Source organism: Oryzias latipes, chromosome 8 (genome assembly GCF_002234675.1).
Source record: "Oryzias latipes chromosome 8, ASM223467v1".
Lineage (NCBI taxonomy): Eukaryota > Metazoa > Chordata > Actinopteri > Beloniformes > Adrianichthyidae > Oryzias > Oryzias latipes.
The window spans coordinates 6,126,796-6,415,153 of NC_019866.2; the positions used below are offsets into that span (position 1 = coordinate 6,126,796).

General features: G+C 39.1%; 11 protein-coding genes across 20 annotated transcripts; 1 reads left to right on the forward strand and 10 right to left on the reverse strand.

The window, feature by feature from the left end:
* Positions 1 to 16,852: 16,852 nt before the first annotated feature.
* On the reverse strand, positions 16,853 to 21,122 carry dhx58 (DExH-box helicase 58). 2 transcript variants are annotated; one of them, XM_004071291.4, is made up of 12 exons: positions 20,989 to 21,122; positions 20,717 to 20,899; positions 20,429 to 20,633; positions 20,163 to 20,353; positions 19,981 to 20,094; positions 19,775 to 19,907; positions 19,509 to 19,694; positions 18,798 to 19,048; positions 18,382 to 18,693; positions 18,123 to 18,313; positions 17,946 to 18,045; positions 17,169 to 17,354 (listed from the first exon to the last, which is right to left on the reverse strand). In XM_004071291.4, the coding sequence occupies exons 2-12, from the start codon at positions 20,891 to 20,893 to the stop codon at positions 17,169 to 17,171; spliced, it is 2,046 nt and encodes a 681-aa protein (XP_004071339.1). In that variant the 5' UTR covers positions 20,894 to 20,899; positions 20,989 to 21,122. The 2 variants fall into 2 exon arrangements, with proteins under 2 accessions (XP_020560799.1, XP_004071339.1); XM_020705140.1 differs by lacking the exon at positions 20,989 to 21,122 and having other exon boundaries at positions 16,853 to 17,354; positions 20,717 to 20,893.
* Positions 21,123 to 22,144: 1,022 nt separating this feature from the next.
* kat2a (lysine acetyltransferase 2A) lies at positions 22,145 to 33,282 on the reverse strand. Its single transcript, XM_023957428.1, has 18 exons — positions 32,979 to 33,282; positions 32,613 to 32,736; positions 30,538 to 30,683; positions 29,607 to 29,696; positions 29,337 to 29,518; positions 29,065 to 29,256; positions 28,867 to 28,973; positions 28,519 to 28,617; positions 27,491 to 27,627; positions 26,535 to 26,743; positions 26,322 to 26,448; positions 26,129 to 26,239; positions 25,875 to 26,018; positions 25,669 to 25,783; positions 25,550 to 25,586; positions 25,370 to 25,433; positions 25,220 to 25,304; positions 22,145 to 23,599 (listed from the first exon to the last, which is right to left on the reverse strand). The coding sequence occupies exons 1-18, from the start codon at positions 33,246 to 33,248 to the stop codon at positions 23,406 to 23,408; spliced, it is 2,433 nt and encodes an 810-aa protein (XP_023813196.1). The 5' UTR covers positions 33,249 to 33,282; the 3' UTR covers positions 22,145 to 23,405.
* A 1,097-nt stretch (positions 33,283 to 34,379) lies between these two features.
* On the reverse strand, positions 34,380 to 45,212 carry rab5c (RAB5C, member RAS oncogene family). 2 transcript variants are annotated; one of them, XM_004071292.4, is made up of 6 exons: positions 45,098 to 45,212; positions 39,860 to 40,158; positions 37,297 to 37,448; positions 36,505 to 36,627; positions 36,297 to 36,390; positions 34,380 to 35,734 (listed from the first exon to the last, which is right to left on the reverse strand). In XM_004071292.4, the coding sequence occupies exons 2-6, from the start codon at positions 40,023 to 40,025 to the stop codon at positions 35,613 to 35,615; spliced, it is 657 nt and encodes a 218-aa protein (XP_004071340.1). In that variant the 5' UTR covers positions 40,026 to 40,158; positions 45,098 to 45,212; the 3' UTR covers positions 34,380 to 35,612. The 2 variants fall into 2 exon arrangements, with proteins under 2 accessions (XP_004071340.1, XP_020560801.1); XM_020705142.2 differs by lacking the exon at positions 45,098 to 45,212 and adding an exon at positions 40,353 to 40,598.
* Positions 45,213 to 45,913: 701 nt separating this feature from the next.
* Positions 45,914 to 63,126, reverse strand: LOC101171169 (potassium voltage-gated channel subfamily H member 4). 2 transcript variants are annotated; one of them, XM_020705144.1, is made up of 15 exons: positions 61,851 to 63,126; positions 57,140 to 57,373; positions 56,909 to 57,040; positions 56,673 to 56,797; positions 56,318 to 56,570; positions 54,933 to 55,090; positions 51,783 to 51,990; positions 51,241 to 51,435; positions 50,957 to 51,156; positions 49,912 to 50,161; positions 49,598 to 49,812; positions 48,661 to 48,992; positions 48,378 to 48,454; positions 48,143 to 48,219; positions 45,914 to 47,412 (listed from the first exon to the last, which is right to left on the reverse strand). In XM_020705144.1, the coding sequence occupies exons 1-15, from the start codon at positions 61,924 to 61,926 to the stop codon at positions 46,552 to 46,554; spliced, it is 3,393 nt and encodes a 1,130-aa protein (XP_020560803.1). In that variant the 5' UTR covers positions 61,927 to 63,126; the 3' UTR covers positions 45,914 to 46,551. The 2 variants fall into 2 exon arrangements, with proteins under 2 accessions (XP_020560803.1, XP_020560802.1); XM_020705143.1 differs by lacking the exon at positions 61,851 to 63,126 and having other exon boundaries at positions 57,140 to 59,001.
* Positions 63,127 to 64,275: 1,149 nt separating this feature from the next.
* Positions 64,276 to 66,724, reverse strand: hcrt (hypocretin neuropeptide precursor). Its single transcript, XM_011477947.3, has 2 exons — positions 66,580 to 66,724; positions 64,276 to 64,957 (listed from the first exon to the last, which is right to left on the reverse strand). The coding sequence occupies exons 1-2, from the start codon at positions 66,631 to 66,633 to the stop codon at positions 64,592 to 64,594; spliced, it is 420 nt and encodes a 139-aa protein (XP_011476249.1). The 5' UTR covers positions 66,634 to 66,724; the 3' UTR covers positions 64,276 to 64,591.
* A 1,580-nt stretch (positions 66,725 to 68,304) lies between these two features.
* LOC101171670 (inactive phospholipase C-like protein 2) lies at positions 68,305 to 147,276 on the reverse strand. Its single transcript, XM_011477948.3, has 6 exons — positions 145,468 to 147,276; positions 98,254 to 100,740; positions 91,054 to 91,257; positions 88,349 to 88,424; positions 75,395 to 75,504; positions 68,305 to 69,875 (listed from the first exon to the last, which is right to left on the reverse strand). The coding sequence occupies exons 1-6, from the start codon at positions 145,765 to 145,767 to the stop codon at positions 69,417 to 69,419; spliced, it is 3,636 nt and encodes a 1,211-aa protein (XP_011476250.1). The 5' UTR covers positions 145,768 to 147,276; the 3' UTR covers positions 68,305 to 69,416.
* A 3,969-nt stretch (positions 147,277 to 151,245) lies between these two features.
* LOC101163082 (signal transducer and activator of transcription 5B) lies at positions 151,246 to 205,573 on the reverse strand. The gene is made up of 19 exons (XM_011477950.3): positions 205,398 to 205,573; positions 169,124 to 169,267; positions 168,872 to 169,028; positions 166,679 to 166,768; positions 165,098 to 165,272; positions 164,591 to 164,721; positions 164,331 to 164,482; positions 163,868 to 164,023; positions 160,236 to 160,415; positions 159,480 to 159,567; positions 157,636 to 157,758; positions 157,367 to 157,459; positions 156,361 to 156,567; positions 155,608 to 155,702; positions 155,171 to 155,313; positions 153,932 to 154,087; positions 153,776 to 153,827; positions 153,263 to 153,373; positions 151,246 to 153,160 (listed from the first exon to the last, which is right to left on the reverse strand). Exons 2-19 carry the CDS (start codon positions 169,249 to 169,251, stop codon positions 153,037 to 153,039), a joined length of 2,361 nt encoding a protein of 786 aa, XP_011476252.3. The 5' UTR covers positions 169,252 to 169,267; positions 205,398 to 205,573; the 3' UTR covers positions 151,246 to 153,036.
* Positions 205,574 to 209,886: 4,313 nt separating this feature from the next.
* Positions 209,887 to 221,283, reverse strand: stat3 (signal transducer and activator of transcription 3). 2 transcript variants are annotated; one of them, NM_001104838.1, is given in 24 exon segments: positions 209,887 to 210,813; positions 211,591 to 211,691; positions 212,517 to 212,576; positions 213,019 to 213,061; positions 213,292 to 213,513; positions 214,449 to 214,588; positions 214,751 to 214,845; positions 214,934 to 214,986; positions 215,059 to 215,194; positions 215,312 to 215,410; positions 215,846 to 215,929; positions 216,278 to 216,325; positions 216,404 to 216,497; positions 216,599 to 216,628; positions 216,717 to 216,776; positions 216,894 to 216,986; positions 217,104 to 217,262; positions 217,423 to 217,574; positions 217,692 to 217,792; positions 217,876 to 217,957; positions 218,047 to 218,139; positions 218,238 to 218,481; positions 218,797 to 218,946; positions 221,081 to 221,283. In NM_001104838.1, coding segments are annotated over 23 exon segments (2,358 nt in total). In that variant the 5' UTR covers positions 218,925 to 218,946; positions 221,081 to 221,283; the 3' UTR covers positions 209,887 to 210,772.
* A 2,679-nt stretch (positions 221,284 to 223,962) lies between these two features.
* Positions 223,963 to 238,716, reverse strand: cavin1 (caveolae associated protein 1). The gene is made up of 3 exons (XM_004071294.4): positions 238,533 to 238,716; positions 237,957 to 238,453; positions 223,963 to 225,606 (listed from the first exon to the last, which is right to left on the reverse strand). Exons 2-3 carry the CDS (start codon positions 238,449 to 238,451, stop codon positions 224,839 to 224,841), a joined length of 1,263 nt encoding a protein of 420 aa, XP_004071342.1. The 5' UTR covers positions 238,452 to 238,453; positions 238,533 to 238,716; the 3' UTR covers positions 223,963 to 224,838.
* A 2,346-nt stretch (positions 238,717 to 241,062) lies between these two features.
* On the forward strand, positions 241,063 to 253,756 carry LOC101163575 (V-type proton ATPase 116 kDa subunit a). 6 transcript variants are annotated; one of them, XM_011477951.3, is made up of 22 exons: positions 241,063 to 241,250; positions 242,048 to 242,211; positions 242,591 to 242,669; positions 242,759 to 242,856; positions 242,941 to 243,069; positions 244,242 to 244,324; positions 244,399 to 244,525; positions 244,618 to 244,700; positions 244,774 to 244,867; positions 245,997 to 246,209; positions 246,885 to 247,035; positions 247,249 to 247,388; positions 247,539 to 247,702; positions 247,818 to 247,908; positions 248,991 to 249,109; positions 249,190 to 249,406; positions 249,489 to 249,596; positions 250,627 to 250,734; positions 251,148 to 251,192; positions 251,581 to 251,701; positions 251,784 to 251,955; positions 252,916 to 253,756. In XM_011477951.3, the coding sequence occupies exons 2-22, from the start codon at positions 242,095 to 242,097 to the stop codon at positions 253,007 to 253,009; spliced, it is 2,553 nt and encodes an 850-aa protein (XP_011476253.1). In that variant the 5' UTR covers positions 241,063 to 241,250; positions 242,048 to 242,094; the 3' UTR covers positions 253,010 to 253,756. The 6 variants fall into 6 exon arrangements, with proteins under 6 accessions (XP_011476253.1, XP_011476254.1, XP_011476255.1 ...); XM_011477952.3 differs by having other exon boundaries at positions 251,584 to 251,701; XM_011477953.3 differs by having other exon boundaries at positions 241,064 to 241,250; positions 251,175 to 251,192.
* A 14,168-nt stretch (positions 253,757 to 267,924) lies between these two features.
* On the reverse strand, positions 267,925 to 277,876 carry LOC101163818 (serine/threonine-protein kinase 17A). The gene is made up of 7 exons (XM_004071296.4): positions 277,534 to 277,876; positions 274,800 to 275,012; positions 271,889 to 272,033; positions 271,105 to 271,231; positions 270,965 to 271,013; positions 270,615 to 270,794; positions 267,925 to 269,557 (listed from the first exon to the last, which is right to left on the reverse strand). The coding sequence occupies exons 1-7, from the start codon at positions 277,626 to 277,628 to the stop codon at positions 269,284 to 269,286; spliced, it is 1,083 nt and encodes a 360-aa protein (XP_004071344.1). The 5' UTR covers positions 277,629 to 277,876; the 3' UTR covers positions 267,925 to 269,283.
* Between the last annotated feature and the right edge of the window lie 10,482 nt (positions 277,877 to 288,358).

Consider the following 288,358-nt stretch of genomic DNA (forward strand, 5'->3'; position numbering starts at 1 on the left):
TTAAGTAACAAAGTAGGCAACTGATTAAGACAAAAATCGTTTCTTTCTTGAATTTTGTACCCCCTTTTTGGAATTTCAGTGGCTTCCCAGATTCCTAAATAGTAACTGAAAGAACAATAAACATCCAACAATGTCAGTCTTGTGCTTTCTGTCCAAGTAAAACATGTCGTCCTGTTTAGGTTGTGGCTAAGAAGTTCTAAATAGCTCTTTCACATCATTTCTGTTTTTCACATGTTCCATTCTGACATTTCTTTGTGGCTGTTGCCCTGATTGTACCAATCTGAACTACTTTAGTGACATCTGTTTAATAAAACAAAGAACTGGCTATCATCGGCTGAGCACTCATTAAAAGTCCATTTTGATTTAGCTGATTTAGTGCAAAAAAAAGACCACCGTGGCACCATTGGCACCGTGTTCGAGAAACAAACCAACAGGAGCCACTATAAAAGCTGTGAAGTTACCATCACACTGAGCATTTGACACATGTTCAAGATGTTCATTTTGGGTGTGCTTGAATGCACGTTTAGCCAATGGCATTCACACCAGACAAGCAGGGGCTTCTTCTTCTTTCTTTTTTTCCCCCTGCTGTTCACCAGAGTTTGCCCGACACCTATATTAGGAAGAGGCTTGGAGGGAAATGTGAAAGCGATGCCAATCTCTGGGTTTGGGGACAAAATGGAAACGGTTCATTGCTGGCGTTCTTGCAATAAGTCAGTTTACATAGCTTCACATCACAGGCACTACTGTACAGAAACAGACCAAAGTAATATCATAGTATAGTTTAATGTATGAAAATATAACAAGACATTTACCATATTGACAGTCTGAACAAAGCTCTCAACTAACATAACTAAAACAGGCAGCTCTTTTTGTGCTTCCGGTGGAATTTCTGGAAATCCCTTGTGACTGAGTGAGAACAACCTGTTAGAGCTGTGAAGGTTTTCAAACCTCTGCCAATCAGCACGGCTTGTACAGCTGCCATGGTAACATCCATCAACATGAAAATGTCTTTTACAAGGACAAGCAGTTGCTGATATTAAAGCTTTATTTCAGATAATAGAATCAAATATAGCAGAACAACACGTAAGCAGGCTGTAACTTTTGTTTGGTTTTAAATCATTGAAATTCGTTGACCTTGACAGTGTCTGCACTTGTGACTTTTTTTCTGCTCTCCAATACATTTAACTCCAAAGTGGAAAAATGTTTGTGTGTCTGTGCAGCCATACAGTAATCCATAAATCCTGACAGGCTTCTTTAGCCTCTCAAAACTCCCACTCGCACTCCACTCCATCTGTCTATGCGTCAACCTGGTTTCCATGGCAACCGAAGAGGCACAGTTGCGTCCATCAGGCCTAAACTTTGAAACCCATTTTGAGAACAAGTGAATGATGGGCGAGAGGACCAGACCAAAACAGGAGAGGGGGTGTGTGTGTAGGGGGGATGGGGGGGTGGGGGTGGGGGGGGGGGGGTGGAGGGTGATGTCACTCTTGTTTTATTAAATGTCAGGAATAAAAGGAGGAGGAATCTTAAGTGGCTTTCTATTAAGTGAAAAGACTGTTCTATACTGCACAGCACTGTGGGTAAAAAAAACTCTTGAACCACTTTAAATTTGGTAAAAAGGAAATATACCGGTAATACTTTTTTTTTTAATCTTTAGTGTACTCAGAAAATGTATGTGAAATGCACTGGTTACAAGTGAAAAGCTCCTTCACATTCATATGTGCCTTTTTACTGTCTCCTTCACTGCTTGGTGCAGGTTACTCATGTTTTTCAGTGAATACAGCCAGATGAAAAAAAGGTGCTGGACATTCCTTTTTTTTTTTATATATAAGAACATTTTAGGTTAGAATGTGATTTTCATATCACTGTTTTACATATTGTTTGTTTTTATTTATTTATTGTCTAATTTATTGATATCTTAATGTTAACAGGGAATTTAAAAACCAAATAATTAAAAAAAATCTTCTTTTACCTTTCTGTGTTTATATTTTCAAAAATAGAATTGGAAAAAATAAATCATAAAAGTTGATCTGTTGTTTCTATCTCTCATTGTTCAACCTATTTTTTAATACAGGTAAAAGAAATAAGAATTCCCATTTACTGTGATGACCTGCCCAACAGGTAAAATAAAAATAAAAAACACCAACAGAAAGTTTAACAAACTAATCCATTGCTTTAAAATGTTAACAGCTTGTGCATTCACATGTAGGGCTGTCCAACACTTGAGTTCTATCTCTCTGCTGATTATCTGGATCAAATGTGTTTAGCAAATCCTAAAGTGGAAACACCTGATCCAGGTCATTGGCAGAAACTAACCTTGATTAAACTCTTGATTTTAAAACATAAAGTCTTAAATCTTTCATTATTTGCAGAATTTTTACCTTTTTAATGACACATTCATGACTTTAACATCATAATCCGTAGAAAGAATAATGAATTGAAAATATTAATAGGTATTTGAAGAAGTCCAAATTATTTTTTCAAAAGTCTGGAAGGCGTTAAAATGAAGCAGAATGACTTTGAATTTAGTCAAAGTCAAAAGTCAAAGTCAGCGTTATTGTGAAATATGCTGCATACACATGACATACAGCACAGATGAAATTACTTTCCTCTCGCCCCACAAAGCAAGCAGCTTATAAAATAACAATTACAATAAGAAATCTAAAAAGTGCAAAAGAGCAATGAGATGGTTAAAGTGACAGTTTAAAGTCACAACAGTACTAAGGACATTTACATTTGCAAAAGCAAATGCCTACTGCCTTACAGATCTATACTCATTAACCCAAATGTTTAATGTGTTTTGTGCTTAAACTTAGTTAACCTTTTCTCCCATTAGCATTAAAAATAGGTTTGTTGCTTTTAAAACGTAAGGCAGCCAAATTCAAGTGTGTTGTAAATGTTTTCTGTCTGTGAATAGATGTGTTTAGTCACTTTGCTAAAAATTAAAAATCCTGACCGGAACAGCCACAAAGTCCCACTTCATCATTTAGAAAAATACACTTTTTTTATGTTTTTGTGGCTGTTGAACGATTAATTTATAAAATATAGCTTTTAAACATTTACAATAATTATATCAGTGCTTTATGTTTCTTTATATATATATATATATATATATATATATATATATATATATATATAAACCACTTTCATTTAACTTTTGACAGCAGCTCGTCCTTTCAAAATAAAATACACCCAGAATCAGTAAAGATGCTCCTGCTGCAGCAGATTTTCTTGAAACATGCGTTTTCTATCATTGTGACTTTGGTGAACCTTTTACTATTTTGTCCTTTTACTATTAAATATAAACATGTCAACATCGGTGTAGAATCCAATTTTCTTTAAAAATCTATACATGTAAATGCAATTAACAACGTTGCCTCTGAACAGTAACTGCACACTGTTTTGCTGAAAAAAAGAGACATTCTAAGGTTATCCTAATAATGAATTACTATGACAGTATAATAAACCTTTTACCATATTTTTTTGTCAGTTATTGGAAATGTTAAAAATTTAAACCTATGACAAACCTAATTTACTAAAACAAATTAACCAAAACTACAAAGTCTTAGAACCACAATATCGGAACAAAGGCGTGTGACTCCAGAGTCACAGGTTGTGGAGTTCTCACCTTTTTTCAAAATGAATCGCTTTTAGACTAAATTTGCCTTCAAGGGGAATATTTTAGCCAACATTTCCCTGTGTGAATAGAGCTTCCCTTTGTGATGCTAATGTAATCCATTATCTCATTAAAAATGTTGCTATATAAAGGATTTTTACTGTTTTCATTCTTTTGTTATCAGACTATTTCAGTAACTGCCGGCTTACTGAAAGTGTGTTCTTTAAGTTTCTTAATTAAATCCTTGAAAACTGATTAGATATTGCACAGACTGGAACTCGTGTGCTCACTGAGAACTTTGAACTGATAGCAACAGGAATTGAAATTAGCGATTTTCCATATCAGTTCCAAAATCAGGTTTTTCATCAAAGACGTTGCAGTGTAAGACAAACCCCGGCGTTTCGGTGAAATCTCCCTCCATGCCAGCAAAACTACCAGCCAGTAGGTCTGGTGTGATTTAAAGCCGAGCAATTAACCTCTGGTGTTGCTGGTGAATTTAGTGACGTTTTTTCCAGAGTGGGAGCAAAGCCTTCCAGCTCTCACTTCACCTACATGCTATTAGATTCTCATTCCCCTGGGAAGATTAACAACCAAAAGCTATACATATTAATAAGTAGAGAACCTGACGAGTTCAACTCTGGGCTGTACCACTCTCAGTCTCTCGCCATTTTGTTTTTCATCATTAAAAAGTCCTGTATTGCAACTACACTGTACAAGACAAGTCATTCATCATATCACAATACAAGATCTTTGAGTTTTTTAAGTGATACAAAAGAATAATCTTTATATCGTTTTATGTGCCAGAGGATTTCCACTCTGCTAACTTTTTTTTAATCCTTTAGTAATTCATTTTCCCTGTTGAAAAAGAAGAATGAAATGTGAAAAAAGCAATTAAATAGAATCACAGGAAAGATCTGGGATTTCTAACTCTGACCTATAACTGCACAACTTTTCCTGTTCTAATAACATTTCCCACCGATCCACCTCTCCACCTCTAAAAATGTATAAAAATAGTATAAAAAGTAAGTAAAGTACATAGTATAAATATATAGTATAAAATAAGTGGCCAAAAAATTAAGAAATTGGTTGAATATTTGTCAATCCCAAATATCTTGCTTCATTTGATAGGGGGGTTGATGGGGAAGTCAGACTTTAATATTTTTTCCTTTTCAAGAGACTAAAATACCTAATCTAACTAACCAGTGATAAATAAGCAGCTTTAAAGGTATATATATATATATATATATATATATATATATATATATATATATATATATATATATATATATATATATATATATATATATATATATTATTATATTTATCCGTTGCATCCACCATGACCGTGTCTGTTTCCCAACTTGCTATTTGCATCGAACTTCATATGATTTTTTAACCAAACTTTTCCCCCCCCAATTCCATTTACAGTAACTGTGTTTCCATTTATTTTACCTCTCCTGAACAAACCTGATTTCTGCCCCACCCCTCCCTCTGCTTCCCTCGCCACTATTTCTTTAATCGTTCTGCTTTCCGCTGAAGGTTACTTCTGCCTGCAGGGCTATGAAAATGTCAGAAAGGCGCACTCCATTTTCAGCTACGTAAATAGCCATTTCCCGCCAGAGCAAACCCACTTTCCAGTCTATGACCTGTCATGTTACGCATCACACTTCCCACCTCCTTCTCCAACACCAGAGTGGGGGAGACGAACAGAAAAACACAATGAGTGCTTTTTCTGTTCTAATTTACCTCTTGCAACACAAAGGTTAGCAGTGAGAACACTTTAAATAGTAGCTGGTCAGATTCATGTTTTGGGACAATGTCACAGTGCTTCGCTTTAGGGTTTTATGTTTTTTTATTTTTATTTTTTTTTCCAAATTTCTTCTTCATAATTCTGTAAATAAAGGTGTGGTACCAAAGGGTTGGGTTACAATGCGTCTTTTTCCTTCTCATTCCTTTTGAAACCTTCCAGTATTTCCGCAATAATCATTCAGAAATACGGTAAGTAATTCTGATTTACTGTGTTAAAGTTGGACTTGGTTTAAGCTCCACTCTTATAAAAATTGTGTTTTTGGTTTTTTTTTCTCTGATGATGGAGGCCACATATAAAGAGGAGAAGGGGGCGGGGCTGCTCTGTGCCATCGGTGCTGCCCACATTTTACGTTTTTTAGTTTGCCTAAAAGCGGCATAGTCATAAATAAAAGACCGCTGGCAACACTTTTAAAATAGATCAAAAGTTTTTTGCCTTTGGGCCTTTAAATTGATATTTATGTGAATATTTGTCTGAATATTTGTCTGTTTGACTGTAGGTGTAGTTGATTATGTGAAACATGTACATTTTAAAACAAAGAAATCAGTCTTGTTCTTGAGGTCTGAATCCAATTCAGATCAGCAGCTGCTGATTCTCCAGGAGTTTCTTTACTTAAATTTAATCTATTAGGTAAGAAAAAATCTCAAACGTCCCTAATTTAACCCATTTCGGCATATATTTGCTTTTCTAATCAGTTTGAAAGTCAGTTGAGACTGTAACCGTGCACACTTGAGAATGTATCCTTTTGCTTCCATCAGCGATCAATTAGACCTGATGACCCAGTTTCACTGCGCTCATACGTGCACATTCATCACTTCTTTCAAGATGAAATAGACCAGTTTTTTCCCCAGTGCATGACAACATGTCAGTGTTATATTTTGAGCTGTCAAATCTGACAAACGTATATATTTAAAAGCAAAACAATGACAGGGAATCTGCTGACTGCAGAAATTGCATTTTTAAACATCTTTTAAACAGCAAACTAAGTTCATAATTTATCATCAGCTCAAACTGAATTTATTGGGGTTTTAGTAAACATTGAAGTGAAAGAAACAAGTTAACTAAACAAACTTATTTACCATAAAAAATGGCTTCAAATCAGAGACTTTAAGTCTAATTTCGTTCATTTCAATTCTGCTTGATTTTTTTTTCAGCCAATTGTTACGAAAAGGCAAATCGCACATGAAACGCTTGTAAAAAGAAGACTGAAAACATCTTCAAAACACATAAAAAGCTGTGTTGTCTGTATCTTAACTGTCATGGTGCCTCTGTCAGCCCCGCCCCTCTCTGCTCTGCTCTGGAGGATTCCCAGCTGTTGCCACTCACCTCATTAGCCCTGCTGCCTTCTTAATGAGATCCACAGCCAGTATTTGTCGCCAGTTCGTTGCTCCTCCATGGTGCTTGTCAGGTCATTCATGTTCATTCCAAAGAAAAATTCTTCTTTTAGTAATTGTGCCTTATCGTCTCGTTTCCAGGATGTTATCACCACGAGTGCTACCTGGGATTCCCTCCGGGACGGTCCGATCATTCCACGCTTGCCTCATCAGCTGTTCATGCCCTCACAGCCTTCACAGAAGTCCTCCAGCTACGCCACATCTTCTTGCTACTCACCTGCAGTCTGAAACCAAAGTTCCCGCTTTTGGAAAACCACCTGCAAGAAAAATAAATCTAAAATACTTACCATAAATCTCTCCTGTTATCTTTCCAGGTTCCAGCATCCGGGTCTGCTTCAAAGTCTCAAAACATGGCATTTAAAAAATAAAACATTCTAACACAAGTGATTTAAAAAAACCAATATTTGTAAAAATTGAGAATGTGATTTAGATAAAGACCGACAATTCCATGTCCAATTGTCTAAATTAACCAGTTCTCTGAAATATTGTTCACAAATCTGTCTAAACTTGTGATAGTGAGCACTTCTTCTTTGCCAAGGCAATCCATCCAAGCTCGCAGGTATATCAAGATGCTGATTAGACAACATGAGTATTGCACAGGTGTGCCTTAGACTGGCCACAAGAAAAGGCCCCTCTGAAATCTTCAGTTTTGTTTTATTGAGGGGGTCAGGGGACTCAGACAACCAGTCAGTATCTGGTGTGACCACCATTTGCCTCATGAAGTGCGACACATTTCCTTCGCATAGAGTTGATCAGGTTGTCTATTGTGGCCTGTGGAATGTTGGTCCACTCCTCTTCAATGGCTGTGCGAAGTTGCTGGATATTGGCAGGAACTGGAACACGCTGTTGTATAAGCTGATCCAGAGCATCCCAAACATGCTCAAGGGGTGGCATGTCTGGTGAGTATGCTGGCCATGCAAGAACTGGGATGTTTTCACCTCCCAAGAATTGTATACAGATCCTTGCAACATGTGGCCGTGCATTATCATGCTGCAACATGAGGTGATGTTGTTGGATGTACGGCACAACAATGGGCCCCAGGATCTCGTCACAGTATCTCTGTGCATTCAAAAGGCCATCAATGTAATGCACCTGTGTTCTTCGCCCATAACATATACCTGCCCATACCTTAACCCCACCACCACCATGGGTTACTCGATCCACAACATTGATATCAGAAAACCGCTCACCCACACGACGCCACACACGCTGTCTGCCATCTGCCCTGAACAGTGTAAACCGGGATTCATCCATGAAGAGAACACCTCTCCAACGTGCCAGAAGCCATTGCATGTGAGCATTTGCCCACTCAAGTCGGTTACGACGACAAACTGGAGTGAGGTCGAGACCTCGATGAGGACGACGAGCATGCAGATGAGCTTCCCTGAGACAGTTTCTGACAGTTTGTTGAGAAATTCTGTGGTTATGCAAACCAATTGTTTCAGCAGCTGTCCGAGTGGCTGGTTTCAGACGATCTTGGAGGTGGACATGCTGGATGTGGAGGTCTTGGGCTGGTGTGGTTACACGTGGTCTGCGGTTGTGAGGCCAGTTGGATGTGCTGCCAAATTCTCGGAAACGCCTTTGGAGACGGCTTATGGTGGAGAAATGGACATTCAATTCCCTAACAACAGCTCTGGTGGACATTCCTGCTATCAGCATGCCAATTGCACGCTCCCTCAAAACTTACGACATCTGTGGCATTATGCTGTGTGATACAACTGAAGATTTCAGAGTGGCCTTTTCTTGTGGCCAGTCTAAGGCACACCTGTGCAATAATCATGCTGTCTAATCAGCATCTTGATATGGCATACCTGCGAGGTGGGATGGCTGGTCTTGGCAAAGGAGAAGTGCTCACTATCACAGATTTAGACAAATTTGTGAACAATATTTCAGAGAACTGGTTATTTTGTGTACGTGGAAAATGTTTCACATCTTTGAGTTCATACCATAAAAAATGGGAGCAATAACAAAAGTGTTGCGTTTGTATTTTTCATCAGTGTATTAGTTAGACATGGAATTGTCGGTCTTTATCTAAATCACATTCTTAATTCTTCTGTTTCCTATGTATTTCTATTCCAATTTAGCAGCAGAAGATTTGGAAAATTGTATTTATTTTTATAAGAATTAAAGAAAGTGCTTATGCTGGTGAGAATGGCAGGAAAAAACTAAGTCCTTGTTTTTTTTTAATCTATAAAGATAACTACTTGTAGGGTTGATTAAATATGTTTTATTTAATTCTGTAAAGTTTGTATTGCCTGAAAGAAAAATAAAGTTCATTGCCAATTGAAGTGTGAACTCTTTGCAATCCAAATATATATATTTTTAAGTCATTTCTATTTTTTTCTTTCTTGCTGCCCTCCCTTCTTCCTCATTGTGAGAATGAGCTCCCCCAGGTCATGCAAGGCTTGTTCATTTCCGTGTGCTGTGTCCCAGAAAACCCTGATGGGCTCCACGTCACTCTCATCCTCGTCTTCTCCATTTTGCTAACACTCCCCTGATTTTCTTTTTCAATTTCCTGCAGCTCTGCAAGACAATGCAGTGCCACATCAAAGGCCGAAATCAGGGGCTTGATGGCTCATATTGGCAAAAAATAAAAAGGAAGGAAAATTGTTCACACGCAATTTTCATCCAAAAGCATTCGGGTGACTCATCTTACAATACATGTCCAACTGAGGCTCCATTTTCTCAAAGGTTTCCATATGGGAGGGTCAAAGCAGGATTCAGACAGCATGCTGTGCTGAAGACTTGAAACTATTTCTATATACACAGAATCAAGCAGGACTTTTATGAATGGCATGATGTGGACTGATAGTCTTATGTTTTCTGTCTCATTCACAGTCACATTGACTGAGCCTAATCCGCGTTTTGGACAGAAATGGCTGCAGCAGCACATGTGTACACCGAACAACAAAGCCAAAATCAAAGGGAAAAGATGCACACATAAACATCTCTGAAAAGTCTAGATATCAAATTGCGTCTAGATCCACTTCGGTTAATTTACCTCGGTATACTTATCGTTGCTCTTCTCCTAACAATGGTTGTATTGACTCAGCACTGTCGGTCTGATGCTGCTCTCCTGTTGTGGTGGAAAATGACTTTCAAACAGCTTGATCAAATTAATTGCCTTGACTGTGAAGAGAGGAGGACAGACAATTAGCTACTGAAAGGGAAAAGACTGACAAGTGCGTTGTTTTCAAGAATAATTGAAAGGGAGGACAGCAGGCAGTAGGGAGATTGAAAGATGCAAAAAGAAAACGAGGCCCCAGATGAGCCCAGAAGAATAGACTGCTTTGATTCTTCTCTTTGGCAGGAGTCAGAGGCTTTGTTACGCTCCATCTTGTGATGCATGCATCCCTGTTTTCCTTTGACAAAAAACTATCATTTGGCCAATTGAGTATAGACTAAAGAAATGTAGCTTCTCCAAAGAGGAACATACATTTTGAGGGATGCTGAACAGGAGATTGTGGCAACAGCAGGAAATATCCATCTTTCCCAACTCCTCATTGATTCCTGGTCTGTGTCGCTTTCCAGCATGCAGGAAGACGATGTAAGGATGTCGGTTGTTATCCTTCTACCAAGCTGAACATCAGCTCAACAAACAGCATGATAGAACTATTCATGCACTCCTACAATCCTGCCGCATAGGAATTAGTAGCTTTGAGATTTTTTTATGTCATCCTTGCACGACCCGAGCTGAAGTAGCGTGAAGGTTTCAGAGAAATGGACGCAGTTCTCTAGACAACATGTAGTTGATGGCATACAGTTTTTCGCATGCAGGTGCATGCGAAAAATTCTGTTTTTCAAAGGTTAACAAATTGCTTTATTTACTTTTTTCACAGAAACTTTAATGTCCAAAGAAAAACTTGTAGTGGAAGAAATTGACCGCTATAGGCCATGTCACACAGCCACTACGTACATTTTGCGGCCTTTCCACAGATGAATTTTCGGTCTTTCGTGATACATTTGTGATCAAGTTTATGAATATTTCTTGCATTCGTCATTTGTCGATGTGTGCAGATGTCCGCCAAGGGTTTTGACCGACATTTCATTTTTATTAATATAGCCAAATATTTGCAACAATAGTAATTTCAATGGGCTTCATACCAGTAATTGGGTAATAAACATGAATAATAAAGAACATAAAGTCATACAGTTCAATAGGTAATGGCTAAACTAAACTAAACTGAGCATCTCTGCCCTTTGACCCTCCTTCTAACTTTAATATTGCGTATATGGCGCACATATCAGGTTCAAATGATGTAATTGATGCCGAAATGATTGATGCATGTGAACCACCATGGTTTATGTTCTACATTGGTTTACGTGTTCTTTGCACGCTTTGATCAGACGCTAACTTCAAATAACTTGATGAAAAGGTGAAAGTGGGTTTAGCCCTAAGAAGGTCAAGAAAAAAAGAAGAATTAAAGTAAGTTATTATTGATGGTCCGTGCAATAATTTTAAGGAAATGTATTTACAGGAGGACAACTCATGTCACGTCACACTGCGAGTGAAAAAGACAGAAAAGGATTCAACTTTTCTTGTTGGCAAAGTTATAGTTCCAGAACTAGATTTTTTTTTCTGCACATCAATACAGTTAATTTTTTTCTTTTTTCTGGCAGCGTTTTAGTCCCATGCAGTGCAGTAAATTGGACATCTTTGTCCCACAATACAAAAGCTCAGAACTTTGCTTTTACAAATGAGAATCCCTTCATTATTTTAAACCGCTCTCTCTGTATGTCTGTGTAAAGCTGGAGTGCACTTCAACTACACACCATTTTTGAGTGACTTTAGTCCAGAAATTGGAGTTTTTCATATTTATTTCAGTAACAAAGATTGTGTTTAAGTAAATACTTTCTATACAGAAAATAAAATTGTTTTGAGATGAAGAAAAGCCAAAAAAGAGGGAAACAATTTTATGCTGCTGTGACCGTTTCATTAACCCTTTGACTGTAAACTTGTTATCAGACAAGAAAATAACAGAAGCTTCCTCTCGAGGAGTCTCCCAGAGGATCAATACCAGACCCTCAATCTGTAGAAATCCTTTTAGGCTCCTATCTCTGGCTCCGATGGCACCTGGAAACCGGCCTTGTGATCGGAACAGTAGCTATCAGCCACCTCTACTTCCTGTTGTCTGAATCTGCTCACATCAGGGAACTAAAATGGTTTTGAATGCTGGCAAGGTCACAGATGATGAATGACTTTTCAGCTGCAGTTTTTCTCCTCCAGGCCTGAAGCTCCTGCTCCTTCACTTTCATCTTATTTATCCACACTTTATACCTTTTTAGTCTCAACCTCACTTTACCTATTTTCAAATTTTACCCTCTGTCTGCTCTCCACCATGATTAGATTTCCGGCTCTTTGAAGAAATTGGCCTTTTTATGTGGACTGCTTGAATATTTTCTTCCCAGGTTTACAGCTGTAATCTGAAATAACCCAGAGAACATACATGCGTCTTGACTGCGTCACGCTAAAGAGGTTTTCATGGGATAATCAATACATGAGACAGCCTGTTTCAGTGAAATGCTTTTCAGTTCCTCATGTCCAACTGCTTTCAGCGCATGAAAGCTCCATAAACTCTGATTTTAGAGGAGCGCCACTTCAACTCTGCACCACAGAGACACAAGGACACTCGACGATATATTTAGTTTTGCCTGCAGTTGACAATTGTCAGACAAAAAAACAAAAAACAAAACAAATGGGAGACTGTAATTGGGGTTTAAAAGCAATTACAAATGGCAAAAGATTAATACTTTACCTGTAACCTAACAGCAAACACCAATGGATGTGAATCAATTTTTCCTGACAACAATCAGAAAAACACAAAGTATTAATTATATTAATTAGTTAAATTGACATTATAATAGATTTGGAAAACAGTGCCATTGCACATCAACCTCTTAAAAAAAGGATGCCTTGTGTAACAACGTATTAAAGTAAATGTCCAAATATATCTTTAATCCACATTTTCTTCTTTCTTGGAACCAAACAAGACCACCCTCAGCTCTCTGTCATGGAATCAGGGTGGCGATGGGTAAACAAACCAGTGGGCTATCATTTCTGTTCACAATAATCCCTGTCAGCTTGAAAGACTCAGAAAGATTTAACGTGGATTAATGACAAGGATTAGAGGAAGACAAACGGTTCGCAGTTCATCAGAATAAAAGACAGAAGACAGAGACCTTCTGTACTCAGTGTACAAAGTACTTTTACCGGAAATGTAAAAACTTAAAAAACAAAACAAGAAAAGAACTACTAGAATGTTAATAGTATTATTTAGAAATGTAATTAAAATCGAAGTGCAATCATCCCTTATGTTTATATTTATTTATCATCCACAATCGGACATCTGCTCCCCCTTAATAACTTAAAACATGGACTCTTACAACCACAGAAAAGACCTCCAGCTTCTGAGTTGAGATCATGCCCGGAGAACTTGGCGGCATGTCTCAGCAGCATTAACACGGCTTCCTTTGCGTGGAGTTCAGTTTCAGGTTTCATTTCTGGATGGCGGTGAGTGACAATGAGTTTCCAAAGTGCTTTGGATCCCACCGGCTATAACTGACCGTGGCGGCATGAAGGGGGTTTGTCATGAAAGGCTGCCTGAGGGCTCACAGGTCAGGCGTCCCGAACAGAGGCCTGCAGCCGGGGGCCCTTAAAGTCTCTGAAACAGGTTTAGAAAAGCTGATGCTGATGTTGTTGACTGCAAGTTTTTTATTTATTTTTTTTGGTTCATGAAATTACAGTCGATGAAAACAGATAAAAGAAACAAGGTGGGGGGTAGCAAACAAAAGCCAAAGCACAAATACTCAGACAGAGACAAGCTTTTCTTTTATGTGCTCTATAATAAGCATGAAATAGGCGAGTTAACTCTTGACTCCGGCGTTCGCAGCAGACTTCTTGTCCTCTTCACAGAGCTGCATCCTCAAACAAAGGACCCAGGCTACAAAATAATTCTCCTCAGATGAAGCCAAGCATGCTTTAAAGCTTCTGGGTGCTTAAATCAGCGTGCGGAATGAGTTGTTTCACGTAAAAGATGCGGTAGTTGAAGCATTGGTGATGGCAACAGAAACACAATGGTTCTGTGATGAGTCAAGCTGCAAAAAAGACTTAGAACACAGGGTGGGCTGCAGCTTAATGGCCACTTCAGAGGATAAATAAAGCCAAGGCAATGTAATGTTAACAAAAAGAGTGCAGAGGAAATGTCACTGCATGTCTGGCCTCTGAAGCTAAACTGATCTTGCAGAGTGAAAGCTGACAAGTTCACTGCAGTTTCCCAGGCTGCATGGCGGGCCGCCAGTTTAGGGGGCAGCTTTAAAGGCAGGAGACAATGATGCAGTAAAACAGTTTATGAGCTCAACATATGTCTATATATACATACGTGTGTCCTCTGAGGAGCATCTATATATCTGTCGATAGAAGACACGAAAACAATCTCAACAGAACAGGTTGTTTTACTTTTGAATGTATTTTATGGGGTGGGTCCTTTCTCTGACTGTCATGAGTACTAGAGCGTCTGTGCACTAAAGTAACTGATAAATGAGTCTCTTTCATTTGTTTCACCACCTTTAAGTAGAAAACAGCTGCTATTTCTCCCTTTTTCTGTTACAAGTCAGTGTGTTCAAAAGTAACAACTGGATGATAACAATAACCTAAAATTAAAGCAGCAAGGGGTGTGGCTCAAAGGCAATACCTGCCCTCACCTTTTCCACTTTGACCCACCCTCTGCCACTGCCAGTGACAGAGCTCCACGTGACAAATTCATGAAAAAATCAACGTTTTTTTCAAAAATGGCGGCTTATTTGTCGGTTTTATGTCCATAGCAACAATTGTATTTTTTGGTCGTCTGGAGGGGACGAACACTTACTTTTAGAAGAATTGACAAAAGTAAACTTTTGGATTTCCTTGGCAACAGATGTATTCTGTTAACCACGCCCACATTCCTAATGAGTTTATATTATGTTTTATTGTTTGATTCAGCTTGAGCCAAATATTCATGTGTTACAGTTTCACAACACTTCGCCCAAAAAATGTGCGAGCAGTAGAGGAACGCCACTTTAGCTTACCTGATAAGAATCCACAGCATCTAATTCCAACATTAATGGCCTCCTTAAAATACTTGAGGAGTTGAGAAGCAATAGTTTGGAATTTCCTTAGAGAAGTTTAAAATTTGAAAATTCAAAAAAAGTCAATGAAACTTCAGATTCTGAAATGTTTAGTTGAGCTCCGATTTTGGCCACATTCATTGTTTCGAGGGTTTCTCCCACTCCCATTATTTTTTTTTTTAGGGGGTGGGGGTCATTCACCAAATCCAAAATAAAAAATACTAGGTGCTAAATACATGCAAATTTTAGCTCAAAGCTGCTGTAAGAAAGAAACAAATTGGAAAACACTATGATTGACCAAGCACTTTAAATCCTTTGATTTCAGGTGTATATTATTGTCAATCCACTCTTATACCACTCAGAAGGTTTTAAACCTACAATTATTCTGCAGGTTCCTTTCCACTGACTCCTGGGTCCACTCTCGAGACTTTTCACTAGTGGGGCATTGAAAAAACTAGGACATTACCAAAAATCTGTCAAATCAAATTAAGCAGCTGAAAGCAACTCTAACATAAAATTCTCACTCAAACACTTCAGATGTTTTAAATAATACTTCAGCACCAACGTCAGAGTTTTGGGTTTAATCGTGTTGAAGAAGCTGCCTCCTGCTTGTGCTCACATTCACATACAAATGTTTCCCCGGATCCCAGCAACAAGACTCTATTGTGTTCACACTGCCCTCCGAATTTCAACAAACGCACACATTTAGACTCATGCATAAAGATTATTATCCAACAATCAAGCAATTCAAGCTGCTTCAATTTTAGAAGGCTGCTAATTGCAATTAAAATGCATGGTGTGCTGAGCTGGGAAGTAAGGGAAAAGTAATCAGTGCTGATTATGGAGCCTGATCCTGATCACCGAGCGGCTGCTTTCTGCCAGGCAGGACTGATACGGACGGGGCAGAGCCTGTTTTCTGAGCGATTATGTCCACGGCAGTACCGCTGACTGCAGCTCTGCCAGATTTGAGAGGATTACGGCAGATGTGACACGGCGAGGTTGACCTAATCATGTCATGCTTGGAGAAACTCACAGAACAGACATTTTTAAAGGGCAAAATGAATCCATACACTACGGAGGCTCATGGGAGAATGAAGCTTCAGATTTCTTTGTTTGTTAGTGACAATTCTCATTGCAGCTGAATCTGAACTGCTGTGTAAGGAACATTCCTTAAGCAATAACTATGACTTGCAGTCAAACTTTGCCTTTTCAGAACTGCTGCTGATAAGCAGCAGCTTATTCAGTAAAAGTCAGCATTTAAGTAGAGTGGGGGGAGGAGCTGGTTGCCAACAGGAAAGGAAATGCAAACTGCTGGGGCCCCACAGAAAAAAAGGCCCCTAATGACTACAAAAGACTAACCCGGGTGTTGTGTTTTGTTATTATTCATTTATTTTATGTATGGCATTGTTTGTGTCTGTGAAACCCAATTTTGACCATTATCAAATTATTATTTTTTATTTAAGTTAGACTAAAATAGAATAGAATGGAATAGAGGCTAAAATGTTAGCACCATGGAGGCATACAGAACATAACAATTATAATGCAAGTGTAAACTTAGAAACTTAAGAGACCGACTTAAGAATGTTCTCTCAGGTTTGTTATCCAAGACTTAAATTAAACTAAAATGTATCTGGTTTTGACAGATCATCATTTTGTTGGTCCTTAAAATACAGTTTAAAAATTGCAAGTTTTTCATTTTTTCCCCAAAATTTTCAAGACCCCAATGAGCAATTTCTTCTGGAATAAAAACAGAAATTTGACTTTTTTTTTAAAAAAGCCGGCTCTTCTGAGGTCTTTTTTTGTTGTTGTCATTGTTCATCTTCAACAGTGTTCACTATGGTGTGACACATTTCCTTTGTGTCATAATAACATTCTTTTTGCAAGTTTGGAGAAAGCAGAAACTCAGAAAGTTACACAAAAACCAACACTGCCATCTAGTGGATATGAAAAGAACATTTAATTACAGAAGACTTGAGGCATTGTCAAGAACCTTGTGCTATCTTAGATGACCCCACCCTTACATTGAGGTGTTCTCCCTACCATGACAAAGGTGGATAAAGGTGGAAAGATTTCATGTAATCCATGGACATCAGTGAAGATCACAAATCACTGATGAATAAAGGTTCAGCTCACTGTCTAGTGGGTCTAGATGTGACACAGGTTCTGAACTATAAATAAAGCAACAGTTAAAATGTTTTATATTTAAATAAAGAAAATGGAAGGATGATCCAGGTGGAGCCCATCTGTCTCAGTCAAAGAGGTCAGGGTGGTGGTCTTGGCAGTACTGCTCAAAGTTGAAGTCCTCAACTGCAAATGGAACATCTTTCCACTTCTTCACAGTCATCCTTTCACCCGGAGTCTCCAGAGCAAAGTTACAGATGGCCATGTTTGGTAAAATGATAGCCTTCTTGTACTTCATCTGAAATCCCCATTCCTGGAAATCAACAGAAAAACAATAAAAACACGAACCGCATTAAACCACGGACTGTAGATGAGAACTGGACTGATTGGCTCCTCCTCCCTCGTGCTGCCCGCTGGCTCCAAAAAGCCAAAATCTCATATACTTCTAATGAGAAATAAACAACTATTACTCATTAGATTTGTCAGAATAACCACTCTGATTGGCATCCTGGTAGACTGTGACTTACCACAGTTCTGAGTTAGCTTACGTGTTTTGAAAATGGACTTTTCATTTTCTAATGGACTTTTTACATTTAATCACACCACTCTATATGTGAAACTCTATATGTGCCACTCTATATGAAACGGTCCTTCTAACAAGCTCACTTCTGATTGAGCAGTTGCCATGGAAACGTTGACTCAGACCGACTCGAACCAATCACTGCTTACTAACATCATCTGGCTCCAACATGGTGGCATCCATATTGTGAAAAATGGCGACTGAATTGACTTCATTTTGTTGGGAGTAAGCCGTTTTCTCTGGGAAACCTCAAACTCACTCCAGTTCTCTTCCACAGACGATGCGTTAAGCGCGGCAGAGTACCAGGATGTGTGGGAGTGTCACCTTGTTGCAGTTTCCATTGTTACAGCTGATTCTGCAGCCAGGCTCCCAGTCCTCGAAGCTTCTCGGTAGCACCACCTGACCACCAACTTTGAAGTGGTTCCTGAGAACAAACAGTGTCATTAGAGAAGACAATCATTCATTCATTTTAACCAAATTTAAAAAAATAAAAAAACTCACTTGAAGTCTGGATTAATGTTGACAAAGTGAGCTTTTTCCAGGAGTCTAATGTCGCTGCCGGAAGCCACGGGCTGAAAACAGTTGCGACACAACAAGCGGATGCTGGAAGCCTGAAAGCGAGCTCTCTTCTCCATCTTTTTGGTCTCCAAAATCTTGTTGATGATGACAGCCTCATTTTGAAGACTAGATATCTAGGTTTTAAAAAGTAAAGCTGAGCCACGTTGGCAGTTGCAACAAAGGCTTAAAATGCGTTTCTTACCTTTCTGCGAAAATCTTGCTGAGTCATCCTCTGCACCGCAGCGATGGCTTTGGCAGTCAGCACCTCCAGATCTTCGTTGATGCGCTCCCGCCGGACCTCCTTTCCGTCTGCACGAGCAACCACGGAGTACTGGCTGTCTACCGCTCTGGCCCGTCCGCTCGCCTGCTGTTGGGCGATCTCATTTGTGAGCAGTCCGTAGCGCACCACCAGGTTGCACTCTGGGATGTCCAGGCCTTCTTCAGCCACGCTGGTTGAGATCAAGAGGTTGAGGTCACCCTGGCGAAACCTGCGAATTGTTTCTGCCTGTTCGTTCTGCCATAAAGACATGAAATGAAAACCATTTTTAGCTTAAAACAAACACATCATTGAGGAATTGTTGTCATTTGAATATTCAAAGTTGATGCCTGGTGACACACCTGTGTCATGTAAGTGATGCCGTTTCCAGCACCAGTGAGGATGGCTGCTTTAACGCCTGCTGTCTGCAAGGCCCTGCTTTTGAGGACCCAGTCAAACAGGCAGCGGGTGCTTTGGCGGGTTTTAGAAAAGAGGATCCCTCTTGATTTGACACTAGGACCAAACTGTTGCAGCAGGACGCTCTCCAGCTTGGCCATATTTGGGTTCTCAAAATGAGAATCAGCTGCAAGTTTCCTCAACTCCACTTGATTTTCTGCAGGAAAAAGCAGATTCTTTTTTATGCTTCCTTGGACAAAGGAGGGAGATTTTTGACCCTAGAGCACTATCGCCGGGTGATTTTCACCTGAGCAAAACTCTTTACATGAATTTCAATATGTTGCGTGTCAAGGAGTCTGTACCAGGGAATGGGTGGACCAAAGTTTCCAGTATAATTTTAGTATTTTTGTTCTCAAATTCCTAATTTTTCTGTAATTTTTGAGCATGTTTTTAGGAACTTCCTGTTTTTCTTTTTCATTTTGTTACACTCAGTTGAAAATAAAAGAAAATGTATCATGTGCTGTCATGTTTTGATCTATTTTTTTATGACAAGTACTTTTTGTTGGGTATACTATATCGGGTAAAAATTACCTGGCAAAAGTGACAGCGTAACATTTTATAGCAAAAGTGTTCTGGGGTAAAGCTAAAACATGAGGTAAAGGATTAGGACCTCCCACCTTCAAAAAGGCCCAACAAGAAGAAGTCTGTTCCATCCATGGCAGTGGTGGTCTTTGAGTCATAGAACTCCTCCAGGGAGCGATATGCATCCATCATTCTCAGAGTGTCATTGATGAGCAGGGCGTCATTGTACTGTCTGAGGTGGAGCGCACACTGGGCCACCAATCTGTTGTTCTCTCGAACTCCTGCTCCAAAACAAACCCAAACGATGACGGTCTGAAGACGCAAAATGTTCATGGACATGCTTTACAAGCAACAGTCCTACCTCGCTGCTCCAAAATCACCACATCTGCTTCATACTCCTGTGTTCCACACTGTCTGAGCCTGGCGTCACGAGGAAGGTTCATGAAGTCGTGGATCTGCAGCATCATCCACTTTAGATGATCTCCAAGTGGATCCTGACAGAAACCCGGCATAACTATGTAGATTGGATTCTATTACTGCTTTGAGAAGTTGGAAAAACAGACTTACAGCGTGTCTTTTCTCCACAATGTCAAAGGTCTTGACGGGTCTGGGCACCTTCTTCATCAGTTCCGGCTCATAGTTTTTGGTCGACACTATAGCTGAGTCCAAGTTGGCGCAGATCTGAAGAAAAGGCGGCAACGATGAGCAGACAAAGCGGTACGTTTGATTGGTGATGTTATAAAACTGACCTCCAGCACATGCTCCACAGCATCCTCCAGGATCCTCGCTCCTCCGGTTCCCGGCGATGCGGTCAGACCCAGAATCTGTGGCAGCTGCCGTTCTCCTTTTAACTTTTTTTCCATGTAGCATCGCATCACTTTGTTGTAAACCGCCTCCTTGTGAGTGTGGTGGCACTCATCGATGATCAGAAGAGTAATATCTGCACAAAACCATAGTGGTGTTGTCCTTAATGGAGACCTACCAGTTATAAGGGATTATGATTGTAACCACTGACCGGAAAGCTCCACATGTTTAGCTTCCTCTTTGTCGATCAGAGCGTTATACAGAATCTGTGCTGTGCAGATGATCACATCGTTCCTCTGCACCACTTTCCCGAAGAAATCTTTCTCCTCACTCACTCCGCTGACCTTTATGAGGTTATAAAGGCTGCCCAGGTGAGGCTTGAACTCTTTGCTGTAATGCTGGTCAACTAGGTGCACCTAAAGAAGAACGCATCAAACCTTTGTAGTCCATAGCTTTATATCATTTAATAATAATGTCAGTAGAAAAGGTTTCAGCTTACCATGTTGACTAAGACGACCACTTTAGCATTTGCCGTGGTCTCCAGGTGCCGTTTGGCCACATACACAGCTGCTCGGGTCTTCCCACCACCAGTTGGCAGCCAAATGATGATGTTTTCTCCCTTCAGAGCCCTTTCTACCACCTCCTCCTGGTATTTGTACAGTTCAAAATCTGCCATCGTGCTCTGTGATGCAATGCCAAAGTCTCAAACTGTGCAGGACAGCAATTTATACTCAATCAAGGGAACTAGATCCAATAAGACCAAACGCTCACCTCCTTTAGTGTGTGCCAGACGTGAGAAAAGGCTTTTAGAGTCAGCAGGACGCCTGCAGCTTCACCTCTCCTTCTACGGCTGCTTAGATCTGCTGTTGGGGTTTTAAAGTCTGCTGTGTGACGTTTAAACTGGAAAACGAAAGCAAAAGTCAGCTGATCAGAGAAACGTAGCCCTGCTGAGGGGGCGTGTGACAAACAACACTTGGCATCCTTTCGGAATTGACATCAAAAAACGGAGTAACACTGTGCAAAAGAGGAACTTTCATACTCACTTTTGTCTGATATCACAAACCTGAATCCTGCTCATCAATGGAATCTCTGGTAGTTGTTTGCAGGGTGTGTTTTAAGCCACATAGACATCCTGGGTGTTTTGAATCTGCCCTCGCAGAGCCACCTTTTGTGACACGCCAGGAAAGCAAAACTCACAGCTTGTTTGAGCTGGACTGACTGAGTTCATCCTCTCTTTTCTTTTAGGTTTCATTTACTCATCTGCTTCCGGGAACAACACAACAACAAAAAGTACCTAAATCAACACAAAAAGCCACCAAAACCACATTTGAAAGAACTCACAGTGCAAAAGAATGTAAAAGAAAATGTTACTTTTTCAAAAACTGTATCAAATTCATTTTGGCATGTTAGTGGTTGAAAATAACATTTAAAACACATGAAAAAAGTGAAAAAAAAGAAAGATGAAGCAGTTATCAAGTGATGCACAGGATAATAGGCTGGAACCAACCCTCTTTGTGGTTTTAGGTGCGGTTCTGCAGATTTACAATAAAAGCTTAGTGCATTATGCATGAAGACTGTTTCCTAGGGGAGGAAATGAAAAACAAGCTTCACTCAGACACCAACTAACCTCATTTAAATCTGAATTGCTGTAAAAGCGTAATTGGTAGCTGCAGCACTGGCAGATTGGTCAGTTCAGACTTCTGTTATTCTTTAATGAAATAAAAACGACTATTAAGATATAGTTACACTTAACAGTGTAAAATCAGTTTGAGGGAAATTAAAACTGTAACCATATTAACATCAGAATACCTCTAAATTACTCATTTGGTGGAATAAACTAAAGGTTTTATGCATGCAAATGATATTTACATAAGTTTATTAACTGATAAAAATCTTTTTTCAGACACACAAAAATAAATACACAAGAAAGGATCAACTGTGCTGACTTTATTTGGTTTAGACAAGACTTCTGCAGCTGGAACACGCCTGGGGACTCCGAGTGACTCACGTTTATACATGTGTTTGTTGTCGATAATTATTCCCTTACCTGAGAGGTTGGAAACTAACAGATACAAAAAAAAATTAAAGCCAAATTAAAAAATGATATTACAGTAAATGTCATCAAGGTCTACAAAGCAGGAGCACAATACTAGAAAGAACCCTGAATGAAGCAACACATTTCATGAATTTGTCAATGTTTGTCATTGTTCGAGTACAAAACTGACTTGTGCACAAATATTAAGAATAAATAATTAATTAAAACAAAATTTAAAAAAACATTTGACAATAATTCCCTCGAAAGAAGTGGGAAATCTCAGGAAGCACGTCAACAAGAGAACACCTCGTGGGTAAGAATTAATTCAAGTACAAAAACAAAACAAAAATGAGCATTAGTAACAACAAAATTATTCTTTTTTTTTCTATAAATGTAAACTATCATGCATTTTTTTTTTACCACTTCAGTTTGTATTGTGTCTTTGTGAAAGAAAGCCAAGACCCTCACAGCTGCAGCTGAGTCGCTTTTCCCTTTTTTTTTTTGCCTGTGTAAAAAAAGTGCTAAAAAATCAAAGAAAATCACTGCCAACATGGTCAAATGTGAGCCGACAGAAACGGAGTGGAATGAGAACATGTTTGGCCCAAAGGAACAGTGTGATTGCTGCTGCAGATCCAAATATAGACAACAGTTTATTGGACTAATTAGGTGTTGTTTTTCCACATAAAGAAAGTATAAATAATAGAGCTACACTCAAAAAAAAAAAAAAAAAAAAAAGTCAGGAAGTTATTTGAATGAAATGACTGATTAAGGTTTTTCACATCCTGGAGACTGTCCACGACGTTCAAGTGTCTGTCAGTAACAGAAGGCAACATGGTTTTAGGTCCGAAGGTTTTTCTCTGAAATCCTGAACAAATACAGACGCAGACGAAACCAGAACAACCCGCTTATGTTTCAAATTAAAAGCAGAAACATCGGTGAAAGGTGGAGCAGTTCTTTAACTCGGACCTGAAACTTTGGTACACTTAATGTGACGTGAATTATATTCAGGTTTCTCCCATTGAGAACTAAATAAAAATGACAGATGACACTTGTGATGTCTTAACTGGCTCTCAGCCGTTTCTTCACGAGATTATTTTGCACTCGCGCCATTATTAACTCAGGTATGAGATTTGACGACTAGCAAACAGGATCTTCATTTGTCAATGAGGCCTCCATCTTTTAATTTGAAGTAGAAGAACTTCTCCAGGGTGTTGGCACACTTGCAGTACTCGCTGTCTGGAGGGTTGTACTCGCGACAGTTGCTGATGATTCGCTGCAGGTCAGCGATGAAAAGCTTCTTGGTCACATAGTATCTGTTTTTTAACCTGTCGGTCATGGTTTTCAGATCTGTGTGGATGAAATGAAGAAGCAAACAATATTTGAAGTTAAATTAGAAGGAAAACAGAAGATGGCTGTGTATAGAGCCTTTACAAAAAATGTAAACATCATTGAAAAGTATTAATTTCCATTAAAAATGTAACTTTCATGGAATATAGATTGGGGGCTTAGTGTTTAATTGACTTTATGTATTTATTTGCTTCATTTTACCAGTACATAATTGGGGTTCCAGCTCATAAAAAGCATGAAAACAGGATTTCAAAAACTACTGTGGAGAAATCTGCCCACATTTTGCACAACACGAATGTTTTAAACTAACTTTCCCCTAACTAATCGCCTACTAAACCTGCACAGGTTCCACAGATGTCATTAAATTGTCTCAGTTGGATTCAATGTGGGGAAGACTTTAGACTAGCCAGAAGACCATCATAGATCCCCTCCAGGGGTCAGCTACTAAAGGAGCTAAGGAGGCTGGCTGTTCACAGAGCGCGGTGTCCAAGCAGATCAACGGAAAGCTTTGTGGAAAGTGGCAGGAGAAGATGCACCAGTGAGACGACCTTGGGCTTCAGCAGATTATCAATAGGACAAAATTCAAGAACCTGCAGACCTCCAGAAAGAGCGGAATGAGGTGGAGGAACAGCTTTAAAAACCACCACATTCAGACGCTTTCAAGGGATGGGCTATAACTGTCGGGTTCCTCGCATCAAACCATCGGAGCCTGGACCAAGGAGAAGAAGAGCTTGACTGTTGGCCAGAGATCCAACGTCCTGTTTTGTGATAAAGGAGAGCGTCTTTCATTTGGAAACCAAGGTCTAAATGTTAGAGGAAGACTTGAGGAGCAGAACCCGAGCTGCTGGAGGTCCAGTGTGAAATCTCCACAGTGAGTCATGATTTTGGGCTGCAGCCCGGGTGTTGGTAATGATTGTTTCTGCTGAGGATCCGCATGGAGATGCAGATTTCATCCTCCAGCAGGACCTGCCACCTGTCCATGCGATTAAAGATTTGAATTTTTTTTCTTTTTGACGCGATCATAATCCCTGTCTTTATCTTTTTGCAAAAACTGACAAGTAAACAGTGATTTCTCCAAGTGAGTATTCCAATTTTTCTGTTTTCTGGGTTGTGAACTGGAACCCCAATTTATGTAAAAATAAATAAATATTGGAAATCAATCAAACAGTGGGCATTGAATCTTCTATGAAAGTTTAGAAAGGCATTATGGAAATGAATACACTTTTTACAAGGCCTGCACAATAAAGCACAAATTTATCGTTATCGCTATATGAAGCTGTGCAATACACATTTCGTAAAAGTCAGCGAAAATTGCGATAAATGCTTACCTTAAACAATCCTATGGCAGCTTAAAGGATTTAACAATTCAAATAAAATCCCTTTATGCATTTGACCTTTCATGTTAGATGCTCGCCTTTTATGTAGGCGAGGGTCATTTGGAGTATAATTTAAGGTATTTTGACTCTTATTTAAATTAAACTGTTTCCATGAAATGGAAATTATGTTTTGGGGTTTTTTGGTTGTTCATGTATCGCAAGTTTTATCGTCATGGCAATATTGATCACTAATATCACGAATGGCGAGGTTTCCTCGTATCGTGCAGCCCTAGTAGGCACCCACCAATAGGAAAGCGGATGATCTCGTAGTAATCCGGAGCTTCGGACTTCTTCACTGGTTCCATAAAGGGCCAGGCGTCTGGATGGGTCTGTTGAGGAAACGGTGATCTGATTGGTCTCCGTGCTTTTATTTTTGTCAAAAGGTCATCCTCACCTTTATCTGGGCCAGGAGGTTTTTCAGTGTGTTATATAGAACATCGGGGTCTTTCACCTCTTTACTGTGGAGGAACAAAATGTAACAAACAAACAAACCTGTTAACAAGAACATGAGGCCTAATCCACAACTATTTCTGAAAAAAATAAGAAAAATTGGAATTTAAGTTATTATTCTTACCTTTTGTCTTTGCTGCTGGGCTTCCAGCCTGTCTCCCCTGAAAGAAGTCAGTATTTGTTGGTGTTTTGACACCAGTGAAATTTCATGGAGAATGATCTTAAAGAAGACATAAGACTCACGGATGCCTGGAATGCTCTCCACTGGGATCTGCCGCACGCCCTCTTTGAAGCACGTGAGACCTGGGTAAACCTTCCTGATCTGACTCTGTTTCCTCTCAATTAACTTTTTAATAATCTGTTACCGCAAATCCAGCATCAAATGACAGTTAGAGAAGCAGACCAACACCTCAAAGAAAGCAGACGGTTGCCGTTTAGTCCTCACAAACCTCCTTCTGTCTCTTAATGATGTGAGAAAGCTCCGTGTAAGGAATTCTGGGGTTCAGCTCGCACTCCATCAGCGTCGCTCCCTCGTAGTCTTTGATGTATCCCAGGTATCGACTCTTGGCCACTTTGATGTCTTTGGAAAACCCCTGTGTGTGTGTGGGGGGGGGGGGGGGGGGGGGGGGGGGTTGAATTTGATATAAATATTTTAAAAAGGGAATGCAGGCAGGTAAGGGCAAAAGAGGTCGAAAAAGCAAACCTGCTTCTTGAAGTAGCCGATGGCGTACTCGTCAGCGTAAGTCAGGAAGTAAAGGATGTTGTGTTTGATGTGGTACTCCTTCAGGTGATTCATCAGGTGCGTGCCGTAGCCCTGTCAGCAGAGGCTGCAGTGTGACTTTTGCGCCACATGGATCTTTTATTTTTTTATTTTTTAAAAGAAAGGTTTTAAATACCTTTACTTGCTCGTTGGATGTGACGGCACAGAAGACAATCTCTGTGAAGCCCTGAGTGGGAAACATCCTAAAACAGATGCCTCCAATTACACGGCCATCTTTGATCAGGGCGAGGGTTTTGTGCTTCCTGTAAAAAAAGAGGAAATAACCAGTGCTATTGTCAGGACAGGGGGGTGGGACTGTGTCCCGTCTGCTTTGGAAACGTCCACTTACGGGTCAAACACCAGCCGTGTGATGTATTCCTTTGGCATGCGGGGCAACTGATGAGAGAAGACGTTCTGAAGGCCCACCAGCCACATCAAGATCTTCTTGTTGGACTTCTGGGAAAGGGAGTTTCCGATGACGTGGAACTCAATAATGCCGCGCCTCTCTTCCAGCCTGGCAGTCTCGTCTCGGGCGGCATTCGGTGTGAGGAGATTCGTCTGCGGACAAACGTTTAGCCGTTCAACTTTATGACGAAAACCCTCCTCTGATCAGAACAAGAGGACTGTATGTGGAGGGATACATTAGTGGTTTGGTTTAATAGATGGCCAGCATTCACTCTCTCATTTAATGGAATAGGATGAGCAGCTTTCTGATGACTAAACAGAACAACTTCAACTCTGAGCAAACTCATCAATCACTAAAACAAACGTTTAGAAAACAAACTCTGGTGTAACTACGTCTAATGAAGACTTAAAGACCCACTCTGATCATCTTCTGATCTATTTTCAAAGCGTTCCCGGTGGTCTTTTAATCAGTTATGTCTTTTTTAGCCAAAATCAAAAACCTGTGAGGTTTTCTAGGACATAGTCTCTGCAGAGCGGAAGTAATTCATTAGAAGTTTAGCTCTGAGTTGTGGACAGGACTGTTGGTGTGGAGCAACCCTGCCTCCTCCTTCCCCTCTGTGGAGCTCACACATGGAACTGAGCTCTTTTTCAAATATACATTTTTTTAGCTCCTGATTTACAATTTGAATAAAGAAATACTCAGAAGAGCAATTTTAAGCTCGATTTTCTTGATTAATGTCCTCCATCGTCAAACAAATGCCACAGGAACATGTTCAAAACACTATTTTGATAGGAGTGGGTCTTCCAAGACTACAAATGAAAACAGAGCAGATTTCTCCTTTGGTTGAAGCTTATGTTCAAACACGCCCAAAAATGGAGGGAGATGGGCGGTGGACCGACCTCTGGACCCAGCATGGCGGCAGGATCTGTGATTGTCATCATGACTTCGTTGACCAGCTCCATAGGAATGTCTCCCATCACACGGATCCGCTTGGCATCCTCCAGTGTTAGCGCCTCCGGTAGTTTCCGCTTCTCGCCTGAGCAAAAAACACAAAGGAGGTGGAGGTGAAGTGTTAACGAGAGGTTTTAGACGAGGACATTTGTGAAAGTAGCTGCTGACACTACTGTGAATGTCTGCTAACCGTTACAGGCACAACTTTGAACTTAAAAACACTGAATCAAACAACATTTGCAACAAATACAATAACAAATTGCCCAAAATTTGTTATTTAGAAAATAACTTCTTTAAAATTTGAAATTCTACAGCTTCATTAAAACGTACTCAAACAGACTTTGCTGTGTAAATATGCCAATACTAGATTTTCAGACCAAAAAAAGAATTTAAATCCTTTAATTTTCTTAAAATTCAACAGTAAACCTCATGTATAAATTCTGATTTTAGTTTACTGATCTTAAAATGATTTTCTTTGATAAAAAAATCTGTTAAAATGTCTTAGTACTACTTTGTGAAACTACAATTCAGCACCACTTGATAGACTGTTGGGGCATTATGGGTACTGTAGTCAAGAGCTGGGTGGAGTGACACAAGATTATGATGTATCGTTCTTGTATTTAATGTATTAAAAAACAGGATAATTATAACAATGCGGGTCACTAAAAATATACATGTATATTTTCATATTTATATATATGTTATATTTTGCTTTATGCGCTGCATAAGTCGTCTTACTTCCTGTATGAAAATAGACGGTTCTTTCTCTGTTTATTGATCTTTTGCTTTATAATTTTTTGCATCTTATGGTCTGAAAAATACAGTAAAGACATCAACACAGTAATATTCACATTTCCCTGTTCTGATTTTAATGAGATAAAAGACGTTTGTTTAGAATTTAATGTTACAACACTAAACAGACACAACATTCTGCTGTATTTGAATGCCGTCTAAACTGGTGGGGGCGCTTACAGACCTGGGATGGGCTCCACCCCTCCAGAGTCCACGGTGGATGAGCCGCCGCTCAGAGACTTGGACAGAGCAGGAGAACCGGACACTGCAGCCGGACTGATCACTGCAAAACAACACGCCAGCTCCTCAAGCTGCATCATTCTGTTTAATTAACAGTGAGAAGCATTAAACCCAAAGACACAAACTTGAAATATTATTCAAACTGAAGATCTGCATAAAAAAGGTGAACAAACATCTGTAAATGTATTTTCCATGTGTCTTCCATCTTTCAGGTCATCAAATCAATTGGAATAAATTGAGATCAAGTCATTTTCAATGTGTTCCTCTCCTGTCTGACCTCCTCCCTCCTCACCTGTCTGATGGCCCAACTGTGTGCCGTCTGAGGCCGGCATCGTGAAGTCGGCCTCCCAAATGGGGGAGTTCTCTCCATAGATTTCCTCCTCCAGCATTGACAGGAACCTGATGACACACATTCACTAATAAAGCGGGTACCAAAGGTCTTTGGTGGATCGGGAGTCCAGCAGCCACGCTTATGAAACTGGGTCCTTACTTGGGGAAATGTGTGAGGATAAGTGTGCGTTTCTCTGGCAGCAGTTTATCTTTCTCCACTCGGAACTTCTCCAGGAGCTGGCGCCGGGTCACCGTGAAGATGGACTTGAGTAAGTTTCGCCCAAACACCTGCGTGGTTTCGTAGCGCGGCAGGCTGTCGTTGCTCTGCGGGACGTGGCAGTAGCACAACCACCTGGCAGGCACGGCAAAATGAAACGGCGCTCCCTCAACATTGATCAGAAAACCTTTTTTGTTCTTCAACAAGCCACACACCTGGTGTAGTCCACTTTATATGGCGCCCCGTCTTCCTTTTGGGTGCGCTGGCGGTATTGCGTCGGCGTCTCGAGCTTCCAGTAGTTCAGACACAAAAGGAACATCTTCGACAGCTCAAACATGGTCTGCCTTTCCTTTGGGGCTAGGTGGCTAAACTTGTACTGAACAAAATTCAGAACTCCCTGTGAAAACAAAACAACACAAATCAGGTAAGAATGCTCAGGTTTTGCTAGCAGCTAGAGGATCTTGGTGAGGAGTTTCACCGTTTACCTGCTCAATGTTGGGCCTTTCAAAAGGAGGGGTTCCCAGAGATCCCTCCACAACAGGCTGGCTCATCTGAAGGATGCATTTCCTCAGCAGCTAAACCAGAAAGACAGTAATCAGAAAAGAATGTGAACAATACGTTTTTTGTTTTAAGGCAAGACAAGACAAAGCAGTGCGCAGGGATTAGAGCAGGGGAGACCAAACTTTTTTGCTCAAAGGCCAAAAGGGCGTAAATCTAAATGTGATCCCGGTCCGTGGGCCAAATTCAAGACTTTTTTGCAAGTCATGAAATAAAAGAAGAGAATAAAGAATATAGTTTAGGTTATTTATTTGTATTTAGTATTTTTCAAGGCAACACACATTAGTGAGACTTAAAAGTTAGTAACATTTTTCTTTGAATCTCTCTCGATCTCCCACTCTCGGCATTTAACGCCGAACCTTCGTAGCTAGCCAACGTGGCGCTGTCCCCTGCTGCCGAGGGCATCTTGAGGGTGGCTTGCTGTGACAAAAGTTTAGATTGGAACTCTCTAGAATTTGTCTTTTGCGCCTCACCTTTGTGTTTGGATAAAACTGCGTGTTTAGTCTCGTAGGGTCGGCGTATATTGTACTCTTTAAGTACAGCCACGGACTGCTGACAAAGAAGACTAACAGCCTGAGAAGAGATTTCTGGAGAAAAATAATCCTCCTCCCATATTTGTTTAAAATGCCTCTTGTCCGTTTGCTACTTCCGTTGTCGCTCCATGAATGAATAGAAGAGGTTAAGGGGTTTTAACTGAACACTCCGTGGCCTCTACAGGCTTGGTGGGCCAAAAGACGACCTTTGCTGGGCCATATTTGGCCCCCTTGGATTAGAGAATAAAACATCAATTTGCCCCTCACCACTTCCACCCAAACGCTCAAAAAAAACACCCCAAAACCCATAGAACCATAACGCTACCTTGAAGAGGTAAAAGTACACTTGTTTGGTATCAGTGTCCTCCTCTTTGTGCACAGACATGAACAGGTTCTCCACGTCAACCACCATGCCCAGCAGCCTGTTGATCTCCTCCTCAGACACATTCTCCAGATGAGACACGTGCTCCGCTGCAAAACAATTACCGTACAGTCAATGCATATGTTCTACTGGGATCTCTTTATATTTTCAAAATTGTACTGAAGTTTGGGGAAACGTAGAAATCTGTAAATACTGCAAAAAAGAGCTATCAGAACAATTGACGTACTAGTTTTTAAAGAGATTCTTCTCTTTCAAAAACAGTTCAACTTAGAGCAACATTGTAAAAGTATTTTAAAAAGATGTGTGCAGCTAATACATTCTCATCACCACATGTGGCTCTTATTCCCCTTCATTGTGGCTCTTTGGCTAAAGTAAAAAAAAATTCATTTGAAAAAGTAACTTTATAGTAAAAAAATAATAATTAAGTAGTAACTTAAAGAAAAGTAAAATAGACAACCTCAAACTCTTTTCAAACAGGCCAAAGACAGTACGTAACACAAGTCAAACTAAAACATTAACTAAAAACTGAAACACGTTGAGCGCCGATAACCACAGAAAATCAATCGGAGGTCACCAAGCACAACCAGAATTTAGAAGCACTGGATTATAAAGCAGATTTTTTAATTCTTTTAAAACAATTCTTATTGATTTTAAGTGTACGGTACCTTGTGGTTTGAAATATACAATAAGGGTTACTTATTTAGCTCTTATTTAAATTTAGTTTGTTCGATTTACTCTTTTCTGGCTGAGATGGACCCCCAATGGTAAAACAAAGTGTGTGACATTACACTACCAATAAAAACATTAGCTGCTTTGAGAGGATCCTTTGTCTAAGGTGTCCTTTATTGAAAGGAAGTCATATGAATCTCGGCCAAAAGTTATACACCATTTCTCATTTTTCTTAAAAACAAACCCAGATATTTTCTCTTTGTTTATGCATAAAAACAACATTATATATATGCTGCTGTCTAAGTATGTAGCCAACAAGGGGGCCCAAGTTTGGGTCCCCCTGTGCCGGTCCCCAGCCCAGATAAAAATACAGGGTTGTGTCAGGACGGGCATCAGGTGTAAAAACGTGAAAGTTGATTCAATGTGGCGACGCCTGAAGGGCTATGTTGAAAAGTGAACAACAGCAACAATAACAAAAATACCAACTAATGTCTTATTTTTTAAAAGGCTAAAGTAAGACTTTGTAGCTCCTACTGGGTTGTTGTTGGTTAGAAATCCACCAAAAGTGTTAAAAGGTTGCAGACCTCTAGACTACACTATATATATATACGTTTTATCTTCAAACTTGGAAAAACAACTATACATGCATGAATATTGCACCAGAATAATACTGACTGTAAACATGACGCACAATATTAACCGCAATGTTCATTCTTAAAAACCAATTCCAGTAAAAATCTTGTTTTTGGTGTTTTTAACATCTTCTTGTAGCGTTTTTTCTCGTAATGGAGGACATAGATAAAGGAAATTAAGATTTAAACTGAGTTTCTGAGTATTTCTTCATTCAAATTGTGGTAAATCAGGAGCAGACGAAAACATGCCGTTGGAGAAAGCTTGTAATTGCTGCTGTAAGGAGAGCGCGGACACAAAGGGATGATGGGAAATGCGAGCAGGCTCAGTCCGTGCCAACAGTTCCACCCAAAACTCAGGTGGGTTTCTAATGCACGAACACGGCTCTTCAGAAACGATGTCCTAGAAACCCAAACGTTTTTTGATTTAGGCAAAATCTGCCTTATCATAATTACATCAAAAGATAATTGGAATGAGACTTTAAAGTCGCAGTTTCTGCACAAATTTTGCCATTAATCCCAAAGCCAGAGGAGGAACAACTAGTTTATTTTCTGACTATCACAGTAATGATGGGCATGTTTGCAAAGGGCAAACCGTGTATCTTGTGCAGAATCTGTAGTGTCGTCCCTCAGACGCATTAAACAGTGTGATGAGCCCTTCAGCGGTACTGATCTCCTGTTCTTAGTCAGTGGTTTAAATGGAGGCTGAATAGTTGGTACCCAGAGCATGTCCACAGCTGCGGCAGGGCTCGCTCAGGCTGGCTGCTTGCTGCTGCAGATCCAGACGGGTGGCTGACGGTGGGTTTGGGTTCTTCCATCCGTTGCATTTGCATGTGTCATTGGCCTGAGGACGCGAAGCACAAACAGTGAACGGCTATTCAGCGGCCGCAATGACTAACGGATCAATTACGCTAGCTGATGGGTTTGGCTACAGATTTGTGAATATAAATTATTTTTACAACAGTCGATGGAGGGGAATTAGTTGACGTTGCTCCACTTCTACTTTGTGCTCTAAACATATATTTATAAACGCTAATAAATCTCAAGACGGCTCTGTTGTGAACTTTGGCTAGCTACATTAGCTACCTTGCATGCGGAGAACACGCCAAGTTTCTCCAGCTTTTTCGCCCGTGGGAAAGCTCGAACTTGGGCTTTCTTCTGGCTAGCGCGCTGTTGCTGGCTGAGTCCTGGCCTAGCCGGGTCGCTATTGCCCGACCCGGAGCCTGTTGCAGCATTACCGGACCCAGCTGACCCAGCGGACTGGGTCTGTGGAAGCCGGGGTTGTGAGGCCTGCGCTGCCGGGTCCGACATATCCACGCTGCTGCTGGAGACTTCCTCTGTTGCCGTTGATCTCATCTGGTGCCTTCAGGTTCCGGGCAGAAAGCTGGATTTTACAAACACCAAAAGCTAAAAATTCAAATAAAAAATGTACACAGCATTAAAAGCATATTGTTTTAATCGTGAGTGAATAAAAACCTAAAATAAAATATTTACTATTTGAAAGGATCATTTGGCTATTTCTGGAAATTTTAAATGTACAGGTTCCCAGTACTGTAGTAAAGCGGTGTAGTGTCCTCTAGTGGAAAAACATGAAAGCAACACGTAACAAATGTTAGGCTCTATGTCAAGCTGTTCTAGAATGAAATCGGCATCCTTGTTTTAAGCCCAACTAGTAATGCCAAAAGTACAATTATTTAAAACGAAATGCCATAAATGTGAACTAGTTAACTAGTAATGTTTAGAAATATGTACTAGTTTACTAGTGGGCAATACTTGTGCTTACTGGTTGGTTAGTGACAATCTAAAAAGTCAACTGGTTAACTAGCTGCATACACATTTTCTACAGCTCCACTAGTAAGGCTCTTGTAAAGCTCACTAGTTAACTAGTGTGACCAAAATGTTTACTCCCAAACTCTGATCAATTTTTCCATTCCACATTATATATATATATGCACACACACACAAAAGGACAGACCCAGTTAACTGTAATGCAGAAGCTGTTTTTCTGGAGTACCTCTGCTATGGTCCACCTAGTGACCGTTTTAGGTATTGCAACTATGCATACCTCAATGAAGACTTTCAAAATTAAACACAATTATTTATGGAACTATATTGTTTCTTTATGTCTCAAAGAAACAGCTTTTCTCTCATTAAATGTGCAACTTTAAGACAAAATACATATTTTAACAGCAACAACTGTAAAGTGAGACAGTTATAAACAAAAAATGTTTTAAAATGTGGATTTATGCATGTAAAGATTATCAAAATTGTATAAGAAACCAGTCTATTATGAAATGTTTGACACTGGAAGTACTATACCTCATGTCAAAGCAATAACCGACAGGTTATCAGGTAACCTGTAAAGATGTGTGAAATTGTTTTAGGGTTTTAGGGTGGAAAAAATGAGTAGAAACATTTCCAAGCCTCTGAATTTCATTTTAAATTCAAAGATTTTTAAGCTATTTTCAACAAAATCATACATGAAAAGATGTCTACCCTCATTTATTCATGAAAGTAGAATCGTTTTTCCCACAATCCCTCCCTTTCAAGATGCAACGGCTGCTATTTTCCATGGTTGATGCCATATTAGGATGGATGACCCCCCTCCACCACCACCCTCAAAAAAAGTTTAAAAGCTGATGCCTCACTGATGTGAAAATTAAGAACAAAAAAAATGTGGTGAACGCTGGAGAACATCTCAATTCATAAAGATGATGAGACAAAACCAGTGCATTTAATACCAGAGATCTCCAGAAAGAAAAAGAAAAAAGGAAAAAAAAGAAAAAAATCACAAATTGTCTGACATAACATGTACAGATTGGGACGGTGTTTTGTCAAGATCTACATATTGATTATAAACCTGAAGAATCTGTTACAAATAAAGCAATGGTGTCAATACAATAGGGATTTTGGTCAAGAGGACAATTCTTATTTTTACACCGATGATTCAAAAAACATTAATGCTAAAATTACAAACAGGTGAAAATGTTAAAGTACTTTGTACTCCATATGGTTTGAAACCAGGTGATTGAAAAACCTCTGAAGTCAAGGTTTTAAAATCAAACAGATCCATCCGTGTCAAATAGTATAGAACTGGTGGAAGAAGAATCAATCAATCTACAGAGATCCATCAAGAAAATCATCTGTCCAGCCCTTTAGTTCTGGTAAAAGCCTCATCCTTTTTTTGGGAAGCCAATCAGGAGCAGGACAGAACATGCACCTTGATTTGTACCCAATGACTGGATGGAACCATTTCAGATGCATGTGGAAAGTGAAAACCAATAAAATAAGAGGGGCCCTACAAGCCTGGTTTTATTCTTTTTTTGTTGTATCCTTTTTTCTCTCTATACAAACAGAAAAGTGAACAAAGAAGGCGCAATTAAGTGCCATTAGTCATGAACGAGATCGTTGTTCTTCTCTCAAAGAAGACATGAAGAGTCCATCAACTGGAGGCGAGATCATTGGGCGAGTCCAGAGGTCACAGGTCGAATTCAGAAAGCAAAAGAAATGGATTTGTTGGTCTGTTGGTTTGAGCCATCCATGAGGTCCTGCAGTGTACTGGCCAGTCCACTCATTTTCCAAACAATAACTTGGTGCTGATGGGGTTGTTGGCCTGACCCTGCTTTGGTTTGACCTCTGAGGTATTGCCGGACAGCTGGCTAATTTCGGGTCTGGTTGATCGAAGCTGTAGATTGGATGGAGGAGTCGATTCATTGCAAGTTAGTTCCCACAGCACTGGCTGCTTCTACCCTGGGGTGCAGCTTCTTGAAGGTCAACGCCACCTCTGGCTCGTCCACCTGCGGCTGCACCGCCTTGGGGCTCGTTCTTCGGAAGCTTCTTGGCTGTTTTTTTTTTTTTTAAGAAGAGAACATAATTAATTGACATTGAAGTAGATGAACTAAAAATTTCAGGTTCGTTAGGGAAATTTACATTGAACTTTACTGAATTTGACAAAAGACATAAAAATTTACTGGTGAAAGTTGTGTTTTTTGGTGTTTCTAACATGTTTTGTTGCATTTTTCTGACGATGAAGGACATATTTAATAAATTAAAAATAAGCTCAAATTTGTATTTCTGAGCATTTCTTATTTAAAATCATTATAAATCAGGAACAGACAAAAACTATTGAAACTATGTCCTAGAAAATGACACGTTTTTTGATTTGGGGTAAAACACGCACATCATAAATTAAAGAACCACTGGGAACACTATTAAAATGGCTGAAAAGACAACTGGAGAGGGTCTTTAATAAAATGACTATTGGGAATTTAAAAAGTAAATAAACACCTAACCTCCCTTTATCAAAGAAAAAGAAAAACCATGGAGGAGCACCGAGAAATTTGTTATCATTTAACTAGACGTTTAGCATAAGTCCAGATAAGCCGTTGATTAGGAAGCACTTACCGATAGCCATAAAAATCTCATTGACATTCATTGCAGTCTTGGCGGAAGTTTCCATAAAGAGCAAGCTGTTGTCGTCTGCGTACGCTTGTGCTTCCTGAGGTCACAAAAAAGATGGAATATCGAAGTGCTTTTGGGCAGCATATGGTTTTTGAACATTTTAGACGACCTGATTGACCTTTAATGTTTCCCAATAAGCACTTCTGTTTACCTGGAAATCTACATTTCTCTTGTTGGTCAGGTCTGCTTTGTTGCCTGCCAGTGCAATTACAATGTTGGGGCTGGCTTGTCTCTGGAGCTCCTTCACCCAGTTCTTTGCACGTGTGAATGTGTCCTTTAAGAGAAAAAGGAAACAAAAATTAGTACAATTACAAAACATCTCCATGGACTTTTAATGATCAACACAACTTTAAAAACTGGCCTTTGACAGTGAAAGTTTTATTCTCTCGGGTTAAAGACCCACTCCGAAGAAAATTGTGTTTTTGGTGTTTTGTTGCCAATGATCAATATTCAGGTAGAGTTTTTTCTAAGTCATACTCTCTAAAAATAAAAATAAAAAGAAAGAAAGTACGTTCCAGTACAATATCACGATATGTATCGTATCGTTGGACGTGTATTGGGGTACGTATCGTATCGCCAGACTCTTGCCGATACACACCCCTCATCTGGCATGAAACTGCACGCCTGGGTGGCGCCCATATTGCTTGCCAGTCTCCTAGTACCAGTAATGTTAGGTTGGGGGTGTTAGGGGCTGTGAGCCAATGGGAGAGCCTGTAACAGATGGGTGACTGGAAGTGGGGGCGGGGTTGCTCTGCACCGACAGTCCACAACTCTGAGGCAAATTGCTGATAACGTACTCTGCAGAAACTGTTTCCATTTTTTATTTAGCCTAAAAATGGGGTTATCAGATAAAGACCACTGGGAACGCCTTTGAAATAGATGAAAAGACGATCAGAGTGGCTCTTTAGGCCGTCGTCAAATCTCCACCAATCAGGTTACTTACTGTGTTGGTAATATCAAAAACCACGATGGCAGCCTGTGCCCCTCTGTAGTACATAGGGGCCAAGCTGTGATAGCGTTCTTGTCCTGCAGTGTCCCAGATCTCAAACTTGACCGTCGTATCATCCAAACATACCGTCTGCGTGAGGAAGGCAGCTGAAAAGGAGAAATTGTTTTCAATGGAATGATCTAACCTTTCAACAAAAGTGGAATTGGATATCATAACTCATTAATGTCAACATGAAGAATCCAACTGAAGAAAGGAAACGTAAAAAAAAGTATCTCTAATGCTGAGAAAGATTTAGAACAAAATGAGAAAAATGTTCCCATCAACACAACAAAATCACAAGAAAGATCATGAGATTTTTTTTCAAGAAGAAAGGAATTAACAGATTGAGTTTACACGCCATCAGATCTGTTGTACATAAAAAGGAAAACGGTCACATGACAAAAGGAGTTAAGCTCTTTCTTGCATAGCAAATATTTTAGAGCTTAGTAATCTTTGACCAGGAATCAAGTAGACCACAAGTTCAGCAGAAAAAGAAAATGCTGCGTTGCTTTTAGCCGTTCTGACAGGATCCTTTTCCTGCATCCTATTGCTGTTGACTCACCAGCTATTAAAGCGCTTTAGCGTCAGGAAGAAAGTACATAACAGGTATTTAAAAACAGCACGAAAGTGATGTGAAATGTGAGGTAAATGAGAAGTCAGTAGAAGAAAATGCAAAAGTCTGAGGTTTAGGTATCTGTACTGGTTAATGTTTCCATGTAAACATTTGGTAAAGTAAACCAAATGTTTACTTTACAAGGTAAAGAAAAGTAAACCAAATGTTTACTTTACAAGGTAAAGTAAAGTAAACCAAATGTTTACTTTTTTGTTTACAAAAGAAGATTCAGATAATTCTACATCTAAACACACCCATCTCCAGCATCTCCTTTGGAGCTATGTGGTTGCAAAATAAAAACAAAACAAAAAAAATCTAAGCAACTAAACACATTTCTTTGATTCGCAGGAGAACTCCAGTTAAAAGACTGAATTTTATTGTTCCATTTCTGAGTTTTGTTTCTTCGCTCCTGCGTTGGGAGCTAAGAAGTCGATTCAGTCAAGTAACAGAACTGGTTGAGCCACTTCTGTTTAGATTTATAACAGGAAAGATTGGGAGTTGCAAAAAGCAGTTACTGGCAAGGACGTGTTGTGGTTCGCTTCAGCAGCTGTGCTGGGAAGTTTCTGAATCCACCAAACTACCTGGCACACACCGAACAAAGACAGAGGTGCATCTGCATGAATCAGCAAAGCATCAACAGCTTAACTTCTTAACTTAAAAATTGGACACTTAATAATAAATCGATTTCTTACTCACAAAAAGCATTTGAATTGTTTTTCTTTTTTAATTTGATACCAGCAGACAACTCATAAAAAACAAATATCTCATTGATCAGAGAATTATAGTCATATGGTCTGGCAACCACAACTTTGGGAGGTTTTAAAGGGTAAAGTTTACTCCTCGTGTCAAAAAACTCTTTCATAGATAACAGTAAGAGACGCCTCACTAAGACCGTTTCTGATGAAGATAAGCTTTTCATCATTTTTCACAGTTAATGCTCCAAAGGCTACAGAAAGAAAGTTTTGCAACTGTGTTGTAATATTGGGCTATGTCAATAAAAATGAATTGAATCCGCAAACATCTGGGCATCATAAATGCAAGTTCAAAATAATTTGCTGCTTTCCTATTTGTTGCTTTCCTTTCTATTTGTTGCTTTCCTACTTGCTGAACATCGTTCTGTCTTCAAAAGTATTTTTCAGGTTGACCTAAGGGCACATACACAAGTGTTGGCTCCACATGATCACACACAGACAAGTTACAACCTCACCTTTTGACACAAATATTCGTCTGGCCTGATCAAATGATCGTCACCTTCATCCTGTTATTTAAAACTGACATCTTCTCCATCGCTGTTCACTAAACAGTATCAGTATTACTGTCACACTCAAGTTACTTTACAGTCAACCAAAGATCCAATTCAATTTTCATGTAACTTAATTTTCCTTTTGAAATAAACTTTACATAATAGAGTAACACATTTCTCTGAATACATGAGTGACCTCAATGTAAACAAAACTCAACTTTGTTTTGTTGGGAAATCAGGAATAATAAAAACATGGGTGGTTCTCTGCAGGAACACCAAGTCTGAATGTGAGCATGAATGTGCATTAAGTTTCACATCACTTTAGGAAAAACGTGAGTCCTTAGAGCAACATGTGCCGATCTGAAGACCCGAGTTGACCTTCATGCAAGTGTGAGAAACATTATTACAGCTTCACATGCTTTTTTTCTTTCTGCAAAGTTTTTTTTTGTTTGTTTTTTCATGGAAGAAAATATTGGCTTCACAACTGCACAAAATTATTCTGCACATTTTTTTCTTTTAATAGCAGATGCAAAACCTATCGACATGTGTAGACTTCATCTTGCAGCTACAAAATACCAGAAACGGAAGGTTTACTACACAGGAAGAACACAGAATCCTGCCTGAGGTCCAGAAAACTTTCAATCAAACAGGAAGAACTTTACCTCCAATAGTGCTCTCTTGGTACTCGTGGAACTGGCCTTTGACAAAGCGCAGCACTAAGCTGGACTTTCCCACCGCCGATTCCCCCAAAAGCACCAACTTAAACTGACAGATCTTGTTGCTTGCTGCAGTGCCATTGGTCCGTGCTGGTCCACCTCGCCCTGCCATTGTGCAGTGTTGAAGGTTGTGAAGGGAAACTGAGGAAGAGGTTACGAGGCCTAATGTAGAGGGCTGGGACAGTCAGGGTGATCTCAGGATAGGCAGGTAGATGTGCCGGAGGAAGAGGGGTCACAACTGGAAGCTGGAAGAAAACCAAACAATCATTTGGATAGGTTTACATTTTAAAACCTTATAATCTTATACTTTACTCATCAAAAGTTTGGACACACTTGTCCATCATTTGAGGTTTGACTTATAGTAAATTTAAATGCATCTCGATTGTCAAAAACAAAGCTTACATCACAGCAAGTCTTAAGGTTAAAGTTAACCATTTACCGAGTTTGAAATAAACAATGCTGAGGGAGAAACACTTGGTAACCTCATGGAAAGCATGCTCGCAGAAAAAGCACAAAAAGCAAAGGTTGAAACAAGTACACAACATGCTTAACAACCAGGAAGTATTTCTAAAATGGTTGTGTCCAAGTGTTCTAACACAACACCAATTCCAATCAAAATAAAAACAAAACAAGCAGAAACAAAACATTAAGAAATAAAGGTCCGAATAACTTCCATGGTTTTTAAACAACAACAAATATCCACCAACAATCTCCAAGTCTAGCTTCTGCCACAGCTAGCAGAAGCCACACACCAAACAAAGCTAAATGTTAACAACAATAGGAGCTAGAGTTACTACCTGTTCACACAACAGTTGTGCTATGGTGACTACACACAGGCACACACACAAAGAGAATAATAAAAACTTTTTTTTTGGTTAAACCACCTCTATAAGAAGTTCTTCCACCACAAATGGAGACGATTCAATCAGCATCTTATTAGTAAACAGTGACGTCTGACACCTCGATAACCACTAGACTGTTAGCACAGGTGGAAAAAAGACGCCATACACACTGCTCTGTCTGACTGTGTGGGAGAACCTTACAGATAGACAACCATGAAGTCACCGTCTGCCAGAAGTCACGTGACAGCCTGATGCCATTTTGTCAAAACACACCTGAACATCTCTGAATCGACAAAAACAAGCTTTGTGTTCTGAGAAATCCTTAACTCACTTTGTGCAGACAAGTCCCCTCTAATGCCACCTCACCATCACCGTAACTGAAAGTGTTCCAGTGACTAAAACAGACTTGAGAACAGAGGCAAAAACTATTTTAAGAAATCTGGACAGGAAATGTATAAATTTCGTTTATCCATGCAAGTTAGGCACATTAATAGACTAGTATTGCTGGAGTCCTGCAGTTTGCATAACAGTCAGATTTTATGAGCATGACAGACCGATAGGGTATTTTTTATGTGCTGTTTTCATAAGAACATGTTATGCACTGGAGTAAAAAAAAAAAAACTATAGAGAGACATTTTAAGATTGAATAAATGTTTGAAAACCAATTAATTGAATAATATCCAATGTACACACACTACAACAAAAACCCTTGTGCAAACAAAAAACAAATATTAATTTATGTCCTTAAACTGGTTAGATTTTATTTGATTATTTTAAAACAGTGACTAAGATTAGCCAAAAACTCAATACATTTTAGCATAAAACACAAGTCAGAACAAAAGACAGCATTAAAAATGAAATCTTTAGGGCCTTTGTACAAGGAAAGCATAAACAAAATGAACTTTTTTGATGAGGTTGTTGACTTTCTAAAATAAAAGTCTAAAAAAAAAAAAGAAATTCATTTCTAGAAACTAACAGAAAATAATTCTGTAAACATCTGCATTCTAAAATCTTAGCGTCTTTTTCTGTTTAAGTCAGTTTGCTGATACATATGAGGTCATTCAGCTTCTGCTTGGTCAAAGGACAGGAAACGACTCAGCTCAAAGAAGGAAGTGAAGGTTGCAGAACACACTTTACTGCTGAGCACAATGAATTCACTTTGCCAAAGGAACAAAACTGCGATAAATACTGGATGTACGCAGGAGCCCTCATGGTAGAGCTGAAATATGGACAGCAAAAAGGGGGGAGATGAAACTCAATGTAAACTAAAACTCTCTCACATGCTTTAAACCCAAATGGTTAATTATAAACTAGTCAAATATAATGCAAAATAATGAACGGGTCTCCAAATAAAATAACCTTTATCTAAAAAAATTTGAAAAGTCCACATGGAATTCACGTGTCTGTGTCTAGTGTTTGAAAGGAGTCTTGAACTAGTGCACAACTACTTCAATTTAAGTACAGAACACAGCAAGATGGCAAAGAACTAAAGTTCACCTGTCGGCATTCCTCACCAGCTGCACTTATGGCTCTTTAAGACGTCATTAATAATATTCTTTGAAAGGGAATAAGAAAGGTGTTAATTCTGTTGAATGCTCAATGAGAGTAGAAAGTTTGCAAATCACAAACTTTCCCCAAATTATAAAAAGAAAATTTCCGCAGGAATTTACTTCATGTTCCTATTTATCGTGGCAGTAAACTCAAAACATGCACACAACGAAAGTCAACTACTACGAAAAACCTTCATGAACTTAACAGATTCTTTGAAAATCTCCCAAATGGGCACTCAAACCTCCAGAAGGAAGTGGGCCATTACAGCGGGATGACGGTCTGAGGAGGGGGGGCAGGAAGACGGTTCAGGCTAAATAGCATGTGAAATATTTATCATGGCCTCCTTCATGTGGGACTGCTAGCACTGATATGAAGGAAAGCAGAAGGGATTGCGATACTTTTAACATCTAATGCCATAATGTGTGCAAAAATGGGTGTTATGTATGATTTGAAAACAATGGCACACCAACAACACTTAACCAAAGAGCATTAGAGTCTGTAACATAACTATTTCTTTTGTTGCAAAATGCAAACCTTTGCAATATAATTAAACAAACAAAAAACTATCAAAATAAAGAAATTAAGCCCTTTCCAGAAAATAAAAATGGAAAACCATATGTTAAAATAAATGTAAATAAAAACAAACAATATACATCCTAACATATTACACCACTTAACCTACAATTACAAATGATCAAGACCTGCATGTAAACTAGATGAAGTAAAAAGGCTATACAGGCTAGAAGTAAATACTAAGAAGAAACTATATGCAACTATGATTCAAATTCAGAAGCTTTTTAAAAAAACATTGTAAATGAGAAAGTGGTGGCACGAAAAGGGAAACAGGACACTCCTCATGAGCCAACTGTGAGGCCAAAAGGAAATCACAGGGACTTCCTTTTCTTCAGAGTTTAATTTGTTTGGCATTTGCTGAAAAAAATAATAATCTTAGAAATATTAATAACTGTAATAAAATTCATATAAAAAAGACAATTGTAAAAAACTAAAATCATAAATGAACAGGTTACTGGACTTCCAGGAAGATTAGGCTCTGGATCTCCTCCCCCTTTTTCTTTCTTTTTTTTCCATGAAAGCATTATAAATCTTCCAAAATCACTGAACCAACTCACAGACTAAGCTCCAACTTTTTATTCCAAACTAGCCAAGTCAGTGGATTTGGAGCTCTAAAAGGAGGAGTTTAATGCTTATTTGTGATTGCCTCTTTGCTGTCTTATTAAAACTGCGAAATGTTTGTGAATGCACATGTTTGTTGTGCAAAAGGCAAGCATTTCTACACAAGAAGAGTGGAATTCAAAAGACAACTTCAGTACCTCTCCAATGTATTTTGACAAAGTTGTTTAATAATTACCAATTTGTATACCATGCAATCATTCACCCACCACCGACCTGACTTTAGTCAAATTAGATCAAAATGTCAAGCCTTTATTTTAACTGTATACAATGCACAGCAGCTGAATTAAACCAAAACAAACGTGGTTTACATGAACTGGATGGGGATAAAAACGGAGACTATCCAGATAAGTGGGAACTCCAGAAGGCCAAGGTCCACACGTCATAAACATTAGAAGGGCTCTGGCAAGAACCTGTAAATCCAGCCCTCTCTAAAAAGGTATGAGCTCCGCTTATTAAGTCATAAAGAGGAACTATAAAAGGCCAACAAATGTGACAACATTTGCTTTTGAATGTGAGCAGACACGCACCACCTCGACAACAATGTCATGTGTGGAATCGCAACTAATCCTGCCTGCAGGAATGAGCCACATTAATAAGATGACCAAAAAAATGAAGGGTGTGAGCTTTACCTGGTCTATAAATAAATAAATAAAAGTTTTTAAATGAACGCTACCTGACAGTCAAATAGCTTTATGGGCAAACTTTTGCGTCAGTTGTATTTGTCAGTACACTGAAGACTATAACAAATAGCTTAAAACGCCTGGAGGGACCTCCCAGGAAAGAATCAAACGATCTCCTAATACATGTTTGACGTGAAATGTTTAGTCCCAACGATGAAACCGACTATTAAGTTCTTAACCGGCTATATAAACCGGGGAGGTCTACGTTAAAGAAAATAAAAAAAGATCACGTGACATGAACTCGTACACGTTCCCACATCTGAGGAACAATAATCGAATAAAAGCGGTTTTTTCTCCCCTTTCTTTTTAGCTGTTAGCCTAGCATAAAATAAACCTAGCAAAAAGGGATAAGTTAGTGTCTTAAAATGAGTTCCTGAAAACAATATGGTGAAATGATAGAAGTAAAAACTTAAAGACATTTAGAAAAACAAAAACAAACTATATAGCTTTTTTTTAACTTAATATAGGTTAAACGACGACAATTTGTTAATACTGAGCGACTGAAAGGGAAACTTGGCGTCAGATAGCATTAGCTAATTTAGCTCCCGTAGCCCACTTAAAACGTCATTAGTCAACTTTGCTTTTCTTCGCCCCACACGTTTAATTGTTTGACTTACAATAAATTATGGGAGCTTATAAGCGTGTTTGGCTCTCTCCTGAGGTAACGTCACGCTTTTCAGAGCCGTGCTAGTGGCGCAGTTTTTCGGTTACTTTCAGTGTGTTTGCCCTGTCAGTGCTACCAGCTCGTAGCCTGACTTAGATCCAGTCTAATGGACATCCAAAGGCTCCGCCACTCGTCTGATCACTTTTTTGAAAATGAGATCGCCCTAACTTTGTTTTCGTTTTTTTTTTTTTCGACATGTACTAAGCATGTCGCGTCGGCCACCCATTATATAGTTAAAAGTTGTCTGACTCACATGACTTTCTGCTGTCGCTGGTCTCATCGGCAGCTTCTTCTTCTCTGGCCTTCCCTTCCGGTTAGCGATTTTTCCGGGAACCTCCCACTTTTTGTCAGCGCCTGGCTGACCAATAGCAGATCGATCCTGCGCAAAATCCTTTCAAAATGTTTTCTTTTTATTCTCCAATTAACAAAAGAAATGATCAACCTAAATTAAACAAGTTACACTGAGAAGAGAAAGAAGCCCCACATATTTCCTAGTTTATCAGTTAAACCTCTCCTTTCATTTAAAAAAACACTCCAATGAAAATTGTGCTTTTGGTGTTTTTGACATATTCTTCTTGCATTTTTCTCATGATGAAGGACATATATGAAGAAAATTAGGATTTAAATTTCGTTTCTGAATATTTGCAGTCGCAAAAATGCCGTTGGAAAAGACTTGTAGTGACGAAGGCGCTACAGTCACAAGCTCCCTGCTCTGCTTAATTCCAATTAGGGATCTAATAATAAATTGATGAATTGATCAATCCATTTATATTCCCTCAATCCAACCATGTAGCTTAAACAATCATTTCAAAATGAGATAAATTGATAAAATACCATCTGTTTTATTTTACTATTACCTGAAAACAACCAAATCCATCACAGCAGACAACACACATGCGATGGCAGCAAAGCATGATCAGTCCAATGCGTGGAAACGCTTTGAATTTTGCAAAGACCTGTGACCATACAGTGTGGTAGAATGTTCTAATAATGTTCTGTGTATTATTTTGATGTGGGAAAACAACAGTTTATGAAACTTAAATGGGAATGGATTTGCCATTAATTCTTGTTTACTTCTTTGTTTGTACACATATTTAATTTACGCGTGTTTATCTTCCAAGAAATACAAGGAATCTGGAAAACTTCACCTGCACTGTTCAGTACCCACGGCATTTATCACACTGGCTGAATTTTAGGCTAAAGATGTCAATGAATCGGATGAACCAATACTGACTATGAATCAGATTGGTAACCACAATTTATGATATGAATCAAATTGTTGTTAAAAAGAATCGCTACACCTCAGATTCAGATGGATCCAATTGCAGACAAATAAATCCATGTGCATCTTCCATTTCCTCATCCGAGCTGGTATCTGGGTTTAAACTCTGGCTGGATAGCTCCAATATTGCTTACCATTTTTGTTGCTCCGCTAATGTTAAATTGGGGGTGTGAGGGGGCGTAGGCTATAGTGGGAGAGAGTGTAAACAAAAAGATAATGGGAAATGAGCACAGACTCCTAATTGGCGAGAAGGGTTGCCATAGAAACTCAGATGGACTCGGACCAATCACTGCTTACTTACAACGTCTTACAAAGTAAACCATTTTCTATGGGTGACGGCACACTCAGCCCAGTTCTCATATACAGTCAGTGGCTTCAACAGATCTGATCATTGAATACATAAGCCAAACCAAATACTGATGTGATCATGAAGCCAGTTCAGTACTGTCATGTCCAAGACTGTCTATATCATCTTGATACAGTGAACTTCTGCTCCCTTTGTTCAACGTCTGCTCCAGCAGAGAACACTGATGATCCTGTTTGATGTGGACAGGGCTGGATCCTACCGGGTCATTTTGTCTGGGGCCATGACTACAATTCGGTTGACCCTGCCACACTGGACTGTGGACTCTTGAAGATGCCAGAGAGCTAAAGGATGTGGAACACTGAGCAGAACTGATGGGGGGATTTATAGGTGACTGGGATGTCAGCAGTTTTTGTGAGACGCTTGGGTTGCTTTGGAGTCTGAATGATGGCTGAGAGTGTCCACAGTTTATAGTAGAACATAGGGGGTGAGAGCTGTGCTTTGTGAGAATGGGTGAGTTGTAGATGACCTGTGGGGTCTGACCAATTACTGGGTAACTAGTGAAGGCTGAACTGATGCTTAACAGTGATGAATCTCCCTGGGCATGACGGTGGATCATGTAAGGGGAGCTTGGGATTGCTCTCAGTGTGTGAACCGAGCCACATTGGTCCTTGTGTCTGTGAGCCGTGGTTCCTTCTCTGTTGGAGCAACAAGGGTGCAAACAGGTTGAAACAGGTTCATGCAGCAGTGAGTGGCTTCTCGCTGGGGAAAGAAATCCACCGCAGCTACATGGATTCCTATCCAAGTGGCTTATCGTTTCATGGTGAAGGTGCCGTTCAGAGGAAGAGGCAGAGCCCTGCCAGCTGCTGGTACTTGTCCCACCACAAGAGCTGTTGGGATTTGGCATATGACAGTGCAGGAATTGCATTAGATCATGAAGCTCCTTAGCCAGGTTGGACACTTCATCATTCAAGTTGTTCACCTAAAACAAAAACAAAAGAAACTTGTTATTTTGAGCTTTAGAAGCAAACAACTTTGCAGATGGTGAAATTGATTCTTTTATATTTAGCAGAAGAACCACTGGATTTGTGACTTCTAAAAGCAGTATTTTCAGTGAACTGTCAAGTCAAACAGACATTTGAAATGTCAGGCAGAAAGATCCCCCCATTCATTTGTCTGCTTGAGGAAAAAGCAAGTTGCATGATACTGCCAGAAGGTTGCAGTGCAGGATAAGTGATGCATGAACACTGCAGCTCAGATAAAAGGAAAGGTATTCCACCAGGATCAAGAGACAAAGATTTTTCATTCTTCTAGGTGCAAAAACAAAAAAATTAAATAATTGTAATTTTAATGTCACTGGAGTTACATTTTCAATTTATAAACAGCTAAGGCCACGACTAAGGTTGTGTTAACAAAATGTATTTTTTTTATTAATCTGATCTTTCATCTTCCATAAATTAAAGATGAGCTAATATTTTACTATGTTACAGTAAAACTTCACAAAGGAAGTTACAAATATTTCAGTACTCATGAAAACATCAGAGAGAAACATTAGAAGCCAAGCTGCAATTAAAACTGAAGGAAACTCGTTACTTGGCGAATGTTCAGGAGATAAAATCACTCACTTTATTCAGGTGTTAATGGTGTACAAGGAATTGCATTCAGTTCATCTGCACAACCCAGAAGTCCTGCGAATTTTAATACAATTTTACCTCTTTGTTCAATTTTCCAATGTTCTGTCTCACTTCTTCGGTCTCCAAAATCAGGTTAGCACTTATCTGCAGCTGGTCTGAACAATGACAAAAGAAAATAGAACAGAATGCCTTTTAAATTGGACATTTTCCTTTGTCTCACAACTTGTTACGTAATTTGGCTTTTACATATTTATTTTAAGCTGTCTGTATCAAATGAATATTTCACCCAGCATGCATCTTGAGCTCTTTTTACCTGCCACTTTGATTTTTGTTTCACTCTGCTCATTAAATTGAAAGGTGCGGCCATTGTCTTCGATTCCATCCACAACCCTGAGTGCAAACACAAAAGCACGTTACATAATCTTAAACATTAACAATTGTTTCTTTGTTGTGCAACTAAATGTGAATTTCTGTAAATTGAAAAATGTGCAATAAAGTTTATTGAAAAAATAATTAAATATATAAATAATCTTAAACATTTGCAGATAACACTTTGTTTAAAAAAAAAACAATTAGATTTTTATTCTTTTTATTACCTGGGGCTCAAGTTCAAAGGGCTTACACATGGCAGCGACGGAATAAGCAATTTAGCAGGTCGATGGTTGAGGCCAAGCAAAGGAGAACGTGGGAGTTCATCATGGAGAAAAGGCTGAGGAGAGGGGCCTCTGCTTCCCTGAGCAGGGGATCGACACAAGCTGAGAGCTCTGATGTGCTGAAGCTCCTCTCCGGTGGTGCCCAAGCTCGGCTGGTGGACAGGGCTGCAGAGACCTTGCAGAAGAGGAACTCTGCTCTCCTGTGAATATCTCTTGTTGTCTTGTTCTGCTCCTGCTGCCTCAATGATATATGGGAGTTTGTGATCCACACCACACTGGGAAAAAACATGGACGTTTATCGGAAACTGGTTGCAAATTTCCTAAAGTCTAATTTCTCATAGATTTTTAAAAAGATATATAATTTGAATAAAGCGTTTAACAGCATATTACTTAAAAATGTTGAACATGCCTCACATGCTGTAAAGTGCCACAGATGTACAAAGAAGTAAAGTTATTTGAGAAAAAAAGTATTTTATTAACCAAAATGTAATCAAGAAGGTCATTGAGTGCCAAATAAATGTTATACCATTCATGATTTTCCTTAATGTCTTATTTATTTAACTTGCACATTTATGTTAATTTTTTAAGTGAAATTCAGTATTTTTATTATTATTGCTTTTTATAGCTTTCTTTAAGCACAGACCAATGTTTATAGGCAGATAACAGATTGTTATAAGCTGCATTTTTTTAGATTTAAGTTAAAAAAGTTGCATCCAATTTTGTACACAAATTGTAGACATAAAAGTACAACTCCTGGATCAAATTAAATTGTTCAAGTACTCCAATTTAAGAGGTCCATGTGGGAACTGTGAAATTAATTTTTCTTCTCCTATTTTAATGAAATATGAAAATGTGAAAGCATTGATAAGTGGTGTCTTACGTTGGCTTCACTGCCCTCTCTTAGGTTGTAGGTCAGGTTGAAGTGAATGTCAAAGCTAAACCGGCTGCTGTACTCTGGGTACAGCCCTAGGACCTCCTTTAAAGCCTTCACACTGATGTATTGCAAGTCGCAGTAGGTCAGCGCCTTCACGTCGGCGTTTGTTTTGATCACCTGCTCATGCACTGGTAAGTCGGACCCTATAAGGTCACCTTTGCCTGCAGGAAAGTCAAACAGAACAAGGACTTACTTTAAGGCGCAGTAGATTATTTGCTGAAGTGCAGGGTGTCAATTATTCACACACTGTGCAAACTTACCCAGGATGGCCAGGACCATGCCATCTTTCAGGACCTCCAAGGAACCGGAACAAACAAAATAATTAGCATGTAGAGCATCTCCTTGGCGGATAAGGTATTCCCCTGGTGCACAGAAAGAAGTCTTGATGTGCAGGGAGAGGGAACGCAGACACCCTCTGCTGGCTCTCTCGAACATAGGCAGCTGCAGGATGTCCTTGTTCAGATGCATGGCAATGTCAGCTCGCAGCTCATCTGGGAATTCACGAAGCAGCTGAGTGGAAAAAAAAGGCATTTGCTTTTATCATTTGTTTGGAGAAAAATACAACAAATCCAAAACTGGGTGGTGCAATTCGGTAGTAGCTTCCTGTTTTGCTGCTTCAGTTGGTGTGTTGTGAGTGGGACGCTCACTGCCAGCAGAGGTCTCACTTCACACTTAACACTTAAAAATAGTCTCTTACAGAGGTGATGATGGTCAGAGTGGAACTGAAAAAGAACTTTCCTTTTTGTTTTGTTGCTTTCTAATCCGAAAACACAGCATTTTCTCTTCTATAAAACACATACTTTAATTAAGAGTGTGACATGTTGCTTTGGCACAAACCTGAAAAAATATGTTTGACCACTATTACAAGAAACAGAATGGTTCAAATGAACAGTCAAAGGTTGCTGTGCTCACACACACAGCATCTCTTACTTTCAGCAGCGAATTAATTAGCTATAATGGTAAAAGTGAGGGTGTTAATTGGTATTCTTTCTATTTCTGCTTGTACCCTTGTAATTATAGGGAACTCCTCCAAGACGGGCTCTGACATTGTCAGGGAAAATGCGTTTGTGAGAAAATGGCATACGCTTAAGGAAATGGAATAAGACTCGAGAGAATTTGAATTGTCCCACATTCAAAAGGTCCCAAATCGGAAAGCACTCACGCAGAATGGGTTTCTTTTGAGGCTCCCTTGCAGCCCACAACACTTCATCTGCTCTTCAGTTGCATTTTTTAATGTATGCACAAGCTCAGTTGTGTTGTTTAATCTTTGAATGAAAGTAGATGTCTTTTTTTTGTTTTACCCACCTCATTGGCATTGATGCCATTGTTGACTGACCAGGTGGCCTGAAAGTTCTCCAGCATCCTCTGTTTAAGCTGCTGCGGCAGCCGGTGCACACGGATGAAGTCCTTGAGATCCTTCATGCGTGTGTGGTAGAGCGAACGGCGTGAATACATGCGTTGGATGATGGCAGTGACATTCCCAAAGACCACTGCATGCATCAGAGCTGGAAGCGTCAGAGGGGAGAAAACTGACATCACCTCAGGTCTTTTTCTGTCCGATTTATTTCGTCCAGCAAATTCAACCGTACCTCCAATGAGCATAATGCACACGGAGAAGATTTTCTCTGCATCTGTGTTGGCGCACACATTACCAAAACCAACACTGGTAAGACTGCTGAGGGTGAAGTAGAGAGAAGCGATGTAGGCGCTGGGCATGGAGGGGCCCCCCACTGTGCTGTTGACGTAAGGAGTCTCCAAACGCTTTCCCAGCTCCTGCAGCCAGCCTGACAGATGAGGTTAGGATGATAGCTATTACAGGTAATTGTGTGCTCCTGTTATAAATATTTAGATTTTTTGCTTTATTAGAAGTCAGTTTCTGCGGAAGAAGCAACTGAAATTACAACAGATGTTCTCAGATAATCAGACATTGATACGACACAATTACTCTGTGATGTAGACTTCCTTAGGACCAAGAAGCACAACTAAAGATCAAAATACTGTAATGCATTCATGGATTTAGGCATGACCGGAGATGTTCCATCAAAAAACTGTCACAGCAAGCCCAAGCAATTAGAGAGAGGTCTTTGTGATTTGGAGCAGAAGCTGTAAGACACACATTTGCTGCTCTCACCTATGTCCCAGGTAATGGGGTCACTGCTTTCGATTTCCTTTCGCCCAATGACGTACCAGATGCAAGCCATCCAGTGAGCGAGCAGGGCAAACACAGACATGAGCAGGGTGAGGACCACGGCGCTGTACTGAGAATACCGATCCAGTTTCTGCAGCAGGCGCAGCAAACGCAGCAGACGGACCGTCTTCAGCAAATGCACCAGAGACGTCTGGACAAAGAAACAAAGGACGCTAAAATGAAACAACAGTGAAATAAAATATATTTTTAAGTAGTTTTAATTCCTCTTTGCTCAACACATTTCCAAGCTTTCCTTAAAAATAAGCACAGTCGTAAGTTTTTTTCTCTTTAATAGCTAGGATCTTAAATCAAGGAAATTTTAATCAAAATAAGTCCAAGTATTTTTACTCCAGAAAAAGCTGATTTTGAGCTAAAAAATTAAAATTTCACTGAAATTTTTTTGGGTTATTGTTAATGGGTTAATGTTATTTCAAAGTTCAGTTAATGGTGAAAGTTATAAATTCATTGTCATTATTTTGGAAACAAAAATTTAGATTTATGCTCTGAGAATAAATGCTAGTTTTAGATTTTTTTATGAGGTATTTTTAAGATGGGCTATCTTGTACTAAGCTCACATTCTGATTTTATTCACATTTTGTTTTAAACTGAATCATTTCAATTTATGAAATTAGTTTTCTGTCACAGTAATCAAAATAAACTCATTCAGTTCCATAAAAAAACAAAAAACAAAAACACAAACTTTTTGATAAGAACTAGTACTTATGACTGGGCTGTATAACATTCACGTTGAAGTGATTTTATCTAACAGTTAGTTTTTCGGCCCATTTTTTCCCTTTTTGAATGTCAGATGAAACTCCTTGTTTCTACATGTTAATCTTATCTTATTATCAGATCTTTTGTTAAGTAAAAACAGCTGCTTGATCAGATATTCATTCATTCATTTTCTTAACCGTTTTATCCCTTTCGGGGTCACGGGGCTGCCGGAGCCTATCCTGGCCACTTGTGGGCGAAGGCAGGGGGGACACCCTGAACAAGTCGCCAGTTTGTTGCAGGGTAGAATGTCCTCACTCACACACACACCCATTCACTCCCGCACTCACACCTATGGTCAATTTAGAGTTGCCAATTAACCTATGAAGCATGTTTTTGGATGGTGGGAGGAAGCTGGAGACCCCGGAGAGAACCCACGCATGCACGGGGAGAACATTCAATTTTCAATTCAATTTTATTTGTATAGCCCAAAATCACGACAACAGTCGTCTCGATGGGCTTCGAAGTAAAACATGAAATCAAAAGGATCACGAATACAAAGAGTTCAATAGAAAAATACTAAAATGAACTAACAAACTGACTAAGCTATACTGGCATCCCTGCCCTTAGACCCCCCTTCGCGGTAAGGAAAAACTCCCAAAAAAACCGGATTCCGGAAAAAACGAAGAAACCTCAGGGGTGCCCACATGAAGGAGGGATCCTCCCCCAGGACGGACAGGCGATTTACCAGAAATCTTAGAGAAGAATTAACTTATCTAAATCTACAACTACATATATAAAAGTCCAGCAGACGAGCTTCATCCAGCCGTGGTTGTGGGGACAGTCAAAGGCGCGAGTCGAGCCGGAGACAGGAACCACAGCCAGGTGTAGGAGCAGGAGCAGAGACGAGGTACTCGGTCAGGTACAGAGCAGAGACGAGCCAGAGATGAGCCAGAGGCAGGATCCACAGCCAGGTGTAGGAGCAGGAGCAAAGGCGAGGTAAACGGTCAGGAACTGGAGCACGGATGAGCCAACTGGAGTCTGGAAGCACTCCCACTCCCCAGGAGGGGAGAGGAAAAGAGGGACAATACATGAATCGCACTGCACCAAACAGAGGCATGGAGAACTAAATGATAAATTATGATCAAGAATAGAGGAGAGGAAGGGTAGAAGTAAAAAAGGAAAGAGGACAGAACCCCAGTGCACCATAGTTACCCCAGCTTCAACTTCTAGCAGCCTTTTAAAAGAAATAGTTATTATTAAGTTTAATTTAAACAAACTAACATTAAGTTAAATAATCTCTGAATACTAGCTAGTCTGACAATAAGCCTGTCCAAAGAGGAATGTTTTCAGTCTAGCTTTGAATGTAGAAACTGAGTCGGCCTCTCTTACATGAGCTGGGAGTTTATTCCATAAGACAGGGGCTTGGTGGCCAAACGCTCTACCTCCAACCGTACTTTTACTAATTCTAGGAACCACAAGCAGTCCTGCATTTTGCGAGCGAAGTGTTCTGATTGGTTGGTAAGGGACTATGAGGTCCTTAATATAGGACGGGGCCATTCCATGTAAGGCCTTATAGGTTAACAGGAGGATCTTGAACTTAATTCTAGAATCAACTGGGAGCCAATGGAGCGAAACTAACACAGGAGTGATGTGATCTCTTCTGCTGGTTCCAGCTAACAATCTAGCAGCTGCGTTCTGAACAAGCTGGAGACTTCTTAAGGAACTCTTAGGACACGCTGCTAACAAGGAGTTACAGTAATCCAGCCTCGACGTAACAAATGCATGGATGAGTTTTTCAGCATCACTCTTAGAAAGTATATTTCTGATCTTAGCAATATTTCGCAGGTGAAAAACATGCAAACTCCACACAGAAAGGTCCCCCACTGATGTTCTGTTTTTCATGTCCCCCAGCCGGGACTTGAACCGGGGGCCTTCTTGCTGTGAGGCAAGAGCGCTAACCACTGGGCCACCGTGCAGCCCGCTTGATAGTAGTAAATTATAAAATTATCTTGATCAGATAATTTTATAATTTACTACTATTTTATTATTACAATTTTACTATTTTTAGACTAACTCTTTTTGCAGTGTAGAAATTATCAGAGTATTTTTTTGTCATTTTTAGTCTAAATTATGTCAGATTTAGGTATTTTTTGTTGAAACACAAGCCAAACATTTTGTATTGCCTGTTTTTTCTCTCAGAACCACAGACAAAAACATGAGAATTTCTTGTGTTGGAACAAACAGAACTGCTTATACATGTGGGTGTCTTAATCATCCTCCGTCTTTACACTGAGGAGAAGCTCTGCAAGATTAGTCACTGCTGCTGCAGTTCAATCATTTAAAGATGTCCAAAAATGTACCGGTAATCATATACTTAACCACTGTGATGTTGAACGCATAGAGAAGGTCAAAGGGCAGCGCTGCAATCAGATCCACGAAGAACCAGGTGGTGCAGTAATGTATGCAGATGGAGCGGCCGTCATACACAACTTGCCCTGACTGACTCACATAGGTGGTGCGGAAATTCAGAAAGATATCTGCAAGAGAAGCATGCAACAGTTGAAAAAGATGGGTTAATGCCAGACAAAAGGGGAAAAGGAGTGACCTGCTTTGAAAACAACTCATTGTCACTGAAGGGAAACGGGGTGTGACAGACGGCGAGTTATTTCTGTAACCCTGTCTGCTCAGAGACAAACTTGTAAAACCAAAGTTGTGTCGCAGATGTGGTTTGACACCTTTGCTGAGTGAAAAAATGGAGACGAAGTGTGAGCAAACTCATTATAATTCATAACCTGGGGCATCAAAGACACCCAGGGTGCGTGAGGAATGGTGGGGTGCAGTCATGTGTTACCCATTGTCAGGGAAAACGGATATAAGTTATGGGATGTACAGTTTCTTGATTTCAATAATATGAAATTGAGATCATATCCAACATGCATTTTACTTTGTAAAAGTCACTTTAAAGCTATAGAAACACAAGCATAGAGAAAAAACATTTGTGGAAGCTGTTGGTAAACAGTAAAGATGCTTTGGACACACCGGGTTTGTGAGGCTGTATACGCACATTCTTGAAAACAAATTAAGCCCACGGTGTTCAAACTGGAGAAGCGGCGAGAGGATTCATCTTCTTTTCTTTTTCTACTGTTTACTGGCGCATGTCTGCCACCTACAGCTTACTGCATGTTTTTTCTATCACAGCTCTGTTTCAACAAATAGGAAACACTTGGCGTCATATCATTCCGGCCAGGACTATTTATTTCTCTATGATTCATAGTTCAATGTGTCGATAAGATTGACTGACTTCTTGGGTTGTTTTTTCTCAGACACGGTTTGTGTTTTACACATACCTGACATGTTTCGGCGGAATCCCTTCCGCCTTCATCAGAGTCGTCATTAGGTGGTGGTGATGTGACGTCTTAAAAAACGCGAAACATGTCAGGTATGTGAAAAAACACAAACCGTGTCTGAGAAAAAATAACCAAAGAAGTCTATTAATTTCTCTTTCATGATCAAATTTTAAACAGTGTGACTTAGAAAATAAACTGGGTGGGCCACAAGCTCCCTGTTCCAAGCTCTTGGTAATGGGAAGGGGGGCCGGGGTTGCTTAGAGGTGAATTTCAAATGAACTACTGCCGCTCTGCAGAAACTATGTCCTAGAAAATGACACAAGTTTGTTCATTTTGGGTAAAAATAACATAAATCATAAATAGATGATTGGAGTGGGTCATTAGGTGAAAGCTTGACAAGGTCTGAATACATCATACCGAGCATGAAGAGCATCTCCACCGCTATATCACTGCCTAAAGTGCTTCGACTGACAAGTGAATGGTGGTCAGGGCCCTCATAATGGCTGACAAAGCAGACATTGAAAGGCACGGTGATGGCTACGTAGAAGGTCGCCAGCAGAATGAGCCAGTCCCACAAGGCCTTGAAGATGCTGTAATGCAGCAGAATGAAGCGCGACTTCTCCACAGCCGCCACTTTGTACTCAGGCAGGGAGGGTTTCTGGAACATACCCTGAACACAAACATTTAGCAGTTACATTTTTTTATAAAACCTAAAAAGATATATTGTGTTATTATGTTTCCTTATGATTTGGGGGAAAGAAGTTGCCCTCACATCTGTGAGTTTTCTTTTGCCTCTCTTTGTGAAAAAGTTGCTCAGGTGACGAAGAATGGTCCTCCCTCTTTCTTGAACGTAGGTGAAGTCTGATGGGTTGCCCCGACTGCTTTCATTAGCAGAATCTGCAAAAAGCAAACAATCTTATTAAAGTCAAATAGACATCACCTTATGAAATGGGTGACAAACGAAAAACGCTTGGGACTGTGAAGGCTGAGGATAGGCGTGCAGCTCACCATCTCCCGGGGTGTAGCAGTGGCTCCTCCCATGGGATTCACTGACATCTTTGAAGGATAACAGGAACAGCACAACCTCACTCTTCTCATTTTTAATTGGGACAACATCCAGAAAGCACCAAAACTGATTTCCTGAGAGAGTCAACGTAGAAACGGGAATGATGGACCTGTCTGTCATAAGAATTTCTTAACATTTCACACTTATATTGTAAAATTTTGGATAGTTCTCACCATTTTTCTGATAAAAGCAGATTTCTCCCTGAAACTCCTGCTGGCCCTCCAGAGCTTTGTGGACCTGCTGCAGCACGCTGTCACTGGTCTCAGCCCCGTGAAGAAAGCCACAGGTACAGGATTTCTGCATCACCTCAGTCCGAGCAAAGCCAGTCAGCTCGCAAAACCCATCTGAGCAGTAGACAATGGGGTAGCCATGGCGACTGAGAGCGTTTCCCAGAAGAAAGTTACAATCTGTGAGCAAAAGCATAAGGAGACCAGCAGAGCAGGTGTGAGCTGCAGAAAAACAGACCTGAATGAACGCCAGAAAATAATTGGTGTGACAAGAAAATCTTCTTGTTCTCTTAGCTTCTCCACCGGTCTCACTTGAAAATTTGGGATCTTTTTTGTGGGTTGATGTTTGTATCCATGACACACTGTGAGTCAGACTCTGAGGTTGCTTTCTGTGTGTTTTCACTTCAAAGATTATCATCTGGAATAATCAAATAGCTCAGAGGGAGAGGAGGCATTGGTTCATTAGTATTCAAGCACGTTTTCGTTCTGCTTCTGGGTCTTTAATGAAATAAAGTCTGCTTCTTTAAAGATTTTACAGTGTTTTCAATTTTTTTACTTTAAGTCAGACTGCTTTAATTTGCCTTTACTCACACATTTTTTGTGTTTTAAAGTGTGTCAAAAAACAGAATGAAAGCCTTAAATGGTGAAAGTAAAGCAGACTGCACAAGATATTTAAAGTAACACTAACTTTTGAAATGGCAAAGTTAACAAAAAAGGGATATCAGCCCCTTCTGGGAACTTAGGATTGTATCGTGTCCATCTGAACCTTCAAATCTTCTCAGTTGGAAATTACAAAACTATATTCTTGATTCTAACACAGCAACTCCCCTAGTTTCTTTGTAAATCCTCTCGGCAACGTAAAAAAATCATTAAACCTTTAGAAAAAGCAGTCTAATTTTTTTAGTAAGTATTTACTGGTATTATGAACTCAATTTAAAGGCAGAACATGGAAGTTCTACCATTAAAATTCTAAATTTGCTGGACAAAGCTGAGTGCTACATTAGGATTCACCATGAACTAAACAGAAAAACACAAGTCAATAGAGTCAAGTGAGTGCAACCATTTCCTATTGCTGGCCCATGATAAAAGCTTACTACTGTGGGTAATGTCACTAGCAGGACCTCTGTGGTTATTCAGTTCTTTGTGAACTAAACTGGAGCAGTGTGCCCTTGGATCTATAAAATGAAAGAACATGACAGTCAGAAGTCTCTGCCATAATGGCACAAAATGTGCTTTCAGCTGTGAGCCTTCAATGTCTCTCTAAACACAAAGGTGTGTTTTTTCAACTGTGCTTCATTCTTTAGTGCCAGAATTTAATTGAAATACTTATTTGGTAGGACATGCAGCAAAGTTTTTTTGTTTTGTTTTGTTGATATTATATAGACAAGGGCACCCACGCACACGACATTCGCCTTGTTTTCCCTCTGCTGCGGGAAAAGCAAACAGATTACAGTCTACTTGAGAATTTTGCTGCAGCCGCTTCGTGTTGTGGCTGGATGTGACCAAAATGCATGTCCTGGTGAGACGCATAAAAAAGAGGAGATGTGTTCAGGTGCAGTTTAAATAAATAAAATAGGCGTGGGATTATATACATTTGTTTCTTCCTACTCACTTTGAAGCAATTAATAAAACTATATTTAAAAATCATTACTTTTTTTGATGCAATGTGTCATTTCTGTGTGCTCTGTCTATGCATTTTATTTATATTTACGATTAGGAGCAATTATATTGTTGCATCATTTTCCTGTATTTCTTTTCTAATTTAATAAGAAATTAAAATATTAACTAGATTTGATATATCTATGCCTTTTTATTGACATTTTCATTTGTTTTTATTGCTGAATTGCTTGAAAATTGCTTGAAATAAACAAAATCAATCAATTTTTAGAATACTGAAGCACGATTGGAGTCAGGATTCTACTTACTTAGATCACTGTTGAGTCATTTAATGCTTTGTTTTATTATTGAATACTTATGATTAATGTTGGCCTCACTGTGCCAACTACATTTTGTTTTGGGTGATTTCTTACAGAAATAAAATAGATAAGGAAATATTATGTTATTAAGTTTAGAAAAAAAAAGACACACATAAAACAAACATAAAATTGAAATATTCTGCATGACTTGAAACATGTTGCCATATTTAATTAACTTTAACTTACTAAGGAAATGTTGCAACTTTGTAATGATGCAACAGATTGACAGAGACATTTTCATGTAATCTCTGAATCGGTGGGCATGACATTTATGAAAGTGTCTTCGTAACATGGCCTAGGTTGCTGGATCCTGTTAAATTCCATAAAAATAGATCAGTTAGAGAGTTAGTCTGCTTTGCTCTGTTTTTTAGAAGATAATTCTGTTTCCAGATAAATGTGAGATGCAGCGTTGCCATATGTTTTTTCTCTGCAGAAATTGCCATGGCAACCAGAGTGTAAAAATATCTTCATTTAGCTTCTTAGAGACGGACTGCACACACATCAGGCTGAATGCATTCACACAAACTGCATGTTAATCGGAAACAACTGTGATGGTTAATGTTTATGGTACTAACATATTCAGAAATAACTATACAATGCACAACAAGCATTTTTAAATAAACTGTAGTTTCACATTTTTTTCAGGGTATTGGAAACAAATCTTAATCAATTCTCAGTTAAATTTGTGAGGGAAATTAGAAAACGAAAAGAAGTGTTCAGGTTCGACTCAACTTTGGTTTACTCTGCCGTTGTTTATTCCAAAGACTATCATCCATCCATCCATCCATCCATCCATCCATCCATCCATCCATCCATCCATCCATCCATCCATCCATCCATCCATCCATCCATCCATCCATCCATCCATCCATCCATCCATCCATCAATCCCTTTCAGGGTCACGGGGCTATCAGAGCCTAACCTGGCGACTATTGGCCAAAGGCGTGGTAGACCCTGGTCAGGTCTCCAGCCTGGCTCGTTTAGCTCATTTAGCATGAAAGGATGCAGACCCCTGCTTTAAATGTTATTAACTTGCTGATGTTCAGCAGCATTCCAGTGACTTTCTTCTGCTCAGTACTTATGAAAGCCATTTTTGGACTCTTATGTTCCACTAAACCATTAAAGTTCTGCTGCGTAAGGACAAAAAAACAGACCAACAATGGAGGGAAAACAACATGTGGACCAATGAATTTCTGAATGTTGCAACAAGCCACTCCATTCTCAAAAACCTGAGCCTGTACGACAAAGTGGTCTTCAAATATGAATAATTAAATTGATTTCCATGCTTTCAATCAGGCTGACAGACCAGGACCTAAACTGTCATTTGATAGGCTCCCACCCTCTGCATAATTTATTTTAATCAATCCTCCTTCTTTCATAACAGGGTCATGTGGATACTGTCTCCATTCCCTTTCAGTCTGTCTTTTTAAACTCCTCACACTAAACCCTTTTCACTCTCTATCATAAATTTTAAACTCCTTCTTAAACATCATCATGTTTTGGTCTTTCTGCAACACGCATTGAGAAAAGCTGTTATGATGTGTCTCAATGCGGTTTTACATGTGTGTATGTGAGGAAGAGTTTCTATGTGTGAGAGCAGGTATGAAAGAAGAAGCAAACAGAAGCATTATCGGAAAAAAGGTCCTCATTTATTTCCCATTAAAGACTCGTGAATCTGCAGCAATTTTCACAAGTGGAGCTAGATAACCTCTTTCATTTCATGCTCAATGTTTGAAGAACAAATGAGCAGATTTGTATGGTGAAATTGATGAAAAAAGCCTTCAAATAATAAAAATGAAATAAATCAAACTTTAGATAAATATTAATGACCTTTTTAAGAAACCTCTGACTTGATTAAAAGATGAACCAGGCACTAAAATTCTGAATTTTAAATGACAATAAAGTGATGCTGTTAAATCAATATTAAAATGTCCCAGTAGATGCAATTTAATCAAATTCTGTTGTTACTAAACACTTTTTTCAGACTTTTGTGATTTCAAAGAAGCATTACCTGAGTTATGTTGCTTCAAATCTGCAGTGCTACCAACACACTTTTCTCAGATTATAAATTAAACACAAACGTAAATATTTTCTTCTTTTTTTTACACAATTTTCTTCAATCCATCTGGTAACATGACGTGAAATCATGATGTTTCTGTTGCATTTTAACCCTTTCCCACCTGAATTCAGTTCCAATTATTCAAAAAACATTTTCACTCTGTTTATTCTGTTCAAAGTGATGCTGAGTATGTAGAATCCTGAATTAAATGTTGTAAATTAGTGACAAAAAGGCGCTTAGAGATGCTTTAATCTGTTATTTAAGATCAACGAATTCTGCAAACTCGGCTTAACCTAAGACATTTTTCCATATTAAGGGGCCCTGATTACTCTTGTCCTCAAAAACCACAAATAAAGGTGTGTTTGAAGCAGAAGGGGTATGAAGCATATTTGCAATAAAAGGCATCAGTGGGTTAAAACAAGAATCTACTGAGGAGGTCAAAATATCATCTGCTGGGGTGAAATCACTCAATAATTGCCTCCTTAGATGTACTATCTGTTGCTTATTTGAGCCACAAACCCGAGCTGCCCAAACACTTTTGGACTCAAAGCATGTAAAAATGCTGACGGAAAGAGTTGAATTCCGTCTAATGACAATCAATCCACACTCCGACAATACTTACGAGTTCCATCAAAATGGTTTGCGATGCTGTCCAGGAAGGTGTTTTGTGGAGCGAGGAGGCCCTTCATCACAGGCATCCTGAGCTTGATTTCCCAAAAAAGACTTTTAGTTTGTAAAAGTTCTTCCCCCCAAAAGCAACCAGGTGGAGAATTTTCTGGCGGCAGCTTTGTGTGGTCTCAGTTATCTTGGGACATTGAAAATGAAGCAGTGCAGGAAAAGTCAGATGCATTCCGCAGCATCTCTGTCAGCTCGTAGAGGCAGAAGTTTCCAGCTTCAGCTGTGCGCTCCTGACTGTTGCAGCAGCAAAGTCTCAACTGCTCCTCAGTCAGTGGAACTCCACTCACCATGGTTCCTGCCATCTCCCTGTCTCTCCCTCTCTTTTTATACAAAAGCCATCCTCCGTCAACACTGAAAATTCATCAGACTTCTCTCTCACACACACAGCCTAAGTCCTCCTACTTCTTATTCCCCAGAGAAGTTTTAAGAAATTACTTTTTTTTTTCTTTTATCAGCTCCTAAAGTCTGATTCTCTGCACCTCTGCATGTCATGAACTACCTTATTTGGAGGTATAATATGCTTCCTTCTGCTCAGGCACTCAAAGCAATCAATATTTCCTGAAGTTAGATGAGATTCAATATGCAGAGAGTAGAGAAGATTTGATAGTATTATGAGATGGAGCTGCAGTCTCTGCTGGTTGCTGTGGATACTCTGCAACACAAAAGCAAGTGTGAGACCTCTGTAGTCTGTGGAGAATTCATCCTCTCATGCGTTCACACGGACACATGGAAGGCAGACTTTGACAAGACAAATAAATGATTTATTTGCTGTCTGATTCTGGAAATGTATCATTTGGTTTTGACTGTCTGAGGTCAGTTTGAATCATCATTTGTTTGTATTGTTTGCAACAAAAGTATTGCCAACTCATAGTAAAGCATTTTAAACATATTGTGTAATGACTTTTATTTTTATTTTTTACTTTTCATCTTTTTGACATTTTCCATCACTTTTAAACTATTATCACAATTGAATTCCCCTTAAGTAGTTTTTCATTTATGTTCCTAAATTTGGGTAACGGTATTCCATATTAAAAGATTTCACAGAAGTCCGAGACAGGAGTGTTAAACCTGGTTTTAACAGCACTCACTGAAACATTGGCTGCCGTCAAAGGAGGCAATTATAACTTCAAAATGACTACGATAGCAGTTCTGTTATACGATAACATCAGTCCCTTTTAAAGTACCCTTCAATTAATATTTAACTGAGCTAAAATAGTAAAAAAAAAAAAAATAAGTATTTTTCAACAATTCTTTTTCAGCAACAAATGTTACAGAATGTATGGCAAAATTTGTGAGTAAAAAATTGATGATAAAAAAATTCATAGGTGTGTTCACCTTTACCTTCAGCACATTTTCACTTACCTCACAAATATATGGACACAAGTGTAAACCTGGTGTGGATAACAAGATGTTTAAATGACAGTATTCCATATGTTAAAGTTATTGTAAAGTATCATAAAAACCAATATCTTGTGAAATTGTCCAATTAAGGGGCCGGTTTGATACTGATATGAAGATATTTGTAATGTGTAAAACAAATTCATTTATTTTTTAATGCTCGCTATACATGACATCATTCATCTTTTCCTTCATATGGATCGGTCGCCCTGCCTCTTTTGCAGAAAATCAGCCCCATATCATAATGCTTCCACCCCCATGGTTCACATTGGGTGCAATTCAGGATTCTTTCTCCTCCACAGTAAGTGACACCACATGATCTTCTCTCAGTCCTCCTCTGGATCGTCCAGATTTCTGGGAACTTTAGACGAGACCAAGACACTTCAGGTCGTTGGCCAATTCCCTTATGTAGTTTTAGACTGTTTTCTCACAGTTCTTAGGATCATTTTGTACCCCGCCAGGTGAGATCTTTCATGGAGCTCCAGCAGATTGCCACTTTTTTGCTCCAACAGTTGATCTCTTCTCAGCAAAAGAGGGCTACATTCTCGTCCTCTTCTGTGGCTACAATCTTGTCCCTGGTGTCCTCAGGCAGCTCTTTGGTAGTGGTGAAGAGGTTGCTGTCTGACTGTTTATGTGTGTGGACAGGTGTCTCTTATACAGATAACCTATTCAAACAGGTGGTATTAATACTGGTAATGAGTGGAGGATAAAATAACTTCTTAAACTATAGAAATCAGTTTTAACTTACATTTAAAATTATGTGGAATATACCAAAGACCAAATGGACCATAGGACACATTTTGGATATTTTTCTCTTACATTGATGCCACTAGGGTTTCGTACGGGTTAAAGAAGGAATAACAGGCCTGTGAGGGACAGAATTCTTGCTTTTTTGTAGGAGATACATATACACATGTATATATATATATATACATAGTGTGAGTGGTTCAGTCACTACTTTCTGGTTTAAGAGAAGAAGCCTTTTACTTCATTGATCGAGATATTTCACACACTTCAGATTTACAATGACTTTTTGATTTAATCTCCAGTCTATAATTATAGAAGAAAAGTATTTTCCTTCCTTAATCACACAAACTCAAATGATTTACAGTCAGCACAATGATTTTTATTGAGTCACCAAACCTTTTGAGACACATTTGTGGAGCTTTCCGACATCGCCTTGTAAAAGAAAAATGTAAGAAAATAAAGGAAAGAGTCTGTCCAGAAGAAAAGAAGTGACAGTGACCTCTTCAGTTTTTTTAAATACCTGTCCTAGTATCATTTATTTTAGAAAGGAAAAGGTGTCACGATAGTGGTTTTAGACAGGGCCAACCACTTCATGTACTCCTCCCCTGCCATCTCCTCAGTCCTCTTCCCCATGGTCAGGATTCCTGCTGCTTGGTTCCTGGAGCTGTGAAGAAGTTGCTGGAGTCGACTTTCCAGGCGATGCTCCTCCTCGTTCCGCTTTCCCAGAGTGAGGATCCCAGCAGCAGCATCTCCTGCACGGGCTCCACCAAAACTCTTATTGCCAGAGCCACAGAACAGCGCGTAAAGGGGACAGGACCGAGACGGTTTTCTGCAGCACTCGGCCACACTGTGAGGGTCACAGTCCGCTTGAGACAGGAGCAGCATCAACACGAGGGCCAGGGATTTCTGCTCAGCAAAACAATCAGACATTCCGAGCAAAAAGTCATCCAAAGGAAACTTCCATTTAAGATACTTCCTATCTGACAGCCGGCATTTTATTAAGTACTCGGTGGCATTTCCACTGCAAAAACGGAATTCTAAGAAAGGTCTTTATTTTGAGAAAAATTGTCTTTTCTGTCTTATAAGAAAAATAATTTTATCAATACAGTTTTTCAATAGCAAAAGAATCTTAAGAAAACATGATAGAAATTTTCATAAGAATTCTTGATCAGACCATTTTTCATTCCCCATTGGCAGATTTATTTAGCTTATTTGAAGAAAATTATTTAAATTTGAAGACTTCTAGACTTATTTGTTTCGGCACATGTTTGGTGGCTGGCTCAGAGAAGACAATTTAAAAAAAGAATGCAATTAAAATATAACATAAAGTAAAATGATTGTAAAGGATTGCAAACTTTTGCTAAGATGGTTGTTCAATTAATTAATAAAATGTTTTTCTTTAAGTTTGTCCCACAACCTGCTTTAATCTTGGTGAACATAATAATATTAACTTTGTTAGACATTTAATATATTCTACCGGGTTTTTCAGTTGTTCTAACTTATTTTGGTTTTTCAACCTTTCCAGTCTTTTTTTCAAAATCAGTTACGAAAATTTTGTTTTTTTCATTAATAGCTTCAAAACAGACACAAGAAAACTTTTGCTCCTAACTCTTGACAATAGAAAAACTTGATTTGAGAATAAAAAAAAAAACGTAAACTGGAGAGTTCAGTTTGGTTCAATTTTAAGAAAAAGTTCAATAAATGAAGCAAAGATAGACCAACATTCATTGTCATTATTCTTTATTTTCTAAGAATAAGTGCTAGTTTTAGATTTCATGAGACTTTATTAAGATGGGCCAACTTGTACATGTTCGCATTCTGTTCTAAAATGAGTAATTTCCACTTATTACACTATTTTTGGCACTGCAATCGAAATGAACTACAATTAGGTAGATAAAAACTCAAAACAAAATCAAATCATTTGTTTAGAAGACTTATTATTGGTCTGTTAACATTCGATTTGAAGTAATTCTAACAGTTAGCTTTTTTATCTTATTTTTCCCTTTTAAAGGCTTTGTGGAACTCTTGGTTTCTAGATTTTTATATCTTACTATAGGATTTCTTGTTTAGTAAAGTTACTTGTTGCATATACAGATTATTTTACAACTTTTTCGTGTTTCTTTTGTCCTTTTTTTGGGCTACCTCTTTTTGCAGTCTGCACTAGCAAAGAAATGCCTTCTGTTTGTCGAACTTTTGACCAAAGAGCTTTAGCTAAATTCCTGGTTAAACAGAGATCATATATTTTTATGATTGCGATATCAGCCAACAGCATTAATATTGGTGGAGCATAGTGTGTATTTGGAGTTCTTAAGTAACATTAATTTACACAAAAAGAGATGGAAAAAAACAAACATTTAATAGATTTTTGTTAACGCGTGATACATCTGTCTACATGCTTGATGGTGTGTTCATGCTGTAACTACTCTGAACTAAAGCCATTGGCCTAAAGAAGCTTTCAGGAATAAAGTCTTACACACAGTACTAAAAGTACAAATATTAGTGATAAAGAAGAAAACGAAATGTTTTACCCTGTTGGACGTCTCCATTCCAGCTGCTCTGTAGACGTTTGAGGGGTCCCACATCTTCTGTCTGGTGTTAAAGGTAGTCTAGTTTTCTTATCACTTCATGGAGCAAACGGAGGTCTTTTATATAGTTCTGTGTGGTCCACATCATCATTCCTCAAACCGGCCGTGGTCATGACAAAAACGTACTTTTTTTTAATATCTCATTGAAAGTGCGCCGTCAAGCTTGCAGCCGTTAATTAGACTCGTGTTTCAGAACATCTCCAGGACGTTTTTGAAGAAGTGCAGAAATGTCTTTGTAGGGTTTATTAGGAGATTCCAGCACAATGAGTGCAGAGAGACTCCAGTCAATTAGCTAATGTGTTTGCTGATTCAAAGATACAACACAGAAACGTAGAAAGAAAAACACATTATTATCTTTGACTTTTCTGATGACAAACATGTTTGAAGGGCATACTAATGAGGGGTCATATTTGTTTTAAACAATGTATCATAGTGACGCAACAGAATTGACAAAACAATTGACTTATTTTTAGCATTTGCAGCTAAAATTAACAAAAAGTGATGTTTTATTAAACTTTTTAGTCCAAATTAAATCTTTGATTTAATGATTTTTGGTTAAAACATCACATTTCCTTAAAAAGCAACAACCGACTGTTGAACTCTTGAATCTTCACTATCATTTATCTAATATTTGTTGCCATCTCATGGACATTAATATGCACTGCTTTCAATAAACACAATCAGTCATGATAGAATAAAAGGCCCAGATCAATAAAGAAATCCTTTTAAATCAAGATCAACTAACTGAGTACCACAGCACTTCAGAGGAAATCAATATGCTTTTATAAAACCGTATCGATTTCTTTAGATTGAGCGTGAAGGTTGCTTTCAATATGTTCTAAAAGGCTGGTTAGCATGTTTGTGTGTAAAGGTCAGTCTTAGTGTGAAGTTACATCATTTTCAGAGCAGCTCGATTTTGTACTTGAGCTTATAAGGGTTCTGTTTAGTTTGGTTTTTTCATGTTGTTTTTGGTCATGTTCTAAGTTGCCCTTTGTCTGTCACCATGCCTGGTCTCCTGCATTGACAGAAAGACCTGTGCAGGGTCACCGTGAACACTCCTTTCTGTTTTCTATGGAGGATCGCTGGGGCCGCTCCTCTTCATGTCTATTCCTGAGGAAGGTCGCCGGGGCCACTCTTCATGTTCCCTGTCCCAGAGGATGGCCACTGTTTCTCCCCCTTGGCCATGTTTCCTGTTCCAGAGGAGAGTTGTCTGAGGCGCTACTCTTCATGTACATTCCTGTGGAGGATCGCCGGGGCCGCTCCTCTTCATGTCTGTTCCTTTTGATGGTTGCCAGGGTCATACTTTATTTTCCCCCCTTCAGGTGTCCAGTCTCTGGTGAGAGTCGTTGGGACTGCTCCTCTTCATGTCTGTTCCTTGTCACCCCTAACCCAAACTGTTTTCTGGACTTCTTTTTGTTTTGTTCCCCCACTCCTCTCAGGTGTTTGGGCATCTGGGATCTGCCCTTTTGGGGTGGGGTACAGCACGGGTTCTGTTTAGTTTGGTTTTGGCCATGTTCTGACTTGCCCTTCGTCTTTCACCATGCCTGCTCTCCTTCATTTTGGGCCCTCCATCACCAGTTCTTGAAACAAGTGGATACTTGTATTCACTCATAAGGATTTGCATGTTTTCCAATCAAAGGGTTAAGAACAAAAAGTGGACGAAATTACTCAAGATTAACAATGAAATCAGGTTTAATGGGCTGCTTAAAGTAACTCTTACAGAAATTCACTTTGAACTAAAACACACGTCAGGTTGTTGTTTGACCGCCGTGTTGTGGTCCCACATGCACTGATGAGCTCCACACGACAATCTGTGCCAAATCACTGAAGATGTGCAAGTAGAGTTAGAAAAGAATCTGAACAAAAACTAACAACAGTTAGATTATCAATCATTAATGTCTGATAATCATTTTAGCAATATATGTTCCCTTCATACATATTACATACAATATACATTTATAGTCACTTCTTTGCTGACAGCAGTACCGTCTTTTGTTGGACCACTCGCCTGATGCCGGCAGAGTCAACTACTCCAGTTGCCCGCTGCGCTCAGTCACTTAAGGATGTGGGCAAAGACACAAAAGATTTGCGGGGTGGGATCCGGACTGGCGGCAGCCTAAAGATATGACTGAACACATCAGCTGTGCATCATTTTTATATTAGCTTTACAGCTCCTTGGGTTGTGCTGAGGTTGTCATTCGTGACTCCTAAAGTGCCTAGGCTAGTATCTCGGGTATAGTTTGTACACCTAGAATTAAAACCGCTGCCGTTTAATTGAAAGAAGTAAAGAGATTTGCTTTTGGGTTTGTGTCCAAAGGAGCGGTGTGAAAATGTGGAAACAAAAATACAACGACATGGTGTGTCTTAAGAATAAGAACTAAAAAAAAAAAGGCAAATATGTGGCTTAAAAAGCCAGCATGATGTAAAGCCTGTACCCACAGAGTTGGGGGCATGTGAACGTCACTGCCCAGAGAGACACAGACTGAGTTTAAACAACTCCCAGCTGTTGCCCATGTTGTGAAAAAAGAAGCAGAGATGGAGGCTTTCTGTTTAAAGTGAGAAACAAACTGATTCTTCCTCCTTCAGCTCACTTCTCAGACGCGCGTTTCACTTCTAACCCTGCGAGTCTTCCTCACCATTGCACCCTCATTGACTCTGGCTGCAACACTCTCCATCTCTGTTGGCTTACTGTCCTTCTTCCCTTCTACACCCATCGCTCTCTGAGTCTCACTCTCTCTGTCTCTCTTTGGGCAGGATTCTCTGTGGGCACAGGCTACGAGTCAGCAGGATCCTCCTGGATAGTCACTGATCGTCTCTTGGTCCCTCTCGGGGACTGGGTCCAGAGGTCCTGCCGCCCTCTGCTGTTGGCTATGTACCTGAAAGTGAGTCTGGGGAAGGGGAGGAGGCTGAGGGTAGGCTGGCGGTTTGGAATCAGTTTGGGTGGTGGGGGGAGCCGGAGGCGGGGGATGTACCTGGGGATACTGGAGGGGATGGGAGTGCGGATGAGCCTGAGGTGGAATCTGGGATTGGATTTTGGGCTGATAAAACGGATGAGGCTGTGGGTGGAGCTTGGCTGGAGGCTGCTGCTGTATTTGCAGTGGCTGGTGCTGAGGATGGTGCTGCAGCTGTGGGGAAGCTGCTCCATTTTTATTGAGGCCGCAGGACTGAGCTGCATAGTGGATCTGACGCAGAGTGTCCAGTGCCTCGCTCTTGGCATGCTTCAGCAGGTCTGCTTGGCCCTGACATTGTAATAGACAAAATGACAAAAAACAGAGACAAAGCAAAACAAAAGAAATTGTTAATTGGTCTACTCATACAAATTTTATACAACAACCCAGAAAAAAAATCCTAAATATCATTCGCATATTATTCTCCATAGGAGTAATTTGATCTTTTAACTTATTAAATAAGGACGTTTTAAGTAAATAAACCCTAAATTATGCATTTTATGTTGATGCATTAAGTAAAAGCAACCAGAAGGGGGCAGTATAACCCAACTGGAATGCTTTTGGTCGTTTGCCAGCCCTTTGTATGCTCTTCTCAGCTGGTGAATTGAACCTTCATATGGTGATAATGTTACACTATGTTTCTGCTCTTCATATGAGCACCCCAGAGAGGAATCACTGCCATATGTGGAGGAAGTGGTCAAGCCAGGCATCCTGCATTACAGCTCTGTCAAGTAAATCTGGGCCACAGCCATGGGCGTCTGCCTTCTTAGGCTGGCTGTCAGCGCCAAGTGGGAATGAAGTCGAGGTCGCTCCACGAGCAGCTACTTCTGCGTGCGAGAGCCTCATGTATTATTATTAGCAGTAAGAAAAAGGAGAAGAAAAAAAGTCCGCATCCACTGCCTCCCACAGGCCTCTTATCACCGCTGAGGGTGTTCACTTCAACGTGTGCTCTGGAGAAAGTGGAGAGCATTTGCCATCTCATCTGTGAATCTGCATATTCTGAACCGCAGTCTGTCTGGTCTGCTGCAACAGCTTGATGGGCCGACATCTCCAGACCTGCTATCCACGGTGACAGAGATGCTGGATTAGTCCTTAGCAGGATGACATATTGCAGGAGAAGTAAAGGTGAACACAGGTGGCCAACGTTCAGCCCTCTGATAATGAAATTAAGGTGCAAGTGGCCTTTTGCTCTACCAGGACCCGGAAAAAGTCTTGATTATAAGACTCGTGACTCACCAGGCACAAAACAAGAGAGGAGCTTTTCTTGTGCTTTAACAGTCACATCATGACAGGTCTTGTAGGTGATGCTAACTCCTATAGCTGAGCTATTCACAGGACCCGGCATAATATGTCCTCACTATACTCCGGTTAAATAACCAAAAATGTTTAAAAATCTATGTAAAAATGCATTATTCATTCATCTTCTTCCGTTTATTCCCTTTCGGGGTCACAGGGCTGCCGGAGCCTATCCCAGCTGCTTGTGGGCGAAGGCAGGGGGCACCCTGGACAGATCCCCAGTCTGTCGCAGGGTATGGATAAAAAAAAGAAAAAGATTCAAATATGAATGCTCAGGACTTGAACAAACTTCATATTTTTTTTAAAAAGCTGCTCGCTTTTCGTTTTGATTCTACTTCCTGCTGACACAAGGACTCAGCGAGTGACAGGATTGCTCAAAAACTGTCATTCGCCATGACAGCTCTGATCTTAACATCATTGTCAAACTACAGTTGAACTAGGAGATAAAGAGACCAAGAGAGGATGCAGCTCCTTCTCTTCCTCCTCACTCCTTTCAGATGCCAGATTCTTCATCACTGCCTCCACCAGTGACCGCTTCCCGTCCTGCTAAGAATTTGGAGAGGTCGACCGGCAAAATAACTGGAAATGACTGCCAGGCTTGGCAAAAAACACTAGGTTCTCGCCAAATGTTCAGTATGTGGCAAAGATTACACATGCAGAGAAGAAGAAGGAGGAAGAGGAGGATCTCATCCTCGTCAGGATGCCTTTCTCTTGACCTAATAGGCTCATCGAATGAAGAGGGGGACGATGAGATGACAAAAGAGGGTAGTGTTTGTTTTGAAAGACTCCATTGAAAGGAGTTATGGATGAGGTAGGCAGCAATGGCCGCAGAGAGAGCTGGGGTGACTGGGGAGTCCATCTGTCAGGCAGATTCTGGTTTTGGAGAGAAACAAAAACAAAAACGTAATGGCTCAAGCTTTGAAGAAAAGTGGTTTTTTTTCTTATTGAAGGGGTGAAATCACATTCTAGTATCAAAACTTGATACTAAGATCTATAGTTTGCACAATAAACCCTTCTAGAATTCAGTGACACGTTTTTGTCCTGTTTCACCTTTTCTTGTCTCCTTCTATGTACGTTCCTGTTTTTTCATCTTAAGTTTTCTTGGTTTGAAGTACAGACTTCATAATTATATTCAAATAATAATCAGGGCATACTCTTTAGCTCTTTCAAGTACCTATTTGTTTCAGGTTGTTGTTTTTTTACATAGCTTGAGATTCCAGGTCATAAAACCCATGAAAACAGGACATTTATATTTCTTTTTAAATGGAATTATGGACATTTTTTTGTGAAGGGTCTGTTGGAGCTCTAATTTCAGTTCAGATGTAACATAAAAATGTAGTTTATATTACAATGAGAGACGCATTTGTGTAGTTACCCCCCAAATAAGGGAAACACAGCCAAAAAATATTGGATTTATTCAAATCTATTATTAAATAAGAATTGGATCAAATTTGAATCCACTTAATATGGAATGTAGAGCTTGTTTTGTGGCTGGTTTAGTTGTTTCTTTGAAATTCTAGCAGCTATTAGAGATTCTTCAGAACTCTGCAGCCCGGGTTCTTACAAGTACCAAAACAGTAGACCACATCAGTCCAGTTCTGAGGTCTTTCCACTGTCTGTCTGCCAGAGGATAGACTTTAAAGTTAGACCCACACAATAAATCTCATAATTATCGTTACCGTGATACCAAACTGGGCGATACGATCATATGGTTACTTTAAATGTGCTAAAACAATCTTATTTAGGCTGCCAAGGGAGCTACTTTTGTGCAGCTGTAGGGTGGTCAACCTCTAATTGGAAGATTTGTGTCAATCGGAAGCAGGTTTGATTCCAGCGTCTTCCCTGGGGCAAGACGCTGAACCAAGACGCTGAATGGTGAGGTTTTCTTATATCGTGCAGCCCTAACCAAAACCCATAATTGACCTCCTGACCCACTATGTACCAAGCAGACCTCTCTGGATCCGGTCTTTTGTCAGTTCCTAGAGTCCAAACCAAACATGGAAAAGCTGCATTCAGCTTCTATGCTTCACATATCTCGAACAGATTTCCAGAAAGCATTAGATCAGTTGAAAAAATCAGTTTATATACATCCAGGTTAAAGACCCACCTGTTCTCAGCTGCATTTGTTTGGTTTTTATTTAAAAAGTCTACATCTGCACTGTTACTTTACTTTGAATTCAGTTCATTTTACGCTTTCTTTTAAATTTCCGTTTAATGATGAAACCGTTCCTATTTCTTATGTAAAGCACTTTGAATTGTCTTTGTACACATAGTATACAAATAAACTTGTCTTCTTTTACTTGTATCTCTATCGTTTTTGTTTGTTTTAGAACTCCAGTCACTTGACGCAGTGACATTTTACAGGCCTTAACCACTGAGTCTCTACATTTTGTGTTTTCTCCACATTTTCAGTGTTGTCTAAAGCGTGGTTTCAACGGGGTAACAGGAGGGACATCTTTTTTTTAACATAATCCTGTTGCCCTCTGAATGCATCCTAGTCACCTTCAGTTTAGCATGTGCAGGCACACAGAAACATATGGTCATGGGTTATACCTCCCTGTAAACAAAACAGGCGGGCCAAGCTTAGTAGTGAAGGGTCGTGGCTGTCAGCAGCCTGCAGGAACACCTGCTTAGCACTCAGGGCTGAACAAAATCTAACGAGCTTTGCTCCTTTAGGGACCTTTCCAGTTTATATTAAGCCTAAAAGCCCACTATATCAAATAATTGACAAAATAGCCTTTTTTTTTAATACCTTTTGATGTAACCCACATTCTGCAACATGAGATACAGATTATGTTATGATTGATATGATGAGTTAGGATACGATGATAATTTGGGAAGTTTTTGCTCACCAATGTTAGTTTAAGATGCAAAAATATTAACGCGAGTATTCAAGAAAAGAAAAACACTGTATTAAATGCACAGTTTCAATTTTGATGCACATATTTTTAACATTAAGTAACTGCAATATAAAAAAAAATGATTATCAACAAATTTTGCATTCTTCCTATCCAACATTGAGCAACAAATTACGAGTTATTCTCATTATAAAATTTTTAAAATAGACAAAACTTTTGCTGCTAAGTGTGTGTACAGTTTCATGGAAGCAGCCCTAAATATATTATTATAAATAGATTATATTTTTATAGATATTATTCAGTAAAAGACCACATTTGTTGATTTTTCCCTGATGGTTGTAAAAAGTGCTCTTTCTGTCAGAAAGCTGGAGAAAACATCCAACATCTTTTGGGGGATTGTTCCATTCTTTCCATGTCTCACAGTCATGTAATAAGGTATTATTTTTTTTTGGAAGACTTAATTTTGCCTTCCAATGAAACGTATATAGTAAATGTAATCACAAATTGGCAAAATATTATAAACTTAAGAGAAAATGGTCTGGGAAAGTTCCCTTATTAGATATTTTTAAAGAAACAGGTCTAAAAATATATTTGGCCTCTATGGAATAATAAAAAACGATTTTTTGAAAGCCGATTTAAAGTTTGTTACTTCTTGTTTTGACATATTTACGGTTTAAATGATAATGTAAAACAACATTTACGATTTGGTTTGAATGTTTTAATTGTTTCAGAGAAATCTATTATTACTTGTGCCAAGACTAACCTTATTGTGAAAAACCAGAAGTGCTTGTGTTTTGAAGGTGAGTTTTAAGATCTGTACTGAGTGTAAAAAAAAAAAAAAAAAGTCTAAAACACCTAATAATTGGTCATCCGTGGAAAAAGTTGAGAAAAGCCGTGATCTTTCAGGTGAAATTTTCACAGATTCAAAAAGCAAAGAACCTTCTACTGTCTCTAGTGGAATGATCCTCCACTACATGAATACATACAATGGGATTTTAGGGAAATGTTTGATCATTTTTCTTTTGCTAAAATGTTCTGCTCATCAAAGATCAGACAAACAGATAAAGCTTCTCATCGGAATTCCTAAAACGTAAAACAACAATGATGGCATTTAAGAAAAAAAGCTATTCCAAGGTTGCAAATCTGGCAAATGTTTTGAAGTCATGAGATAATTCTGTCCTGCCAACTTTTCCCTATTTAGCCAAGCATGTTGTGTACCAGAAGTATTCATAGAGGAAATAAGATGAGATCATTGGTCAGCCTTATCTCTTCTGTCATGGGACAAGTAAGGACAAGAAGGCTTTTGGGACAGCAACACCCTCAAGACGTGGCTGGGTGGGGCTCAGTGGTTACTTCTGTGAGTCCACCAACAAGTGTGAACAATCCTGGCAAGTCTTGTCAAGATGGTTAATTTGAGCAAATGAAATAAAACAACACTTAAAATCAGGACTAATTACTTAAGAGATTAAGGGATTAGAGCAGAGAGAATCACAATTAGCCAAGGGAGCTTTTTTTAAGACATCACGTGAGTGACTCTCAGCGATGGTGTCTGGGAAAGCTCCTCCTGCTGGTTAAAGTAAATGAAAATCCAAAATAATGTGTATTTAAAAGCATTACCATGTGGATAGGAATAAGTGACTTGTGTTGGAGGCTCACCTTAAGCACAGTGATGTTCCAAGCGTAGCTCTCCATGGCTTTCTGAAGTTTGCGGCCTTTGAGGCCCTCCTTTGCTCCAATGCGGTGCAGGTCCTCATGGAAGTCCAGACCTGTCAGACACAGAAACTGTATGATGCTGCGGCCACAAAGTGACAATAGTCCTTCTGCAAAGTTGATACAAATTTAAAATCCAACACAAATATGACTGCAAAAAAGTATTTAAGGTACGATTGAAAGTCACTGTATAGGGCCCCACATGGCATAGCAGTGTCCAGCTGAAGAGGCACAATTCAGAATAACCTCTAATTAACCTATCAGTGTGTCAAGCTTCATTTAGCTTCAACAGACCTTCACTAATCCCCTAAAGCTCCAGGAGCAAAACTGCTGAACTCGTGTGTCTCAGCCTTCATGTCAGTCACTGACAGATAACCTTAAGTCACCCCAGCTTTGATTTAGTGCAATGAAACACAATTTGCTTCAATTCACAGCAGCTCTTTTTCTGATTTCATTCATTAGCTGAGTTCTTTTTCAAAAGCTAAAAGAAAAATCCTTCAACTTAAAGAACCCCTTTCGTGAAAATTGTGTTTTTGGTGTTCTTAACATGTTCTTGAGTCATTTTTCTGGCGATGGAGGATATATATAAAGAAAATTAAGCTCAAATTTGCATTTCTGAAAATTTCTTTACTCAAATAGCTGTGAATAAGGAGTAGATGAAAAAATTCCATTTGTAAAAAAGCCTATTTGTGCCGTAGAAAATACATGGGTGGGCCACAAGCTCTGAGCTCTCAGCAAAGGGGAGGGGAAAGGAGGATTGCTCTGCGCCAGTGATCCCGCCCACAACTAATTAACTACTGCAGCTCTTCAGGAACTATGTCCTTGAAAGCACTTTTGTGGTTAATCTAATCATGATTAAAAGACCACTGGGAACACTTAAAATAGATCAAAAGATGACTGAAGTGGGAATTGAACTACCAAACTGAACAAAGTTCTTCAAAATTAATAAAAATGTTTACATTTGTTAGTTTATCCTTCATGGAACTACATGAGATGTATTGTCTCTTACTATAAAAAGTCTTAATGCAGTTCTAACATTCACAGGTGTGTTGTTATGCACACCTGTGAATATAATCCCACCTCCCTTGTGCAAAAAAGTGCCAAAATCCCCGCCCTATCACTAATCAGACACTTATGGTGCACAGTCTGTGCAAAATCCCAGCTACAGAGCACCCAAGTTTAATGAACAGCAATTTAATCTCAGAATCTGTTGAAGCAAATGAGTTGCTGCTGGTGCATAGCTGAGCCATGAAAGTTTGCCATCATGAGAGATGAAGTAATGAGGAATACAAGGAGCTGAACAAGTTAGCCAAAGGCAGTTTAGCATTACAGCAAAGCATTTAATGTGACGATTATTGAACTTTGCATTCCCCAAACAGTAATACAGTTGCTGTTGCTTACTGCCATATTAACTGTGAAATCTGAGCTAATGAACAAATTGTGGCCCTGCGGCTCCTTGTGGAGGAGCAAGGGTCTTATGAGGTTCAGAGACGGAGGAACTTAGAGGGAGACATTTCTCTTTTGAGTAAAAATCGCCTGGCGATGCTTGGAGTATCAGTGAAGAGTAAATACTGCAGCAGCAGCGCACCTTTTCCTCCAATTTCAGGAAAAAAACAACAACTCCAGGCTTCAGGCAAGAGCTAAAAAAGGTTGTAAATAATAAACCCCTAATAGAATTTTTACATCTCAAAACACAAATGAAAAAAGGCACGTTTTAAAAAGGTGCTAACTCAGAGACTCCTGGTAATTACATCAGTTTACTTTATTAATTTATCTCAGCGTAAATATCCTCTGGGGCCAAGGGCAGTGTCTTCGCCGAAAAAATAAGAGCAGAATTTTCTGCTGCTGCAGTGAAAAGGAATCCTTCATTACAAACTCACAGACACCGAACTGCTGTCCTTGTTGGGTCTGTATGTTTACGGAGATCCCAAAACCAATACTCACATAAATAACAACAGCTGCAGAAGGAAAATAAATGGAAAAAATGGAATAGAAAAGCAGCAAACCCAAGGGAATTTTTAGTTCTTAAATAGTTTAGTTCTTCAATAGTTTAATAAATATTGTGCAAAAGGTCTGAAAATCTACATTTTTTTTAGATTTAGAAGTTCTATTTCCTCTTCTGGTCAGATTTAAATTTTACATCCTGCAAAAAGGTGACGTATTTTCCATTTCTATCTCAATAAACTTACACCTTTTGAAAGAATGCAAGAAAAACATCATTTGAAAAACAGGAATACTGAGACGGGATTCAAGTTTGTATGGAGCTAGCCTGTTCATTAAATGGGATAACTGAAACAGCTTGACAGTGAAGTGGACTGACTTTGTAAAACTATCTCCTAAACCTCTTGAAACACTACAGGAAGTCCAAATGCTGCTCTGAAGCTACTGTACCGTTCGGAAGACTGCCATATTTAAGACACCTCCTTGAGGAAGACCGTTGATGCTACCAATCATTAGGTGGCACATCCACAATAGCGCATCTAGTGTGGTGTTCACACTAGACAGGCAGGGAGGAGCTTCTTCTTATTATTCTTCTTTTGTTTTTCCACCATTCACCTGCACATGTCTGCCACCTACAGTTTAAAAATGTCTCTGCGAAATGTCAAAGGGGTGCAAATCACATGAATCTTTCCCCAGGCTCTTTCTTTCACAGTTCTATTCCGATTTATGAAAGACTTGGTGTCATAAAATGAAAAAAAGGAGAAGCCGGTTGTGCAATTTTTGGTGAGCTTATCTGCCTGAGGGTGGTTTGAGTGTAGCTTGACTGTTTGAACGTGAACATGACTAACTGAACGTTCAATGTGGTTCTATTTAACATCTTTACTTTGTTTGCAATGCACTGCCAAATAGAAGGAAAATCCTCTCATATGCATTCCCCTTCCTTTGTGACTCCCTTTCATCCTAAAGAAGCATGTGCCTGTCAACACCTCTATTAAACACCTCACACTAGAGGTAAACAGCTCTGCCTCTGCTCCAAAAATGTCATTATTATTCCATGACAGAATTACCCACAAGGAAATTGAAAAAACATAATCAAAAGCAGCCTTCTACTTCTAAACATGGGATTCCTGAACTCTACAAAGCTGCTGCTAAACACATGTATTATTGATCAGGAAATAAAATGCCGTCTTTTTGCATTCCCTCATAGTGTTTTGAATACCATGAGAAGGAGCAGCAATTTAGGCTAAGACAACCATCTTATTAAATTCAAGTGTTTAATTAAAGACCCACTCCAATGAAAACTGGGTGTTTTAAACTCCTTGCTGTGGCTTTTTTCTCACGATAAAGGACATTTATAGAGAAAATGAAGCTTACCATTGCAATTCTGTGTATATCTATTTAATTATCATTATTATCAACCATTCTGATGCATCCACTTGTAGATGACTAAATCCATGAACCATTCCTCATCCGAGCTGGCATCTGGCTCAAAGCAGTACGGCTGGATAGCTCCAATATTGCTTACTATTTTGTTGCACCGATGTGATTGTGAGAGGCTGTAAGCTAGCAGGAATACAGAGAGCTCATAGGAATAGGGAGGGGAAGTTTAAATGTTACACCGGGGGACAAAAACAGCCCATTTTGTTGGGTTTTATCACTCAGCTCACCTTTTTCAGAGTTTATGTCCAGTTCTTTTAAATTCCATTTTTGAATCACTCCAGATCGCCAGGTTTAAATAGTTATTTTCAACTTCCACTCCTACATTCCTGTCCTTGAACATTACCAAGGATGGATCCCTGAGCTTTACTCTCACGATAGCTGGACTTTCTCATGTCTTGCCCCCGAAAGTCAAAGCATGCATTCTTCTCTCTAAAATCTATAATTTTATTTGATTAGAAGCCTTAAGAAACTTAGAAATAAAAATGAGAATTCTATCAAAACGAAAGACCTCTAACCCAGAAACTAAATAGAAATAGCTACAGGGATTGGGTCAACCTTTTTTACTGCAGACTGTTTGACTGTAAGTTATGTTAAATACTTTATCAGCCTGCAATGCTTATACTATTTTATAGTTTTAATGTATTTTCTTTTATTTAACATCTATTTTTTTGCTATCGATGCAAATATTTTATTAATTTAATATTATTATTATTATGCATCAAACCACTACATCCAAACTTCTTCAATTCAATTTAGCATCTATTTCAAAGCAAAAACACAAGTATTTTTTTTCCCAAGTGGAAATAAATACAACCATTAGGGTGCTAATTGCTGCTATCCAAAATGAACAGACAAAAAAGAAAATCAAGACAACTTGATATTCTAAAAGAAAATTGCCCTTGGGTTCTCTAGGGATAGAGATAAAAAAAACACATATTCTGTGCTACAGCTTGATAAATATTATAAATAAAAAAAGGAAAAATTCCTGTACAAAATTTGTACAAAGTCTTGTTTAAAAACGTCAACTGATCTAGATGAGTTCCTGTCAAAAATGAAGGCATTTGGAACATCAACATGTATTGGCACTGATTTTGATTTTAAAGATGCAAACAATGTTGTTTGTGCTCAATCATATCAATTACTTGTTATCAGCTAATAACACAGCCATGGTCTTTAAATTAGCTTTGTGAACAAAAACAGTTCAAAAGGTTGATTTGATCTTTTGAAAGATGTCAGATTAAATAAAAATAAAGGCAAAAGGCATTTTAAATAGTATTGAACAACCGAAGGGCAAACCATTCTCCTGACTGCCAGAGAAAGAAATTTGTCTAGTCAAAATATGTTTTAAATCCATCAAAACTAAATTTGTCAGAGTTCTACCACTTCACTTTTGATACTTTTGAAAAGCCCTACATGACCTCTGTAGATACCAAAATGAGTTAATTCAATATTATGCTTCATTTGGGAGACATTCAGGTTTAGAAGTGCCCTCTACAGAGGACAGATTTGCATTGCTGGTAGTCAAGACGCTATAGTTTGGGTAACAGCCACTGCTTTAAATCAATCAATGAGGGTTCTTCTCTCCAAGCTGGTTTAAAATAATACATTGTTTAAATGCACCACTTATAGAGCTCAATGCTGTCCTTGAAACCTTTGATCTAATTCAGCATGTAAGTTGCCCCAACCACAGCAGAGGGCACACTCTGGACCTGCTCATCACAAAGGGGGTTAATATTTACAATGTCAGTGTGGTTGATGTCGCCCTCTCTGATCATTTCTGTGTATTCTTTGACCTGTCTGTTGCTCCCAAACCACCGCCTGGCCCTGCAGTTGTCCAAAGGAGACAAATAAATGAGAGCACTAGGGCACAGTTTGTAGAAATGATAAACCCTGAAAACGCCTCTGGTGCCAATGTTGATGAAATGCTGAATTCTGTTACTTCTAGCATCTTGAATGTTCTGGATGCCATTGCCCCTATGAAGGTTAAATTGAGAAAACATAGACAGAAAGCTCCCTGGAGGAACGATGATCTAGTCAGGGCACAGAAACAACAGTGCCGCAGAGCTGAGCGAAAGTGGCGCAAGTCAAAACTCCAGGGGCCTCATTTATAAAACTTTGCGTAGGATTTGCGTCAGAAGTGGCGTACGGATGAAACATAGGACGTGCGTACGCACAGAAATATTCGGATTTATGAAACCGTGCGCACGCACATCCTACGCATCTTTCCCTTAATAAATCACAACCAATTCTAAATGCAGCACAGCTTTTGCGGCCTCATGACACGCCCATATTTGCCCATAAATAGTCCGTGAAACGCCCACAAATGAATATTCATTGATTGCGAAACCATGGCACACACCGAGAGGAAATGAAAAAAACGTAACTTCACTCAATGTGAAGTAGAAGTTATCGTTGGCGAGGTGGAAAAGAGGAGAAAAGTGTTGTTTGGAGGGCACAGTGTGGGCATTACTAATGCCAAAAAGGCACGTGAGTGGCAAACGGTGGCAGACGCCATAAATGCTGTAACCTCACAACCTCGGACCGTGGTTAAATAAAGAAGAAATGTTCGGACATCAAAGTCGAGGCAAAAAAACGTCTGGCGCTGCATCGCCAGAGTGTGTCTGCCACGGGGGGGACACCGGAGCTGACCCCTCTTGATGAGAGACAAGCGGCAAGAATTGGGGAATCCCTTAGTGGAGTGGTGACTGAGGCGCAGGGGGACGCCGACGCGCCAGATGCACCGGGTGACACACCCCCAAAAGCCCGCAGAGGTCCAACAGGACGGCTCGAGGAAGTCGGAACCGGCTCATAAGCCACTCGTCCTCGTTTGCCAGCACGTCTTCTTGCTGTCTAAAGATGCGTTCACTCCGAATTCTTCCATTTGCCACATCTTCTAAGAGCGCAAGATCAGCCATTGTGCGTCATTACGCATTGTGATGGGGCATTTTATTTCCCTCCATTTAATTGCATCTGACAAGCTACAGATGTCGGTAATAATCGACGTGGAAACGGGAAATTGTTCAGCGCAAATGTAATTTCTTGTTGCATTCTGAATGGTTGAGACATACGCCATACATTGTTTTATCAAAAATAAAACAAACTGAAGGCATATGTATGAATACCATAATTCTGTAGCTTATGAAGACATGTTTTACTATGTAAACAACTTTCCCTAGTGGACAATTAATGCATCTCTCTCTATCTATCCATCTGTCTGTCTGATTGCACCTATATCTGCTCCGCCAGACGGACACATTGACGGGAATATCAGTTTTGTACATTATTTCGTTCTGTTAACTATATTATTTATGAGGATGAATTGCACAACATGCCAATATTGCAGAACATTTTTCACTTTTCTTTTTGCAAATAAGTGTTCATTTGAATTTCTGTTGTAATTTTCGTCAGATTTTTTTTTATTTGTTTCACTGCTGATCGATCAAACGGGTGTTCGTGTAGGCTGTTAATTGTAAGACTTGTTTTGTGAAGTCTTCATGTTATTTCTGAGAGGCAGTATTGTCATTTTCACTTTCACTTTTACGTGTTTCTTCCATCTGCAGACGGTGTCGCCGTTTCTCATTTCACCCGTTTTTGTGCGTACGCCTGGGTCAGAGCTTGCGTGAAGGACCGCACATTTTCCCGTCAAGTTTGCTTTTTATAAATCTCAACTATTGCGTAGAGAGTGGCGTACGCCTTCTTTTGTGCGTACGCAACGTTTATAAATGAGGCCCCAGGTTCATTATGAAATGTATAAGGGGGAGTTGTACGCTTACAACCAGATCTTATGCAGAACAAGGGAAAGGTACTTCTCTGAAATCATTGGAAGTTGCAGCAGCAACTCTCGTGTCCTGTTCACAACAGTAAACAGTTTAACTAACCCTCCAACCCAGCTACCAATAGAACTGGTTTGCACACCTAAATGTAATGAGTTTGCTGTATTTTTTAATGACAAGGTTCAGGGCATTAAAAAAGCCATCAACTCCACAACACATATAACTATCGAACGGCCACCTACTCACTCTAAGCTGACTCACTTTGTACCTGTCACTGACCAAACTGTCCAAGAGACCATCACCCGTCTGAGCTCGTCTACATGCTGCCTTGATGTGTTACCCACTAGATTTCTAAAGTATGTCCTGAACAGTGTGTTGCCATCAATTACTCAAATAGTTAACATGTCTCTTCAATCTGGAATATTTCCAGAGGCCTTAAAAACTGCAGTCATTAAACCTCTCCTGAAGAAAAGCGGTCTTGATCCCACTGTACTGAATAATTACAGACCTATCTCTAATCTGCCATTTTTAGGAAAAGTCCTTGAAAAAGTTGTCTACCAACAGCTCATTGACTTTCTCTTATTAAACAATTCATTTGATGTTTTCCAGTCAGGTTTTAGACCCCATCATAGCACAGAAACTGCTCTTATCAAGGTAACCAATGACATCCGCCTGAACACTGATGATGGCAAAGTCACTGTCTTAATCCTGCTAGACCTGAGTGCTGCCTTTGATACTGTTGATCATGGGATCTTTTTGCACAGACTCCAAGACTGGGTTGGCATCTCTGGACCAGCTAAAATCTGGAACAGCCTCCCTGAAGTCGTAAGACAGGCCTCTTCTGTGTTCATGTTCAAATCTAGACTTAAAACATTTCTGTTTAGCCGTGTATATGACTGAAAGGTCCTATCTGCACTTTTCTTTCCTTTCCTTCCTTTATTTTTAAATCAGTTTTCAATTTTTTTTTTCTTTTCTTTTAAAGTAAATTTTATGTTGATTATTTCTATGATGTACTGTGATTTTAATGCATTTTTCTGTTTTGTGAAGCACCTTGAATTACTTTGTGTATGAATTGTGCTATACAAATAAACTTGCCTTGTCTTGCCTTATAGAGATGTACAGTAATTATTACAAAGTTCTGGTCCAGGACTAAAGTTTTTTCCAGTTAGATTTATGACAATTAGTGTTGTTCTGGCGTTAACCTGTTTTAATAAACTTTAAAGACTAATGACAAGTTACTGAAGCTACAGATCTTTCACAAAGATTCAAAGTATTAACTGCCTGAACACCCAGTTAGTTTCTGCATTAGACATTAAAAATGTTTTAAACAAAGTGAAATCAATGAAAACAATACTTGTCTTAAGTATTATGAGTACTTCTTATATTTGCTTCAATATTAAAACTTCACTAAAAATTATTTTCATTGTGATTTTTCCTTAATCCATATTTAAATTGAAATGGAAATTCTCTGAATTCTTATTTACTTTTCCGCTTTGCTTGGTCATTCTCTTCTGAGCCTTGTTTTTCTCTGTGAAGCCCTCGTACTTGAAACGTCCCTCATAAATAAACGTAGACCTCTGCATTCAGACTGTATTAATGTTCACACACCAGCGGGTGAACACAGTGTACACAAAAACCAAGTGGAAGCATCTGGAGGAGCACAGTGTGCTTTCCTGCTGTTTTCCTAGTCTCCCATTATCCATGTGTGATTGCAAGCCTCCCCCCGGGGGGAATAATCCAACACCTCTCCATCCTCATCAACATGTAAGCTTCATCGCCCAAATTAAACGGATTTACTGCAACGATGATTGTGCATAAAGTAAAAATGGACTTGCTGTTGGGAAGCTGACATCAATAAAAACTCACATTAATCCATCTAGTTTTAAGAAAAATTGCACAATCGGCTTCTCTTTTTGAATTTTAAACTCGTATTGTAACAACAACAATCATAGCCTTTACATAAGCATACAAAAAGCTGACAGGTCCTTCCGATTCCACAGTTTCACTCTGATGGCATCAGCCCATCCTCTAACAGCCCCCTTATTTCTGCTCCCAACACTGCAATTACAACAAAATTGCACATCTGCTTTTTTTAGATCTATACACAAGAACTTCAAGCACACGAAAACTCAACATTTTGACAGTGTTCCAAAAAGCCCTCTGAGGAATCTAAGAGCTGCTGAGACAAAAAAAAAAAAAACAACATAAACAGCATTGGTCACCATCGTCCGGATTTCAGATATGTTCAAGTTTTCAAGATAAAAAGACTAATAATTGCAGCAAAATATAGAAAGAGCAAGAAATGCTCTGCCTGGGGCTACCAGAGCAGAATGCTGCATTTGATACACTAGATCAATCTTTTACTTAAAAGGCTGAGAAGTTTGGGTCTCTCTGGTACTGTTCTTATTTGGTTTTACTCCCACACATATCGAAAAGCCTTTGTAAGTATGGATACATACCCCTTAAGAGTTCATCAAATCAAATGTGGGGTTCCCTAAGGATCAATTTTAGGCCCACTACTTTTTAACCTATACATGCTGCCACTTAGGTAAGTCATTAGAAAGTATGCTTTCATAGCTACGCTGATGACACACAACTTTACATTGCTGTGTCGCCTCATTATGGAGAATCAATTAACACATTTTTTAACTGTATTTTAGACATAAAGTCATGGATGGCAGAGAATCTACAGCTCAACCCAGACAAACTAGAGGTTTTAGTTATCAGTTCTAAAGACAAGACAGAAATTATTTCCAATCTAAAAAATTGTAAAACTTCCCAGAGTGTAAAAAGCCCAGCTAATTTTGACAGATATTTTTTTAATATAACAGAAACAGGATTTTATCATATGAATAATATTGCCAGAGTCTGTCCATTTCTCTGTCTTGCCAGCACAGAAATGCTAACACATGCTTTTATTTCTAGCAGATTAGATTATTGCAATGCCCTACTCTGTGGAGGATATCAAACCTTCAACTTCTAAAATTGTCAAAGTTTTTTTTTTTTTTGGTTTTTAAATAGAAAAATATTCATTCAATGTAATTCACTTTATGATACATGAATATGAAATTACTTTAAAAATTAGGTTTGGCTACAAGGAGACATCCTGTTTTGGATAGGTTAAAGTGACCATTATAGACATTTATTATGTAATGAGTTGTTTGTCACTAGTTGTGTTTGTATTAAAGGGTTTTTGAAAGTTTTTACAACTGGTGTTCATTTGCTTTAGGCAAAGTTGCCAGATTTTCTTTTTAAACCCTCCTTCTTTTGTTTGCATGCTTCAAAGCCTGTTTACGTCAGAGAATAGAAGTGTACATTCCCTATTTCCTTTCAGCTTTTATGCCTGACTTACTGCTATCAACACTACAGCAAATGCCTGACAGCCACAACAGACACACAATGAAGCAACGCAGAGAAGTCTGCGTTTGAGGACGGCATTAGTTCGGCCGTCAGTGCAGGGGGCAGGGAGAGGGAGAGAGGGGGCGACGGGGTGAGTGCTATGTTTGGCATGCAGCTGAGCGCCCTCACGGCTGCCAACACAATCCATTTGTCTCAGACTATAATTGTTCTCACTTAAAAAAAACAAAAAAACAGGAAACGTTAAACTAAGGATCCTCCACAAAGAAAGTTAATCATCTGATGGAAGCTCATGGAGGTTTTTACTGTTAGCAGCTGACTAAGCACCAGCCTCAGATATCCTGTATTTGGCGCTTCCATTTGTGAGGGCTTTAAGCTCAGCGTAGCTCTGTGCTCCCAGATCTGGTCTGGGGTACTTTGGAGCCAGGGGACGGCTTTGCAATTGAATCCACAGAGTTCAGCCAACATCCCTGGGTAATTACCACACACATCTCAGCCTGGCTTGCTGTGCTGCAGTGAGTGAAGCATATCGTGGCCACTGACACATGGGAATAAAGCTGGGCACAGGGGGTTTAAATTGGCTTACTCGCGTGAGGATCTGGGGCCGGGATGTGACACTTAGTGAGCCCCAGTTGTCATCAACAAAACCAACAGCTGGAGATATGAAAAATTAAATAAATGATTTTCACAGTGATGTCAATAATTATACATGTCATAACACTAAAAGCTAATTATGAAGTGAAATCGATTTGTTTGAAGACATTTATGAGCTCTTTGGCTTATTGACTGAAAACCAACAATACAGAAGTCTTTCTCTCTTAGCGGAGAGAAAACTAAGCATCACAACATAAACTGAAGTAATTATATACTACACTAAAACAAATCTGCCTAAAACAAATACATTTATTTTCTAAACCTGCCAAATCGCTTTTGGGGTCATGGTGTTGCTGGAGCCTATCCTAGACACTGTAAACCAAAGGGTTTGCAAGTCAATTTCATTGAGATTTAACCTCTTTTCTATGAGGTGCTGTGGTGCTAACCACTACCACAATGCAGCCTACTTAAAAATAAAACTCAATATTTTGAACCACATTCTATGGCTAAATAAAATCACTAGTTTGGGAATGAAAACTCTTAAAGTCCCGCTCCGATAATCTTTTGATTATTGTAAAAGTGTTCTAGTGGTCTTTTCAGTATTATTATGTTGTCAAAAATCTGTGTTTTTGTCTAGGACATTGTTTCTGCAGAAAGGCAGGAGTTTATCAGACATTCGACTCTGACTTGCGGTACTGAGCAACCCCGTCCTCCTTTCCCGTCATCCAGCCATCTGTTTATAGCTCTTCCGCTAGCTTACAGCCCCTCACACCCCCAACCTGACATGACTGGTTCAACAAAAACAGCGAGCAATAATGAAGTTATCCAGCTGTACAGTTTGGAGCCAACTGCCAGCTCAGACGAGGAAAACAAAGACCTGCGTGGATCTAGATGTATAAAGGTGAATGCATCAGAAAAAAGCAGAGCGGGAACTTTTGTCGCTAATGATTCGCAATGAGTTCAATAAAAAATATACTCAGAAATGCTATTCTGCGCTTAATTTCCTAAATATTTTACTCCATCATCAGACACAAAAATGTGTTACAAACACCAAAAAACACCATTTTCATTGAAGTGTTTTATTATGATTTGGAGATTATTAAATAAATAGCCAGAAAATGTAGCTGTCATTATTCTTCAATATGCTGTATTGTCCGTGCACATTTATTATATGGAGGAAAAAAAATCAAGAGGTTTCCTATAAAGAAGCAGAGCTAATGAGGAACAATTAGTGAATGTAAAGAAAGCTCGAGGGAAGACGCTACAATATTTTTTAATTTGAAGCCATTTCTTGACTAATGATCTTATCCTGGTCAATTTGAATCCTTGTGTGGAAAGCTTGACTGCTTACAACAGGAACCTTTTAAAAAGAAAAAACCTAATGAAACACTTCCTCAATGCCATCCTTTTTTCTTTGACAAACGCTGTCCCCTTTCACTCCGCACTCTGTCAAACCTTTTCATTTCCCTGCTTCCCTCAAAGGATGTTTATGCTCCCTGTCCTCTTTCCCCTTCAGCTCTTTGTCTGTGCGGCTGGCTGATTGTTTTAACCTGCCCACAGCCCATAACTACAATGTGCTGACTCACTGATGATGGCCTGTTCTATTGACAGCAGCCACTGCTGTTGATGTTGATGGAAATGATGTGGGAGTGGAAACACTATGCTAATTGTGTCAAGCACAAAGACAGGACACGTAACATTCTAAATGCTGCAAACCGAGGTAAAAAAAAAAGGGGGTTCTTGTTGTGATACAATCGGTTTCAGGAAACTTGCTCATCCTTTAAAGGCTACGTACCTGCCCTTTGTGCTTGTGTAAGCTTGGAGTAGACGACATCAGCTGACTCAATCAGTGTTTTGCTGGTCTGGATCATCTAAGGGGGAAGAATAGAAAAATGATGTGAATTCATGTCTTTCAAAGCCTTCATTTCAGGCAAAACAAATCAGCCTCTCATGTCTGTGCTGAGAGGCAAGTGAGGAGGCAACACCACAAAAAAAAACCCATCTAATGAAATGTTTTGAGGTGGTTGACGAATTTCTTAGTTGTAAATAATTTCATCGTTTTGTTTATACTTTGATTGGGCTCATGAAAATCTGCTTTGCAGGCATGAAAATCATTCCGTTCGTGACATTGTTTAGCTGTTACATTAGTAGCAGTGAAATCACTATAAAAGCAAGTAAATTATTAGACAGCCTATTAAAAAAAGAACTATTTTTGTTTACATAAGAAAAAAATGATTAAGAAGATAGTTAAGCCCTTATTGGGTTTCCATAACCAGAGGTGTGCAACTAAAACCCAGCGAGAGCGGGAAAATTCCACTTTACTTTATACTTTTATCAATGTTTTTGTGGTCATTAAACCTTTCATTAATTTAATGTAGCTTTTAAATAATTAAATAATAACGGTGTTGTGTTTTTCTACATAGAACAATTCCAAACTTTGTTTACTTTTGACAACAGCACATACAAGTTCCTTTTAAACTTCAAAGTGAAGACTTTGATTCAGGTAATCCGTCAACCTCCTCCTGCAGGTATGATGAGGAGCAGCTGCACTGCAGCTCTCTGAAGAAGGCTAATGAAGTTTCACGCTCTTGTGGGAGACAGGAAGTGAGCTGTCGGAGCATACGTGCCTTCTTCTTTCTCGTTTTTTTTCTATGAGAACTGATTTTGTTTTTACAAAGTGAACTGATCACTGATTTTGGAAACCCCCCTTCTCTGATCTCACAAATGAAACTGGAAATTTGAAACTGTAATTTTCATGTGTGGCTAAAAAATGCCGCAAAAGGAGGAGAAAATGTTTTGGGCCGCATTTCTTGCTGAAATCAATATAAAAATTGTGAAAACTGTAAAACCAGAAATTTAATGTGTTTTTTTTTGTGTATTTCTGCCTTTGTGTGCATTCATTCAAATTTTTTGTATCAATGTGTGCTCGTCAAGCTTGACCTCTGGAAACAGACCTCCCTTGTTGTTTTGTTCAGCACAGGGTTATTATGTTTGCTGGCTGCAGCCCACATGTGGGTTACCAGGGACACAGACTTCACACAGATATGCTATGGTCAATGGCCTGGTGTTGGCAGCCATGCTGCCATGAAGTCATTAGCCTACACACATGTATAAACACACACACCAACACACACACACAGGCCTCTCTGTTCTTGAGCAGGGAGTGTGGCAGCCGGCCAATCTTAGGAACAAACACACTGCTGCAGCGGTGCCGGCTGCAGACTATGGATTTAATGCACACACAGCCTTTCGAAAAGCCCAAATGTTTGGCATCTTGATTCACAAACTATAGTAACTCAACATAAAGGATTTATTTTTATATTCTAGGAGCATAGAAAATTTTAGAACACATTTTTTCACTTCCTTGCATGTCTGAAGCAACCATAACAGCCTCAAATAACAACGTGCCACATTTTAGATGGGGTTACATGCTTTGAGGCATCTTCAGAAGAAGAGAAAAAGTTAATTTAGGATCCTTTATGCCCAAATAGAACTGCTGTAGATGTCTTGACCAGAGCAGCATGGATGCTGCAGCCTGATCAATGACCCACTTCAGCTCCCACATTTCTCACCAGGGGAGGGGGGGGGGCTGCAGGAACCGCAGTTGATAAGTCCATCCAGGGTTCTTCAAACCCTTTGTGTCGATTGGTAAAGAAAATTAAAAATAATTTTGAAGAAAGGCAGGATGATAGAGAGAGATGTGAAACATGAGTCCAGTGCAGGGGTCTGTTATCTTTTATAAAAGTCATTCATGTATTTCTTACTGAATACAACCCGATAGGAACCACAACGTCTTCTTTCCCATTTTAGAAAAATAAGGCATTGCTTTGTATTTATGTTACTATTATGATAAATATAAATGAACTATTGTGTTTTTTGGCATAAATAAAACATTAGAATATATATCCTTTAAAAAAAAAAGATATAAATAACTTTTGACATGACTTCCTTTCAAAATAAAATACATCCTGGTTATATTGGATCATCTTGTTGCAGCAACTGTAGCAACCTTGACCGTTTTTTATAGTTGTTGGAGCATTTCAGCCAGAAATTTATAGATGAAAACTAACTAACCCTTACTGTATTTCCTGTGTTGAACATTGGGAAATCCGCTATATGTATGAATTCTGGATGCATTTACTTGATCTCCAATCGATTTTCTGTGGTTCACGGAATCTGTCAAAATGTTTTAGTACGTTTTCGGTAACCTATGAAGCTGCACCACTTGATGGATTGTTGGAGCATTATGGGTGCTTCAACTGTTTGTAAATGAGTTGAATCAAGTTTGACTTATCCATTTTGTCTCCCTTGATGTCCCTTGTAGTCCAAAAATATTTTACTTTTTAATGAAAAACATTGTATTTCATTTAACCAGATGAAGGCGTAAAATGTGGCTCCTGGGCCTCAAGTTGCAGACCCCTGGTCGCGCAGATGGTTCGATCACCCTATTAAAAAGATTCCGAAAATGTTCATGCATGCTTGTGTGCGCTGGCAGTTTACCATATCGTAGGCGTTGAGGACTTTGCGCAGAAGCTCAGGCACGGGACCCTGAGCTTCCATGGTGGGGTAGGTCTCGCTCAGGTCAACCGTTACTTGCAGAGATCGCTCGCTGTTCATGAGCCAGGTGGACACAGTGAGGATGCACTGCTTCATGTTGGCTGCAGGGGTCAGGCCACAGAGCTCTTTAAAGGAAACCATGGCATTCTGAAAAGAAATACACATATTTTTGAACATTTAACAACTTAAAGGTGTATATCTTTAATGGCAAGGTCAAATTATGGACTAACATTAACAAGAAAATAAAACATCTTAACAAATGTTAGGATCTGTGCTCATCTGGATATATTTAAAGTTTCTGTAGAACCTTCAGTTGGCATTCTTGGATTTGCAAAAAAAGTTACATTATTTATTTCTCACTTGTCGACTTCTCACAAACCATCAAAAACTAAAAGATATAAAAACTATGAGACATAAACATTTACTTCTGAAGTCATAAAAAACCCTTTCATGTGTGGGCAGTAGTGTTCATGAGCAGTTTATTCACTTTAACTCTGCTCCAGGAGTGTGCCCCCACCCAAATTTTGCTTGCTTTTTCAGCCCTCATGGTTCCTCTGCTAGTGGGCTTTCCAGGCTGGCTGTTGCCACATGTTTTGGTTGAAAGTCTCTTTGTCTCTTGTGATTACGCAGCTGCCTCTCATAGCACATGAGCCTTCTGGCAGCGTGGGGCCTCAAATAACCAAAAACTAACCAAGGCAGCAAACATAAGCAGGCATTTGGGTGGTGTGGGCTGAGCCATAAGGAAAAATAAGTGCGATTCAGAGAGGGAAACACTTGGGAAGAAATAGAACAGAAAGGAGAAATAAAAGATAGGGAAAAAAAGAGACCTTAAATCAGTGTGAAACCTTGAGAAAGTGCATTGTGGTAATGCAAGTCTCCTATTCGTGAAGAAAATAAATTTGTATGGTGAGGCCCAACTTTCTGCTGATAAAAGACAGAGCATCTGCATTTAGAGCTTCGTCCCAGTTCTCGGACGGTTGGAAACGGAAGTGGGTCCGATTTGAGGCTCATGATTAAAAGCCTCTGTTGCTATAAGTGTTAGTGATGGTGTTTTCCTGCATCCGTGTGGCTTTAGCTCAAGAGTTATTTGGACGCTTTGTCTAATTCCTTGCATGTGTGTGTTTGGGACCACATCCTGAAGTCTTTTTTTTTTTAAAATAATTTCTGGAAAATAAAAAGCCACATTGCATCTTAGTCAAAGTTATATGAAAACCAATGACAGACTAGTGTTTTTAATCACTTCCAACCCCCTATACTTTGTTCCTCTTCCAACATTCCCCCAATGAAAGCCTCCTGTCTGTTAACAAGAAGTCTTTTGTTTCGTTTTGCCCCGCTCTGTCTCTTTTTTTTTAATTCTGCCTGTCTCTCCTCCTCTCTGTTCCACGGCAATAATGTGTTGATGATGGAGAGATACATTTCAGCCAATAAAAAGAAGATCAAGGCTGGCATCGCTCCTCTAGCTCAGTCCATACTTTATGGGGTTCCCTCATTGACTGATATGAGAACTGGACTGCTTGAGTGTGACGTCACCCATAGAAATTGACTTAATTCCGGCTCCAACCAAGTTAAGTAAATGCAGTCACCAATATGGATGTTGCCATGTTGGAGCCAGACAACGCAGTAAGCAGTGATTGGTTCAAATCAATCAGAGTCAATATTTTTCATAGCACCCACTTTCACCAATCAGGAGTGAGCTTCTTGGAAGACCACACCCCTACCACGTGAAAGCAGGCTAATCTGTAATCCAAACGTATTGAGCTTTCAACGTGAGACCCCATGCTTTCATTGAGGCATTTGATTGCCCAGTTAATAACTTGAATAACTTCCACTACAGAAAAACATTGGGATTAGCAAAATCATGTTAAGAAATGTAGTAGACTAAGAATGCTTATTCTGAAAAATATAATGACAGAGTAATATATGCTTCTTTCTTTAGTTAATGGGATTTTAGCTACAACCAGCAGGTACTTCCTGTTTTGAATGCCAGGGAGGAGGGGCCACACATTCAGCTAAACGCGCATTCCTAAATGGACGTTCAGCCTTGTGTTCACACTGGGTTGTTGCTACCCAATACCAGGGCATGTCCGCCACCTACAGTTGGAAGAGGCTTGGTGCGAAATGCTGAAGCTTGTATCGCATTGAAGTGGTGCAAATCTTGTGAATCTTGCTCCGGGTATTTTCTTTCACAGTTCTATTCAGATATACTGTATGAAAGACTTGGTGTTAAATATGCTTATTTCTGGCCGTAGAAAAACAATCAGTTTTCAAACGTTTGGCACTTTTGTAAGTGAAAAGGGGACAACATCGATGTTTCACTACCACCACTACCACTTCAATGCTTGTTCAATGGGCACGCGTTTTGTACATAGAGCCCAAAAACAGGCATAGAAACTTGTGTAGCGTAACGTGAACCGGCAATTTTGAACAAAAAAGCTCAAGCTAGACTTTTTATTGAAAGTGGTCGCTTGAACGTATGTGACCGAGGCGCTGTGAATTTAGCTTCACAAACAAGTTAGTATCCAGCAATTTATCAATCCACAAATAGAAGATTACAACTTGTCATGTGTTTGTAGACCCTTTTAATAAGACTTAGCTTTTACTTTTTATTTTCAGGTTTGTTGGGATGTTGTCTACTTCTGCACAGAATTTAAACTTTTTTAATGTTCTGATCCCTGTTGATATCTAAATCTCCCTGTATGTGACAGGTTTAAACTTATCCAACAATCTGGTTTGATGCTGTGAGTTTTGGTTTCATTTGCAGTGCAGGTGTGTCCAGATCCATGGATCCATCCAGCTGGCCTCTACAAAGCCTTCGCAACGGTCCTTTGTTGTCCCATTTAAAAGGGACAGGCTTTAGTCCACTATTATTTATCTTTTTGTAGCATCCCTTTTAGCTTTGGCACATTCATTTCCTTCATTAACTTTGATGTCTATTTCAAAAAGACAAATTTACATTTAAAACCTGAGGAAAATGGCTTGCAGAGTGTATCGTGCTAGCAGCTTTATTTGATCAGGTTAACACAGACTTATATTCAATCACCTGGAGAAATTTTTCATGCGGCCATAGATTAGATTCTGCAGCCATTTGTTATGAGAGATTAGAGCCTTATATCTGGCACATGGCAGGACTGTGATTAATTCCATATTTAGCAATGGTGAGTTGATTGGAGTTTTACAAACGTAATGACGTTTAATTGGTTGGTGTCAGATTTACAGCCCTCGCTGACACTTACCCTTTTGTTCCTTATTTGTCAACCTGACTGACACAAAATCAAAGGTTAGGTCTGCATCATTTGGAAGTCATGATATCCAACATGTTGATCCTGATTACTAAAAGAAAATGGTAATTTGCTTTTTGATGAGTTTTTTTTTTTGTATTAATAATAATAATAAAAAAGGTCCCCTGATTTTACTCTTGCTTTTATTTTTAACCTCTCTGGTTACTGTGGGACAGCAAGCCTTCAAATTCAGTCAGAGAGAGACCACTAATGCAGAGAACACATTTGGGTACTTTAATTTAACTTTAAGTTTAAATACATGCAGCCAACACCAAAATCCAGCCTTGGACGCACTCAAAATACGATCGGGGAATGCAGCAATGTGCCATCTTCTCTTCTACCACACCTGAGCTGATGTGCACGCTGGACGGGGCAGATCAGGGAGCTTGTGCTATGCACATGTGCGTTGAGACATCTTAACAGCTCATTCATTTAAACCGAGCGTTTTAGCAGCATTTTGATTGACAGCAATTTAAAAGTAGAAATACTCAGAAATGCAAAAATGAAATTATTTTTTATCACATTTGTTCTCTTTCGTAAGAAAAATGCCACAAGTAAAAAAAAAAAAACTGATTATCATTGGAGGGGGAATTTAAAAGCTTAAACTTAAAAAAATGTCAACATCCGAAAAGTGTAAAAATTGTTTCCTGCAAGATTTGTAATCACTTCTCTGCTCAGTTAGTTTACTCTGCCATTTAAATGTTCAATAGTGATTAGTGCTAAATACTGTAAGTGCAGGGAGCCCATTTTATTAACACTCAACGCGTGAACCTTTTTATTCAAGGGCCAAAGTGAACTAAAAGGAGCTGCATTTCCAGAAGATAATGCAGGGTTGAATGCTATATTGCTGAGTGAAAATGAAACTTAAAGAATAATAAATGGCACCAAAAAAAGAAAAAAGAAATGATCAAAGTTAACAATAAATAAAGTGAAAAGAGCACAATTTCAAAAAAGACATTTTTGTGAAGAAAATGCCAGCGCCAGGTATCGAACCAACGAGCTTCTGCACAAAGGATTCCCCACATATTTCAATGGAGGTAAAAATCCTGGAAGTCCTGGAATATCTTGAAAAGTTCAAGGATTTGAAGGACCAAAAGCCATAGCTGGAAAAGGCTGAACATTTTACTAATTGAATGGTTAAAATAGCAAAAAATTGTAGAAGGAGTTAAGCAGCAAAGATTGGCGGAAGATACTATGATAGATAGATAGATAGATAGATAGATAGATAGATAGATAGATAGATAGATAGATAGATAGATAGATAGATAGATAGATAGATAGATAGATAGATGATAGATAGATAGATAGATAGATAGATAGATAGATAGATAGATAGATAGATAGATAGATAGATAGATAGATAGATAGATAGATAGATAGATAGATAGATGATAGATAGATAGATAGATAGATAGATAGATAGATAGATAGATAGATAGATAGATACATACATACATACATACATACATACATACATACATACATACATACATACATACATACATGCATACATACATGCATACATAAAGAAAAACAGAAAAACAATGGATTAAATGCTTTACAGCATTAGCTTTCACTGACTCCCACAGGTGGTTTGGTAGAGATTTTTACGCTGGTTGCGCTTCCTGTCCGAACCCTGTATTTTATCTGGGCTGGGGATCGGCACAGGAAGACCCAGACTTGAGGCCCCTTGTGGCTACATATTTACGCAGTAGTGTGAAGGGTCTTGCCTAAGGATCCAGACTGGATGAAACTCATCACGCCCCCTGAAAAACAAACCCTGATTTCCCATGTGCCAGTTCTGCACCCTAAAGAACTGAGCTATCCAGCTGCAAAATATGTACTTTTTTTATTTTGCCAATTTTAGCGATTACATTTATTAAATAAAGCAAACTAGCCGTTACATAAGATCAGAATCACACAGGATATTTGTCATTTAGCAAGCCACTTAAAGAATTTTTAGGCTACGGTCACACTGCAGGCTGAAACCACCCAATTCCGATTTTTTTGCCCCTATGGGACCTGTATCTGATCTTTTTATGACAGTCTGAACGACACAGACCTGATCTTTTCAAATGCGACCGCTGTCTGACTGGCCAGGCCACATGTATCCGACCCCTACGCCATCGATACGCTACAAAAGTCATAATTCTGTGTTGAAGTAGGCGGGAACTAGAACATAAACAACAACCATGGCGGACGATGCTGCTGAGACCAGTCAGTGGAAGGGAAGCGAGATCACCGATTGGATTAATATTTGGGGCGACAGCTCTATTCAGGCCAAACTCGAGGGCTCTTATCGCAACCGGGCGATTTAAATTTTTTTTCCAGCGAAATGGTCGAGCGTGGTGTTGAACCTTTCCCGCGATTACTTTTTTTCCTTTCCGACCGTGGTCAGAAGCACGGGGGACCCAAGGCGGATCCTCCTCCGGGGTTAATTTCCCCGTTCGGACCCTTAGATTCTCCAGGATTCTCCTGAATGGGTTAATAAAGAGTCTATAGCATTTATTCTGGGGGCAGCCTTCTTTATTACCGTTCTCCTTCCTCCTTAACACACAACATGAATGTGTGCCCACACTGCCCCCGTCATTCTCTACCTCGCTTTACGTGCTCTCTCTTGTCCCCTTACACACACACACATGCGTGGCCCCAACACATACATATCCCCATTCCACAACAGTGGTTACAGACGATCCTGGCTCTAATGCCTTCTTAAAATGAGAAGATTGTAATTGTGCTGGCTCCTTTGTGAAAATAAATGTAATAATGCAAAAAGAGCTCCGCTTTGACAACACTGTTGCTGACATCCATTGTTAAGGTTAGCCACTACCGCAAACAACGAGTGACTTCGTTCACCGTTGAGTACTCTTCTGCACATGGGGGTCACTTCTGGGTCATTTCACGGTCACACAGGAGATCATAAAAAATCGCATTTAATTGGAAATGTGAACGGCCTTACAAAAAAATTGGATTTTTTCAAAAAATCGGAATTGAGCATCAGGCCCTGTAGTGTGAACGTAGCCTTAGTTGTTTTGAAAAGAAACAAAAAAAAAAACCTTAGTTGAGGTTATGTGTCAATTTTAGATCTACAGATTTAAGCAAGATTTAAGATCTTTTTTCTGCCCTAGCCCAAGTGGGTAATTGTAACTCATTTGTTATCTCTAATTTAAAAAAGCAAATCCCTTTTAAATATATTTAATGAAAAAATAACAATAAAAAATAACATATAAAGAATATATAAAGCATATATGTTGTCCAAATTTCTTAAGGCACAAAAGCATTAATATATGTTTTTTTCCTTTATTTGCTCACTGCAACCCGATGCCCCACTTTCACCACTGCCAGTAGGCCCATGATATTGTATCACATATACACAAGTACTTTCAAAAAGCTTTTGCAATTAAAGACATTATCTTCCTAACAAAATTTATCATAAATGCACTGGAAAGAGCTTTACATAGCTCCTGCCGCTACAAACAAACAAACAAACTTAATGTACTTTTAATATCCAATCTAAGCCATCAACAAACAGTATGGTCATTCTAAATGCATCAATACCTCAAGTCAAAATAATACAACTATAGAAAGAGACACTGTAACATAAAACAAAACCACTTAGATCAATTTAAGGTTGTTACTGCAAACTGGTGTCTATTAGTTTGAAGTTTTAGGATTTAGCTTTGATAGATGAGTAAGAATAAAATCTTTGAATGAAACATTTGGACCAATAACTCTAAAAATAGGGTTAGATCTAACAGTAGGGCACAGTATAAGTGCACCAACATTCCTTTACAATGTAGATTAGGCAAAATTGGTGTAGTAATTGTTTTTCATTTAATTGAATTTTATGACTGTTTTTCCTTACCTGGACATTTTCTCTGAGGTCTGTAGCCTCCCTGAGGGGCTGTGTGGAAGCTCTGAAGAGTTCGTCCACTGCTTTGATCCCGGTGGTTTTGGTAGTGGTGTACTCCCGAGCCTTTCGACCCTTCCTAACAGACAGTCCCCTCTTATGAGCCTTTCCACCACCTCTCCGGTTGGTGATGGCTACATGAACAAACAAAGTGGTGTTGGGTAGGAACTCCCCTGTGAGAGATTGCAAGGGGACATGTCTATAGCCAGGCTGTAGGCACTCGAATGGGATTGTGTACTGTCCAATGAACTCATCACCAATGTAGTCATCATCCAGAACCACGAAACGCAGTACCGCTAGTTCAGGTAAATTAATCTGGAATTCAAAACTCTCGTCAAAAATAGGGTTGTCACCATTCTGCGACACAGTCTTGGTTCTTTGCTCAGCACAGTCAGCTGGTATACCATGGATTTCTACATAAATGTAGGGCTCCACCACATCACCTTTAGCAGCAGAGCCACGAGGCTTGGGGAGATTCTGCCCACTGATGATCTTGATGTGCAGAAGCTGTGCAGAAACTCCTGGTAGAGAGTCACGGGCGTTGGCACTAAAGTAGGACACCTCTTCTCGCATGATGGCTGGTCTTAAAACATACCCACAGTTGCCATTCTGCCTGAACCAGCCAAGGTTAAGGTCCATCATCAGACCTGGTGTCTGGTAGTTCATGGCAACAATCTGGCATCCGCACTTCCAGAAATCCTGGGGGTTCATGTTGCTGGCATCAATCCTCATAGGTGTAGGATAGACCCTGGAGAGTAGGCGCTTGTTATAACAGACAAATTCCTCTGGGAACTCATTGGCAAATCTGTTTGCATCTACCTCGTTGAAGGAGCATATCTCCCAAAATTTTTGGTCCCTTTTAGATGTCTCAAAGTCCCTGAACTGCACTGACTTGCAGAGAGATACAAGGTCAGATAGTTCCCTGCAAAGCCGGATTTTCTTACAGCCCAAGCCATTTAACTGATCCCTGTCATCAGCTCCAACTCTACGAGACATTTCCAGACCCTCCTCTTCATCTGTAACATCCCCCTCGGCATCAGTGCAGCTGGGTGGAAGCTTTTTACTCTTAAGCAGGATTTTACCTTTCAGTTTCTCAGGAGAAGGCAAGTAGTTTTCTTCTTTGTGGGGCGTCTCAGTGTACAACTTGTCTCCAAGAATTTTCTTCAAGTGTTGTGCCATAACTCTCTGCTGAAGAATACAGCAGTGGGTCACCAAGCAAAGAATTAGGGGATATTCTGAGCTTTCAAAAGCATACTGGTTTAAAATGTCCAGAACTTTAGAGAAGGCGATCTGTGTGGCCACAGAACTACCTATGTATACAACTGGTTCACTATCATGACCATCCCAAACTACAATCTCGACACTGCGACAGCCCATCCTTAAAGCTCGTATGTAGCTGCTAATGTCTGATGAACCCCAGAAGTGGTCATCAAGAAGAGAGGCATTATGTGAAGAGTTAATGTAGTAGTGGGAAAGAGGCTGGGTCATGTCCTGGCACACACGTTTGTGCTGAGGGTCAAAGATGTGGCATTCAGAGGACAGGAGGTAGTTTGTAAAACCATCAATAGAGAGGTAACCTCTTTCTCTGCCTTCGGTCGATGGCTCAAATTTCTGAACAATATCTTTACACATTTCCTCTGTTACTCCTTCTACACCCTGTTCCACATCTACAAACAGCATGAGATCTTTACTGTCCAAATATTCTTTGTTGCTGGAGAACTGAACCAGCAAGAAGAAAATCTCAGGCCGTGTGCACAACTCACAGTAGGCTTCCACAAAAGAGTCCATGTTAATTGTCTCCCCATGTTGGTCTTTTGCTTTCTGTAGCTCCTTGAACTTCAGCTCTATCCTAGACTCTTTCATTCCCGGATTGAGCCCTTTGATTATCTGTGTAGCTCTGAACAGATCTATGTGTCCTTTCTTTTCCACATCTGCAAGCTCAAACACTGAGCTAATCCATGATGTTCTTAGGCTTTGTTGACATGGGTCCACCATATCTACAGTGTGGCGACCATAGGACACTAAATATCTCAGGCCCATGACCCATGTACTGACGACATCTGGTGTACTAGCAACCAAATCCAAAGACTCGTAGTTATCCCCGTAGATGATTGAAAAGGCGCATTCGTCAGGAAATTGATCAGAGAGACCATTGCTGCGCAGGACAGGGGTTTTCTTTCCCAAACGGACTTCTTTGATGCTTTTGATTTCAAGTTTGGCCTTCTCTGAATCTTTCTTGGATGGCTCCCAGCGTAACCAGTGCATGTCTGGATCCAGCAGGAAGTAGCGGTTGTACATCCGTGAGTTGGAGCGCACCTTCTTCATCTCACAACCCTTCATCATGAAAGCCATGCAGGCAGCTGTGCTGTTAATCTTTCGGTCACTTGGCATTGAGCTGAAAGACACAGTCTTCTTCCTCACTGGCTTCTGTTTGGAGCCATCCTAGAAACAGAATGGGGTGGGGGAGTTGGAAGAGAACATTTTTTTCTTTAGTTCATAATATTGATAAAAATTAATTTACATCCTAATAAAAAAGATGGCCATCCTTAAAAATAGTTGTATGGTCTATTGCTGAAATAAAATAAACCATATAGCATTACGCTTCTGAGCTGCACAACTACTGAATATAAAGCCAGTACATTTACTGACCACCACTCAATGCCAGTGTCAACTTTTTAAAGGTAATCAGGCTTTTCTATGCCCTCTCCAGCAGTGAGCAAAGATGCTTTGGTCCATCTGTAAGAGGATACGTCACAGCGGTGGACAGGCACCATGCAGGAGCTTAACAGACATCCTACTGTGAAAATGGATTACAGATTGAACTGTATTTGTATTTTGTACCATACTCATGATTCACAAATAACCCAAGCAAGAGCAACTTGCTCCGTTAAAAGCATCTCTTTTTTTCTTACTCTTATGCAATGACAGAGTAACAAAGATTTTTCTATAAAACTGTAAAATATTTTATAATTTACGTCAATTTGTATTAAATTGCTAAGGATTTGATTTCCAGCATGGCAGTAGTTGCAGTTGTCTCATTGCAGAAACAAAGTTAATGGCTATAAAACTGGTTTCATGTTACCTTTTTACTGCAAATGAGATTTATCCTATAGGAAAGCTCCTATAACTACATTTCAAAGGCACAGCTATGCTTTTTGTTGCATCTCTGAAGAGTCTGCATTCCCACAACTAAACAAAAGCCAGCTTTGTGAAAGTAGTAGAAGCTCAGTGACAGGACTGAACTTTTGCAGCTTTGGGATTTCTTGCCTGACTGACAGAAAACAGTGTTGTTCTATTTCTTTGCTGTCGGAATTCAAATAGCCCAATCCAGCACCATAGACTTGAATATTGCATAAAACAGGAATACCATCAAATCCAAACCTAAATCAATTTGTTACCTTTCCTAGAGATGTTGTAAGCACAAAAACCTTAAAATTACAATTTAATGAGTCCATTGTTAAAATCAACTTTATTTCTGATTTGTCAGTATATCTAGAAGGCCTTCTGGTTTTTTTGCACATGTCCGTTTGTGCAGCAGTCACACAGATTTTCCTAAAGCAAAGTCTAACTCTGCTGCATTTCAACCATAGAGAGTTGTACCGGGATTCCATCTTTCACTTGAAGGCCAGCAAGGTTCTGACATCTAGTAAATCATTATGAGTCCTACTGAAAATGAGTCTGCGGATATAAAATGATGACCAATTTCTGGTTTTGCCGTTTTAGCGACCTCTGTTTCCATTTCCGACAGTTTGTCATATTATTTAGTTACATTACCTGCCATTTTTCACAGTCCGAATGAATTCAGCTTCAAAGCGTAAAGAGAGGTTTTCTTTAATGTAGATGTAGCTAATGGGCTAGGATCCTACACCAGATGTTGAGCTTTGGCACAGTGGTGCTGTGACCACCCAAGAAAAAAAAAGCGGCTATTTGTATGTTAAAATTCAGCTATTCGACCATTTATTTTCATCTCCTTAAGAAAATAGGGCTACATGAATTTGTTGAGAGAGATAGTGCCCATAGGCATATGGTAATGCTTGTATCCTGGGGAACAACTGCGCTGTTGGATTGTCTGAGGGGTAAGATATTCTATGGCTTTCAAAGAAGTAATCTCGAGTAAATCCATTCTGTTACTCCAGTCTCATAAGAGAGTAAAAAAATGTGTTTCTTTCTCAAATATCCCATCAGCGCTCCTTTATTTTAAACTTTATGTCATGGAAAACTAGACAGACCACATTTCTCTCTTTTGCTTTGCTGATTTTAAGAGGCAGCTTTCATAGCCAACCAGATGAAGATTTATTCCATTGGGTCATTGGGTGTAAATGAGCCTGAACATAAGACAGCAAGAGAGACTTTGTACAAAAACATCAAATCGGGTCTGATTATTTCTAAGCCAAGGAGCTTTACTCCAAAAGGTCAAAATGGTTGAGGTTAATCTAGTTTTTTATTAACATGCTGTTAGGAGTAAATGTGAAAAAAAACAGGTGGAATGACTCTGCCTTCCAATGGAAGCAAAGATGACTTAATGTCCTTTGATACAGATGACTACCTCGAGAATTAAAATCACACAAAAACATGAACTGGATTAACAATCTCTAATGTAAACACAAGACGAGAACTGGATTTTAACACTTAAACGCCAGGGCTTTAGCTTCAGTGTTTACATTTTTTGGACGACTATCAGAGCTCTTTAACTGGTTATGCAAGTAACGTAATTCTACTTGACTCTGAAGCATAGAAAAGCAGCATTGCACTGATTTGGAACACCTTTCAGAGTGCATGTTGGCTTGAATGTGTGCAAGTGTGGGTGGTGGGGGCAATTAGACACAACTGCTCTGTTATTTTTCCTCTGCAATTGTTAGCGCCAATAGCTGGGTAAAGCACGTGGTGATGCTCTCTTCTTTAGCTGTTTTCAAACTGTGACGCTGGGTGCCACAAGCATGCATGTGGAACCTAACTCCAGGGATGCAATTAATGCGACAAGCACTGTGCCTCCAGGTAGCAACAGCTTGGAGGTTACCTCCATCCCTACTGACTATGACTTTTCAAAACAATATCTCTTGTGTAGAGTAGAAAAAAGCTTTACGGACTCCTAGCTTTTAAGCGCTTCTAGAATTACTTTCTCAATGCCTTAGTTACGTGCACCTGCACAAGAAAAATCTGTGGTGCGACTCACCTACCTCATTCACCCTTACATCCTCTTTTGTGATGTTGAAGTGTTTGTTATGACCTGTTGTCGCAGCATGGCTGCGAAAAATGTGCATGAACACTTTCATCCTACAAGCGGTCAACAATCCTAAAATTTTGTGCATACAGATGCCCATTTTCTGCAGTCTGTATAATGGTCTGTATATGGACCACTTTAATTGTTTTGCCTTGCACATTTGAGAGCCTAAAATGATACGTAAAATCCTCCCTCAGACTATCAAACGTCAAAATCTTAAAAAGGATTCAGCTGTTGACGTGTTTTTGAACACACGGAGGATGAATCCCTCCCTCCCTCCATTGCCTTCCTGTGTGACTTCTGGCATACTGCTTCTTCCCCAACTGTGGCCGACTTCCATCCTGCAAATCTCCAACCATCCCACCTCCTCATCGTGACTGCATTGGCCGTCTGCCATTCGCTCCTTCCATATCAACTGAGTAGCAGGTCTGCAGAAAGCAGTCAGAATGGTTCAGTTCTGCTTCTCCACACAGTTACTGTGTCGTTTCTGTGCGAGCACATAGAGTCAGTGAATAAAGCAATGGGGGGGGGGGGGGGGGGGCATTTGTAATAGGGAGCAAAGGCATAGCGGTGCAGCGTACTGTTGATGACACGCTCTCGACAGCATTTGCCTTCTGTTTGCCTGCATGTGTGCCTTCATGTGTGCATGAGCATCATAGGATCTGTGTCTGCACGGAATATGTGTAACCTGACAGCAGACAATGCAAATGCACACAGGCCAAACAAGAAGATGTCAGGCACAACAAAGTCACACTCTCACTGTGTTTAGAAGGTGAAATAATGCTTTGAAAAACAGATTTCTGATGTTAGAATCAAAGGAGGGCCTTCACACGTCTACCAAGAGATGAATGCCTCTCCTCGCTGTCGGCCTTGTGTTTTGCACCAGAAAACTCCAGCAATTATTCATCATGTTTGCTCTTTTCACTCTTGAATCCCAGAAAAAAAAAAGAATTGTGAGGTCTTTCCTCTTGATGTGTGAAGCAAAAGCAACAAAACACAAACAATTGAGTGACTCACAGCAAAACTAAACTAACAAGTGAGCTTTGTGGCGCTAATACACGCCAACCAAATGCTCTCTATTTATATAGTTAAATCAGGAGACGACAAATGTTAAAGTCGGTAGCCCTGAAATTCAATAAAAGTGATTTTCAAGGGTTAACTTTTATATCAATTGATTTCATGTTATGGGAATACTATTTAACATGACCGTATGGATCCATTTATCCTGGCTGATTCCATCGACATTTCAGCTAAAATTAAGAAAGCTTCTTGGAAAGAATATGAAATGTCATTAATAATAAAAAATGAACGAAGTATATTACTTTTTAAACCACTGCTTTAATTGGTTGCAATAAATAAAGATAAAAAAAATACAAATATGGTAAAGAAATGACCAGCAAAAACATAAAAATAGGAACTGAATCATAAGTATATGCCTGCTATTTTCTCGTCTTGACAACAGGATATTGTTGTCATGTCAATAAGGGATCCTAAAGTTAGACTTAAAATAAAAAAGATGCAAAGAAAAAGGAGAAGTGGATGAGGGAACGAGAGAAGAGGCAGAGAGAAGTCAGGCCTGTCAGCGTTCGTCACAGTAATCTCTCATGTGGGCGACTTCTCCCCAATGCACACCATGCAATGAGTTGCATGACGTGCATCATCTTACTTTTTGCAGAGGACGAAAATGATTTTGAATTCCCAGATTTTTTATTTGTACAGAAGATATGACTATTTTTAGCACCAAATAAATCAACAGTCATCTGGGGTATTAGGTGGAACTCTTGCTATGACTCAAATGTTTATTCTTATGCTGGTAAAACTCCTTAAATAGTTAGCTAAAGCACGGAAATTCCCCCAAATACCTTAAAAAAGCTCAAGAATAGCAGATTGACTAAAAAAAGACCACAAAGAGAATACAGATCAGTAATTCTAGAGCTGGAAATCGACAAAACAAAGCAAGCTTACGGTGGCCCTGAAGTACAAATACCATCAACAAATCACCACAAAGACATCAAATCACAAAACACTTACAGAAGCAACACCAATATATAAAAACTCCAACATTTTAAGGGCCTATATATAGAGAAGAACAGCCTCTTCCAGGAAGAGTCTGCTCTGCCGGCACCGCCCTCAGGCTAACACACACACTTTCTCTGCAGAGTTAGCGATTAACAGCTTTTATCTCATATGCACGTCCATCTCTGCAAAAGTGCAACGTTATTTGTTGTCGCAGACGAAACACAGACACACTGCAGAGATCAGCTTCGTGTTGACGTCATGAAATGGCCGCCACCCACAAGGAGCGAAAGCCTGAGCCTCAGATTAAGTCATTTTACCTCTGAACAGAAAATTGAGCTGCGAATATCACTCATAAAAATTTCATTTGTTAGTGGGCCAAAGGTAATATATTATCGTATATATGGATAGCCCAGGGGTCGGCAACCTTTTTTACTCAAAGAGCCATTTGGGACCGCCCCTAATAAAAAAGAAAACACCCGGAGCCACAACCCGTTTTGACATCATTATATATATTATGCATGTATATATTATTCAAAGGTGCTCATTACGTCGATCTTCAAGGACATGAGTGCAGATCGCGGGCCAGAAAAGATTAAAAAAAAAAAAAAAAAAAGTACTTCTTTAAAATCCACCAAAGTCCTCACTGAGAAGTACGGGACTTGATTGACATGTAGATTGGCCAATCGGACATCGTCTGAAGCATACGTCGCTGCAAATGCACATTATGTTCTTTAAAGGATGATACCGCGGCCGCGTGTGGGCGGAGCTACTAGTTCTGGTCTGATCGCTGCATGGAGCGATGTGTTTATCAGTGCATGGTAGACACTGAGAATGTGGAGAGATCAGGATTATTATTTTGAAGAGTTCTACTTGGTGATCATGTTTCCATGTTTGGGTTTATAAAATCATCCGAGAGAAAGTCTCTGCTTCAGCCCCGGCAGGGAAAGCTGCATCTCAATCTGACGCCCGTGTTGCATCTCTCTGACAGAGTTTGAAGCCAAAGCCCCTCCTCCGCCTCTCCATCTGCTTTTCCTCTCTACCTGTTCACCTGTTCATATCTTCTGCAGCTGAGAGTTGGTTTCCCCCGCACTCCTCAGTGTGTCCTACACAGAAAGCGCAAAATACGGTAGTCGGGGCGCTCCAGCGCAGCACAAGGATGAAAGAGCCGGACTCAGGTTATAGCGGGGATAGAGCGGGTTAAGAAAATGAATGGAAGAAGGCGACCCGCTGAAGAAATATTCAATATTGTACACATTTTATTATTAGTCTGAACTATATTTTATCCAGTACGGAAAAAAACATCAACAAAAGCTGTTTTGGGCGTTTTTTGGCTGGGTCTGGCGGTTTTCAGATGAATTTTCGGCTGGAAACCTGTGACTTTATCTGGCAACACTGGCGCGAACTCTCAGTCTGTCATCACCAGTCTCTGCCCAGCGGTACGTCAAGTTCCCGGCAGAAGATCGGAGTGTTTATTGAAGCCGCCCCGCGTGCCTCTCCCTGCTATCAGCTCTGCAGGTCTCGCCTGATAAATACGAGCTCATTACGAAGCTGTTTTTTACGTTTTACTTCGTGCGGAGCCAGCAGCACCTTTGAAATGCCATGAAAAATGAACAAACTAAAATAAAATTTAATTATTATAAAATACTCATTATTTTCCAAAGTCACAGGGAGCCACAAGAGATGGATGAAAGAGCCACATGTGGCTCCGGAGCCATGGGTTGCGGACCCCTGGGATAGCCTATAGCATACTCTGAAAGGCTTAAGAAAAGCATGATACAAGCCCTTTTAGAAATCAAAACAAAAGTAAAGAAGTTATTAAGAAAAGGAAAAAAAACACTTCAGAAACAAAATAAAAAGTTTAAGTTGGAAGTTTTGTTTGAACTGTGGTAAAAGTTGATCAATCACCCAACTTTTGCAGTGGGTGTGGCCAGAAGCACAGAAAATAGATTTTGTCAGAAGATATTGTCATACCAAACAACTTTCTGTTGAAAAGATAAACACCATTACCCATCATACTTTTTACTGGATTTTTATTTCGTTTCATTTTTTTCATTTTGATTTCTGGAATTCATTTTTGTTTCCTTTATATTTAGTTTTATTTCTATTGGATTTTTGTTTTTTTGGAAATAGATTTTCTGTTCTGGAATTTTGTTTTGGTTTCTAAAAATGCAATGTTTTTTTTTAAAGATTAATTTTGTTTTTTGAATTGACGTTGTCTTCTTTAATATGCTTTGCGATGAGTGATCTGTCGTTGTGATTTGGCCTTCAGGGCCACCATACAAACTGCTCTAGAGGGCCAATTCTGACAACCATCACTGAAAAGTGTCAAAGGGTTTGCTTACATCACATCACTTTCAATTTATAGCTTTATGTCAGCCACTGTGAATCTACGCACTCTGCTTTCTACCACTTTGAGCAGCCATTTATTTTACCCAGAATCCATTTAATCAAGATCCGATTCAGTTAGCACGTTTTTGCAGCGGAGCTTTCGAATGGATGTTTTTTTTTTCAACCCACAGTAATTTTTCTCTGACTCCAACCGTCAATCCGTTTTGCTCACAACTGACTGTGAAAGCAATATTATTAAGGCTTTGTGTAAAATTGACAGAATGACCATACTTTTGATGATAACAATAAAAGAAAATGTAATTATCAAGTTGGTTCACAAAGGCCAAGCATTAAAAAAAAATGTGCATCAAGGCTTTTGTAGAGCCTTCTTCTATTCTCGACAAGAACTATATTTAAAGGCTCTTATGCTCTTATAATGGTGACATGAAGAATGAAGGACGTCCTGCTGTGTCTCTTCATGTCAACAGAGCAAAGAGCTCCAAAAAAACAGACTGTATTCCAGCCTTAACTAAGACTAAAAATGTCGTCTTGTGGAAGTGGGCAATATTTTCAGAAAGCACACATTATTCCATGTGGTACAAAAATGTAAATAAGGCCGTATTTGTTTAAAGTCTGTTCACTTTTAGGTTTGTTTTCATGATCAATCACAATTTTAACTTGGTGAAATGCTCAACATATTTGTATGATTATGTCCTTGAAAACAAAGCTTGTGCATCACAAAATACCAGAGTTTGTGTCAGATAAACATCTGGGAAACCACTGACAGATGCTGCAGCTGCATGTGAAAAAGTCTGACGCAGAACAGAGCAGCAACACCGCAAACATGAGGATGCATAAAGGTGCTTGGTTTCCCCCTTTGGGTCAGCTTTGCTATCATCAAACACTTTTTTTTTTTTTATTTGAACGTGTTGCTCTCGTTTCATTCACCATCTCTGTGTTTTCTTTGTTTCTTAAAATAGTTTTCAGCCACAGGCGGGGGATTTATGTCGTGTTGAGAAGACACAGTGAGTGCGTCACTTGAAAGCCCACATTTTATGACGACTAGTGAAAGGAGGAAACAGTTGATGTTAGTAACACTTGGTTTCATTTCTGTCCTTTCTTATTAATTATCCACTGTTACCTCTGTTTAAAGTCTCTCCATGTATTGTAAAAGTGTTCCCAGCAGTCTTTTAATTATAATTTTGCTGTCTTTAGCCAAAATTTTAAAAAACAGTTGTTTTCTTGGACGTGGTTTCTGCAGAGCGGTTGAAGTTAGAAAGTGTTTTAGCGCCAAATAGAAAGTCATCTAGGGTATTAGTTATAACTCTTGCTATCGCTCAAATGTTTTTTCTTCTGCTGGTAAAACTCTTCAAATAGTTAGCTAATGCACGGAAAGTCCCCACATACCTTAAAATAGCTCAAAAAGTTGTGGGCGGTACCTTTGGCGAGGTGTAAGCATGCCCTCACTTCCTATCATCCCTTTGTGTACACCATCTACTGCTCTACCAGCTTATTCCCACAGCATTTTTTAAGCAATTTGAAACTTTGTTTGATTAGTATAGTTTTAATTTGACCATTTTCCTTTTTCATTCTTTCTTAGATTACATATCAACAATACCAAGATGGCATGAGTGATCCTGGGAAATATTTGAGTACCAGGAGTATCGTGCTGTGGGAAATGATCCATCACTTCCTTAATGTTGGTTGACAGAAGCAGCGGTTTTGAACCGACTCATGCTGACTTTTCTGCTTAATCTTGAAGCACAAAAACAAAGGAAAAACAGAAGACTGTTGGAGCTGTTTATGTGCACAAACAGACAGATGTATAAAGTCGGTTGTCTGTTTTGTTCTTTTCAAAGTGTGGAAAACAATGCCTCTCTCCTAAACAGGAAGTGAGAACGTTGCTGCTCCTTTCAATCCTGAAAAAATGTGGCATCTCTATGATCTACTTCCACACAAATTAAGCAAAGCTTGCAGGTCCTTTTTGTTGGAGTTTGGCTGTGACTGACAAGTTTGTCACACTCAGATTGATGATGAATGAGAGGCGGATGAACAACAAATGTCAGCCAGCCTTTCTCACGCCACGCAAGTCCATGACAACTACTCCTCTGACACTTTAAAAAAACTTGATTTCGAATGCAACCCACACTGCTTTAAATAGAAACCAGATTTTGAATGAGTCCCAAAAAAAAATACAATCTCATAGTAAATTCCACCACTTCACGTTGTGATGCTGCTGCTTTCCCAAAACCTTCTTCTCCTGAAATGCATCTCAGAGCAACATCAATATTGATGCCTGTCAGTGTAGCCACACACATAACCTTGAAGGCCATCTGCATTGCTGCGACTGGCCAGCGGAGAGGAGTGCGCCCCTGCTGCCACCGAAGAGCGTGTGCTGCTGCAGCACAGGACATCGCTGCCCCATTCCTCTCCGCTTCTCCTCCTCACCTCCAGATCACCTTGTTTTTTTCCGCCTCTCTCATCTACTCCCTAAATGGGACAAGGGAGAAGGTGAGATAAAGGCAGAGATGTGTTGCACACTGTCCTCTGCAAGATATGCCTTCTGAGGTTTACAGACTGCAAAACAAGCACCCGAGCTCACCGGCCTGGTGGTGTCCTCTAGATATCAGCTGCATGACCGTCTCTGCCTAAATCTGTACCCAATGCTCTGTTTGGCTCGTCAGATGCACCTAAATCCACGGGAAGAGACTTTGTTCTTTTTTTTGCTGCGGTACACCTGCCTAGATTGTGCAGCACGATAGCTGTTCAGACACCCACCACAAATTTATTTTAAACAACCAGCGCTGGAAAGCTATTTAGGAGATGCACACGAGAAAGAGGAGATGGAGGCTAAAATTGGCAAGTGTTCGGTGGAGTCCAGTCACCTGTGGAGGAGTAGAGACTCTGCGTGGGCACGAGAGCAGCACAGCACACATGGAGCCTTTGGTAAAGGCTATTTTTTTTTGTTTTTTTCCCCCAAACCCCCAACTCAATATTTGGCGAAAAATACGCCAATGTGTTCGAGTAGGCTTTGATCAATGATGCATTTTCTTTCCGACACATTCCACGCCTGCGTCTGTGAAGCCCACTCAGCTCTATAAATAATCCCTGTGAGCCTGATCCTTGGCTTGGCTTCTTCTGTCTCATCAGGCAGGCAAAAACCCACTGGTTGGACTCAGAGGAAGAAAGATTTGGCTTGGATTCTACGCCAAGAATCACTTTTTACTGAACTGTTGTCATCTCCCCTTTGAAATAGACAATTATTTACTATTACAACTTACAAATTATTCTCACTGCAATAGTTAAAGTAGTTCTACTGACCCCTGGACTTAAAATTAAACAAAAATAAAAAAGCCAAAAATTACTTGTGTCCTCAAATGAATACTTTGTAGCCAAAATGTTGTATTTTGTAAGCCCAAATTAGTATTTCGTTAGCCCAAATTAGTACTTTGCTAGCACAAGTGTGTCTTTTGTGAGCACAAATTAGTATTTTGTGGTAACAAATTAGTATTTTGTGTGCAAAATTTGTATTTTGTAGACCCAAATTAGTATTTTGTTTAAACACTTTGTGGGAGCAAAATAGTATTTCGTGGGCTTAAATGAGTATTTTGTGGGGCCAAATTGGTATTTCGTGTAAACAAATCAGTATTTTGTAAGGCCAAATTAGTATTTTGTGGCCCCAAATTAAAATTTTGTCGCAAAAAATTTGTTTTTGGTGTGCACAAGTTAGTAGAGAAAATAAAGATACTAAAAACAAATTTGTGTGCAAAAAATGTACATTTCACAAACCAAACATTATAAATGTTATATTATAAAGATTTTACATAACTATTAAAACATAGATAGTGTGTTTAGAAATGGCTTAACAATTAAAATGTAAACTAAAGGTTGGTGTCTTTTTGCATTTACAGCAACTGAGAGGATTTTTATACTATTAGTCTTTGACACCAAATACAAGATGAATCTTTTTCTGGTTAGTGTTGGTGTTGCATGTTATAAAAAATGCTCTCTCATTCTCATCAAATCTAATTAAACTGTTAAGGCTTTAAGCTTTTTTGTTTATTAACAAAGGCTTCATCAAAAACCATCCAAAAAAACCGGCCATTTTACACACAGATCTTTTAGAGACACACAAATAACAATCTAATCAAGAAGTTTTTCTGACCGTACATGAGTGGAGCTGCAGAGAGTTTGAGGCTGGTAAACAACAATTTCCCCAGAGGTCTTTTTACGTAGCACTTAAGGCAAATGTGAGACAGAAAATGAGGTGTTGTTGATGCACAACCAAAGGAGCGCTGCCTTGGCAGAGGAGCTGTGAAGGAATTTTGCATTTGCCCAAAAAGCCTGACTGGCAGGGCTGCAGTGACGAAAATCCATTCAGCATCAGTGGTTCTACTGGAGGCTTAAGAGAAGTGATGGTATGGTGCATGGGAAGTGAGCGGGCCAAATTACTAGTGGCTAATTAAAATGTATTTTTTTAAAGCTCTGCTTCATCGTTGACCTAAATAAATATGAAAACAAATCTAAAACCTGAGTTTCTTCTACAAAGCTATGACAGACACTTACTGTGTTAATAAAGCAGAAATGTGCAAATTTGGCGAGATTAATCAGAAGATCAGTCACCCAATGCAAAGGAAGTACAGGGAAAAATGAGAGCTTCTATTTTTAGGCCTTGCCCCATCTCTGTAGTTTGAAGAAGAGGAGCGGGACGCCCTGGAAGAGTGCTGAACAGCTGCACAAAAAAGAGAATTTGGAATGGAGGAATTTAAAAAAAAGAAATAGTCAAGTTGATGTGTAGTCTAAGGCGCAAACTGACCCAAATTCAGCAAATCCAAGGTCATCATGTCAAACAGAGCATCTTATTTCTGTTATTGTATAATAAAAACTGAGAAAGAGTGAAAAGACTAGGAAACAGGATGTTTGTGCAGCACTGATCCACATACACTTTATTATGTTGTCACCTATGACCAGCATTTGAAGTTCACTGGACTTTTATTGAAAATTGAGATTCTCAGAATGTGTGGGAGCGAGCAGGCCCAAAACAATCAACACTTTGCAAGTAATCATATGCCCGGTGATTCTCGGGAGATCTTTGTTGTATAACTGATGTTAAAGAAGATGTGGAATTTAATCTGCTGAGTGTTTCCACCATAATCCTCCCCGGGCTTGCCTCTATAATGCTCAAAGTGTGAAAATCTATGAGATTGCGCTTGTCTCTGCCCCCTAACTGCACATAAATAACCCAAAAGACAACAGAAGAAGACTTTTTTTGTTTTTTTGTTGAACTATTTCTTCATGTGGTTGATTTTACAGCAGCCTGTGGAATATTTAAAAGCTCATAATCCCAGAGCCCACAGTTAAAGAGGGAATAGGAAAACCACACCAGTATTTAAAGGGAAGATCTTCCCATTCTCTGCCACAGACTCTGTCATTAATGGTTTGCATGGCGGGCTTGCCTCAAGACCCAATGCTGCATCTGTTAAAATAGCCGCCCCTTCAATGCAACCTCGTTTGTGTCAGATCTTTGAGATAAAATGTAAAAAAAACTCTCACGCTTTTATTTCAAGGGTAAAAGAGATGCTAAAAGTCCTAAAGTTACGTACATATCTTGGGTAAAAGAATGAAGTTATTTATAATAAAAGGTACTCTGTGGAGTGCTCTGCTCTTTCAAAAATAAAAACTGCAAATCCGATTGTGCAGTGGCTAAAAGGACAAATCGGGCATGAGTGTGTGGGTGTTACGAGAGCTCAGGGTCACTAAAGCTGTCCAGGGCTGCAGGCTGGAACACAACAGGATTGAAACGCACAACAAAGCTCAACTACTGTTCGGAGTGACAAATTCTGCTATCGTGCTAACTTTTAGGAGTTTGCATGATAACAGATGAGGTTTTTTACATTAGAAACAAAAAATACAATCTGTGTTGGATATTTTTTTGTATGACTAATAAAACTCCCACAAGAGCTCAGAAATTCTTGACAGGCTGTCTCTATAGTTGGAAATCCACTAACAAAACCAAAACACACGTCTGGGATTTCCAAAGGACATTTTAAAATTATTATGGCATGGCCACAAGAGTTACGGCTTGGAGGACATTTTGTGGCAAAATGTGAAATTTGTCAATATTTACATTTGGGGAAAAGAAAAATATTGTTTAAGCAAAATAGAATACACATATTGGCATTTAGGTCTACGACAACTGAAATTTTGTCGATCTTTGACCTCGGGAAGTGTCCGGCGTCTTGAATTTTCCAATATTGATAATATTAATATTGTGAAAATTAAGTACATGAATCCTTGGCTGAAGCTGAACAAAACATTATGAAATTCAAGATAAACAAGTTACGAATTTGGGTGTGGTTGACTAAAACATTGGCTGCCAAGGAAATCCAAAAATGTACTTATGTTGATTCATTTAAAGTTACACAAACCTGTTTGTCACTCCTAGACAACCAATAAATTAAATGGTTGCTATGGAGATAAATATAACACAAAAGCCGCCATTTCAAGAAAAAGTTTTCTTTTTGTATTTTTACATGAATTTGTCCCATGTAGCTCTGACCAGTGATGGGTACGATGCCGCTCCCAGCTTTAATTGACTTTTCTCCCTAAACTCCTCGCCACAAACTTTCCAGCACGTTGGCGTTTCTTGTCAGGGCCCCAACAACTTGGATGCTTTATTCTCAGACGAGCTGAGCACCACCATCTTTTGTCTTGTGCTTTTTGTGACCCCCCCCCCATCCTCCAGTACTATTTATCACAAGTTGTTCAATTACTGGCACACAGAAGCTTCTCACTCACTTCCTGTACAAAGAGCTTATTGTGATTCAACATGTGTGAGCTTCTCGGCTGATTTACTTCAGCCTTTAAATACAAAAGCACAACACTGCCTCAATGTACAGATCTGCTGTGCAGGAGCGATCTAACACTGTTCTATCAATGCGTTTTAGTAAATACAGAAAGAGTCCTACTGCTAGGTCACATTGGCCTGCTGGGAAAAAAGGTCATCTTCTGTCTGTGTTAATTTACACTTAAGTTTTGTTGTCTTTCACCGGCTTGAAGGAGAATGCCAATGCACACACCTACAGAAAGACCTGCAAGCTACAATGCAAATGTTGTAGAACTAATCTGATCAAAAATAGGCAAGATAGAGAGAACCAGGTCCCCACATAATCTGATAAGACTGTGGTTAGAGAGCAGACACTATGTTGAGAAAAGAAGACATGGGAAGTGTCTTGTTTCAAAGAAGTCACGAGATGAAATGAAACACATTTCTCTTCCTGGAATCGATGAGATACCGATCAAGGCTCCAGATTGCATTTCGTTTATATTTAAATGCAGCCACACTGAGTTAAACCTGACGATCAGGTAGCTCAGATTATTTTCTAGAGCCCCAACTTTTTATCACACAAGGTTTGACTCTAGAAATTATGCTCTCATGTATAACACAAAGGTGTAAAAAAAGGAAAAAATAAAGATCTCCACAACATGTAAACAGATATTTGCAGAGTCCAGGAATTTACAGTGAGAATAGAGTAAAATGCAAGTTTATTGGTGTAGTTATTTTTCATGTGACTAGAGTTGCACACTGTGAATCAAAGAATAAATGCACTTAACCGTATTCAGATCCAGTTTAAACTCCTTGCTTGACTAACTCAACTGAAGTACCATGAAGTGACCTATCTCCAAAATCTATTAAGTTTATCAACCACTTCATCCTTCAAGCCTATTTATTTGATCTTAAAGTGCACTTGAGATGTAATACATAATGCTACAGGAAACTGACATTCAAATCAAATCAAATCAAATCAAATCAATATTTCCTTATATATTATATTTATAAAAATAAAAATTTGATGTTAAAACATGTTTAGTAATAAAAATAAGCTAAAGAATGATGTAGGATTTTATATTTCTGTCTTAATGACATTTTAGAAACCTGAGGTTATATTTTATGTCACTTCCGGTATGACAGAAAACATATTTGACAAGTTGGGCGCAATGTTCAGGTTTGCTACTGTTGCTACATCCTTGTCTGTCATAAACAATAATAAAATCCATCAAATCATCCACCAAAATGTGAAAGGGGAAACTGTTGTATCCTGTAAAACCAACAGACTGACTGCTAGTAAGGGGGGGAGTGACCAGTATTGGCAGATTTTCAGCTTGACTGGCTTGACATGGGAGTCAGGATTGTGGATATCAGACTCTTTTTCCAGTCAAGTGAACTCATCATGCACACAGCAGCTTCACAGCAGCTTCAGCTTACACATCATGGAGCTAGGAAAGCAGAATTTCTGCAAGAAAGTCTCCACAGATGCAAAAATTCAAAAATAAAATTAATACAGTTTTTTTTTTTTTTGCCTTGCAGTGTTTTAAAAAAAAATTCCTTATGTAGACTCTACACATCCTGAGGAAATACTGTATGAGTTTTATGCAGCCTAACAGTTATGTGGTGCAGGCATTGCCTAAAAATCCAACCAAAGTAGGAATAAAACTCATTAAAAACTCCACTGACTGCACAGGCAGGAGGTCCTCATTAGTTGGAATATGTTTGAAAACACGGCAAAGCGGCATCAGCTTTGCAGTTGTTAGGGAAATGCTTTGAAGTCAAATGAAAAAATGTTTTCAACAGCTCTTACATGGGTACACTGAACCAAGCATCAAGCATCTTTGTTAACATTAAACCACAATTTTATAACAAATAATCAACCAAATGTTTTTAATCTGAATGTTTTGTGGATTATAGCTAACCCAGATAACCAGTCGTTTTATTCTACAATGTACAGTTGGGGCAGCTTTTTTTTTTAATGACAAACTAGTAAAAATAATAAATAATAAATTGTTGAAGTTTTTCTACAAAAAATGGTCAATAACCTAAGTCATACGAGACAGAAAAAGTGTATTAAACATGAAATTTGACTTAAGCAGTCAAACCAGTTAAATGTAATATTTATGTAATATTTAGCAGATGCATCAGAATGGAGTGAAGCAGGGAGCTTGTGGCACGCAGTGTATTTTTTACGTCACAAAAATGCTCTTTTACAAACGGATTTTATGTTTTTTCTGATCCTTATTCATAAATTGAATAAATAAATGTGCAGGAATGCAATTTTAAGCTTATTTTTTTTTATATATCTTCTTAATTATCCAAAAAATCACAAGAATTTGTTTAAAATACCAAAAACACAATTTTCCTTGGAGTGGGTCTTTAAGTCAAAGGTAAACTTTAAGTATGTTTGCCCCAAAGCAAATTACTCAGAATTTTAAAGGGAAATTGCGATAATATGACCAAAAACTAATTTTTTTTAAATATGGGGGAATTAAAGGACAGTTTATGAATAGAAATTGGGGTAAAATGACTTGAAGATGGCCTGATTTTCATTTTTTGATGTTGTGAAATGAATACCCTTTTTTAAAGTAAATTGTTGTTTCTCCTAAATATCAAAAAAAACTTGTCAATAGTTCCTGACAGAATTTTTCACCAAACCTAAAACCAAACGAATTTGCTCGCAGATAAAAAAAAAATTCACTAGTTCACAACTTTCATCTTCTCAAAACTTACAAAGAAGAAAAATATTCCAAAACATTCATTCATTCATTCATTCATTCATTCATTCATTCATTCATTCATTCATTCATTCATTCATTCATTCATTCATTCATCTTCTTCTGTTTATCCCTTTTGGGGTCACGGGCTGCTGGAGCCTATCCCGGCCACTTATGCAGCCCATATTCAAAGACATATTTACTCAAATTTTACAAAAATTGCTTAAAAACAAAAATTCTCTGTTGCACAGCTGTGCAGCAGTTACATTTGGGATTGACACGCTTTTTTTATTTACAAAGGTAATCCTACCACAGTTTATAAGAAATCATAAACTGCAGTTTTATCACCGTGACACATGAACTTTAAGTAATTCAGTAATAGGCAATCACGTTCCCTAAACACAATGCTGTGACGTGTTTGTGTTTATGCAGAACCACGATTTATCAATCTGGAATACAAACATACCAAGAGGTAAATGGAGCAGGCTGGGCGCCTCGCTGACAGAAGTACTGAAAGAGGGTCAACACATCGAACAGCCAGCAGAGGAAGCAAATACTTTGATCTGACATAAAAAGACAAAGAGGGTCTGGAAAAACAGAAACGCAAATTGAGTTAATCGGATGGTTTCCCAACTGTAAAAGCATGACTTACATCAAATCTGTTGTGAGCTATATTTACTTCAATGCAATAAGAGCCGTCACCTTATGTGCACTCTCAGAACATTTGCAAGTTAACCTTTATCCAGCCAGGTTCAAACGTCTTGTGCAATGAAAATCTCTGCAGGCTAGGCATTTAAATTTAAAGTAGGTCACACAGAAAAACATAAAAAAGATTGAATAAAAGGTAAAAATGTGGGTGTCATTCCCAGAGCTGCAGATTTCTCCTTCTTTTCAGTGCTCAGAGGGAAGCAGAGGCTCGGATGATGAGCACGAGAAATGGCTAACGCAGAAGCTCACTACTAGAGAGGAAGAGAATTGAAAGCTGCTGCACGCCACTCACTTCGCCATAGAACATTCAGTTCCTGAGCCACGCAGAGGTGGCCTGAAGGACATCAGACTCAGTAATACTGAAAAACAAAACAATGGACAGAGCAAAGTGAGTCATCCTCTGATGAATCTGTGAGAAGACCCTAGAATCAATACGTAGGCTGATGGAAATCTGAATGCAGGTGAAGCTGTGGGCGTTTGCATTTTGTTTGTTTTCTGTTGTTTTTTTGCAGAGTGTTTAATTCCCACCAGAGGAGGCAGAGTCACCACTGAACAACAACAAAAAAGATCCTATTTTCAGCAGCCTGTAAAGCTACAACTTATGAATTTAATATGAAGTAGTTTGGTAGTGTTGCTGCATGCCTGCTGCTACCTATTCTCTGTGTGCATTTCCATGGAAGTCTGAGTCTGCAGACAGAGGCACACAAAGTATAAAGTTTGACTGAGCAACCCCTGCAATACATTACATCAGTTTCTAGTAGGGGTGTAAAAGTATCAACCAATTGATCTTGCACCGAGAGCAACAGCAGTATTGGTTCAAAACCACAGATACAAACTAGATTATGATGGAAAAAAATAATACAATTCATTGGGATTTAAATGATCAATTTCTGGCATGCTTTTACCATTATAAAAGTGTACAAAAGCACAATATTTACATTTGTCAATGTGATGTTTTGCAATTATGATAAAAAAATGTACTATAAATTGCTTTAAATTGCTTTCAAAATAAAATTAAACAAAGGGTTTTCACATTTTAAAGAAATCTCCTTATTAAGATGATCAAAAAAAGATCTGTTGAAGTCTTTCCAAACATTCCTTGTATGTGAGCAGATCCAGGTGATGAATTGTCCCTGGGTGGTTGTTGTGCTCTCTACTGTTTTTGCCTTTTTATGTATAAGTGATGCAAACAAAAAGACGTCCAATTTCAAACTTGCTTCTACCAAAGTAGGTCAATACAACTGGCTAAAGGTGGACCACAGTGAGGGATGTGTGCACTAAACACTGTAAAAGATGCCTGAATAAATGAAAAGGACTCACAACAAAACAGTATAAAAACCTCAAAATGTCAGTTTGAAGCTGTTATGAAAATATATTGTTGCTTTTACATAAAAATAATCCCAAAAAGAAAAATATATTTGCCAATATAGTTTTAAATGGCAAATGAATAATATGGATTTTTTTCCATTTAGGTAAAAGAATTAGACTGTATTGTATCGCCACAAAGTTAGTTGAATCTTTTATGTATCGAGATGCCGATAGAATCAAGTGAGAGGGAACGATACAAAGAATAGTATTTTTGTTCATCTTATGACTGTATGTTCTTTATCTGTAAATCCAACAGCCTTTTAGGGTGTCGTCCCCTCACTCATGCAATCAGACAGCTTTCATGTTCCACAAAAAAAAAGAAAGAAAAAGGAAAAAAAGAAACCATGCGAAATCCTACAGATGTCGGCCTCTGTTTGTGTGTGTTTCTCGCAACATGAACAAATACAGCCAACTTACCACTTTTTTTTATATTCCCAAAGCTGACTGTTCAGCTTTCGGCTTCTGTTTTTTTTAATGGGGGGGGGGGGGGGGGGGGGGCATTTCCCAGTCAAACATCCTCTTTCACTTTCAGTCATGGTCTTAGACCAAAGCTCTAATTTCATATATATATATATACAGGTTATTTCCCTCCACATTCATACAGAAAAATCTTCCTGATAGAGAGGCACATTAATCATCAGAATAAAATGTGATGGATGATTAAAGTGGAAAATCAGTGCTGGACCAGTCATGTGCAATGCTCGTCTCCCCTCAAAACACGCTAAATTACATTCTAACTTTGACTTGAGGAAACTGTTGACACACAATGGAGACTTACCCAAATGCATAAAGTCGTGTGCTTACTTTACCAAACATCCTAAAATAGGACAAAAACAAAAGTGCAGCTTCCTGATAAATAAGCAGAGCTGGAGTCAATAGCTGGCTGGAGTGATTAGTCTCAAAATCCATCCATCCATTTTCTTAACCCACTGTATCCCTTTAGGGGTCATGGGGTTGCTGGAGCCAGACCCAGCTACTTTTGGGCATTGGCGGGCCACACCCTGGAAAGGTCGCCAGTCTGTCACAGGGCACACAATCACTCCCGCGCACACTTTAGAGTAATACCTAATAATAAAGGTAAGATAAGATAGGAAGAAGCTGTAGGGGTAGGGAAGCAAGTTGGAGTCTACCTTAGTCTCCAAATGTGAAAGGTAATTGAAAAATTACTGAAATTTTTTTATAGCATTTGTTTATACCAAGGAATCTTAATTGTAATAAATTCTCTTCACTAGTAATAAAAAGGTACTGATCAGATTTGTTGGACATCCCAGTTAGATCTGTTTTATATGGTGCTGCAGTTTGTTGAATGCATTGTCCTGCAAAGCTTAGGCAACCCAAAGAATGAAGAAAACCATTCTAGCTCTATCTTAGAAGATGATGCAGTTTGTATTAGATACGTGGGGCGCATTACAAAAAGATGATGCATTCCTCTGCTGAGATGTTCAGTTTGTCAAAGTCAAAGTCAAGCATTCGTACATTTAATGAGTATCAGGCCAACAGCAGCAGTTGGTCTCAATCTCAGATAAACTTTAGTCTTCAATGGGGAAATAAAAGTTTTGGACTTATCCAGTGACACCAAGGAAGTGTCTAGAAAACCTATTTTGTGTTTGTGATTTTCACAAAACTAGATATCACAGATTTATCTGTAAAATCTGCAAGTTCAGATCTGTAATTTTGAAGAGAAGGGAAGATGTATTAAAACTTTGATTCAATGTTACCACACGTCAGCTGCTTTCAGGATCTATGCAGGTCATCTACTCTTTGTGAGGGATGTGGACCCACAAAGTCTTGTGAGACTCACATAGCACATGACGGTCACAAAGTTTTTCTCTGTCTGAATGACAATTTAGGAAACCAGCGGTCATGTTCTGACCTATTGTGGGCAAAACTCTCTTTTATTTGCATTTCTGTGATTGTCAAGGCTCCTTGACCTGTGACTAAAGCCTCAGTCCCGGCTGCCCTTACATGCTGTCTGTGGGGAAAAAATGGCAAACCTGTACAGGGCATGTAAGTGGCCCATAGGAAATATCAAGGTCGTAGACCTCTCAAAGCCCGTTGAGCGAAAATGCTTATGCACATTTTTTTTCTACAGATATGCTACCGACGACAGGTCATAGCAATTATTTATAGAATGTGCAAGTGTAGGTAGGGGTAGGAGAGATGCATGTGTGTTATAAGGATTTTTAATTGTTTTAATCCGCTCCAATCCTCCTCATAGCCATTTATTGCTTTCACGCGATACTCCTTGTCTCTGACGATATAAGACAGACAAGGTGTAGTTTGTTTGGGCATCCTACTGGCACTTAAGTATCACCTGCACACCCCATGTGTGCAGCATTTGCAAAGGGACAGTACTTGCACCTTTCTAAATACTAGAATGTAGCATGTATGCCAGTTTCATAACTTCCTTCAAGGTGGCCCTACGAGCCACAAGAGAATTGCAAGACAGACCCGCACTCCCTTTGAAATGCAGCCACTCCTCTCTATGACCCTCCACATGCTCGGACAACCTAAAAACCCGCAGTATCCCTATCGCTCAACCTCCCCACGGATGCACGTGACCAAGACTTAAGAAACAGCTTTTTTCCTTTCTATTTATGACTTCACATTGCAGACGTTTTGTGCAGAACTTTTCTGTACTGGGCTAAGAGACTTCAAAGATCAAAAAGCGTTTCTCTGATCTGGACTTCGGAAACTGACAGTGTCTTTACTTCTCTGAAACAAGCTCTGCAGGGTGCAGACACTCTGGGCACTCCCATCTTACCAAACCTTTTATACTTGTAGGTTTTCTGTTGCATTACAGAAACATGGTTTATAATCAAAGTCTGGGAGCTCCTTTTCTAAACTCTTTACCCCTGTGGTTGGAGGCCACCCTGCTTGTCTGCAGTGCTGTCGCTCCACGACAATGTCTCGAATTGCAGAGACATTGTGGGCTCTTTATCATGATAGGACATCCATTTTACAGTTTTTTTATACCCCATTGTAATGATTGCCTCATGCCACAATGCACACAACTCTCAATCTAGCATTATATGTGCCAGTGCCGGATGATGGCATCCACAATCCAGCAAATCTTCACTCCCTGTCCTGATGTTGACTTAGACACTCCTTTAACTAACCTCAATGAGTTTTCTACGGTAATGGTTCTTCCTACGAGGATCCTGACCCTGGATGTGCTCTTGTATGGTTTACTGTAGCTGTCTGACGATAAATCTGTACCCGTTTACACAGACTCCCGTTATACCTTCGGTGTTCATGATTCTAGGGCTCTGTAGAAATTCTGGACACTTCCAATTTCACATCACACAAACATTTGTGATCTGCTTCCTACCAACAATTACGTTAGTAAATGTGCAGCTCTTACCAATTCCTTAGATGTTTTCTCCCAAAGTAATGTTAGAGCTGATCTAGCTGCAAAGGTTGCTGCATACAAACCTTTTCCTGCCTCTTTGGTACAACGTGACAGTTCTTTGAATACACTCGCTGCGGTTTCTTTTTCTACCTGTGTTCTATGCTGACAGAAATCTTTGGTCACAGTGTAGCTCAGTTTACATCGATGGTGTGTGGAAGGTTTCTGATAGAAAACGTTGCCTACTACATGGTGCCTTCTCCATTTACTAAACTGAGCCACAGGTTAGACCATGTGTCAAAAGGAGGGATGTCTGCAGCTACACAACGCTGGTTTACCAAGCAATTCTCTTTTTGAGCTGCAGATTTTTTAAAACATTTTACACTTTAATGTCATACAGCTAAACATACTGCTATTAAAAAGATTATAGCTCCTAACTTTGGATATGCAGCATTAACCTCACCCTCCAGCATAAAACCACACCAGACTAACATTCGTTAGCATCCCATGATCTCTCTCAAAAAAATCACAGCCTCCTGTGATGGCTACAGATCCCCAAACACGAATAGACTTCCTGTTTTTCTATTTTAAGAGGTCGTCCGTTTTGTTTTGTCTGCAGCAACATCTCTTGTGAATGCAAAAAAGATTTTAGAGACACACATGTCCATAGGATATGTGTCTTTTTGTCCAACAAATGAATGGATAAGGATGTAGTTTGGTGAACATGTTTCGACTGCTGGCCTGCAGCCTTCCAAGTTTTGAGCTCCACATGATGAGACACTATCAGCTGCTTGTGATGGCCGTTGCCTGCCGAACTAATCTGTGAGGTTTATCTGAGGGACCAAACCCCCCTCTGGCTCTGAGAAAAGCATCCCAAATGAGTGATGGTGTGTATCCCCCACATCTCATTTAATAGTGCTATTTCCATGTTGATGGCTCGTTTGATCCCATGTTTATTTCTGTTTCTGTTGGGTAGTCCCTGTCCAAGATGAGTTTGTTTGTTTTGCAGTCATCTGACATATCTGACTCAAGTTTTGTTGCTCTACTTCTTCATTTTTACTAATCTCGGTACGCTTGCAGTTATCTCTTTTTTCATTCATATTTGTGCTTCTTTTAAAAAAAAAAGAATTCAAACATACGTCTTGTGTCTCCAATGGAAGCTTTTCCACAAGATTTAATAAATAACATCAATTTCTTTTTTTTTTTTTTAATTCTATTTCGTCTTTAGTAGTCTAGGATTTATGTAGCGTGTGTTTTGTTTTTTCTCTGATATTCCGGAACGGTTATTGTTCTTTGTAGCCTCTTCCATAGCAGGTACTGGTCTTAGTGCGCATGTGTGAGGTTCCTCTATATTGTCAGATTTAAGTTGTCACCCTTTTTGTGTTAAAGCCTCATGTCCAAGAAGGTTATTATGTTTACTTTTTCTTCCTCATGAGTGAACTTTATGCTTCCTGAAGTGCTACGGTCATCAGAGAGTTCTTGTGTCTGCAGGCCAGTGGTCAAAACATGTCAAGGTACACTACATCTTTATCCTTCACTTTGTCTGGCAAAAGAAAAACAACCCAACAAATGTACATGGAAGACAAAAAGAGCTCTCCACAATGTAAAGGTTTCATAAAATTATCTGATGTTTCAGGTCTAAAATGCATTTTTTCTGTATAGATTTGTTTACTAATCCATCTTTATTTGAAAAATCAGCAAACATGCAGCGCTTTGCATTTTTGTGAGGGTCACTTTAAAATATGCTGTGAAAGAATCAGAGCAGATAGTGTGGAGGATTTAAAGAAAATGCATCATCAGTGGCAGATTAAGAAAAAAAGTTAAATGTGTCTTAAAAACTAGAAGTGTTTAGCATCTCTAAAGCTTTAGTTACATGCATCCATACAGGGAGTTTATCCGTACGGGTGCTGTGGATTTTGAGGGAGTCCAGCCCATTAGCATCTGCGCCGGTGTGTCTTGCAGTTTCCCTTGAGAATCGTAACGGCCACCTAAAAGGATGTCATGAAAATGGAACATACCATTGTCGTGCCTGTGGTAAGTTCAGTTAAGTTTATTGTTTTATATAGTACTTTCAAATGACCTCAGTCAAACAAGGAGCCGCACTGTAAAAGCCCCAAAACATTAAAACAGCTAAGAGATTAAAAAAAAACAAAATATAAAAACATAAGTGTCGTAAAAACACCTGACAAAAGCAAGCAAAACAATAAAACAGAATAACAGTTTTCTATTGTGAATTATTCGTAAGGCTAATGTAAGTTGCACGCACTTATGGCACTTATGGCGCACAGGTGATACTGCAAACTACAGTCTGATAGTCTAATTTCCTCATTTCTAATAGAAAGGCAGCAAGCAAGAAGCGTGAAAGGAGCGGGAACTCACATAAAGAGCACTAACGGGCTCCTACCACAGAGCGCATTGTTCTGGGGGACTACGACCTTGATATTTCCCACGGGCGTCCTTTATGCCTGTGTACAGGTTTGTCCATAAGGGCAGTTGTGACTAATGCTTCAGCTGTGCTTTTCTATGACTGAATTTATGTTTGATAACTCTTGTATGTAAACCTGTTTGGGGTATTTATTGTGTTCTGCATCCTTCTTCCTTTTTTGAGGTATTGTTATTTACAAAACCAGTGTAGATAATATAGTCTACTCTGGATGGAAAAACGTGTATCTCGGTTACTGCAGCTCCTTTAGTCCAGATAATTTTGTAAAACTAATTATATGTGTATAATGTTCCTACTTTTACTGCCGATAGTTCAGTAAAAAGAGGGGTTAGATGTGTAGCAATCGCTGTTTTCTGGGCTGCATGTCAATGCAATATTTTCACAGTTTAAGCCTCAATCTCAATTCATCCTTCAGTCAAAAGCTCCTTTAATGAAGGCCGCAGGAACTGAACTGTCATCATCTTGCAAGAAAATGTGCTTAAAGCCCAAACAAAACCAAAAAAAAGATGGATGACACTAGTCAGAGCGGGTAAATCCTCAAGCACGTCTATATGTCTGCTCATAGCTCTTGTCAGCCTAAAATCAATACTTAAGCATGGCGGGGGAGTGGAGATCCTCTGCAATGGCTTTCATAGAAGGTGCTTTTAGAGGGAACCAGCTGGGTGATGGGTTCTACATTACCTATGCAGCACTTGCAGCATTAACTCCAGGAAATGCAATACCCCTCCTCTCCTCCTCCTCCTCCATCCCTTCCTAGCTGGATAGGAAATGGGAGGGAGGGGCTGAGCAGATAAAGTGGGAGGAGCAGCGCATCCTCCAACAAGGACATACTTTCTGCAAGGAGAGAAGAAGGATTTGACAATATTTGGAGCCGGTTTTGTGTGCATGTGTGGGGGCTGGTCTTGCAGGGAGGTAACCCTTACCTTAGTGCCCCACCCCCACCCCACCCCCATATCCCAATCTTTGATATAACAGCCTTAAAGAGGATTGATGGCTGTTATTTGCTAATATATCGTTGTTTGGCATGCCTATAGATTTTACTGACGGGCACGACAACCCTTTTGTTTTTCACCTCCCATAATTCTTTCTCTGCCATCCAGCAGAGAACTGGTCTCAGTCCCGCCCCCCCGCAGCTGTCACCTTGACCTCTTCTGACTGCCTCATTAATGAATCACTAAAATGTATCTAGGCCTCAATGCATTCATGTCCTTTCATCTCCACTCTCTGTGATGTTAACCAACCCTCCTGCAGGAGAGGTGAGCATATTTTCAAGCTGCACACTCACTTATCGGACCCTTAAGCAGCAGGTATTAGTGAGGGTGCACCCTAAGGGGCTGTTGTCAGGACCGTGAACGGCTCCCTCTAGGATGTAATCAATACACACACACACACGCCCACTGTACACTCCATGACAAGCAGTGTAAACAAATTGAGAATATGCACCTGATTTTTCACACTATTACACGAGTGCATATGGTGAGCCTCGGGGAGTTTTATCAGTTTCGCCATGAGGTGTCTGTGGATACAGCGTGAATACTAATTATCTGATGTGATGAGGATGAATGACATGCACCTGATGCATCTGTTTCTCTCATTTACAAGGGGCAGCGGTTTCCCAGAATACTTTCCATCTTTTATTATGGTAATGAGGAAATAATAAAAGAATAAAAGTAAAGAAAACAACATTAAAACTCAGGAGAAAAATCACTGTGCTATGGAACTGTATGTGCCAACAGCACACCCGCCACACGCCTTCATTATTTTCTTTGATGTAAAATATTGATTGCAAATGTTGTGAAAATGGTAAAAAATTGTTAAAAAATTTACCACTTAAATAAATAGAAAATTAAAAGTGGGAAAAATAAATTTCGCTTTAAGAATAGCTAAAAAAATAATAACCAGCTGATTCTCTGATTTGACAAGTCAAAGGTTTGTTTAAAATTACCTCAGGTTTGATGAAACAACTAGAGAACACTAAAAAGTTAATCACTATTCAACAACAAAAATGACAAACGTAGAAAGTTTTTGCCACAAAAGAAACATTTTCTTTTTTTTTATTTTACTTGAAAAAAATTTTTTTTGCAGCTTTTCTAAAAACAATTCAAACTAATTGTCTTCTAGATATCAGTAAATGACATGGGGTATTTACATTACATCCTTGAAATGTGCATCTACTAAGATAATATGAGAATATAAATCAACATTTCTAGGAGTAAGTTAGATCACTTCTGAAACCTGAGCAGAAAAAGCTCAAGATGACGGATTTACTAACCTCAGAGAGGCAAGTTTGACTAGGAAAATTAAGACTTTTATAATATTTATTATTAATGACAAATTTACCACAAAAGAAAATACAATTAAATTAAAAAAAGAAAGAATGATCAAAGCATAAATTAAGGGTTTGAGACAAATATACTATAAAGCACAATTCTGCAGCATATTGCTAAATGGTTCCTTTTTAAAAACCTAAACCTGTGTCCTCACTTACCACAGACAGCTTCCATTTTATTTGGAATGCATTACTTTAAAAACAGGCTGACTTTCTAATAACTGCCAATAAATACACAAAGTGCCAGAAAGTCTGTCATTGGCCTGATCTTGAACACCTCTGGTAGGAGTTCTTCTAGGATATTCTTATATGCTTTTAATACAAGTATCTTGGGACTCAGAGAGTACTCAGATCAGTCACTGAGGAAATTTGGAAAAGCTCTTCTGAAGCAGGGCCCTAGTTATGAAAGAAGTTCTAAAGTGTTAGGGAGTCACACGTTCTACATGAAGGACCGGAATGCTCCCTTTGGACCAGCGCACCATGGACAGGGTCTAAGATGTAAGTCTCAGAGCAGAGAGCTGCTGGAGCCAGAACAGTGTTTTGTGTTTTTGCCCGGTGATATTGTCCTTTTAAGTCCATATTTTTAACCTGAATGTTAAATGTTAAAAAAAATTATTGGAATCTAAGAAACAGATGTATTTCGGGCTTGTTTGCCATCATTTTGGGAAGGGAAGTTATTTTTGGTTGTCAAAGGACAAACATGTTTAGAGATTTAGAGAGAGCTAAATATGTGCATATTTATTCATTTATTTATTTTTTTGAGCCAATTTTAATGTTTTGTCTATTTTCTCATTGCTTTTTCTTCTTGTTTCTTGCTGTGTAAATCAAATCACTGCTGGAAAAAGCAGAAAGATAAAATAAAATTGCACCCTCGATTTAAATTAGGACAAAAGCAAAACAGGAGAAACAATATTTGTCAAATACAAGTTCAAAGATTGCTTCCTTTTTTTTTTTTGCCTAACTTCTGAATCTTTTTACTTTTTTTCATTTTGGCTGCCCAGCTTGGATAGTGACTGAATGTGCCAAAGAACAACAGTTTTTCATTTCTCTACTGCTCTTCTGTCCTCCTGTCCTTTCCCACTTGTCTCCTGTCCTCTCCTCTCCATTAGTGTGCAGCATTTCACCGAATCGCCCAGAAATCGATCAGCGTGTCATTCTCCCAGTCCTGTTTCACAGCATTTCCAAACATGGACCAATGAACTTAGCACAAAGCAATAAAACCTCATACATCCAGGGTCACTCTTAAAAAAGATGCAAACATATTCAAAATGGACTAAAATCAGGAGTTTTTTCATAAACATTTCAAAAGCTTTTATGTAAAAACATGAAGGAAAAAAATGTGTGTACCGCTTTTTGTTTTAAAACAGAGAAATGACTCGGGTTTCATTTGTTAAAAGGTTTAAGGAACATTTAAAAATAGGATTGCTCGTAATAATCTGCTGAAGAAACCTTTACATTTTTAAGTTTTATTTTAATTAAGTGGGCTGCTGTATTTTTTGTTTAGTGTCTGTTGTGATGAGCTCACATCAGCCCAAATGCTCCTATCTGTGGTCCGATAAAATACTTTTCTGTGATAAAGCCTCTCTTTTTTAAAGACTCACTCCAATAAAAATCGTGTTTTGGGGGCATTTTTCTGTTGATGGAGAGCATTTATAAATTTCTAAATTGCATTTCTGAGTATCTCTTTATTCAAATCGTGAAAAAGAACGTATTTGTGACATAGTACTGAAAAATGAAAGTCTGTTACACTGGTTTTGTGGCTGGAGATCTCATTATCAACCACTTGATTTATGCTGACGATATAGTTGTGTTGAGTCCAAGTACTGCTGGTCTTCAACAATTTCTTGACATCTGTTCAGAATATGGCCTTGATAATGACATCACATTTAATGCACAAAAAAGTCAAAAACTAAAAATTCCCTGATTTCTATCTGTCTATGCTCTGCTCGCGTGTACTAATAAGATAAAGTATCTTGGGCATGTAATTTCAGAAGACACGGCAGATGACGCCGATATCTACAAACAGGGTCGTGTGGTATATGGCCAAGCCAACACTGTTTCTCAGAAGATTGGCGTGTGTACAAAACAAGTCGATGTGACGTTATTTAAAGCATTTTGTGCTCTTCTGTATACAACTCATCTTTGGGCAAACTCTAAAAGTGTCAGTATGACAAAGCTGCAGGTGGCAAACAATGACGCTCTTAGAGTGCTTTTAAATAAGCCAAGGAGGACGAGTGCTAGTGAGCTGTTTGTCTCTCTCAGAATTAACACTCTCTAAGCTTGCATGCTCTCACATATGTTCAGGTCTAACTGCAGGCTACAGGACTCAGAGAATACTCTCATCTTGGCTATAAGTAACATTAGACTTATTGCCATACGCTTCCAGTCATATTTGTGAAAAACACTGTAGGGACTGTCTTTTTATTTGTCCTAGTAACATGTTTATTGTGCATTATGTATAATTAATGTTTTTTGTTTTGCTTTTTAAATTATAGTATCCCTAACAGGTTTTTTTAATGTAGTGGGTTTGTTTACTCTTTTTGAATTGATTGGACTATGAATCTGGAATAATTCTATCTATCTATCTATCTATCTATCTATCTATCTATCTATCTATCTATCTATCTATCTATCTATCTATCTATCTATCTATCTATCTATCTATCTATCTATCTATCTGTCTGTCTGTCTGTCTGTCTGTCTGTCTGTCTGTCTGTCTGTCTGTCTGTCTGTCTGTCTGTCTGTCTGTCTGTCTGTCTGTCTGTCTGTCTGTCTGTCTGTCTGTCTGTCTGTCTGTCTGTCTGTCTGTCTGTCTATCTATCTATCTATCTATCTATCTATCTATCTATCTATCTATCTATCTATCTGTCTGTCTGTCTGTCTGTCTGTCTGTCTGTCTGTCTGTCTGTCTGTCTGTCTGTCTATAAATAATATGCTGACAGACCACTGGGTCCATCCTTGATTTTGTCTAAAAAAGACATAATCTTAATTAAAAGACCACTGAAAACGCTTAGATCAAAAGATGATCCGAGTGGAACTTCAATTTAGAATATTATTATTGAGACTTTAAGACTTTAAAAAAAATCAGCTAACCTGTTCCATCCTTGCTAAAACTCAAATTAAAATAATTTAAGCTTTAAATATCAGTTAGTTATAGTTTTGCAACAGCATTGTAAATCATTATGCAACATGATTCCAATCACAAATAAAAAAGAAAAACATTGGAAATCAATTTTAAAAAATTACTTTTTTCAGTTTTTGCTTAGGATGAGAAAGGACCGAGGTTTTTTGTTAGCAGCAAACTAAACAACATTCTGCATAAATTTACAAAATATTTGTTTTTATGATTCCAATCATAATTTAAAATATACTTTACATTTTGGAGGTTTTTAGGACAGGAAATAGAAAAACACTTAATTTTAGGTTAGAATGTTAAATATTATGAATTAGTTTACAACCCTATTGTAATCCTTTCAAGGAGCGTATCGACTTCATAAAATGTTAAAACATTTGACCTTCTCATTAAGAAGCATTCGGCAGAGACGTCACATTTCTACCGTCCAGGAGTGTTTCGGACGTGAGGTAACCGGTGTCAGGAGCTGGTATCAATGCTGAGCTCTGAATTCTTTAACTGGGAGTTATTTTGGGCCCGTGCCACTTGCAGCTCACACTTCTCATCTACACAACCTACCTGCACTCAGAGCTGCACACAGACCTTAATTCTCCCTGATTACCCAACTGACTCTCCTGTTCCATGCGTGTCTGACCTTTTACATAATCAATCATCCACTCAAAGTTGCCTTCTTCACTCATATTTGTGCATTAACTGGTGCACTCAGACACGCAGGCATTAACAGATTTCTAGGATGGAGGGTTTTTACCAAAGTCGCCTTCCTGAGACTGATTACAGTCAAACTAAATCCTCAGAACTCCATGTCCTCTCATTGTAAGAGCTGTTGACAACTGGGTCGCTTTGTGCTGAGTACAAACTTGCTCTGCATGACCTGTTTTGGTTTGGTTAATTAAAAGCTGGTGTTATGCAATGCCTTTAATAAGATGATCACACAGAAAACCAACACCGACACTATGAATATAGGGCTTTCCTGCTAATTAAACATCATTTATCCAATTACCTACACGTTGCATTTACACAGAAGTTTAATACTTTGTTGTTTCTAAATTATTGCTATAATTTGTATTTCTAAATACTATGACTGAGCAAAGCTGAGTGCTAGTTCTTTTCATCTTGAACCCGATCAAATGAGAAATTGGGCAGTAATACTGAAACATCCAATAACAAAATGCTAGAATGTTAGAATTTACTTTAGGATAAAAGTGAAGCTCAAATGTTGAAATTTCTGTGATTCGGGGGATTTCATGACATTCTGTCCCCGTTCTTTGACTTTTTATCGATCCCTTCCTGACTCAATTTTTCTTCTTGCTGTGAGGTAAAAAGGTGTTTGCTCCTTGCTTGAAGGTTAAGCCACAGGAAGTGCAGGAGTGATACAGGGAGAAATTTACACAAGATGTTGATATAAAAAAAAAAATCTATTTTTGGCAAAACATGGGGTTATGTCGTCTTTTTAGTGAGCGAAAGAGGGATTTTAAACTCTTGTTTAAGTCATGAATACCAAAATTTGATTTTCAGTTAAAAGCGCCTATTTTTTTACTGCATGATATGCTATGCAAGTTACAGGTGAAATCTCTGTTGTTAATTTTTTAGTTTCCTTCTTGTTTTTAAATAGTGAATACATGTCAATAGTGGATTTTAGCAGAGCTGTATTTTAGAAACACATAGACTACGTTTGAATTCTGCGACAAAGTATTAGGGCCACCTTGAAAGAAAGAAAATATATATACGAGAATAAAGTTGTAAAACTATTAGAACAAATTTGATTTATAAGAACAAAGTCATAAAATTATGAAAAGAAATTCTAATTTTACGACAAACTAATAATTATGAGTCAAAAAAATCTATATTTAACAATAATAAAGTTATATTTTTACAAATTATGGAAATAAACTAATACATTTATTAGGCAAAAGCCAGTTTACTAATAAAAATAGAATCAACTAAAAAGGAACCAAAATTTTGTTTCAGTATACGAAAAATGAACATTTTGAGCTGTTATAAATCAGGAAATACTAAATCGTTTAGAGCAGGGGTCGGGAACCTATGGCTCGCGAGCCATATATGGCTCTTTTGATGGTCACATGTGGCTCGCAGACAAATCTTTAATTATAGTTTTTTTTTTTTTCATTAGACCAGTCCTTCTCGGGCGCGATGCGATGCCAGAGGCGCGCAGTAGTAGCGGTGCTTAGAGAGAGAAATCTGCGCCAGCGCTATCAGTTACTATTATCTATTATTTCACAGAGTTTGTACCAGCCTGAAACCTGTGAATTGACGTGCCTAAAACTGCGCGCTCCCGTCTCTGAGAAAGAGCGCGCAGATGCGGGGACGGGATGTGTGAGGGAGAAAGCAGAGGGTGGGGGTGAGGGGACAGGCAACAGGTGAATCGCGCAGGGATTATAAAAACGTAAAACCCGCTGCCCGTCACTCACTGCAGCGTGTGAGTGTGTGTTTGACTCCAGGTCTGCATGTGATCAGTCTTTCTCACATCTACAGAACATTCAGACTACGATCACGTTTAAAGTCTCAACGCCTGCATGAAGCAGAAACTCACCACGTATCAACCAGACTAGACCATCAGCAAAACTACCACGAGAAATACTCACCATTTATTAGCAACAGAATAACAATGTTATTAAAAAGAATCCACAGACTTATTGTACTTTAAAAATGTTGAAATTAAATCAAATGCACACATTCACTTGTATATTTAGTTTTAAACAAATTGTCGCGGACTGAGTTGGATGGCTGTTGGGCCGCGTTAAAAGTTCTGGAGTTCATTGAACGCGTCAAGCAGAGATCTGATTGGCTCTCAGTTCTGTCGCTCAGCCTGTTGTTAGGTAGTTTGGACCAATGGGGTTCAGCTATGGGCCGAATAAGGGAAATGGGAGGGGCTGCAGCGGTAGCAGGGGAATATAAAGTTGGGAGAAGCGCACTCGTCTCGGCGGGAGAGATTCAGGAGTTGCTGAATTAATTGTTCGGCGTTTGTTGCAGTCTGCAGTAATCGGAATAAAGAACTTTAAAAGAGGTTAAGTCTCCGTGCCTCAGTGTGGGAAAGGGACACTACATTATTGTATGGCTCTTTCGAAATTACATTTCAAAATATGTGGCATTTATGGCTCTCTTGGCCAAAAAGGTTCCCGACCCCTGGTTTAGAGAGTCATCTTTGAGTTAATATAATGAAGACATTGAAAAGAGTTTGCAGGACATTCAGCCTCTTCGGAAGAAGATTCCTTACCCACAAGGAGTGTTGGCCGTATAGTTGCAGATGTTCAAATGGCACATAGATTCCTATGATAAATGGTAAATGGCATAGTCACAGTCCCGTTTGGTGTCTTGCCCAAGGACGCTTTGGCACATCAGAGGTTAACCCCCCTCCTTGATAAATGAAAGTCTAATGGCATCACCAAAAATGGCTGAATTGATGGATTTAGTCGACAAGTAATGTGAATGGAGGCTTATACAACCACCTTTATTTTCACGAAAGCCTACGAACCAAATATAAAAAAACCTAATTGGGATTTGTGATAATTTGGATGACTTATAAAAATATTGTTGTTTTCAGTTAACAACATTTATTACTGCTATTATAAATCGGTCAAACACAATGTACAGAGGTCGATATTCGCCAATCTAGTGAGAATCAATACACACTGCTTTTTCCATTGGGGACTGGATGTAGATTTGGACACTCCAAAAAAATGGTGCACGCCCACTAAATAGTGAGTTGAGAGAGAATACAGAAAAAGCCATCAACTGATTTTGGTTAACGATTTGATTTGTTACAATCTCTATCACTAACTTTCCTTCACTTCCTTTTTATCATCACTGCATCATTTTTCATTTTACTGCAAAATATGGATTCATCCCCTTTAACCTTGATGTGCCAAAAACAAGAATGCACGTGTTTCAACAAAGACTGAAGAGTTTTATTAGAACCCAAAGCTACAAAAAAGGCTCTGCAGGACACTAGATAAAAATCTACAACAGACTCACTGTCCCACAAAACCCAAAATACCACTGCTCACATGCAGCACATGAGGGAACATTACTCTTCTGCAGAATAGAGCTCTCAAGCTTTGAAAAAATACAAATTAAACATTTAAAGACAATTTTGTCAAGTCTCAAAGGGAAGTAATCTGCAGCATTTTAAGCTGTGCACTGACACCGCAAAGGGAAGCCAAGCCATTGTGTTTTATGCACGCATCAGAAGTTTGTGCTCGTACTGTAACACGCTCTAAAACACCCCTGCAAGACCAGGTACTGTTTCATCAGAATCAAGATACGTCAACATCCACTAAACAGACCAGACAGAAAGGCCTTGGTTACATCTGGGATTGGAGATGAGCAGTAATTACATCACCAATGGAAGTTGATGTATTTCTTGGGGAAAAATAAATTTAGGTTTGTGAAACGTTAGTCGCGTTTGGTTACGTCACATAATCTGCATGTGTAGGTGTTGCAGCATAAGGATGGTTCATTGGCACAGACATGTTTCATTTATACTGTGCGTACCGTCAGGCCAGCTACCAGCAGGTTCAGAAAACAAGAAATGTGGTACCAACACATGCCTTTAAACAATTTTCAGTAAATTCTGGTGCAAAAGAGGTCAACCACTGAACCCCAAAGAACTCTTTGCTACTGTAGCGCACTTTGCTTCAACTCACTAAATAAAAAGTTGCCACAAACCATCATCTATTCACTCATCTTCACTGAGAGCACTGAGAGCCCCTAAATTTCCATGTCTTGTGCCATCTGTGTCAGGGCAAAAAGAAAAAAATGAGACCATCTGTGAATCCCTGGCAAAGGCTTTGTAGCAGCAGCTCTCACCAGAACCGCAGTAGGAACCGCAATGAAGAGCTCTGAAGACAACGACCAGAACTATAGACGATCCAGCTGTTCAGAAATATCCATCTCCCTCCGTCCGTCTCAAAAAGAAGGTCAAACCATTGAAAAATGACAAGACGTAGCCATTCCACATTTTACTTTAAGTTTCCTGTTCATATTTTTTGCAAAAAAAGTATTTTGGAAAGAAATACATATTTAAAAGAACTAATTGTGACTTGTGTGAATTCTTGTTATAATTACATTTCAGATTCCAGGTTTAGAAAATTTGGATTGGTAGAACAATAACGAGGAAAAAACATTCTTAAATTTGTTTTTTTCAATTCAGTCACTAGCTGGGTTTCCATTAACTATGATATAGCGCAAATTGGATTTGCGAAAATAAATCTGTCTGACGGAAACACGACAATTTTGAAAGAACTTGCATTTATCGAAAGCTTGGAGGAGGTGGATTCTAAGGGGTATTGGTTTTTTTTCCGCAAAACTGCAATGGAAACACTTTTATTTTTTATAAACCCTTGTGCTTTCTTAGATGACCCCACCCTTGCATTGACGTGTTATTCCTACTATGACAAAGGTGGGTAAAGGTGGAAAGATTTCATGTAATCCATGGACACCAGTGAAGATCACAAATCATTGAAAAAGGTTCAGAGCACTGTCATGTGGGTCTAGATGACCCAACTCCCAATCGTAAAGTGACCAACAACCAGATGGCAACGTCCTTCTTGGTAGGAACTGGCTCCCTTGGGCACTGCACAGCGGGCACCACAAGACGTCACTCGGTATCACACAGCTCATCAAAGGTGTCATGCGGAATTTCTGGATCCACAGCACCTCTGTAAAATATCCAACCACGATGCCCAAAAATCGCTTCATCCTTAGCCACTCCCAATCATCAGGAGCTCGCCGCTCCATGGCTTGGATAAGAATCCGATGTCTTCTTTGATGGATGATTATGAGCGGGGAGCTGGTGGTGGAGGACCCAAAATGCAGGAGACCAGGCTTGGTGACAGAAAATAAACCATTTACAGTTTTTCTCAGTCGCTTTAGTACAATTATTAGATCTTAATGAAATTCCCAAAACTATTTGTTCAATCTTCACATCATGATGTCACTAGTGCCCATCATATGAGCAGTTTCTCACTTCTTTAAAAAAGTTGCAATTGTTTTGGTACATCCATGCAAATGATTATGTACAATTCTCTGCTCTTTGCTACATTATCAATTGTTTATGTCATGTTGATCAAAATGTGTTATATAGTTCACTGTGCAATAGTCTTAGTCCTCAAAACACCTAGTCATTGGTTCATCGTATAAGTCATGAACTGCAAAATGGTTGACCAAGTTGTCATAATGTGACAAACATACTTCGCTGCATTGCAAGAGAGGATATTCGCTGTGATGTGGATGAGAATTTGTGGCCTAACATACAGGAACGACAAAAGGTGTAGGAAGACCACACCAATTCCTACTGCACTGCCTGTACTGTTGGACAGAATATTGTCCTATCTTTTTTCCCTTTGTGTTACTGTTTGCAGTGGTTTTTTTCTATGTTGGTGTGATATGGTCTGTCAACAAATTACAATAAGAACAATAAAAGTGTAAATGTGAATCTTGTCCAGTCTCTTGCAATCAAACAAAAAAGGTGTAACTTACATTTTACAATAATTGTCATCCAAACTTTAGCCATATTTTACATCAGAACCTCCCTCTAAAGTACACAGTTATATTGACAACATGACTAAGTCATTTGACTGTCTTGTTCGTAGACAATGACACAAGGACTTGACATTCTGATGGCACTGACATGTTCAATGACATAAAGACTTAGTTTTGAGAGATGAACTAAATATTTTGAGCAAGTTACAGGCTTTTGCAAGAAATCCATAGTGTTTTGCTGTTGTACAAATTGTTTTGAGAAATGCACACACGTATTTGCAAACTTCAATTCTGATCTGAGACTTGTACTAAAGCGACTGAGAAAAACTGTAATTAACAAACTGAAACATGACAGAACCATGGGGAGCAACAAAAAGGTGGCAAAGTAGAAAAAGGCAGATGACCTGACACTTAAATAGGCTGAGGGCAAATAACTGAACCGAAGACAGCTGTGGATCATGAACCTGAAACTGGTGTGACTGACAAAAAGGAAACCAAAAACAAGAACAACAAAACCACACTAAACAACAGAATCCTTACATATCGAGTGAGTTGGTCTGTAATTATTTGCATGATTATGATTTAATGGAAACAGTGTAATACCAAAATGGTGTTTTTTCAACATTTTCTGGAATTTTGCCATTATCTATTAGCTACTGATCTATGACTCTAACCGCAACATAAACCTTTTTCCAGCATTTATTATTTCATACAATTCTATTTTTCTTCTTTTTTCTTATATTTATGCAAGCACTGACTGTCCGCCAGATTCAAACACTTCATGGCAGTGCCACCACAAAATAACGCACCCACTCATGTCATATTCACTACACAACTCACAGTTTAGCCGGAAAAAGCATACGGAAAAAGCACTGAACTCACCAGTAGCATTCAGTGAGTGGGCAGTCTGCTCTTACAAATAGGCTCTCCTGTGTTTGCTGAGAACATCTCGCACTGGACTAATCACACAAATCCAAGTCTGAATAGAGAGACACAGCTGCAGCCATATTTGCACCATTTTCCTGGTTACCAAGGTGACAGTTTCACTGATTTATCATTTTCCTTTCTCAAAGTTCAGACTGTCAACTTGAGCTGCACTCACATAAAAAGGACAGTGCTGTAAAAGAAAAAAAAATGTATGGATAACGTATTTAGAGAAAAATTGACTAAAACTACCTTTTAGGACATAAAAAGGTGTTTTGTGCTGCATGTGATGCTATATAATGTAAGCTTGACTCACAATGTTTAGCTTTGTCTAACAGAATTCCATGTAAGTGATTAACCCAAACCTTCCACAGTTAAAATTTGTCCTAAATGATTAATAATTTAAGTCTAATAATATAATAACAACAACATAGTATAACATAATATATTATTATTATTATTATTATTATATAACAATAATATACTATAATAATATAATTAGAAGAATAATGAAGTAAAGAATAATAATAATAAATAATAAGAATCAATAAAGAAGTATTAGTATGTAGAATTAAATCATTTTTTAAATAAAGAAAATATTGTCTGAAAAACCTGAAGGCATTTCACGAATGCAATGTCTTTGAAGATAATATGAACATGTGAGGTGGAACAATCCAGAGAAACTTGAACTGACAGATCCCCTTAAAGGGTCATACAGTCAGATGCTGCATCATTTCCTCCCCATTGCAAATCTCCCCTCTCATCTGTCTTTATTACTTTTCCTTCATAGAACTGGATTCTGTCATAAAACAGTTACAAAGCTTTTCCTTTGCCTCATTTAACTCCAGCTTCCCTCCATTTAGATGATAGGCTGTAAAATGTACCAATTACCAGCACCATTGTCGCCCTGTGTAAAGGTGTTACGGCAACTGATCACACACATGCAGACACGCAGAGCTTCGCAAAATCCTTATTCATTCTTCACAAGGGTTTAGCTCTGCAAAGGGCAGGCTCAGAGATTCGTCCGCCAGACCACCTCGGGCAGCGCATGAAAGAAAAATGAACAGAACTGTGTGATCATGCAAACAGAGATCTCTTTCTGCAGGGTAAGCCATTACCTGTCTGCATAAACCCGATCCCACACTTCATTTATTTTCTTTTGGGCTTTTTTTTTAATAATAAAGCACATAAGTTTTCTGTTCCCTTTTTTATATCATAAAGAAAAAGATAAACCTCATTGTAGAATAAAAAGTTTTATTTGGCTGACTATTTTAAGGACTAACACCCACAATCCTCTGTTTTATTCCTGTACTGTTTTGCCTTATACTGACAGCAGGAAGAAGCTTCATTTAAGCAACACAACGTCAGAGCAAAGCCAGATGGAGCAGATCTCAGACGTTTTATCCCTTTCATCCATCAGACCCCTGTTCCCCTGGCAGATGAACCTGGGAAACATCCAACTTGACAAATCTAAATATTGCTCATATTACTCACCACCATCTCCTGAGGGACCATTCTATAAGAATCACAGATATCCACCCACAGATTCTTCTCTGCCATGAAGACAAATGAAGATAAACACAGACAGCTTAACACTGTTACAGTGTCATCACTGTGTCATATGCCATATTGATTCATTAAGTTAAAACAACAGCATAACCATTAGGCGGAAAGTTTAGGAAAAGCATATCTTGATGATGAATGACCACAAGAGTAGAACTCAAACTGTCTGGACTTTCTTTTACTCTCACATCCCCTTTGAGGCTATTTTACGCCTTAGTCCCAACTGCCCTTACGGGTAGACACGGGCTGTCTGTGGGGTAAAGATGGGCAAACCTAGATGGGACATGCAGGTGGTTCATTCATGCACATTTTTTTCTACGGGCATGTTGAAGGCAAAGGTTTGTAGCAAACACGTAAACAATGCGCACAGTACGCAATTAGAAATTCAGTCCACACCTTTTACTGCTTTAAAGAGGGCTCAGGAGAATCTGTCTATCAAATGTTTTGAGCGTTCAGTGTGAAACCAAATACTTTTATTGAGGCGACCGAGTAATAGCTGTTTATTTCTCACTGAAGTCTATGGGATACTGGCTTTTTGGAACATGACATAGGAGTGCTATGTCATTCATATGGGGTCAACCCCCTACATTGGTGCATGTGACAACCTAAGCGTTTGTTTTATTATGACGTCACTCAAGGTAAAAATAAATAAAATGAAGGACAATAAACATTTTAAACATTTCAAATACCTCTTAAGATCTATTACATGAATTTCAGCTCAAGTCATAAGTCAAACAAAGCCCCAAATCGGTCTAAAATTATAATTTTAATGAAGCAAGGGAGCTACAATATAGTTCTTTAAAAATAGTCTGAATCCCAACCTGAAAAAAACCAGAGGAACCTAAAGTAGAGCTCTTATTTTGTTTCAACTCCCTTCAACAAGATGTCAGCAACTCTTTGTTCTACCGATGCAGTTCAGCTTTCTCTGGCTCATTGTTTCTTGTGGGTCATTGATGTTCATAAATCTCCTGATGATTTCTCTCCCTGTTTGACAGGAAACAGTGACTCAGCAGTCCCAGATGTTAACAATCACCACTTCACACTTTCGGCTTTTGTTATTCTGTACAAAAGGCATTCTGTTCTTGTCCGTAGAAATCATTCAGCATGGATCGTTGCTGCAGGAGCAGTTGGAATTGCCAACAGAAAAAGAACTACTAAAGCATTTTTGCCTTTTTTTGCTCCAGCCCTATCATCTCCCTGTTGCTGAGAGCTCTCTACTACTTTTCTTCTAGCTTACAGCCCCTCACACCTCCAACCTAACATTACTGCTGCAACAAAAACATCAGGCAATATCAGCGCTGCATTTTTTTGATTTAATAAACTCTTGTTAGAGAAAAGAACACAATGAGTTCTGTCTCAGCCACTGATATAACAATACAGTCATTTAATGGTCAATAATAAATGATGCTGTCCTTCCAAGATGGCACTTATAGAGAACCCACAATGGGTTTCAAGCATGCAACTTAAAGGCAGTTAAAGCACAAACTTCACCTGGTTTTAAAAAACATTGTTTGCTGCACAAGAGGAAAGAATATTAGCTGAAGATAACTGCAGGAAATCAAAAAGAAAAATAGAAGAAAAACCAAAAAAACTGAAGCAGCAAGAATGTTCCCTGCAGAAACCACATCTCATCTATTTTTTATTTAAAAGTTGTATTTCGGCCCCCACTCTGGCATTCTGCTGAAGTGATGAAGAAACCACTGAGTCAGTGTGGCTAAAATCCAGCTAATATAAGGTCACTATGACTCCATGATACCATTTGTTCTCTTTTAAAGCAAAACAAACTGATGAGATTTTTTTTTTTGTCAGAAATCCAAACTAAAAATCTTTTCATTTAAACTTTGAAAACATTTGTCCATTGTTTTCTGGTCAGTAGTAATGCAGATCATCCTGTTGGAAGCTCACTTAAAGGGCCTATATCATGCCACATCAACTTTTTAGAGCTTTTAAGTGTATTATAATGTAAAACAACCATATAGCAGCATTTTGCTCCATTCGTGCATTTCTGAGCATTCCTCTTAGCACCAGTCCCTCTCAATCCACAAAAACAAGCGGGTCCTCACATTGTGATGTCACAAAGTGAGGACTGGCGCCTTCCAGAAAGAGTCTGGGCTAACACACACACACACACACACACACACACCTACTTTGTCCACAGAGCCAGAGGTGTTTGACAAAAACACTTTCATTTTATGTGCAAAATCTGCACATCCATTATTGCGAAATTTTGGATGTTGTTTGTTTTGATGGGCGAAATGCAGACACGCTGCCGAGGCAGGATCTACGTTGACATAAAAAAATGGGCGGCACCCACAAGGAGCGGAAGCCAGGCATCAGAGAAAAATGTTCTATAATGTGCCATCTATACTATCATTTACATGGATATTGATTAGTCTGAAAGGCTTAAGAAAGGGATGACATAGGCCTTTTCGGTGCAACGACAATAAACAGAAACAAAAGAACAAATGTTAACGGTTACTGTGGAAGTTATAAATCACACTAAATTCACGTGAAAAACGTTGATTTTTCCTTCTACTTCTTTCAACAGTTGCCAAAAACCCACAGCCAGGGAGGAGACGTACTTACAGCTGTCCACATTCCAGCATTACATAACAAGTCTGCCCCCCCCCCCACCACCACACACTTTGAAGTCTGTCCACTTTGACACAGTCACCCTGCTGTGGTACTTACAATAGGGCAACACCGGGTGCCAGTTTAAGGCACACGCACAAATGTTTTCTTCAGCAAGATCTGCATGAAGACCACATGAAACTTGCTATTCCCGAGGACCTTCAGCCCCACCTTCACCTTTTAAACCTCCACTCAAACGCCCGTCAACGTGTTGCTTGAATGCGGGTGGCTGCACTTAACCATTACAGCTGAGTCACTAGCTTGCTTTCCTGTCATGTGACACTCAAACAGCATGCTTATTGTGCAGAATTGTCTGCACGACTCCAGACGCTCGGAACGCCAAATCTGTGCCTTCCTGAGCGGTTTCAGCAATAGCAAACCACAACACATGGTTTTAACGTTCAGCCGTGACATAGTCTTACTTTTGCTTTCAATATTTCTGTGGCTCAACATTTATGAAATGCTATGCAGATACATTTGCACGGTTATATTGAGAGAGAATTTCAAAAGAATGTGATCGGTTTTGTATTTCGATTTTGTAGGTTTTAAAAACAGGAACTTCCGACTCTAACTGATCATGATCTCGATCGGTGTGAGTAAAACCTGGTTAAATCCTAAATTTACTTTAAATAGGAAGAATAACAAGTTTATTTGACATTTTGCAAGCTGGATTTGACAAACTGTACACACACAGAAATGTTTCTGACTTCAAAATAAAGCAAGTTCCTCTTTTTAAAGAAGTCATATTTAAATAGCAACATTTGTCGCATTTTTTTCCTGAGATGTTTTTCCAAGTACAACAAGATAAAACTATACTACAAAACTGTGTTGCTTTGCTTTTGACTCAGCAAAATATTTTGTTTGATTCAACATTTGGCTTCTGCAGATTTCACAGATTTGGAGTGAAAGAAAAGAACTACAACTAAAAAAGACTCAGAGGCTGACAGAAAAAGACGGCACACAATCACAAATCTAAACACTGCAGATTAACAAATTCCCTGACTTCTTTCACTGTCCAAACACCAAAAAAAGAAGATATAGATACATTAGATTTCACATAAATAAAATATCTCTAAATCTAACCGTCAGGTTAAGAGGCAGATGTCAGCTCAGACGGAATGGAGCGGAGCAGGGAGCAGGGAATTTGAGTTCCTCCAACTGAAATTTTGGGGTTTCTGCTCCCGAATCAAAACAATTGAAGAAATAAATACTCAAGAGATGCAATTTTAAATCTAATTTTCCTTAAACATGTCTCCCGTCATCAGAAAAGTGTGACAAGAGCGTTTAAAAAACACCAAAATCACCATTTTCATCAGAGTGGGTCTTTAAAGAAAGCTTCCAATAAGATTGAATTCTAAAAAATATGTTTATCAAAACAAATACAATTTAAATGTAAAAACCTGGCTAATGAAGATGTAATGTTGTGGTCACATTGCTAAGAAATAATCTTCATGCCTGCTTCATTTATCACCTTTAACATCAAGGAACACTCAGTTCTTCCAATCAGCCATAATTGAATGAGAATCAAAAAAGAGAATATCCAGTTCTGATGACTAAATAAAGACCCATGAACAGCCTGGAGGTCTCCAGCTTTCCATCATGACCTTTTCCTTAAAAAACATAGAAGTCAAAGTGGGCTGGGTCTGATTCCGCACTGGCACACAGACTTTGCTTTTTTGTGTGCAGTTTTTCAGCCTTAAAAGCAGCATTTTTTGCACCAAAAAAAGAAAAGAAAAAAAACACAATTAGCACAGCACCTAAATGACCCTGCTAGCTCAGACAGCAAATTTCATCGCCTGCTGTGTGATTAACTAAACTGCAGCCCAATCAGACAATTCAGGTTTCCTTTTAGCGGTCCTCTGAAGTCCAGCTGCAGTTGCTGGACTTCTCCTGCTTACAGAGTTGCACAATGGTAACTGGATGATGACCAGGTGTTTTAAAGTTTATTAAAAGAGTAGCGCTCTGAACACAGAAACAACAAACCCATACTGATGTGGGTCACTCGAACACACGTACTGAGGCAGCTTTTTGCTACAATGTGAGGATGCAATGTGAGCCAGGATGTCTAATTAATGTGGATTCTTAGTGAGGCTGCATAGTTTTCATGAAAAGAATTGCACAAAAAGAGAGAAACCATTTGTTTTCCCCTTTTTTTCCCGTTAGATTTGCAAGCCTGAAGTGAGTGTATGCAGCCCTCCAGTGTGTCCCACCTACGCAAAGCCTCTATCTCCACAAAAGGACCCCATGAGAAAGTCTGTTCTGTTAACAGGCTGCACACTGTTTTGCAGAAAACAGAATAAATAAATATATAACAAACTCCCTTATATTAGCTTCCTATTGAAATCGCAGTAAAAGTGGCTTATAGTGCCTGAAGGGATTCCAGCAAGACTGGTTCGTTAACCTCTGCTTGTAGAGGTACTAATAAGGATTGCAATTAAAATATTAGGATATTGCAATAAAGTCAAGGTTAGGAGAAAAATCCGCCTGGTACTGGCTGGGTAACCCAGCTCTGAGGTTAAAAAAGGACTACATGTTTTTCTTGTTATTTAGAAACTTAGGGGAAAAAACTTAAATTTGGTTCAAATGAAACCACTATAACCCCCCAAAAACAGTATTACTCCAAAATGATAACCCAACAATATATCCCAACATGAATAACCCAAGAATGAGTGTTTTAGGGAAAAAATGATTAACTTTCCAAAAATAACTAATATGCTTTGCAGCTCTGCTGCACCATATTTCTACAAGCATACATAAATTTTGTCCATCTTTTGCTGTTTTAGGGACAACCACATCCCCCCTGTGGACGTGGAATCACACATAGTACCAAAGTGTTTTGACAAAAGCTCAAATCAAGTGATGATCATTTATTATGTGCAGTTTAATCCTGAGATGCCATTTATTTAAACTGATAGCACTTCAAATCCCATCTTTCTTCTTAGATGTTCTCTGATTCTCCTATTACAGCCAAAAGCCCTAATTGTAGCTTAATTGTGTTTTATTTCAGAGGGGGGTTGATCTTGATGCTGTGGTACCATGCAGCTCTGATCCAGTTCCCCTTGGATCACCTTGAGAACCCACGACGATCAGAGCTACTATGACCAACCTTCATGATACCGCAAGGTGGGTTTCCAGCTCCCTGACTTCTCTCGGAAGAATTATCACGACTGCCACTCCCGATCCGTGGACTGCTGTGGTCTCTGTAGCGTCCGTTGGTGTAAAGTCCCCCCACCATGTAGCTCTGGGCAGCGGCAGACACGTCCAAGTATGTCCGGGTGGCCGAAGGCAGCGCGGCCGCATCGCCGGTGATTCCCGCAGGGTTGGTCGCGCCCTGGGCCGGCGCTGCGCTGATGGCAGGATCCAAGAAATGTCCCGACACGGCTTCGGAGGCGTGTAGCCCAGCCATGCTGTGCGCCGGCGTTAGAGCGAAGCCCTCTCCTCCTCTGCGTGAAAACAACCCATTTTCTGAATGGACGTCCGGAGCCGCGCGTTCTCCTCACCGGATCCTCGGGTCCTTCGCTGGAGCGCAGGGGTATCTTCGGAAACCGGACTGCTGTGAAAGTCAACAGTTCTGCTCTGCCTGCTCATAAAAACTTCAGAACGCAGATCCTGGCCGCTGCGGGTTCGCTATCCGCTCCTTTGGTCAAAATGACGCGTTCCCCACGTTGGCCTCTGTGGAGTCCGCAGAGCGCATCGCAGTGAGTCCTGGACACTATTGCGGTGCTGGCGAGAGACACGCATGCATCCGCGGGACAAATTCAAGACTGTGAGAGCGCAGTCGCAATAAGCCCTCAGACGCGTGCCCGTGCACGCGCGTGCACGCGAAGAGGTTGCGATTTCGGTGCGCGCAATCTCAACTGGGATCTTCGTGGATTCAGGTTTGCCGCGATTAAGGCCGCTGTTTCCCCCAGCTCAGACCAAATCGGCATCTTTTGGCCCTACAGATCAACAAGTTGATCGCAAGAATATTTGCAGGATATTCAAGCAAAGTTCCTCAAAATGTTTCTCAGTCTGCCTTAAAAGTCTTCTCCACAAAAAACTAAATGTAGGATAACCTGTAGGTTTGCCTTTTGTCTTTATTTGGTTATAAATCAAGAATGACACTACAAATGCAGCAGTATTGTTCAAATATCCATTTTATCTTTTTAAAGAAGGATGATCTTAAAATAGAAGTGCATAAAATCCTTTATCCTTTCAAACTCACTACATTTACAAAGGAGAAATACAAGTTAACAAAAAAGCAAATATCTTAGATGTTCTACTCAATGGGACATCCATGACTGGTGCAGCTCAGTAACATCCAAGATCACCATCAATGCCAGATTTTAACAACCTAATAAGCATCACATCGGACCAATGCATTAGTACAAACAAAACAAAAACAGTCATTTTACATCTCTGCTAAGCATGCCTCATTATTTATTTGTTTTTCTCTTCACAAATGAGCTAAAACCAGATAGAAAAAACATCAGAAATGCATCCATTGTTCATTTACTTCTTCTCTTAGTTACGGTTTTATGGTAATTAAAAAGGGGGTGCAACACTGGCATTATTATTTATTCTAATTGTCATCATTGATTGTTCGAAATTTTGTCCAAAATATCCACATTTGAAAGCAAGGTCAAAATTAAGCACCTTGACCCGTTTTATCAGTGAACTCAGACAGGGCAACCCTACTTAACAACCAGCAAGCAAATCAAATCAAATCAAAAGGAGTCATGTGCACCAGAGCATGAGCTCCACATAATTATCCTGTGTGGCTGAAATAATTGAAGCGACTGCATCGTCTTTGTGAACTGTGAAAACTTTATTCTACACATGAACTGCACACTCTGTGGAGGGAAGGGGATGTTTGTGTGAAGCATACCATGAGGCTGCATGTGTGCGACAATCCAATGTGTTTTTATCAGAGGGAGGGAGGAACTGTCTCGAAGTTTGGGCTTTAATTCAAGGATCCCTGAATTGCTATCTGACTGACTATTTTCACAGACCTTGGGGGAGATGAGGCGTTCAATTTGAAGCCAAAACACAATCTCTGGATTTGCATTTCGCCAAGTGCTGAAGAATGTAACCCCATTGAGTGGTCAACTGTCTTTCAAGGCCGTCCACATTTGTGGCACAGCATAAAGGGGAGTATTTATAACCTGTAAATAAAAAATAATAAACAAAACAAATAACAATATGGGTGTGATAATCCTTGGACAATTAACAAAGCGCTACTTTTTGTTTTCCTTTGATGAGGTTGCAGAGTTCTCACATCCCTTCCTTGTCTTTACTCATTCCCGGCTCCTCCCCCTTTCCCTCCGTGATCTCGGGGTCATGTATTATGCATTCTCAGAAATAATTTAGTAAAACTTCTGCTTTTAAAAGCATCAACTCTCAGGCAAGCTGTCTCGCTTGAATGCAAACCTATCTCTGATGAGCAGCCTCCACTTCACGCTTTTTGTGGATCAGTCCTTAAAGATTATCCGTTTATTATCAGAAATATCTCAATTATGTTGTTTTTCTTCATTTTGACTTACAATCAATTGACTGTTGGATGAAAAATAAAGTAAAAAATAAAATGTTTTAAGCTGCAAAGTCATTCTAAAATATCAGTTGTTTTTGTGTCAGTGAGGTTTTCTTTAGTTTCCTGTGGCAGGATGTCAGACATGGCAGCTGGCAGGCAGGCAGGCTTCCATCCTGCTGCTGATATCAGGTGTGCAGATTATTGGATCCTCCTCACCTCAAAAATGCCCATCCTCCAGTTTGACTATCTTACCTTCGAATCCTTTAAATTCTTTCAAAGAAAAGGAAAAGAAATGTGCATGTTTATTAAGTTAGGGAACATTTTTCTTGCAAAATTGCACGTTTTCAGATTTATTAACACTATTATGGATCGTTGGCTTTGGCTAATAAATTCAAGACAAGATGCCAAATTAGTAATAAAACAAAAAGATCAGGTGAAATATATTTATAACATGAAATAAATCATCATTAAAGGAAGTTCCTGGGCCCCACAGGGTATGTCTTCCTCCAGTCACGTGCTTCCTGAGCTCGTGCCTGTTTATCAGCCCGGTGGGGAACCAAAACCACGAATGAACCATAACTTTTTTTTAGAGGTTTGATGTTTTTTTAGGGCCCATGCTATGACTCAAAAAAAGATGGTCCCCTTGTAAACACAGATTAGGCCTCCATCCATCCACTTTTACAACCAGGTGAATCCCTTTTAAGGTCACAGGGTTGCTGGAGCCAATCCAGCCACTGTTGGGTGAGGGATAACAATTAACCTATGAGGCATGTTTTTGGGTTGTGGGGGGAAGCCGGGGTGCCTGGAAGGAGCATGCACACGGGCGGTCCCAGCTGTGATTTGTGGCTGCTAACCACTACCCCACCATGCAGCCCCACAGGTAAAACCTGAAACTGGAAATTCACTAACGGAAGTTAAAACTGTGACACAGCTCTGTTTACATCCCAATATTAAGGATCTGGACTTTAAACTCCCTCCCCTCAGAAACCAACCTAGAAAATGAACGAGACTATTTTATGTAGTGAAATATTGAAGTTATGTAATCTATGGCCGATGTCAAGATGTTTGGTATGATCCACCCAATTAGAGTGAGGACGCACAAATGAAAAAAAGAAATAAGAAATAAACGTTCAAGTTTTAGGTTGGAGGGGATGGAGTTAGACGAAGGCAGCACACCAGAAAAAGCATCAGAGATGTCAGCTACAGTCAACTCCTCCATAATCCAGTAAGAAGGCTTGCAGAAGCCATTTTAGAATGAAATTCAAGGCGTCAAGTCAGGTCAAAGAAGGAGGTTCAGCTGAAGTTTGGAAATAGGAACTGAAAAAGACAGAAGCCTCAAATGGAAAAAAAAAACAGTTTACAAATTAGAGTGAAAACCACGCCTGACATTTATGGGACGTTACTGACATCTAGTGGTGACTTGTATGTGCTGAAAAGAATCATCACACTGTTATTGTTGTTTTGGCATATCCCCTCAGAGGTCACCACAGCGAATCAGCTTTCACTGATTTGGCAGAGATTTTTACACCGGATGTCCTTCCTGACACAACCCTGTATTTTATCCGGGCTGGGGACCCAGACTTGTGGCTAAAAAATGGGGTCTTGTCCAATAACCCAGACTGGTTGAAGCTCATTGCACCCCTTGGAAAATAAACCCTGATTACCTATGCACCAGTCCTACAGCCAACTGAGCCATCCAGCTGCAAACTGGAAGCATTAATTCAACTTTGTATATTATTGTGTCAAATATATGTATAATATGTGCAATAATACGTGAACTAGTCTGTGAACCCTAATGTGTCACATCCTTCTTTTAAAATTGATGCACTTGTGTCACAGGCATAAGCACACAGAAAATTCAAACCTTTGGCTGCAGCAGTGTCTGATCTCACTAAACCTCTATTTTTACCTGTAAGTTGACTGTTTGTCTCCATCAACTAATTAAAAAGTCCTACTGTGCTGGATCTTGTCTGCATCAGACCTGACATTCAAAAACATCATCCAGAAATCAACACAAGGTAACGGGCAGATTCCATTCTCTGTTTCAGTAATATTTCAAAATAGCTCTTAAATCCTGAGCAAACTGAGAAATCTGAATATATTACCTGGATACTCTGAAAATCTTTCATTCCAAAATTTAAAAATGAGTTTTTTTTTTGTGGCAACAAACGTTGTTAGCAAAAAACAATTCTATTTACCAAAAATAAACCAAAAAAACCCCAAAGAAATTCAGTCTGAGAAATTTGGGAGAATGTTTCATTTATTTGTCATTAAAAACTATTTCTTCATGAAATTGTGGTTTTATTTTGAAATGAGCCATTCCAACAGCCAACAGCCATCCCTTACCGTGAAGGGGGGTCTAAGGGCAGGGATGCCAGTATAGCTTAGTCAGTTTGTTAGTTCATTTTAGTATTTTCCTATTGAACTCTTTGTATTCGTGATCCTTTTGAGTTCATGTTTTACTTCGAAGCCCATCGAGACGACTGTTGTTGTGATTTTGGGCTATACAAATAAAATTGAATTGAATTGAACAGTAAAATTATAAGCTGAAAAAAAATCTTAAAAGGCTATTTTTTTATTCTTGCATAACAGATATGAGCTGTGATTTGATTCAAAACTCAGAGCTATTACCACTTTTCCACTCTGACAAGGCGCCTGTACACAAACTCTAAATCATAAGCTTGGAAACGCTGCGTTCTCTAATCAACCACCTAAACTGGCTTACCCTTTTGAAGAATTCCTGCCCTTTGAAAACAGATCATAAAACCGTTTAAGCAGTAAATGCTCACATTTCATTCAGCCCTGCATAAATTAGATTTTGTTATCTTTCCCAGCCAGGACACTAGTCACATATGACATTTAAACGGAGACACACAACCCCAGTGTTGCTGTGCGTTTCCTTTTCACCAGATGGCAGAAAAGAGCCGAATGGGATCATTTAGGAAAGGAAAGCTCTTAAATTTTCAGCAAGCCTTCATACTCAGAGTGGATTTGAGATTTTTTGTTTTAAAGTGAAGTCCTCATTTCTTTTATTTCAAATAGACCAAACTAAATAGTTTAGCTTTTTTCAGTTTTTAGGGTTTCTTTTTTTTGGCAATTTATATTTGTTTAAATAGACAATTATAAAAGTTACCTTTGTGCTCATATTGTGTGTTAAAGTTTATTAACACAGGATTATAATTAGTATTCTGAGCTCTAACGAATTGGTTAAAATGCAAAGCAACACACAGTTGCTCAATTAAATGAGAGCATTCTTCGTTATGTCATATCAGTGAGTTGCTCTCAGGCTTTCCACTCTGTAATCTGCTAAACTGAGCAGGGTTGACTCATTCTCAGTGACATGTTTTTTTCCCCTCAAAAATCCACCAAACTTCATAAGATTTTCCGTAATTTATTTATAAAACTTTATTTTATTCCTTTCAACTCAACAGCTGTGATCCTCGGAAAACCATCCAAGTGATAAACCAAAACCACAACCATAAAACGTACAAACAACAAACAAAGCATCTACAATCGAAAAATGCAAAGTCTACAGTGGAACGAAGAGGAGAGAGATGGTGATGAGGAACCTGTTACGACCATGTAGCTTCAGATTTTTACAACAAAAAAAGGAGAGGAAAGAACTGAGACACGATGAACAAATATATATTTTTTTAACATTGCAATGTCCAAACATTTAATAAAAACATTAAAATGCATCATTCATTTTTTTTTTGATGGCCAAGTGCACCGTGTTGTTTTTTTAAATGATGCTTCTTCTGCTAAACTTCATTGTTTTTTATACCTTCATGAGCTTACATTCATTTTGGGGGAGGAAATTATAATAAATATAGACCTAAGAAAGATAAAACAAGTCTATTATTCTCTCTAAATATAGTTTTTTTTTTCAATTGGCTTCATCGGTTATGCAAAGCAATTTATTCCTGAGGCGCATAGCTGTTTTAAAACAATTACCCTTCATGTTTGACAAAATGATCACGCAGAATAAAAATAAGTCTGAATTAACAGCAGAAGTCGCGGGGGTGAGGGTGGGGACTTGACATCGGCGATTTCTGAATGTGGCAGCAAGTCTGTAAAAGCATTTAAAAGTGCGCTTTTATGCTTTGCAGCTTCACTTGCTTTTTTTCTGCCATGCCGTCACACAGAGACAGGGCCGTGCTCGTTCCAACAACTTGTAGAGTCCAAGGCAGGAAAGATGTATCGTTTCTGGATTTCTTCAAGCATCAGGCAAACATTGCCCATGCAGCATGGGATCTTCTTCACACACGTTAATGCAGCTTTTTTGTTTTTGTTTGTTTTTTTGGATTGTAGCTATTGATGAGAATGTGGTTCAGACAAGACAACAAACCAAAACCAACGACTGTCAACAGAAGAGTGCGAGGTAGCATTGATGACTGGGGCACAGGGACCTGAGAGGACAAGCAGGCAATGCCGGGTAAATGCTTAGATTTGCATTTCTGTGTACAAACAGAAGACGGATAGCCCTGTGAGAGCAAGGGAGGTGCATACACTCCTTCGCCTTTGCAGCTGGTGAACAAATCAGAACAAATAAATCCCAAGCTTTGTGCATATGTACCGTGTGCTGATGTCTGTGCTGTCAGTGGCAGAGAGCAAAGAGCCCCTCTTCCCTTAGGTTAGTGTATATGCGTTTGAAGAACTGACAAGCAATGACTTGGATTCATGTGCTGCAGAGCAAAAGCAGAAAAAAAAAATCCACGTTAAAGTTTCTCCTTCATCCGAGGGCAGGATCGGTGTGGCTATCAAAGTATCGCTTGCCCATTTACAAAGCAGAACATGTGAAATCAAAGCATTCCACTCTTAAAATAACATCATACAGTAGTATATTTTTGATTCAAACAATTTTGTAATGCAAGCTCCTTGCGAATGAACAATAACTTCTTTTTTTTTTAACAATACTGTAACATTGAGGGTTTTGCATGTCACCCAGTCTGTTTTAAAAACACAAATAAACTAAGAAATCACTAACATGCATGCTCTCATGTTAAAAAGAAAAGAAGAAAAAAAATCACAACCATTGTTAACAATTTCACATTATAGCAATATGATAAAAAGGAGAGACGAATGGAATATAACCATGTCAATGTGAGTGGGGCAAGTTTGTTGGCAGGATTTGTTTGGTGGTGCTCCGAGTCATAAAGTCAAGGGTCAGGACTGCTGGCCCCCCCACTGGCTTTCTACGGGCCGCCGCAGAAGCTCCTCCACATGCCTCGCCACGTCCATTGTGTCATCGAGGTCAAAATCTCCCTCTGCATCTAAGATAGGGTCGGCTCTGCAGCAGCATATAGATTGGAGGCATTCAGAATTAGACCAACACACGTTCTGGATTAAGAAATAGAAATTTTATTTAAAAAAAACAAAACACTCAACTCACATATTTTGGTACATGTTATAGGGATGATGGTGGTTGACGGGAGCTGGTGAGGCGCCTTGATCCATATAGGTTGGGTTTCCACTTGTCGGATCTGGATTAGCTGTAGCAAAGCTGCACACATACATAAGCACACGCGTAAACCCAGGTTAAAAGCCTATGTGGCTTGTTGCCTAAGCAACGATCCTCGGCATGTTTCGCAGACCTTCCTGCATCATTATAGCCGTTCTCCCTACGGCGGGCCAACCAACTGCGGCGATGGGCAGGCAGCACAGCTTACTAACTAACGAGCCTAACTCTAATTATGAGTGGAGGGCAGGCTCACTCAGGAACCCTTGGCATCCTTAATTGGCCTCCTCCAAGTCGAACAGCTAACTAATGGCTGATCTGAATTCAGGGCCCAGTACTTAGATATTACCTCTAAATGGTACTTCAGAGTCAAATGCGGCGCGTGAACAGAAGAAGAGAAAGGAAAGAGACAAAGACGAAATAGAGAAACAGAAGTCGGATACTTACTCAGGCACTACCTGTTTGATCTGCGGCTTCACGTAACCGTCCACTGCTTTGGCTTGAAGAGAACATTGAAGACAGAATTACTATTAGGTCTGATGAGTCAATCACCTTCAAAACCGAGACAATTCTGAGCTCTTGAGTCTATCTGTGCAAACTCACAAAGTGGCGGGGTGTAATACTTGGAGAAAACCTCATCCTTGGGCTTGTCGGGATAGAGGAACAGCAAATGGTTGAGGTCGCTAATCCTGTCAGCCAACGAGCGAATGGAGAAGTCTTTGGTTGTGTATGGCATGAGGTTCCAAACCATTCGCTCACCTAGAAAAGAGCTAAAGAATTACTACCAAAAGCTGAACGCATACAAACAGAATGTTGCTGTTCGATGGTTCTTTTGACGGTTTTCTGTATGTTTCTGCAATGTGGTAGAGAACTTTTACACGCCTACACTTTCCTAATCAATGAACATAAATGGGAGCTGTTCTGTCCTTTTAAAAGTGTTTCCAGTGCTCTTTTAAAGACCTACTTCAATAAAAAATTGTGTTTTTGTGGCCTTTTTTCTGATGATTGAGGACATATGTAAAGAAAATTAATCCAAAAACTGCATTTCTGAGTATTTCCTTAGTAAAATCGTTGTGACAAATTGTTGTACTTGCAAAAAGCTTGTGGCAGTGATGTAGGTGCCACAATCGGCGGGCCACATGCGCCCTGCTCCGCTCCATTCCGATGCATCCACATGCAGACAAATAGATCCATGTACGGCTTGGTTTTCCTCCGCCAAGCTGACATCTAGCTCAAAACTGTATGGCTGAATAGCTCCAAAATTGCTCGCCATTTTTGTTGCACCGGTAATATTAGGTTGGGTTTGTGAAGGGCTGTAAGCTAGAGGGAGAGAGTGTAAACAGAGGGATGCTGGGAAATGTCTTTCAAACTGCATTTTAGCGTTTGCTCCTGATTCACAAGGATTTGAATAAAGAAATACTCAGAAATGGAAATTTGAGATCCATTTCTTCCTCAATCATCAGAAAAATGACACCAGAACATGTTAGAAACACCCTTTTCATCCGAGTGGGTTGTTAAAAGCTGAGCCCAGGCCTTCACCCTATCCCTGTTTTTTACAGTCTGTTTTAACTAAAAAGCTGTAATGTTACGGTCAGAACACAGACCAGCGAAAGCTGAACTAGCAGCAAAAAAAAATTTTAAAATCTCACAAACGAATCGAGCTCTGACCCTCCCTGAACGAAATCAAAGCAAACAATCCCAGGTCATCAAGCGCTGCCTCACATTCCTCTGTGAGCGGACCGGTCAGAGCTCAGGCGGCTTCAGGTTACCTTAGAGATAACCAGACTATGAACCTTGTTAAGCAACTGCCTCCACTAAAATAAAGGCATTTTGCAGCCGTACCTGCTTTGTTGGGGTTTTCTGCCACCCATGCAATAGTGATCCCTCCGATCTCAGAGTCACTGAAGCGCAGAAGGAAAGTGCCGTTGGGTTTGGACATTAACATATCCTGAGCCTGCTGCTTGTTGACAAAGCCCAGAATAGCACTGCAAAAATTAAATAAAAAATAAAAAAATAAATGTAAGTACATAGAAGCAAAAATTCTGATGTGTTTCTCATCCAATGCTCTTTATTCCATCAGTAAGAGCAGGTTGTCATGGAAAAACTAGAAGGTGAACTGTAGGATTAGTTTACAAATTGGGAAACAGAGTTACAGTTCATTTTAGCTCCCCAGAACATTATAGTTTAGATGTCAAATGAAGAATTGGTACCTATCGGCTTTAAAGTCTTTGCTTTTATACCATTTATAGCCAAAACGGTGAAATTAGACAATATGTTACCCATCATTCCAATGCGGCTTTAGATGCTTTTTTGTGAGCTCCATGACGCCATCAAACCACTGCCAAAATGTAAAATTCCTTCCAGGCAAACTTTCCTGCAGGGGAAAAGAAGGAAAACAATTTTGGACAAAACAGAAAATATATTTTCATCGGTTTTTAGATTCACCAAGTGAAAAGAGGTAGAGAAAAAGAAACGCTCACTTCTAACATCTGCAATAACAAACCTTTCCGATTTACACTTACTTGTTTATTAGCAGCAACAAGCTGTGCAAAATCAGGACTTTTATGTCCATTTCTGAAGCAGCTACCACACATCCGTGCTTTTTTTTTTTAACATGATGATGTGTGGTTAATGGGAGTGTAACATCTGTCCTCAACTGTTACTTTGAACTAGCAAATGAAGCCCCCCCCAGCCTTTTCCGAAGAGGACAAACAGCCCTATTAAGATAAAGACTGGTTTACCAATGAAACACAGTTGCTCAAGTTGACCATGGAATAATGCTGCAGGGGGAGTGCAAATGGAGCAAGAAATATTTCTGTGTATGAATATCATGGTTACTTCGAAGAATTCGATGAAAACTAAGCATGTGGCTGAAATGTCTTACATAAATTAGCCCGTGGGGGTAAAAAAAAAAAAAAAGAGCAAAACATGTTTACAAAGACAAATTCATTCACAAAAACTACCAACAGGGATTTCTTGCTTTTAACTTGGTGTTTGCCTAAAGGATCAGAAGGTACTAGATTGTTGCTGACCCTGTTAAACTGTGACCAGGTCATTGTCATGCTCCGGTAGTCGTCAGGATTGTTGCTGGAGCTGCTGAAGGCCTTCTGAGCCAGGAAGACCAGGTTTTCTTCTGACAGGCCGCGGTTGCTCTGCACCTCTGCCTTGTACTTCATGTTGATGGCATCACAAAGCTGAGGCCAAAGCACTTTATCTGGCACAAGGAAAGGCACTCGTCCCTGCGTGAACACGAGACGGTAGCAGACGATTGTAATGGCGATCAAATGCATTCGAATGATTTCAATTGTGCAACAAATGAGGAAGTATTTAGTTATATATGACAATATATAGATCATTTACCAAGTGGGTTAAATCTATGTCACCACTGACTATGTATGAGAACTGAACTGCAGGAGCAGAAAACGCTTTATTTGTGGCTCCAACCAAATGAAGCAAATTTCCGTTGACATTTTTTTTTTTTCATACGGATGTTGCCTTGTTGGTAATAGAAATCCTGTCAGGGAGTGGTTGGTCTGAGTCGACGTTTCTATGACAACCACTCACACCAATCAGAAGTGTGCTTGCTGGAAGGCCACACTCCTAACACTTGAAAGCGGGCAACGCAAAATCTGTCAAACATTTTGTATTGGGGCATCTGATTGGTTAGCTTATAACATGAATAATTTGTGTTACCAGAAAAAAAGTCATGAAAAAATGTTAGGATTAGCAAGAACTGAGTTGCGAAATAAAGCTGTTTAATTCTCTATCTATGGGATTTTGGCTTCTTGAAATCAGCGAGTACTTCCTGTTTGGAACACGAGGGGGGAGGGGTCCCTCAGTCCAGCTCTCACATACAGTCAATGGGCACAACATACTAATCAATCAGGCATCATTTACATATAAGGAAGAACAATTTCAAGACAATTTTTTAAGGTTTACAATACAACATAAAAAATACTAATATAAATATAAAAGTGCATCAATAATGCATCAGAATTACAAACCAGATAATATATTTTCCTGCACAGACAAACTCACCGGCTCTGCAAAAGCGTTGTCCCACAGCACAGTTGCTGTGGCATTATTGTCTTGACTACCATGAACTATCACAACTACAGGAAGCGATAGTGTCTGTTCATAGAACACAAAAAAGCAACACGTTCAGGGAAAGTGTATTGCAACATGAAGTTCAACAAATAATGTCACGGTATCATCAAGAAAACATTCTGATTGGTCAAAACACGTAGTTCCGGAAATAAAAAGAAGAACAGAGATGTGTGCTAACGACACTTTTTGCACCATCTTACCTTCACTTGAAAGACAAGTTCGTTGCTTCCGACACTAAACTGGGACTCGAAAAGGATGGTGAACTTCTCCTCTGTAACCGACTCTGCTCCTCTTCTGTCTGATCGCTTGATCCTCTTCAAAGACTAAATGAAAGATGAGATGTAAAAACATATTACACATAATGGCTGTAAAATCTGCATAATTCAAAGGGAGTCAGAATTCTGGAGCAACAATATCCAGGGGTGGCTCTGGGGTATTGTTGCTACCAACATCAATGACATGGCGAGTTTCTACTCGCCTGGCAAACATGCCATGTGTGTGTGCATCAGGCCTCTGTGCAAAGCTGAGCCAACATTCCCCTGTGACCAAGAATGAAGATTCTGCACAGTGGTAAGCAATAATCTGATCTGACATAAGACTATCCATGTTTTATTCATGTCTTTATGCCATGCTGACATTTATATTGTTTTTATGTTGTTTTGTTGATGTTGTTTGGCCTTCTAGCTTTCTAATGGAAAGAACTTTATGGTTTTAACTGTGAAGGGTACTATTGACATTAAGTTTACTTACATAAGAATAAAAACAGCACATTCTTTGATTATTCAGCTAATTAAATATAACTCATTACTATTTTGGTTTAGCATGTTTTATTGGACATGCATCTATCCAGAGAAAAGAGTACACGTATGTTCACTTAGGTCCTGGTAAGAATAAAAGTTTTAGACTTAACGTTCAAACAATCACAGGTTTTCCATTTAATGTATCTAAAACAATCGAAACAGTCATCCATTTAATGTCAAACAAAAGTTCTCTGAAACCAAAAACTATTCTATTTTTGCTCAGTGTGTGACACATGAAAGTCTGCTAATTTTATTTCATGGCAGACAATAAATTAAGGCTTGAATAGGGAATTAGGATTTCACTGTTTTATATTTTATTTTGTTTTATACTGTTTATTATTTTCTTTAAAACTTTGATTTACATTTGAAATCACATTAAAAATGTAAATCAAAATGTAAATCATTTACTGTTTTTTATGTTTTTTTTTTATTTTAATTATGATTGTACAGTTTTATATTTTAATGCTATAATTTGTTTCAGGTTTTAATTATGATATTACTTTTTTATTTTATGTTTTATTTTGTTTCAGGTTTTATTTGTGATTTTTTGTGATATTTTAAATTTCTATTATGATTTTACCGTTTTATATTGTACTATGTTCTAAGTTTTATTTATGGTTCTACATTTTGTTTTAGGTTTAATTGTGATCTTACTGTTTTTTTTTATATATGTTGTGTTTTAATTGTGTTAATTGTCTCAATTGTAATATTTCCCCTGTCATTTTTTGTGAAGTACTTTAAATTATCTTCAGGTATGAATTTTGCTATAAAAAATTGCATTGTCTTTAAGTCAAAAAGGGATGTTGTCTTTTAACATAAATACGGTTCATTAAAATACTACATGAAGTTTTAATGAGTAAAACAACACATTGTTTAAATTTTGTGTTTTGGTTGGACTAAATCTGTTTGGTTTTGCTATCCAGTTCTTGTCCCACTGTTGTGGCCATTTAATTTCACTAAACTGAACCATTTACTGGTTTAAAAACTCCTTTCACAGCATTCAACAAAACAGGTGGCAAATTATTCACTTGTGTCTCTTTCAAGTATGAACTTCTAAACATTAATATATTCTCAAAGTAGTTAATAATTGACACACGCAAGAGCAAAAAGCAGGCAAAAAGCAGGGGTTGAAATATGGAGAGGAAGCCTCATCATGATTTCCAATGAACTTTCTTGCACTTCAGGAGTTAGAGGGCGTTTCTGTCGATTGCATATTCATGAGCTCATCTGGACTGTTTGCTTACCATGTTCCTGAAGTGGGCGCTGAGGGTCCCTGTGGTTTGGTGGTACTCCATCACACAATTATTGTTAAGAATTTCTCCACTGCTGTCACTGAATGAGAGGCAATTGGAGAGCAAGTTAATTATTTGATCTGCCTGTTGTGATGTACTTGAGTGGCGTTAACGATACTGCCGAATTACGCTAATGTAAGCTCCAGGAGCGAAAGTCTTTTCTCTGCATAATTTGAGTTTGAAACTTTTAGCATTATTATCTCTGTTGTCTGCCCAATTTCCCAGGAGCTTTCAAGCTGACCTTCCATTTTGGGAGGTTTCTATGAGCAGGGATGAATGTGGAGCGAGGCTGTGAAACAGGCTAAATGTGGATTCTGTGGCCGCACCACAGATTCCTCTGAGGCATTGTACAAGTTCCAATCATGTTTCTACCATGAGGTCTAAAAACAATTCTTTCTAGAGATTAATCTTAGACTTACCAAACTCTGAAAAAAGTCTCCACAAGTTTATTATATAGGCTCCCAAAGGTCATCTGGGTCATACCCCGGAGTCAAGCTACACCCTAGAGTCCATCACAGGACCATGAAGAACCACACATGAATTCTTAAGAACAATTTAGAATCCCAAACAACCTAACGTGCATATTTTTGGACAGTTTGAGGATACCGGACAGGAAACTATTGAGCCACAACTTCCTCGTTGAAGGATACAGAGTCAGTGTTTATTGTGACAACATTTCTCGGACATAAAATGGTGCTTCGCACTTACTTCCTTGTGTTCTCATTTTTTAGCAGAGCCTTGGCTTGCTGTTCACTTATGATGGTCGCTTTTACTTGTGGGGGGTTCATATGCACGTTCAACTTCCCACCAACTAGAAGACGCACGGTGGCGGCAAACTTGGTTTGGGTTTTAAGAACTTGCGGGGGCTGTTTCTCGATGATGAAGGTACTGTGGAGGAAAAAGCCAAAGTCAATAAGGGAGATGTGAAAAATCACAGGCCTTAGTTATATGGACTTGTACGAGGGGTTGACTTGTATGGGTGCATGTGGTTTTCTGGGTGGTAGAAGGTCGTAGAGGGGCTGCATCTTAAGAGGAACGGAGGTGTGTCTTAAGGAAAGCGATCAGCCATCGGATCAATTGTATCCAGAATGGGGCGGTCTACTTCGTGCTAATGCTGTCTGGTTTTGCTTGAAACGATCCACGATAACCGCAATGAACTTCCAAGTGGCGTTGATCCTTTCAAGCAGCGCAATTGTCTCCAGCATTTATTTTTTATGTGAAGGACATCTTGATCATACACTTTGCTTCGTCTGCAGGTACATAAAAGGCAGAGGAGGAACTGGTGTGTTTGTCCACTAAACAAAGGTAGGCAATACAGAGGCGTAAAATTCCAGTCGCAGATGATGTCATCAGCATGTGTCACATTTTCCTGTTACCAATGCAACTAGAGCGGTATAAACCGGCCCCTAGGCTACATTCAAACTGCTCTCAGCAGCCACTTCCGATGAAGTTTATCTAAACGCATGTAAATGCGTTGCGTTCAAGACTCTAACGTACGCACGTAGCTACACAACATTTTAGGACCGTTTTTTTGGCTCTACGTACAAAACGTGCAGCCATTAAACACATATTTTAGGTCATGGACTCCAAATTGGTAGTGACGTATGGATTATTTTTAGTTCAAGGAAAGGCCAACCATTGGAAAATTAATCATGGTGTAGAAATTAATAACTGTGGTTTGTGCCCGGCCGGAATTATATGACACCAAGTATTTTATGTATTGGAATACAGCTGTTAAAAAAAAAGGCCTGGAGCAAAATTTATGAGATTTGCACCGCTTTCATGGTTCGCACCAAGCCTCTTAAGTGGTGATGGTGGGTGGGCATGTGCTTGTAAATTGTAAGAAAAAATAAATTAAGCCCCTCCCTGCTTGTCTAGTGTGAACACAGTGGGATAAAAGCATGTTCATGAATCCGCATTTAGCGCATTCTTGAACACGCATCACATGCTTGGTGTGTCTGTAGCTTAAGGCTCTAGTTTTTTTCTAAGAGACAGGCCAATATTGGTCAAAACCAAGTTTTCCTTAAGATTTTTTTCTCTTTTTATTGATATATCCACAAAGATTGAATGTTTAAGTGAGCATCATGACTTTAATGAGCACACATCAGATAATAAACAGACCTTCAAGTCTTTTCAGGGTCATCAGAGAACAGATAACATTTCCGTTTGCAAAAAAAAATGACATTAAATAACATTATTGCCAGAGCACTTTGTTTGCTTTCAAATTGTACATTGACAGTGAGAATGCTGAGGAGAGTTTAAGATCTACTATGTCGGGAGGTTAGGAGTAATAGCCTTTGAAAATGACCTTAGTTTTAAGCAAGCACATTGTAGGAAGGTCAAGCAAATTAATCATTACTCAGAAAAGCAACACGCTTAACAACAATAGCTGGCATCTCTTCCTGCAGAGTTGATGCAGATTCCTGCAACACACAGGGAGCAAGAAGTGAGAAAACTCCAGCAGGCAAATGAGTCGTCCACCACACTCACGGTGTTGCTTTGAGCCTTTAAGGTTTCTGATCTGGAACTGAAGAAATGCCGATGATGAGATGAAACACTTCCTGCATCAGCGTGAAACCCCTGAGTTTCAGGGGTCTCAAGAGAGGACATAGTAGAAAAACAGACCCCATGTTGTACACTGGGTGGTGACGGTGCATTACTGTCCGGTTGCAAGCTCGTCTGCAGCCTATCAGAAATCGCTGTGACAATGACATGACTTCTTGGTGTGTTAAGGCTCTCCTCGGGGACCATCTTCTAGGAAAATGCAAGAGGAGGCTGTCAAAAACTTCAGAGCACTCTTGCCCCATCAAATCTTCCTTTGGGGGCTGCACTGACAGACTAAAATAGGCTGCATGTGCCCTTGCTTTCCTTTAAAACCTTTCACAATCCATGCTCGTTTGGGTCTGAGGACTTTTTAGGTGCCATTTCCAGTCAGCACATGGAAAGTCACTTTGGAAACAGATACAACAGCCACCAGCCCATTTGCAGAAAAAAAAAGAAAAAACAGATCAGCGCCATAAAAACGAGTTCACAAGATGAACCACGCTAGGGCTTGAGAGTCTTTCATTTTTAAAGATTTTAAAAAGTAACATATTTTTACACTACAAGGCATATCAAGGGAAACAAAACAGTAAGATAAGTCATTCAACTCATTCACAGTTGAAGCTTAGTACGTATCACTCTAACTGTATGAAACTTCTGACTACAGTACCCATAATGCTCCAACAATCCATCAAGCTTGGCAGCTTTGTCTAACGTTGTACTAAAACGTTTTGACAGATTTTGGAGCATCATGTACCACAGGAAATTAGAAGTTCAGCCAGAGTTCATACTTAAGGCAGATTTCATATTGTTGAAAAATACAAGGATTTCGCATTATGGACCCAAAAAATACAGTAAGAGTCAGTTAGTTCTGATGTTCAAACTTCTGTCTAAGACGCACCAACAACGGTAAAACTAATTGTGTATTTTTCCCCCCACTGTTGACTTGCCATCTCCTACATTTGCTACATTGATATGATCCAAGCAGAGCCAAGCCTCAAGTTTCCTTTAGAATTTGCTTTTATCAGTATTAATTGATTGTGGGGTCATTGCTTGTTTGTGTTAACGTGCTTGTGTGTGTTAATGGAGGGAGGGCGGTGAGAAAAGGGTGGACTGGGTTTCTCTCTTTTTATTGATTTATTTATCGCCTGAATCTATTTTTAATCGTAAAGCGGTACGAGTTGCACAAGTATGAGAAGCACTTTTCTTTTATGAATAAAGTTTGATTGATTGATTGCACAGGACAGCTTGTCTTTTATTTTGAAAGGAAGTCATGTGAACCTCTGTCAAATTATTATGTTTAATTTATGATGAAAAACAATAGTTAATACATATTTGTCAGAATAGTAACCATTACGCCAATATAAAGCAGTGTTTTATCTTTTTAAAGGGTGAAGTAAGACTTTGTGGCTCCTGCTGGGGTGTAGTCAAAAAGACATCGTTCCGAATGGCTCCTTATTTGTTGAAGAACCTGACTAACATCTGGCAACATTCTGATTGTTTCACTTCCCCAACACAAAAACGACAAACACAAAAAAATATTAACAAACTGTTTTCTTTTTGCAACAGATCACATCACTGAGTGATGAAAAATGAATGCCTGAGTTTTTTTTTTTTTTAGAAACAGTATCTGTGTTGTTTACTTGGTTAAATGCTGTTAAGGTCAGCAGAAAGGGAATATACTATTGAATATAAGAAGATTGAAAGCTATATGTCTGCTTTAGTGTTTAAACATGAAACAAAATAATACTTTCAGGTGTTTTTTTTTTGCAGTTTGGACATATTTTGCACACACTTACCTGGTGACCAATGCCGAGATGATATCAGTAATTGTGCTGTTAAGTTCGTTAAGTAGCTCCTCGATAGGTCCGGGGATGGGCAGCTGTTGTCTCAGGTGCTCCGCCCTTCGAATCTGCTGCCTGTTTTGCCAAATCGTTTCAGCCAGCTTCTCACACCTGGTACACACACACATCCACACACAAACACACAAAGACACACAATGCACACAGTGGTGGTTTGACTGAATCATATAGACTTTCCTTTTCCAACATAAAAAAGAAACCATAAAGGATTATGAGCTAATAAGCAAGAAACGTCAGCTTCAACCTGCGTCTTATTGTCTGTCTTATTAGGAGGTTATAACCTTCAATAAAAAATAAAACCCAGTAGTAGCTCCTTCCTGGCTTGTAAACCTGTGACCCTTTGGTTTGTCAGAAGGTGTAGAAGCTGTATTACTAGTGGGGGGGTGGAGAAAAGCCTCACCAGGACTGAAGGATGTCCAGGCCTCCCTCTGGTGGGCCCCCATTGCCTGCCAGTTGCTGCCGTCTTTTCCACTGGATCAGTTCGTCATCCAGAATGATGGTCTGCTGCTTTCTTAACAGCTGCAGCGTTTTCTGGTGTTTTTCCGCAAGGTCCTGCGCACAGACAGAGGAGCCCCACGTGATGCGTCTTGGCAAATTCTACACATCTGTTAAAACAACTGGATCCTTTTTTCTTTTTTTTTCCCCCTCAGTGAGTCCTACCAGTCTGTATTTCTGTAGTGTGTTGGCCTCCCTCGTCAGCCAGGCCTCCACAGTGGCTCGCTTGCTGAGGAGGGTGGGCTCTCGTAGCTGACGGTCAGCAGGGGGCAGCGCTGCAAGACTGCTCAGCTGGGCTTCAGAGGGGTGTGAACAAGGTAATGATTGACCAGCACAAAAAAGAGAGGGGGGGGGGGGATATGTTATTTGTGCACGTACATCTACGTTTGCACTCCATTATGAAGATTAGGTGAACTTTTTCTAAGCTAACTCCACATATAACGGAAAAGTTGTTTACTTAAAGAAGAGCTTTGGTTTGCATTGGTTAGTAGGAGAGGCCCCATACACACATAAAAACCAACTGAAAATGCTAACCAGAGGCCCTTTTTAATCAAGTTTGATTTCACAAGAAGAAGAAGAAATGACCTCTTGATTATCTTCAACCTCTCAGCCACAAATAATCAATTGTTGCAATAGAGCGCCAATAATGGAAAAGGAGTCTACAGGGCGTACCTTGGATGCGAAGGCTCTCTTGGTACTGGATGATGAAGTACTCCTGGTTGTGCTGGAGCTTGCGCAGGTCATTTTCAGTGTCTTGGGTAAGCAGGCGAAGCTCTTCGAAAGCTTGATTGATCTGCTGGTATTTCTGAGACATGCTGTCCAGCATCCCACCCACCGGAGAGCTCGACTGGAAGTCATTACGAGGGGTTAAAAGAGGAGCAGAAAAAAGGTTTATGACATGGGTACATAGCTTTTATTTTGAAAGTTAGAAATTATTTGTTGTTTTAAAAAAAAACAGCATAATGGGAGCTAAAAGCTGAGATTTGTTGTAATGAAATTAGAAGACAGAATCCACGGTCACTTAAAGACCGACTAAGTGCATTCTGGTTCCCCAAAGCTTCAGACTAAACAGGGTAAAATTCAGTCAGTCTGAATGTATTCCACTAATAGAAAAGGCATGTTGTGACTGAAAATCAATTCACCGCAGGACTTGCTGAGAGTCAGATGTTTTACGCACTGATGGCTTTATGGTTTCATAACTCAGGGCATGTTATAAACTGTGAAATGGTTGACGCCCTTTTTTTGACTTCCTTCCAAATGGCAGCATGGCAGAAACAAGTGGATTTAATGAGTATTGGAGAACAAATAACAACGGGCCTGAAAAAGTCCACAAAAATGGATTAAAATAAAAGATGCTGAACACATTAACAACTAAAATGCTTATGCTTTTTTTTAGTCTTTTAAAGTCTCACTCTGACCATCTTTTATCCATCTTAAAAGCTTTCTTTTAATCAGGATTTAGCCTTTTTTTTTTTAGCCAAAATCAAAATATCTCTTGTTTTCTTCGTTGAAATAGAGGGGAGCAGGGAGCATCTGGCTTCCTGTTGAGGCTTTACCTCAAAGCTTTTTCCAACAGTTTTTTTCTTCTGCTACTGATTTGTATTAATAAATACTTAAAAATGTAATTTTGAGTCTAATTTTCTTTATAAATGCCCGTCAGTAAGAGAAAAATGCCACAAGAACACGTTAGAAAACACCAAAAACTGTGGGTCTTTAGGTTTTTTAAGTACATTTGTCCCTCGCTGTATCGCGGTATACCTTTCACGGTCTCTCTGTTTTAACTCTGCATGCTTTTTTTTTTTTACAGCACACTGTGTTCTGTGCCCTGATTGGCTGTAGAGCACTACATGTATCAATCAATCTCCTCTGTGCCCAGTCTCCTTGTTTCATCAAGAGCAGATCTTTGTTTTCTTTCCATCATACTGGACTTTTTTTCTATTACGGTATGAAGTTTAAGAGTTTAAACAAGAAACAAAGGTGTGAAAATGTTCATATCTGTCTGAGAAAAGTTTATGAAGTGTGTAGTTTTACAGTCTTAAAACATCTGTAATCCTACTTTGCAGATTTCACCTGTCGCCTGTTATTTTCAGAATGTAACTCCCACGATAATCACGGGACCACTGTATACGTCCAATTTTCCAATTTCTGAGAAAGCGCAAAATTATTGACATTTACATTTACAGTATTGCATTCAAATGTGTTGGAAGTGACAGCTCACACACAAAAAGGTGTGCAACGCTCGCCAGCACCTACATTTGTAGCCTCTCGGACAAGCCTCTGCTCTGTGTAGAGGATGTGTTTGATGCATCGGACCAACTCCAGTGGACAGCGGTCATACGTGCTCTGAAAGAGAAGGAGCGCATGTGCCGCGTTAAGGCTGTTAGCCCCTGACAAGCAAAGCAGCAGCTGCACACAGGATGCACCAATTTAGTTGCATCAAAGAAGCTTGCTAAGTTCTAGAGCTAATGCTTGATACACAGTAAAACCCATTAGGCTAATGAAACCCAGCACGGCACACTTTAGAGACATGACTCACTAGTGTAAACATCTAATCCATGGATGAGAAGCTTTTCAACTTTTTTTTTGTCTAAAATTTTCGTGTACAGCTTGCTGATTCATCTTTAAATGGAAAATGCCAAATTCCTCCTGTTGTGTGGATGTGGACATTGTTTTAGGCATTTCACCTCAGCGGTATCCCCTTTGTTTCCCCCGCTTGAATTCTGGGAGGAGGGGAAGCAAACCGGGCAACGGATCTGTGCACAAGGTGATCGATCATAAATAGCAGCGCTGGTTGGCTACGCTAGAACTCACTTGGGCTGTTGTCCTGCTTTCCTCCAAGTGGAAACAACCTGTTCCCAAAACACGGTGTTCCTTCTAAGAACTACAGCATGAAAGGAAATTGAGTTGTGAGTTCTAAACACTTACCATCATGTTTTCAGGTAAACGACAATGGTGTTGTGATCAAAACAGAGTCAAGTCAGGTAACACTGGATTTTTTTTGTTGTTTTTTTGGAGTGGATAAGAAGCACTGCTTCTTTTGTTTGAAAGGTGATGAAAAAAGATTTGAAAAAGGTTAAGGTTCCAACGTATTTACCCTCCTCTGACTTAAGGTTACAGCTAAACAGCAGAGTACTGCAGCACTTTTTACTGTCGTGTTTTAACCCTTCGGAACCGATGATCAGCATGATAAATCTAAGTTTAAGATTAACTTGAACTTATTTTAACATTTTGTTTTTAGATTTTATTGAATAAAGGAGAGAATATGGCAGGATTTTTTGTAGTTTCTGGACAAAAATCGATCAGTTATTAAAATAAATAACTGAGGCGGAAGATAAACGTAGATCAGATGGCTGCAGCGCGGAGCTGAGCTAGCCGTCAGCAATTAGAAATCCATTTTATTTCTGGATTTGGGGCGACAGGATTTTTCTAGATCAACGAGCACCAGCGTCATCAAAAAATTGTGGAGACTCCTCAGTTCGCCGCAAAAGTCCCCATCCGCTACCGTGGCGGGAGGCGAGCAGTTCAAATACAGAGCAGGGAACACCTGAAATCAAACTCGACTCCAAAAAGACCTTTTCCTTTTATTCTTTTTTTACTCACGTTAGAAGAAAAAAATGACGAAACAAAACAAAACAAAACAAAAGCAAATAAAAAGCTAAAAAAAACAACCACAGAATTCCAGGAAAAAAGTCAAATGGACAGCAGTGCTCCCAGTAGACACATTCTAATGTTTTGGGCTGCCTGGAAGCTGAAGCCACACAGGCAGACTCAAGTACAAACACTGCCTGTATGACAACATAAGAAAGGTCACATCATGGACCTGTAATGTGCCCTTATGTGTTCAGCTGAACACAAATAGTTTATTTATCTGTTAATTTTCTGGAGTTTTCTTTTGTATTTTAATTCAAAAACATGTCAATTAGTTTGTTGACAACGTTTGTTCTTGTTGTTTTTACAAAACTACACCTAAAACTTTCATTCTATGTTGTAAAAAGGGTTTGTTGAACATTTTTGGGGGGATTCCATAGCAAAAATCAAACACTTTTTTCCAACTGGAATTTTCTGCTTTTGTATGGTTTTATGTTTAGTGTGTGAATACAGCACAGACAAAATGACTAAATAAAGTTTGTGGCACTAAGGTGAGGTCTTTCGAGTTGTAGGATCTAGGTTCCAAAGGGTTAAGAACACAAGTCATTGGAACGTTTTTTGTCATTTTTAAACTGTGGTTGGCATTTAAACATGTATCTGTAGACTTACATAAAAAAAGCAGAAAGAGAAAGTTGTAATTTTCTCCACCATTGCAGGAATTGTTGTTTTTCCACCGCATCTTTGATACAAATGAATGTAGGAGTTGGGCCTTGCTAAGCTTTATAGCTCCTCACGCCTGGTCCCTTTGCCGTCACAGATTATTTTCAGAAAACAAAATGTTTTTGCGAAGAAACCAACCTTGAGCTGGTTAGCGTAGTGTCCCAGTTTAATTTTAAGCAGAAAGCCATCCTCTCCAACTTGGTGCTCGGCTTTGTTTTGCAACTCTTGTATTAGACTCTCCAGCAGACGCTTGGCTTTAAACTCCTCCTGTGGGTTTTCCAGATCTATTGCATCCCTACAGGAACAAACACACCAGTGCAAGAAGTGAATACAGACAGCTAATCACATAAAAAAATGGTGGCATTTCAACAAATTCTGAAAGACACTCACCAGAGCTGACTTTCTATCCAGTGCGACAGATAATGTCGCACCTCGATGGGAAAATGTTGACCGTACAGCGACTGCATCTGGTGGAGAGCATCTCCCTGAAGCTGCTGGGCCTGGATCCACACGGCCATCTTCAACACCCTGAAGCTGGGAAAGGATTTGAGGTTAGCTTCAAACATCAACAACATCATTTTTCGTCTCCTTAAATGGTGTGTAGTAGGAACAGGAAGAATGCTGCCAAAAATTCAGCTGTTATTGTTACTGCAGTGATTGAAAAGCCAACACAGAAATCAAACTATCAGTTGCTGCTTTGATTAAAAAAAAAATATATAATAAAAAGAAACCAAGCTGCATATTAAAGACCCAACCCGATCATTTTTGATTTATGTTAAAAGCGTTCCCAATGATCTGTGTCGTTTTCGATGACATAGTTTCTGCAGAGTTGCAGGAGTTCATGTCCTCCATGACACAAAAACATGCGATTTCCTTTTCCCCTTTCTCCTGTGCAAGGTCATGGAGGTTGCTGGAGCCTATCCCAGCTACTCCAGGGCAAAGCTGGGGTACACCATTGCAGGGCCACACACACCTATTAGACGGTGTAAAAGCGCAGTGAATATCATATTTTAAATGAGGCAAAAAAAAAATCAAGTCTTTATCAGACGTTTTTATTTGAATCTAAGGGTGAAAAAATGAAGTGCTGTCATGATAATGGTTTAAAAAGGCACATTATAATTAATTTGAGACTAACTGGCTCTAAAGGTTCACTCTGGCAGACTTCTTAGAAAATGTCCCAATTTTTAGGCCAACATTTTCATTTTTCTGAAGTCCTGAAGCTTCACAACATCAGCAGGAACCCCATCTCTTTCCTCCAAATCCCTCCCTCTTTTAGTCCACCGAGATTTCTTGTTTTCCTTGACTTAGACACAAATACTTTTGGCTAACAAAGTTGCAAACTGTCGCAGCACCAAGAATCTTTCTACTATTTAGGCTACATCACTGTGTACTGAAAATCACCCGGACAGTTTTTGTGGTTCTTCTGTGTGTAGTCTATACTAAAAACCAATTAAAGGTGCACTTACTAAAAAACAAGATTAGATGCAGAAACTAAGACAGGAAAATCATGGGTAGATTATTAACAGTATTGTTGCACGAGGCAAAAGATGTTTTGTTCCGGCATGTTGTACATGTTGGTATGTACAGTATATCCACTTAACCAGCAGAGGAAATAGAAATGTCAGTAGCATCACAGAAAAAAAACAGCAGTTTGTTTGAAACTTTCCAAACAAGAGTATACACATTGTTTTTATTTAATCTTTCATACTTGGTAATAATGTGTTGCAACAGTTTTCATCATCAAGTTATCTTGAAAATCTCAAGGCAGTGTTGCATGAAGGAAAATAGCTATGGTTACAACATTGCACAGAAAGATTTTCTTTTGAAAAACCTGCTATCAAACTTTGCAGACATCTAAAAATACCAGTACCTTCACAGAAGTGCAATAAGTATAATTCTAGTAAAAAAGCACCCTAATGTGTAAGAAAGCACCTGTAATTTTTTGTTATTTTATAACATTTGAGATTAATGACATGTTTATTAAAAAATGTCCTTCAAAATCAAAGATAATCCAATTTTCTGTGAGTAAATAAAGTTCAGGCAGAGAATTCTGGGATATACAAGCAAACCAAATACTTTCTCTTTCATTTCTGCAGATGAAAGCTAACGCAGCCCTGAGTCGCTCGTTTCCTCTGAAGACTGCGGCGACCTAAACGTCTTCGTCGCTGGTAAAGAGGGCTGTATGTCAGGTCACTGATGCTTGTTGCCAGTCAACACACCTACTCACCTTTTTCTCAAAAAGGTGAATGTCAGTAAAAGACTAAGGGAAATGCGTGTGCGGGACGTTTGTGGGTTAGGTTTTGTTTTTTAAGTGCCTGTTTCGGTGGTTAGGCACAGCGATGACAGCTTCAGCTGTGCTTCGGTCTTAAAGCTGACACAAAGCAAATCTGAGCGCAGCATCAAACAATTAAGATGCCAGTTGGAAACAGTATTATTTCTACTCTTGTTCCTTACTTTTTTTTTTTTAATTTCTCTGCACTTTATTTCCCATTTCGATGAAAATTATGTTGTTGTTTTTTTAACATGTTCTTGTAGCAATTATTTCAATGATGGAGGACATTTATAAAGAAAATTAAGCTGAAAATTGCATTTTATTTTGTAAATCAAATTGTTGTCAATCAGAAGTGAGTGAAAAATTCCTTTTGAAAAAGCTTGTGTTTTTGACGCAGAAAATACGCAGGGCGGGCCACAAGGTCCCTGCTCCAACCTCTCAGCATGAGTGAGGGGAAGAGGGGGCGGGGTTAATTCTAATTAAAAGACCACTGGGAATGCTTTTAAAATAGATGAAAGAAGTGGGTCTTTAAAATATCTATACTGCCCTTAAATCATTTAACATGCTGCTGCTCCAGGAACGGAGTGCTACTTTACTTTTCCATTTTTGATCATTTTCCCCTTTAAAAACGAACGTGGTCAATTATTAAGATGTACATTTACTGCAGATGGAGCCTGTGATTATAGACGTTACATAAAGACATTAAGCTGCTTCTCTGAGCAATATTTTCAGAAAGATTTTCAGTCACTTTTTGTATGAAAATTTCAATTATATTTGATTTAAAATTTCAAAACCTTGATCTTTTCCTATGTGTTATATTTGGCACCAATGTGTGTGTATCTACTGTGTGCGTGTGTCCAGCAGGTGAAATTAGCTCAGAAAGGTAAATTCACTGGTATTAACGTATTTAAAGGCTTATCCGATCAAGCTATGCTAATGCTCTTGCATCGCTTGACTGTGTCTTGAACTTTGACCCCTAAAACTCAGAGCTCGCTCAGAAGGACAATCAAACATAAATACCAAACCAAATCAACACGCAAATCTTAGGGTTTGTGCTGCTCATATGGGTGTCATTGAGTTTCATACAAGTCTTTAGTGAGTTTGTGTTTAATTGCAAGAATTCTTGGCACCAAACAAACAAATCATTGGCATTACTGCAGACGGAATATAGAAAAAATGGATTTTAAAGACCCACTTCAATCATTTTTTGGTCTATTTTAATTATAAATATGCTGTTTTTAGCCAAAATCCCAAAACCTGTGTTGTTTTCTAGGACACGGTTCCTGCAAAGCGGCAGTAGTTCATTAGAAATTCACCTCTAAGTTGTAGGTGGGACTGCTGGCGCAGAGCAACCCCGCCCCCTTTCCCCTTCCCATTGCTGAGAGCTCTGCTTAAGCATAGCAGGAAGCTTGTGGTCGGCCCAACATATTTTCCATGTCACAAATAAGCTCTTTTTCAAACGATTCGATAAAATAAACCCCCCAAAATGCAATTTTGATCATCAGAAAAATGCCACAAGATGTTAAAAACACAGATAAGACCATTTTTATTTGTGAGGGTCTTAAATATATTGAATCAATGAAGCATAAAATGTCCTAAATAATTGTTATAATGTGTAAAAAGGACTTTTTAATTGCAAAAGAAATCAGCAGCAATTATTAGTTCTTGGCATTTTTTTTATGGGAGAAGGAACCAAACAGGAAGAGGATGAAAGCTGTGTTCCAGCTTTTTCTGTGACTCAGACGTAAAACACAAAAACACAGTTCCCACACTAAACTGTTGGATAATTAAGCCCAAAGAATGTTGTGTCGTCTAGGAGCAGCGTGAAAAGCTGCTCTTAGCCTGTCTGCAGTGGATGAAAACTTGTCAAATGCTGTTTGCATACTGTCAAAGCCTATTTTTATTTACTCAGAAACAAGTGAAATTCGTCCCATGCAGCATTTATTACAAAAAAACTACAAAAAAAGCACATTTTCAAATCCCCTAACCCATAACAGCCTAAGAAGCAGCTCAACATGTTTATATTTGTCCCTTTAATAGATGTAAAAATAAATATCACTGCTGCTGCTTCGATTAACATCACTCTAGAACAGTTTTAGACGGAGTAAAACTCAGTAGAGCTGCCATGTAACAGTCGGAAATGTAAACCTGGGACAGAGAGAGGCGACCAGGGAAAGGAGAAAAAGACAATAAAGACAGAAACTGAAGAAAGTCAGTCAACGTGGGGTGCTACTGAGAGAGAAAATCTATTTTTACAGAGTCCCGAACATTAACAAAGAACCACAAAGGTTGACTGAGGGGTAAAGGGCAAAAGTCCACGGAACAGATTTCTCATTATTCATATGGTTTTTCACATAGCAGCTGGCAGAATTTATTAAAAAAATTTTTTTTAAAGCCAACGTTTCAGCAGAGTTTATGAAGGTGTTGCAACGCGAGAAATATTTGAGGATAAGCAACAAAAGGCACAATCATGTTCACATTCTCACAACAACCAATTTTTGACTGTATGTACAATAATGAGTCTGTGTCACCCTTTGCCAGACTCTGCCTATGGTGCAAAGTGCTTTATTCTTGTTTGCCAACCGAAAAGAGGAAGATACTTTGATGTTTGCACATTTTTTACAGGATTTTCACTGTAAAATGTTTGCAAAAGTTACCGGGAAACAGTTAAAATCTGTCTTTATGTGAAAGGTTATCGCCTGAGATACTTTGTGTCCAACACACACATCAGTAAGCTTGCAGATGCTTAAACAATGACTTTTGAGCACAAATGTACAGAGAAATAGTGCACACAAAAAACGTTTTCTTTTAAAAAAAAAAAGGGAAAGACGCGAAGCAAACTGTAGGACAGATATTCAGATGTTTTGTTCTTCACGACTCTCATTCCTGGCTGAACTCTGACATGGCAGAACATCAGGATCCCACATGCAGGCAGGAAAGTGCAGGCAAAAATGTGTCCACCTTTATTTTTTCTATTTTGATTTAGGCTCATCCTTTCAGAGAGCCTCTTTTTTCCCCCCGTCTAGTTAGAGTTGACTCTGCCTCTGCGCGCATTTCCACCCCGTACAGCTGTGCTCATGTCGATCTACTCTAGGCTGCGTTTAGCGTGCTCATGTTTATTCAGCTTTCTTTTTTTACTATTCTTATTCATCTTAACAGAAAAAAAACCTGTCCGGCAGGATTCTTCAAGCCACCATCGCCACAAAAACTGTTTAACAACCTTCTCTTTCTTGCTATAACGCAAATCTGTAAAAACCACCAACCCCTTCTACTGGCCACTCGCGTCCAATACAAAACCGTATAAAACTAGCAGCCTTTTTACAGAACATCCAAATAAAACGTGTTTACAAGCTGAAAGTCTCTCCTTTTTTTTTTACAAGCCAGCATCCCAGTGCTAAATGTGCTGCTTACAGTACTATGATCTACCCACAGCTTCTCAGGCTGCAGTGAAACAGTTCTAGTCAAAGCTTTTTAAAGCTCTGCTAAAAGAAATATCACAGAAAATCAGCTGAAGGGAAACCTGATTTCCATCTCCAGCTAATAAAACTCCCGAGCAAATAAATATAGGGGAAACGTGCAGATGTATAATTAATTGTTGTGCTGTGGCATCAGCATCTGTGCTCAATCATTTCTTTACTTTCCCACCAACCAAATGACAATGTTATCCGATCTGTGAAGAGAGCAGTTACATTTTTGACTAAAATATTCCCTTTATTACAGCTTAAATGCATAAAGTCATCTTTATTAGCAGCTGCTAATATAGGTATGTGAATTTAGCTAAAGGATGGTGCACTTTTTTTTTTTTTATTGAATCGAAACTTGTTTTGTGTTGCTCATACTTTGACCTAACCACTGTGAACCACACCATGTGCAAAGATAACCCTTCTTTTCACATGCAGTATTGTGAACAACTTGAGAATTTTTTTGCAGCAGAAAGCAGAAAGTGTCTCATCTGCAAATTCCAAATGCCCGGTAAAGGCAAGGAATTCAGAAAACAATCGGTTGTGGAAGTTCAATTGTGGTTTTGGAAAAAGAACTACAAATTTTCAACTAAATTTAGCATTACTCCCATAGTCCCATTAGATGGAGAGGTGGGCTTAAAAAAATAAATAAAATAAAAAAGGAAGGAAAAAACCACAAAACAACACCTTTATTCACACGTCGAAGATCATCAGCGGCCACTCTCTTTTATCTTTTACAAGTTATATTTTTTTTTCAACCAAAAGTTGACCTTAGCTCAAACTTCAAAGCCGTCCTCACACTGACAGACACATTTTGAAGTGCAGTTTACTGCAGAATGCAGAGCCAACGAATTCCTGCATCTTCCTCTTCTTATGTCAGTCACATGCCGAAGTCAGATACTGAAGCTAAATCTAAATTAACACATTGATAAGTGACTTTATCTCCAGAACTTTTTGGCTCTTGCTTGACCTTTAAACTAAAGCAGTGTTCTTTTTTTTGTGTGTGTGTGTTTGGAAATGGTGGGAAAAATCCAAGAAAACACTAAATTTCCTTGCTTTTCTCCTACTGTGCAAATTCATGGCAGATTTATGAACCAATAATTGCTGGATTACAAAAATGAAAGTTCCCAGAACCATTGCACAACACTTAAAAAAACAAAAACAACTTCAGGCTCAAAGCAAGAAAAATCATTTTAGTTTCATTTACATCTTTGGGTTAGAATGCTTGTGCAAAATAAAAAATGTAAACCCCTGAGTATGAATTATGCTGGTGCTGACCTTGAATTAGTTGTGTGTAAGAATCTGCTTTTAAAACCCGGATGAAGGGTTTCAGAGGCAACGTTAACCTGACAGTGAAACAGCTACATACTCTACTGTCACCCACTCTTTCCTCTGAGGAAAACCACTACTCACCAACTTAAGCGCTTCCTGCTAGGAAACTGAGATGCCACCCACAATTTAAAGCAACCCTAACCCATGAACACAAGCGAAAAACGGCAATAAAGAAAAAGGATGTTGCTGCCTGTTACTGCCTCCACCCCCCAAAAGAGTTGATGTCCTCTTGATATCAGCGAATGTTTGTGTGAACTTAATAGGTTCATTTTCAGTTAGGCTCTTAAAAACCAAAATGCCACAAATAACAGATTAATACAATATTCCAGATTACAGAAGGAATGTCTGCATTTAAAGACCCACTCCGATTAAAATGGTTTTGGACATTTTTCTGATGATGGAGAACAGATATAAAGAAATTAAGCCTAAAATTGTGTTTCTGAGTATTTCTTTATTCAATCTTAGTGAATCAGGAGCAGATGAAAAAATGCTGTTTTGTGACGTAGAAAACATGCTGGGCGGGCCACAAGCTCCCTGCTCTGCTCCACTCTGATGCATCCGCTTGTAGTCGACCAGCTCCATGTACGTTTTGGTTTTCCTTGTCTGAGCTTGAATCTGGCTCAAAACTATGCGGTTGCACCGGTAACGTTAGGCTGAGGGTGTGAAGGATACTAAGATGTAAACAGATGGGTGACGGGAAGTGGGGGCGGACATCCACAACGCCAACAATCCCACCCACAATTCAAAGGCGTTAATGCTGCTCTGCCCTTTATCACCGTTTCTGTTCATAGTATTTATCCCTTGTGCTATCTAGTGGGGTCCAGATGACACCACCCTTACATTGACATGTTCTCCCTACCAGGACAAAGGTGGATAAAATGTGAAGAGGATTTAATGTAATCCATGGACACCAGTGAAGATCACAAATCATTGAAGAAAAACGGTTCAGCGCACTGTCTTGTGGGATTGGGGTCATCTGGACCTCACAAGATAGCACAAAGGTTGTGGACAGAATTTCTAGGAGCAGGCAAGGGCTGGAGGGGGTCTGGTTTGGGGACCACAGGATTTCCTCTCTGCTCTTTTCAGATGACGTTTCCGGCTTCATTGAACCAGGACCTCAAGGGTGCATTGAAGCGGTTTGCAGCTGAGTGTAAAGAGGCTGGGATGAGGGTCAGCACCGCTAAATCTGAGGCCACGGTTCTTGACTGAAGAAGGCCAGTGTGTCCTCTCTGGGTAGGTGGGCTGTTCCTTCCCCAAGGTGGAGGAGTTTAAGTCTTGGGGTCTTGTTCACGGCTGAGGGAATATCGGAGCGTGATATTCACTTGATGTAGTGGTCCATGGTGGTGAAGAGAGAGCTGAGCCAGAAAGCAAAGCTCTCAATTTATTGGTCGATCTTGGTTCCAATACTCAACTATGGTTACAATCTCTGGGTCATAAAATTATAAGGCGCTCCCTTAGCGATAGGGTGAGAAGCTCAGAGTAGAGCCGCTGCTCAAGAGGAGTCAATTGAGGTGACTCGGGCATCTGGTTCAGATGTCTCCTGGATGCCTCCCTGGGGGGTGTTTTCCGGCATGTCCCACTGGCAGAGGCCCCGGGGACGTCTCAGGGTCCCCCCAGAAGAGCTGCAGGAAGTAGCCGGAGAGAGGGAAATCTGGACATAGTTGTTTAGATGCCTGCCCCCGCCACCTTGTCTCAGATGAGCGGAAAAAGATGGATGCATGGATGGATGGAAAATCCCGTTTTGCAGAAACTACGCACCAGAAAATGACTGCATAATCGTAATGAAAAGACCACTGGGAACGCTCTTAAAATACATTAACATAGCCAGAAAAACATAAACATTAGAGGAGTAAATGTATGCAACATCTTTTAATTAATTCCAGTTTTTTGTGGAGCTTCAGTAAAAGGAACTAAAATACAAACGGGAAAATGTGTTTAGGCAAACACAATCATTGTCCATTTTAAAATAAACACCAAAGCAATTTATTCTAATTCCAATCTGCAGCCATTCCGTAAACTATGCCTCTATAATGTTGAAGTCTTTCAGAAAGGAGATCATTCCACAATTCGTTTTAGAATCTGTGTCACAGTGAGTGAGGAAGGAAAATAGCAAGATGCATTGTTGTAGGAAGTGCTTCTTGACTTTTGGCAGATTTAAAATAAATCAAGAAACAAATTGCACATTGATTATGAAAAGTTGTTTTCAACCCGTCTCCTCCTGTCTTCATCTTTATGTCAAACTGTCATGTTCCTCTATACCAATCCTTCCGTCTCTTCCGCAGTACACCTGCTCCATGGCAGAGGCTTTACATTATCACACCCACACTAAGGCAGCATGCATAAATAGGATTTGAACAGCAGAGGGTCAAACTCGCATTCAACATACAAAAACATTTAAAGGCTTTTAAGACATTTAATTAAACATAAACATTTGTAGTATTAGCATTCAATGTTGCAAAGACTATAAAAATCATTACTAAGTCCTTCTACAAAGTGGTATACTGGAAATTTTCACAAGTCAGTTGAATAAACATTTGCACAAAGCTGCGATTTCCTTTCAGCTGTATACATTTTGGAAAGTCTCATTATGTAGCTGACAAAAGCTTGTTTAGATATGTAAGTCTTCAATCTAAGGCTCAAGGTTGAAGTCGCCTACCCTTGGTTTTCAGGAAAATGTAGTACAGTTATAGGATATAATGCATTACACACTAAAAAAGACAAACATAGTAGTAGCAGTAAATGTATAAATAAATAAAAATAAAATTAATATGTAGACATGAGTAAGACATGACATTTGTCACCAAAAAAAGAAAAAACACATGACAAACACATGTGCCAGAAGCTGTAAGGGAGGGACAGACGACTACAAGAGGGTCTTTGTGCTGTCCATCCAGCCTTGAGGTCATGTTGCTATGCTCCGACTCACATCCCATCACGCTGTCAACACGAGGAAGATCACTCATTAGCTCGGCAATGCTCTCGTGTGTGCGTGCACATGTATGCTGTTTTTTGCCTGCGTTGACGCGCGGCTCGTGTTTTTATCACATTTGAATGTGGAAAACCGTTAATTAAATGTGTCTCACAGGGCCAAACCGACACTAAAAAAAGGAACACATCTGATGAGTAAATCACATTAGGAGGTGAACATCTTTGTGCTTCAGGCTAAGTCTGCCATCAGCCACCATGCTGGCTTTTGGCTGGATCTACTCCATGCAACAGGCAACAAAAGAAACAGAGGTAAGTACTCTTACCTTCTCACTTTCACATTACCCAGATAAGCTGATTTTAAATGGTCGCATCAAATGAACCAGCACTGAAAACCTATTTGTCAGTTAACCTCTGCTCCCGACAGAAGCTAGAAATAGTACATTTGCTGCCATTATCAATTTGTGTAATACATTTCCTCCATTTTCACAACTGAGCAATTCCATCTATTGGACAACGCAGAATTCAACAGCATTGGCTTTTCAGAATACGGTCTTTATGAATGTATGCATAAAGTAAATGCATTCCAGAAATACTTCTTTTATGAAGTGCCTGTGTGGAACCAATAACCCAGGAACAAAGATTGAATAAAACAACATGGAGAGGGGCAGAGTTGAAGTATAGCACAGTCAGTGCACGTTTTTTTTCATTAACCTTTCTTGCTGCGATTGCAGCTTGTAATGCTTTTGAACCAAGAGCTCCACATTAATGATCTCTGGTCACCGCCGTCTTTCACACGGCACTGAATAAAAAATGCTTACAGTGCAGAATAGCATAGAATTTGTAGCAGTGTGAAAAATGTCGCTGGGTCTTTGAAGCCTTGGCTGTAAAAACAAACAGGGACGGAAAAGATTAAATAGAAAAACGACAAAAAAGATGCTGTTTGATAAAACTTAATCCATTTAAGCATATAGTGTGCATTTATTATATTGAATGATTTTGTTTGTTTAGGTAGACTAAAATTGAAGGGGTGTAACAATTAATCGCTGAATCAATTTGTTCAACCAGATCAATATGTCTGAAACAAGTTGTTAATCAAATCGACCTGTACCATTTAAAAAAATGAATAAATAAATTAATATCAATATTAGAAATTACCATTTGGATTGAGACATGGTAGGTTTATTTTACTCTACGTAAAAAGTGTCATTGCAGTGGAAAACACGCTCGTCATGGCATCAAAAAAGAATCAAACCATCATTCCCGTCCAGTGTGTGTAAACAAGTTGAATTTAACAAAGACATGTGACCAAACAGTGTGGTATCATGTTCTAATAACGTTCCCTTTGGATTATTTTGATGTGGAAAAACAACAATGGGCTGGGGGGTATTCCAGGAAGCATGTTTAAACTGCCCTGACTTTAACCCTGAACTCTGGCTGAAATCCACCTGAACTTGCTTACTCTGGGTATGTCGGTTCCAAAAGTCCGGATAGGAGTTGGCGTAATTACGCTCGACTTGGTAACCCTGGGTTAATGCACGTGCACAGCAGGTACATAAAGACATTCTCAATGGATTGCCGGAGTCACCATGAAAACGTGTGGAGGGGAAAAAAAAGAAAGCGCTACACTTCAGTGACACGGAGTCTGAGATTTTAATGACGGCAATGAAGATTATACGTCCATCAAAAAAGTAAAAACGGCTGCATCAGCATCAGAAGAACAGAGAAAGTAAACGCTTGAGTTTCTGATCTTGTTTCCATTTTCCTTGTGACGCATATATATTTATAACCTTTGTCCAATTTTGCCACCTTAAATGAATTACTTCCATTGGTAACAAGTAACTGAGTTAAATTTATTCAACCTAATTTCTCACGTCTATAAAACTTAATTAGTGTTTATTCAATTGAAATTTACATATTTATGTAACTAAATGTCATATTACTCCAATTCAATTAATCTTTTTTTCATCTTAATTTATTATAATTCTTGAACTCTCATATGGATAAGTTTGAGCTGGCACAATGTACTCTTAATTCCAATCATTCATTTTCCAATTTTCCGATATAGTCGTTCGATTGGTACACATTAGGGGTGCTATATAAATTCATCATCCTCTTCCTCCCTCTCACTCATGGTGCAGAGACTTAGCATAGTAGGACAAAATAACTCAGCAGAACACAGTGAACCAGCTAAACAACTAAACACATTTGGTCAAAAACCCACACTTAAACCCAAATCCGTCCAGACAGGCAAAGGGAATGGTATCCCACAATTCCTTGCAGTGCCGATCCAACAGCAGCACCAAAGTTACACCTACTTAATTGAATTAATTTGAATGAAAGCAAAATAACTGTCTGAAAACTATGTGTTATTTTTAAGCGGACTTAACTAAAAATAATTGTTTTATTTTAACTAAAGCAAATAATTAAGTTAGATCAATGTAAAAAGTGTATCTTTCCAACATCCATACGTGGTTTTATCATCCTCTCACGGTGGAAAAGTATTATCTGAGCTTCTTCATCCACTAAATCATCTTCAAATGGACACGCCATGCTGCTTCACCTCTCTGAAAACAAACTAACCTTCAACTAAACCTGCTCCAGACCAGGTTTTGTTCAGAGCATGAGTTGCTATGGCAACTTGACATACCCTGAAACATACCTCCATTTCTGGAACCGAAATCTGAGATTATCAACTTCCTTAGCCTCAAACTTACCGTGGGAGCTAGCATAACCTGCTTCCTGGAATACCCCCCTGATCTCTGTTAATGTGAATGGAATTCTTGTTTACCTGTTTATTTGAACACACATTTCATTTAAACCTGATTATCTTGCAAGAAATCTGGATAACCTCTGAGTCACAGTGTTTAGAATTTGGCTAGAGATGTCCTGGATCCATTTTACTTCAGTGAACTGGATTGTTCACAATGAACCAATATCGACTATGAATCGTACCAGCAAACACAAATTATTTGAATTGTTGTTCAAAGGAATCGTTACACCCCTATTATAAAAAAGACATTTAAATAGTTAGGCTGGCTTATGTGCATGCTCATGGCAGTCATATGATGGTACGTGTTCGCCATTCCCTTACAGCAGGGGTGGGCAATTATTTTAACTCACGGGCCACATTGGATTCTAAAATTTGATAGAAGGGCCGGACCAGGCGCAGATGTGTGTGTGAGAATGATAAAACACGGAATGTAGATCAAAACATTTGGAATAAAAATTATATTCTAAAACAGAATATTCTAGCGTTTTTAGTTTGAAACTTGTTCTGCGCATCTGTTTTTCATCCAGTAATAATGACAAAGCAAATTTCTATGTCTTCTGCTGCAGCTACGCATATATCTGCGTTACCTTTTCACCAGTACAGAGTTCCCTCGTTTATTGCAGGAGTTACATTCTAAAAATAACTGTGATCGGTGAAATCCTCCTCGGAGGCTGATTACGTTTATGGCAGTAAAACTCCTCACTGACTCGAATGAACATTTTCACCCTTTTCTCTTGTTTAAATTCTCAAACCTTCCTAGCAATTAGGTCCAGGATCTTAGAATGAAAACAAAGATCTGATCGATCACAGATTTCTGATCTGAAGAGCTCATCGTTTCTGTACTGGAGCCACTGCACGTAGGAGATTGATTGACAAGCTCTCCAGCCAATCAGGACACAGAACAAGTAGCGCTGTTTGAAAAATGCAGCATAATCGCTCTAAAAGAACGAGCTTTCAGATCGGGACACAGACTGCAGAAGGGGGGAATAAAATGTCATGTCTTGATCGTGTGGCCAGTTAATAAAAAAACAAAAAAACATGGGTCTCTGATATTGTTCAGTGGGCCGGACCAAACATGGATCCAGCCCGCAGGCCGTAGTTTTCCCACCCCTGCCTTACAGGATGTGTCAAATACAAAGAACATGATCAGGATCATCTACTGGGGAATTCAACCTTTAACACAGGAGTTTTCACTGTCGACACCTAAATAACACATGCTCTTTGACATATTATAACTTTTCAACCACTTGCTTGATCAACGTGAAATAGCTGATTCTGACGTGAAGAAAGGCGACTTTGCATATCGGCTTTGCATTGTGACGCAACACATTAGTTGTGTCCGAATTCCTTTACTACTTAGTGCACTATACAGCGTATTCACCATTTTGTAGGGCTGTCTGAATCTATGTACAATTCCAAAATCCAGTTCCAGAGGAATTTTCCCAGAAGTCTCTGCAAATGCTCCATCAATGCTCACTAGATAGGTGAATAAAGACCACACAATGTATTGGGTTTGAAGGATTTTTCATGTGAAAAAAAATATTTTAATTAATTTTTTATAAATCATCCAAGACTCATCTTCATCACACAGTGGATTCAAAAAAGTCTTCCAAAAATTTTCATATTTATTATGTTTTTACTTCAGGAAATTAGTGACGCTGAATTTGCCATTTACAATAAAAATGTAGTGAGCATGGCATCCAAATTACTTTTAAAATTCAGGGCACTAGATAGTCCTGTTGAATGTGTTGTTACAATATCAATAAAAAAGACATATACATTTGAAAAATAAAATAAAAATAAATAAAACTTAGGCAAAAATGCTAATAAAGTATTTTTTGTATTACTTTTGATCAACTTCATGCTAAGAGAGAAGAGACTGAACCCCTAACTGTGAGGTGAACTGACCTAATTCCATTTACTTTTGCTTTCAAACATGCTTCATTCAGGAAGTACAAGGTTGAGTCATTGATGACTAAACTGCACTTTAACCTTAAAACATAATTTGCCACAAAATAATGCAGTTTTTTTGAAATATATGAACTATGTTGTATGTTTTATTTATAACAACTATAGTACTTTAAATATCAAAGAAAAGCAGTGTTTGTGTGGAGATAGAAAGAAAAACACTGAGAGCCGTTTCATCAGCAGCAAAAAAAACTCCATCACAATACAACCTACTGAGCAGAAATGTATCTAAACTGGAAACAGACTCACTTTGGACAACCCGCCAAAATGTAATAGTGTAGGGAGGAAAAGAGGCCAACACTTACCCCCAGGTTGCCAGCACCCCTACATAGCTGAATTGAGATCCTGGGGATATTCTGTCTGCTGGCTGTGATGATGAGCAACAGCAAATCAAAGAAGAAGAATAGCACTCACAGACATGATCTAGCTGGTTTCACGCAGATGATCGATGCCCAGTGGGAGCTTTTGTGTATGCTGTCAACACGGTGCAAACAGGGTCAAGCTGCCAGATAGTTTTTTTCAGAAGACTCTGAGCCCTTGCATAAGAATTCCCCCTCAAGCATTTATAAGAAAATATGCACAAGTTGAGAAGATAAGACAGCCTTTTTAGAACATAAAATGCATATATGCATCATCCACATAAATAAAGCACTCTTATCCAAGCCTTGGCAGGGTGCAAACTGGAAAACGGCTGATTTTTTTGTGTTGTCGTGCAAAAAACTAGGTTATGTCAGACTGAAGAGCATGAGGGGGACTTATAATTACAAAATGTGAGTTTTAACCAAATCTAAAATGTTTAATTGTGACAATATATTTAGAAATAGGCAAACCAAAGCCCGTGAAGGAGTGAAACTTCCAACTCCTACACCTTATTGCAACCCTAATCACCATTTTCATCAGGCAGATAATCTCACAGACGGAAGAATGTTTTCCTAAGATGAATGCTGACATGACAGACTAGAGACAGATGTTACATGTGATACTAAGAAACCGAATACACAAGCAGCGTCTCAAAAATCCAGAGGTGAGTAAGAAAAACATTGAGCTCTGTAAATAAATGTGACAAATAGTTGACTAAGAAATGCAACTGAAAGGAGAAGTTTAATGACCTTCTCCTTCTCTTCTCCACGCAGCCAGGAAAACACGGCTATTAGTGAGTTACAGAGAACGGACACGTTTTATTTCAACATCAATCAGTGGATTTATCTGATCTAAGAAGCGCATACACAGATAAAAAAAAATAAAAAACTTCACCAGAAAGGATTTTAAGGAAACTAAAAGAAGGAGCTTCTTTAAAAAAATATCACTTCTTTGCAAATTAGATGCCTGACATTTTCCTTGTCGACAGGCTCATTTTAACCAGGCAATTTATTTTCCATGCAAGTAGCCATTTATCATTGTAGAAACCAAACCTATACAGAAAAAAATCATCAAACTGCTTCCTGTCCCCCTTTCAGCAGCAGCTCAGGTGAAGTACATCAACAACATTAAAACTAACTGATAAAATATACTAATAAGGGGAAAAGAAATTGCCCACACTTGCACCAAACCCTATTTATCATCCAAACCCTTCTCCAATAAGACATCAAGACTTGATCGATTGATTCTTTCCATATTACTGTCAGGACCTGAGAGCTTGGAGAACAGCAAGTAGGCTGAATGATGGAGTGTTAGTCACCATGAGTTGGAATTAATTTTGAAGTCATAATAAACTTTGAATGGAAATATCCCATCTGGAAATCAGCTCTGTGTGCCATCAGTCTACTGTACAGTCACAAAACGAGGGCCCACTAAGATAGGATTCTGCGACAACGAAAAAAGAAATGTCGAGGCCTTTCGCCATGTGCTTTCTGCAACGCATTTTAAGCATTTTTTTGTTGCAGAATACATTTACCCGACATTTAAAAAGATGCTGACTTCAGAGACGAACAGAAATCTTCCTTTCCAGCCAACAGACTTGATACCTCTGCAGACACTTTACAGCATCTCCTTCTACTTTTAAAATAATATTTTAAACGGCAAGCTACTTTATACAGAACAGGTTCAAGTGTTGAAAAATGTGTGACAGCACAAAATACTGATAAGGAGGATGCTTCTTAAAGAAATGTATTCCTGGTATATGCCAATTTTCATTTGCATCAAGCAAGGGGCTCGCACTTATCACGTGAACAACACTAACGGGTCCTTGCGTTTGCATGGGGTTCGGTTGGGTTAAAAAATGACAATCTTTACCACTTGCTTGCCTCTCACCTCCTTCACCCTTACCTACTGTTATGTATTGTTTAGGTGTTCGCTCCAACTTATCCCTCACAGCATGTCTGTAGAAAACATGTGCATGAACATATTAGCTCTACATGCTCACAGATTGATCAACAACCATGTCATTTCACGCGGGCCACCTGCGTGCCGCTTACAGGTTTGACCATTTTTCATCGGCACACAACTCCTATCCGTCCATAAGGACAGTTGTGACTAAGGCTTTAGGTTAATAATCAAACAGTAAGTGGTGTATACTTGAAGACCCAAAGCGCTTCACAGTCACAGTCCCATTCGCCCATGCACACTCATACATTCACACACTGATGGTCGGCGCCACTGCCAAACACTGGTGCCAACCTTCAGCCACCAGGAGCAATGTGGGGGTCAGTGTCTTCTTTCCCAAGGAAGCTTCGACACATGAGTGGGCAAGGCGGGAACTGAACCTGCGATCTTCCCGTCAGAGGTCAACCACTCTATCTCTGCACCACCTCCCCACAGTACAGTTTCTCTCTTTTTACAATGCTGTAATGTATGTTTTTATTACATTTTAATTAACTTTGAAAGAACAACTCAACCTTTGCTGGATTTTTCTCTACAATTTACCCTTTCACTGCAGTACAAAGAGCAGAAAACCCTCAATGTCAGCGCTGAACACCAGCCCGAACACCAGCCACCTCACCTCTCCAGCTGAGCAATTGGTGGATCCCTTTCTTTGGACGTTTCTGCATTCTTCCCACTGAATGTCAAACCGGATCCTAGTATATCTAAGTGCACAAAGGCTACTGTGTCGTTCAGGACTTCACATGGAGAGAACAAATGCTTCCTGCAGAGACTCTTTCGCTCCCTGCTTGACTCAACCAATTATGGCACAGCTTCTTCTTCCTCTTGGCAGTCTTTGAAATCTGGCAACTTCTAGTTTTTGACCAATCATTAATTACTCATATCTGTTTTTTTAAACAAATTGCATTTGGCAGAGAATATTATCCCAAGCTACTTAAAGTTGATTCATTCATTTTAGGGCAGAAAGGCTTCTTAACCTACTGAACTTCAGCCATCACAAGCAATGTTCTGCCTGGTTTCCAAAAGTCACAGCAGAAAACGATGAAGTAACCACACAACAAATTAGAACTGAGAAGTCAGAGCTTGTGAAAGAAAAGGGAAGTAGAGCAGTTTTGACATTTCAGTGTAAGACAGACAGCCTTGTTATCATAACATCATTTACATTTTAATCCTGTAAAACCCTACTAAATATCAAAATGTATCCCTGAGAAATTCGGGAGACTTCAGTCACATTCAGAAAATTGTTCTTTTGAAAATCATTAACTTAATTATCTAGTGAAGGACGAAAACGGCTAAAATTCAAAAGTTCAAGAGATTGTGATTTTAAGAACCGGTACATTATTTTCAAATATAAAAAAAAAAACTTCAAAATAGCTCTTGGTGTATAATTAAAAATAATAGAACTCTAAACCATAGATGCTCCTATCTGTAAAATGCTTCCACATCAGCAAAAAAAGACTCTTTTGTAGTATAATAAACCCAAAATATTGGTTAAATCACACCTTTTGCATCTACAGTTTTGCATATCACATCTTCATTTACATTTCTGGTAGCAACTAAATCTTGAAATAAGAAAAACGTTTTTTGTTTGTTTGTTTTACTGCAGTATGTCACAATTCATTTTAATAAAAACCCACCAAAATGCAGGAATACTATAAAACAAATCAACTTGCAAGCCTGCTTTTGAAATGAATTGCTAAAAAAAAGTTATTTGATCACTTCTGCTATGTGCTATCTTAGATGACCCCACCCTTACTTTGACATGTTATTCCTACCATGACAAAGGTGGTTAAGGTGGAAAGATTTCATGTAATCCATGGACACCAGTGAGGTTCACAAATCATTGAAGAAAAAAGGTTCAGCGCACTTTCTAGTGGGTCTAGATGACCCAACTCCAAATGTTAAAGTGCCTAGGATAGCACAAGGGTTAAAGCCTTAGTCACAGCTGCCCTTGAGGGTGGATAGGGGTTGTCTGCGAGTGAAAAATGGGTAAACCGGTATGGGACATGCAGGTGCTCCCGCATGGAGAAGCAAGATCGTTGAACAAAATTGTTCACGAACATTTTTCTTCTACAGGCATGTTACAGGGAACAGGTAGTAGCAAACTCTTATACAACATGTAAAGGGAAGTAAAAGTGAAGGGTGAGACGCAGGCATCTTGTATGGATTTTTAACTTTTTCAACTCCCCCAAATCCTGCGCACTACGCAAGGGCCAGTCCTGTTTACGTGATAAGTGTGCGCTCATGACGCGCCCTCGTTTGTGTGAGCATCCTACAACGTATCACCTACACATCCCGTCTGTGCAGCATTAGCGCAGGAGCCAGTACTCGCTCCTATAATGACTAGGACTTTCTTCCACTTTCGGCTTCTCCCATCAGGGGTCGCCACAGCGAACGAGTCGCATGGTAGATTTGGCAATGTTTTACGCCGGATGCCCTTCCTGACGCAACCTTCTCAAACCGGGCTTGGAACCGGCAGAGGTAGAGAAGGGAACAGGGAGCAGCCCGGAGTCGAACCCTGGTTTCACGAACGGAAGGCGCCGCAAACCAGCACGAGCTGACTAGGACTGGGACAGCTAAACTTCATCAGCGCCTGCAACTTACATTAGCACAACTACTTCCCATGTACGACAATGGTATGTTCCATTTTCATGACGTCCTTTAGGGTGGCCTGTGCGCCCTTTGGGATGTTGCAATCATGTCTTAAACTCTCCACGGGCCCGGACAACCCAAAAACCTGCACCACCATACGGGTGACTACGCCTTAAAAATGCAGTCAGTGGAAGGTCTACATAATAACTGTACAATTACAACACCTTGGTTACTGCCTTTTTTTTAGACATAACCCCGCTTTTTTACTCAGCTTCTGCTTTCTAATGTGTGATATATAACTTCAAAGTACAGAGGATTCAATAGTTGAATAAATAACATTGTTTGGCTACAAAAGAATTCCTAAGTGTCAGTCTTTCACCTGTACCAAGAGTGTTTTTGTTGATCAAGTTTTCAATGAAGCTAATATTTGTATATTGAATACGAATTGTTCTTCAAGTTTGCCAAAAGTAAATATTTGACTCTATTAATGTCGTGAGATTATTTTACTATACTAATAGAAATGAGAGGCTTTTAAAGGGTAAAAGTTCTAAAGATGTGTAAATATGTTTGACTTAGGTTTACTATTATAATGTGTAGTGATGCAAAACTGATGTTTGTAAAACCTTTTTAACATGGAGAACCTTGACTGGAAGATAATCAGTCATAGAAGGCCAAACAGACAGTAACAGAGATGGTGTTAGATAAGAAAAAATAAAGTTACCTTAAATCAATTGGAATCTCTGACAATTTCAGAACCAATTTGGTTTCTACACCACTCATGTCTACAAGAACTGTGTAGCAATTGTTACAGGGCTATTTTAAGACTCTGGGCAATTAATTATCTATAAATTTGACAGATTCTCTCAGATGAACAACTCTGTTTGCTTCATTTGTCACTGTACCACAGTGACATTCATTCTTCCCTTCCAACAGTTGAATGCGGCTTGTTTGAATGTTCTATAGGCCATCGACAAAGGCTCTTCATTTACTAAAAGATGTCCCAAATGCTACACATGTACATATATGCAAATTGATTCAATTGCATTCAGGGATCATTTATTATTCCCCAAATGAAAACTAGAATTTGTAGTAAACGATTGTTCGGCGAGTGGTTGTCAGTAACTGCCACTGTGAGCAGGAAGGACCTCTTGTGAAGTCTCTGAGTGAAGAAACTCTGGTGTTGAGCAACTGTGTTGTGAAAAGGAAGCTCAAGGCTTTCCAATTTCGGTTTTCATTTCACAAAGCTTCTTTGCAGAACCCCTCCAGAGCAGAACCCAGAAAAGATCCAGCCTTCTTCACTAGGTTTCCTCTTCAAGTCATTTGTTGTGATGCTACCAAAGACCAAGAGGGTGGTGTTCTGTAAAATCCTGCCTGGTTGCGATGGTGGTGGGGGGGTCGACATAGTGGACACAGCTCTAACAAAGGGGGAGTTAAAGGGAAGCAATAAAACCGTCTTTTTTGAAGTGGAGCCCCTTAAGAAACAGAACCCCACAGCCTGAAAGCACTGAGCTGCAACAGCCGGCTCAGAGGACAAGCAGGGCCCTTGTGGTCTGACAAATTTAGGCTATCAATGCAGAGCACAAGTCCTCTTGTAGTAAAAAATCGCATCTATATGACCAGCCTGTCATGCTATGAATGAATACTTCACTTATTTTTATATCAAACCTCTTTGCTGTCTTTTTGCCTGAAGTATTTACTCTGGCATACAGTACAAATGTAAAAATCTGGGTTTTGGTACCTGAATCTAGTACAATTTATTTCTGAACAATATTAAAACTCGTATTAAAAGATATGTGCAAATATTTGGTCAAACTTTCTTGCACAAATTTACATTATTACATTTTATTACAAAACTATGTCTTTTCCCTGAATAGATTTCATAATTTTTATTTTACACTCACCCAAAAAAAATCTATTTTGATTCCAGTATTTCATTTTTTGGTATTTTCTTTTTTACATTTTCTATAATTTAAGTTTGACAAAAACAAGAAGCCAAGTTTCAAACTAAATTGCATCTAAGGAGCAAAACTGAACGGCATAAAGCTGGCAGTAATTTTCTAAATTCAATTGAAAACGTCGTCTTTGTTTTAAGTTTGAGTCCTTGAAAGGTGAATTAGCTGCAGAACATTAAGCAGAACTTCTACTGCTATCTATATTTCATAGTTAACTGATAACAGAAGGAATGACTTTTGAAAGATATTCTGACAGATACATCATACATTATTCTTTAGAGAGGGGGAAAAAATGAAAACCCAGAATAATCACTTTGGAAGAAGCTTACCCTCTTTGAACTTGATTTAGAAACAAAGACAAATGCTGCACAGCTGAGAGACTCAGTCAATTGGTCTGTGTGAGGCCATTTGAGGTGTAAAAACACAGGGATTTGGAATACAGAAAAGAACCAGAATTGTTGTATTTTAGCCTAAAAATACAACACTTAGCCCTCTGAATTAAAATTATGAGAGGAAAAATGTCTAAATCAATCTGAACAGATCAAAGCAGCAACTCTGACATCATTAAAAGCCATTAAGTTCTTAAACATCTAACGAGGGACTCAAAAGAAATGATTACAAAATCAAAATTCTTTCAGATCAGATCCTTTCTGCTCAGTCTGTTCTTTGTCAAAGGTCTTCGGATCAATAACCCTCTTTGAGTAAATCACTTGCAGTGAACCTCTGAATCCAAAATCATTGAGTGCTGTCAGCGTTTTAATGGATTGTGTGTTCTTAGTGGCAGAGCGCGCAGAAGATTTAAAGCGCCTTTATAACACAAAAACCCATTTAAACAACCACATTTTTGAAAGTTCTGCATAGTAGAATGTTCCTTAGAAGGTAAAAAAATTGACTCCTACATATTTTACCAGCTTTTTCTTTCTTTTTTAAAGACAAACTTCCCTTTAGGAATTTGGATTCTTCTGGCTCTTAGGCACTGAATCTGTTGAGCATTTTTTTTTTAAATGCACACAGACATCTCAAAAATTCCAAGAAAACCTCTGCAATTTTATTTTATTTTTTTCACAATTAGGGATCCTTCAGTTTAGCTGAAAGTATTCTTTCTCAGTAATTGGTGGTTGGGTGTGAAATGCAGCCTCTGTGTCTTCAAACCTGACGTCCAAAGGAAGTTTTTAAAGAATTTTGAAGAAATAGGACAGTCCAAGTTCAATTTACAAACGTACGCAACATTTCCTGCGGCTTAATCCCATTAATGTTTGTTCATTTCTTGACCATTACCACCTATCATCTATATAATGATAATCCTAATTTTTACAAATACATCAAATTTTACTAATTAAAAATCAAAATTCATCTTTAAATCTGTCCATCAGACTTTACCAATAATGTTAATGTCCCCTAAACAACCTTTTAAAACACATTTCATGAGTAAAACCTGTTCAGATGAAAGAACCAGGCAGTGGGTGGGGGGGATTCCTCCATTTAGGTGTTTACATTTCCCAGTAGAAAGGCAAAGAGAGAGGCCCAACCATAAACACCTCAAACTTAAAGAATGCAGACGCTGGATCTTCACATTTTTCTTCTTTCATTGGTGTGGGAAAAAGCGCTTTTTTGGAGAAAATATTAAAATGTATTAAGTTAACATATTCACCTAAATAAAATGTAAACTAAACAACTAGTGACAACCTTTTATTTTTAAGTAAAAAAGAAAAAAGTTATCTTTTCAAACGATATAATTACATCTTTGAGCTTACATGTTCTAAATGTTTCCGTGGACTGGACCAGTCAGTGTAAACAAGGCTCTAAAGACCCACTCCTATTACTTGTAGGCAGGACTGTTGGTGCAGAGCAACCCCGCCTCCCTTCCCTTCACCATAACTGACAGCTCTCTGTTTACACACTCTCCGGCTAGCTTATAGCCCCTCACACCCCCAACCTGACATTACCGGTAAATCAAAAATGGTGAGCAATATTAGAGCAATCCAGCCATACAGTTTTGAGCCAGATGCATGGATCTAATCGTCTACAATTGGATGCATCAGAAAGGAGTGGAGCAGGCAGCTTGTGGCCCGCCCTGCGTATTTTTTTTATGTCACAAGTATGATCTTTTTCTAAACAACATTTTAGCGCCTGCTCCGGGTTTTTACAGTGATGTGAATAAAGAAATACTCAGAAATGCAATTTTGAGGCGACTTTTCTAAATACACATCCTCCATGATCAGAAAAATGCCACAAGAACATGTTAAAAACAGAGTGTCTTCAAACATGTCATGCAAACAAAAGCTCTGTTCTTTTTTCTGCCAAGCTCTGTGATGTCTGTAAGAACACAAATAATCCTCAACAGAGACAGAAACATAAATATCCTTATAATAAGTTAACTGTAAAGTGCCAACAGGGTTGAAAAACCAGTCCACTTCTGAACTGCACATTTGTAGAGTCTAAAGTGGCTAAACTGTAAGTATAGCCAGTCGCCGCCATGCATATGTAAGAGGATCTGGCTGCATACCCCTGACTGGCGTGGACTTTGCCTTCGCCGCTGCGGGGAGAGATAGGGGGAGACGGACACACACAGCATGAGCTCGGTACCAAAAGAGGAACAATTGGATTCAGCTAGTCAAATCAATTATTTTTAGAATTACAAAGAAAAAGAGTTAAAAGCCAGTCAACATTTTCAATTTCTATTTAAGCAAATCACAATGGTACTCACAGGTAATTACATTCAGTCCCAGACTGTGTGTTTATCCACCTTCTGTCATTGCGACTCTGCTCTTTAGTCGTCTGATCTGGCTGCAGGTCGCATCACGCTGCTAGACTCCCCTAAAGGATTTGTGTGCATTTGTGTGCTGTCTGTTTGTGTCTGACAGGGACAGGGTGGGTGGTAAGACAAATATGGGTTATGTGCTGTTTCAACACTTTTAAACCAGTTTAACTAAATGAGCTGGAGGCAGCACCTGAATAAATGCATGCCATTACTTTACTCAATTCAACTATTTCAGGCAATATCTCATTTTTGCCTTTTTTGTTTTGGAACGCCAGGTAACCTACGCCAGTTCTGCCCTTTGATCTTCCCCTCTTTTCAAGTGTCAGAGGTCAGGGAGCTGCAGTTTCTCAAACGTGGTATCTAGCCTGTCACCAGAGCCCCGAACCCATCCCCCCCCCCGCTTTACTTCTGCTACCCCTAGCATGTAACCCCCCCCCCAGTCCCTTTCATGCCAAGCTCAGTGCTGTCAGTAAAGGTCAACCCCACCTTTACCCGACAGAGGCCTTTACCCCACAGGACCAAAACTGAGAGGTTTCAAGAGTTGACAGACCCATAAGCTGCAAACTATTACCACAGAGGCTGTTTGTATTTTACTTACTTTGATTTAACAACAACGGATAACCATCAAAATATTAGATATTTCACTGGTAGATTTAAGCCTGCACAACAAATCGCAAATTTACCGTTATCGCAATATCAAGCAGTGGGATACGCATATCGCAAGAGACGTCAAAAACTATTTAGGAGCTCTTTTATTTTAGTTGATTGCCTCATATGTAAATGATGGTAATGTGGAGAATAATTTAAGTTATGTTGACTCTTATTTAAATTAAATTACAGCAGTGAAATGGAAATTGTGTTTTTCGTTGTTTTGCTATTTGTTTATATACCGGAAATTATACAGTCAGCGCAATATTGATCACTAATTTCACATATCGCGAGTTTTCCTCATAGCCCTAGGTAGATTGTGATGCCACGAAACAGTTTTGGGATTTTTTTGTTTCATTTTTTGCTTGTTAAAGATCTACTCCAGTGATTGGTGTTTTTCTGAGTATTTTTTATTCAAATTGCTATTCAAAATGCCTTTAGGAAAAAAGATTTGTGATGTTGCAAATAAATGGGGGAGGGGGGGGGGCACCAGCTCCCTGGTCCATTTATAGATGGGCTGGCTCCAATATTGCTCGTAAGGGTGTGAAGGACTGTAAGCAAGAGGGAGAGTGTGTAAACAGATGGATGTCGGGAAGTAGGGGAGGTCCTACCTCGCTTTAACAGTTTCACCAAAAACTCAGAGGCAAATTCTGCTCTGTAGTAACTATGTCCTACAAAGTGACAGATATATTTATTTTGGAGTAAAAACTGCAAAATCATAAATTAAAAAACACTTATAAAATAGCTTAAAAGTTAATCGGAGTGAGACTTTAAAAAGCAGAAAAAGAATCTCCAATGCAGCTGGAAGTTTAAAACAATTAAGCCTTTCTATTTTTATTTGCATGTCTAGACTCTCCAAACATATTCATCTTTGCGATTTTTGAGAAAATAATGGTTAAAAACAGAAATATTGCCTTGTTATGAAAAAAATTAACACAACATGGGACCAGCGCTGCAACCATTTTCAAGACTAAAAGGCGCTGAAGGACAAGCACATGGGTCATTGATTGGCTCCAACATTAACTTACTGAGCGAGTGCCGTTGTGTATTTTACAGGTTGTTAGTTCCCTTTTGATCAAAGCCGAGAAAAAGATAAGACGGCTAAACTGAGATTGTTCACGTTCACTTCCCCGCGCTCAACACTGTAGAAGGTCAACTATATGATGATCTTCATTCTGCCTAAACCTGAATTTTTTAACTTAATTCCAATAAAACTCAACTCCCAGGGAGCTTTCACTGACAAAATATTCAGAAGCCTGAATAGCTCTTAAAAGTCACATGGATGGAGCCTGAAGCGGAAATTGTTCTTCGACAGTAGAATCCACAACGAGGCATCTATGAGAAACCTCGCTTGGACACTGGAGACACATACTGGATGTGAGAGGAGCGCTAAACAAAGCTGTGGTGACCTTGCCCACATCCAAATAGATTTAAAAGTTTAATCAACAACAAAAAAGAAGAAAGTTCTTTCATATGTTGAGGATTTACAAACATTAGTTGGTAATCGTGGCCAGAGGCTTGTCTGTTACCAAGCGATGTCCTCACCGAGTCTGAGCGTGACTCGAACATTATGTCCCATGATCCACACTGGAAAATAATCACAGCTCTCAGTCCCAGAACAACTGACTTTTGATTGCACAGAAATTGACACACTTAGCGCACCTATTGATACGAAAAATATAAGCACAAGGTTAGTGACCGTCCTTGTGCTGCACTATAAAGACCAGAAAGATTCTTGTCAGGCTACATGTAATAAGATGCAAATCCTCTTTTTTCCCTGCCTGCTGAAAGGTACAAAATACAAAAAGCACAACATGCCAAAAGCTGGAAACCAAAAGTGCTAATTCAATAAGTGCTTTTCCAATGTAAACAGCTTCTGAAATGTTCTAGCCTTTGGCTTCTGACAGTCCAGTTGGAACTGAACCTCTTAGTGTCATGGGTCACTTATCTCCTCGGTGTTTCTCCCAAAAAATATTTTGAAATTGATCTCAGACTCAATCTGACACTGACATGAAGCTATCCCTCTGAACTAGGGATTGGGTAAATGTTAGTTCTTTTACCGGCCATAGCTGATCTTTAAAAAGTGGCAGACAGAAACGTTCTTTCTTTTAACTTCTCTTTGATTTAAAAAAGAAAGAAAAACATAAAGAATCTATAAAAAAAACACATTTAAAGCATTTTTCCGTATTATTATGATCATATTTTACAGCTAACTCCTTTTGATATGCTCCCATGATTCCGTTTTCCTTCCTGTATTCAGTGCACCTCTTTTCTGTGGAGTCACTGGATTCTATCATATCACTTGTTGAGGCTTAAACTGTTTCACATGAGCTTTTCCAGCACAATGACTATCCTTTACAAACAGAAACATGCGACAGAGCTCTCATCTCTGCCATATTTGTGCGTGATTAGGGCAGTGGCACAAGGATAATCTGGATAAGCCGAGCGCAGAGAGCCACGGCTACCTCTTCACCCTCTTTTCTCTTTTGTTTCGAATTCATTGCATTCTGAGCTAAAAAAGAAATTAAAAAATTCACTGTTTTGCAGCTGTGGATCTAGAAAAGCCCAGCACTGCTAGTTTGAGAAACTGCAACTACAGTATGGCAAAGCTAAGACATCTATTAAAAATCACTTTGCTCATAAAAAACCCACACATTATACCTCCTTAACCAGCTTGATCAATCAGCAATTATTGCAAGAAAACAAGATTCCAGTTTGCAGAACAATTACAATTTTTCCCACTCTTGATTAAATTAAATGCTTGCTCATACTTGATTTCAAACCTGCAAAAACAGCTAAGGTAATTAAAAACAAAGATACACTGATTGCAATCTTATTGTACGTATTTTTGAAGTTTAAGCTAATGTTTCTACTTTTGTTTGAAACACAGTAGAATATCTAGAAGCTATTAACCTCATTTAAAAAGGAAAAAGTTAATGGTCTTAAGTTTTTATTCTAAATTTCTAAATAGGACTATACCAGATACCAGTCAACATCATTTTTTTCATGCAACATAACTAATTAAAAGAAATGATGCCAAATATTATACTTACATAAACTGTATGTCTTTAAAACATCTGTGAGAAAGCGTTTATCTACTATAATGTCACATTTCTTACATGGGCTGCACAGGATCGTGAGAGAGAGGATTTCACAGCCATAGATGTCAAACAGATTAAAAGTTCTTGTAATTTAAAGAGATGAAAGATGGAAAATAAGAGTTGAAACTAAAGCCATACACCTTTCAGAAATGTGGTGTTCTTGTGGAAAACACTAAGGAAAAACTCAAAAAAACTAGCTAAATCTCTATAATATTTTCTCCGCTTAATAGCTCCATGTTACTTTGTTTTTTTAGTTCAGTTTTAAAGGATTTAAAGAACAAACCACAGTGAACCTACTATGCATAAACTCTTTCACAAACTCCAAATATTTGCATAGTAAACCTTAAAATTAAATACAAAATGAATATATTAATAATAACAAGTATGTATAGCAATTTAGTCAATATTTGAGTTTAAAAAAGCAATGTTCAATGTATTATATGGAGGAGCACAAGAGACAAATTGAAATAAGTTATTATTAAATGATTAAATAAATGTGTCATTAATTGTTTAAAATCGTCATTAAATCAATGAAATTGGAAATCAATCAATAAATGTTTAATGAATGGCTATATTTGAACATGTATTTATTGACTTCCAACTTTAAATAATTCATGACACATATATTTAATAATTTAATGGCGTATATATTTATTTCAATTTGTCTCTTACAGTCTTCCATATTATTGCAGCCATAATGCTTTCTAATAAATTCTTAAAATTCACTAGAAACCTCATTTTATGACTCTTCTCTTTGAAAACATTAGCCCGGGGAGAGCATGACACTGTTAAACCTCTGGTTCATAATTGTGTGCTTCACGCTCTGCTTTCAGCACCAGCCACCACTTTGTGTTATGTAAACTATTGGAATGGAAAGAGGGAGTGCTTTCTTTTTTCTTTTTTTTGTACTGTAGTTGCACTTCCCCAACTACACTACCACGTTAAAGTTAGAATGTTGTAATGTTAACACGAAAAGAAAACTTTTTTTTCTCCACCATTTTGGCATAAGCGACCCACTTGACTATGCACACATGTCCTTTCTCCTTCCATCCATAGGCGTCTTTACAAACGTCATCTGTTCAAGGTTAAAGCTCCTGCTGAAGATCAACAAAGCCCCCATCAATCAAAAAGGAATCTAAACCGGTCACCAGTCCATTACTGGACCACACAGATTGACAGCCACACACTCATGGGAACATACAACGACCATTTCAGCAAAAAGCTTACGCTTTCTAACTGCAGGAAGAAGCCGGAAAACATGAAGAAAACCCACGCATGCCTCCCAAGAACATGCAAACTCCACACAAGGTTCCAGCGTGATTCCAGCAAGGATCTTTGGGATGTGAAGAGCTAAGCGCCACACCAACATGCAACCCTCAATTTCATTGCTTTCATAAATAAAAAACACATTTACAAGAACTTACTTCAACAATGAATGAACGAGTGAGAAATGAAGGAACCAGCATTAAATAGTGAGTGCTTTCTGACTGATTGTTGATTTTGTAGATAGCTGGTCTGAAAACCCTGCTGATCGGCACTGCAGTGGGCAGGGATGAGCTTAAAAGATCAATATGGCATAACAGCAGCACAAATCCAAACACTGACTTTGTAATATATTGTGCAATGGCCTGAACAAACACGGAAAAAAAGCACAAAGAGCATCTACTTCTCAATTTAGTTGGTGAAGAAGCAAAGCAGCAAAGAACTCTGGAGCCTGTAAATCAGAGAGTGAAAAAAAGACAATACCTGTAATTTTACTGTAGCATTCAGTCTATCGATCTTCTGCCAACCCTAATCTTTTTTTTTTGTTTATATCCGTCTTTTAAGTGTTCTTGCAAAAATGCTATTTCTTTCTCAAGATCTCAATTCTTTTCCACAAAAGGCAAATACACACAAAGAGGCGCATAAAGACATTCACACAAGGTCATGACCTTTAGCTGCACTGAAAGCTACAGTAAAGTCATCTACAAGCTCATCGTTTTCTGATTGTACAACACAACTCTTAAAATATTCCTGCGTGATTTTAACATGTTTTGAAACAACTTTATTTCAAATAAAAAAAGGGGAATGTTTGTTTGTTTGTTTGTTAGATTTCCATTGGTTTTATCTCATTTGCTGTAAGCCTGTTATGGGATTGAACCAAGCAGGAACCACTCCATCCTGCTCAATTAAAACGCTAGATGTCTAGATGGACTTTTCAAGACACTCGTTTTTAGTTCTGATGTTGTACAAACTAAAAATAAAAAAGTTGATCCTTGAAAACGATTTTAAAAATTGTGTTTTTTTGGGGATTTTAACATGTTCCTATGGCATTTTTCTCCCGATGGAGGACAAATAACAAGAACATTAAGGACAAGCTAGCATTTTTCCGTATTTATCTTTATTTAAACCGTGGTGAATCATAAGCAGGCGAAAGAAGTGCAGTTTGAAAAAAAAAAAGTGTATTTGTGACGTATAAAACACAACAGGAGGGCCACAAGCTCCCTGCTCCATTCTGATGCATCCACTTGCAGACGGTAGGAGGAGCTGTAAGCTAGCGGTAGTTGGGGGCGGCCTTGTTTCGCTATTACAGTCGCGCCCGCAACTCAGAGACAAATTTCAAATGAACTCCTGCTGCTCGGTAGGTTAACTGATTTTGGCTAAAAACGGCATAATCATAAAAAAACAAAAACACTGGGAACGCTTTTGACATAGATCGAACATGACAATTCAAATTTAGATTTGCCTTTGTTTCTCTTGAATATACCAGAAGATAAAAACAATAGCGTTCTGGTGTTGTGGAGACACTTAACAATGCGAGAAAGAGTTTGAAGACTTGCCAGCTTGACTGATAAACTGATAAAGTGATAAGCCAAGGCTCAGCAGAGCTGAAGTTTACCATCACAAATAGAGATAAGCTTTAAAAAAAAAAAAGTGCCTAAGTGGCACTCTAGTATTTTGTGGGTTTCTTTCCTGTCTGCTGTCTGGCTTGCCTTTGCATGTGAAGGCGGAAGCACCAGCACACTGTCAAGTTACATTACACATCAACGGCAACAACAAAAAAAAGTGTATGGGGTGTTAAAACGATTGACTGGCGCAAAGTAGAGCATCAAAGCTTCAAAACAGCTACAAGCAAGAGCCATTCACAAGATGAACCCCACGTACTGTAGAGCAGGTTCCCTTTGTCCACCTGATGAGTGAGAATGACGATGAAAAAACTCTGACCTTGAGACATGAAACCGCCAAAGCACAAGCATTTAATATTGTTTAATGCAGCTGGATTACTCAATTAAGAATTGATTCCCATTCACACGCGGGTGGCAAGCGAGGACTTTTTGATCCTGGGTTTCTTCCTCGGCCTCAGGTTACACTGCGGATGAGGAATTGATATCCCATGAGGGACGAGCGTCAAGGTGTGAAGACGAGCAAATGAGGAGAGCAGAATGAAAACATTCAGTGTAAAACCTACACTCCGTGTCCAGTTAGACCAAACAGACAAATAAATCCCTGCAACTTCAATTTCTTAAACTAAATAATCCAGAACACTAATATTTAGTCTATTTGAAATGTTTTCACATTACTGCCACTCACTTATAGGATGACAGGTTAGCTCTTTTTTATGTATAAACAACATTGGAACTGATAATTCTCTCCAAAAAGGTTTTAGCCAAGCTTTTATTTTGAAGGAACAACACATTTTAATGTATAATATTGTCATTAACAGCACTTGTCAACATGAGTGTTAAATTGCTCCTGTATTAAGCGTATGATTACCAACTTGCCTAAGTGATCCCATGGTGCAACAGGTTCCATTTAATCTTTGGAGTGTATATTGTTCTGCCTTCAAGAAATTAAATTTATTAGTTTAAATAGATAGCTGAATGCACTAACAAATTCAACTCATCCTTTTGTGATTGCCTGATCCAATCAGCAAGGATATTTGCAGCACATGGCCTTTCCTAAATAGTCTGTGCGTTCTTTTATGTCGCGGTCCTCACATGATACGATTTCCTTCGAGACGCTGACGACGTCATTCGTTCACAGAAGTCATGCATGGGAGACGAAGCATGACCCCGGGGCCTTAGGCGTTAATAAAAGATGCAACAAGTTGTCCAGTGTACCCTGACACAACACAATAACAAAAAAAATGTGTGAAATCAGCTTTTAGAGTTAAAAAAAAAAAAAAAAAAACTAAGGATCTCAATGTGATATTTAATTTTTTATATGTATATTTTTGTGGGAAATAGGTTTGTTCTCCATTCATTAGTTACAAAGATACATTATAAAAGCAGACTCATAGTTTTTGATGGACAGGTAAAACCACAATGCCCTCTTTCAGAATATTCTTCAACTTTTTTAAAAAAAGGAAATGAGCAAATTACTCACAATCTGGCTTTGACTAACTTACCCAACAAAAGACCTACAATATTTGTGTTTCACTGACGCCAAACATTGTGTGTTAAACCATCGTATGTGCATGACTTTCGATGTGATTTTTATGACTTTGGAAAGATGCAATGACTAAAAAAAATAGGGCGTTCTAGAAACCCTTATGACACTTTGCATTGGTACTGAAGCAGAAAGATGCGGCTGCATTTCGCCTCTAGGTGTAGATGTGCAAAATCGCAGAGTGCAAATATTGTGTAAACTGGTAAGCAAGTAGCACAAACAACATTTATCCATCTTAAGTCTGCTATGAGCAGACTTGGCCCAACATCTTCTGACACAGGAGTTAATGTATGTACAGTCCTTCCACAATGACCGAATTCTTTCACAAGGCACGAATATTTGTCTTAGAATGGATGTGATATATTGTGACACGGAGATAATAGCCAAAACCCTTATCAGGCCTCTCAGGGACTGAAAGGGCTTACAGAGATCCTCCCATCTAGTTGCTGTTGAAGGAAATTCACTCAAAGTTGGGCAAAAACACACACGGCAACCAAAACAGGTTGGGGCAAAATGTGGCAGCAGAAATAAGTAGCCGACGAGAGGCACATAGGAAAAGTGTGCAGTCATGGGATAGCAGCAAACAGGGTGGACGCCAACAACCAGCAAACCTTATTTGACAGATGGATGAGAGCACTGCTGGCCCAGACCGGGCTAAAAGCTCAAGTTCACGTGACGGGTGGATTAGCGTTTGCCCAACCGAAAGGGGGAGGAGGTTAGCCTGCATTACACCACATGCTTCATGATCACATCCCTTTGAATCTGTTTCCCTTTCTCTTTCGCTCTGTATAGATTTTTGATCCCCGTTTGTCCACAAGAGATTTTTGCGCCATCATTTACATAACTTCCATTGTCCAAAAAGCACCACCATAGATTTGGATCTCTGGAAAAAAAAAAAAAGAAGGAAACTCTCGGTCTCAATCATCAATTCCTCTTTGACTAAGCAGTTCAAGAGTGTCAAAAAGCCCCATGCTAAGTACAGTCATTAGTGCATTACTGTTTCTGACACCTCGCTTTTGACTCATAGCTCAATCAGATCAAAACTGCTGCTTTAATCTGCCAACTTCAGGCTGCTAATGATGTTAAGACAAAGTAAGTTTGCCAAGTTTGCTTATTATACATTTAAAACACAAGCAAATTTAAGGCATCTGCATCCTCTTTATTCATTAGGTCATATTTATAGACATAGGGCATGCAGAAACTACATAGAAAAACCAAAGGTTAAATAAAGGGCTTCTTTAGTTCCTACTTTTTCTTTCTATCAGACCTGAAATAAGCAAGCATTGAGAGCTTTCAACCAACAAAAGCTTGATTTTGCACCATGCCCTGTACAAACATGATCATTGGAGCTGAATGCCAGGAAAGATTGGAACATTATTTTCTAGAGATTACAACTAAAAACATAAGACTTAAAAAATAAATAAATAAAATAAAGCTAAGATAAGCAATAAGCAGATAAGATTTAATAATAAATGAAGAATATGATTCCCTATCAGCTTCTTCGAGTTAATAATCTATCTAAAATTAACAGCTAAAACAGATCCATGCAACAATCTTGAAGGTCAATAAGATGCAGTCAATTAATGTGACACATTTCTTTGGAACCAATAATTAAAATTTATCTTAGACTAACCGCCTCTTCATCTGTCAGTCAAAACATCATTTGAAAAATGGATTTGTAGATAAAAAACAAAAAAAGGATCAACATCAAAAAGGGTCTCAATGCAGGTAGGTTTACCAGTGTAATCAGAAAATAAGAAATACCGGTATATATTCATACCTACACAACACTGGCTTTCTTAGAATTGACATATATATGCTGTTTGCCACCAACCACACTGATTTTCATTCATGAGTACTGCATTCCAGCTTTGACAGTCGGCTTTGTTTTGGCATTAATGAACCACCTTTTTTGTGCATTTTCAACCACATTTTCCACTATCACTATACCATCAGAAAGGAAATGACCTGTTTTTAAGCTACTTTTTGCTACGGCTAAAATATAAACCTTACCCTTAGCAAAAGTAATAAACTTTAATGTTATTTTGTTAAAGTCCCACTCCAATCATTGTTTGATCTATTGTAAAAGTGTTCCCAGTGGTCTTTTAATTATGATTATGCCTTTTTTTTTTAAATCAAGAAGGTTCTGTCATTTTCTAGGGCAAGTTTGTGCAAAGTGATAGAAGTTCTTCCGAAATTCACCTCTCAGTTGAGTGCAGAAATACTGGTGAAGATTAAGCCCGCCCAAACTTCCCATCATCCATCTGTTTACCGGTCTCGCTAGCTTAGAGCTAAAGCTCCTTACAGCGCCAATCTAACAATAATGGTGTAAAAAAAATAAAAAATGGCGAGCAATACAGGAGCTGTCCAACGGTACAGTTCTGATCCAGATGCCTGCTCGGACGAAGTAAACAAAGACGTACACAGATCTGTTCTACTGCAAGTGGATGCATGGGAATGGAGTAGAGCAGGGAGATTGTAGCCTCCTGTTTGTAGCACCCTCGTCACACCTTCATGGGTATTTGAATGGCACTTCTTTGTCTGCCACGATTGGAAAAAGAAATGCAATTTTAAGCGCAATTTTCTTGTCGCCCATTATGAGGAAAATGCCACATATAAAAAAAAAAAAACATTATCATAAGAGTGGGTCTTTAAGTATACTAGAGTTGAAGCACAGCAAGTATAGAGTAGTATTTATAATGTAGAAAGTGTCATGGTGCCTCTGTCAGCTCTCCTCCCCCTCCCCTCTCTGCTTGGCTCCTGATTCATCTCAGCTGTGTCCACTCACCTCATCACGGACCAGACCTTCATAAGGAGATCCAGAACCAACATTCATTGCCAGTTTGTTGCCCCTGATGGTGCATAACCTGGTCTCTCGTCAGGTTTAGTCCAAGTGTTCATCTTCACGTCTAACTCTTGTATTGCCTCGCCTTCAGGACATTCTGACCACGAGTGGACACCTGAGTCACCAGATTACCTGAGCCACAGAACCTCTGGGAACACCAAGCACCTCCAGCCTCGCCTCAAGCCATAACTACCTCAAGCTACTTCCAGCAACTTCACCTGCTGCTCTCCAGCCTCCAGCCACATCAAGAGCTCAAGCAACTCCGAATATCATTAAAACTTGACTTACCAACTTACTCACCTTGTGTTTTCCTTCCGGGTTCCAGCGCCTGGGTCTACCTCGCCTAGCTTGCCATGACAAAGTATACTAACAGAATACTTCTTTAGCCTAAACTGAAAAGTTTTTTTTTTGTTTACAATATGAATAATATATAAAAAGTAAAGAATATTGCCTCACTGTTAGTTTAGCATTTCAATGTTTAAAATGGTCGCAGTGAAAAAAAATTAACGTGCCTCATGATGGTCTAAAAAGGGTTTCGTTGTTGATATGTAAACACTGAATGTTGTCTGTCTGGTATGGCATCTTATCAACCTTCCCCTGAATCAATATCTTATTTCACAAATAAATGAAAACCCAAACTTGCACAGAAATGTCAGCATTCATCAGGGGTGGGGCAGAAGGTGACATTTGTCCATGACTGCTGTGACCTTACAGGGCGCATTTATGTAAAAAGTGTCTAATCTGCCAACTAGACAGTGTCTTCATGCCCATATTTTGCCTTCTGGTACTACTAGAGTCATATAAACTGCTGGAAGGATGGAGGTCTCTGAAATAAACTTTATTTAAACATAAAAACGAATAATAATCAATCATGGAAACGATTTTATTTGCTTTTGATCGTTGCGCAAAAGTTTGCGCAAAAAATGAGTCTGTAGAGCTCCGGTAAACTCATCAGCGGCGCAGACGCAGTGAGGACCTGGACTGGGAAGCCTAGAACGTGATTCGTCTCTCAGAGGAACCTGCCTGTTGATTCAGCGGTCACCGACAAAAACATGGAAAAGTCGCGCGCGCGCGCAGCCAAACGCCGACCTCGTTCCACGGACGCGTCGCGTCGGCTGCGTCTCGAAGGGCAGGAGCGCCGGCGCACTCGCAGTTTGTTTACAAAGCCCTGTCAGAATATGATTTCGCAAGAGGAGCGTCAGAGGGACGAAGCGAGCAGCGAGGACGTTTATCTCACCCCTTCTGCACACAAAAACGCTTCCCAACACACTCAACTGTGGCACTTACCTCTCTGGAGCGATTCAACGTGTTGTCCCCCCCTTTTTTTGTTGTTTTTTTTAACATAAAATGAGTGATGGGTCGCCACCAGCTTGAGTGACCAACGAGGCGAATGGGTCCGTCAGTCAGTTCCTAACAGTTCTCTGCACAGTTCACGGCTCTGTCTGTCTCTGCGTGTCTCTCCGCGAAGGACCGCCCACTTCCGGCGGTTCCTCTGTTGTCTGTCAGGAGTAACAGCCACTTCGTATTTCTGTCACTCTGACGATTCATTTCGAGCCGAAAGCAGATTTTTATTTATTATTATTATTATTATTATTATTATTATTATTATTATTATTATTATTTTTTTTTTTTTATTATTTTTTTTTTTTACTTTTTTTTTTCTAAGGTCTTCTATTTTTGTCAACTTTTCGTCTGGTTATTGAGTTTTCAGTCAATAAAAATCCGTCCGAAGATTCAATTCCAAAACATAAACAGCAACAAAAAAAAAAACAACAACTTTATTTATACGACGAAACCTTCATGAATATTTAATTTACTGTCAATTTCATGGTTGGTATTATTATTAAAAGGTTCTGCGTGTTTGACAGTCTAAAGACAGTGAAGCATTAAACTCGGTTGCATCCCTCTCTAGAAGAATAATGGCGGCGCCCTCTGGTGCAATTTTCCCCTCTGCAGGTCCAATAACAGAAATAAAAAAAGTGAATTAAAATATATGGGGAACATATAAGATGTTACAATTAGTTTGACCCCAAACAACATTTTCTCTTATTGAATTTTTGCTTTGTTTAATTTTATTGTCCTTTTAATTATTTAAGAGTTTGATTAAAGGTTATTGTAAGATAAAATTCTACCTGAATTAACCTTAAAAAAGAAGCCTTACATTACTAAAATTGTGATTATTTGTTTTCCCCCCATTATTTATTGTTGTGTATTTCTCCATATTCTGGGTGTAATTAGTGTCTTGTTATTTCTCTGAATGTTAAACCTTGTTGTGTCCGGTTGTTCAATAAAAAAACGAAGAAAATGTTTCATTAAGTGTCCTCTTAAGCCTTTTTTAATTACCATTTTGTTCAATAAACTTCTAATATGGTTGTTTCAACTAGTCTGAATGTCTAAATTATCTGTATTTTACTGAGTGTATTGATTTTATTGATAACTTTAAATTTAGGTTATGACTTTATTTCAAATTTTTTGTCTTGTTTTTTTTTTTTAATTATTAATATTTCAGCAAAATTAATATTTTTGAACACCCTGCGGAATAATTGAGTTGCATTTCCTTGGTTTTATTTTTTGTAAGACTACCACAGTCAGACGTGGTCAGACAAATGCGACAGATCCCTAAAATAAACCCTGCCGCACACCATGTCTACCAGGCAGCTGCACACACAGAAAGTACTTGGAAATACCTGCAAACACATGTTCAGTCCATTTAATTGCTTTACTTAATCTTGGCCCTCGGCATAAAAAAGAATTACTTTGTGGAGTAAAATTAGATATGTCAGAAACACTGATAAATACTGAAATGAGTACATGTGGGCTGCAGGTTAAACCATAGCATAATTACTGTGTCTATTTGTCTATTCCTAATGATAAATCAGAGGTAGAAATACAAAAAAAGAGGAAAAACGTGCTGCAAAAACAAAAAGGTTTGTTGGCATTTCTTTTTTAAAAGAGTATTTTGCCTCCAATTTATTTTAAAATTCAGATGTAGGCTCCCAGGCTCATAACATAAAAAAAATAATATTTTAAACTGCAATAGCATAATTTTTTTATATTTCATTATTTGTGGACCTATTATGATTTTGAAAGCTTTAATCCAGAAGAAAAAAAATGTAATCTCATTAAAATGTAAAGTTAAATTGTTTCCAGAGAAGTCAGTTATAGGTCTGGAGCTGCTCTCAGGCTCACACACTCCTTGGTTGGACTGGCTTCAGGCCAAAACTGAAGGGTGACAGTTGCTTTCTCAAACAGCTGAGTCAGCAGCTGCTGACGGTAATAGCTCTGCATCTCTGCACCCGTTCTTCTCAACCAGTCTGTGTTTATTTCCTGTATCTGATACACACAACACATAGTGAGATAGATCTACGGGGCAAGGAAGAGGTTTGGTGATGCAGAAACTGGCTTCTTCCTCAGTTTGTTTGGCCTTTTTATCTCAGGCGTCACATATTCTTAACGGGACTCGTGGGATTCCCGGCAGTCACACAGCTGCAGATCAAATCAACACAAGCAGAAGAAGAAGACGCACACACGCACACTGAGGAATTTCCATTCAGGGAAAGCCAACACATGTCGAGAGATTGTTCATTAAAGAGAGAAACAGAAACATTGAAATAAGGAACCTGAAATACAGCTCACCTCTAAATAACCTGCATTCTTGTCCTTGTGTATCATTTTACATTATTTCTGGTCTCCAGGCCTCATGTAGCCCAAAGGTCTGGTTTCAAATCAACGTAAAACCACTCCACATGTGAAAGATGTGTTTGATTCACACACCTTTCAAACTCAAGTTTCAGATTATCTGTACAATCCTGATATTGAAGATGTTTTCAAAGCTGTGTGATCACAAAAAGAGAAAGGAAGTCTTCTTTCAGAAGATGAAATAGAATATTACAAACCAGCATAGTCAAATAAAAGGCTGTTAGACCACGTCCAAGCGGTTTGATGTTCCTATGACAACAGCGGCACATATTCAAAAGGTTAAGGTCCACAGGACTATAACCTTCTATGAATGTGGGAGCAAGAGGAGAGATGATGACAAAAAGAAAAAGAAAACAGACAATAGGAGAGGTAGCAAGAGAGTGCAGAACAACCAAAGGCATTAATGGAATGCAGTTAGAGCTGAGGTGATCTTCTGTGGAGACGACCAGTGAGGACATGGAGAAAGAAAATCACAAAATAAAAAAATAGAAAACCTCCCACAAAGCTTCTCAGAGAATAATCTTTGAACAAATTAGATCAAACTGAAGCTTTTTGGGAATGCACATCAAATCTACGTTGCAAAAATAAATTATACAAGGAAAAAAAAAGCATACTTAGCTCATGAAGGAAAATGTGATGCCTATAAAACATCTCAGCCACTAATCCATGTCTTCCACAAAAGACACTAAACACTGTTTTTGGGTGCATATAAAACGCATTATCCTTTGATGGTACTAATGGCTTAAATCAAAACAAAGCTTAAAACACCAAACAGTGACTGAGAGCTAAAGGTCGGCATATATCTTAATTCATCTGAACTCTATTGAACCTCTGTGGGAAGAGAAACATAAAAAAAAGAGAATCCCTTTAAAGCTAAGTTTAAACCTGAGACAGTTGTACCAATCTACTTACAAGACGTGGAACAAAACCGACACACAAGCGAGTCAAAGACATAGTTTGTGCGCAGCGCCTGCCTCAAAAGGTTGTGCAACAACACATGAAGTTAGTGGTGCCATCATTTTTGTCTCGTGTTTTTAATAGTTTGCTTAGTTGTGATCATTTGCACAGCTGGTTTTTATCTGCTGATATGCCAAACTTCTATTTACTATTGTCAGATTCCAATTGTTTATTTGATCAACGAGTCTTTTTTTAATTAAAAGAAAAGGAACTAATGTGTGTGTCCTTGTGTGTATGTGACTATTCAAGGGTTTTCTTGTATGACTACTTGGTGAACCAGTTTACCATAAATCAAAATTTTTTAAAGAAATTCTTTAACATTATATCTAGAAATTTTCGATGCAATAATATACCCAAAAAGACAAAAAGTCCATCAGAATATGCATCTTTCCCTGCTTCTCTTAGGTGAACCTTATCACAGTTCACCAGAATAAAAAACATTTACTTATTTCATCCATTAGACACTGGTCCTTGAAGACGTTGCCAGCTTTTTTCAGCCTGAACATAAGCATTTTCTTTTCAGATATTCATGGCGGACAAAAAAGACAAAACATTCAGAATAATTTCTGTCACTTGATCGACCAAATATCTATAAAACCCATATTTTCCATAGCGTCTTTACGCTTAATGAGATGCTAAAGCTATAAAATACTCATATAAGAGAAACTTCTGGTGTGACATGTTCAAATGCAACTAAAGTAGCAAAAAATTAGAATTTCATTTCCTCTTTTCATTTCATTTCTTCTTTTAAGGAATACATGGTTAAGTGAGTCTAAAACTACATACTCCTGAATTTAAACCCTATCCTGTGGAGAAATGAGAAAAAAGCTCAACAGTCGCTGTTTTGTAACCCAGAAACATATTCAAATGTGATTGATTTGCGTGGTTTATTTACAATCTAAGAACTCTATATTTTTTTCGAGAAGGTATTTGCTTAAAAATATATTAAGAGCAGATGTTGGAAAGAATTTCCCCTCAAAATCGGCCAAAATTCCAACAAATTACTGCGCACTGCAACAGCTTCAGCCCCCTCCCTTCTGAGAGCTACATACCAAAACACAAGTTAGATATGGTTAACAGGGCAAATTAATACACACAAAAAACTAACACAAATGGGTTTCATTTCTGACAGATTTTACTTGTTGGTGTGAAAGTTTAAAGAAAAATACTGCAGTTTTCCTATGTGCATTCCGAAACGAATCTATATTAAAACCTTAATACAGTCATTTACATTTCATGTTTAATCATAAAAAGTTAAATCAGGAGCAACCAAAAATATTAAATTGCAAATACAAAACTGATATTCTACATCTATGATCCAAAAACACAACATGATGGAAGAAAACCTGCACCACATTCACATCTCTCAATTTCAGATTTCACACAAAAACAAGAAGGTGGAAAAACGTTCTAAGAGCCCCCCATTGAGAAAGAAAAAATAATTTTTTAACATTTGACTCTTCAAAAAGCAATTTCCTGCTAACAAAACCATAAAGAACCAGGTCATTTTCAAATGTGATCAAAACAGGATGGAGACACCAAACATTTGGCAGGGATTTTATAAATCATACAGTAAAACGTATGAAAACTGCTACAGTTATACAGAAACAGCTTATATAACAACTCATTTCATTCCATTTTCCTCTTTAAAGAAAAGAAAATATTTATATTCATTTAAAAAGTTCATAACCAACAAATACATCGTTCTTTAAAAATACAGTTTTTGATGCTCTATGGTTTTAAAGTAGGTAAAAATGTAAACGTGATAGCAGGATGTTGCATTCAACACAGTCTCACACACTTAACTGCAGACGAACAGTCGACTTGAATATATGTCCATTAAAATGCTTTTCCCCCGTAATTTAAGAAAATGAATTATACATAGGAAGAAGAAATAAACTGTACAGGCAGATGATGTACACTCTAGCTGAAGATGCATCTTTTAAAAGTCCTTAAATGATGAAAGATCCCAAAAACACAGAAAAAGAAGAGGCTGATGGGTAATTTCACATGGGGGAAGCGACGTCCATGTCCAAAGTGATGGAATCTACAAGAAGAAGAAAAAAAAAAAAGATTCAATCCACAAGCTGCGTTGTATGACCCGCAGGCGCTACTCGCCCCCGCCGCCCCCTTTTGACCCGCCCTATTTGACTGAGCAGCTGCTTCAGGCCCTTAACCCCCCCCATTTCCGTGCCACCCTGGTCTGAGTTTTTTTTTTTTTTTTTCCCAAATGGCAGCTTCTCTGTTGGTTTGATCTCCATAGCAACCATTTTAGTTTTTAGCCACACGAAGATGATGAACAAGTCTATATATGTAATTTTTAGAGGATGTGTAAAAGTACATGTTTGGATTTTCCTTGGCAACAGAGGTTTTTGTTAACCACGCCCACTTTCCTAATATGTTCATATTGTATGTCATGTCTGGAGCCAATGGTTCATATTTTAAATTTACACAATTGGTGACATAGATTTAGGACCACCAAAATAAATAAATAAATAAATAAATAAATAAATAAATAAATAAATGAAATTACAAGACTTAAAGTCGTAATTTAAGAAAAAAAAAGTTCTTTGTAAAACTCCGCCATAGGTTTCAATACGTGGCGGGGGCAAAATTTTCGTTTAAACCCGTGGTAAGAAGGAAGAATTGCGAAACAATCTGGTCATGCAGTCCAGGACTGATGTGGGCCATAAAAAAGCCTGAGTCATCAGGGAGTTCCAGTTTTACAATGTGTGTGGGGTTTGAGGACAACACCTGAGCTGAAGTCAAACGGACAAACCATACACAACCATACACAACCACACACAGTCAGTGAGGGGCTTACCCAAATGTCCAGAGTGAGCTTCTGGCTCATTGTGCATCAGGGAATCAAGGGTGCGAGGTGACATCATAGGAAACAGGTCGCTGGTGTTTCCAGAGTTTGTGCTGTGAACAAAAAGAAAAGATAAAAAAGGAAAGCAGTTTAATATCCACTGTTTAAAGACACGTGCATCTGATGCAGTGTGTGTTAGTTCAGGCTCTTCAGGTAAAGCCGCCGGGATGAGATCCGTCACCTTTTTCCAGACAGTGATTAGGAGGCAATCACATAGGAAAAGGTTGTGATCATGTTTTATTCCTTTTCCATGTTAATACATTTGTCATTGGACTTAATATAACAGATAGGTATTTAGTGACTATGTTAGTTTGCAATGTGATGCCCATGGGGTAAAGTAAGGTGGTGAAAAGTAGACATTTTATTTAATTACACGTTCTAAATGAAACATGAGAAAATGTTAATATGCAATTAAACGGTCTTGCATTTACCAAAGGCAGAGACAAAAGGCGCATTGAATGGGCCTTAATGAGGGCTTCGCTTCAGTCAGTCACAACAAATGGTGAGCAAACGGGCCTTTATTGTTCTGCAAGCTTCTTTTTTTTTTTTTTTTTGGTTTTAGCTTCTTGTCAAACTAACAGGCATAACTTTTTATCTCTCAGAAATTGATGCTGAATTGTCTAACGGTCAACTTCAAAATCTTTCCCTTAACCAACCAAAAGCGGGTGGTCATGGATGGAGGATTGCGGTCTGAACCGAGCCAAAACGGATGAACGGAGAGGAGAGAAGCCAGGTGCTTTGGCTGTGAGTTTGGACACAACAGAAACAATGTGGAGGCGTTGGCTACGTTGACAGTGGTGAAAGCCGTCCACCAGACATACTAAGTGTCAAGATGCACACAATGCTCTCTACATGCCACCTCCCCCCCAGCGGCCTACCCTGGGAATCCGTTCCCAAGCAGCTCACTGTCCGGCAAGTCCATGAACACGGAGGGACACCTACGGAGACAGGTCAGGATCTCACTAGGCAAACCTGGAAACCCACCAGCACACTATCAAACCTGACCGACATGAACACGCCTGAATACTAGTAATACTTATTAACATTCAATACTTTTTATGACTGTTGTTTTTCCTCAGCTTAGGAATACGACTGAAAATCATTTAATTTCTTTTTTCATTTTACTTCTGAATAAAAGGCGTAATCATCTTGCAGCCCTCTATGTGAACACTGACCATCGAGATTCGATATTTTTAATTACCCAGACGGTGAAAAAGTTGATGCTATTAAGGAAACTCTTTGGGTTCACGAACGCAGCTCTAAAAACAGAAAATGTCCTCCCAGGACACTTCAGCAGCAGAAAGACTAAGACAGATGGAGTTAACCGAGCGGCATGCTTTTATTTTGACAGCGAGTCGGAGTGGATTGATGGAAACTTACGGGGTCACGCAGATGAACTTTGTCTTCAAGTATGGCTGGGTGACTGTTAAAGGAGAAAAGAAAATGAGCAAAAACAATTTAGACTCAGACAGTTAATACTGGAGCTGTCACCAGCGACACAGAATAACACACACTCTTCAAACCATCGGAATTCCTACGGATTCTGAAGCGGAGAATCCGTTGGAAGAAAATTAATTAAGTAAATGGTTGAAAGGTGACGGCAATTCGAAGAACTTCCACAACGTAGCTAAAAACAATCCAAAAAACACTCACTGCTTGCTGAATCTCCTCCTGCCTCGGGTTCATGAGCTGCTTCCGGTCTGCAGTACTTCCCGAAAGCTTCCTCTTTGGGGATGTCAGGGTAGAGGTAAACAAGAGGCGACACCAGGATATTGGTGGCATCCATAATCTTGTAACCCATGATGATGTCGGCGAAGGACATGCTGTTGAGTTGCTGCTTGGTGTACGGTTCCACAGACTGGATTTGGGTCTTTCCTATCAACACAAAAAACTGTTCTGTTAAACTCTGTGTCAAGTTGGTACCGACATACAGTATATGATAGTACTGGTTACGTATAAAAATGTGGTTTTGGTGTTTCTGACACGTCAATCAGTCCTACTCGATACAATTTTGCTTTACAATTCTAACCAATCTTTTTACCTTTCCAGCGATTGTGGGCGGGCTCATATCAGACTGGGTGAGGCCGTGAGGGAGGGCGCAGCTTCAGTCAAAATGCAAAGTGAGTAAAACTTTAGCTGCATCTCACAGTAAAAGATTGGAATTCTGATGGTGAAGGGTGACGTGTAATACGCTCTACCTCTACCTCAGTGTGTGTGAAAACAGAGATGCGGTTCATACTGTCAAGTAAAACGATATTGCCGTTAACCTTTCGTGGTTTTGCGGTTTCACGTCTTTTTTAGTGCCGTTTTGAGGGTTTGTTTAACATTTTGTCCTACATCCTGATTGGCTGCAGATCACGTCAATCAATCTCCTCCGTGTTGTGTCTCCTGTACAGAAATCTTTGCTCACAATTTTATAAAACTGGATTTTGTTTTAACTTTGAGAGATTAAAACAATAGAGAATAGTGTGAAAATGTTCCTGTTTGTCTGAGAAAAGGGTAGACAGTGTGCAGAGAGGGTTTTACAGCCTTAAAAGATCTATAATGTACTGCACCAATTTTATTTATCACGGCTTACTTGCAGAATCTAATTCCCACAATAAACAAGGAAACACTAAAGCACCTTAGGCAGGTTCAAGCGGTCTCCTTCACCATGTGGTTTTTGGAAACATATTTGCACGCATTTCATTTTTGAAGCATTGGCTCGAGCACCAGAACAGTTTTTCAAATGCCCGGCATCAGATAAAATTCAAACAGCGCCCATCCCTAATCATATATAAAAAAACGTAAAAATGTCTCCAATTACTCACCACTTATGTCTTTCTCTACCCATGTAAATGTAATGCCACCCTCTTTGCTGCTCTCGCTGAAGCGCAGCAGAAAGGTGCCGGGAGGTTTGGGGCTCAGAATGGCTCTCTCCCTCTCCTTACTGATAAAGCCCATGATGTATCTGATAACAAGCAACCAGAAGACAACATTCTAATTACGACATGCTCAGCTCTGAAATAGCAAACTTATTTTAAGGCCGTCGACCGTTGCACAGTTTCCGGATCACAACAGGAAGTAAACTGGCAGTAGCAGTCATAGCGTGGGAACCTCTGCAACCTCTCACCCTTCGTTCCACAGCGCAAGGATGTACTTCTTCACCAGGTCAATAATGTTGTCCAGCCACACCCAGAAGGAAAAGCCTTTGCCAGCCATGTTTTCCTGTGAAGAACAAAGGAAAAAAGGATTAAAGCGTCCAACAAAGTCCAGAATGCTGAAGCGAAAAGTTCACAGCCTTAAAGAGTAGTACCTTACAGAACTTGGCCCATGTGATCTGGCACCCAGAATAGTTGACAGAAGGCCCTAATCGGAGAACAGCGTTAGTATGAAAGGACGTTTGCATTGTTCTGAGGGCTCTTAGACTCATTTCCTAACCGAGTAACTTCTCAGCCAGTGTGGTGAGTTGCTCAATGGTCAGGCCTCTCTTTGTGGTGGAGGAGAACTGCCAGCTCAACACCTCAGCCACTTGGTCCCAAGTCCCCACAGGAGGCTTGGTGAAGAAGTTGACGTTCTGTGCAGAGACGTGTACAAAGCAACATGTTGCTGAAGACTGTCATCTCTTTATGAAACGTTGGCATTCTTGCTTGTGCAGAGTTCAGAAACTGTCCAGCAGGGGGGGCTGTCCTACCTTTGGGTGATTCGTGAGCATGTTGTACCACAGGATGGAAGCCCAGGCGTTGGGCATTTGGCAGATGTTTGAGATGACCACAACAGGCAGGGAATGAGTCTGGACATCAGGAGAAAAGGGGTTTTATTTTCCTCTTTTCTTTGGATGTTTTCTGTCATCTATTAATTGAATATATTGATTTAGGTGGTACAAAGAAAGCAGGTTTCAATAATCAATGCTAAAATATTGTCCAACCACAGAATTCCTTTCAGGAAGCATCTTGTTGCCAACAGCACATTTAGACATTTAGAAACACTGTATAATGTTTTCATAGACAAAAATAAAGAAAAAAAGATTATCGGTATTAAAAAAATAACACTTAAATTGGTACTTTGTTGAATTTGTTTGTGAGCTAAGCAGAAAACCCTGTTATGCACGGCTGGAACAAACCTAAGCTTTATGCTTTCAGAAAAATGTATATTTAATAGCTAAAAAACAGAAAAGTCAATGAAACAAAAGTCTCTGTTGTGCTAAAGGTGGAGTGGAGCTACTCACTTCCAGATCGATCTTTAATCCCTGGTGATAGACTTCTGTCTCAAAAGTGATCAGATGGAGCTCCTCAGTAACAATCAATGAGGCCTAGAAGGAAAAACAACAACTGGCATTAGAATCTATAAAACAGTTATTGAATAAGTTCACTTGATTGGTTGATTTCAAGTAATTTTCCGCACTTCCAAATCAAAAGGACAACGATAATAAGATTGAAAAAATACATAGATATTTCAAATATATATTAACTTATAAATTATTTAGAAAATAATAATACTATCTTCTTGACATTATAATTACTTGAATCCATGAAATATGATGCTTCTCAAATAAGGTATGATTCATAGCTTGAATTATTGTAATTATTACATTAAAACCCCTCAACCTTATATGCCAAAGACAGAATTCATGAGAAGGATTCTATACATAAAGTCTTACATCGCTGTTGGTCCTTCCTCCGTTCCCACACCTCTGTTCTCGAAGGGTCTGCAACAAAGAGAGCCGCTGCTTCAGAGTGGACTATTCTCTAAAATGTCATCCAAAATGTTTGCATTTCAAACTTACCAAATGCTTAAACTCTGCAGACAGGCTGCCATTGTTAGATTCCTCCATGTTCATGACTTTTGTGTTGGTACCGAGGATGTTAAACTTCCGTGACCTAAAATAAAAATGTTTGCACGACACATAGTAAGACTCTCTTCACCATAACGCCTAAAAAAAAACACATTTTCCATTGAAATGTTGTGCCTAAAGGCCTACCCTCGAATGGCAGCCACATCTCCAGACTCCCTAAAGAATGAAAACAGTTGTAACACTTGAGATAGGTTTTATTTTTAGATTTTATATTCCTGTTAAGGTAAATGCAAAAATATCTCACTTGTCAATGCAGACTTTAATTTTCAGTTGGTAGTTGAGTTCAGGAAACTTTACCAGCAACCTTTACAGAGGAAACCAAAAGGAAAGGCGGTTGTGGGGTTTTCTTTTTCTCCATCACACACATTAACTAACATGGCAGTGAAATGTGCAGAAATGAACACTACAGCTTGGAAATTACCTGACTTTGTTTGTGAACTGCACTCCTGTTTTTATGACCAAAGGTCTGTCTGGATGCATGGGCATACACGGCTGTCTCTCAACCACAAAGGCGCTGCAATAAAAACACATCAACTTTCAATTATTTTGGAAAATTGAAATTGTATAACCAGCAGTTATCTCCTTGTAACATAGAAACAGAGTCACAACGCTTTGAAAGCTTTGCAGCTACCTTTTCATGAGGTTTCTGAACAGATCCACTATCTTCTCTTCTAGGGCGGGCCGGTGCTGAATGATTGGATCTCCTTTGTAGGACACCTTCTGCTGAAGCTCCTCCAGCTTCTTGATCTGCTGACGAATCTGGAGCTGGGATTCAGCCAAGGATGTGATCCTGAGTAAACCATGTTATATACCAATTAGCACGCTTCCAGCCAAAAAAAGACTGTGTCAGTTGACACATGTGGAGTCCACTTTGATCGTGATGCCAATGAAGGTGAAAAAGGATTTTCCATGCTCCAAATATATGTATTTGCTTCGTTTAAATCAATTACCATGTTTCAAGGCGATCAAGGCAGATGTTTGGTGGCCCTCCGATGCAGGCGATTTGCTGTCTTCTCTTCCAATCTGCCAGTTCTTCATCCGTTAGATTCTTTTGTACGTAGTCCATGGCAGTCAGCAGGCCTCCCATTTCTGTCACAATTTGCTGCAATTCCAGTGAAAAAAAAAAAAAAAAAAGAGTTATCCATCTATACCCACCAAAAGCCAATGAAATGACCCACATCGTTTGGGTTTAGCCCGTCACCGTATGAAAACCACTGACCCGCCTGAGCTGATCTAAAGCGCTCAACATCTGCTCAAGTTGAGCCATCTTCTGTCGAGTGGCAGCTGCCTGGCTGTTTCCATTCAAGTCCTGGTTCAGCTCTAGTGTTGGAGCAACAGGTGATCGGGCACGTTAGTCTTCACAATCCTGGGTGAGAATAACTCAGCACTCGTAAATATTCTACCTCCTTGGCTTTTCAGGGTTTTGTAATTAAAATCAAAGTCGTCTTGCAGGTTTTCAAGCATCTTCATCTTCTGTTCCATGTCCTGCAAAATATAAAGATATATATACATGTATATATAGAACTTTTTTTCGTGTTTAAATAAAAACCAAGTGGGTTTTGAACAATATTAACCTGAACGCGCTTCCTGATATCTTGAAGGTTGTGCTCCAGAATTTGCTGCTTCTCCGTCACGACTGTTCCGGTGGGATGGGCTGCTGAACCATCCTGTGAGAGACGAAGCAGCACGCCTCATTCAAACGTTCCCGTTCAAATTACCGGTAATTTCACCAATAAAACCTTGAAGTTTGAGAAAGACTAGGCACCTGGGAAGTAGAGGTGGCTGTCTGCAGCAGTCGCTGTTCCTCCCATAAACAGCGGGCGACAATGCGGGCGATTTCCATTGGCTTCTCCAGATACTTGCTCTGCAGATGCTGCTTTATCCTGCGCAGGTTGTGTTGGTAGAGGACATTGTTCTCCTGGAGGAAACGGCTATACTGCTGATCAATTTCTCCCAGGAGATTGTGGAACACCAGGGTGGCGTGGGATTCTTTGTTGGCAGCATAGGCCCTTAGAAAATAGTGGGGGGAACACAAAAACATATCGATTTCCAGATTCCAACAACACAAAATTCCCAGGTTTATTGAAAAGAAATCCCAACTTTGTGAAAATATTTAAAGACTATAATTTTTGTGTGTGATCACAACACAAAAAGTTCAAATTGAACATGGTAAAGTGCATTGCAGTAACATAAAATGTGAGAGAAAGTGTTTATATGAGCTATGACTTCATAGCTGCAAACCTAAAAGCCCTGAAAGATCAAGGTCAGCTTTATCTAGCAGATAAAAGCAGACTTTTTAAACAAAGACTTGAATCATTTCTTACCAGTCTTGACTTTCAATCCAGGGTGCAAGAAACTGGCGTAGCTCCATTGGAAAGCTGTCGCTGTACAAGTGGTAGAGCTGCTCCAGATACCTGGTCTCCAGCTGCTGTAACTGGTTCCACTGAGCCATCCTGACAAGCACTGCCTCAAATCTGCCAGAGATGAAACTGCTTTATCAACACAAAACAGGCAGAAAATCAACAGAAAATGATACTTTAGAAAACCGCGCTCAATGTTCTTCATCAGACTGCACCAATGGGAAATGGTTGAACATCAGATTTCTCTGAAAACGACAACAGGCCAATGCTGAGGCCTCGCGTTGCCAAAAGTCATTTCCTGTTCTCTGAAACTGTGCCTTCCCCTAAAAAATATAGGTCAGAGTGAACAGCTGTAAAGCATTGAAAAGCTTATCTCTGGTCAAAGAATTGCCCCGGCAACTTTTGCATGAAACACCGACAAAGCAAACTTCTTCCTCTCAGATGCAGAGGGCATGGATCAAAACCCAGACAAACCATTTCCTCTGAAGCGATAGGCGACTGTCAGATTAGGATTTCCCTTCAAATCCGAGCGTGTGTTTTAAGCATTAACCACCTGCCGATCTGGGACTTTTTGTTGTTTTTGAATTTATCGATCACATCCTGCTGGCTGACTCAGCTGATAAAAGATGGCTACTGCTTCCTTGTTTGCAAATTGAGCTCCCATTCAAGGCATTTAACAGAAAGACATGTCCTGTACCACCCATATTAGGTTACAGGCTCCAGTTTCTGTCCGAAAGCTCACACAATGCTTTGACTATTGTTACACAAGCTTTCTCACAACAGTGTCTGTATTGTTGATTCTGCTAATGTGAACTAGATGCTTGCACTGTATTTGAAAAAAGCAAAACAAAAAATAAACTCATACATATGACCTTCTCAATAGCCAAAATAATGCTCTTCCTGCCCAGAGAATACAGATCAAAGCTGTAATAATATACAGGGTATGAACTTTCATTGCAATAAATATCATTTGGACAAACAAAAAATGTTTTATGCTATTTATTCTAACAGCAAAACTGAAACTGGAGTATTCAGAGCTTATCTGACACAACACAGGAAACTCATTTTAGGGTACTATCACTATTTTAATGTTATTTTGCAGCAAATTATATATAATAATATATAATCGCAATACAAGCAAAATCTTGTAACGAACCTCCTTACATGAAAAAATACAGGAGTACTTTTATCACAAATTTTCAGAAAAGCCTTGTACTAAAAAGTAAAACAACAACAACAACAACAACACTGAAACTTTCTGTTTGATCTTTGTATTTTAATGAAATATGAAGTAGACATTGCTGCATCATGTTGAGAAATCTAGGTATGTAAAATCGCACAAATTCACTACAGTCACTGATTAATCGTTTTCTTTCCTTTCTCAAAGCTCCATGCAGGTCACTGCTATTTGAGAAATCATCAGAATGATTAATAAGAAAGTCAGAAAGAGAACTGCTGTAGTGTTTTTTTTTCTTTTCTGTGTGGTTACTTACTGGTAATGCACAATCCTTACATAAGGTCAGTGATATTCCAGGAAAGTACTTCCTTATTAAACATCAGAGCACAGTCACCATGCCAAGTTTCCCTTTTACAAAGCCTGGGACTGCGAGATGGCTCAGGGACAACAATGCATGCTATTTTATGATATTTATGTAGAAAATTGTCATGCAGCCATATTTATGCTTTATACTATACATGTATATGTAATTCTATGTACGTTTTCAGAACTATTGGGGGCTTAAATATACCTGCAGATCTTATTTGTGCTACGAATGAACAACAGTACTTTTCTTCATAAATATGATGGGCGGGACAACTAAGGAAAAAAACAATAAACAACGACCTCCATACAAGTAAATTATTTAAATTTAAGGCACCAACCACCGGATAGTCGAAAAAGAAACACAAAAACGTCATCACTTTTGAGTCCTGGTCGTGATATTATTACTAACTAACGTCACTCAGCAACTAACATTGAAATGTGTGATGGCTTTAGTTTAAAGACTTACGTAAGAAAGACCCCTGGCACACGATGTCTGTCTGTCTGTCACTAACTTTAGGCATGATGCATTCACAGAATTATATTACATTTGACTGTAGCTAAGTTATGGCTGTAGCTCTAGCTTCGCTTTAGCACGACATCCTTGGAGAAAACTAACTAATACAATGGCAATATTTTGAATTTTTCTTTGTTTTTTTTTTTTTTTTTTTAGTGTAATAATATGTTAACAGCTGAGTCACGACTTACCACCTTCGTTGGATCCGGAGCAGTTTGGTCTCTTTCCCACAAAAAACACAAGCTCACAAAGACGTCAGCGACAACTTTTTAACGAAGAAAAAGTAGAAATTGAGCGTCATAAACGAGGAAAAGTGCTCCCAAATATAGTGTAACGCAAACCGTAATCTTCGCACCACGAGAAACCACTTTCAGAAACAAGTACCCCCCCGCCCAGCCCATCAACTAAACTGCAGTCTTTCCAGCCAAACAAACTTCCAAATCTACTTGGTTGACATTTCATTCCGCCAATGAGAGTCGCTAATTTTTTTTATACCAACTATAAACGACTTTATATGGAGATAAGGCGGGATGTAGCAGCAAGTTTGGTTGAGCCTTCTCTGTTTACCGCTGTCGCAACGAAGCTGTTCCTCAAAGCAAACCCTCCCTCCCGCGGAACTATACGGAAGCCCGTGTGTTTCGCTTATTTCAGAGGGAGGGTTGGTATTTCAAGAGAACAGCCAGCCTGGAAGTCATCTGAGTTACCGGCAACGTTGACGTCATCAAATTTGATAATGATACTGCTTCACAATAGCCAGACCTTTTTCACGGTAGAAGAGTAAAAAAAGAAATGATGACTAATTGACTACTCTGACTGCTGGCTTGAATATTAAAATGTAAACAAACGATAAAGTTGTACAGTTTTCTTTATTTTTAATTAAAAATGCAAATAACATAACCAAAACAGGTCTTACATTGCTGTTGCAATGTATTCACCTTATTCCTAGTGTGTTAGTTATGACTGTAAATTTAAACAAGTCCAAATGTACTGTAGTGAAACACATGATTCTTAGAAGTAATAACTCTATAATGTACAAAAAAAGTATTATTTTACAGGCTTAAAACACATATTTCCTGCCTCCACCATTGTAAATAATGTGCTTATTAATAAACACATTCTTATTTTCTACCAACATCATTCCACCCCTGTGCATGCTTTTTATTTCTCTTTTAGTCTGCTCTCCATCCTGCTCTGAGAGTGCACTCTCCCTAATTGCATTTTCCCACCCATTGATTATTTTAATGCTGTTTTCTGCCAGAGAGTGAGTGTCTATGTGTCTCCATCACATCAAGGTCATCACAACTCTGTAGGGAGACAAAGAGGAACCACCCTTTGCTCCTGTCTGGAGCCGTGTGTCCTTAGCTTTTAATGAAATGAGGTGTCACCGGCTGAATCTATTCTATCAGCTGCAGAATTTCAATTACAGTAGCTTTTTCTCATTTTGTTTGGCTCCTTTCTTCAAGAGAAAATGACTTTTTTTCTTCAAGATTAATGAACAGAGTCTTTTTTTTTTCAAATTGCAGTGCACACACTTTATTCAGAAACAGACACACAAATTCACCTGGTTTCCATGAAAAATAAACCATGAAAGTTTTGGTTGTGCAGGACCAAATCCTATATCAATGACACTTTGCTTATTTTTAATTCAAGATGTTTACACATGTCGACATTGTCAGTTGAGATGTTTCCTACTTCTCAGGCACAACACTGGGAGAGTTCTGTCAATGAGACGCACATGCACTGAAAAAACGAATGTTGAACATGGTGACTCATTTCTGTTTTTCCTGTCTTTCTTAGAAAAGTGAGCAAAGTGAGGTGAGTAAACACCAAGCAACAGGCACAACTTGGTTAATATACATCAAAACATGACAGTGATAGAAAAAACAGTGTTTTTTTAAGGATTCAAGCACACTTTGGATCCTAAAAGTGGAGATTGTTGCATTTCTAACGTAAAGATTAAGCAACAAAACAACCATTTCAATGTGTTGGTTAAATGTAAAAGAACAAAATCAAGAGATGTGGCTCATGAAACTTGATGAATGATTTGTTTCAACAAGTGTCTTATTAAAATATTGCCATGATGGCAAAGTGACAGTAAAAATATTATTAAAAACACATGGGTCATGGAGCATTTCACTATTCTGATTTAATTTTCAGTGTTTTAATGTCAAGTTGACAGGCATTGATTCTGGTACAGTAAAAACCATGACTGCTAAAGTGATGAGTAGCTGCAAATTGCTTGTTTTTTTGTTTCCAGTCTTACACAGATAACAGTAAATCACCATTTACCACATTTGGGCTGTTTATTACTTCACTTTCCCATTTGAAGAAATGCATCCATCATACTTGGAGAAAACTTCAAGCTGTTGTGTTTCTCTTTCCTTTTCCTTTTTGTTTTTAAATGTGCTACTCCGATTGAAATGGTGTTTTTGGTGTTTTTGACACGTTTTTGTGGCATTTTTCTGATGATGGAAAACACATATATAAAAAGAAAATTGTGCTTAAAGTTGCATTTCTGAATGCATCTGCATTCAAATCATTGTGACTCAGGATTAGATGAAAAAAAAAAAAGATTGTATTTGAGATGTCGAAAATTCGCTGGGCGGGTCACAAGCTCCCTTCGTGCTCAATTCTGATGCATCCACTAAGAGACGAACGACTAGATCCATATTTGTCTTCATTTTCCTCAGCCAAGCTTTAATCTAACTGAAAACTGTACGACTGGATGGCTCCAACATTACTCACCTTTTTCGTTGCACCGGTGAGGTTGGGTATGTGATGGGCTGTAAGCTTGTGGCAGAGCGTGTAAACAGAGAGCTCTCAGCAATGGGTTGCTCCTCACCAACGGTCCCGCCCACAAATACATTTCTAATGAACTACTGCTGCTCTGCAGAAACTATATCCAAAAACTTCTCCTTTTTTGGCTAAAATGGACAGAATTTTAAATTAAAGGAACACTTAGAATAGATTAAAAGATGATTGGAGTGGGTCTTTAAATATTACGTTACCTTCACAAAACAACAGTAGGATCATGTTTACGGAGTGATTACAGTTACGAGCTACAAACGGCGTGGATGTGTAAAGAATGACTTTAATCCACCTTAACAACTCCAATGTCAAAGTCTTGATGTCACGTTAAGTGAACCTGGATCTTCATATTGCTCCATGAGCTGTGAAACTGTTAAACCTAAACGTTTAAGCAGTTTCACAAGCTGGTACCAATTGTGATTTCCCCTCCAGTGCTTGAACTAGATTCAAGCAAAACCTGTTCAAAGATAATGGGGGCAAGTGACAAAATGTGAGAAAAACTGAGCAAAGCTGCATGGAAGCACAGATTTTCTTTGGTTGAAATATATTGTGATAATTAAATAAGTGTGTTCTATGCTACAGTTTATTTTGTAATATTTAGAAAGGATGACTTTTTTTGTATTTTAAATGAACACTTTTACATTGTGATAGTGCCTTTTGGGTATAGCACATTGGTTCACTTTTCCTGCTTGTGTCTTTAAGCCGAGTCCTTTGACTTCTGCATCTTAGTTTGATCACACAGACTGTAAGAAGCGGAAGGACCTACCAAAAAAAAGAGGATACATTTTAAAAATCATTCCATAAAAACGACAATACTTTATAAAGTTTTCGTCTTTCAAAAGAAAAAGAAAAAATAGTCAGAAAATGTCAACAGAAGTTACTCAAACCGACCCTAGAGGTATTCCAAAAGCTAGGTTTGTGTCTGCTGTTCAGCTGCTTTTTACAAGAGAAGTGTGAAAACATGAAAGTATTCCTTCTTTGGAAAATTACCAGCAGAGGACAAAACTGAAATGATGTCAAAATACAAACATGTCTTCAAGGCCTCCAGAGCCGTTGCTGTTTTTTTCAGATTAGACTTTCTCATGGGTGTTGATTTCCTCAACGCCAGGGTTTTTCTTCACTTTTTTTTGTAGCAAATCCTTTATTTGCCATGGGCTTTCTTTAGATATTCTGGTTCCACACTGACCAACTGAGAGTCCTCAGTCACCTCCAAAAGAGTCTGCCTCTCTGGATTGTCTATATCCACTAATTTCCCTTCTTCTATCTCTACATGCACTCCCAGCCCGTTCTCCTCTTCACCCAGCTGAGCTTCTCCTTCTGTCACTTCCACCATCTCTGTGTTCTGCACCACCTCTTCCTCCTCCCCTTCTCTGACCTTCTTCACATGGAAGGTGAAGGGGGGGACTCGATACACTGTTGTTTTGGAGCGAGAGTTGATGGCGTGATCAGGGGTCAGGGACTTCTTCACTTTCTCCTTGTAGGTTTTCATCTTTGCTCTCCGCTCCTGGTTGGGGGTCATGCGGGTCCCGAGTTTATCAATCTTCATTTCAAGGCTGTGCTTCGTTTTCTCCAGATTGTCCCGGGTTCTCTGTCTCGTCTTCTCCAGGTTCTCACGGGTTCTCTTCTTTGTCTTCTCCAAGTTTTCTTTCGTCTTTTGTTTCGTTTTCTCCATTTTCTCCTTCGAGAAGGCTTTCTTTATGTTTTCCACTTGCTGTTTGGTGGTGCGCTGGAGCCGCTTAGTGCGGGACTCTTCAATGATCTCCTCAATCTCCACCTCTTCATCTGAATTGACAGCGGCTTGAACCCCCTCTCGCTCCTCCTCAGGTATCTGCTCAAGGTTTTCCACTGCTTCACCTTCAGCTGTCTGTGCTGTCTTCTGTTTGGACTCCTTTGACGCCTTTACTTGGTCCTGAGGGGGAGAAATCACAAGGACAAAAAAGACACAAATATTAAGCTGCAAAAGAAAATAGAACATTTTAAAAACCTTTTCAATGCTGACATTATCCAAAAAACCTTCTTGGATGATACTTACACAATTTTGAGTACATGTCAGTGACCCACAATGAATATTATACAATAGGAAATGAAAATCATCAGACTAAAAAAGTGTAAATAACATATTTTTGGACAAATGAAAATGTTCTCAGCACCTTTGAGTCATTTCATCTCCATATTCCAATGCTTGACTGCTGCTGATACAGAGTGCCACCTAGTGGCAGAAATGATAAACACTCATATGTGTCAACTATGACGTCATTGAGACCTGAAGCAAACTGCAGCTCTAATATTGTGCTGAAGTGAAGATAAAAAAAGAAAGAAAACAAATATTTAAACCTATTTATGCTAAATTACAAAAAAATGGTAGATAAAGGTAAGAACTATGAGAAAAAAAGATTGGAATTCAAACTAAAGTTACAGATTTGGCAGAAATTGCAATTTTTTTAAACCTAAAAAGACATTTTAATCAAAACTTTTGTTGTCATGAGGTGCATTTCTTTTAATAAATGGACAATGCAAAGCAGTTACACAATTGTTTAAAGATACATTAAAAAGTATCGCACAAAGTATTGAAAACTGAGTTCAATATTCATCTGTTAATTTCCTATTTATTTTGTTGCCGGAACTCAAAACATTAAAAATGGTGGGGGGTTTGTAGAGAGCACAAAGACACTATTTCTTATTAAACATCATTCACACACAGAATAAATGATATTCCCGTGGTATAAATGCTTTCGATGGAGAACTGAGAAACCATCTTCTTTTCTTTAGAGCTTCAGTGTGTGACCTTCTGCACACTTTTGCTGTTAATACAACTTTATGACATAAAAAATAGACACTGATGTTTGAAAGTGGGTTTTTTTGTGTCAGCCAAGGCCAAAGTCCTATCGGTGAATTACAAGAATGCAGTCTGCACTTTTGGTATTCAATTACTCGTACTTGTGTGCAAATGCAGGTGCGGAGTATTGAAAAGGAAGTTGAGATAAAGTGAAATCAACCTTCTTTCAAACTTTGAAAAGATGCAAACAAAGGCTACATTCAAGACTAGACCAGCCTAATCCTGATTTTCCTTCAAGGATCAATTCTGCACTTTTGAACTAAACCTTTTTTTGTTCTAATAGGAAGCAAAACATGTTTAAATAAAATAAAAAAATCCACCAAAAACCTTTCTTTTATTTTGATATACCAAAATGCCCTTCTTTAAAATAACAAACAAGAAAAAATAATAATAACGGTAAGCCATAAAGTATATCTCATTATTCAAAGATATTTAAAAATATCTCATTCATGTCCGACATCTGAAATAAATTTGGCAATCAGATTACATAGGTAGCACATTACCCTGAGCAGTTCAAATGCTGCCCTCCCACAAACATATACTGCCTCCATATCTAGTTCTGTGTATGGTGGACCTAACCAACCCCGCTGTGTATGGGTTTATTTTGAGCTGGCCATTCCCTGTCTCTGAATTCCTTTTTCCATAGTTTGGCTCCTGGCCAGGCAACTCCCTCCCCTGCTGTACAACAACAGATAAACACAGGTCCCCGTTACTGGGGCAACCACCTCCTCAGCTGTCCCCGGCGTGTGCTGAAGTTTAGCTGGATGGACAGCTGACATCTCTATGACAATTGCTGTAAACGCATCACAATCACTTAAAAATAGATGCTACACCTGCTCTGCAAACACACTTCAGAAGTGACAAGAAGAAGAAAAAATCTACTTTTATGATGTTTAAAAACTGCACAAGATTGAAAGATTTAAGTAAAATGTTACTCAGTAAGAGGTCTGGATGTAAAATCTTTAGTTATCTTGGATGTAAATTGTGTCAAAAAAACATTATTCTCATGTTATGCAATATCTCTCAACCCCTTGATACCTGAATTTATTTCAGATTATTTAAAAAATTATTAATATTTTTGCTTAGATGCTAAATTAAGTTACATTTGTTGCAAATTTTGCATCAATCTGCATAACAATTAAGCATCAAACATGGAAGTATGCAACTAGGGGGAAATACATTCCAGTTTTTCCTGCATTTTAAAAAAAAACTTTTTCTTCATATTGAATTATTTTCAAGAAAATATTACATAAAATACCTCTTTATTCTTAATATTTCTCAACAAAATCCAATTAACTCATAGTACTTTGTGCTCAGCAGTTTTTGCGGCATATCATAGACAAAAAATATCAGGAAAATCGAGTGAACTGGCGGGGAAAAGCCCTCATCCTTCCTAGACAGAACACTTTATTCAAAGGGCTCGTTTGGCAAATGTTAGGATTTGTATTTATAGATTTATTGGTGGGTTATTTTATCAATAGCTGATTCTTCCCAGCAGAAGATTAAGAGTTATGCAGCCATAGTTGCGGTAAACAGGCTTAGCAGACTAATTCTGGGAGCTGAGCATTGCTGCCAACAGTGATCTACTCACTAACACACATTTTATTTATGTAACAAACTGAACACTTTTTTTATGTCTTCTAAATTGTAATGACTCATGTGTGCCAGGCAAAGCTTAATGTGACTGGACCTTTTAGAAGAGGGAGTCCGTTTTAATTGCATATAACGACAAGCACCAAGAAAATCTGAGCTTCACATGCAAAAACAAAACGTTGGCCGTGTTTTGTATGTGAACATTCAACCTTAAACACACAAAAACATGATTTTTGTTACCAGATAAAGTAAAAAAAAAAAAAAAAAACTATCTATATTATCCATATCAATCACATAATTTTATTCATGTGATTTTCATAGTGTTATTTGTTTCACAAATCAATATTAAAGATTTTTTGACTTACAAAGATAAAAAAAAAAAAAAAACTCACCTAATTATTTCTAATCTCACATGGATTTTCTTTCATTTTTACCTCAGGTAAAGGCCCATGATTGTGCTGATGACATTACCATATTTATATTTGGCTAAAACATGCCAGAACAACAAAAGTTATTATTAAAGAGGATATTTGTTTCTTTTTGTGCTCTTTTAGCAACATATAGATATCTCCTTGCGTTTTTTATTCTATAAATTATTCTTAGCTCCACAAATAAAAAATGATATATTGGCCACAGTAAAATCATGCATATTAATCCCTCAAAGTTAATCTTGATTTTGAAAACAAAAAAAACTATCAGTGTGCTGCAAAGATGTTTTTTTTTTGGAACTACCGGGAACATTTTCCAGTTTACATAAAATTGTGATACGATCACCAAGCCCCGTTTGGGTTCTGCCCTGATTGCAAAACACAAGTGGGAGAACCCAGAGATGAATATGTTTAGGCTCATTAGCGGCCCTGTTATCTGTTTCTCCATCCCCACTTACCAGCAGTGGAAAAGTTAGCCGGCGGCATGTATATATTTACAGACACATGCCGGGATAATGGGGACACGAGGCGCTCTGTGCGGGGACAGAATATTTTCTTTATTAGTGCTTCTTCATTGTGTCCTAATGGAAATGTTATCTAAAAATACAACCTGTTTGAGTGAATATCTGTTTGTTTTCTTTAATTACAGGAAATGCAATGAAATAAGTGTATTTACTTGCAAAGCGAGAACATCAGCCTTCTACATTCAATGAAAATGCTGTAGAAATTTGCAGTATAATATTAACAAACGCTCCAATAAAATCGAGGTCATCATATTTTATAAATTCTCTTTTTCGGCTGATCTGAAGCTTGGCACTGGAATGATATTTTTTTGGAATGAACAACAAAAGAAATCCGCGTCTTAACATAATGTCATGTCTTAATGTAAATCTGTTATCTTTGGCTATATTTGCTCTTCTATTCCCCTTGAGTACTGTTGCGTTTTTTATTAGAAATCAATCCAACGCTGCAAGGATTTAAAAATTTAAATCAAGAGTTGTAATTGCTTCTGAACCCACCCACTCGTATGCAAATATTCAGCAGGCTTGTGCATAAACAGACCCACACCATCCCTTTTGAGGCAGCGTGATGATAGGTCTCTCCGGTGAGTCACAGGAGCAGCTGTCTGATCCCATCCAGCCCTTGCAGCTGTGCACTTCGCTTTCACAATGAGTAATATCCCTGACCCATGCACCGCTCCATGGGAGAAGGCGGCTCGAGAGATGGACAGGAGGCAGAGTTAGAGGTTTGCATGTTTGAGCTCTGTAAAAGCCTCTATTGGGACGCTTTGATCCCCAACGAGTTCCTGAAGGCTAAAACAGGTTTCCCGGCCAATAATGTCTCCCACAGTTGTCTAAATAAAGCTAGAACAATTCACAGTGAACTCGCCACCGCCCACTACTTCAGGGGTTTTGGGGGTGAGTCATATGACAAGGGGCAAAGGCAAATTCTGCATCATGAAACTCCTTCAGCTTTCCAAAAAAAGACTCTCCTGGCTCTATATTTAGTGTCATTTAAGCAATGGAAACCAACCCTACTCTGTTAATCCACACATTCATTCAAAGACAGGGCTCCTACACACCACATAATTAATCTGGCCATTTCGGGCCACAAGTTGCGAGTTTTGAAACGTTCCCTGCACTATTTGTGATTTAACGCACGGAGAGGGCAGTTTCCATTCTCCCACATCCAACTTTAGAAAACCAAAGGACTATAGTTCGTCTCAAAAGTGGAAACTTTCCACATTTTACCCTGAGAGTGTGTCATCCAGCTCTCTGTGACTTCAACTTTGAAGAAAAATACATAAAATCAATTTTACGAAAGCTGTAATAAATCATATTAGCTGCAAAAGAGTCCTGACATGAAGGCTTTTGCGCTTTGTCTAAATAATCAAGAGCTGCATTGAACCAAAAACTTTACCAAAATAAATAAATTTTAGAGAAAACATCCAACATTTTCTTTGCAAATGTCTAAAGGGTTGAAAACTTAGTCGTTGGGTTCCATCTCTTAATCCATTCTTTTCGCCAACTGTGTTAGAAATCTTTAAATGTGTAAAGTCAGCCCAACATTTGCACTGTTTGGACAGAATGCACTTTAAGCGCCAATTTTATTTATAGATCCATCATCCAAAATATCCTTCCATCTAATGCCAAGGGTTGCTTAAACCCGCGGTGTCCTGGCACGATCTCCATAACAGCCAATAATTCACATACCATCATGAAGAACAGCGAGCTGTCACAGCAGCAGTGAAATTTACTACCAGGGGCTCCGGCTAATGATATGTACAGGTGGAAACTGGACTGTCGCACGGAACACCGAGGCTCCAAGGTTCTCCCAACATAATGCTTCTTATACATTTACATCAACAGTTTTCCCCAATGAAGCAGTTGAAAGGTTATGTAGGTTAAACGTTATGCAGCCGAGAGACTGGATGACAGCTCCAACTGTTCAAAATGATCAGTCTGCTAGTTGCTAAAATGCTGTTAACTGCTTTGGGATGGAGATGTGAGGTTGGTGATGGGTGAGTCAAGTAAGAAACATTTCCTGAGGCTTTTTATAGTGAAGCAAATATAAGAAAGTCCTTCAGAGTACACGAACAGGTGGAACATTTCAAGTGGGTTTTATAATGGTGATAATGTCCTACTCCAATTATCTTCATCTATTTTGAAAGCGCTCCCATTGGTCTTTTAATTATGATTATGCAGTTTTTAGGACATTTTCTAGGACATAGTTTCTGCAGAGCAGCAGTAGCACAACAGAAAATGGTCTCTGAGTTGTGAGTGTCCTATTGTACCTCCTCTTCCCCTCCCTGTTGCTGAGAGCTCTCTGTTTACACGCTCACAAGCCCAACCTAACATTACTGGTGCAACCAAATGGCAAACGGTGTTGGAGCTATCCTGCCATCCAGTTTTTAGCCAGATGTCAGTTCAGACGAGGAGGAAAATGAAGACGTACATGGATGCATCAGAATGGAGCGGAGCAGAAAGATCATGGCCCGCTCCGGGGTATTTTCTATGTCACACAGACGTTCAGTTTCAAACGGCATTATTGCTCCTGAATCACAATAATTTAAGTGAAGAACTACTTAGAAATGCAATTTTTAGCTTAATTTTCTCATTATGTGTCCTCCATCATCATAAAAATGTCACAAGAACATGGTAAAATCCCAATTTTCAGCTGACTCAGCCTCTAAAACATTTCGTTTCATTTAGCACTTGTGATTAAATCTTGTGATTTTAATGCATTTTCCTTTTTTGTGAAGCACTTTGAATTATTTTGTGTACAAATTGTGCCAAAATAAATTTGCCTTGCCTAGCACTTTAATAGGCTTTACTTTTTCACCATAACTAAGAGAAAAAACAAAAAAGTGATTTATGTCTCAGTTTAAATAACAATTGGGGTTTTATGTTTCTAATTATTGTTAAGAATTCATGAAGAACCAGTTTTTAGGCATATTTGCCATTAAAGGATGTACCTATTTTGAGGACGATGAAGCATGTATGAAAAATAAAATTGAATGGTATAAAAATAGAAAATAAAGACAAAATGAGACTAAATAAAATAGCAAATTGGTTACTTATTTTTACAAGATGCCAACTGTTTATTGAATGATAATGGAATGAAACTTACAGTGCATTATCTCAAAATACCATAAATTTATTTTAGATTTTCATTAGAGTTCAGTGAATGTTGCTAATTTTCTTCTCAAAAGGCTGATTTAAACGTTTCTGACTAAAGTAATCAATGCAAAATTGATTAGTTTGTGGCAATCCGGTTCACATTTCCATTGAACTGTTATATTTTCCACTGTTGCCCGCGAAAAAACATGAAAAAAAAATTATTAGCATACAAGGACATTCTCCACTTCCACACTTTTCTTACTCTGAACAGTTGAGTTTTCACTCCGTGGAGTTTTCCACACACTTTGGTACGAAGCATGAAAATTAAATGGCTTAGAGCAAGGGTGGGCAAACTACGGCACGGAGGCCAAACGCGGCCCGTCAAGCTATTTAATCTGACCCGCCAAACTGTAATAAATCATACTGATCATCCTTATTAATTCTTTATTTTCCCTGTAATTTTGGTGTCTACCCAGATATGGTGGACTACAAACATACAGTATATTCTAACATTAGATATTCTGCATTCATGTGGTGTTGGAAGTTTTGTTGTTTTTTTATGGTAGTTCGTTTTTCGAGTTGAAAAAGCATTTATTCGAACATTGCATGAATGCAGTATTTCTCTAAGTTTGCATTTTGCAGTTTGACATAAACTTATTGATGCAATTGGCAATAAAGACAACAAAACCAACAGTTTTGAAATAAAAACTCTAAAATGTTCTGTTTTTATATATATCTATATATCTATAGATATATATATCTGTATATAGATAGATATCTATCTATAGATATCTATCTATAGATATAGATAGATATCTATCTACATATATATGGATATAGTATGAAGCAGCTCACTTTTATAATTTCAGAGGACTGGCAAACTAAAGTCTCTGGACTTGGGCCCTTCTTGAATTAAACAGGGGTGCCGTCATATTGGATAACTTGCTGCCATCTATGGGATGAAGCAAACCTATGCAAGAGAGGCACAAGTCCAGTAATTTTTGCACGTAACCCTTGTGCTATCCTAGGCACTTTAACATTGGGAGTGGGGTCATCTGGACCCCACAAGATAGTGCTCTGAACCTTTTTTCTTCAATGATTTGTGATCTTCACTGGTCTCCATGGATTACATGAAATCTTTCCACCTTTATCCACCTTTGTCATGGTAGGAATAACACCTCAAAGTAAGGGTGGGGTCATCAAAGATAGCACAAGGGTTAATGCATTTTAAATGTCAAGCATAGTCAATACATTACAACAGACTTGGTTGGGGCTTTTTTGCACATAATCAGATATCTTCTCCCTTGAAGACCATAGAACATATGATATCTCTATTTTGAACAATTGTGGACTTGGACCCCTTTTGAACTAACCGACTCATATATATCAGTAAATATATATCTGTTTTCAATCAAAACTAAAGCATTTCTTCATCCAGATTCTCTGTTATGTCTTTCCCTTAAGAGGGGGATTACCAAAACCCACCATACTTCTGGTTTGGCCCTTATGACAAATGTTATAACCCTTTGTGGCCCAAGAGTCAAATAGTTTGCCCCCCCCTGGCTAGAGTGACAAAGAAGGAAGAAAAATAGAAAGAGTCTGCCGCTGATGCTGTCCATTTCTTAATGCTGGTTCCTATTTTTGCCTGCCACTTGTGCGAACTTGACCATTGGTCCAAGCTTTTAGAGAGGCGGCTAAACGTTTTGTGGCTGCATCCCCTGGTGACTCAATGGAATCACTGTGTTAGGTTTTAAAGGGAAAACAGGGCTGACAGAGTGGGACTTGTTGGCTGTTAGTCCATCTCTGAGTGGTGTTAGAGGAAAGCTGTACTCAACTCACATCTTTTTCCAAGGTGGAAGTAAAACATATTCGTCCAAGTTATGGTTAAGGTAAACGTGCAAAGGTTGTGAAAATTCATTAAAAAGTCTTCAATAGTAGTTTTAACATTTGATTTAAGCAAAAAGAAAATAATTAGATGATCAGGTTCTATTCAGTTTGAACAAACTTGGGAAAAATACATGTTTCAATGTTTGCCTTATTTTTAGTAAAACTGAAACATTAACATTAAAAAGAAAGGAATCAGAGAGGCTGAGTAAAAAAGCACATTATGCACAGATATACCTGTATGGTGGAAAAAATACATTTTAGAATCTTTCTAAAAGTAAGTAAATGTAACTTAGTACTACTTATCTACAATGGTTTGTAATGTTAGCTGAGTCTAAGTAATCTGTAACTGAGAAGTCCCAGACTGAGTTAAACATAACTTTGACTCCTTCTGCAGCCAAACAAACTCAGGTTCCAGACACACAGCGATACTGATGGACATCTCACACCGCAGGAACTATTAGAACACAAAATTGCATAAAGTGCTTTATGAAACGTTCATTTCAGCCACTGTTTCAGGCTTAGATCACTGAGATGTAAAAATCAACAACAAAATCATTAAAATTTCCCCTCTGCATCCATTAAAAAGTGTCATATATTTTCTGATTGTGAACAATCAAATTTGTGTAATTTTACACTTAAATGTTAGAATTAAAACATTTTTGGTCAAGTTTTGAACAGCAGGTACATCCCCCGTCCTCTGATCACGTCTGCTCTGTCTGCCAAAGGCTCTCTGTGCCTTTCTGTGGTAGTGTTTATCTATTAGTGATGACATGAAGAGATGATACTAAAATATAAAGCACACACAGGATCCCATTTTCAGTGCTGTTGTTTACTTGTCAGACTTTGTCCTCTACAGCAGCAGCTTTGGTTTGGGCTGATCAGATAAAGACCGAGCGAGAGGTTCAGTCCACTTAGAAGTCCTCTTTTTCCTCTATCTAGGAGGTTAGAGTTAGGGCTGGGCGAAGTTACCTTAAAAATAAAATGGACAGTTTCTTTTCCACCAAATGCGCAATAAATACTATTACCTTACAAAGACTACTAAAAGCTCTTTTATTTTTAAATCTCCTTTGGAGGTTGACCTGAATTCAATTACATTCAATTTGTGTTTTAAACATTCTCTTGTAGCATTTTTCTCATGATGGAGGACATACTTATAAAGACAAAAAAGATTAAAATTGTATTTCTTAGAAACATTTTTTTCAAATCGTAGTGAATCAGGAGCAGACAAAAAAACGCTATTCAAAAAAAGCCTGTAGCACGGATGTATGTTCTGCAGTCGGCAGGCCGCTTAAGCCCCACTCCACTCCATTCTGATGCATCCAATCGAAGATAAATGGATCCATGTACGTCTTGGTTTTCCTCGTCCCAGTTGGTACCTGGCTCAGAACTGTATGGCGGGATAGCTCCAGTTTTTGTTGCACTGGTTATGTTTGGTTGAGATGTGAGTACGTAAACAGATGGATGATGGGAAGGGGTGCACACTCCAAACCACAATTCAGAGGGTGAATTTCTAATTAACTCCTGCCGCTCTGCAGAAATGATGTCCTAGAAACTGACTTTTTTGGCTAAAAACGTCATAATCATAATTAAAGACCACTGGGAACGCTTTGAAAATAGATCAATAGATCATCATGGTGGGATTTAAAATTGAAAAAAAAAAAGCTTCGTTTTTGAGTGAACTAACCTTTGTTTCTAACAGACTGCTGACCCAAAAACTGTTAAAACCATTGTTTCCATTTATCTAATCCTGCAATAAATCTACATTTTCCTCCGGTTTGCACCAAAGTCCCACTTTACCTCAAAGTGTAGAAAAATGTCTCTTTAGTTTATTAATTAAATTAAAACAAATATCCGCTGTATCCAACAGGAAAGTTAGAAATAAAGTCAAAAAAGAGATGGACACAAATGACAAAGATACAACTGACTGACAGTGAAGCAGACAGGTTAACAGGGAGGGTGTGAGGCCTGCAGCCGACTGACTCACTGGGTATTTGCACCACCATCTTGTGCTGCACAAAGAGGGAAAATCATCAGCTGAAGCACAGACAACCACAGTCAGTGGGTAATAAGGCTTCACACGCAAAAATCCCTCCAGATGAACGGCAACATTTCAGCACAGAAGGTTTTGAATCACAGTTCAACCTGAACAATGGAGACAGTCAAGTCCTGCGCGGCTGAAATTCTAGCCTCACCAACACTGACATTGTAAGTAGCGGCCAGTCAAGAACAGAAATTGGATTAAACACACACACACACACACACATGCTGGTAATCTAACTCCAAAGATGTATGTCTTAACCTCCATATACCATCCCATAATTCCTGCTCCAGCTCTGGTTCTAAACGGATCAAGCCTTTCACAAAGTAACGCACACGGATGGTGGAAAAAGATCAGATCTGACCGGCAGCCATTGTTTATCAGCACTGCTGTCCATATCTGAGGGGCCTGTCTGTTAATCAGTTAAACAGGAGGCGCTGCAGAAACAGGAGCCCAAAACAGCCGCCGCAACATAAGAGTGAAGCCGTGACCCTGGATTTGGGAGGAACTGGAGCTACAGGAGATATGAATGCAGATGAAAATAAAGTATGAAGTAAAAAAAAATAAAAATCCATTCAAGTTCAGACTTGTATAAGTTCTTAATTAGATTTCCGCAGTATGAAAAAAACACACTAGGCTGTGAAAAGACATGAAAAAAAAAAACCTGCTGGAGTCCTGCTAACACCAAGCGACACCTGCTTTACTATATAATTTATTGAGGTCTGGTCTCTATGATTGGATTTCTGCTGAATGCCAGCGGTGTAACCCACTCCCACTGTGCGCGTCCCAGAAGGGTGATGTGAAAAATGTGTGCCGGCTAATATAGACCCTCCGAGCCGAGCTGGACTCACGCGAGGCTCCTCGCCCAAGAAGACCCTCCCACTTTTCGCGTGTTTTTAGAACAGCAAACATTTCCTTTTTTCCAGTTTAAAATGCGTTTCGACTCCATCGAGTCTTTGAGGTGGTCCTGTAGTACAAACTCCATTTTTAAACAAAATATGAATAAAACAACGTCAGGGTTCCATATGTGGAAGGCGTAAAAGCTGCTAAAAAAAGAAATGCTGGTTAAAGATCACATGCAGATTTCAAAGGATTTCTTTTGACATCAGAAATAAAAATGTACGTACCTAGGTTGGTGCTAGGTTGCTTAATTGCTATGTGCAGCTTTGTGCACCACAGCTTTCAATCAGTCTTCACGAGGATTATTTATTTTTTATTTTTTTACATGGCAACAGCCCGATAGCCATCTGTAATCATAGCACTCACAAGGTGGGTGTTGGTTCTCCCTCAAGAACCCCACATGCCAGTCTTTATAGGCCTCATATTTGAATTTGCACTCTCAAGTCTTATATATAGTTTTATTGGGTAATTGGGATGGTCTGATGAAAAGCAAAGGTCACTGTCAGCCGTGAGTTTTCCATCGCCGCGCCTGCTTTTCCTACAGCGGTGTGAGCATGCTCTGTGAGGTAGCCTCTAAAAACTGGAGGGAAAGAGTTGAGGCTTTGTCAACACGACTGCGTCATTTAAGCCGTAGGAAAGACTGATTCAGACGCCTATGGAGACTGAAGGGCTGCGGCGCTCACTCTGCATGCTCAAAGGATCCCTTTTCATTTTCAATAAACAAGGACTGGCTCACACGGCAGCGTAACCTGACCTCTCTCGAAGCTAAAAGGTTGTTCCGACATTCTTTTAGGTGAATTTCACACTTCCTGGCTAACTTCCTTTAAGATGTGGGGAATGCAGCACACCCCCTCTGGACGAACGTGGACTGTGAGTGTCACCGTGCAAAGAGACCCCTGTGAGTCTCTATGTGTTGGGTTAAAATAACTCCAAGACAACTAAAATACAAGCAGTCACCTGGTAGATCAGGACTTTGAAGTGGCGTCGCTTCAGCAGCTCGTTCTCGTTGTTCTCCAGCTTTTTGATCTGGCCCGCCTGCTTCTCCAGGTTGCTGCGTACCGTCTTGATGTTGACACTGACCTTGCGCACCTTGTCTAGCATTTTGTTGACTGTCTTGGCAGTGTCAACGTGGTTCTTGGACAACTTGGTCAGCTCCCCTTGGATCGTTGACACCGACTTCTCCATGGCCTCCTGTCGAGCCTCCAGTCCATTCTGAGTGTGCTGGATGTTGTCCACCACCCCGATTATTTTGTCTAGCAGAGCCAGAACCATGACGCCATTCCTCTGAGCTTCACTGGCACCTCCAGAGCCCGTGGCCAGCACTAGGTCTGCCTCTTCAGAAACATCGTCTAAGGCCGATTCTGAGGCAGAACCTACCAGAGCCACCTCTTCGTCATCATAGGGCACTGCTGCATGGATTACTTGATCCGTTGTCATACCTCTATCTGCCATGACTGTCAATACACAAACTGCAGTCAGTGGGCTACACAACAAAAATCAATTTTTTACAACAACCTTTAACAAAATCGGTACCTGGTTTTTCGAACTTCCTTCCAACCACTTTCTCGAGCCTCTAATCTACGTCTGCTGAGTGTTTTTACCCGCAGTCTTCTCTGTCTCTGTCTGCCTTTGCTCTGGGATGCCAGCCAGCCAAGGGGAGTTGAGCCTCTCACAGCTGAAGCATGCGTACCCTGACTCATATGCCTCTGCTCCCAGTCAAAGTATCCGCCCAAAGTTTTTTCCTCTCACCACCCGGCCTCCACCCACCACCTCCACTGATGCTGCTGCTCCACCCCATTCAGTCCCCGAGCAATGGCAGTGTGTCAAAGCTCCACCTCCTACATGACATGAAAATCCTGTCTAACATAAGAAAGTTCGGACTCCAAATGGCAAAAGATGCAAAACAATGGAACAGACAGCGATCCCTAAAACATTAGGTGCTTTCTTTCTAGTGTTAATCCTATTTATTTTGTATTTCTCTGTTAAAAATGGTCGTAATGTTTGTCTTAGCCTCAGACTGATGGATCAAATTTGACATTGAGGACTAAAATGCAAAGAATAAATCAAAACTATTCGGTCGAACAGGCTTTAAATCATTATGTATTGCCAAAGGCAATACATTTTGAGAGATAAACTCAGAATTTTTAGAGATTACAAATAATCATCAAATCCATTTTGATCAGAACCTGTCTGATGAAAATTACTTTTTTGGTTTAAAGAACTGGAATTAAAATTTCTAGTTTAAAATTCGAATGGAAAACAGAAATAAAGTCAGAAAACTCTGAATTCTGTCTTTGGTTAATCAGAAAAAAATTTCATCCTTCATTAATGCTCAGTTAGTTGCCGTCATAACCACTAGAGGACGCTACTATGCAAATTTTGTCAACAAAGGGGAAATAATATGGAGGCTCAAACTGTTCATGATTAAAAAAAAAATTACCTTGTGCAATCACATAATCAAAAGGTCAAAGTTTATGTTCAAATGTGCGTTTATTTAGTGCATGAAAATTTTACTCTAGAAAACAAGGACCTCATTTTTAAAATTGTATTCTTAATTGCATTATATTGGTCTATTTTTTATCTTTGTGAAATTTAAGTAAACTGTTATTGTTTAAAGCTAGGCTTCAACATGTTCTCCACAGAAAAGAGTGTTTTTGGTGTTTTTAACATGTTCTTATGGGATTTTTCTGATGATGGACGACATAAATCAAAGCTCAAAATTGCATTTCTAAATATTTTTTAATTCAAATCATTGTGAATCATGAATTAAAAAAGATTTTATTTGTGATGTAGGAAATACCCAGGGCGGGCTACAAGATCCCCACTTTGCTCTGGAACGGAGAAGGAAAGGGGGCGGGGTTTCTCCACGCCAACAGAACTGCCCACAACTCAGAGGTGAATTTCTGATGAAACAATGTCCTTGAAAACAACATAGATTTTTATTATTTTGGCTAAAAATGTGAAATGTGAAAATGTGTTTCCATCTAAAAAGGTTTATTAATAAAACAAGCATCGTGGAAAATTTAGCAGAAGTTACAGAAATATAAGGAAACTGATATTAAAGTTAATTTATAAGGTAAATAAATAAAAATTTGTTCCTAAATTTGTAAAATTAAGAATTAGTATTTGCTGCCACCTGGTGGTGAAGTTGAAAACATTTAATAAAAACCTCGTTTACGTTTAGTTTTCCTGTGTGGACCTTCAAAATAAAGTACTCAAACGACACAAACAGTTTTATTAAATATCTCAAATAACCTTGAAATAAGAAAATAATAAAAATAAACCAAAATAATTGCATATTATTGTTCACTGTAAGCAAATTGTACTACATTAAAATAAAAGTGATGATAATGACAAAGAAAAACACAACTGAAAAATAAAAAAGGTTTTTAGCAGCTTCTTAAAACTTTTTGGATTGTTTGTAAATTAATCGAATCTGTCCTAAAACTTTGGTAAGCCTAGATTTATTTGGTGCTTATAAACAATATAAACTGCTGCGTCCATTTAAGTTTTCATAATTTAAAAAGAAAGTTTTAGGACCATGTAATGTAGTAACTATGTGTCACCACTAGAGGTAGTATAGCTTTACAAGTTATTTAAGTCTGCAAAAGAGAACTTTATTGGTTAGCTTATAGTTAAAATATTTGTTTTAAAATGGTAAAGAACGTTTCAAAGTTGTCTAAAATGTCTCAAATGACAGTTAAAAAAAGTTTTATACTATTTTCATCACAAGAGGCCGCAAAAGCAACGTTCTCCTCAAACTTGTATATTTTTTAAATGAGGGTGCAGTTGTTCTTAAGCAAAAATAAAATAAGACAATGTTTAGGAGAGACAGCAAAGTTGTATATTTTTTGACGAATTTGATTTTAGCATTTTTTTTCATTGTTTTTTTTTTTTTTATTGAACAGAATATTAAATTACAAAACACAACATAAAGGAATCAAATAGGATTTTAGCATTAGCTTTACAGAGTTATCGAACTATTCGTGACAACAGTTCCGGTTCTGTGTTTCAGATTAAAAGACTATAAATTAGGACCTGCAAGCAACAAAACAGGGAGCCAATGGAAAGTAGTTTTGTGATCACGTGACTCGCGAAAGGGTCAGTCAATTCTTCTTACTGGGACACTTCCGCTTTGAAATGACGGTGCCAGGCTGAATCCCTCAAGGAACCGACCTCAACATCAAACCTTCTGAGGAAAAAAACGTTTGGTGACGCACAGACGAGAGGATTTACGAGTTTATCTGAACGGTAGGGAAGTCGGTTGAATTCGACCGTAATGGTCATCAATTAGCTAGTCAACAGGTGTGCTAAACTTGTATTAGCCCATAACATTCCTTTTTAATTGTGTTTATTAGATAGGTGGAAGAGTAGAACGTAGGGCGAAATGGAACCAGTGTTGTTCGCAGTGTCAGTTGGTAAAATAGGGTTGTAAATGAGCGCGCGAGCCCCTGTGTGTATCGATCCCTGGAACGTCAGGGATCCTCCCGTTCGGAGAACTTTGCTAACCCGCCTTTCTGACTGTTGTGAGCTTCAGGGGAGGTCCTGAGCGGCTTACAGTGGCTCTTTCAAAAGGGTTTTGCGGTGAATGAAACTAGAAGTGCTGTCACTGACTGGTAACACTTGTCCACGTCGATAAGGAACTGTTCTTTTCCTCCGTTGGTTGGTAGGGCTTACTATAGAGGCAGGTCACATGCTGTCTTGTAATCCTTAGATTAAGTCTGTGGTGATTTCACAGTTGGAGGATATGCTGCTGCTTAGCTCTTTGGCATTCAGAAAATCTGAACATTAGGAGCTAAAAGACTTTATCAAAAGAGCTCCAATAAATCTGCATTGTCTGAAAACTTTAGGATTATATGAGCAGTAGAACATAAAAAAAAAGAACAGATTCAACTTTTAAAAATGAAATCTAATGACCACTTTTCACCCCAGTGCAAAACTAGCACATATATGATTAGTGCAATGGTTTTCTCATGTTGGTGCGTACGGCCTTTGGGTCACGCACAGTATGACTTTAACCTAACATTATTCACGTCTAATATTTGCAGCTCCTCGCTGGTTTTAAGGGTGCAGAGCCCCCACGGCCATCAGCAACATGGGACAGCTCTTCAGAAGTGAAGAGATGACGCTGGCTCAGCTCTTCCTGCAGTCAGAGGCTGCCTACTGTTGTGTCAGCGAGCTGGGAGAGATCGGGATGGTTCAGTTCCGCGATGTAAGTTCAGCCTTGCTCTTAAATGCGTGTGGAAATGGCCCTATGAAAGAAATCGGCTGCATCAGCCATGCCCCGGAGACGGTGCATGCCCTCGTGCATCATGTGCTCACAGCAGAACATTCCTAGCATGGGAGAGCTTACTCCTGACTTGTCCCAAGGCTAGCTTTGTCCTCGTGAACATGTGTTTTTTTTGTTTGTTTTTTAAAGAAAAAAAAGGAAAATTTTTCGGCGGTGATGGCTTATTCATGTGATTATTACATGATCCTGCTTCAACCTTGGCCCAGATTAAATAATAGAACATGTAATATATAAATAAATAAATAAATAAATAAAGGTTCCTTTTTTTAGCCTAATGTTTGTATGTTTTTATCATTTGCAGTTAAATCCTGACGTAAATGTGTTCCAACGGAAGTTTGTGAATGAAGTGCGGCGATGCGAGGAGATGGACCGTAAACTGAGTGAGTGAAACGGCGTGTTTACACAGCGACACACGCCTACAACACTGTTGTGGACGCTGTTCTTTGAAATTGACACTTCCTCTTTACAGGATTTGTCGAAAAGGAAATTAAGAAGGCAAACCTCGCAATTCTCGACACAGGAGAGAACCCGGAAGTCCCTTTTCCCAGAGACATGATCGACCTGGAGGTGACTCTTTTAACTCCCAACAGTACAGCTGTGCTTCTTCTGAACATCCCCTGACATTTATTTCTCATTTTGAAATCCTCGTAGGCGACTTTTGAGAAGCTGGAGAATGAGCTGAAAGAAATCAACACAAACCAAGAGGCGCTGAAGAAGAACTTCCTGGAACTGACCGAGCTGAAGCACATTTTGCGTCGGACTCAGCAGTTTTTTGACGAGGTTGGCTTTCTGCAGACTTCTGATACTTTTTTTTTTGTAAACTCTACTTTGGACTTATACAAGCCACTTTCTTGTAGTTTTAGTGCACAAGCAACTGCATGACTTTACAAACCAGTTTTCTTTCTGTCATGCAGGTTTGTTTAAAAACCCACTCTGATGAAAATGTGGTTTTAACTTGTTCTTGTGGGATTTTTCTCATGATGGAGGACATGTAGTAGTAAACTTGCATTTGTGAGGATTACGTGGTTGTGACTCAGGGGCAGACCATTTGTGATGTAGAAGGTTAGTAAGGGTTACCCAGAAATCCATGAACTCCTGGTTTAATGACCAGACTTTTCCTGCATTTTCTCTTGTTTCCTGTGTTTGTCATTTCCTTTTTTAGCTTCTCTACTGTCTCATATCAACTTTCTCCCGCCTGATTTGGCAGAAGGCATTCTTACTCTTCATTCACATTTGCCAGTTCACATTTGGTTTTCTTTAAAGACCCATTTCGATCATCTTTTGATCTATTTTAAAAGTGTATTTTTAAATTATAATTATGAGGTTTTTAGCCCAAAAAAACCAAACTTGTTTTCTAGTACATTGTCTCTGCAGAGCGGCAGCAGTTCTTTAGAAATTTGCCACTGAGTTGTTGGCAGTACCACTGTTGCAGTGCAACCCCGCCCCCCTTCCCCTCTGTAGAGGAGAGCAGAGAGCTTGTTTTCAGTCACAAACAAGCTATTTTTTTTTAAGCAGCATTTTTTCATTTGCTCTTGATTCACAATTATTTGAATAAATTAATACTCAGAAATGCAATTTTAAGCTTGTTTTTCTTACTAAATGCCCCCCATCCTCAGACAAATGCCACAAGAACACATTTAAAAAAAACCTTTCCTCCATCTTTAGGTTTTTGTAGAACTCCCATGTCCACCTTTGCTCAGTCGCACTTCACTGAATCCTCAAGTGAACCCTGCTCAGCTCCTTTTGTTGGGTCATTTTTTTACAAGATGTTATGAGCTTGATTGTGGGAAATGATTTAGCCAAACGAGCTTCTGTTCAGCTGTTTCCTGAAGATGGAGGGTTTCTGTCATAAAAGAGTTTTGTTGACATTGTACGTGTGTACGTGCTGTTATTCCGCTTCCGCAATGATAATGTTCATAAATGTGGTCGACTGTGATTTATTCTTTATCCAGATGGAGGATCCCAGTTTACTTGAGGAGTCTTCCACTTTTCTGGATCCCAATGAGCCCATCAGAGCAGCTCCACAAAGATTAGGGTGAGCCGGACTTCCATCTTCTACAGCGTTTTATTGAACACGTATACATTTGGCGTTTTCTTTTCCTGTCAAAGGTTTGTGGCAGGAGTCATTGGAAGGGAACGGATCCCAACATTTGAGAGGATGCTGTGGAGAGTTTGCAGAGGAAATGTGTTCCTACGGCAGGCAGACATCGAAGATCCTCTGGAGGACCCAACCACCGTCAGTTCTGACTGCAAAAGCACCCAGAACTATTGATATCGATGGTGTTGGCATCGTTTTTCTTTACATCTGAATGTTGTTTTTTTTCACAGGGAGACCAGGTCCACAAGTCTGTCTTCATCATCTTTTTCCAAGGAGACCAACTGAAGAACCGGGTCAAGAAAATCTGTGAGGGGTAAGTGCCTACAAGCTCTGTAAAATGTTCAAATTAAAAGTTATCATTTAAATTATTTTTAATCTGTCCTTAGATTTAGAGCAACACTGTACCCGTGTCCAGAAACCCCCCAGGAGAGGAAGGAGATGCTGGCAGGAGTGAACGCTCGCATCGATGACCTGCAGATGGTAAAACAAACAAAATTTTTTAATGTTTACTATTAAACGACCCATTTAAAACACTCACTTTAGTTGAATTTTTATTTCCTAGTTTCTAAATCCATCTTAGTTTCATTTTTTTCTCATTTTGTTTTTAAAAAGTGCGTAACACATTTAAATCATGAATGCGGTGTCACATCTTTCTTTATCGTTCAGATTTTTGCATATCAGATGCATTCACTTTTTAAGCTTTGCAGACACTTTCCCTCAGTTCCCATCAGTTAAAAAGCTCCCCTCCAAAGCCCTCCTCTCTGCTCTGCATGCAGCACTCTGTCAAGGAAACTCCACTGCTAGTGGAGGCAGAGTTGTGCGTTTTGTGAGTCGAGTTTGTGACCTGACTGACGGACGGAGTAGCTTTTATGTGAAGGAATATAAAGTTTTGGGTGCGTAGCTGTGGGCGGATAGCATGCAGCTGATCATGTGGCTTTCCTATAACCACACATCGTAAAGCAGCATAACAGGAGAAACAGCAGTGACTCTGTCAGTCAAGCTTGAGGATTTTAAAATTCCACAATTTGACATATTTGATCAATGTGTATATTTAAAGATGTGCAGAAAGGATTTTAGGTTCATGGGAAGTGAAATAATAATCTTTTAGTTGTAGCTCAACTGTTTTCTGCAAACTGCTAAGTCTGGTTGGATTTTAGTGACGACAGTTGCGATCTGGAGCAAATGACCGAAACACAAGCTGGCTTCAATCTATAGGAGGGCTGGGTTTGTGAGTCGCTTAAAGCTAAAACCATCTGATGAATGACTAATTATAACAACATGCCACTGCACATATTGGAGAAAAAAACTGCTTCCTACTGTGTAGGTCCCTGTCAATTAATTCAACTATTTCTTAGATAATCAAATTTGTGGTTTGAATAATAGATTGCTTTCTTTAGATTCTTCACTGATTTTGATCTGCCAATATTTTTTAAACGTCTCCTTCGAGAAAATCATAAAAAACGACAACTACTCAATAAACGGGGAGTGCTAATATGTTGCCCAAACTTATTTTAGGTATTTTTACAATTATTATGCAAATTGAAAAATCTCTTAGTGTCCACAACAAATGTAAACTTTATTACTATTTAGTTTTCTTTTGTTTCCAAAGGTGTTGAACCAGACGGAGGATCACAGGCAGAGAGTCCTGCAGGCAGCAGCTAAAACAGTGAGAGTTTGGTTCATCAAAGTGAGGAAGATGAAGGCCATCTACCACACCCTCAACCTCTGTAACATAGACGTCACTCAGAAATGTCTGATCGCCGAGGTCTGGTGTCCGGTGTCGGACATGGACTCCATCCAGTTTGCTCTGCGCAGGGGGACCGTAAGTAGAGGAGCGGCCATGTTTTCTGGCAGCTCGCAATCAGAATGTTTAAGTTTTTTATTTTTAATTTTATTTTCTAAACCCCCCCCCCTCCAAAAAAAGTCCTAAATTCCAATAAAAATAAATCTTTCATAGCAACATTGATGTTGATTTCACAACCAATCTTTTCAATTTGATGTTTTGCAATTGCTTTTGAACTTTGACTCCTAAACATCAATGCAAATTACAATGCAATAGATTTTTAAATGCTTTAAAATGAATTTGAAACAAACTAGGAAGTAAAAAGTCATTTATTTATATTGAATCGAATATTTCAAAAATACTTTATGTGAATTATGGCACAAAAAACCACAATAATTGAAAATGCAGTTAATTTTGTTTTTTAAGTTATTTAAAAAAAATGTAAGATTGAATAGGAATGATTCTAAATTTCAAAATGTATTTTGAAATTAGAAATTGAATTTTCATACGAGAATTGAAAATTACTTTGATTTTTTGTTCAAAAAACTTCCATGTGATAAAATGGAAAAACAGCTTAAATGTTCTCATTTTTTATTTGTATGCTTCTTTTTTTTAGCAGAATTGTCAAATATATGACTTAATAATGTTTTTAGTCTATTTAAGGTCATCACGATTCTTCTCTCAAATGCTTTTCTTCTATATTCTTCACTTTAGGAGAAGAGTGGCTCCACTGTGCCTTCCATCCTCAACAGCATGCAGACCAAACAGACGCCACCCACATACAACAAGACCAACAAATTCACCTCAGGCTTTCAAAACATCGTTGATGCCTATGGAATCGGCAGCTACCGCGAGATCAACCCAGGTTAGTGCGTCACAGCCTTTTGTTCCGTTTTTGCTTTCGTTGTTGTCTGTCATTACATCACCGTCTGTAAACAGAGGCCTCCTGGAACACACTGTTTTTGTTTAAAAATGGATTACCCTCTGAAAGGGCATCATCCCCCCCCCCCGTTGGTCGATTTTCTCTCATTTTTCCACGTTTGTCTCCATGGTCTCTCATCTGCCTCCTTGTCTCCAGCACCATATACCATCATCACCTTCCCCTTCCTATTTGCTGTCATGTTTGGGGACCTGGGCCACGGGGCTCTCATGACCGCCGCTGCTCTGTACCTTGTGTTGAGAGAGAGCAGGCTCATGGCGCAGAAGAATGATAATGAGGTATGGATCTCATGGTGAGGATGAAGACGGATGTAAAGTTCTCCCAGCCTCTCAGAAATGTTACAGATTTGAGTTGGATCAGCTCCACAGAGCACTTCTCTCAGACCGTTTGTTTCCTGTAACATCATCTTTTAATCCTCTGCTTGGCAGATTTTCACCATGGTGTTCGCTGGGCGCTACATCATTCTGCTCATGGGAATCTTCTCCATGTACACCGGCCTTATCTACAATGACTGCTTCTCAAAGGCCCTGAACATCTTTGGCTCTGGTTGGAGCGTCAGACCCATGTTTGGTGAACGAGGCGCCAACTGGTCGTGAGTTTGAAGAATCTGTTTTTTCCTAATCTAATGTTTACACAGTCTGGAATAAACCATTGCTGCCTGTGTTGAGAATTAAAGGGAGAAAATCACCAGTTCCTGTCGTCTTCAGGTTTACTACACTGTCTGAAAACCACGTATTGCAGTTGGACCCGGCAGTAGATGGAGTGTTTAAGGGACCGTACCCCATCGGCATCGATCCTGTAAGGATTCTCCTTATTATCTTGAATTATTTGTTATTATAGAACTAAAATTACAGTCAGTTTGTGGAAACCACTGATTTAATTTGCAGTGGTCTCTCGCTATATTGCGATTCAACTTTTGCAGTCTCACTTGGTTTTTTTCTGTTTTCATTTTTACAGCACATTGTTTTCTATGGAGCCCTTAAAGGGACATAGAAGTAGAGAGAAAAAAAACAAGTAGGACTGGTTTCTCATGCACACAAGAAAAACCAAGTGGTGCACACGGGAAACTAAGCGGGCACAGGGTACCTTTCCAGAGTCGGTTTCTTGAAAATTATATTATGTGAGCTTAATAAGTTTTATATTGCCTCCAAAGACATTGCAGCTCTGCTTTTGGCCGGCGTCACTAAGGATCTCTAAAGTTCACCTAAAACAAGTCATGAAGTCATTTGGTTTGTTTCTCTGCAGTCAAGTGATCCGCCGTTTGCATTTCCGTGGTCAATTCAGCCGTCACTTGATTTTAAGTGCTGGATATTTGATATTTATGGTAGCAGCGCTGCAATTGCGAGATGGAGCTGAGACTGTGGAGCTTTAAGAGAAAATCTATTAGAGCTCCTGATGAATGTTACCAGTAACGCAAATGATACTAAGGTAATACTAACTGTGCACATTTGGAAATGGTCATTAATAAAAGGCATAAGGGCACAAAAATGACCTCTTTTACTGACTCCGACCGGCTTTCGACATCGTCAGTCGATCTCCTCCGTGCCGTGTTTGCTCTTCGCCTTCAGCTTGCAGTGTTGAATAATTCTTCAGTCCCGATCAAATCTTTATTTTCGTTCTATAATACTGGCTTTATTTTTCTGCAAAGGTTTCATCTTTGAGAGTTAAAATGAGCGAAAATTCTAAGAATGTTCACATCTGACTTAAAAACATCTATAATTATTGTAAAAAAAATAAATAATTCAAGTTGACTACTTTGTGGATGTTGTCTATCGCCGGTTATTTTTAGAACATGACTCCCTCAAGGAGCAAGGAACCACTGTATTCTATTAGCAGATTTTGTGTTCTGGTAAGTTGAAAACTCTTCTTTCTTTTTGTAGATTTGGAGTATTTCCATCAATAAGCTGACATTCTTGAATTCCTTCAAGATGAAGATGTCAGTAATCTTGGGTGTGATCCACATGCTGTTTGGAGTCTCCCTCAGCCTTTTCAACCACCTGTAGGTTTTGTGTTCTATCAGATGTTTGCATTGCTCCAGTTTATGATGGTAACCACGTGGCTGCTTGTTTTCCACTGCAGGTATTTCAAAAAGCCCCTAAATATCTATTTAGGGTTCATCCCAGAGATAGTCTTCATGTCCTGTCTGTTTGGTTACTTGGTCATTCTCATCTTCTTCAAATGGGTTTCTTTTGATGCCCGCACCTCCAAGGACGCTCCAAGCCTCCTGATTGCCTTCATAAACATGTTCCTCTTCCAGTACAGTGACCCCAGTAACAAGCCTCTGTACAGGGGACAGGTCAGAGACACTGATTCCTTAAAGACACAAAGATTTGGTTTCAGTGAATGCATCAAAATAACTGTCCTTGTTCTTTCTTCAGATGGGTCTACAGATATTTCTGGTGATCATTGCCTTGGCGTGTGTTCCCTGTATGTTAATCGTAAAAACTCTGGTTCTGAGGAGACAGTATTTGTGGCAGAAACATTTGGTAAGACTATGCCGAGTAAAACTTATCAATCATGTCCACTGACTGCATATGAGAACTGGACTGAGTGAATATGAGAGCTTCCAGCTCTCATGAAATGAAGTCAAATCAGTCGTCATTTTTTTGTGTTATGGACGCCGCCATGTTGGTTTCAGACGACGTCTGTAAGCAGTGAGTTGGTCTGAAGGCCTCGGCAATGGCGTTCAAGCGACCACTTCTAAATTTCATGTCTAAATTTTCAGCTTGGGCTTCTGCGTTCAAAACCTTTGTGCTCACGCTTCGCTATGCAAGTTTCCATGATCGGTGTCAGGCTCTCCGTACCAAACGTGAGGCCATTGGACACGCGTTGGAAGTTAAACCAGGTTGAGCTTTGATCAGTCGGGTAGTGTCGTATGGATGGTATCCTTTTTAATTCACAGAAGTGCCAACCATTTAAAAATTGATCATGGAGGAGAAAGTAAAAATAAGGGTTTGTTCCCAACTGGAATTGTATGACCCCACATCTTTCCTATAGCAGAATAGAACTGTGAAAGAGGAAATCTGGAGCAAGATTCACGATATTTGCACCAAACCTCTGAGTAAACAGTGGAAAAAGAAGAAACCCCTCCCTGCTTGTCCAGTGTGAACCCGCGTTTAGCACGTTCAGGAATGTGCATCGCTTACCTGGTGTGTCATAGCTTGAGTTATTGTTTCTATGGCGTCCACTCTGTCCAATCAGAAGTGAGCTTGATGGGAGTGGGTGAATGTTTGACGTGAGGGCCAGGAGTCACCACCTACTTTCATTCAGGCATCTGATTGGTCAGTGTATAACTTGAATAACTTGCGCTACGGAAAAAAAAGTATCAGAGCAAGAATGGATATTCTGACAATTCTAACGGCTGAGTAACAGCTGTTAAGTCTATGGGGTTTTGGCTTCTTGTAACCAGGGGGTACTTCCTGTTTGGAATGAGAGGATGGAGGAGGTCACTCAGTCCAGTTCTCATTTACAACCAATGATAGTATCCCTTTTATCGCTTGCGCTCCTGTTTTTCAGGGTACGCAGAACTTTGGGGGAATCAGGGTGAGCAATGGTCCCACTGAGGACGAGGCGGGAATCATTCAGCACGACCATCTGGCCCCACAGACGGAGGACGACCCTGAGGTAACATGGACCTAAACACACGACCAGCACTGATGCCGTCCCACACGGTTGGCTGACAGCAACTTCTCGTAGTTGGTAACAGAGCAGCAGGAACAGCTGAAGTGAGCTGGAAGGATTCGTTTTACAGCTTTGAATAAGTCATGATTGGAAACTGTAGCGTTAGTATTGTCGCCATGGCAACATTAAAAATAGATGCAGGCCTAAATTAGTAAAACAGTTCAAATTTAAAAGTTTTAATTCTTTTTATTGTCATCATAAAAACAAGACAGTACAGATAACTGGATGTTGCTCTCTGTGTGAATGGAGATTTCTCTTAGACTGCCCTCTTACCCTGTTTCCTATAAATGCATAACTGTTTTCTCTTGTTACTCTCCTGTTTTATTAATGTTTGTCCATGTGTGTCATTAATCAAGACTTGCCTTTTGTCACCTGCTTTCAAGGAGCATGAAGAGGAAGAGGTAGGACAGGAGCTCACACTGCAAGATACCCCTCCCTGTCAAAATGCATGTGTAGTTGTCTTTTCCTGCCCCTTCCCCCTGTCAGCGGTGCTCTTAGCTGTGCGTGGGTATGTCTGTGACGATGTAGTTGGTGTGTTCCTGGTGTTCCCTTTTGAAAGAGGGCGTGTATTCAGGCAGGCCAGAAGGCCTGTTGGTGCTGCATTCACGATGCTTTAGCAGAGCAGCTGATTTTACGGGTTGAAGGGTGGAAAATGTTATTCTGGTGAAGTTGGTGATCCACGTTGGCTAATGATTTCCCCATGAATCACTCCAATGGATAGGCCCGCACCATAAAGCAGAGTTCTCCCTCCTCATGTTGCCCGTGGTGACGTGCAGTTCTGTTTACCAGCAGTTTAACTTCACGGATGTGGCGGTGCATCAGGCCATTCACACCATCGAGTACTGCCTGGGCTGCATCTCCAACACGGCTTCCTATCTGAGGCTTTGGGCGCTCAGTTTGGCTCACGCACGTAAGGCTCACCAACCGCAGAGGACGCTACGGTTAGCGTAAATGTGACGCGCTGCCAACGGGAAATGTGTGGTCCTCCACAGAGCTGTCGGAGGTGCTGTGGTCGATGGTGATGCGCATTGGCCTTTCTTCTAGAAGCTTCGGAGGCTTCATCCTGCTGGCCCTCATCTTTTTTTTCTTTGCTGTTCTCACTGTGGCCATTCTTCTCATTATGGAGGGTCTGTCGGCCTTCCTGCACGCACTCCGACTGCACTGGTGAGTTTAGCCCCAGGCTGCTCTGGTTAACTGTTGCTAATGTGGCGTTCATTTATTAAACGCCATTTACTAATCACAGTCAAATAATAGAACAGTTTTATTCTGTTTACGCAGCCTGAAGGTAGATTGAATTTAATCAAAGTCTTTTGTTTAGTTAATGCAAACAAAATTTGTTTACATTTGCTTATCTGTCAGAGAGGAAGTTGATGTATTTATGCATTATTATTGTCATGACTGTCTGCCCAATCTCAGCCTAAACTGGGGGCTGCTTTCCCCAAACCTACATCTGATCATAACTTAGACTTGGTGGGTTTAAAGATCAAGGTTCTCATTTCTGAGAACTTTTGTGGAAACAGAATTGCAAACTTTAGAGCAGCAGCGCCGCCTGCTGTCCGCATCCTTTCCTGTTTTTATCCTCGGGGCTGGTAAAGACCAGATGAAGAGAAATTCTATGAAAAGTATAGAAAATATTCAAACAGTTCATAATGTCAGTAAATCATTCTAAATGTTTATGATTGCAGAGGGAATTGTTTTTGTTTAATTATCCACCACCTACTACTTAGTGCTCTAGAAAGGGTTTACCATTTTTTTTTTGGCGTGTCCGAATCCACAGTTCCAAAATCTAGTACCCTGGAAATTTCCCAGAAGGCTCTGGGAAAAACCAGCATAGAGCGACGCTCACTAGATTGTTGTTTACAGACCACAATGCATAGCGTGGGTGAGAAATTTAAATGTTATGCTTTAAATAGTTTGAAAAGAGGAAATCTTTTATCTGTTAAAGTGCAGACAAACCATTAATCAATAATATAGATTAATTAATTATTAGATTAGTTGTAAACCTATTGAGGAGTAGTTAAAGAAGCTGTAAACAAAACAGCTGATTGACTTATTTGGGGATCCAACCACCAGATTATCATCATTTTTTAGATTTCCTGACTGTGTTTCCTTTCTGTTTTCCAGGGTGGAGTTTCAAAACAAGTTTTATGGTGGTCAAGGTTTCAAATTCCTCCCTTTCACATTTGAAAGTATCCTGGACGGAAGATTTGAAGAATGAAATCACTTTTTCTTTTTTTCTGTGAATGTCTTTAGTCTCCAAATTCTGTTCTGTTCTGTAGTTGGAATTGTTTTCATTGGTTTTTGTGTGCATCAATGTTTCCACCTGTCCCAGCGTTGCCATAGCAAAATGACTTCCCGACTTCCAGTGAGAGCTGGTTTGACTCCCATAATTCAGTCTATTTCCTGAAATTTATTTCTTTGTTTATATTATATATTTTGTCAAAACAGAATTTCAGTTTATATCTGGGTAAGAAAGGCGTTTGCTAACCATAAAATGAAAATAAGGGCAGATTCATTTAGTGAACTTCATGCTGCATCCTTCTTGTTCTTTATATGTCTTATTTGTGAAGCTCACGTGTTTAGTCTAAATAACCCCAAATGAAGGCCGCACAATGACCTTAAACGCAGCACTATTAAGCTTAAACGCATTAAAGCTCCGTTAGTCTGAACGTCGGGCATTTTCTTTTTGTGCCCCAACACAAATAAACTTCATGTTTGTTGTCATAGAAACCTCTTAGGTTGTGTTTTCTGTAGAAAAATGAGGGGAATCTGTGTGTGTGGATGAATATGTGCATATTCTATAACAAACGGTCATATCCATATCATCTTCCTTTCAAGTGCTGCATTTGTGACCTTGCTATTTAAAGGGAGCTATGAGAAGTGGCAGTGATTTGTCGGCGCATGTTTACCATTCAATCAATCAAGCATTTATTCATGAATTAAATGGGAAAGGCTGGTAGACGTTGCTGTTGGTGTTTTTTCTTTTTTAAATTTGACGTATATATCATCAAATTATTCCTATTTTAAAGCTGAAACAATTCATACAGTATGGAAAAAATATTTTCTTTAACAATAATTAAAGAAAAAGTGCTAAAATCCTCAGAGAAGATACTAAAATACTTCTTTAGTAAGAAATTAGAGTTCAATGATTTGTTTAATTTGCACACATGTATATGTACATGACAATACTAGTATAAATTCATTTTTTTATGGCGTTTGAAATGTTATGACAAACTAACCTTTCTGGATCAGTGCACGGTCATGGAGTCGTCAATCCTCTTGGTGGTGCTGTTGTACAATGCAGTGATTTTATAAGTGAGAGAATTTATTTAAAAAATAGTTTAAAAAAACACAAGTATTGTAGATTTTTGTTATACATTTCAATTCCATTTATTTAACACAAAGTACAATTGACATGTTGACATTCATAGAATCTTCCTCTTTGTACTATTTTTTTTTTTTCTTCTAAATTTTACTACGAAAGCAATTATTTCTGTTTTAATATGACATCAATGTGTTATAACAGAGGAATGGAAGTGTTACGTACCAAAATGACAGATTCTCAAAATGGCCAAATATAGTAAATTTATCCAGCTGGTTGTAGTTTAGTATTTTGTAATTTAATGTTCCTTTAAGTTATCAGTAACTAAGTGTGGTAGAATTTTGCTCCACTCTGTTTATAAACATTTATTTTCTATGAAAATCTGCAGACATTTTAGCGTTCCTGTTTGTTTTCTTCTACAGTATTTAAGTCTGTCTGAAAGTCTGCAGCTCCAGTCGTTCAAATCTTCCCTTTTTGCATAGATTGGTGGACCTGCTTTTTGTGGCACCACCAATTTGCGTTAGGCTTTTCTGTTTGACTTCAGAAGACACTTGCAGAGTTAAACAGGAAGTTGCATTACAGCTAAACAAACCCCTATGATTACCGCTCCACTGCCGTGCTTGACAACAGCCGTAGTTTTTTCATGGGACAAATGAGTTAACTTTTTTCATATTGGCCCTAAAGACCCACTCCAATCATCATTTGATCAATATCAAAGCATTCCCAGTGATCTTTTAATTGTAATTATGCTGTTTTTAACCAAAAAAACCCTTGTTTTCGAGGACATAGTTTCTCCAGAGCGGCAGGAGTTGATTAAAAATTCACTTTTGAGTTGTGGGCAGGACTGTTGGCGTACAGTAAGTCTACCCGTGCTTCCTGATGTTCTTTTGTTTACACACTATCCAAGTTAAAAACAGTTTTCCCCGGACCAAGCCATTTAAGGCTTGGTACTGAACGTGCAGACTTGGGGAGCAGCCATGAACATTAAAAAAAGAAGAGGCAACTCTTCCAAACCATTACAGTGCAGTCTTCTATTTACTCTCCATTCATCCATTTAATTTTAGAATCCCTTCTGGGGTCACGGGAGTCTGCCTAGCTGCTTTTGGGCAGAGGCAGGATGGCCTCTAAACAGGTCACCAGGCTGCTGCAGGGCTACACAATCTCATTCCAGTGAACCTATAAAGCATGTTTTCTGGAAAGGAAGCTGGAGTTCCCAGAGAGAACGTACTCGTGCACGGGGAGCATGCAAACTCCACATGGTCCCTGGCAGGATTCCAACCAACCAGGGCTTTCTCTCTGTGAGGTGAAAGTGCCTCTATTTGCTCTAAAGTGACTGATTATGTTTTTTAGGAGACTTTTTGTTCATCTCAGCTGATAGCAGGCACGATTTTAAGTAAAGCTTTGTTTACATCACATTAAAAGCACTGATTAAAAGTAAGACGCAGAAAAAAAACTATCAATTTAAGATGAAAGAACTATCCATTTAAAACCCTTAGTTTTTTCTTCTCTAGAGTCTGAAACCTTTGGCCACCATTTGGGCCACTTTCTGACCGACCAAAACCCAGCGAGAGCTGCAATATCTCACTTCACCGCTTAGAAAAATTGACTTTATGGATGTTTTTGTAACAATCAATTCTCATTCTAATATATTTGCTTTTAAATATTTATAATAATTGAATTATAACAGTCATATTTTGTTCTTCATGGAACAATTTTAATGTCTTTGAGGAGCAACACAAGCAAGTTCCTTTCAAAATAAAATGCATCCTGTGTCAAATAAGATCCTCCTGCCGCAGCAGATTAACTTGACTTTACGTGGTGTTTTCTATCATTCTGACTTTTGGCGCTTTCATCCTTCCCCTTCTTCTACTATCAAGTATAAACATGACAACATTGATCGTTTTCTGTGTCAGAGTTTCATCATTTTGTCTTAGCTTTTTTTGTTTAGATAGAGTTGGAAAACAATGCTGGGAGATTGGAAATTTTCCCGTTGAAAGGTGGTCTTTGTCCATGGAAAAAAAGAAATAAAAAAAAACATCAAAGTGGAGAATGCACAGGTCCCCCTGCAGCACAAGGTATGAAGGAGCGTCTTCATCCCTCTGGCAACTTGGGAGGCCTAACTATAAAATCTTAAGCCACTCTTGGATGAAGAACATCATGTTCTCTAACAACATACTTTTTTTTCAAGGGGGGGCTTGTGCTTTACAACAGCCCAAGGTAATAATAGAGCTCTGTATTTATCTTTGAGTTTTTTTTCTTCGAAAAGCTCATTTAATTTGATATTTCCCAGCGTGCTGTGCATAACCAAGCTTGCATAAGAGCCCCAGAAATCTGTGTGTGTTTACACTCGCAGGGACGCTTTCAAAGCAAAAAGTTCCCAATGAGAGCAGGCTTATTATTGTCTTCCTTTATCTAAAGCAAACATTAGGTGCACTTTAGCTTGGCACAAGACAGTCTCTAAGAATGTTTTGTAGTAGACTTTTGTTGTTGGGATAAGAGATGCTTTTGCAGCTGTTCTAAAGCTGTGTCCTTCTGGAGAAAAACAGAAGTCGGTATGTTGAACATTTGCCGCCTGAAGAACCCAAACAACAGAATATCTTCTGAATTTGGGTTGGCTGAACTGCGGCTTCTGCGACTCAAGCATCTTTCACATCTTTCTGCCATGGCAGACTCGTAGAAAGGTTTTTGTTTTCTTTCTAGGGTACATTGAATCCGTGGAAAAATATTGATCTTCGCTTTTCTGCCTTTGGTTTCCGTCTGCGATCTTTTTCATGCCTGGATTTTGGAAATCTGGAGGAACCGCTTTGCCACATTTTTTTAAGAATGAAGAACAGAGTTGAGTTTTTCCAGGATATTTTTTACAAAAATCCATGACACCGGACACGTTTTCAAATACGAAGACAAAGTTGTCAAATAAACTAAAGCACATGTGACACCGAAATGTATTATCCATAAATAAATGAGCCAAAATGCTGACAAGTGTGAAGAATTAGGTAAAATTTTGAGATTCTAATAAGAGGCTAAATATTAACAGAGTTCCAAACTGGATCAACATGATGCTGAATGTTTCTGCAAATTATATTTGAGTACATTTCAAGGAGAATTGGAGGCTTGCAGTGTGTCTGTAGTGCTGTGCTTGATAATTAAAAAGTGTCACACTGGATTCAGTGCCTTTTGAAATATTGACAGGGGCAGAGTTCCAAGGGGGCAGCTGGCCCCCCAGCAAAACGATGAATCCCCCACTTGCTCCCCAACTTTTGAGTCAATACTAGTATTTTTATTGACCAAAATTAAGAAACCATCAATAGAAGCTGTTTTAACCCTTTAACCCCAGAGCTGTTGCCAGTGACAGAAAATGACACGCTCCCCCTTGACCGTTTGCGCTGTCGACAGAATTCCAACAGTTTCTGGAAGCTGAGAAAAGCAGCTTTGCGTTTTTCCACAGCGGTTCCTGAGGTGTGTTGAGTTTATCCGTGGTGACTTTCAGAGGATCAGCAGAGACGCGATGGAGAGTTGACAGAAGAAATATTGATTGTTTTTAGCTGTTTTAAGTGGTGTTTTATTGGACTTTTCTTAGTAGATAAGCTACTAGTGTTGTGAAAAAATATGTATATTAAAACATGAAGAGGAGAGCACCTGACAGATAGATGGAGGAGGAAGAGGAATTGGAAAAACAAAAAAGGGGGGGGGAGACACAGGGCGGGTCTTCATCCCAGAAACAGCAAAGCAAAGCATTTTTGTACAAAAAGTTACCTATGAGTAGATTTACCAGAGAAAACGTTTTAGTTATACTAACAGTGTCAAGTTTCTGTGAAACTCCTGTTTTTATTTCCTTTTTCTTGTATTGTTGCATATCTGTTTCTACAAATACAAGTTTTTGTTTTAGCAAAAATGCTACGTACATTGTTTCTGTTATAAACTGTACATACTTGTCATACTTGATATCATCCTATCTGCAATTAGAGTTTCTTCTAATGAGGGGAGATCAAGAAAGGTGTGTTTTCCACCAAAGAAGCATTCCTTGGTCGTGTGTAGAATGTTGAGTTGGGTTTTGCTTTTCCGCTGGAAAAAAAAAAAACGCTTCCAAATCCACACATGATCAAAAAACTGCCCTTTTATTGGAATAATTTATTGGTGGAATGTTACTATTATAGGGGTTACGAAAATAACAAAAGCAATATTTTTCATTTTAATCTTGAGCCCCTAAAGTTATTTGCTACGCCCCTGTACTGCGTATTCTTGCCGATCTGGGCCATCAGCACCCTGGACGTTTGCCAAAATCTGCGCTGGTTCCTTGCTATGGCAAAAGGAAATTCTTGTTTTTGGAAAACTCATTAATAACTCATCAATCGTAAAACTGTTTGAAATATGTATTTCTTGCCACCCTTCTGAAGTCAAATGAAATGATTTAGGTGTTGATCTGCTTTTACTTCAATGTACAACTAAACAGACCTGAAGTCTCCACTGTGTTCAGACAGACCGCTTAAGCTTGAGATAACTTCTGTTTTATCATTGATAAGAGCTTGGCACCTCCCCTAACCTTTTAAAAGCTACAAAAAAGATCTCTGGCACAGTGATGATGAGGTATACAGTCTTATGGCGTGGTGCAGGAATGATCTCCTGTGGTCGCTGCAGCAGGGAAACTGCCTTTACCTCTTGGAAACGGCACTCATCTTTCCGTCCAGTACACGATGGAGAGGGTGATCAGGATAGTTTGTGATGGACATGTTTTTTTTCTATACCTCCTCTCCATTACTGCACTAACAGGCTTTCTTTAAATAATCAAGAAAAAAAAACTGCCATCGGCGTAAGAAAAATGGTCTTGCCAAGAATTTTTTAATTAAGAATAAAATTCTAGTAACTGAGACATGTTTCCTGAAACTAAGATTATTTGCCTGTTGGTGTTAAATAAGCCTGCCCTTACTTCACATGATCACTTTGCTTACACACCCCCAAGCTAACATTACTGGTGCGATAAAAATGGCGAGCAATATTGGAGCTATTCAGACGTACAGTTTCTCAGAAATACAATTTTAAGTCACATTTTCTTTATAAAATGTCCTCCATCATCAGAAAAATGCCACACGAACATGTTAAAAACACCAAGAACATGATTTTCATTGGAGTTGGTATTTAAAAACAGTCTTGATAAGAATAATTTTCCTGTAAGACAGAAAGTAAGACATTTTTTTCCTGAACAAGCATCTTTTTGCTGTCTTAAGATTCTGTTTTTTGCAATGAAAAGCCACGTTGGCTCTCAAGAAGAGGTTTCGAGGTGAGTCCCCTCTTCAAGTTGAGTTTGTGTCTTTCCAAAACAAGCCGATGTCTGTTTTGAGTTTAATGTGTTGTTGCAGAAAGTATCATCCTCCCAAAAGAGGGTACTTGAGTTTGCGTGTGTGTGTGTACTCCTTGATCCAGTAACGTAGAAAAAAACAGAAGTGATTCGAGCTGGGAAGCAAAAACTCAAAAAGATCCAGACCACCAGAAATTGTTCTCTGTTAGACCGAAACCCAGACTCAGCCCCCCAGGCTTGCAACAAGTCAGCAGACAGGGTTCACTTTAGTGTTTGACTGAGTGCAACTGCAGTTTTAGTACATGTGAGCGGGGCATTCATGTGCACCGCGTCCCACAAATCCAAACAACTGAATTGGCCGTGGTATTGTTGTTTCAAGGAACTTAGCCGCACTGAAACTGAACCTTTAGCGGATTATCTTAGCTGGATCCCTTGTTATGGTTAGGCTTCTCCAGCTTTCGAGTTGAAAAGTTCTCCCGGAGCTGATCGTGCCAATTGTGTGGTCTTCTGAATATTCTGTGCCCCCATATGGGGTCACCACAGATGAGAGGAAAACGGGCATCAGGTTGTGGTTCTGATTGCTCAGAATGCTTTTGTTGTTCCTCGTCCGTTTCCATGGGCAGAATAAATAGCTCAGCCTAACCAAAGGCATTTGCCTCCTTCACTGCCATGAATGCGCCACCATGAGAAACATATTACTGGTGGTTGCAAGTGTTGTCTCCCTTCTGGAAAGTCTCTCTTTCTGTTTTTCTGTTGCTAGTTCATCTGGGCCACTTGAAAGAAGGGTTACCCACTATTTTTCATGCACAACATCCAGAAAGTGAACATGGAGAAAATAAATCAAGCTCCTAATTGTCACACTGGCCTAATTGCTGTGAAATTCTCCAGGAATGTGGGTTTGGACTCAGTGTCAGATGACTTTCAGAGTTTTTTTCTCTCTCACTCTTGTTTTTATCCGAAGTAGTTGACATTCATCAGCCATAACAGCATGCAGACTTTGGATTTACTGTTGGCTTCATGTGGATCACAGAGGTACTTAACATTTTTGCACCAAGAGCATTAAGTCAGCTCTTAAATGCAGCAGGCAGGAGCCAAAGTGTTGCCATTTTGACTGATTATCAGCAAACAAGTTTTATTTAAAGAACGGAAAAAGCTGTATATTTATATAGGATTGTTTTGGATCCAATTCTCAGGGACTGCTCAATGCTTTAGCACTTTTGACTCATTATAACAACAAACAGAAAATCAAGTGTGTTGCTTTTCATCTTAAAAGTTGCGTGCAAAGTATTAAAGTTCTGCCGAGTTTCCATAGAAAAAGGCTGATCTCTTCAAAAGAAAGTTGCCCCAATCTTATTACTGACTGTTAACCATTTTTCATTCTCAACAAAAATCTTTAAATATGCATTAGAGGGGGATAGTTTCAAAATAAAAGTATTCTGGAAAAGCAATAGTGTTTATCATTTTTCTTCCTCCCCAAGCTGCTTGAGCATACCACACTTTCTGATAAATAAACACAACCAAATCAAGTTTCCGGCCATCGTTTGACACAATTGGAGGGAGTCTATAGGTCAGAAGTTTGCTTACTTGACTACATCTTTATATACTATATCAAGATACTGAACCTCATGTTGCATGTGGGAGTAATTTTAAAGGGCCTATTTTATGCAAAATCAAATTTTTGAGCTTTTAAGTGTATTATAATGTTTACTACTTGCTATAAAGCATTTTTTGATCAATTTACCCATTTCTAAGTATTCCTCTACAAACCTGCACTCTGAGCACCAGCCCCACCCAACCCACAAAAACGAGCGGGTTCTCACATTGTGATGTAGATCACTGAGGAACGACTCCTTCCAGGAAGAGCCTACGCTGCCAGCACCCCCCCCCCCCCCCCCCCGATTAACACAAAGACCCACTTAACTCCACAAAGCTAGTGGTGATCTGCTAAAACGCTTTTATTTTATATACACAATATGCACAGCCATCTTTGCATAAGTTCGGACGTTAATTGTTTTCGACACGCTGTGCAGGACAGCGCTAGGTTGACGTCATGAAATGGAGAAAGAATGTGAATAGGTCAAGCTGAGCAAGTGTCAGAGCAAGATGTAAAAAGAATTTATAATTTTATACTATACATTTATACTTTAAAAACCTCTGACTGCATATAAGAACTGGACTGAGCGAGTGTAATGTCATCCATAGAAAATGGCTTACTTCCGCCTCTAACCAAATTAAGTCAATTCAGTCACCCCTTTTTCGAGAAATGGACATCGCCATGTTGGAACCAGAAATCATATCAGTAATCAGTGATTGGTCTGAGTCGATCTGAGTCATCATTCTTTTGGCGACCCTCTTTCCAATCAGGATGGAGTTTGTTACCTGTTGGAAGGCTATGAAATCTGTCAATCCAATGTTTCGAACGTTTGACGTGAGACCGCCTACTTTTATTTAGGTATCACATTGGTCTGTTTATGACTTTAATAACTTGCACTACAGAAAAGAAATGTGAAAAAAAATTGAATTAGGAATAAGTCTATGGGATTTTGGCTTCTTGGAGCCAGTAGGTACTTCGTGTGTTGGAACGCCAGGAGGGAGGGGTCACTCACTCATACTGTGGTCAGAGTTAAAAACTATAACGATGCAAATCAAGATTTTTTGAATCATAAAAGCACTTTCAGCCCTGTCCATAATTTTGACTTGATAAAATGATGACCAGAAGTTAGCTTTAGCAAACATTTTCATCGCTTATTGTAGAGCATATCTAGTCTAATTGCATTTTGGACATTAAACAATGTTTTATAATATCTTAATGAGCTAATATGGGACACATGGCCCATATTTGGAGGCCAGGTAATCTCTAAATCTACAGACGAGTTTGGTTTTGCTTAGCTGGCAGAAATAAAACCCATGTGAGCGTTGCTACTTGTCCCTGATTCTCTTCATAACTTTTATGGACAGAATTTTCTGGTGGCAGCCAAACGGCAGAAGTGTTTGGGAACTGTAGAATCCAATCTCTGCTGTTTGCAGATCACATGGTCCCATTGGCTCTCTAATGCCCTGACCTGCCAGCAGTGGTTTGCAGAGAGAAGCGTCTGGGATGAGAATCAGTTTGAGGTTCAGCTGTAAAAAATCGGAATGCCCTCTTCTGGTAAAGACTGAATGACTTCCCCAGGTGGAAGAGTTGAAGCATCTGGGCATTCTGTTCTCTAGTGAAGGAATGATAGAACGTTAGATTAACGACCGGAGCGGCGCTTCGTCTGCAGTAATGCAGACCTTGTGGAGGAGAGAATCCTAGCGGTTTGTAGGAGAACGTTACTCAGCATGGCCGGCACTACCTTTCAAATGGGGAGCTCAGGAGATGTGCAACTTCTCCATATGAAGAGGGGCCAGTTGCAGTGGTTTGGACGTTTAAAAAAAAGGGATATTTTGAAAGTGTGTTTAAAATATTTAATAGTGAAGCATGAATAGTTAGTAGTCTTTGGTGGTTGGGCTCTGGGTTGCAGACATCTTGCATGTTTGAGATGACCTCGGACCATGTGAAGAGACCTAAGATGCTGATGGGGGTTAAGGTCAGACCGCCTATCGAAGATCCAGGAGGAGAACGTGAAGAGAGAAGACCAATTGATGAGTTTAGAGTGATGAATCAGCAACTCAGCGTACCTAAAGATGAGGTAAATCTTCCTTTTTGAAATTGCAGAAAAGTTTCACTTGATGCTACGTTCACACCGGCCTCTGTTAGCACGTTCAAGTGACCACTTCCAATGAAAAGTCTATGTAAAGGCACGTAAATGCACATTTTGGGCTTCTGCATTCAAAACTACTGTGTTCACGCGCTACACACATTTTAAAGTATTTTTTGGGCTCTACATACTAAACGTGTGGCCATTGAACAAGTGTTGAAAGTTAAACCAATTGAACTTTGACTATCAGAGACTCCGGTTTGGTAGTGACGTATGCATATTGTCCTTTTCAATTCAAGGAACATTGACATTTTACACCAAGCGTCTTCCAACTACATGCGCTAGTGTCGGATAGCGAGAGACCAGTGTGAACACCCTATGCTAAAAATGCGTCCAAGAATTCCCGTTCAGCCCGCTTTTGAACGTGCATCAGATGCCTGGTGTGTAAGTAGCTTGACAGCAATGCCACCCGGACGCCTTCCTAGCGAGACCTTGTGGGCATGTCCAACCAGGATGATGCCCCACAGCGAAGCCAAGACTTACTGGAATAATCAGCCAGCCTGATTATCCATCATCAGCATTCTCCAGGAACAGATGGTCAGGGAAAGGGAGGTCCAGGCCTCCACAGAACAGCAAAATGTGATGGATGGAAGAATGGAAACTTTTGATGCTTAGAAATACTTTTTATTAGTTGTATCAGGTTTTACTATTCTGGCTAACCATGTTAAAAGTTGAAATAAATGACAAAACCCCTCCAGCAAAGTGAACTTAGTTGAAAGGAGAAACCCTCCTCTATCAGAAAACCACACTAAAACCAAGACAAACGCCTGCAAAACTACATATGCGCAAACCAAAGGACTTTAGGGTCATCTAACTGGGAACAGGTGGGATAGAAAGGGAGTTGTTTGGCCAAAAATAAAAGTTTTTTCAATAAAAAAAATAATCCTTTTGCTTCATATTTTAAGTGGTTGATGAGGAAATATGAGTTCAAAATGATGCAAAATGATAGTGTGAAAAGTGTGCTGTTGGGGATTTCACATTTCTTCACACATCAGCACACCTTCTAAATGCTTCCGCATCAACGGGATGGCAGTTAATCAGGAACATAAGCGTAAAGGAATTTCTGATTATGTAAGGTGCAATGAAAACCAGTAAATGGAGAGGAGAGCTAAACCTGATCCTAAGATGGTTGGATGGAGAGAGACAGAGAAGCAGTTGATGAAAGTATGAGGAAATAAAACTGCTCTGTAATTAGACAGAAACAGCCCAGAAAAGAATAAATAAATACATAAATTTGAACTTATTGATACAATTTACATGTCACATTGAATTCAGTAAAATTATAATTGTCAAATACAGTTTGATAATTTGATTGAAAACAGAAGAAGATGAGAAGAAGCAAACTTTTAAAATGATTTACGTAACAAATCCTCGATGTAAACATAACTGAGGATTTGTCCTGGACCATACAGGTACATGTTAAAGACAGCCTGTCGAAGACTCTTGCTTCTTGAGAAAGCTGAGGAAGTTTGCTATGAATACTGACATCCTCAGGAACTGCTACAGGAGCACAATCGAGAGCCTTCTGGCGGGCTGCATCACGGTGTGATATGGTAACTGCAGCCAAATAGTGCTACAGAAGGTGGTGCGAGCAGCAGTGGACATCACTGGCAGCACCCTTCCCTCCATTCAGGACTTTTTACCGCAGCAGGAGTCTGCACAAGGCACGCAGCATCACGAAGGACCGCACTCATCCAGCAAAAGAACGTTTTTGGATGTTTAGGAAAAAACAGGAGCCTACCGGCCCATACCAGGAGACTGAGAAACAGCTATACCCACAAGATATTAGCCAACTGAACTCCAAATAGCCCCTTCTATAATCAAGTCAACATTAAAAATGCAACAACATCCCCCAAATTCAACCTTTGTATTTCATTTCACCTGTACCCTGTTCCTATCCATCTATATTTATTTAATTCGTACTACACATTACTTCAACATGTATTTTATTATATTACATCTGAATTAGTATCTCCCGGCCTTTTTGGTGAGTGAATTGGCTCTTCCCATCACAAGCATTTCATTGCATTGTTGACCTGTTTTGACTTGTGCATATAACAAATAAAGCTTCATTCATTCCACTTGTGCTCTACCATATACACACATTTTATTTCCATAATAGCCATTGTACATGGCAGATGTAAGAAAATAACTTCAGTCTTCTAGGAACTCTTTGGTTTTTAACTACTGATTAATTTGACTTTTACCGTCACATGTGGTTTCGTCTGAAAATCTCAGGGCTACATTTTCAAGGGATCTTAGGGGATCAAAGTATTCCTGAAGTCACTGACAAACTTCTGTTTGGGTATGAAGCTGATTTGCTTGACATGACTGCTGAGTGCCTGCAGCAAAAACATCCTTCTTCCAAGATTCCTGTGTAATGTGGGGAGGAACAGCCTTTGTTATCTTAATGTCATCTTCATTTCTGCTTTCTTTTTCTGACTCTGAAGAGACTGGTGGAACTTTAAAGGTAAAAAGTGACACAGATGTCAAACCAAAAAGCACAATTTCTCGTCTTAAACATTTTTTTTTGTTTTATCATAATAAAGGTTTCTATCTAAACAGCAAAGGTTCATGAATAATAGTGTTTGCATTTGTTCCAAACTGTAAAAAAACAGTCCATTCAACTGCAAGATTACATTCAGAAACACCATTATCAGATCAGAGATGGGATAAACTGTGCCCAAACAAACCATAAATATCCAACCTGATCTAAAGAATTGCTCTTAAAAGCCATTTAATCAAAAACTTGAGACTGTATGAAGTCAATGCGTACTTCAGCCCCTGTGGAGAAAAAAAACCCCAAAGTAAGAGAGTAGGGAGGCATCAAGAACAAAGAATAAAAAAAAAAAAAAAAAGGAAGTAGGACATTTATGAACATTTCTGGCATTCCGCAGCTCAATGCTGAAGCGAGATTTTCTTTCGGGTAAGAAGTCCTTCCAGCTAAGAGCCACCGGACCAGGACCCGGCAGGAAGCCCTGCTTTCTCATTACTGGCCCCTGCATGGCTGAAGTGGCTCAGTGCCGAAGACAAGAGGAAGACCACATTAAAGAAAGAATTCAGGACATTGGCGGGCAAGGATGTTGTTTAACGTGATACAAGTAAACAAGCACAGGAGTGTGTGCACGAAAGGAAAGGAAAGACAGAGAAACCTCACTCTGGAAAGCATTATTCGGCGTTTCTTTTAACAGAATTGAAGCATTTCCTGTTCAGAGAGATTGAGATTTATGGAAGAAAGGCCCAAGAGAGGTCTTCTTTTTTCCTTTTATAATACTCACTCTCTGTAAATAGACATGTTGAGATGAAAAGCAGATGCTGTAAAAGCTGAGCCCGTCTTCCTGTTCTGTTTGCGATCTTCTTTTTTTTTTATACATACAGGTGAACTTTGAGGAATACTTTATAGATCCAAACCGATCATTGTGGCTTTTTTCACCAACTGTTCATTTTGTAGATGGAGGGTTCTGATGATGTCAAAAAAGAGGCTAAAACATTGGCTAAACACAAGCCCAATTTAAACCAATGGGGTCACGTGACCACAAGGTCGGTCATTTCTTGTATAAACTATCGTGTGAAAAAATCCTGCCATTAATCTTTCGTTTATATAAAGAGAGTCCCTGCTCATTTGCAAGTGAACCCTGATGTGTTCTGGCAACAGTGTGTATGCACAAACACACTATTAACCTAAACCTTTTGGTGAAATGGGTTTAGTCTAGAGGTGAAAGGTCATAAATATATCTAAAGAACAACTAGCTGAACAAGAACATCAGTGCTGGTTTCAGGCATTACTGCCCCCTACTGAGCAGGTGTTGTAACTACCTGGCATTTCCAGACAGTTTGGTCTGTTCATTTAAAAGTTCTGTGTTCCCTCTTTGTGGTTCACATTTTTGGTGGTTCGCAGATTTTTTCAGTGGAATGTGCAAAGGTGTTTTTTTTTCTGCATCCTGATTGGCCGTAAAACAGTGTCAATCGATCCCCTCCGTGCCGTGGCTACATAAATCTTCAATCTTTTATTGCATTCTAATACTGGATTTTTGTACAAAAATTTGAACTTTGAAAGTTTAAACAAGACAGAAAAGCATGAAGATGTTCATTTTTGTCTGAGTAAAGCGTATAAAGTGTGCAGTAAGGAGTTTTACAGCCTTAAAACATGTATATTCCAACTTTGTGGACCATCAGGGTTTATTTTTTGATCACAACTCCCACAATAAATGAGGGAACACTGTAAAGGAAAAGAAAGTGAAACATTTTTGGCCATGTTCCTTATCCAATCCAATTAAATCTTCAGGAATATTATATGAATGCCAATGGATCTAATGTTTTTGTCTGTATTTTTGCAAAATTGCTTTATCTATAAAAATATATTATCGTCCCAAAATATCTGTCAAGATCAAACTACTAGGACCCTTTTTTTGTTTGCAACATTATCTCCTACAAGTTGAACGTTAAAAAGAATATAATCTTTTCAAAAAGTATGTTTTAAGTAAACCATCTAGATTTTACCGTCATTTATGATAAATTCTAGATTTATTATTAAAGTTAAACAATAAATTTTGGTTGGAAAAAAGAAAAAAACTTTTTAATAGAAGAAATGACTCAATATAAGGGTGGTGGTGACTTTCCTGCAGACACGTCTTTCTGGACAGGTTTTGTCTTTTTGTTTTGCCATTAAAGTTACTTTAATTGAATCTTTTAAAGTCTTTTCAGACTTCAGACTCAGTGGGAAAAACCAAAATAAAGACTTAATTTTGTTGTGAAATAAACACACAGAGACAGTGGAGTTCAATACAAAAGCACATGTATTTTTCCGTTACATTTTGCAATGATAGCCATCAACATTTATTTAAACAAAGTCCACAAGGACAAGTGCAAACATTCCAGAAATTCAAGAGGAGAATAGAACTAAAATTTGTAAAAGTTGCCGTACAAAACTATATAATGATGTTGTCATAATATGATCTCACCCAGAATAATCTTTAGGCTAAATCCTTCTATTAATGCACAAAATACATTTTCTCTGCTCTCAAAAATCATGGAGGAAATTCTTTCACATATTCACACAAATCTGAACCATCAGTCAACCATGCCTTTTACAGTTTGATTTTTTAACAACAAATCCCCCCCAAAAAAGTAAAAAAAAAAAAAAAAAATTATTAACCCCCTCAGCTTCCTTCTCCTAAAAATGTGGCATTTAAAGAAAATGAACCCAGAGGCAACATTGCAATTACGTACAAAACATTCTGTGCAACTTGTGCAATAACAAAAAAGAAAGTGAACAAACTCAAAAGATATACAAAAGTGAGGTTGACAGAGTGGCACATAATAAGTGGCACGTATGACAAAAACATCAGGTGTTACAGATAAACAGTACATCATGTGATGGCCGACTATGTTAAACGAGCGTTTCATTTTTTTGTTTGTTTTTCTAATTACACAAAAGTCAAACAAAGTAAAAAAAAGTGCTGAAGATTTTCTTAAAAATTAAGAATGCTACTTTATCATATCTTAAACTTTGAACGTGGCTTTATAATATTTAAGGGGTTGAGGTGATACAACACACGCATAAATAGACATAAAACAGTGAAAAATTAAACATCTTTCTGCATAGACACTGTTGCATTTCCTTTTCTGTTTTTTTTTTTTTTTTTTTAAAATTGAAGAACCTTCACCGTCTTGAATGACACTCCTCATAGAAAGGATGAAGCTGAAGCGTAATTTGTTTAGATAAGTGAAGTCATTTCCTCGCAGAAAGCAGAACCTCTCCTCGGAAACCCAGTTCTTTTGGTATGAAGAAACCAGTGCAGGGGTGAACAGCTGCAGCGTTAAGCAGAGCCCTGTACAGTACAGTTCTGTCACTTTCAATGCAGCAGTGCAGTTGTACATCAAAAACCTCGGTGAGTCCTCTCCCACTACTTCCGCTTTCGTCTGCCCCATTTTTCTTCTTGTGCAGTTATATAAATGAGCACAGAAGTAAGAATTCAGTCACATCCATCTGTATGAAGCTGATCACAGCTCAGGTCACAGGCATCACAGCAGTACAGCCAGGTAAAAAAGCCCCCATCCAGCTGCAGGCTCACTGGCTTTCAGCATCAGCTCCACTGAGTTCTACTACATCCAGTCCCCCGCTTGTGAAACATTGGTCAGCAGATTAGCTCCTGCTTCATGTCAGGTCTCGTGGGGAATTGGGTCTCGTTAAAGCAGAAGGCATCCCGGCCCGCCTTCAGCTCCCCCTGCCCTGGGCACATGAGGTACGACTCGATCAGGTCCAGCTCAGGGGACAGAGCAGGGCTTTCGGGCTCCGACTCTGACTGGCTCATCTCCGGCTCATCCAAAGAGGAGGCCGGTCTCATGTGGAGGTGCTGGTGCGAGTTCAACCAGGGGTGACGGAGGCATTCTTCTGCAGTGGCTCTCTTCCTGCACACACAAACACAATAACATTGAGGAGGAGTGGAAGAGCTTATATAACCCGTGGATTCCTTGGATCATCCAATTCCATCAATCTCTTTCAAGACTGCCCCGATGAAAATTGTGTCTTTGGCTTTTTTTTAACATTCGTTCTAGTTGCTTTTTTCTGATAATTGAGGACATACATATAATATATATACATATATAAAAAGTCAAATCAAAATGACATTTCTTTATATTTATTTATTTAGATTCTTGTGAATCAGGAGCAGACGAAAAAAAAAAGCAGTTTAAGAAATCAGCTATATTTGTTATGTAAAAAATATGGGCCACAAGCTCTCAGCAACGCAGAGGGGAAGGGGGGCGGGATTGTTCTGTACCAACTCTAATGCAAATTTCTAATGAACTACTGTCGCTCTACAGAAATTATGTCCTAGAAAATGACTTTTTTTCTTTTTCTTTTTACATTTTGGCTAAAAACGGCATAATCACAGTTGAAAGACTTCTATGAACGCTTTTAAAATAGATCCAAAGATGATCGGAGTGGGTCGTTAGTAACGTTCCTTTAACCCACAGGTTCTCTAATAACTTTCTTCCTCAATTCCAAAACACTGAGGAATCTAAACATCCATTTTGTTCTCCTTATATTCTGCTCCAATTATATGAAACTGCCTGGAGATTGTGACTCTGGGAGGCCGTTGCCTGATTTAAAATGTGAAGCCCTCCATTATGAAGAAGAATTAGGCCAAGACTGGAGCTAATCATAGCAATACAGCTATTTTCTCCTAACAAGGTGACACTTGCATAATAATATGCTCCAATATCCCTATAAAGACAGCGGACTACATTTCTTTTTAAAATGAGGAACGATTACAGTCACTAAGAGTAAAAAAGGAAATGACTTCTGTTGAAACTACTACGTAAATTGAAAAAAAAAATAAAACGCTATGTGTGCACATGCTGGCGTGCTTCCGTTAGTTGTAAGCCTGACTCATATCCTTGCTATGTGTAATTCTGATCACAGTAACGCAGATGGAAACCACATCTTTGCTGCAAACTGACTCACCTGGGGTTTTTTACCAACAAGGACTTGATAAAGTCAACTGCCAGGGAGGAGATCCCTTCGAATGTGTCCTGCGAGTAGTCTACGTTGACCTGGGAAATGTTCAGGAACGTCTGCTGCTTTTCGTCACCCAGAAAGGGAGACTCGCCCGTCAGCATGACATATGTCAGAACCCCGATGCTCCTGTCACAGAGAGAACAAGAAGAGGAAAATGAGGTTGCAGATAGTTGTAAGACATGTGTGAACGAGCAAGGAATTATTTAGCGGTTACAAGTCCAGATGTTTTTTTTTTTTTTTACATGTTTGGAACGTGAAGTGAGAATGAGTTGCATGCAACTAAGTGATGTACCTACCACATGTCTGTCGCTGTGCTGATGGGTTCATAGCTCAGAACTTCTGGTGCTGCAGGACAGACGAAAAGATCCGATAAATTATGATGTTAAAACAAACTAAGAGGAGACAGATGCATCTGTGGATAAAAAGCAAGACTTACCCACGTACTCTGGGGTACCCAGGATCTCCCTGACCTCCCTGACATTGTCCATGCGTCTGGACAAGCCAAAGTCAACAATACGGATGTCACCCAGAGGCTTGGCGCAGGTCAACAGGATATTCTGGGGCTGGAGGAGAAGCACATCCCAGTTTAGAAAAACGGTGTGTTACATAATAGCTGATCTCAATTAAAGCAGTCTGTGAACATGAGGTTTACGTCATTGATCGTCTATGTTAATAAACGACAGACTTCGAGCTCACAAGTCCTGAGAGAATTAGGGGTCTGTTAGGTTGTCGGAGTAGGAGCTGCTCCTTAGAGCCCAGATCATCCACTTAACTTATCAGCCGGCACTGAAAAGAGTTGAGGAATCAATGCCAAACACTTAGCTGGCTCTCTTTTTCACTCACACTAGAGTAGATACAACTCGGTGTGCTTTTAAGCCAAAGCTGGCTATTCACCACTATTTGTTTGGACAAGAAAAAAAACCAAAGTCTCTACATACTAAAAAATAAAAGAAATCCCTCAAATAATTTAAAAAGTGAATTTTCTGCAAATGCAGTGAATCAAAATAAGATTTGCTTTTCAAATATTTGGGATATTTAAAAAGGGCTTGGTAAAGAATCCTGCTAACTATTGAGTTTATTTGTTGATTGAATCTCCATGGAAAAAGGGGTCAAAATGTACAAAATGAACTTTGGTTGCATAACAGAAATGTTATCTCAGTGGAGCGCTCCAGGGCAGAAAACCTGTTGCCTATTGTCACATAATCCCTCCGTGTCCTTACTTTTAGATCCAGATGCACCACATTGTTTCGATGAAGGAAAGCCACGCCTGTCAGGATCTGCTTCGCCAGCCGAATCACGTCTTTCTCTGTGAAGGCCTCGTCGTTATCGGCCACACACTGGTTGAAGATTTCACCACCAGCGGCACTGCAATGAAAGCACAGGAAGGAAAAGTGAGGAACAAAAATAATAGAACGGAAAGGGAATGGTTTGTTTGGACACAATCCACTTTGGCTTATTTTTAATATTTTATAATGCAACTACAATAAAATGAACAAGTACTGAGTTTTATTAACGCATCTGCAGCTGTAAATACTCAACATCGCACTTGTACAGTTTTAGCGAACCCATCAAACCCTTTGCTTCTCTCTCAACATTATCGGCGATTTTACTTTGACACGAGGTACAAAGTTTCTCCACATCTACTTAAATCAATGCAAGTTGTGGGAAAAACCTCCCACAACTTAAGAATAACCTTATCAATATATATGTTTAGAAAACAGTCAAATCAAGTGAGCTATAGGAAAAGGGATAATCAAAGAGGTGAAAACGATGCTTTACTAACTCAACCCACATACAATTTTCACAAAAGTGAACACCGGCCTGCAAAAAAACCAACAAATCCCACGCCTTCAATTACAACTAAAGTTATTTTTTGGTCATTTCAAAAGAGTTTGTGAAATGTTTTGGTTTTTCACTGGATGGTCTTGTGTAACCCGATAAAAAGTATCTTAGATTTAAGTCGAATGCCTCAACAGTCAGATGAAGGCCTGGAGCTGACAGTTCACCAAAAAAAGTACAAGCATGTGTGAGGGATTTAGAAGGTACGCATGCTTTTCATCCTCGGGGGGGGGGGCGTTGTGACCAGGCTGTCGGCAAAAAATGTTACATAACCTGAACTTTTCTGTCTCTTCCTCAAATCCCAGAGCTTTTTCAACTGTGAAAAATGTCCTTTTTATATATATAGTTTTTCCGCCTTTTGACAGATAAATCCACCACATATTCTTCTTTTTTTCAACGGAAAACACACTTTAAATTTACAAAACAAAAAATTGCTTTGTATCCCAAAATGAAGCTGGTGTTCTTTTTAAGGGTGATTAAAGCAATTAACACCAAGTCCATCCACTTTTTTCTATACATGTTTAGGGGCACAGCTTAGTATACTTTAGGAAGCTAAAGAAAGAGCTTTCATTATGACATTCTAATTTCATTATAATTTACTTCTTTAGCTTTAGCTGTACTTAACTTCTCTAAAGTGTTAACACTTTACTAGAAAGTTGCACCAACATGCATACCTTACATTGTGACTATAGCCATAAAAGTAGACACTAAAGGCTCAAAATTAGGACTAAGATAAGAAATGAAGACCAAATGTAAAGTCTAAGCAGAAAGAGGATTAAAGCCTGATGCTCATTTTTTAGACTGTTGACTGTATTACTGCATGGCAGTTTTTATTTCAGAACAGAAAATCCCCATAAAAATATTTCAAATAAATCTTCAAAAATGTTAATACTTGAAAAAAATAGGATACAACAGTTGATATAGAGCAGACATTGCTATAGATTGCTTTGACTAATTAATTTTTGAAAATAACTTTTGGAATTTAATTGTTGGAGGTCCAACTATCCCAAGAAAACTGATTTAGACTGTGAAATGAGATGACTTTTTAAAAGTTTTAATCTCTAAACTCTACAAATGGGGTTATATCTGTGGTACTGACACACACCGGAGCTAGATTGAAAGATTACAGATGAACTTTTGTCATTTCTCTGACATGGATGAGGATGTGGTTGCAGCTGTAAGCCATGTGCATGCATGCGCTTTACACCATCTGCATGGTGTGCTGCTTCTCAGAGCTTGCCTGCTTACCTTTAAACCCACAGGAAATGGAAAATAGTTTGCAGCTTTTTTTATGCTCTCTACAGGCCTCACTGTGAAACCCGCAGCAGTTTTCTTTTTAAAAGAATAACTGACAGTGGTGATACCTGACATTTAAAAACCAGCGACAAATCTCATATGCAAGAAGGGTCGCCATGGCCTGTGCCGGCTGACCTCCTGCTTTTCTCTGCAGGCAAGCAGGAGTGAGATATGGCGCTACTTCCCCTTTCACACTGCATTCAGGGGTAATATGCAGCCCTCCCCACAGTGCAGCTTTTGTTCTGCACAGGAATTCCTTGTCTGGGATGAAAATGACTGCAGAGGACCAGAGAAGGCCTTTCGACTGGTCTCTCAGCAGCTCTGGAAGAGGGGCGAAGTCCTATCGCTCAAGCATAATTGCAAAGTATTATCCCCCTCTAATGAGCCAAGTGAGCTTATTTAAATGGAGTGGTTTTTCAGATTCTCCACAAAGTTTGTCAGAGGACACAAAGTCATTGCACAAGGTAATGTAATACCTAACCACACCAGACTGTTGGATGATGCTTCTACATAAATGATCAAGACAAGCACACTTCCTCAATCATCAATCAAATGCTAAGATCCCACCGCAAAATCGAAATGACTCAGTTGCCCGTCTTCTCATACTCAGCTGTATGCAGTTTCGGCTGCATTAGCATTTAGAGTGTCAAATTCCCGTCCATCATAGAACGGAGACGCTAAAGCGACAACAGAAAGAGCAAATGACCACAGCGAGTGAGAACTCATTTCATACAGATGCATTTCACATGGATGTGTGTGAATTCACACGAAACCGACGACTCCTTCCATTCTGCAACTGTGTGATGTATTTCTGATCTTTGCTGATAAGAGTTCTAGACAACCAGGGAAACCCCAACTGACTAAATGATTTTTTTTAGTAGACTTTCAAAAATAAGGCTTAAACTTTAAGAAACACATTTCCAAGAGTCAAATTGATTTTACCACAAACTATTTTAGATTATCAAGGCAAGTAAAAAAAAATAAAAAAAATCTTACCACTCCAAAACGAGGATGATTTCAGAGGTGGTTTCGTAGACCTCATGCAGTGCCACCACATACGGGTTTGCCTTGGCTGACTCCAGCACGGCAATCTCGTTCATGATGTCCATGCGGCAGTCCTCTCCCTTCCTTCGCTTTCGCAGGAACTTGGCAGCATATTGCTTCCCTGTGGCCTTCTCTGTGCACTTCTTCACCACTGCAAACTTTCCCCTGGGAAAAAAAAAGAAAGGGAGGAGAAAAAAAAAAAATGAAAACCACTTTCTTGAACGGGTCGGTCAAGACAGTTCTGTTTCCATATCCATTTATCCTCTGGATCACATCTAGGCTGCTGAAATAATTGCAAATAACAGTCCAAAACCACTGGGTGTCCTCAAGAACTCCACTCTGAAGGGTGCAACACTAATGATGTTAAGGAAGAGTGCAGAGATAAGAGGGTTAAATGGCATCATTTAAAAATACAGACCGTTGCTGTCTGCTGAGGGTGCGTCATTATAGTGTTGAGAGTCCCCCTCCACCCACCTTTTCAGCCTAACACTTTTGGAATGAGCATCTTAAAGTGCAAAGGCCTGATAAGGGTATTATCACTTCTATAAGCCACACAAAGAGATGACACAGCTCGGTTGCCAGATCTGCAACAAGACCACGAAAAAAAAAAAAAGCATTCACTTTTACAAATAAGCCCCTTCTATTCATTTCCATGCATCCACATTGATGGATTCAAAAGAGGCGTTAGGGGTCATCCGTGGGTGTGGGCAGGATGTCCAATGTGTGTAAAATAGCCTCCCTCTGTCAAACCAACACAATCACCAGCTGTCCCTCCCACACTGATAATGAGGCCTTGTCCACTTCCCTTTCTTCACAACTGACAGCAGAGGGGACAAATAAAGTTATGTTGTTGTTTCCATCCAGACCCCTAAGCAAGAGGCTGATTCTTCTCTGACAGTCGTACAAAAGCTGACCAGTCAGACGCCTTCACACCAAGACCACCCACCCGACCACAGCTTGTTCTGCCTGACAGCGTGGGGGTCAGTGCTCATTCAGTGCTGTTGGAGTCCATGCAGTACGCAAAAAAAATACACACAAACTGAAACATCGACACCTTACATACTGGGCCATACACACATGAAAAACAAAACACTGAATACAGAAGCAACAAGATGACCAAACTGGGCAAAGTCAAAATAAAGAGTCAAAACGTTACAGTCAGCACGGTTCCAGTCAATTTCCCGAAGTGTTATTTGAGAAACACTGTGTTGCTGACCAAAAACAGCAACTGTTCTGGCTGCAGTTAAGATTTTATTTTGGCTCCTGACTGCTGAGGGGCCCGGGGCCCTCACTTCTGTAGCTCTCACTTATTGATGATGCATCATTGTTTAGTGAAAGGCAAACAGGCGTCAGAGCCTTTACATTCTTAACAAGCAGAATTCACACAGAAAAAAAGAGAAAAAGCGTCAGAAGAAGAGAGGGGACATTTATTTTTATTATTAAAAATAGGTCAGAAGTTACCAAAAACTAATCTGCAAGCTATCCATGCCATGTGTTGAATGAGCAGAACTGCTCGACTGATTCTGACAAAGAGATTCTCAGCAGAAACTTCAACAACCATCAACCATTCTGTCAGACAGAACTCAGACCTCCCCGTGGGCTTGAGATGGTGATAATTTGGTTGAGAAAGTCATTTCCTGTGGAGCTTGTGTTTTGTCTTCCTCGGTGCACTGACTCATATCTGATGCGCAATGAGAAATGACAGTCCTCATTTGCCTGTTTCACAGACGCACAACAGGAGTTCTTCTTCCTGCTTTTGAGCGTGCTACCACTGCAAGCTGAAGGGGCCACAGCTGATGAGGAGTTTTGACTTAAAGACCCCACAGAGAAGCTTTAAAAATAATAACAGTAAAGAAAAGTACATCCAAGTTTTAAAATCTCAATAAACATAATGAGGTCAGAAATTTTTGCTTTGGGAGAGGGAAGCATTTGGTCAGTTTTGGAGTGGTGGGGTACCTGCAACTGTTCAGTAGGAAGCTGAGACAGATATAAAAGCAGACAGTAAAATATATTTTTCAGCGGAACCACAGGGAATTGCAGCGCCTTAATTTAGCATCTGCTTTGGGGACAGTCATCTGATCTAGTGTGTGCCATGTCCACATTCTCTGTTAAACTGAATTAAGAAAGAACGGTGACTGCGTGGAAAAACAGGCAAGATATTATTCAGCAAATTGGAAAATAATTCTTTTTTTAAGGGTTGTTCTGCTTATTCACATAAAAATAGCACAAAACAACAAATCTCTGTACATCTTGAACCCTAAGGCTTTCTAGTGACAGAAAAACTACAATTTAGACCACACACGTGGGAAGAACACAAACGATACTGGGGGATGTGAAGTTTCTAAACCTAGACTCGTCTTTCTGCTGTTTTGGACAGTAGGTACAGTTCTCTAACCTTTGCTCTGAGGGTTTCCTTCATACATGGAGTTACAAACATGAAGAGAAAGGAAGTTGGGAAAGCTGAATGCTCTTTCTACCCACTTTTGTTTAGCCGGAACCCCACAAAGCGCATTACCGTTCCGTGCGCCAAGCGCTCCACAGTCATCCAAACAACCGACAACTTTAAATTAATAACACTGGTTCCAAGCACGTGCATAGTAGATCTAATATATATGATTACAAGAAGATTATCTGGATATTGCTGCAAAGCCTCTGAGCGTTTTTATGCTCCATTCAGCAAACTCACCTGCCCAGTTCTTTGCCCACCAGCTCGTAATTAGCGCTGAACGGTTCCTTCCTTATCCTGGAGTTGATTTCTGTCACCTTCCCGTTTTTATTCATTCTAGCTAGGTGGATTATTTGGCATAGAGGTCCAGCCGTTAGATAAAACGATGTAAGCACTATTTCACTGCTCCGCTCCAGTAAACGCTCGCATGATAACAGAAAGAAATGTGTTGGTGTGCGTCAGGAGGAGTCTGTTTGACACCAGCCGGGAGATCGTCCAGATTCAACGCGTTCCAATGATGAAGGACTATGCGTAAACGCACGGCACAGTCGGTGCGCTGGATCAGTCTGTAAGCCACTACACATTCTCACAATAAACTCCCAGGCGTGACCAACCCCCTGCGCCTGACGCGCAGCGGCACAAGCCAATGGACTTGCTGAGCAGGCGGGACCAAGGAACAGCTTCTGCAGCTTTCCAAACATAAAGTCAACATTTTTTTTATCTTTCCTTTTTTATTTTAGTTTTTTCTCTAAGTACCACCAATATGTTTTGCGTAATTTTCCATTTCACCAAAAACAACAACACTGGTCATGTTTACGCACCAATTTACTACATATTTAGGAGTATGAGGCGTAATTGTTGGCATGTTTTTTTGGCTGCTCGCCCAGAACTTAAGCAGCAATGCAGGTGAGGCCTTAACGTTGCACCCACAAATTTCACCCATGACCTAGAAGCCGTCCTGGGGGTACAAATCGTTCCCACCTAGCTTTGTCTTCCTCCTTATCGGTGAGAGAGCTGTTTTAAAAAAATAAATAAAAGAGAGAGAGAGAGTTGTTTTCTCTGTGCCAAACTGTTCACAAAACAAGTCATCATCACCAGAACTCGACTTACAGATCCAGGCTGGAATGTTCTGTGATTTGGAGTAAAGATGCTCTACAGGTTCTCCCTGCTCACTTACATAAGACAAAGAAGAAGACATTTGGTTATCTGAGGTCATGGCTGTAAACTTGGAAAGGGAATTACAGGAAGGACAGATGCAGTTTGAAGATATAAACACTGATAATCAGATTTTTTTCTTCTTGTTCTTGTTTGTTTGTTTTGTGAGTGAGGGGATTGTCGGGCAATTTAAAGGCGTTTTTGAGGAGAAAATTAGGAAAAGAAAGATTTAAAAAAATTATCTGGACTGAAACTCTTTGCCACAAGTGTCCGTCCTGGAGGAGGAGGGTTTCAAGTTTAGTTTAGAAAGAATACGCCAATGATGGGTTGAGCCTCAAGGAAACTGAAATGGTTATGAGTTTTTACATCTTGTAAAAAATAACTAAATTCCAGAATGATTTGTTATACATCCTGATTATGAGTAGTAAAATATATCTTCTGGAAATCCTGAGATGTCTTTTATCATCTTGATCCATTTGTCCATGCTTGATGGTTCCAGGGTTTGGCAGTATTAAACTTTGTAATTGTATTTTCTAAGTGTCACGCTTTGCTTGATTAACAATGTTTGGAGGGAGACAAAAAAAACACGTTCCTTTTTGTCTAATTCGGCATTTTCTGATTTATTTGGTTAATGAGCTACTTTTTTGAGTATTCATTGTGTGGGATCATTGGAGATAACTGTTGATGGGAGTAAAGGGTAGGTTGGGTATTTCTTCTAGTTTTTGTTTTGAATTGTAAATCACTTTGAATTGCACAAGTAAGTACCTTTTTTAAAAAAAAGTTTGATTTGATTTGATTTGATTCAAAGATATAAGACAGAAAATAATTTCAAATTCTTCTGTTTTACACCAGAGAATACTTGGAAAATTGTTTCACTTAGCTTTTTTCCTCATAAATTCAGTGTAACCCAGAAGGGTTGTTTAGTTCTAAAACTGCATTAACGTTAAGTAACAGTATCTCATGTGTGATTCAATAAAACACATGAAACTGAAACTTCTTTTCCCATCATAAAAGTGCCTCATGATCCTGAACATTTAGAGTTATGTTTGTGCAGCCTGGATAAGGGGGAATACAGAGTAAAATAAAGATCCAGTGTCGCAAGTTTTATAGCCTAAAGGTTGATCACATTTCCATTTCTGAAAAAACAACAACAAAAATAGACGGCACAAAATTGATTGAATTTTAATCGTATTGCTGCTAAGTTAGTCCCAGCCGAGATCAGAGAATCTAAGAGTGACAGAGGTGGACTGGGCTTTCGCCAATCAGTAGTGTGATTCAGCAAAGTTACATAATCTGTTACATCTCTTAAGATTTCTACCTTCTACCATCCGTCTCTGCCAGACATCCCATTAAAGCCAAGGTCACAGTTCAGGGGGACCACATTAGTGAAGGAGCTCTACCTGGCCCCAGAGACCTAATGAAAATGCATACCAGTGAATTAACCTGCCAGCCTGCAGTTAAAGCTAATGTAAATATGAGAAGTTCAGCAAAGACGCAAAACTTTCCTGGAACAACATATGCCTTGTTGGCGTCAGAAAACAGCTCCGGGTTTCTGTCAAGACCTGGATTATAAACTAACACCTGGTAGTATTCACCTAAAAAAAAAAATATATATATATATATATATATATATATGTATACTGTATCTATTCTTTTATTGTTTTATGATCTAAAATATTTAAACAGTAAATCAGTGTTTGCTAACAGTTTAGTGCTGCTGTAAATAATAAACTTGCTTTATACTAATATACAATACAACATAGTGCCACTACTAACAACATTATTAAGCATAGACAAACCAAACAACTGTCTATTGAACACATTTGAAGATCTAGATAAGGTCATAAGTGAACGTCAGGAGAAAATTCCACACAAAGTGGAATAAGAAAACTCAAGTGCAAGCATTGATTTGCATTTAAACCCCATTAAATGAATGAATTAAAAACACAGAGAGTCTATTATTTGCATTTGTAAAGATGTCCATTTTCCCCAATGATTTTTTTTTACCTTTGCTATGCAAAATGTTATTTTTGTTATTAAAGTGCTTTTTAATCCGTAACTCCGTTGTTTTAAATGTTTGCTTTTGTTTCTTTATGAACCCCTTTCCCTCTTATCTCTTACTATAAACATTGACTGGGTGGAAAAATTTTAGGGAAATGTCTTATTTTGGAAAATTAGCTTTGGAAATAAATGCAAATGGGAAAAATACAAATGTGTTAATTGTAGCTGAGAATAAAATACAAGTATTATATTAGACTTTATTTTGTGAAAAGGGCTATCCAAAAAGAAATGACAAAAGTCCATGCAGAGAATGATTGCTAGTTCTGTAAATTCTTTGTTTGTGGATCTTGGTAGTAAATCAATGTTTACGCAGAGGGAGGATCTCATTTAATGAATGGCTTTAGACTGAGAAAAGCTACTTGGTAATCCCAGCTCAATCTAGAAGTGATCCCCGTCTTCTTTGTTTGCATGCACAGATTGTCATCACGCTTGTGTGTTGTGCAATTTGTAATTTTGCATGCAGCTGATGTCTTTACCTGACAGTTTCATGCTTTCACAACGACAGATACTAATTTGCACAGTTGGAGAGCCTGTGTTTTACTACTCACAAGGTTGAAACCACCCATACAGAAGTCTAGTAAAATATATGATGGCAGTGTTTCATTAAAACTACAAATGAATTGTTTGGGGCTTTAAGATTTTACCACACACCGGTGTGATCTGTAAACTGTTATGTGCAGCAGAAAAGCACTAAATGCAATCAAACAATCAAAAGTCCAAAAGCTCGAGGTGATTTGAAATCTCACCACACCACAAACGTCCTTGTGACATCTCTTTTTAGGATAGATTACCTGCTGTGAGTATAAGAGAAAAAGACAAAAACAATGACCGCTGTGGTCAGGCAGGCCAGGGAGGAATCAAGTGGTGAACCGAATACCGGCACACAAAAGCCATTCACCTCAGGAGAGTAGGATGACATGCTGAGCTGACGCTTGTGTGGCATTAAAAGATCCTAATCCCTTTGGCAACAGAATAATACGCTGAAGCAAAGATAAAAATAAGTCATTAGAATAGCTCCAGAGCTGATTTCCTACTCTAAGAAGTAAACAAACTAGAAGGAGGAGTGAGTGGTCAGTACATCTTTTGGTTACTACGATGCAGTTCATTTTTAGTAAAGGACCCCTCTAATTCATTAAAAATCTTTCTCTGCACATGTTTTTCACATAAACAGTCCAGATTCTAGTGATCTTGTGCATGCTGGTGTTTTCCTTAGGCTTCAAATTTCCACCACAAGCAAATGCTGCTCCTAACCAACTTTTGAGGAACCAGTCTCCATTTTTCCAAATAAGTGCATCCCAGAGGGAGACAGACAAGGGCATTGGGAAGGATCTCGCCTTTTACACCCACAGATTGCAGTGAAGCATTTTCTCCCCACAAATATGATAAAAGATTCTTGCAGAAGGTTTTTTTTTTTTTTTTTCCATTTGATGCAGCAACGGTATTTTTCTTTTCTTTTTTTCTTGTGCAAACTGTGTGGGTTGGTGCAAAGTATGAAGACAGAAAAAAATAGCAGGATTAAAAGAAAAAAAATCAAACGCAAACTCTGTTCTCAGGTATACGCAGACGAAAAAATGTTGGCCACATCCTGCTCGTCTTCCTGGCAGTGTGAGCTTTGACTTCAGGGGAATGCGTAACTCTAGGTTTCTCGTGTCTGCAAATGCAAAATGATTTCCCAAGCAGTGATTACGGTCAATTTGGGTAATTTTGCACAGCTGATAAAATCATCAGATTGTTTGATATTTTCAGTTAAAAAGTAAGTTTAGCTGGCTAACTGTGTGACGAAACACAGAGGAAATGTGTAACTAGGTTGGCATAGATGCATGCAGAGTAAATGGTGCATCAAAGATTGTTGAGGGTGTGGAGGCGTTTCAACAGAAGCTCAGTCCTTATACACGACACAGAAGACCAGCTATGAAACTGGAAGGATTTTCTTAACCTCCGCTTATCATCAACTTAACTAGATCTAATTATGCATAAAAGGGGGAAAAATCCAATCTCTTTAAAATAACCTGAATCTCACAGAAAGGAGAACGTTTTGATTACCTTTTTAGATAAATGCAATTTTACTGGCCTCACTTGTGATTATCAATCAGAAGCTTATCTAATTGGGTTAAACACAACCTGTTTAATCAGCAGAATCACAGCGACACGCCAAAAGAATGCTGCTAAAGTCTGAAAGTAATAAAGATACTGATCTGCCACAAGACAACTTTTCTGAGATTATTCAATAAGGCTTTGAGGAAAGTTGCCAAATTTAGCTTGGGGAATTTTAAAGAAATAAAAACATGACAGGGGAAATAAATTATCTGATCTTATAGGAATATAAATATTTGATAAATATCTTATCAAATAGGAAAAACAAAAACGTACTTGGTAGCAGAGGTAAATGTTTAAATTGTGGCCTTGTTGGATTGTCATGCAATAATAAATCATGTCAGAAAAACTTCTATTCAAAAATTTAAGTTAAGAAACCATTATTGCCAAAAATTGTTGATTTTCTAAAGTTTAATTTCTACAAGTTAACTTTCCATTAGCAAATAGTAGTCTGAGTGTACTACAAGTATCCTCAACATTGCAGTCTGATTGTGGAAAATCTCCATTAATAAGTCACATCTAACCCTTTTAGAATTTATTTTAATGCTTAGTAGTTGGTGGCATCTCATATTATCTTTTACTCATTTTATGGATTTCTTATCTGTCTTTTATGTATTTTGTTGCTTTGTGTCATTTTATGCGGCTCTATTTTAAGATGTTCTTGCTAATCTGCTCAATTTTGAAAGTTCCTCTATTTATATTTTTTATCGTAAAGCACTTCGGTTCCCTGATGGTGTTGTGTGTTTCTATGTAAATAAAGTTATATTCATTCAGAAGTCATATTTAAGAAGATGCCTCTTAAACTCTCAAATTTTAGTACATTTGACACCTATATCTTTAGAAAATAGTTGTTTGTTTATCGTAAGTGTACTACAAGTATACTTAGTCCATACTAAAAGAGAAGCAGTACTAACGGTTGACTTTTTTTATAAACTATCTATATTTTATAAACTTAAAATGTCCCAATGTACTCCGAACAAATCATCAGATATTATACATGTATTGTATACTTGCTAGAGTTATGTTCGACTGTACTTAATAAAGTAAACCTCAAGTGTAATACTTTTTGTTAGATGTTTCCTGACAGATCTTGGATATACTTTTTAGAATCAAATCAAATGATATTTCCCAACATCTAAAGAAGATCAAAGTTAGTCATACAACTGCCCATATTTTGGTCCTTTTGTTTTCGAATGGATTTGCGGTTAAAAGGTGTGGCGTTTACTTTAAAGTCGTCCTTTGTTCCTCGTAAAGAAAACCTACACCCTTGGTTTTGGGTGCCACAATGTCACAATGGATTACACGGCCCGCTGAATACAGTGACAGCAGGCAGACGTGACCAAAGGTGATTCGAGCCACGGCAGAGGTCAAAGGTCAGGTTGCTGCTAATGATTACCTGGTGAAGCGTGCGGCCTCAGCTTGGTGTTTGTTTGTGTCGTCATGGTGACAGCTCAGCCTGCTGTTTAACACTGTCATGTCCTTGTTATGAAAAAAACAAACATTTCTGTTTTTGTGAGAGGACTAAAACAGATTGATTTTTTTGAGAATTTTTTCTCATACCTGTTGATGCTGAAAAGTAAATTACAAAGTAAATTAAAAAAAAATATAATCTTTAACGTCTTCTGTAAAACATTTAGTTAACAGATTTTGACCATGGCTTACATTTGTCCTCCTAATTTGACTGAAAATACCACAAAAACAAATGTAGCATAGCAAGAACTTATATTTATTTGTAAAAAACAAAAACAAAAACACATAAAATTTGTTTTGGATATTGAATATTCTGAGATTTAAAGGTAATATAGTAGCCCAAGCATTTATTGAATTTAATCACCATTGTACCTGTTTCCACTGCATCAGAAATAGCCAAAGTTTTTTGCACGTTTAGGTTTTCTGTTTCTCATTCTTCTGTTGGCGCTGCTTCCTGACTCATTAGGTGACGTGGAGCCATCTGTGTTGCTTTGTTTTCCCTTTGAGACGTGACGTAAGGGGAGGAGACTTGGATCGATGGTCAGATGCTTTGCCCTTTTATGCTGCAAATGTCACACTTCATGGCTTCTTTTTATTCATTCGTCAAGCAACCCATCCCTTTTTCCACACCTGTTGAATCCTCTTCAGGGTCACATGGAGTTGGGAGCTGAACCCAGATGTCAGCCAGCAAAGGACAACGGAAAATAACAAAATATACACCAAAAAATACTATCAATTACAAAGACACCAGATGTGCTTAGTTTTATGTTGTGTAATTTTTCTACATCATCTAAAAGTACTTATCACTGTTGGTAAAAACATAAAATATTGCGTTAATTTGGGGGATAATTTAAATTAAACACACACAATAGAAAATAATCTTTATATCTTCTTTTAAAATATTTTGAGAACGTTCCCAGTGATCTTTTTATTATGAAAAAAAAAAAATCCGACTAACATTTATTTTTCTACAACATAGTTTCTCCAAAGCGGCAGTAGTTCATTAGAAATTCACCTTTGAGTTATGGGCGGGACTTTTGGCACCTCCCATTTTCAGCGTACTTTCAATGTCAAATAACACTCTTTTTCAAACTGTATGTTCTCATATATTTGCTCCTAAATCACAGCAATTTGAATAAATAAATACTTAGAAAAGCAGTTTTTAAGCTTAGTTTTATCGATATATTTCCTGTATATTTAGAAAACTGCCACAAGAACATGTTAAAAACATTAAAAACACAATTTAATCAGAGTGAGACGTTAAAACGACTAACGACAGATTTATTTACGGCTTGACACAACCTTTTTTTTTGCAGCTTTTAAAATTTCTTAAACTTTGTGATTATTGTGAACAAATGTGGAAATTATGCTTTTAAAAATATATATATTTTGTGATCCTGCTCAAAGAAGGCAACTTTTTTACTTTTTATTATTTGATGGTGCTTTATTAAATTAAACAATTTGAATTGATTTCATAATTACAAAACAAGTCAAAAGGGGCTGCACGGCGGTGAGGTGGTTAGCTCTGTCGCATCACAGCGGGAAGGCCCTGCTGGTTTCGGTGTAGAACCGCCATGTTCATCTCGCGTGTGCGTGGGTTTTCTCCCGGCACGCTGGCCTCCTCCTGCAGTTCAAAAACATGCGTCACAGTTAGGCATCCTTCAAGAGCATGTATCTGCCCCCTGTGATGTCCATGTGTATAAGAGGCTTGACTCTCAACGGGGCTCCTCATCAGTCAGAGCTCTGTCATGCAAAGATCTAACCATTCTTAACAATGTGAGGCTCAAAAGTAAAAATTATTTAAGAGGCTGGGATTGGAGGAAAGCACATAAACAACCAAAGATATCTCATGAGGATCCAAATCTCCCAGATCTGAATTTAAATCCAAACTGCAGCATTTTATAAAGCATTCTCCTCTGTGATAACTGTGCACTGAGATCTGGACTCACATTGCTCAATATCCCGTGGCTTTGACTATTTCTATAAATTTATTTTGCCGAAAAGCCAAAACTTCGATAAAAAGAAGATACATCGACTAAAAGTTTAACTTCTTTGTTAAAACTGAAATAATATCATAAAAATAAATATTTTTGAAAAGACACTTGCAGATTGAAGTATGTCTGCAGTTTTGTCCCCAGAATGAAAGAGTCCAGGGTGAATTTACACAGTTTTAACCCTTCAACCCCACATCTATGACTATGCTGAGGGCGTTCCTTCATACTTTGATGAGCCACCTGCCTCTGACAAGCCCTCCTCTAATTCAAAAGCCTGAAACCCCACAAGTAAAGACAAGGATTACTGCCATCTGTTGGGTTTTAGCATAATCTGCCTAATCAATTCCAAAGGTTTACTTCTGGTTTATAATGTTTCCACCTGTTTCATCTCATCCAGTTTAAACACAAGCAGCGATTTTTATCACCCAGGCCACAAGGCTTATCTTCATTCGTAGCTTACTTTTTGTGACACACAGGCCTTCTTGTGTTAAGTGACCCTGAATTGTTTCTTTGTCTCTCCTCCTCCAATTGGGCGTAGCATCCTGCTGGAGTGGGGACGGTTGTGGCTGTGGGATGAGGATATTTGGTTCTGCGCTTCCATTCGCCTCGTTGGCCATAACTCTGATCTCAGTCGACGAGTTTCTCACACCCCTCAGTCCAGCTGGAAGACAGGAAACAACTGTCTGCGGCTGCGGGAGTCGCATTGTTGTGTCATGTGAACGTTGTGATGGCAATTGGCAAAAAAGCACGGGCTAAGCAGGAATGCAGCACGCAGATGGTGGATCTTAAGGAATCCCACTTCTGACGCAAGGTCAGGGAAGAGGAATCTGCTGCCGCATCCCTGTTAAATGAGAAGCAGCAGTGAAGACACATGAGATGTCTGCAAACTGAAATCCCCTTAACATTGAACTTAACAACCCCACGTCATTGTCTTTCTTGTGAAAAATACATGAAAAAAAATATATATATAAAATTTGTGGAAATTCCATCCTTTTGGTTTTTTAATTCCACTTGGTAATTGGTTAGCTTGTTTTGTTTAGCACATATTTAAAGTTACATCTCTTTTCGCATAAAAATAAAAACTATATTTCGTTCCTTATTTGTAGAAATGTACACTTCTAGCTCTGGGAAATAGCCTACCAACGTGAGGAAAGCAGTAAAAAGAGAGCCTTATATTTTTAACTGCCTGGAACGAATAATAAGGTATTTCTTGTTGGTTTATCCCCCCAATAAACCACTTTTCTTTATCCACAGTTTGTTTCAATTGTTGGAGTTTGCAAAGTTGCATGTAAAATTAGAACTAACACCTCCCAATAAATAGGCTAAATTATCCTTGCCCCAGCACACCACAGAGAACAAGTTGGTACGGTCATCTTTTGGTCAAATAAATCATTTAGGTTTTTGTCGTCATGCTTTCATTATTTTCAAACCTGACAGTGACAAAGTTATAGAGACATAGTCTCAGGCTTACATTTAGATCCCAGATGCCAGCTCAGATGAGGAAAAGGATTTTATTTAGGAAATAATCAGAAATGCGATTTTGAGCTTCATTGTCTTAATAAATGTCCTCCACCATCAGAAAAATGCCACAAGAACATGTCCAAAACACCAAAAAACCTGATTTTCACTAGAGTGAGTCTTTAAAGTAAAGAAAAAAAATAAATCTTGTGTCAGTTTGAAACAAAAATTGATGAAGCTTTTCCTGTTTACTGGAAGGAAATGAAGGGCACCGACACCACCCCTTCCAAGAAGACGTCATCCTGCCACCATCCTGAAGTGAAACAAGGAGGGAATGTGAGAGTGACATAACAACCTGATGAGCAGAAACTGAGACGAGCCGGAATGCGGCAGGGAGTCGGACTCGCCCATCAGCTGAGAATGATGCCTGTATAAGGTTTTAAACTTGTGACATTCTAGACATGCCCATCCTTATCATGAGTCACTTTTGCAGCTTAAATTTATTTTCCTTGGGTGAGAAAAGCCCCTGGAAAAATCTCCTCGCATGAGCAGCAGCTATAATCATACAATTAGGAACTTTTCTGCAGGAGCATCAAATCGAAACCAAAATTACAGCCATATAAATTCTTAGTAATAATTACAAAGTGAGTTGAATTGCTGTCATATACTGCCCCAGATAAAGTGGAATAATCAGCTCATGTTCTCAGAGGATCATGCAGCACAGCACGTTTCCCAGAGTTTTATTCTGACCCTTGCACGTCATCTAAAGGTCCCAACTACCACAAGGAATCATGGGAAATTCACCAGAATCACCATGACACCATGTTTCACTG

What these genes read in the sequence shown, in the direction of transcription:
- LOC101171169 (XM_020705143.1), bottom strand. Translation starts at nt 57,611, where the DNA reads ATGATAATCTTTGAAGTGAAAACACACAGAAAGCAACCTCAGAGTCTG. An exon ending in ATGGCATCAATGCCAATGAG is followed by an intron (nt 50,162 to 50,956) that starts GTGGGTAAAACA and finishes TTTTCCACTCAG; the next exon opens with CTGCTTCGTGAATTCCCAGA. An exon ending in GAGAGGGCAGTGAAGCCAAC is followed by an intron (nt 48,993 to 49,597) that starts GTAAGACACCAC and finishes GTTTTTTCCCAG; the next exon opens with TGTGGTGTGGATCACAAACT.
- LOC101171670 (XM_011477948.3), bottom strand. Translation starts at nt 145,767, where the DNA reads ATGGCTGGGCTACACGCCTCCGAAGCCGTGTCGGGACATTTCTTGGAT. An exon ending in CACCTTGCGGTATCATGAAG is followed by an intron (nt 100,741 to 145,467) that starts GTTGGTCATAGT and finishes TTCTGTTTCTAG; the next exon opens with GATGGCTCCAAACAGAAGCC. An exon ending in TCCTCAACGCCTACGATATG is followed by an intron (nt 88,425 to 91,053) that starts GTAAACTGCCAG and finishes CTTCCCCCTTAG; the next exon opens with ATGATCCAGACCAGCAAAAC.
- stat3 (XM_011477873.3), bottom strand. Translation starts at nt 218,924, where the DNA reads ATGGCTCAGTGGAACCAGTTACAGCAGCTGGAGACCAGGTATCTGGAG. An exon ending in CTTGATCGCCTTGAAACATG is followed by an intron (nt 217,263 to 217,422) that starts GTAATTGATTTA and finishes TGGTTTACTCAG; the next exon opens with GATCACATCCTTGGCTGAAT. An exon ending in TGCTCACGAATCACCCAAAG is followed by an intron (nt 215,195 to 215,311) that starts GTAGGACAGCCC and finishes GTCTCTGCACAG; the next exon opens with AACGTCAACTTCTTCACCAA.
- rab5c (XM_004071292.4), bottom strand. Translation starts at nt 40,025, where the DNA reads ATGGCAGGGCGAGGTGGACCAGCACGGACCAATGGCACTGCAGCAAGC. An exon ending in AGAGAAATGTAGATTTCCAG is followed by an intron (nt 36,391 to 36,504) that starts GTAAACAGAAGT and finishes TTGTGACCTCAG; the next exon opens with GAAGCACAAGCGTACGCAGA. An exon ending in TGAGATTTTTATGGCTATCG is followed by an intron (nt 35,735 to 36,296) that starts GTAAGTGCTTCC and finishes AAAAAAAAACAG; the next exon opens with CCAAGAAGCTTCCGAAGAAC.
- hcrt (XM_011477947.3), bottom strand. Translation starts at nt 66,633, where the DNA reads ATGTGGGACCCCTCAAACGTCTACAGAGCAGCTGGAATGGAGACGTCC. An exon ending in GAATGGAGACGTCCAACAGG is followed by an intron (nt 64,958 to 66,579) that starts GTAAAACATTTC and finishes TTTGCTGAGCAG; the next exon opens with AAATCCCTGGCCCTCGTGTT.
- LOC101163082 (XM_011477950.3), bottom strand. Translation starts at nt 169,251, where the DNA reads ATGGCCGTGTGGATCCAGGCCCAGCAGCTTCAGGGAGATGCTCTCCAC. An exon ending in AGAGAGCCTTCGCATCCAAG is followed by an intron (nt 164,722 to 165,097) that starts GTACGCCCTGTA and finishes ACCCCTCTGAAG; the next exon opens with CCCAGCTGAGCAGTCTTGCA. An exon ending in TATAACATGTACCAAAATAT is followed by an intron (nt 153,161 to 153,262) that starts GTGAGTTGAGTG and finishes ATGCTGCTGCAG; the next exon opens with AGCCGACCCTATCTTAGATG.
- dhx58 (XM_020705140.1), bottom strand. Translation starts at nt 20,893, where the DNA reads ATGGCAGATTTTGAACTGTACAAATACCAGGAGGAGGTGGTAGAAAGG. An exon ending in TTGTGGAGAAAAGACACGCT is followed by an intron (nt 19,908 to 19,980) that starts GTAAGTCTGTTT and finishes GGTTTCTGTCAG; the next exon opens with GATCCACTTGGAGATCATCT. An exon ending in GCATCACTTACATGACACAG is followed by an intron (nt 18,694 to 18,797) that starts GTGTGTCACCAG and finishes TCTTTATGGCAG; the next exon opens with AACGAACAGGCAGAAACAAT.
- cavin1 (XM_004071294.4), bottom strand. Translation starts at nt 238,451, where the DNA reads ATGGCAGATAGAGGTATGACAACGGATCAAGTAATCCATGCAGCAGTG. An exon ending in TCAAAGTCCTGATCTACCAG is followed by an intron (nt 225,607 to 237,956) that starts GTGACTGCTTGT and finishes TCTCCCCCTCAG; the next exon opens with GACCAAGTAAAGGCGTCAAA.
- LOC101163818 (XM_004071296.4), bottom strand. Translation starts at nt 277,628, where the DNA reads ATGAATAAAAACGGGAAGGTGACAGAAATCAACTCCAGGATAAGGAAG. An exon ending in AGCACAGCGACAGACATGTG is followed by an intron (nt 270,795 to 270,964) that starts GTAGGTACATCA and finishes TCTCTGTGACAG; the next exon opens with GAGCATCGGGGTTCTGACAT. An exon ending in TTGTTGGTAAAAAACCCCAG is followed by an intron (nt 269,558 to 270,614) that starts GTGAGTCAGTTT and finishes TTGTGTGTGCAG; the next exon opens with GAAGAGAGCCACTGCAGAAG.
- kat2a (XM_023957428.1), bottom strand. Translation starts at nt 33,248, where the DNA reads ATGAGATCAACGGCAACAGAGGAAGTCTCCAGCAGCAGCGTGGATATG. An exon ending in ACAGTTGGGCCATCAGACAG is followed by an intron (nt 28,618 to 28,866) that starts GTGAGGAGGGAG and finishes GTTGTTTTGCAG; the next exon opens with TGATCAGTCCGGCTGCAGTG. An exon ending in CCCAGCAGCAAAGACAAAAG is followed by an intron (nt 25,434 to 25,549) that starts GTAAGAATAATA and finishes GTTCCTCCACAG; the next exon opens with TAAAGAGGTGAAAGACCCCG.
- LOC101163575 (XM_011477951.3), top strand. Translation starts at nt 242,095, where the DNA reads ATGGGACAGCTCTTCAGAAGTGAAGAGATGACGCTGGCTCAGCTCTTC. An exon ending in CGCAGAAGAATGATAATGAG is followed by an intron (nt 247,389 to 247,538) that starts GTATGGATCTCA and finishes TCTGCTTGGCAG; the next exon opens with ATTTTCACCATGGTGTTCGC. An exon ending in ATTTGTGGCAGAAACATTTG is followed by an intron (nt 249,597 to 250,626) that starts GTAAGACTATGC and finishes CCTGTTTTTCAG; the next exon opens with GGTACGCAGAACTTTGGGGG.